Source organism: Malaya genurostris, chromosome 1, assembly GCF_030247185.1.
Source record: "Malaya genurostris strain Urasoe2022 chromosome 1, Malgen_1.1, whole genome shotgun sequence".
Classification (NCBI taxonomy): domain Eukaryota; kingdom Metazoa; phylum Arthropoda; class Insecta; order Diptera; family Culicidae; genus Malaya; species Malaya genurostris.
In genome coordinates this window covers 4716582-5004939 of record NC_080570.1, presented here as the reverse complement: position 1 = coordinate 5004939, position 288358 = coordinate 4716582, and the positions used below count along the sequence as shown (strand labels likewise).

Below are 288358 nucleotides of genomic sequence, written 5' to 3'. Positions count from 1 at the left end.
ATACCACCCGCCGGGTCGGTTCGAGCTACACCCGCCCGACGATTTCGTCCTACACGGTGACGGTGAGCACACAATTCAAACCCAAATTTGACCTGTATGTCCTCCCTTTCCTGGTCCTGTAGAAGTCGAACACAAAGAAACCTTTTTAGTGTCCTATTCTTCTTGTCATTCCTGTGCCTGCTAGTGGTGTGTGAGGTGAAGTTTGACCTTCGAGGAAGAAAACTGTTGAGAGAACATTTCCATATTTTACGTTTGCCGAACAAAAATCGACCGAAATATACTATAAAACCACTCTAAGTGTGCGGGAAAACTAAATACAAAACCAAAAATAAAAATTTTCTCGCTGAAAGCTGAAAAACTCGTGAAAAATTAAACCCGTGAGATGTTGGGCGGCGGAAAGTGAAATAAAAAAGGAAAGACTTTACTCGACTTCAAAGTTGAAACAAAGTGTGCCAAGAGTAGTGAGAGACGATAATGAAAGATGACTTTTCTTATTGCGGTTAAGACCAGCACAATAAAACGGTGATTACACCATACGTGACTTCTATTTTCGGAAGCGGACAGTTCTATCACCGGCAGTTCAATCGGCAGAAGAATATCAAGGGATGAAATAGTAGGGTAAACTACGGTTGGAAAAAGCGCAACCGATTTGAGTATTTTCGAAAGCATGCTTACCTAATAAGGCGTTCAAGTTTGAGGCAAGGTCAGTAAATTGTAGCTGTGGACGAAGCTACCTGAATGAAGAAGATATTTTTGAGTTTCTTTGTAACAAGACTCGAATTACGGGCAGTAGGTTCTAACTGTTTTTTTCTTCAAAGCACGCTATTAGAGAATATTCAATGTCTCCGATATCTAGTTTCCATACTGTATCGTGAATCGTACTAAATGGTACTAAGAAAGGTGTGAAATAATTGGTACGATGCCAACTGGTTTTCGTACGTTCAGCGCATGATTTGAGTATTGATATTGTTGTCAAAACAAACGTTTGTCTGACTACCAAACATTCAGAAATATGGAAAACATCACAAAAGTTTCGGTTAACTTCGATCAAAAGGTTGATTCATATTAAAAGAATTCCGCTAGGGATTTAAAAAGTTTAGCTCAAATGTCGTTGACTGTCAAATGGTCTGTCTAAGATCAATTTCCTCATGCTGAAAAGTAGCCCAAGTATGGGATATCATGATCAATTCTTCGCTGTTGACCAAAGTCAATAAATGGTTGAAGCATTATTTCGTTAAGTTAAATACTGGAACCATAATATGAAATGTACTGATCCGTGTGAGTTTATCAAGTCAAAACCAACCGTAGCCGAGCAAAATGCGAGCAAATGTAGCAAATGCGAACAAAATATAGTTAGGGTGAACTCTGGGTTAGTTTTGGCATCAAGCGAAAATGACATAGGAAAAACTTTGACAGGAGCGGAAAGATTTCGTGGCCCACACACACGCCTACTACGGTTCGTTCACACAAACTGGAGCAAAAATTTCCAAGGGAAACTGACTTAATTCAAATTTATCGACATCAACTGAAGTTCGAAACACAAACAAAAATCGGAACAAAATATGTGAAATATCTCTCTCAACAGTTTTTAGCATCGTTAGTGGAAAATGTAACGAAACAATTTCAACGAAGTGTATAACCTTCCGTTCGTTATATCTTTCAAATTTCACCAACTACACCCAAATTATCTGTACTTTAGTAAACAGGGTTCGAATGATACTATCCTAACTTTCCTGTACTAAATCGAGAACAACATATCCAAGATTTGGAGATATGCCCTGATATGTGAAACAATGTTATAATTTAGTGTTATATCCTAATACTTATTCACAAAACAACAAATACACTTCCATCTAAAGTGCAACAAATTGCACCCGTTTGATAACCGATCGGGTAATCTGGTGATACGTGATTCCATACAGCTCCTGTACACACTTCTATAAAATTGTTTCACATCCCAAACATCCCGCATAATCCGAACCCGTTTACAGCTGCCGAATCGCGCAAACGTCAAAGAAATTGAGACACGTTTAGATACTTTTTGAAATACGAAATTATCGCATTGCACGAGTGGAACTAAAAAGAAAATTTATTCGTATAAAGTTTCACCACGAAGCGGTAACTCGCACAGCAACAGCAAAAGTTGAATCCCAATCGCAGCAAGCGTCTCTAAACATTTATGTTTCCTGTCAAAAACCGATACGCCAGTCAAGCACCCAGCAAATTTAACTTGATTTATTGTCGGTAACAGAAATTTGCGGATCGGTTTTCTTTTTGTATTTTGACCCGTCGTCAGTGCTAGGAATGAGTAGGATGTGACAAGATGCCAACCGGAAGTTTTGGTTCGATGAACGAGTGCCAAAAACACTACAGAAGACAAGAGAATATTTTTTTTTTGCTTTTGGCAGTAATGACGACCAATTGACGTCAACAACCGATTGTACCGTACGGTTTGAAAAACGAAAAAAGCTCGAGATTACCGAATACATAACAGCAACTGCGATTAGGCAACAACAACAACGCCGATGACGTTCATCAGGGCAAAGCAAATGACTTCCTGTCGCACGCAACCTCTGGTGGGTGTGATAAACAATTCACGATCCTCAATACGAGGGCGTTTTTTTTTTAACAGAATTAACGGTTATTAGAACAAATAGCAAAAAGGCTATTAAACACAGAACATAATGAGCTACCGCAATTTGAGTCTACTGCGATTGGCTGTTAAAATATTCTCACTTCATAAAAATTCCACATCCGCCACTTGGGTTGAGATGACGAGCAGCTGACAAATTTCCAATGGTTTCGATGTAACTTTACCAACGGTCCGAATAAAGATACGTGCACATCAGAGATCCACGGAATCCATCGAGAGAAGTCTAATTTTAGCAAACCGGCCGACATATTCGGAATGCGCGCACAGTAAAATCATTCATTTTCCTGGCGGGGCACAGTCTTTTCTCTTTTTGTTTGTTTCGATCTGCTTTCCTCCATCGTAGGTGGATGGCCAAAAACTCAAAATGTTGGTTTTTTTTATAATCAACAATCCATTTTTGTGGAAAATCGCAACACAACACTAGTCCGTCCTTCAAACGAAGTCATCCGGATACGACTTATTCTATTTTTTTTTGTTAAAAAAAGAGGATGGATATGTTTTTAAAAAATGCTGTCCTAAGTTTTACTTTTTGAAAGCGGTGTTTTTTTAAATTATCAATATTAATCCCCGTTCCACTGTTGCTATTACAAAGCCTTCGAAGCAACTAACCGTCTTTGATAGATCCCAAACTAAAACAAAACTGACCCTTCAAGCTAGACTAAAATGTGAACATTCAAAGTTGTCCCCGTTTGGTGGAAAGACAACGCTACAGCTACATCCAACACTGTCTGCATTCTCCTCCTTCCAGAGACGTGGCGTCGACTGGGAGAAGGTACCGTTCGTACCCCGTCCCAGTTTGATTCCCGACCCGGTGACGGCGTTTGGAAAGCATCAGCCCAGGAAACAGGCACGGGTTTCCATTTTGGAGGCCATCAACCGGGAAGGGATCGAACCGGATCCGAGAATCTTGGCTCGTCCTATCGATGACTACCTGTCCCCACGGGATCGTAACAGAAATCGTATCCTGAACGAGTCCATCCGCCAAGAGCACGCACGGGTCACCGGACACAGGTCTGATCTGGACAACATGGATACGGTTCTGCGTCGGTTGCACGGTGAAGCCCCCGTCAAAGCACAGCGGCGACATGTTATCTTCTTCGAGCCGGGCTACGCCAGAAACTATCAACGCTAGTTCCAGCGTCGATTCGGATTCCAAGAAATGTTCTTCGGACATCTGCTGTAGTTTCACCCTCTTGCATTCGCCCTGATTCCCGCTGATTTCGACTAACGAGACGACTAACCGAGTAGGTTACTAACGACTACTTTTGTAAAGTAAACACATTGATTTAGTAGAACAAATACTACATTTACTAACTACATAACTATCTTAGGTGCTCTGGCTGCGTCTTACATTATTGACAGATAACTTCAATACCTATGTTACAACCCATCAGAATAGTGCATTTCATTCGATTCGTATTAGTTTTTCGCATAATTCGTGGAACTCACACTTTGAACATCTCTTCATCAATGAGCAGCCAGTTGAGCATTTCATATAGCAGTATTATTTTTATGTAAATTTCTCAAAGTACAAACATGTTTCAATTTCTCGTGAAACACTCGGGATAGTGTCTAAACGTCCAGCGCCATCTCCTAGTGAAATTTCCCTACCACAACATTTCCACTGCTTCCGCCTTTCCCAAAACGACAACCCACAACTCCATCTCACTGTGTTTTTCTTCTGTATGTTGTTGTTGTTTGTTGTTCGACCCCATTCACAGACCCCTCGCTATTCCACTCTGACCACCACCGATGTCGGAGCACCGCGTCGTGACGAGTCCTACTCGTACAGCAAAACCGTACGCTCGGAGACGACATCGAACTCGGCCAATCCGTACAGCTCGCGGCCCTCGACCTCCACCTCGAGCTACACCTCGACTACGGAGCGTGACAGCCGTGGTGGCCCCGGTGGCTACTCGTACAATACCGAGCGCACCTCGACCACCGGCAGTGGACCGGGTGGCTACAGCTACAGTTCGACCACGTCTGGCCGATTGCCGCACGGAACCACCTACAGACACTACTCTTACCGCGTCTGAGCCACCAAAGAACACCACGAGAATGCAACCAAATATCTAACATCATTTATTATTGTGTACCGCTGGGTTGACATGAACCAATGTTTAAAGTTTTTGTGACTAATAACTATTTATTGTGAAGAGATAAAACATTTTATACAACTACACAAACATATACACAACAGTGAGAAATTGGAACGATCCCGAGTACTGGGGATCTACAAAATTTACATAAAAATAACTATTACAAACAAATACACACACATAACTATAACGTCACGTGTTATAAAAACAAGCAAACAAAGCTTACATTTGTGTGACTATATCTTTTAAATTTTTTTTTGAATAAAACGAGCAAATGAGTTGAAAACTCGACAACAAACTCTGTTTTTTAATTCATTGTCCTGGGTACGCAGCCATCAACGGTGCAGTGGAATGCGATGTTGAAAACAAAACAAAACAAAAAAAAAATACAAACGTGTTCTTCTTTATCGATCGTAGCGAGATATCGGCAGCAGCACACAACAAACATATCACTCCTTACTAGCTCTTACACTTACCAAAGCCTACTGCTTTTATTGTTAATTGTTTTTTATTGCATACGCAGAAGCAACACATCTGACATTCCACTGTACTAATGATTTTCTCTCTAATTTCTGAATGCCTTTCACTTTGTGCCCTGTGTCCATCGTGTGTTTTCTGCTGTTTCTATAAACGTGTCCTTTACATTGTTTTGTAACTATGCGAAGGAAATTTTTTTCTATAACTCTCGGTCTTCCGTTATTCTCTTTTGCACAGACTCCACTGCGGTATTCCGGAGTTCCCCGGGTAAGTATGCGTCATCTGCGTCACGGCGAAGGCTCGAAGCAATGTGTCTCTATGTGTAATTAACTGTTTTCCGTTTCCGTTACAATTGTGAACTATCATCAACAAATACCACACACCGTCAACAAAAACAAGTTTGATTCATATACCACCACCACCACCACAGCGTATCGCACACCAATGCCATATATTGCCCATAAGCGCATTGTTCCAGTGACACGATTTGCCACCACGCCGCCAAGGGTGATAGTGTCACCGATGCGAGTGATCAGTTCACCGGTTCGCGTTCTCGGCTCGCCGGTCCGAGTTTACGGTTCACCGGTGCGCGTCATCACCTCACCGGTGCGTACCGTGGTTCGGGCCGTCAGGTCGCCAGTTCGTATCATCTCCTCACCGGCACGGATCTGCACAATCCGGTCGTCCTATCTGCGTCCATCGATCGTCAACAAAGAATTCGATCGTATCGAACGTAAATACCGTGCCAGCCCCGTAAGTAGTGCCCTCGAGCAGTATTACAACTCGCCCTCATACATGGTAAGAATCAATGTTAAGACACACGAAAGTTGAGTATAAAAAAGCAAAAAAAAACCCTGGCCTTCGCTCCTACCGCCTACTTGGATGGATGACACTTTGTCGAGTTTTAACCAAACCAATCAGGAATCGAAACAGCCGCCTAAGCCCCCCCTTACAACTGCCAAAATCTATTCACAGTTTGCTGCAATCATAAAACCGGTAACCTAGTAACATTCGCTAATAAACATACTCAGTGTGTCTGCACCTTGATGAGTGTACGATGGCCTTGACCCATATTTGTGTTCTTGAGACGTCACGAGGCCACCATCAATCAACAACTGGCCCAGCGTTTCCCCATGCTCTGCTGTTAGTGACGACTCAAGAAGCTTCTTCTTCGTGAAGGCCGTCGGGAAGCTCTCACAGGCTTTGCGGCATACACAGGTGTTGTCACTAATCATCGCTATTTTTAAATTGAAAAAAAAAAACATCATACAGGTTGACCAAAACAAGAACATTCTCACTCTTTCCGGCATTGCTGCACAGCTTAAACGATCCTACAAAACAGCACTTTAGATACCCGGTGTCGACAGATCTGAGGCCGCTTGTAAAGGAAAAAATGTCTGCTTCTTTTTTTAACTGGTCATGTTGAACAATTTTCTACGATTCTGGTTCATCTATTTATTGAATTTGAAAGTAAGTTTATTGGTTCTAGTTCATCTAACTTTAGAAATTAGTTGGCGTCCACGAATTTCTTGCTGAACCTTTTTTTTCGAAGAATTTTGATCATTTTTATAATAATCCTATGCAAATTTTTTTTTCTAAAACAACTGTAAATTTAAGTACAAGTTTTTTTTTAGTTTCAAGGTGTTAAGTACTTGTTGGGTGAGTTTTTGAGGGTCCGTTGAATAAATTTTTATTTATACTCGTGTAAAAAAATGCGTCTCGAGAATTTCCAAATCTGACTGAAATGAATAACAGAAACAGTGGTAAAATCCAGCTCAGTTTGCTTCTATTTAGAAGAAACTTTGCACATGTCTTCAGTACGGCAAACTATTTGTTTAAAAAAAAAAAAAATAGAATGTAAATTACATACTGGAAAAAAAGTTGAATGTCATCTCCTGAAATAGAAAGTTCCTCATTCATGTTAAATTTGTGTTTTTAATCTTAGTGCTTTTTGTTGAAAATGAGTAAGAATTGTAATTTTAATTTGTTGTAACGTTTTAACAAGTAAAAATATATTTAGGGGTGTTGATACCTCATGGGCACCGGTTTGTATCAAATACACATAGCTTATTAACTCTTATTTTCACGTAAGTAGTACAAGTCAAGGTGATCCAAAAAGAACAACTATTTTAAAAGTAATTTACAGTTGTTCAGTTGAAGTACTATTTTTCTTGACTCGAGGATTTTTCGAATCTTGAACTAATTTCAGTTGTCCGCTGAAATCTTTGGATTTCTCTGCATATTACTCTATATATTAAAATGCTTGATGAGATATTATTTCTTAGAATCTTTTCTTGTTATGTAAAATAATTTGTTTGCTTACAGATTGTACACACGACTTCTTCCATATGTTCGTTGGATAATTATGGGGATGTAATGATCAGCTTTCAGCGTTTTCCCTATAACTTGAGGTTCACTACCTATTCCCATTTATCTGGAAATTTTACAACTTTGGTTTAATGAAATATCTCGTCTTTTGATCGCGACGAATAAATTTTTCGATCCCTTCATTGAAGAGAAGCGTGATTCGGTAGCAGAATTTTCCATCGATCGAAACGAGTGTAGTCGGATGGTACCAAGTTTGGAATGCAATGCGAGTGGGAAAGAATTTCACATACACCATTAACCAATTAGTTTTGCGTTTCTCGTATTAAAAGGCATACTGTGAAAACCGATATATACAGTTCGATTCAGCTTGGCGAACTGAGCAAATGTTTGTGTGTGTGTGTGTGTGTGTGTGTGTGTGTGTGTGTGTGTGTGTGTGTGTGTGTGTGTGTGTGTGTGTGTGTGTGTGTGTGTGTGTGTGTGTGTGTGTGTGTGTGTTTGTGACAAATATTGTCACTCAATTTTCTCGGAGATGACTGAATCGATTTTTACAAATTTAGATTCAAATGAAGAGTCTTAAGGTCTTATACAATGTACCTGAATTTTGGTTCCGAATCACGGTTCCAGAATGACAAGGTGATATGCACAAAAATAGTGAGAATGTCACACAATTTTCTCAAAGATACCTCAATCGATTTGTACCATTTTAATTGTACTTAGAGGTATCAACTAGAGATGGGCAAAACAGTTCATTTCAAAGAACCGTTCAGTGATGCAGAGTTCTCTTAAAAGAACTAGTTCTCGAGAGCCGTTCGTTCGTTTGTTCTTTTCATAGTAAGTTTGCTTGTTGAATAACTAACCGAGACATCGTTCTCTTCGGAGTAAAAAAAAGCACAACTAGTTTGAACTTCTTCAGAACTACCGTTCTCAAACAAAGAACTATGGGTTATTTATTCTTTCAAAAGAACTAGCTCGTTCGCGAACGAATTGCCCATCTCTAGTTTCAACCATAAGAATATACCGATTTTTATTAGAATCCAACTTCTAGTTCCGGAGATAGGGTGCTTAGAGTAAAATTTCAATTTCAAGAGTATATTTCTTTCATAAGTAGCCATGCGATGAGTTGTGAATTCTTTAAATTGCCCACGAAATTTTCTCTTGTTAACAGATCAAGATAGTTCATGACCAAATAAACTCATGAAATTGTCATAAAATAAAACTCAAATTGACAGGTCTGATAGTCCCATAAAAATATCAAAATTCGACTTCCGGTTCTACAATTACGAGGTGATAAGGTTAAAAAATTTAAAACCGTCTTAGAAAACTGTAAACCATCTTCTAAGTTGTGCTCGAAACTGTTCCAATTCGAGCTATTTTTCGTTACACTGGTCCCGTAATTTATTTCAAACCGTCATTTAAATCAAAGGTGCAGAAAATTGTGGAAATTCTTTTAAATTGGGCTCAAAACTGTTTCAGTTTGTACTTCTGATCTGATGGTTTAATGATGCAAATTTCACTATACCGGTATCCAGGTTTCAGTTCCGGAAATTCCGGAAATAGTGGTCAAAACCTTTAACATGAAGCTCACTCCATTTTCTCACATATTTCTGAATTGATTTTCACTGTCCTAAATTCAAATGTAGTAGTATTATGCAAAAGAAATCTTCAAAACTGGGTTCTAAACTTTTTTTAACCTGTAGCATTTTGATTTTGATCTTGCTGTCATATATAGAAGATAATAAATAATATGAAAATGCATCTTTACACCACTATGTGGAATAAAACACGATTTTATTGAAGCCACTGCATAAGGCCGAGCGTTGTCGCGATGAAAAATTACCGACTCGTGATCTCAGACTATATAATCGTCATTTGATATCTCTCTCTGGCTACAACTTGTACGGTACCCAATTTCTAACCTTTCGAGTGAACCTCAATGCTTTAGAATGCAGCAAGCTCTTCTTATATCAGGTTTCTTTCTACATTCAGAAGAGCTTCCAATTTCTAGTCTGATTTTTTTTTCAGCGTTTCGCTGCTAGTCTTCAACTTCAAAATCACTACTTTTAATCACAATTTTACAATATGACTCAATTGTATAGAATTTTTACGCTGCTTGATCAACGTAACTAACGTGGTTTAATTCTGATCCGGGAATGACAATAAACACTTTTCGAGACTTTGTCTTGCCATTGATGGTATGATCAAGAGATATGGTCCAGAGTTTAGAGTGATTTAGCTTAAGGCGCAAGCCAAATCGATGGCCATGATTTCTGTATTGTCTGGGTAACAGTTAAAAAAAACGTGTAACAAGACTAGCAATTTGCACTGGCAGGAATTTTGTTTGGATATATCTGTTCCAAAATAATACACAATGTCAAAGTATAGTGGAATCGTTTTGGGGAGAGAACTAGAATCAATAACATGAACATTATTTTATGAATCTACAAAAAAAAATTCACACAATCCCAAGGCCACTGGTCTGTCGACGCGCGGAAAACGCACAAAACTGAACAATTTGTTTCAATCTTGCTGAACTGAAATGTTTTAACACAAACCCAAATTTGAAAATTCAGGAATACGACGATGAAAAACGGGAGATACGCAATTCTGCCGCTCTACTACTGCGCCAACTGAACGATCCAGTACCACGTATGATGCCACCACCAGTACAGACAGCAAATACCACCGAACCAAAGTACGCTATCAAACAATGAAATACACTACCATAGGTTACCGTTTGTGTTTAACAACTTACTTTTCACTTTTAACTTTCAAACATAGTCTCAAGAAATGGTTCTACGATCCCTTGAACCACCACAACAAGTACAACAGTGACACCTATGTCAAGAGCACCATCACCGATCCACTGCGCAGTGTTGCCAGAGATATTGAAGCCATGTCCAGATACCATTCACCAGCCTCGCGCTACGTTGGTAAGTGTCACCGATGGTTCTATATTTACATGCAACAAAAATCATATCAATCTGATAAATGGCTTATCTATACGCCACTTTTTCCTCGCTAGCTAGTTCCAGTAGTTTAAACTGTTCTTTCAACTTGAGTTTGTTCTTTTATTATATCTATTTGATCCTCATGCATCCATGCTATCGTTAAAAAAATATTCATCACCACCTGCTACGCGTAGCTTTTGTAAAAAAAAAGCGTCTGTTTGATCGTTCTGATTTCTTTTTTCGTTTATTACATCTTTTTACCGCTTCCACATGTTGATTGAAACACCGGTTTTCTTAAATTTTAACCCGTAATTATGCACACATTTTACTGCCCCGCCCTTTATACTGCGTGTGTTTGGTTGAGAAAATGCTTTTATTTTCTGCCTCGCTAACCGGAAACAATCAGAATATGTTCTGCTAGATGACATTCTGTGGCGCTACAGTTACTACGTTGACGAAAAGGGTTAGTATATGAACCACCTGGTTTAAACAGTGTCCGTCTGTTCCATCCAATGAGCGTTTCACTCACCGGCTGATGGTGTTTCAAATAAAACGCAATGACTACTAGATTGCGCATCCGTAAAATTCAATGTGTTTCCACAGTTCATTTTCTGGATTCATCTGTCAAAAGGCTGTGTAGGTGATAAACAACCGTCATCGTAAGCTAATTCTTATTGAAAAAAAAACAGCTCTTGCCATCTGTCAAATCGAATCTGTTTTCCGCAACATAAAAATGTGATTAACCCACAGTACAACTAAACAAAGCTAGTTTATAAATGTTTCAAAAAAAAAACGCGCAAAATGCTTCAAATTCTAAAAACAAAACTATCCGGATTTCTCTCCGCTTCGAAACCAAAGGCAAAAATCACTTGGCCAGCACGCGCATTATCGGATCAAAGGCATACCCGAAGAGCAAACCACGAATCTATAACTATGACACGGCCCGGGTGGACAGGGACGTCAACATAATGTCCCACTATAAGTCAAATCGCAGTCAGGCTAAAACAGATGTTGAGGAAGGTAAGCATAAACGAACCCAGCGCAGACTGGATAAGCTGGCAAAACAGAAAACCACTCATCCACAGACAGAACCAATACAAAGGCAACAACTGTCAGATGAATAGTATATGTTGTAATTGACTTTGTTGGAAAACAAAGGAGAAATCGAAAACCATCATGATGTAAATCATTACTCGCAATCCATAGGAACCGTTGCCATGGTTTCTACTACCATTAACTATAATCAACAAGAATCAAAGCCTCCTTTTGATTGGCCTAGAAATAGCATCACCATAAACGTTAACAACACAATTTTTTTCTAAACATATCGCAAAAAATGGATGATTTTCAACTGACTTCTAGTGGTACATAGCAGCTAAAAAAATATCCGCATGGCCGCCTCATCTCGCGCTGGAACTAAATACACCTTTGTTGCACGTCCGCACCCTGTGATATATCTTTCAACTCATTGCAACGCTAGAAGCTTGAAAATCTTTCCGTCCTAACCGTAGAGTAAACCAACTCTCTAGAAACAAAAAAAGTACAAAGTTATCACTCCCCTTTTCTTTTTTCTTCATTCAGATCGTTATTACTACTATAGACCATCAACTCTCATTGTAAAACTCTTCGCCTATCCCGTCACATCGTTTTTCACTTATCGCGTGTAAAAAAATGCCAGTAAAACACACAAATACTAGTGTAGCGTAAGAGGATGCGGTGTGTGCGTGTCACATTCGATTGTAGAACCAATCATCCCTTAGTTACCTTAACAATCCAACAAATCAATCAACCAGTACGAAAGAGCATCGATCATTTTCTGAAACAACCCACGAACTCAAACGCGTATTAAATAAAAAAAAAACAACGAATTAAATCCACATTTGCCTAATTTGTCACTCTCTTTTTCTCCGCCTCTGTCAGTGAATACAAAAATTAAAAAATATTTAGAAAAGTACTACCTGAAGCACGCTTATAAAGTACCGGATGAATTTCGGGAATTTGTTCACGAGTAAAAATTTCACTACGAGTCCGTCGAATTTAGCAAGATAGAATCCCTCCAGAACAGGAGAGTTACCGGTAAATTTCGAACCCTCCGTGACTAACACTGGCGTCATTTTTTTTCCCCCATGTCAGTCTCCTACACCAATTTTACTACTGCTAGAAGTTCAAAATTGAAAATCATTTATCGTCAGCATTACAAATCAACGACAAAACACATCTACTACTCGAGCTACATCGACCCTGTTGCCATTCGGTCGGTTCGTCCGATTCACAGTTCTGGAACGATAGTTCAAATTTACTACTTTCCCTCATACGCTCCCAGTTTACGCCCGCATCGAGCAAAAACGACGCCGCCGAATTCAGAGAGCCATGATAAAGGAAGCCAAAGATGCACTAGAAGACTATAAGTAATGAAATACAGAAAACACGATAGAACCGAGACAAAAATGGCGGACACAGAGCTGCCATTTTTGTCGAGCAAACCAATCACACACAATCACTCATTCAACAATATCTACGTTTTACTTATTTTGACAGTTATAGTAAACTACCGAAGAAAACTACTACTCTCCGGGCTTATAAAAAACGCAAAGCGCTCGCTGATGCTCTACGAGAGCTGGAACAAAACCAAACACAAGTAACAGGACAAAACAAAGCTTCCCTGCAAGATACACACGTGAACACATTCTAACAATGTCACTAAGCAACACACAAAAATTCGAAACATAATTTGACAGTTCCGACTGTAATTGGCTGAGCACCCCTTTTTACTAAGCAAACACTCTGTCATCCTGCGTCACCCCCAAAAACAAAACAAAAGAAAAACCTTTCATTCGTGTTTCCGAATATTCAAAATTGCAATGATTATCTAATGTTTATTTCTACTTATCTACACTTTCGCTTGTCAAACTCTAGTCAAAATAAAAAATAACCTCTACCGTCAGCAGTTGTACCTCCCGCATACCCGAACCTATAACAACCTGTGCAATCCGAACCAGCGGCGCATGTTCAACGGAAAGTTCGTTTGGTTAGACTACAAGAGCTACAAACCCTAGGTTTAAACTACCGAACAACAACAACAACAACATGTGCTCTTCGATGGTAAATTATATCTGTGCTGTATCCAAATGTCACACTTCGATTTCTTCATTTTGTTATCGTTGCACTGGCAACCATTTTCATATTTTGCTGGTGAACAAAAAAGCCAACGACTACTTCGATTAGCCGATCGTTGTTTCTATTTCTGTTGAAACATTTTCGACTCGAAATTTTTTTTTCGCCATCGCACCTGTTCTCTGGTATCAAAATCTGTTCCATGGGGTAGGGCATGAAATCATGGTTCTGGCACAGCAAAAAATAAAACACTCATCATGTCACTACTTCGCACTCATTCGTACACTCAAAAAAAATCCTCCACAGATTGGCCAAACAAATGGAGGATCCACGGAAAACCTGTCGTTAGAAAAATTCGATTTAAAAAAAAAGTTTTTATTCGTTTTCTCCTGTTAATGGATGTTTTCTGTTTCTATCTATCGTTACCTGTCTCTCTTTCCTGCTAATCTGTCTTTGTGTTGTTCTAATTCCAGTTGAAACTGAAACTAACGTTCGCAAATCGAAACTCGGGGACAAAAAGGGCATCTATAGCAGCGACATTAACTTGGCCGCTTAAGAGTAGAAAATTGAAATTTTGTGATCCTCACTCAAAACCAATCTGAAAATCAAACATGATACTATTGCAAGCCTGTTTTGCTAACAATCTTTTAATTTTTTTTCCACAAACAAAGACAACACAAATAATCTGATTGGAATGTAAGTTTTCGATTTTGAAACAAAAACAAAATAAACACGGTTCCTTTACATTTACCTCAAGCACGCGCACTGCACCGGTTACTATTGAGTAGCCATTTTTTTGGATTTTTTGTTGCTATAAAAATTTGTCTGCGTACTAGTTTGCTCAATTTTTGTACTGTTTTCTAGCTAATTTTAATGTTTATTTTATTTTTCGAAATCTAAACTGAAATGCATTTTCTACCGAGAGAAAAACGCTACATATCGATTGCGAGTATGCGGAAGGATACTTCGCCACTAGCTTCTCCGTTTTGTTGGTTCTGTTGACTCGAAGCAATAATTTACTGTGTACGGATAATGCTAAGGCTAGGGATATACGACAATATTGTTTTAGTAGATTTGTGTAGAACTTCACTCGCCTACCGATATTAACTTGTTCCATGGAGGTGAATTATTTACAGCAGAGATTATTTACATATTTCACAATGAAAAATCCAGAACTTAAACCAAAGTGTAAGCCAAATATTACTGAACGAAGAGAAATGCATGGATATTCCTCGAATGCAATGACTCGAAATAATGTATTTACAAACAAAAAAAAGATGACGTTAAATAATAAAATTGTGTAAATATGCTAAGGGAACTATCGTGATGAAAATGATCAACAATAAACATGACGCTCTTCCAAAGTGTTACACTTTTATCTGTAATAGTTATGTTCCTTAATCCTTTCGTACTTAGAGAATGTCTCTCACCTGTAGCATGCCAATCCCTTTTGGTGTTTTCTCTAGCTGCCTTTAGGTGTACAAAGCAAACCATAAGGTACTATGCAGTGCCATTACCATCTGTTCTTTTGGAAATGAACTTTTTTTAAACAAACTTTCTTCACTTGAATAACTATATAAACAAAACAAAACAATCGGCCAACCAAAATCCATCAACTCGTCTGAGTTATTCCCTCAAACCGATCGATGAATGCGACTCCACAAACCAACTACTTGTTTAACCACTATTAAAAGTAAGTAAACTTACCTATTCTCAAACTCGTTCCAGCTTTCAGAAATTAACATGCTCATTAAATAATGTTTTCAAGCACTTTATCATGGAAATAGCATCATAACACGAGGTCAAAAATGGTTTGATAATATTTTCATTTTTGTGAATACTTAAAATTAACGAGCTGGCGGGTACGGTGCGCTATCAACCGAACGGAACGGATGCGCACGGTATCTTCATTTTTATTTTTGCGTCTGTCAGACTCGGCAAACAATAGGACCAATACAAGGTTCATTTCCTTTGTCAAACGATACTGTCACGCCTACTAATTTTTTCCGCTTGAAACAGCTCCAATTGTCGCAATATCATGCCATTTTCCATACATCGAAGCAACCGACATTCTAATATCATCACTATCTTATTTTCAAATTTCCTCTTTCGTTCCCATGCATCATTATTAATACAGTGGAAACACATGACCACCTTCATTTTCAACCATGCTAACTGAAGTTATTTCATTTCTGCAAACAAAAACAAAAAAAAACAAACCTAAACCTTGCCGACCCACCAGTGAAATTGAATCCAGCTCGACCGACACGCAAATTCAACAACCCGAAGCTGTACGATGACCCGACCGATCCGAAGCTAAAGGACAAACAGGACAAAATCGACCGGGTGGCCGAGCTGAACAAAATACGCTACGAACCGGTGAACTTGGAGCGTGAACGTGTAAAAACACTAGAGGAGACCAAGAAAAAGGAAGAGGAATCGATCGAACGGGAAGCGAAACGTCAGGAAGAGAAAGTTCTTCAGGAGGAGGCCGCACGGTTGGCAGCGGAGGAAGCCGAACGGAAGCGTAAGGAAGAAGAAAAGCTAGCCGAGGAGGCACGACTAGCCGAGGAGAGACGATTAGCCGAGGAAGCCCGACTGGCCGAGGAGGCAAGACTGGTGAGTGTGGGAATGGGGGGCCGAAAAGTGTCCTTGGGTTTGTAATGGCGAGGGTTCTTGGTTTGTTTTGCAGGCTGAAGAAAAGAAGAAAAAAGCAGCAGAGAAGAAGCGCAAACAGGAGGAGGAACGTAAGCGTCAAGAGGAGGAAGAGCAACAACGACAGCAGGAGGAAGCCGAGCGTAAACGCAAGGAAGAAGAGGAACGTAAACGGTACGTACGCGATGATGAGTGATTTTCCGATTTCTTACACAGTTCTAACGAATTCTAAATTTCGTCACAGATTGGAAGAAGAAGAACTTAAGCGAAAGGCTGAAGAAGAAGAAAAGAAACGGTATGATTGGTAAAAACACACACACTCACAGATAACGGGGATGTTGAGGCCTATTTTTGAAATTAAATCGCTATATATTAATTAATTTTTATTTTGTTTCGATTATAGAGGTTTTAACCTTAAGGTCATTCGCCTCTTCGAGCCAGAAAAAATTTCTGACCCTATGTGCGGGGTTGGGAACCGAACCCAGGTGGGCTGCGTGAAAGGGCATCGACTTACCCATCACGCTATACCCGTCCCCTATTAACTAATTGATAGAGTATTAAATATGTAAAAGTCAAAATATTTACAGTTCACAAATTTCTATAATTAGTCATCCTACGTTTACTAAAAATGTCCAAAATAATCCAATTCGAATTGCTATTGATCGATGTATCAATCGCTGAATACCGAGTACATATCAGCTGCACATGAATCAAGAGAACAGGTTTCGAACCGTTCGCATGTTTACGCTCGGAGAACATTTCCGAGTAAATATGCAACAAAAGCATCGGCGTTCGGTTTGAACCCAGATAAAGACGAAACGTAAAAATTAGAAAATAGTGACAAACCGGTACCCATGCGGCGGCCCTAAGACCCCTAAATAACAAGGACCACTTGCTGATCGTCGTCCAGATTCGTACCTGAAACCGAAATCAAGGAACTACGATCCGATGCGAAATTTAACCTTCTGTTTCAACAGACTTTGCCGCCGATTCGCGAGTATACAAAATGGTTACTTAAATGACCCTTCTTCTTCTTTCTTGGCATTACATTCTTTTTGTGGAAGAATTTGGCTTCTTTCTGTTTCAACAGACTTTGCAGCCGATTCTTAGCGTACAGAATCATTGCATGGCTAGTTCTACGATCCTACTGACACTATGAATCTTTCCAGGTCGGGGCTCGAACATATATGACAACTGGCTTGTAAGACCAGCGCCATATGCATTGAACCGCCAACCCGGCCGGTTAATGACCATACGAACACTAAAAAAATGTGCCTTACACTCTGAAACTAGCCGTTTAGATTCGCTGGTCGGTTTTCCGAAGTTTTGAATTGAGGATGATTTTTCATTGTCATTCATCTCCTGAAAGTTGAAATCACAAGTCAGTGACATTTTTCTATGTAGATTACGTAAATTGTCTCATACATACTTAGCATTCCGCGATAAGGCCATGCTAATAGAAGTGACCTGATGAAAGCACGTGTTTTGTGATCACTTTCGTTCCAATCTTCTCGTATCAATTTTCTAGTGGTAATATTGTTCCGTGAGGCTTATTATCTTGAATATTTTCTGGACGAATAATCTTTTGAATGGTTGAGTTGAAAATACACAAACTCGAACTGCATTGTCATTCCGCGTAAGTGCAAGTCAATGTTTGTTTTAATTCTACGTCGCCAACTAGATCTTCATTTTCAGTAAGGATTTTTGAAATTGAAAGCTTGGCTGCCGCAGCTTTTTTTCAAAACGTAGTACACATCCATATCCACAGCTACATGCAGCTGCTACTCAAACAGAGTTGCCATTATCAGCAATGTTAATGATTTTTCTGTTAAAGCATCGATTGCACAATTCTGTGATATTTAATTCAAAAATTTGGAGCTCAAATTAGGAGATCTGAATAAGAGTAACCTGATTCTAGAAAGTCTGAAAGTTCGTTATAATGAAAAGGCGATATCAATGATCAGAACAATTATTTTTGCCAGTGTCATTTCAAACAAACCACGACCTGTCAAATCGTTTTATATCAGGAAATTTCCAACATTTCGAATGAATTTTTTTGAGTTCTTGCCCATTTTACGAATGATATCATGACTTTGATGGAAGACAAATTTAGGAAGGAATGAGATTGCACGAAAATGAACAATTGCGAAGTAATATTACTTAGCGGTAGGGCTAAAGCATGCATACCTTCTCCTACCGATGGAATTGTTCTGCTAATTAACCTACCCTGACAAAACATAAAGCATTACGATGGAACAGATAACGATTGGCTCAATTCTAGGCCTAAGGCCGCTGTCTTAGAAAGCGAGAGGAACGGAGTCGAATTTGAAGCCGACTCTGCATATGACAAGCGAGAAAACCAAAAATCGAAGAGTGAAAGATTAGTCGAGTCGTTCAGATTTCTGACATAATGCCTTCGATATGCTGTAAGTAGGTTGCTAGCTTTACGCATGGTAATATCAGTCTTTAGCTTAGCTCAACCTATCGCATTCAGACACAATAATATCTACGACCGCGTTCTATGATTCGAAAGATAGCATCAACCCACTCGGACAGAAAAATGCGCATCTCCCATGCATCGTCCTGGTAACTAGATACACAGTTATTTTCTTAAACTTCAGCAATCAAACTTGAGTTTTCCGCGGCAACCATACTTGAGTTTTGGCCGAATTGTTGAGCCTTACTTCCAAAGAACTAAAAATACTTTCATTTATTCTACTATTCTACATTAAAGTTTGAAAATTGGAAAATAAAACAAAAATAGACCCCAGGACTCATGCGTTAGTTTTATCGTGGTCAAAACATCTGTTATCTGTGGGGCAACTTTCGAAATTTGCGTCCAACGTTTACGCTATCAACATGATTTATAGGCAATTGTTTTAATCATTCCTATTTATTGTTTAGATTGGAGGAAGAAGAGAACAAACGCAAGGAGGAAGAAGAAAAGAAACGGTAATGGAAGTAACATCTCACTAAATCCCATTTGATTGATTTTATTTCTCGTTATTGTTATAGACTGGAAGAAGAGGAACGAAAGCGCCAGGAAGAAGAGGAAAAAAATCGGTATTCGTGTTTTTTTTTCTGGTCTGTAGAATCATACTGATTGGAGTTAATTTCAGATTGGAGGAACAGCGATTGGCCGAGGAGGCTCGACAAGCCGAAGAGGCTCGTCAGGCTGACGAAGCCCGCCAGGCTGAGGAAAAGAAACACAAAGAGGAAGAGGAAGCCCGTATTACGGAAGCTCAGAAAATTCGTGAGGATGAACTTGCCCGATTGAATGAACTGGAAAAGCAGGCCATCGAAGAAAGTAACGACGAATTGTTCCGGGAAATCGCTCAGCTGAAGGCGATTGCTGAATCGGACGAGGAACTACTGAAACGTCAGGCTGCGAGACTGGAGGAAGAATCACCGATCGTTTCGGAAGTGGCTCCAGTCGTAGACGAAGTGTTGGCCGAGGCTGCCAGTGTAATCGCTCCAGAGGAAGCCGTAACCGAACCCACGGCCAATGAGGTTGAGGTTGCTGCAACTGAGGAAAGTCCTGCTTCGGAACAGTAAACTCAGCCGATTAAATGTTATCACTTAGATTAATTGAATTAGGATTAAAAAAATGGTGTTCAAGATGCGCTAAAACGAAATTGGAAAAAATTCTAAGCAAAAATCAACTATTTAAAGACACTAACGACAATCGGCTGAGCAAAGGTTGGAAACCGGATACGACTAAAATCATGTGAAAAAACTTTTTCTATGCTAACTTTAGAAACTCTAGACATTCACAAGAAAACGCAAGAAACGCTGAATTGCTCCACTAGCAAATGTCAATCCGTACGTAAACGCCAAGGATATAGATGACGGTGTCTATATTTGAACCTTTAGGAGATCGTGCGGTTTTTGTTTTGCGGAAGCAAACCAATATTTACTGAAACAAAAAGGCCTTCTACTGCTGAACGTTTGAAGTACATTTCTCGACTTCTCGAACCCTTCGGACCATCCCTCGAAATCAGAATACAACACAATCTTTACTGTCTGTTATATTTTATTGCAAACAAAATTACGCAGAATCATTGTAACAAATCTGTTAAGTTTGTCAAAAAACAAAACATTGTTCGAAAAATAAAACAAATCCTGATTTTGTCTAAAAAGCTTACGCATTATCGTGGACATCGACGATTGGCTGCATTGATGGGCTCAGCAGCAATTGGTCATCCACGTCTTCGCAGGTCAAATGACGGACCTGTTCCAGTTTTTCCTGCAATAGATGGCAGGACTTGGTCAGCAGTGGTTCCCATTTGGGCGGAGGCAGTTCGAATTCCTCTTCCTGTGGTTTTACTGCATGCAATTTTATATCCGGCCCTAACAGCATGGAAACCTGATCGAACATGTCCACTAGAGCGGTCGCCTCATGGATTAGATTGGACACGGCACGATGCTGCGTATCGCTCCAGGTTACGGTTTTTTTGTTCGGTCTAGGCTTCCTGGGAAGGACAGGGGATAGTCGCATATTTGCCAGTCGGGAACCAATTACGAGATCTTTAAATTCTGCCCACGGTTTCGTGCCTTCACCGATTGTTCGGCGGGGAAGTTCCCGCGCTACGTAGTGTTCGGATTCTTCGTCGGAAAAGTCCAAGTTTTGCCAGGAATTGAACGTCGGTGGCTCAGGAATTTTCACCTTGTTTAGTCCGGAATCCTTGGAGGACCCTGTAAGGAGATCTGGTGTGTGCTGGTCCTTGATACTGTCCATGCTGTGAGTTGATTCGTTGTCCTCTGGTAACTCCAACGTATCCAATTCCGGGGTGTTGAAGAACTCTTTGATCTTTTCATCTATTTTCTGTAGTTCATCAAAGCTTGAAGATTTTTTCACATCATCGTCTTCATCCGTAACCTGTTTGGATGTTGGTCCATCACCGGCACCTGCTTCGAGAAACCTACGGAACGAAACACCGCTTCGAGGCATTGCCGTTTGAGTGGATGCATTCAACGTTGGAATTTCATCCGTCATTTGTGCCACTGAATGCGATAGGGTGACTGGAATAAACAGAAAGCAGTCTGGCTTACTGCGATTGAAACAAGAAATGCAAAAAAAGTACAGTTTCCTATCTGCCTAATGGCCAGGTTGCCATCTGTAAGAATTTCCTCATCCACCATGGCGATGAGGTCCTCCTGTTCGTCGGTTGAAGCCTCCTTCATCAGCTTGGTGTGGCCGGGATCCGTCTGAACCGATGCATTTACCCGTCGCAGCCGTCTGCATACGCCGAAAAGAAAACACAAACTGAAACCATTCAAATGCTTTTTTTTGCTTTTGGTTCTAGTCACGAGGCGGCAAATAACGAGAATTATTTTTAGCCGTTCTCCACGCATCAACTCGTGCTAAAATGGGACACACATACTTGGAAACATCTAAAATTCTAGCTCGCAGATCACTTTTCGGGACCATGCTAACACTTGCCGCACGCCACGGTGGACGTTCCTTTGATTCTTCCTTCTGAGCTGATTTTTTCGGAGCTTTCGACGATGTGTTCGACCTGGAAAACTCTCAAGAATGATGCTTTCGATTGGATTAATTCACTGCAACACGAAATGCAACCGACCTGATCGAATTCGACACCGAAGTTGCGATGGACTCATCACTAATACTCTGCGTCTCACTGGCCGTTTCCGATGATGGTGATTTACTCATTTTTTTATTGGATTAACTGCGACTACTAGATTGATTGCGATTGATTTTCTTCACGCCAAAATTGCCCAATAAAAACCGAGCATTCCGTGTCCTTGTTTTCCCGAACAAATCGTCGTGTGTAATCTGCTGTTGCATACAAAGTCAACTGAAATCGTTACCTTGGTGAAACAGTGGACAAGGGGGAACAGGTGCTTCGGCAAATCAAACAACGATTTGCAAGCGAAACTGTCCCTACTCGCATGTTCGTCCTATATTGCATTGGACTTCCTATTCATATGGGGCAAACGTACGATCCTGGGAGTTGGTAAGGTAGGGAATATAAAATCGATATCCGACATTGGACACATTGCGGTTTGTTTCATTGTTTTTCGATAGCATTGTTGCATGCGCCAAAACCGATGAAACACGTGAATATAAAGTGTGATTCGGTTAGAGTGTGGAAATAAGTTTGAATTTTCTGACCACAAAAAAAAATGCAACATTATTAAGACATTGCTATGTCTACATTGAGCAACGCTCTTATGAAGTAATTAAATTATTCAGAAAACCATTCTGCACTACACCTAAAATATTCACACTAAAAACTAAAAATTTAAAAACTAAAAACTAAAAAATAAAAACTAAAAACTAAAAACTAAAAACTAAAAACTAAAATCTAAAAATTAAGAACTAAAAACTTAAAATAAATAACTAAAAACACAAAATAATATAAATTAAAAACTTGTAAATTAAAATTAACTAAAAGCTAAATGTAAAGAGTAGAAAGTAAAAAGTAAAAACTAAAAAGTAAAAAGAAAAAGTAAAAAGAAAAAAATAATGAGTAAAAAGGAAAAAGTAAAACGTAAAAATTAAAAATTCAAAAATAAAAAGTTGAAAGTAAAAAAAATAAGTAAAAAATACAAAGCAAAAAGTAAAAAGTAAATATTAAAAAGTAAAAATTAAAAAGTAGAAAGTTAATAGTAAAAAGTGAATATTAAATAGAAAAAGGTCATAAGTAAAAAATAATAAAATAAATAATGGAAAGTTAATAGTAAAAAGTAAAAGTAAAAAATAAAATGTTAAAAGTTATAAAAAAAAGTATAAAGTAAAAACTGAAAACCAAAAACAAAGAACTAATAATTAAAAACTATAGACTAGCAAATAAAAACTACAACTAAAATTAAAATTACAGGACACTTGCATGGTCAGTGCAACTATCCTACGAACGCTAAGAATCATTCCAAAACAGGACTCGAATATACAACATCTGGCTTGTTAAACCAGTGCCGCATAGAAATTAAAACCAAAAAGAACACAAAATTTAAATAATAAACATTTTACAAATCGAAATGCGCCACAACGAAAAATTTACTAAAGAAACTAGCTTCTCAATTGCATGGCGTCGCGGAAAGTGTGGCACGTGGCATCATCCGATTGAAACTAACTGTCGAACGAATTGAATTCTAATATTTTGAATAAAAACAATCCGTTATAAAAAAAAATGAAATCATTAAACCTTTCTAATGCTAATTCAGTGAAATTTGAATTTAGCGGTAAACTGCCTGACTGCACAACGTTGTAGGACGTTAATCCAAGAAACTCCTTATTGAAAATCAAATCAAATTAGGCTTCAATTCATGCAGAATGAAAAAAATAAATCATTCAAGCTTCCTTTTTAGCGAATGTCGGATTTTCTATTTTCTGAACGTCAACCTTCAACAGCACTTTCCGTTTGACGATAATTCAATATTTTTTTATTTTTTAGAACCTTTGGAGTGTTGAGAGGTTTCCACCTGGACGTTGTTCACGGCATACCACTCCATAACTTTTATCCTGAAATGGCCAGATGCCAAATCCCGTTAAAGCAGAGCTGAAAAATTGCTAGATGAAGGGAAAAGGCTTTTTTCCAGGAATACCGGAGCATAAATTTACTTATTGATGAATCTGTTGAAAGTCTTCTTTTGATGCAGGTTTCTCCATTTTATGCCCAGCAATCAAACTTCGTCAGTATCTTCTTGTAAAGCTTCGACAATCCAACTAGTATTTTAACTCGATGTACAATTGATGGAGACAATCTTTGTTTGCTTGCGACAACTCGAACGATAACTTGGAACAGCTGGTTACTATTTTTCAATATTTTTGCGGCCTCCGGTTTCCGATCCAGTCTTTCTAGCCATCGATGAAAGTTGCCCTTAGCTATTTTTTGTTGGTGGCAGTTTCGTTCTGCCACATTTGAAAATTTTACCAAATTGTCATGCGTAGTTTGGATTTTCGCGACACGCGAGCAAAATTTTGAACCATTGCTCTTCTTTTTTTTTGAATGCCATTTCCCCAACTGTCAAACCCCAACACTGCCATACATCTTCAAAATGAAGGGTGCGCTATTTTTTTTTAAAAACCTGATAAAAAACATGCGTTATATTGAAGTTGACCAGTTCTTGATCATAACAACAGTTAAAAGGAAAAATGTGACAAAAATTAGAAAAAGTTGTCCAATGTTTAGGACAATGATCCAATATTTTGCCACAAAAACAAAACAAAACACGCAGCTTCATTAAAGAACTACCATAAAAAATGGATTCATATTGCTACCTTGAGGTATTTTAGCCCACCATTATAAACGAGACAAAAATTGAAAGAATTGATAAAATTAAAATCTTTAAACGAAAGCCTCTTCAACCCAATTAATGGGTTTATTGGCTATTGAAGTATTCTTTTCAAGGAATTCTTTATTTCATTCTTAGTTCAACAGGGATTATTATCCCAGGAATTTGGAAATTTGAGCTTCAATGTGTACAGCAAGGATACTTAAAACGTAAAAGAAAAAAGTTTTCCAACTTAGCAATGACTCCTAGCCCGTTCTCATATTTCGTAATTTCCTCTTGGAATCATCGGATATGATTCAAGTAACATGATTGTTTCACAACTTTCACTTATTTTCAACGATTTCGCCGGGTTTTATATATATTTTACCGATCGCAACACACCATTGATGCTTCTACTGGCCTATGCACTAACTACTACCATAGAACACAGCAAAATGCTTCAGCACATTTTTGTTGTAATCACGCAGACTTGGTTTCCCAACCAGATATCCACAATCCGAGTAGAGATCCATCTTCGGCTTGCGGAACCACAGATTGCGGTTCTCGGACATATCGGTGCCGGTAAGGTCCAGTGTGTTCAGTTGGAATATGCCGAATTGGAACCACTTACTGTCCGTCTGGATGGCCTGAACGGTAATCGGACGTGGCAAAACTTTCACGTTGTCCTGATTGAACAATGATGGAACACAAAATAAATAACTGCAACGCAAAAACGGAAAGAACTCACCCCATATAGTTGTCGAGCTCTGGCAGCGGCCACCGCAAATGCCTTCAGTAAAGCTCGGCCTTCCCGTTGATCATCTGTGACCGGTGTCCCAAATAGATTGCTGACATCTTCTGGTGCACAGTGCAAGAAAATTGTATGCGGATGAGAAAACTTGTAGTCCCGGGCGATAGGGTAATCGTTATGCCACTCGTAAAAGTTTGTGGTGGGAATTGTAACGGTTTCTTTAACCGGAAACAAATCCGGTAAGTTCTGATCTTGTGGGCGGTAGACGGCACTGTCCAGTGGAGTAATCGGTCCCGTGGACGTCATGAAAGTGTCAGCCTTCAAACTGAATTGGATTCGATCGAGATGTTTGGTGACGGGAACTATGAAATTTACGTTTTCAATGATTTTTCTCGTTGATGTCACAGTTTTCCCGGCAAAACGCTCGCAGTGGATAAGTAATTTGGAAAGCAGTAGGCGACTTTAATGAAAACAAGAATACATAAATGAGTGAAGTAAAGCAACAAGTTAGACATAGCCTACTTTTTCCTTTCATTGGAAATGCCATAGTTCCGAGGAAGTTTGAAGGCCGGCCGGTCTGGAACTTTTACGATTGCAGTTTTCACCTGTTCGGCATCAAACACGAGTGCAGCTAGGACCGATTGCTGCATCGATCGCTCTAGTTGCGTTGGAATTTTGGTGCTCTCGAGCCGCTCTTCCACCTTCAGTGGCAATTCATCATAGACGACAGTATTGAGCAGAGCTTGTGCTTGTTTGACGCCTTCCAGCAGAACATTCCCATCACTGAACAAGTAACAAGGCTCACTTTTGTACAATGGATGGTTCACGTCTCGTTTCACCTTTGGTGGAAGCTGTCCCACTATCTCAAACGGAACAAACTCCCTTTTTGTTTTGATCAGCTCGTTTGGATCAACAACCGGAATGCCTCTAGCGGCTAACTCCGTCTGAGCACCGGTTTCGGCCGGAACACGTTTGCCCTGAGTAATCCAATGTTTCTTGAAGTGAAATCCAATGTGTTGCCTGAAAAGCACAGCAGTGAAACGCATTTTGCACAAGACTCACCGGAGATTTACTAATTTCGAACAATTTCCCCCGAGGAAACCGATTTCGATTGAATAACAAGCACGAATGACAGCAAAAATCCAAAGCGAGTTCGCATACACACGTGTGAATAACTTTACCTATTTTAATTCTTGTTCGTAAATATTGATCGAGGGGTGAACCAACATAAAATTTGACGGCATCCTAGGGAGAGTGATGGTTATGCTTGGGTTGGTGAATAAAAGTCCTTGCACGAGACAATCAATGTCAATGACGTTCGAATACATAAACACAATAGCGGCTCTTACACGAGCATTATTTTTGTCATTTTTAATGATGACTAAATAATGATGTATTTCAAATTTGATAGAAATCTCCTCATTACTGCATTACACGTTCATTAAAATAATATTATTTTTTAGTAATGACATTTTTAATGACTCGTGTGAAGCGGCCCTTACACGAGACAATATTATTGTCAATACAAGGAGTATTGACAATACTTTTGATCGTGTAACGGAAACTTCATTGGATTGACGAAAATATTGTCAAAAAATCAAAACTGCTCATCAATCCAACAATACTTTCTCTCCAGAGAGAAACTGTGAAATATGTGCAATAGTCTTTTCTCTCTATATTTTAATATTCATTTGCAATATTTGAAGCTCCAAACACTTGATTTTCTCGAAAAATGCGGACTCAAGTTACCAAGTCAATTGGATTGATGGTATTGACAATACTTTGGATTGACAATAATATTGTCACGTGTAAGGGCTGCTTAAGGGCCGCTAATTGTTTTGGTGACTTTTTTTTCTATATTTTTCAACAAACTCAAACGCCCAACAGAGCAACTGATTCTTGGAAGGTCAATAAATGCGTCGAGAGCACCCAGAAAAACAGTCAAATAGCTCGGAAAGGGAAATATTCAAGAATCGATAGGAAAATTCGGGTTTTCGACAAAGTTAACAATTCGACAAGGTTACTCGTGCAAATGAACAATCAATTTTTGTAGGACGATAATACTAACTAAAATCAATACAATCATCGGAAACAATCATAAAAATTGGCAACACTGGTTGAATGCGTTGTCTTCCCTTTTTGAATGCATCTTATCTTTAATATGAAATTTCTCTCGATTTTTTGACAAATCTCAAGGATCTTCCCGAACAAGAAAATTATTTTTTGCTCATTGCTCGTTTGTGCTCGCGTGTACAAAGTCGTGAATTTGTATTGCTCCCAAAGGATCACTCCAAGGGATTTGCTGCTAAATCAGTCAAACGAAAAATTAAAACAGTGGAAGCGATAACTTTGACGACGTCGGTAGAAAATACCCCGAAACGTAATGGAAAATTTTGGAAGAAACTACTTCGGTCAGTGTGTTGATGTTCCAGCTGAAAAGATCCAACGCAGACAGAGCGAGGAAAAACTGGGTTTCTTTTTGAGCTCAAAACAGGAGCTCCAGGGAGATGATGGTCAGCAGCAGCAGCGTTGCGATAAACCGATAACGACGATCTTTTTCGATATGGACAATACTCTGATTCCGACGCGGAAAGGTGATGCAAAAGCTAGCAGCAAGGTTAGTGGGATTTTTGTTTCATGTTTTCGTTGTTTATTATGGTGATGAATCAACCTAATGAATTAGGCTTTTTTATTATATCACAGAAAACAATTTCATTTTGTGACGCAGTTAGAATGTAATTTTTTCTTTGCTCTGATATTGCGTACAGGGATACCAGTTCAAATAGTCAAATATTTGAATAATAATATTTTTTGTCGGCGAAAGTGTCAGAATATTTTGTTGGCGTGTTGTAATAATCGAAATATTCAGCAGAAGTTAATGAAAATATTCGCCAAAAATTTGAAAATATGTAACATTTATTGGAAATCTATTAAAGTGGCATCCCTGATTACTGAACCACTTGCAGAATGGCTTATTCTGGAAATATAAATTCAACGTAACTTATCAAATGGTCATAACATTCAATGACATTTCAAAAGATCGTTTCAATAAATGTTTTTTTTTATTATTATTTTTCTTACCCCGATTTATCAATTTTTAGTTCAACAATGATTTGTTTTAGTCTTTTTAAGGCGCGGTTTTCATTCCACAGCTGAATTCGCATGTCATTTTTCGAATCTGTTTTCCTCGTTCGATACTGATCAAATTCAAAATTTTTAGTTGATGTTATCGTAAAGTCATCATAACTAAGTTCGGTTTCACAATGAATGAACGGATAAACTGATTGAATGAACCCTCACAGAAAAGTTAATGATTTTTGAGTGTTGTTATGCATTCTATGCCTTCACCGCTTGAATTTAGTTATGGCATTTTCCGCATTAGACTGGAAATAAAACTGATCGTGAAAACTATCAATAAGATCCTATATGCGAAAATCTAGGAAATATATTACTGAAATTTCGCAGAGATGAAATGTGGATAACATGCAAAAACAAATTAAAAATTTACTCATATATTAAAATATTTCTAAGCTAGCCATACAAACTGAAAATGTCATTTACAGCACCTCTTCTTGCAATATTTTCTGAAAATTGTTGAAAAAAATGTAGAAAATCAGCATAACATGCCGGATTAATACTTTCTTTTAAAATTCTAATTCTAATTCTAACTATAAATTTTAGAATTCTTGCCAAGTTTTGTGTTTGCGCCTGTGGTGTTGATTAGATCGGTCTTCCACCGGCTTCGCGGGATTGAATACTTGCTGCAGTCGAATTTATTGGCTTCTTATCCACTAAGCAACGGTTAATGGCATTAATCAGTGCCAGTGCGGTGAAATTTCATTTTCAATCGAATAATATAAGATGAAAATGAAATTTATGGCAGCTGACAGTCAGCATATTGCCATTTTCAAGTGAAGCTCCCGGAATTCATCGTCAGTTGATTAATCGTACCTAGTCATTTGAAGTTTTGTTTGCTCAATTTCGAGTGCCAAGTAGTCTACCTGCTTCAATGCCTTCGCTCTTGGTAGTAAGCAAATTCGAACGAATAGAATTATAAATGGAGTAAAGTATTAAAAACTAAAGGAGGAAACAATTAATTTATGATGATCGTGGACTTGCAGTTTGATTAAGGAGTACTACATTCAGCGCCCTATTCACAATTGTCAAGTTTCATTCTAAATGTCCTTTGATAGTGTAGATTATTTCGGATTACAAAACGATGTAAACTCCGGAATTTCGAGCCTAAAAACTCATACTTGAAATTGATTTCAAGTTTGAGCACGCGAAATAATTTATTAAAATTTTTATTCTTCTAAACGTATCGATCATTGTCGTTAAACTTTGTGGTATTTCACTTCTATTAATTTACTAAGCGGACTTCACGTCTCCATTCAATTTTTTGTATAAAATGATACCCGAGATCTTCGAATTGTAAACTTTCATAATCGCGTCACAATAATCGAAAGAAAAAGTAAACAAAGAGAAACTGTCACTTGTACATATGATCTTTTGAAAAATCATCCTAGAATTATAACAGACAAATTCTGTATAAAATGTTCAAATCGACGAAAGTAACAATGAGAGATTCTCTTTGTTTACTTTCTCTTTTGATTATTACGGTACTCCTAGCAATCCTTCTCTCTACTTCTTTACCGATAATAATAACTAAAGCTATCATCTTGTAATCTGCATTCATGAAATTACCGAAAAAAGCAGAAACATTTCGTAATAATCGAAAGAAAAAGTAAACAAAGAGAATCTCATTGTTACATTCGTCCCCGAATAAAAAATATTTGCTGCAGCGTTACCAGGTTGCCAGATTTGTCTGATAAATGCCAGATATTTCTCGTTTCGACAGACACTCAAACTAACCAGATCTTTTGCCAGATTTTCCAAATTTTCCTAGATTTTGTGAGATCTTGCTAGATCTTTATGGTTTTGCCCCCTATACGATAGGTGGAGAGAATTTTTTTTTGCTCACTGAAAATGAAATCCGGCAAAAATATTGTAGACCCAGACAAATCCAGATAAATTTTTGAGTTTTGACAGATTTTTGAAAAAATAACCTGGTAACTCGATTTGTTGTTACAAAACCTCCACAATTTTGCTTTGACCATTGAAAAATATTTTAATGTATTGTTATACACTATTCAATTAATTGTGAACATGCTTTTTACAATAGAATGTTTAGGTTGTTAAGTATCGTAACAATTCAAATCATAAAATTTTCCCATACATTTTTTCTTGGAAAACAATCAAATGTACAGTTAGCATATTGTTTGAAACACGTGTACAATAAATTCAATTGTGAATCAATTGCTTATGCTGTAAAATCAATGGTTTATTTTTTTTACGGGTCATTTTGAACATTTTATACACAATTATTTACCTAAAAATGTGGCTTCAAAACTTGTTCATAACACCAACAATCATTCAGCGACACCATCCATCTCCTCTCATTCCCGTCTGTCAAAATTTAAAAGTTTAAGTTTAAAATTTTTTTTGGCACTCGTTCGTTTGGAATTCCGTTTAAAAATGTTAGCAGTTGGTTTAAAATTTGTTTTAAAAAAATAGTAAATTGTTAGTTTACTTAAAATAAAACCATTGTCATAAAGGGTTTACGTCATTTTCAATTGTTTCACTGAACAGAAAGCTCTCGCATTCCGCGCACGTGCGGTGCTGTTGAATTGAGAAGCTTGAGATTCATGCTCATTCGTCATAAGGTAGAAATGTCAAAAAACGAAAGAAAAAGAGATATTCAAACCAAAACAAAGCACACGCCGAAAATGAAAAAAAAAATATTTTTTCCGGGAGATAAACGTTTAACGTACAATAATTCAAGTTAGTTTTTGTCATATTTTCCTAAAAATATGTGATATTTGTGCAACATCCTATTTAGCCACAGTTTTATCTCCGGTGAAATAAGAAATCGAGAAATCGTTATAAAAGCTCATTTTCTCTTAGCGAAAAAATCAGAAGAGAAAACTTATTTTCTAATTGTGGAGCCGTGCCGTGCCATTGGAGCAGTACTGCTGTACTCGATCATCTCTCAGAACGTTAGTTGAGAATTGACCGCGGGATCGTCCGGACACGAAAATACGCATTCACAAGAAAAGCCCCAACGGCTGAATTTAGTATTCAGGAATTAGTACCATATAAGGAAGTACACGATGTCGGACCAGATTAGTGATCCGATCCGGAAGTGTGCCATCATACTGAAGGGGGCCAAAAATGATACAGAGAAGTTTGCTGCCTTGTTTATGGTGACCAAACTGATTAAAAGTAAGGATTGCAATCAGTCTGGCAAGCGGCTGCTGTTCGATTCAATTGGATTCGAGTTTATTCGACGGTTGCTGAGTAACAAAGATGCTCCGGATGCATCAGCTTATCAAAGTGTTGCTCTGTCGATACTGAGTAGTTTCTGCGACGATGAACAATTGGCGACTCACCAGGATATGCTCGATAGTATCCCAGTGTTCCTGGGAATTGTGTCCACATGCGATGACGATGAGTACGACGATAATTTGATTGTGATCAACGAGGCGTACCACTGTCTGCAGAGTATTGCAGCGTACGAAGTTGGACGGGAAGCACTGAAGAAACATGGTGTGGTTAAAAAGATGGCTCAAGTTTACACTCAGCAAAGTTTCCAAATTGATGAGGCTCTAACGTTGATTGTGACACTAGTTAGCCATTTCGGTCCGGCAGCCTGGGAGGATGATCCAACCTTGTTCCATGCGCTGTTGCAACGAGTTTCGTTGGATTTCGAAACCGATCATGCCGAAAGAAAGTTTGAACTAGCTGAAATGATAACGGTTCTGTTGTTTACGTGCAGAAAAGAATTGGTTTCAAGAACCGTTTCTGGAGAAATTTGGCCGGAATGTTTGTACAAAGGAGTGACAGATATTCTTAAAAGTAAAATTGGGAAAGCTCAACGAGATCCAACACTCAAGTTGACCGCAAATATTTTGGAAGTTTTGGGCATTGAGTGGACTCTTAGCGACCAGGATTGTCCAAAGAAGTTCTTCCTGCTTCTGTTGCAGCTAGCAGCTATTGAGGTTCGCATGCAAATGGAAAACAAAAGTTTCAATCAGGTGCTCCTTCAAGGTGATCTCATTACGGCTTGTTTCATCATCTTGGAACTGTCGATTAACTTCATGTCCACTGATCAGTTGGAGTTAGAGCAGAAGGAAAAGCAACAGGTCTATACCGGATTGAAAGGGGCCTTCACCGCAGTGTTGTCCGTATTTACCAAGCTTTCAAACGAAACCAGAAAGGACAAACTACAGAAAAAGGAGAAAGCATTTGCTTGTGCCATGATTCGCGTCCTTTGCGCTTGGATGGCCCAAGAAACCTCCGCTCTAAAGGCCCAAGTTTTCAAATTGATACCATTCATTTTTCAACTCGCGAATGAATCATTTTACGAATCCCGTGATCACCGTATCAAAGCTAGGACTGAACCTACACGTGAGCAAGCACCGGCGGATGTTCTCCGCGTGACACTCCCGGCAATGTGCCATCTGGTGGTGGAAGAGGAAGCCCGAAAAATCTTCCTCAAAGAAAAGGAAGAACAGGTCCTGTACGATTGTTTGCTTTTCCATTGGTCGATCGCTCACTACAAGAAACCTCCAGTTCCCCGTGCTGAGCGTCTCAAGCGCATGAACGAACCGGACCCGGAACTGACTCAGCAACAGTTGGATGAGATGAAAGATTCCCGAACGGCCATCATCTCACTGTGTAACATTTTCATGAACATCACGGTGCTGGAACCAAAACTAGTGGAGGAGAGTGCTGTGTTTGCTCAGATGCTTCGATTTATTTTCGACAACCTACCGGAACTGAAGGATACCCCTGAAAATTTAGTCCTACATGGCCATTTAGCCGTTCTCGGATTACTACTGTTGAAGCAACAGGCATCGAAGATAAAAAAGAATGATTTTTCAATCTGTCGCTATATTCAGACTACGATTCGGTTCCTGTGGGACGCGTACAACATCGATGAATCCAATGATCCCCAGGCACTGGTGGTTTCGTTAGCCTACAAGGAATACTGGTTCGAAATAATGGAACTGTGGTTCCTCGGAATGCAAACCATGAGCGGCATCATAAAGCAGATTCCGTGGATCTCCGAATTCGCAGTCGAATCCGGTTGGGCCGCCGGAATCATCGAAACACTTCGGAAGGTCAAAATAGGAACGTTGCCACCGAATGTGAAACTGGCATACGAGGACTTCCTGTCGCAACTGGTGGACGCACATCCGTCCGTTGCGGGCGTACTGAAGAAAGCCGATGCACTGAAGGTTTGCCGGAATCATCGAATGATGGAACTGGGCAAGAAACTTTTCGGCGACTAAACCCTCAACGGATCGGCGTTTGACGAGTAGTGCTGGTGTTTGATACGAATCCGTTTGTATTAGTGTTTTGCTCCAATTTGAAAGTCTGTGTACGTAATAAACATGTAGCGATTTTTTTATTGTCAAATACAATTTTACGAGTTTTTCTGAATTTTCGAAAATCAAGTCATGCCTCCAGCCGTAGCTACGACGAAAATTGGAAAATTACGCACAAAACCGAGTTCCTAACTCTCGCCATGCCATGTTCTTTTCTTTGTGGGCCGAGTTTCGAAACAAGGAAAGAGCGCACAAGTTGTGGGATAAATTTAGAATCTTCACCTCGATTTCCATCGGTTAGTAGCAGCAGCAGCAACAACAGCGATAGCAAAAACAGCGCAAGGTTTGTCGGTTCTTTCGCTCCTCGTTTTGTCCGTCGCACTCAACACCGGCGATTTCCATCATTTTCTGGTTGTTTGTGTGTGCGTGTGTGTATTTTCGAAAAATGTGGTAAACATTTTCATTCGGGTTTTTTTTTTATTTATTTGCCTTGGAGAAGCAATGGTTTTTCCTACCCACGCGTTCTGCCGAACCGAAGGTTGATCAATTTGTGTTTTAGTGTTTCATTTTATATTTGAAATGCGCTTATAAGGCGAGTAGGCGGTGTAGAGTTTTGCTCTTGTTTTCCAGCCAGTCACAGACTCTACTGTGATTAATCAAATATGTGACATTAATTTTCTATGATCAAAACCCATAATTGTTCCGGGGAAACTATTCTGTTCGACAATGCATCGAATCATCTGCTCAATTTTTTTTCTTAATTTTGAAGATTTGTTGGAAACATTGTTTATTTTCTTATCCAACATACTGACCGTCGATAGATCTTTTTCTTCCTGTCAGTATGCGAATTATATGGCAAGCAAAATTGTTCATTTTTAGAGTTTGTTCAAATTTTTGAGTGTTCGTTAGAAATACTGTGTGCAACCAGTCAAAACAAGTGGTAGTCAGATGGAGCAACGTTCAGCAAGTACGGCGGGTGGGATCAGATCTCCAATTTATTTTTTTCCAGGTAGTTTTCAACCGCTTTTTCGACGAAGATCGAGCATGGTCATGTTTTTCTTCGTATTGTGACTGTTTTCCTTCAGCGCTTAATTGTTTAATCTAGTAGAGCCAGAAAGTCTTTGCCTACTTAAAGGTTCGAGCAGACTAGTCAGTTTATCTGGCACAGACAAGTAATTTTTCGGCAGTTTATATTTGGTCTGGCAATGTGATCACACTATCCACAGTTGAATGACTGCAACTGTCAAGTTTGACTGTCGGCAGTCACAATTTTGACAGCTATTATGATTGACTGGGACAGACGTATTGTGATTACACTATTCAGACACTGTTTATGGCCGTTTTTCCGCACACGCATTGAAAGGCAGTTTGTGGTGCAGAGAACTTTTCAAGGAATATCGTAATCTAATAAAATGCCGATCAGATTTCGCCAAAAGAAGTCCGTTGCATTGCTACTGAGTGTGTTGTATTTGGAGGAAATTAAAGACGGAGAACGACCTACCAAACGCGGACGTACATGGGTTTAGATTTTTAAAAACCTATTCAGGATTCGCCAAAATTCCAACAGTTTCTACGCATGAACAGACAAAACTTCAAAGAACTGCCGCAGCTCGTATCTCAATACATAACAAAAATGGACACTCAAAAGGCCTTGTGAGCTTTTCAAAAATCCTTAATTTCATCCAAATCCTACTCTGGGTTCTGGTAATGGATGAAGTGTTCGAAATTTTATACCGTCGCTTGAAACGGTGAAGCAAAACATATACAAAAAATTTATAAAATGAACTAAAAACTACTCAAATTGATAGTCATTGTCAGTAGAAGGTTAAAAAAGTGATTTCGGCTGTCCTGGCTTCCGGTTTCCGATTCCTTAAGCACCGGAAATAGTGGTTTCATATACTAAAAAATGGAACTCACTCACTTTTCTTAGACATAACTTGACCGATATTCACAAACTTAGGTTCAAATGAAATGCATCTATACTAAAGTACGACTTATTGCCGCAGAAGCATAATCTACCATTCAATTACATAACACGAATTAAAGACAGTTTTTTCTGTAGAAATTATCCAATGTTTACAAATATTGAGTCTTTTTTTTCAGATTCGGAATCTAGATCTAGAAATCTGGTCATTTTCAGGTTTCGTATTTAGTTTTAAAACTAAATTCTAAACTGGAATTCCGAACCTTAATAAAGGAACTGAATTCAGTTCCAAAATCTAGCTCCAGCAGAATCCATGTTTCATTTCAGTCCATTCTGGAAATTAATTCTGAAACTGAACTCAAGAATTAAATTCAGATCTAACATTAAGCTCCAAAATCCATATCTAAAATTTACATCCTGAATTTTGTCCATGAGCTCTGAAGTTGAAATCAGAAATAAGATTTCTGGTTTCGAATCCCGAGCTTAGTAAGGAAATAAATTCAGTTTCAAAATCTAGTCAAGAAACTAGTTCCAAAATTCCGAATTGGGATTCAGCTCCAGAGTCATAGTATTGAATTCTGAATCTGTACTCTGGAACTAAATTCTAAATCTGAAATTTATATCAAAGTTCTGAATTCAATTGTAGAATTTGTTTCCTAAATATCTCCGCTGAACTCTGGTTTTAGGATCACTAATCAAAGGATTCAATTGTAACTACCCAATGAGTATGTCCGACAAGTGATCTTATTACATTACAAATCTGTATAAAATGTTCATTTCAACCTAAGTAACAATGAGAGATTCTCTTTGTTTGCTTTCTCTTTCGATTATTGCGAAATATTCCTGCTTTTTTCGGTAATTTCTTCAGTGCAGATTCAAAGATGATAGCTTTAGTTATTATTACCGATAAATAATTGGAGAGAAGGATTGCTAAGAGTACCGTAATAATCGAAAGAGAAAGTAAACAAAGAGAATCTCTCATTGTTACTTAGGTCGAAATGAACATTTTATACAGAAATATTCAATTGCTGTACTGAAATATATTTGTTTTAATTTATTTATATATGTATTTAATTTATGATGATCTCTGCATTATTACAGCTGAATATTTTCAGCTTTACGCTAATACACGACATCGTTTTGATACTTGTATTGGATACTTGATTTACGTGTAAAACTTCTAGTGAAAGTGGATGCAACGAGAGTGACAACAGCTGTTCGTGTGAAAGACATATTTTCTGCCAGTGTCATCCCAAACGAACAAATGACCTGTCATATTCAAACTAAAACTTTTCTTGCGCTGTTGCCAATGTTGCCGGACGAAATTATGTCACTCTTCTTGCATTCATTCTAGTCCTTATCTTCCTTTCTTTTCTAATGCGCAAGTATGGCAGCGGATATTTCTGTGTTTTTTTTTGTGTGGCTGTGACGCCAAAATGCCAATCAAGTACTCATTGCTTTTTAACGATGAGAACGTATTTCATTTAGTTGTCAGCTGTTGTTTATTCTTCGATTTTAAAACGACTTATCGAATACGAAAAATAAACTGAATCAAAAGGAAAAAAACTGAATAAAAAAGAAAAGAAATGAATTAGACGAACCACCCCAAGAAAAAAACTTAACCTGAACAGAAGTATGGCACCACACGACGTAGAAGACCTGACCATCAAGGCAAAGAGGGATCCAACCGGGAAATACTATTCTTAGAATCGTCACGATCAGTGGAAAACAAAACCAGAAAGAGAGGTTTGAGGAAAAACCTTCTTACGACAACGACTACGTGTAAAATTTGGGAAACGAAATTCCGCTGCCGAACGTCGTTTTCATGCGTCTGCGATATTTATTTGGTTGAGTGACTGACTAATAATAACAGATAATTGAGGTTCATTGTTCTTTGTTTTTTATTTTTTCAATTTCTGGAAGTACACTTTGCAAACCATTACGGGACCGTAAATGGTTCGGGTGTTACGGAAAAGTCGGAAAAACAACGTTTGATCATGATTGACCAAAATACAACTATGAGAAATGCTTGATGACACGTTGCAGTCATTAGTTCCATCTAGCTTAAGATGATTAATTTGTGTACGTAAAACCCCTCGCAAGATGTATTTTGAGACAGGATGACTAAAACTACACTCCTCGAGATGCTGACATTCTAAAGCAAACAGCTTAAAAATGTTTAATTAAGTACTAAGCGTTATTTAAAACAGATTCATGATTACCATCCTGAAAAATAATTCCTCTTGAACGTGTCGCTTTTGGAATAATTTAAATATACAGGTCATTCACTTTCTCGTCCTTCATTTGTATGGAAACATTACCGTACCGTACCGCGGGTACAGCAGAGTTCTGCGGTTGCATTTTCGAACAGATTATGCCAACATTGTTGCATTTTTGTGAAACACATCTTTGTTTTCTATATAGGGGTGCAAAATAGAAATTCAAGAGTAAATACACTTAGAAATTCGGTCAGATTTTGAACACTTACAGCTCAGTTAGTTTTGTATCAATTATTAATATTATTTCACCTTTTAAATAGAAATATTAGTTGAAATGAAATGAAAATAAATGTGTGATTTTAACAAACAAAGTTAATTGAATTAACTAATCATTCGAGGTTATTATCTTATCTTTTATTTCAAGTAAAAAGAGGGTCAATTTGAAGCCCATCAAATATTCACTTCTTCGAAAACTCGTTCATTTCAAACTGAGTTTTCTAATGTTGTTTTCTCTTGAGAAAACTGAAACTGACCCAGGGTAGTTTCATCAAACAAACATTTTTCACGAGACTGTTTTGATTTCGCACTTACCAACGAGGGTTTGAGCAAACCGGATATAAAAACCAGGTTCGAAACCGATTCGATTTTCAGTTCAACAACGTTGAAACTAGGTTCGAAACTGGCTTCAAACAAACGGTTTGACAGCAGTAAGAGTGGAAACTGTGTTAGGCTAGGCATCAAGCGAAAACGACATAATTAAATTAACTATGAAATTATTTGTCAAGAAATTGACAGGAACGCACGAGTAAACTATTTGGTATGTTTATCAAAATAGTGAATGAAACGAACTACTTTTCTGAGAATCATTATTTTTTTTTTTTTTTGATTATAGAGGTTTTAACCTTAAGGTCATTCGCCTCTTCGGACCAGAAAAACTTTCTGACCCTATGTGCGGGGTTGGGAATCGAACCCAGGCGGGCTGCGTGAAAAGTATCGACTTACCCATCACGCGAGAATCATTATCTTGTTTTGTAGTTTCAAGCAACAATATTTTCAATATCAAACCAGATTTTCTTTTGTAACTATTTCAATAAAATGAATCACGTTGCATGAAACCCAAATTTGGTTATTTTTACAATATCTTCCTCTGCATGTAGCACGTTACTTGCTATTGCCAGAGCAACCGGCGCATAGCAAACTCGCTTGCTGCGTTTGCGTTGTTGTCTGAAAATATGTCTTGTCGTCAATAGCGATATTCAATATATTTTTTCCGCTTTTTTCAGGTGGCCGATTATCTGTTTAGCGAGCACGGCCTGCCACGGGACCATGCCGGTGAAATATGCACGACCTACCTGACGGCGTTCCGTCGCTGCCCGGACAACCCGGACATGCCGCTGGCCCAGTGGCGCACCCAACTGTGGATGGATGTTCTTCCCACCGGTTACAAACATCTGGCACAGGAGCTGTACGCACGATGGCTGGAGTATCGCACCCGTTATCTCACCCCCGGCGCGGAAGTTATCAGCATGCTCAAATCCCTTCGTCGGCACTATCTGCTGGGAATCATCTCGAATGGGCCTTCGGCGGCCCAGTGGGAGAAGATCGACAGGTTGTCTCTGAATCGTTATTTCGATTGTATTCTCGTTTCCGCAGATCTGCCGTGGGCCAAACCGGAGCGGAACATTTTCTACGCCGCCTGCCATTATCTGGGAGTGCGGCCGGATGAATGTGCCATGATCGGTGACAAGCTGGAAACTGACGTTCAGGTGAGTTGAAAATCAATCCAATAGCGCGAGAGCCTGTGATACGATATTCCTACAGCAGCCATGCGAGACACTTTTTTCTAAGAACCAAACTTGATCAAAAGTACTCGAGTGGATGGTCTTTGCTAGCTTGTATTTTTAATGTTGTGGATAATTGCAACACACTTTGTTGGTCGAAAGCGAAAAGTTTTTGTTAGGGAAAATAGTCAAGAGAAATCGGATCCTGCGACCGGAAACTCGATCGCGATCGCACTGACACGTACGATGGATCCTTATAGCCGCCGGTGGTAAGTGAGTGTTGATTTGCTCTTGTGTTGAGAAAAATGTATTTGTTTCACTGAAATGACTGGATTCGATGGGAAAATGGACATGGCCCCCTCCGGTGATGTGCATTTTCTAGAAAGAATCCCTAGTTTTTTGGACAATATACTAAAAAATCATACTTCTCAACTTATTTATACCAGTTCAAACATTTACCAACACCAAAATCGTTGACATTTTACTAATCCATCGTTGTTTGCTGGCTCGTGCCAACGACAACTGTGTCTTCTCTCTGTCACTATCTTATTTTCCCCCGGATTTGTCACCACGGCACGTGCAGGGTGGTATCGAGTCGAAAATGGGCGCTACAATCTGGCTACCGCTACCAAAGGATCTACAGCTGGGACACGACAAAACTCTGGCCGATCTAGATGACCACATTCGACCGGATTTCGTAGTGGAAAGTTTGCTGGATTTACCTTCTGTGCTCCCACCGGTACCGCCGGCAGTTCTGCGCAGACGTACACCACATCTACAGCAAAAGCGTCCATTGGACGAAAGAAGAGGCTCCGGATCGTTTGTACAAAAGACAACTCGCAACCGTGACGCTAGCTACAATCGTTTCCTGCCAGATGTTCCGGATCTTTTCAGCTCTAGCAGTAACTCGTGCGACAGCAACGGTAGCATGGACAGTAATTAGGCTGTGTAGAGTAGGGCTAAAGTATAGAGAAGTAGTAGCAAAGCTCTCTTTAGATGAGGATGTCGACGTTTGTTTGTAGGATTGAATTGTTAGGGCACACTGGGATGATTCGAAATGATGAATTCTGGCTAAAAGTTTGTAGAACAGAAGCCGTCGAATTGATGATAACCATGGGTCCAACTGTTCAATCACAGTTTCTAATTTAGTCGCATCTTAGCGGTGTAATTCGTAGGCATAGATATCAACAGCTTGCCTCTAGACTTAGGGAAAAAAAAAGTTAGAAAAATAGTCGGCACCGGAACAACAACATAAACAACATCATTACAACTAAACTAAGACGGACTTCCCTTCTCGAATTGAGTATCGAAGTACCTGAGATTATGTGGTAAACTATGCAGTGAGAGAATACTATACTGTACTTATTTTGTACACTTTTGCAAAACCATCTTCCAACCTTACATAAGAACAGATTCTGGCTGGCCAGAAACGTATTTTGCTCGTACACAAAACATTGATGTAATTTGAATAAAATCGAACAAAAAAAGGAATTATAGCTACAGGTAGAAATTCACTACACAAAAGCGGACGAAATACAACACTGGAAACACAACACGCTGCAGTTAGAAGCTTTCACCAAAGTTGATGGGCTGTGAAGCTCATTTTTTTCATTTATGCCGAAAATTCCCCACCTTATCCAAGGTCCCATCCAACACCGGTCACGTTCGGTTTTACGCATCAAGCAGCTTTGCGAAGATGATGGAAACATACCTCGGACTGAGGGTCGAAATGAAACAAATCGAACTGGCAATTTATTCACTGAGCTATACAAAACGCTCATTGGAACTGTTGTTGAGCTTAAACGCGCCCATGATGAAAATGGCATGTGGATTTGGAAGATAAGAACAAGACTCGAACACATTCTTACACCGTTTTATTCGTTCAAAGCGATGTGTCGCAACTTCTTGTTGCAACTCACCACGTATCCAACCACGAAATTCATTGAATTTTACTAAATTACTAAAAAGCTAGCGAATTCGTAATACTTAATGTAACGGCTTAAAAAGTAATTGGTTATTCTAATTTAAAAAGTGAATAAGTGATGAACTCAAGTTTATAGTACGGTTTTACTAAATCAGGTTTGTCAGCCAGCGTTTGTTGTCAACATAATGGCCCTTATCACCGTTCTCACTTTCACATTCACTTCACTTACATGTCACTTCACTTGATTTTCCCTATTACCAGTATCACGCGCAGTGAAGTAATCACTTTAGCGAAAAAAAAAACATTTTTCCAACAAAATTTTTTTGATGTGATGTTCGTAATAATAACAAGGTCATCTGAGTAATTACTATTTTCTCAGAAGCGATTTCCGTAATAAGGACCTACATTCACTTTACTTCATTTCTACCGTGAAGTGATACCCATAATAAGGGTCACAATCACTTCACTTGGTTTTCGCCGTGTAGTGATACCGGTAATAAGGTCCAATTTCTAAACGAATCAGTTTTAGTTACCTACCTGCTCTTTGAATAGTTTAAAAAACAACCTGTGAAATAAAGCAAACCAAGATAAACACCAAACTTGGGGTGAATAAGACATCGACAAACTGATAGTTCTAAACCTAACCTAAAATATAATCAATCTTATAGCATATCTCTTACCGGTTTATGAGATAAACATAAAGAAGGACACTAAACGTAAGTCTAAATTCACGCTGGATTTTATATTCATTAGAGTAGAGAACATGCAATTACGTTATTATCAATATTGTCAATATATGAATTGAATTTGTCTCTCGATAGGGATTTTTTAACGGCGGTGTTGTCGTCACAGGAAATTGTTACCTTGAAATAAAACGTATAAATATTTCTAACCTGAGGTGGTATTATGCAACCAAGTCGAATCGCGAACCAAGCGCTCGTACAAAAAAAAACGATCGTTTCGAGATTCATAATACTGGCCCAGTAGGTTGTAAGAGTTCCGAAAATCAAAATAAAATTGACTAATCCCAGCAATGCTTTAATCACTTTCCTATGTTGACTTTTTAGAATTTGAATGTACAGGGTCCGGCACTCGAAGTGTAACCAATTAAAAAGGCCATAAATTCAGTTTGGAAAATTACTTTTACTTAATTCAAAGTACAAAATGTGTAAAAATAATACAAAATTGAGAATCAATTCACTTTTGCTCGATATGACCACCTTTTGCCTTGACTATGGCCTTGAGACGGTCAAAAAACGAATCGCAAGTTGCCGAATGTGACTTGCAGGTATTTAGGCCCACTCGCGGACAATAACTTTTTTCAGCGCCTCGAGACTGGTGTATCTTTTAGTTCGGACTTTGCTCTCCAAAATGGCCCAAAGAGAATAATCCATTGGATTCGCATCTGGTGAATTCGAGAGCCATTGTGTGGACGTGATGAAGTTCGGAACGTTGTTTTTCAGCCATTCTTGGTTCACTCGAGCTTTGTGAGACGGTGCCGAGTCCTGCTGAAACGTCCATGGTCTGCCACCGAAATGTTTGTCTGCCCACGGCTTCAAAGCAACCTCCAGAATACTTTCCCGATAATATGTCGCATTTACCTTGACGCCAGGCTCGATGAAAACGATTGGAGAGCGCCCATCTGCGGTTACAGCGGCCCAAACCATTATCTGTTGCGGGTGCTGCCTTCTGGTGGCCAATCGATGACTTGAACGGTCGGTCAAGTAAACCCTATCATTTTGAGAGTTTACGAATTGCTCAATTGGAAAAATTTTCTCGTCAGAAAATACAATGTTCGGAAATTGACCGCTTTCGGCCAAACGAAGTAACTCCTTCGCTCTCTCAAGTCAAGATTTTTTTTTTCGCGTTCACTTTTGGCAAAATGCTTTCTTGCGCTTGTAAACAATACAACTCCGAACTGTCATTTAGCAAATTTCTAGAGAGCTGATGCCCGTGCGTCAGCTGCGCGAGCGGTCTGAAGTTGGTTACACTTCGAGTGCCGGACCCTGTATTCCAACATTAAAAACAAGAATATGTTTGCGGAATCACAGTGCCTGTTTGCACAATAGTAGTGTAGTTTATAATTTGAAACAAAAAAACATATGTTTATTGGGATTACATAACATTATTCAACTATTCATAAGATCTAGTAACAAAATTCTATATAGAAACAATTCCATGTTCCATCACAACTGAACTAATCAGCATCAGTTATCGTAGTATCGCTTTTTCATAGCCCGATATTTGCGCAAACTGTACAACGCTTCGATTTCCTTGATCACGTACTCGCCCAAGCCGATCGCCTTCTCAATTTTCTCCGGGTTTGTCTCGGTGCTCTGTCGCTTGAAGGCATTGTAGCATTTCTGTCGAAACTTGTCCGCCCCACCGGGGTACTCTCGACCGAGATACTGCAGCTAAAAGTGGAGCACAATTTACTACCACGCAACAGGTTGATTAAGGAAGGCACCAGTAAAAAAGTGCTAATTGAAAATACCCGCTTGTAGAGATCCAGCACACGTCTTCTGCTGTTGGACATCGCACCGTCGATTGCAGATTGATACGAAGATTGTTTTCAACTTTGCATTATCTCTTTGATCACTTGTTTGTCTGTAGCTGTTTCGGTTTTCCGCGATTGAAATATTGAGTATTTTCGTCTAAGACAGTTTAAATTAAAACAAATGCTGTTGATATGAAGTGATACGCAAATAATTGAATATCATAATTTTTTTGAGCTACCCTGTTGTCAGTTGAATATTGCCGCTCTACCAACGAATCTAATGTCGTTGATTATGGCATAATATGATAATATGTTGGCACATATTCAAAGCTTTTACTGACTCGTTCTAAAATGTATATAGCGTATTTAGTCGTTGTGAATTTAACACATATTCTAAATGGTCTTGAAACTTGACTGGCAACCGGTGTTAGCTGTCTCGTTAATAAATAACCATCAGATTTGCGTGGACCGTCAATACCATTAATTTTTCGAAAAATCAAGTAATTAGAGCATTTAATCTTGCATTCGTCGCTTCAAATAACGAAAGAAGAGTTTAATTAACATATTAAGCAGTTCGGATTGATGAGAAGTTTTTCGATAATATTTTCGTTAATCCGGTGAAATTTCCATTACACGATCAAAAGTATCGTCAGCTCTCCTTGTATCGACAATAACATTGTCTCGTGTGAAGGCTGCCATCAATACTAATCAAAGAAGATGCGCAAGATAGTAGTAAAGATTGATGTATTGCTTATAACTATAATTCTTTAAAATAAGACGTTTTTTTTTCGTTGGTATAAATGAATTTGTTGTTTTGAAAAAAATCTTGCAATTTTTAAGAATTGATTTCCCCATGATTACCACTTATAAAAAGGGCTGCGTAATATCTAAATGCATAAAGCGCATCGTAACACTTATAATTAACTAAAAAGTAACTCATGTAACGCTTCGTAACACATATGAGTAACAAAAACATAACACTTGTAACGATTTGTAACACCATATATTTACAAGAAGAGTAATGCAAGTAAAGTTTAATAACATCTATAACTTACAAAAAAGTAACGCATGTAACACATTATAACATATTTGTCTAACAAAAAAGTTATGCATGTAACGCTCCTTAACACTTATAACTTACAAAAAGGTAATGCATGTAACGTATCGTAAAACTTATAATTACCTAAAAAGTAACTTATCTAACAAACACACAAAAAGTAACACATGTAACGCCTTCTTATAACACCATTGACTTAAAAAAAATAACGCATGTAACGTTTTGTATCAACTATACTATACAAAAAGTAACACATGTAACGCTTCACAACACATATAACGACGGATTGTGCAAGACGCTTATAATTCCGATCAACCGTCACATGAAGTCGCATTTTTCTCTACGTTCTTTTTCGAGGATATATAGTGCAATGAAACCGTAGCCACAACTGTTTCGAATTCTCTTCACTCGTTTTAGTACAAAACATCCAAGGCCGACAAAGTAAGTTGAAAATTTGTGTTGTTTTTTAGATAAAAAAATCCATTCAAATTCAGAATTTTACCCAAAACAAAACGAACAAAAAAAAAAATACCGGACTTTTCGTTAGATCCATTTGGTTTACAGTTTACGGTAGTTGTTTGACAATTCCGCAAATTTTTTATTATCGACCGATCGGCAATCAATTCAATTACCGAACTAATTACCGAACGTTCAGCTGTAGAAAATTTGGTACAAAATTAACATTAATTACTCGGTCAAATATAAATCAATATTACATAACACCTTTACTTAGGTACTGACTCAGATATGCATCAAAACTCTACGTAACGTATAGAGCTTCAACGACTATAATTAAAAAAATATATCAACTTTTCTTTCTAAGCAATTTTAGAGTGCACTTTTGATATCTTTCAACCTCGTCTTGAACAAAAATTTTCTACAGTTCTCGAGTTTCAAACCATTCAGAATGGGTAAATTTTGTCTGAACGATCCGAATATTTGTTTTATGACAAAATGAATTATTAAATGATGTGCTCATGGGTCGTGCACCACTCGTTTCTCGGTCGTTTGCTAACACAGCTGTTTAGAGTAATGGTTCTAGCGATGATGCTCGTAGAGGGGGACGCAGTTTACCGTTGCGCAGGGGTACGCTTGCTTGTATACAAACATTTAAAAAAACAGCCTGCCGTATGTCTCTGTATATGATGGGAACAAACACAAGCGTCAGCGGCCAAAGGGCGAGTAAGAAATAAATACTAGACAATCAACAAAGCAACGGTGCTGGTGGTTTCGTAGTCATAGCGATCGTCTGTTTCTACTTGCGTACAAGATCGGTTGTGTCTTCTGGTTTCTAATCTTCTAGAAAGTTTCGCCGTAATCTAATTGGAGAAAATGTTCCTGAATGGTGTTGTTTTGCTGGGCAAATTAGAATTGTAGGTTCGAAGTGTCAGGGTAATGAAAAAGTTATTTATTGTTTTGCTTGTATTTGTAGACCTTCGGAAAGAGCTTCCTACTGCCGGCTTTGCTTGTCCAAAGACAACCTGCTAGCGTTAGGATCGGCAACTAGAGAGGCCAATGGTACTGCGGCTGGAAAGGCCGGGAATAGTAACGCTCAACTGATACAGTTGATTTACGAATGTACCAATGTGAAGGTAAGGATTACGTCAGGCTCTATTGACTCACGCACGACAATCGCCACGAAAAATAGGAGATGATGACACTTTTCATCACTACTGCTTAAACTTGTGAAGCATGTTTCGTTGAATTTCTTATCGACTTGAGACTGTTTAATGACTATTAGTGGTAGTGTTATCTTAACGAAGAAATGAATTGAGCCTACAGCACAGCGGAAAAGATTTCGAATATAATGAAATAACGTATGTTTGCCAATATTCTCTAAATGTTGAAAAAATCGTTCGTAAGATATGACTTTTTATTTAATCACTCTAAACAGACTATTTTTGGTGTCATTTTTTACCACTTCTTCTAAATTTATGTCTCTCCGTGTTTTTGTCGCCTTTGTCGGTTGGGGCAAAATGTGAGGATAACATAATATGTTCTTTGTTTTACAGCTCTCGCTAGTGGACGAACCGGATTGTACTATTTGCGAGTGTTGCCAAAGAGCATTGGTAGAATTCTATCGGTTTCGATCGCAGGCAATGCGCGTTGATGAGCTGATCAAATCAAAGCTAGGCGAGACGGAATCAGTCGGTAAAGCAAACCAAACAAACGATAAAACTGATCTACTGCGTTCCTCACCACCTATCGGAGGAAAAACTGTCGAAGATTCGCAGCACGATCGCCAAATTAGCCAAACTGAAGGATCGACTAATGAAACCAAAACAATAAGTGTGCTAGGTAGCACCATAAAACGATCACGTGTGAAAGTCTTTAAACCGTTTCTGAATGGAAGCAGCGGAAAGCACAAATGTCGCTACTGTCCAAAATCATTCAAAACGACTGTCGGGCTTGCGGAGCATGCCCGAATGCATAACCGGCCTCATCAGTGCCCGAATTGCCTAGAGCAGTTCCAACACGCACCCTCGCTGGCGAGACATACCCGAAATCGAACCTGTTTTACCTTTACCAAGTATCGCTGTCGTGTCTGTGCGGAAAGCTTCCAGGAGCAAGCTTACTGGGTGGAACATATCAAGATTCATGCGGAGGACTTCCCATACCAATGTCAGGAGTGTCTGTCGCAGTTCAAGCACAAAGCCACGTTGCGTCGCCACGCCAACACGGTCCATCTGCTGCAGTATTAGCCTGGAGAGCATCCTTGGAAATTTACGATTCATGGTGACGAAGTGGAAGCACAAGTGTTCATTGGTCCGCAGTACCTATCCGCGTGGTGCATCATTTCATGGTACAAGTTTTCTAATGGTAATTTTAGATGGACGAATTCCAATTGCTTGAGTATTTTGATGTGATTTATTTTATATAAGAAATAGGTAAATAAAGCACAATAAATAAAAACCACAGAGAGTCTTTTCGGCTTTCAAATCAAACTCAGATAATGTACTTTCAACTCACTCTATTTTACTTTCGCACTGTTATCGGCTAGTTATGTAGACTTTCATGTTTGCTTGGTGACTTCTTTTTATTTATTTTTTCTTTGTCATACAACTTTATCTACATTTCCCCATCGACTAGATGATGGAAGTGTTCACTGTCACGATGCCACATTCAGATAATAGAAAACTACAAGTACCTATAAACTCCATCTTCGGATGTAGACAACGCTTCGGACGCTGGGGCGATTTATTTATCCTCCCAGTGCCAAAATACAAATGATCGCCGGGAAAAATAGACACATTTTTGTATTTTTTGTTGTTTGTCACATTTCTATTAATCACAATTCCAATCGTTTGACCCATTCTCGAACAAAGGGCGCTTTTTTTGTTTGTTTGTTTGTTTAACCATTACTTTGTTAATTGTTTATGTGGTGAGCAACTGTGCGTTTCAACAACTAATTGATGGGTGTTGTGTTCTGACGTGATTCGTAAAATCTAAAATGGCTTAAGCTTTTATGGCGAAAATAAGACTATCGATCTATGATGAGCGGATGCTCGCTTGCTCAAATAATGGCATATTGGTGCGGAATGATTCTCGACTCTGAGGCTAAAAGAACATAATGTTTTAAATTAAACTACGACTAGCATTTCCAGTCCGGTATTATGTTCGTTGAATTTCAACACTGCAACTAACCGTTAGCAAGTGGTTTGCTATATTTGTGAGAATTTGTTATAATTGATCTCTCCACAGGCACATACATTTATCTTATCGTTTTTTTTTTCTCTATTTATCAAGCTTATTCTGTCAATATTTACTGCAACTCTGTTCTTTCGTATATAATTTTTTTTTGGTTTCAATACTTGCATTTCACTTAAAGCTAGAAATATGAATAAAACTGATCAATTGTGTAGTTCGTGTCTCCAATAATTTGTAGCGAGCACACTGCTTCATGCTGTTACCAATTCGTATGGCGGTATGACTTTGGTTTTTTTTCTCTATGTTTCATTACAATTTTTTTTACATTTATTTCAATATTGCACGTCACAGGTTTTCGTTCCGTTTGAACGATGCGTTTGTGCGTCTACTGTTGCATTCACAATATTACTCATCGCAGCACACACGACTACACAGTGATAAGTTTGCGAGTGAAAATAACTCATTTTTAGTTAGGTGTACAATTTTTGATTATTAGCGTTCTAATAGTAGCTTACACATATATTAGTTCTTTTGTTGTACAGAAGCTTTATCCCACGGAAAGTTCAATCTTTTGTAAATTTATAGCTTTAGCACAGGAAAACACGGAAAATAGACTTTTCTTAAATACTAAGAATAATTCCTTTTTCCGCCCTCTTTCTTGAGCGCATTAGAAGCAACTCAAAAATGAATTTTTAGAGTTAGTTTCTAATATAACTATTTACAACTAATACGAAATTATTTCTCGATCAGATAACTCGAATGTTGCTTCGAGAGAAAATATAAATACTAAGGAAACAATAGCAAGCAACAGATAAAACTCAACTGAAAGGACACACGAAAACAAAAGAAAAAAACCTAACATTAGACAAACAAATAAATTGTTCAGCGTAACTACGCTAACTGTTGCACACGACTAGCTTACATAAATTAAAAACTATATTACAATTAATTAGTCAGTGGCCACAGTAGAATGAGCCAAACGAAGCCGATTCCCCATCTCCGCTACCAGCACTTCCGCTATAGTTGGAGGTGGGTGACGACGACTGTGAGGGAGCCAAGTACCAGGTGTTATGGACGCGCTGCGATCCAGACGATGCTTGCTGGTGGAACAACAGATGCTGCTGTTGTTGCTGCTGCTGTTGTTGTAGTTGTCGTTCTTGTTGACGGTGCGGATACTGTCCAACATCCGGATGGCAGGATATGATTGACTAACTGCGCATACGCTTCGCACTCGGTTCAAGCTTAACGTTGACCACCTCGAAATCGGACGTGTAAAGCATGCTGCTCATGTCCTCCGGTTGCTGCTGCTGATTGGCATGTGAGTTTTGTTGCTGATGTTGTTGCAGATGGCCATGCTGCTGTTGACGAGCGTGATCCTTCTGAAAAGATTATAAAAATCAGGGATTTTTTGAGGCCATACGGTTTTGATTCTAGTTTGAAATGCGTCACAAATAAATGGGTTCATGAAGCAAGATCATTTTCGTTGCGAAGCGGAAAACATTGCAATGGAAAGTGACATCTGTGAAGTGCTACAGAGCGAACATCAAACACTCCAACCAGTAGCTTAACCAAGTTGTACACCAGTGTGAAGTGATTTCGCTACTAACCGCTTGTTATCATTGTGGCGTAAGCGTTCGTGGTTATCATTATTATGGTCCTTATTATCGATAATACTACAGTCCCTGGCCGTATTATTAGACCCACGTTGAAAACCAAATATTTCTCTGAAATATTGTTGTTACTTTAAACGAAGACACCGTTTTAAACACTTATAAACGTATTCAGATAAGAAAAAAGTCACCGTTCTTGGCTGGCAGAGAGATTCTCCAGACATGAATCCTTTAAGTTTTTAAGCTTCCTTACAACCTAGCAAGAACATGCTCAGAACAAACAAATGATATGCTTCCCGTCTTCTTCCAATACGAACTTACCTCACCCATCACGGCAATCGGAGTAGTTTGCGTTGCCTCCGCCACTTTGTGCTCGATAATGAAGAACATGTATTCATCGTACAGCAACCGAATCAGGTGAAAACTACCGAAACTGCCAGCCGAACGGAGTGTCAGGTCCCGAATAACCATCGAGCTGTAGAAGCTCCACTTGAGCAAAAACTGGCGTGCAGCACTGACGAAAGAAGGCTTTCCGCGGTACTCCTCCAGTGCATCGTCTACCACCGCCCGCAACCAGCTAGCCCACTGTTCCAGTGTATTCTGCTGCTGCAGAGCCGCCTTGAAGTCGTTCTCGAGGCGCTGAACGGTGACTGTGTCACACTGGCAGATCCAGGAGGCCTGCTCCTGCACATTCCGAAAGTCAACACGGTTCAAATCATTGAGCATTTGGGCAATCTGAGTGCTGTTCTGGAGAACAGCTCGGGCAGCCTGGGCCAGATGGTTCAGTGATGTGTATCGCCGCAAAGTCTGCCCGAACGCTGCCACAGCTGATAGTTTAATGGTTACAATTTGTTCCGGGCAACCGCTCATCGCTGAAGAAAGCCAATTTTCCAGGTTTTTAGCAAAATTACGAATAGCCTGCGTCAATCCAGTCGGAATCGGACGCAAGACATCCGGAATCAACACTTCGACCATGTTCTGATAAAACATGAAATCAACCTGTTTGAAAGGAGAAGGTATTTGAATTTGTTTCAAAATCGGTTACGTTCGTTGGACAAACCTGTTTGATGAAGTCCTGAATGGCCGCACACTGTGTCAGTACGTAAAGCTTGGACTTGCTAAGGTACTTCTCCTCCTCACACTCGTCACCGTTGTTGTTGTTTTCCGCTCGCCAAAATTCGCGCCACAAAGACTCGATTGTGTTGAAATCAAGATTCAGGATAGCATCTAGGAAGGCTTCACAGTGCTCTCGGTAGATTGACCGCAATGTGTCGACATCTTCAAGAGTGATTTCCTCTGGTAACGGATGGTTAAGACTAATAACCGGAAACTGCGGAATGGCACTACTTGCGTCGCCCAAATACTGCAAGATAAAATGTTCAGTTTTCTTACAAATAAGAATTACTTCGAAAAATCCTAACCTGCGCACACGATTCAGGAATTTCGTTTTTCATTATTCCTTTTTTCGTTCCGCGGTGATTCATAGCATGACCTCCACCTCCACCGTTACCGGCTCCAACCATAGTGTTATGATTGTGACTGTTACTATTATTATTATTCATGTGACTAGCATTCATAGGTTTACCGTCATCCATCGTGTTGTTCAGCACGGAACCAGGTTTGATCCGAATTCCGTAGTAGTGATACTTGCTGTTACCACGAGTACCCAATCGACGTGTACGCAATCCGGTGAACACCGATCGAATCAACTTTCCAAAACTAGCAGCGTTAACCGCGTCCAGCTTGTTCTCGTTGCAGTGGCGCATGTAGTGATTGTACAGCGTAGATCTGGGCAGACTGACTCCTTCGGCGTTTTCGTAGTTCTCCACGAGCCAAGCGACCTGTTGGATATGGAATGTACACGTAGATTAGAGGATGTTTGTGACAAATCAACAAGTTGTTCAATTGCTCTGGGTTACGAAAAGAGCAGTTGACTTCGGTACCGTCAACAATAACAACATCCACCAGAAATAACCTAGACAACCTTCGAAGCCGACGGTAACCACGTATGTGTACCAATAGACAACACCAACGCGCGTCCGAGTATCGTTGGCTTGGTAACCCACACACTTAAAACCATTTCTTGAGCTCGGCATAATAAAATGCCGAAACTGATCAGCAACACGTAAATTTGCTGATTGCTCAGTAATCAATACGCATGTTTCTGAACTTCGTTAAATGCATTCACTGATATTTCGGTAAAATGCTTCACTTTGCCGAAATTTGGCATAATTGCTTGCTGAATTTATCAGTAAACAACAGATATGCCGACATCAGCAGAGACGTTTGCCGAGATTTCGGAATATGCGCTAGCTGTTGCCGAGATTCAGCACAACAGCTGTCATTTATTGCCGCGTTACATTTTCGCTTCGCATTGTGCGATTATTTTCTAATGAAATTCTCTAGTGAAAAAATGGATAATCTTCGAAGAAGCGTGAAACCACTTGCAAGTAAAAAAATTGAATCAATATAGTGACATGTTTCGCTTTATAAAACGCGACTTTATCAGAGCACTCGCGATTATAAGGGAAAAACACCCAACACGAGGCTCAAAGCGTCCTCGAGACAAAACTTTAGGGGATATGCGAAAAAATAACCCAATGCATGGAATAATTCAATAGATCAAAGTAAGTTTATTTTTTGAACAACACCGTATATGCATCATTAAATATTGAACATTTTTGTAAGCCAAAAATCAATATATATTTTTATTTTCATATTTCCAGCTCGACTCAAGGTGGCCGCATCTAGAAACGCCGCTTTTTATTTATGCTACATGTTTTCAGGTAGGCTTTAAGCACTACTGGCAACAAATTTGTAAGCCTCCTTTAAGTTTTAATAAAATGAATTTTTTATCCTGAATGGCGTGTTTATAATGTTGAGAAAATACAAACAAAATTAATTGACTAGATTTTTAATTACTGATGATTTGGTAATTTATTTTTTTCATTTTTTCGTTTTATTGGATTGCCGAATATTTAGTGAACATTTCACTGAGCAAACAGTAAATCTTATGCTGACGATTTCGGCAATATTTGACGTTTGTCAAATTTGAGGGTGCCGAGACGCTCAGTAATTTTAGTTTTGCCGAGATGATTGCTGATTACTCGGCTGTGCGAATCTCGGCATTTCTTTGCCGAGACTCAGCTAAAAAATTTAAGTGTGCAGCACAACTTTTTGAATTGTTGATATTTTAAAAATTAAAACACTACGAGAGCTACAGAATGTTTCAGTTTTTAATATTTAAATATTTTGAAATTAACAATTAATTTAATCTTTTCACACGTCGTTTCTAGCAACATGAAAAAAAGATTACAATGCGTTTTTTATTAACAATCAACTTGATGAGTGTACGAATATTAAAAAAAATATAACGTAACATTATGACGCATAACTCTACTCAATACTACCTGTCAAGTGATCTCCCTTAGTGCGCTTTCAACATAGCACTTGAAAGTGCAATACGAGATTTATTATATTTATAAATTTACGGGGTTGGGATTCGAACCCAGGTGAATTGCGTGGAAGGCATCGACTTATTTACCCATCCCTCTATACCCGTTCCCATAAAGGAAAATATTCCATTTGACGAAGCGTTTCACTCGATATTGTCGTGAGATGGGAAGCGTTACGTTAAGTTAAAGGAGCTAGAAAGCATTACATAAGATAATTTTCTTAAATTGAGGGTTACAAATCATACGAGTTATTTTGTGGAAATTATGAATGTTAAAAACAGTTGTAAGGGTTAGATGCGGTAAACAAGTAACGATGCGCTACTTTTAAGGAAGTTATAGGCGTTACGAAGTGTTACATGAGTTACTTTTTTGTAAGTTATAAGCGTTACGAAGCGTTACATATTTCACTTTTTTGTATGTGTCAGGCGTTACGAAGCGTTACATGCATTATTTCTTAGTAAGTTATAAGCGTTACTTTTTTGCAAGTTTAGGCGTTACGAAGCGTTACAGGCGTTACTTTTTTGTAAGTTATAGGCGTTACTTTTTTGTAAGTTATAGGCGTTACGAAGCGTTACATGAGTTACTTTTTTTAAAGTTATAGGCGTAAGGAAATGTTACATGAGTTACTTTTTTGTAAGTTATAAGCGTTACGAAGCGTTACATATTTTACTTTTTTGTATGTGTCAGGCGTTACGAAGCGTTACATGCATTATTTCTTAGTAAGTTATAAGCGTTACATGCGTTACTTTTTTGCAAGTTTAGGCGTTACGAAGCGTTACAGGCGTTACTTTTTTGTAAGTTATAGGCGTTACTTTTTTGTAAGTTATAGGCGTTACGAAGCGTTACTTTTTTGTAAGTTATAGGCGTTACGAAGCGTTACATGAGTTACTTTTTTTTAAGTTATAGGCGTAAGGAAGCGTTACACGAGTTACTTTTTTGTAAGTTATAAGCGTTACGAAGCGTTACATATTTTACTTTTTTGTATGTGTCAGGCGTTACGAAGCGTTACATGCATTATTTCTTAGGAAGTTATAGGCGTTACATGCGTTACTTTTTTGTAAGTTTAGGCGTTACGAAGCGTTACAGGCGTTACTTTTTTGTAAGTTATAGGCGTTACGAAGCGTTACATTTTTGTAAGTTATAGGCGTTACGAAGCGTTACTTTTTTGTAAGTTATAGGCGTTACGAAGCGTTACTTTTTTGTAAGTTATAGGCGTTACGAAGCGTTACACGTGTTACTTTTTTGTAAGTTATAGGTGTTAAAAAGCGTTACTTTTTTGCAAGTTTTAGGTGTTACAAATCGTTACATGTATTTTCAAAAGATACAAGCAGTACGAGGAGTTACATCTGTTACTCTTTTGTAAATTTTGTGTGTTACGTTGTGTTATATTTGTAGATGTTAAAAGCATTACAAGGGTTTTGGCATACCAATTTTTACACACGAAAAAGTAACTTATTTGCAAAATCTACTAGAAATGGTAAAATTAAGAAATGATTAGAATTGATCCTACAACGACATGGAATACACTGATCTGCTCACCGTGCTCAATGTATGCTGTTTTTTCGTTTGCAATTATTTCGTCAGTTATATATGATGTTGAAACGATTTTTTTTGTCTGGTGACAATTTGAAAATTTCGGTTTCAACTCGGACTGTACCAGATTTCCAGAATCTGGATCCTCTAGCCTCACAGTCTCTAATTACCGTCGTTGAAATTTTTCCATTCACGAATATATTATTAGCTTCCAGGAACAAATTGTGAATGTGCGAGTCGATGCTTGATGTCTTTGGAGGTCATGGAATTCTAATGGGCTATTTCTAGCGTGAATTCCATGCTAATCATTGATGATTACCATGAATGGATCCGAAATGCTCAGAATATTCGTTCACCCATTACGAATAACGGATGTCTCAAATAAGCCAATTATAAAGATTACAGATTTAGAACTGATACACTGATGAAGATTGCAAATAGCACAACGAAATACAAGTATGTGTGTGCGGCGAATGACCAGAAACGGTTAAAGTCGCTAAAACAAACAAACAAACAAGTATGTGTGTCTGTTACTATTTCGTGACATGAGTATGAAATAGTAATTTTATTTTATATAGTGGAATTAAATGTAATCTATGGCCAGCGATGCCAATTATTATTAATGATGAAAATATTTAGGGATAAGAAAGCCATTGATTCCCATTGACAGCCATTGAATTTATCAATGTGAGGCCGCGTAGTTTCTGCGGTTTATTCGATGGTTTGTAAAAAGATTTGTTATTGTAATTCCACATGAACTTCAATCTACGGATAGTATGCTATCTCATCGCGTTAAATGTGGACTACTCATTCTAGTGTTTTATGATACTAAATTGTACCGCTGCCCGATCATCAAGCCCCAAAAAATTCATAACCAAAAACTGTTTCCGTAGCAAGTGCTGATGCTGGTCTCGTTAGCAATTAAAATACCAAAATTTTCCAACAAGTATCAAATGTTGATCAGGTATCGCTATCAAAGAACTGAAGAAAATTTCACAACTAAGAACAAGTGAACAACTTGCGCGCAACAACACGTACAAACTCCACAAAACGTATAGTTTAGCTGAATTCATTTTACCACTTGTTAATTCCGTAAATGTAAGAAATTTATCATGCAAATTATATTTTGTGTAGTCATACAACGTGAAACTAAGACTGGGATGAACACTGAAAACCTTAAACTTAATTTACATCGAAAGTGACAAATAAATAGCAATACATCTTACCGTCGCTGGTGATACGCGAGTGGCGTGACTGAGATTCGGTGCCGAGTCCACGTCCGGCGTCGGTGTCGTCGAATTAGAATGATGAGACGTCTGGTGTGATTGAAGATAGGAAGCCACGTCCTTTTTGATTTGTTGAAACCATGCGAGTTAGTCAAATTGGACAGGATTAGTAAACGAAGCGACGGGAAAGAAAATGTTGAATTTGCAAAACTGTTAGTATCGAGTATGTAAAGCATCTACGTATTATTGTTTTTTCGATGTATTTTAATGACCATGAATGATACGATAGAAGGATCGAGAAACGCTAGATAAAAAGTGACTGATTGATTGACTTCATCCTGTAAATTGTGACGGAGATTTATAAACAAAATAAACCTTCACAAAACGTAATCAATGGAAATGAAAACCCGAATAATGAACCGAACTGAATATCAGTTGATTAAACATAACCAAAAAGGGGAGAGGCACTTGCAAACAAACATATTTTTGACCACAAGTAAAACGAACAAAAAAAAAGAATCCATACGCGTTTCATGGCAACAGCGTAAAATTAATTGATGAATGCACGGGTTTCGGATAGCGAAAAAGTTCGCCAATCATATCAAATTTGATAGCGTTCATCATTCGCATGGATGAGCATAATCATTTGCGATCGCTAAAAGCTGACGAAGCCAAACCGATTCTCAGCGGTTCGGTATTTGCGGTTGTCAATCCTGACCCGAGGAGTTTCTGCGGCCAACCGCACATGAAGCACACACGCATCACCATCTGGAATACGGTGCATGCACTTACCGTCATGGTTTGTGGTGATTCGCGCTGATGCGTTCCGTTGGTTGCTCCGGTTCCCAGCAGAGTGGCTTCGTCCACCGGAACAATGTACTGTTGATTGGTTCCGCCGGTACCAGCCGTGGACGGGTTACTGGTGTTAGTACCATTTCCGCCGGTACCACCAGCCGACGCATGTGAACCGTTGGCACCGGAAGAGCCACTGTAGGTGCCATTTCCGGCGGCACCATTTCCCGCGTTGCCGGGTGTGTTACCACCGTTACCAGCATTCGCTCCAGCAGAATTTCCACCACCGCCGGTTGTGTAGTACTGCTGACTACCAGCTGAACTGTAATCCCCGACGGCATACACCGGATAGGTCCTGGATAGGAAAAAAAGAATATGTCGTTGAAGCATTTTTGACTATTTCAATTATGCATGTAGAAAGAAAAATGCAAAGTTTGTCCGCTTATAGCTATTAGAATTATAGTAGTATAATTGTTTTCAAACCGAAAAAAAAACAAGCCATAATTTTCAATTTAGAAAAAGACCTGATGATTTGTAAGAATCACGCATATGTCGGATTTTTCAGCCATTAGTTGAGCAATTAGGAAAATAATCGAGATTTTTTCTTAAGCTCGAATATAGAAGTTTTAACCTTATAGTCTTTCGCATATCGAGTCAGAAAAACTTTCTGGGCTGCGTGAAAAGTATGATGCTCGTCCCGTCTAATATTCAAAAATTAACAAATCTACCAACGGCATTAAAATAAACGGAATTCTTACTTTAGACAAGTATTTCTGTTTTTACGACATATGCCATACGTTGATTATATATTATATCAAATGATTTTATATAAGAAAGGCGTTATACCAAACGACCTTCGCAGTATAAAAACACTGTGTAAAATTTAAGCCGAATAATCATCATGTCAAATGTCAGTTCCATTATGTTTAACTGTTTTAAAATTATTATCTATTTTTGGTATTCATCTCAGCAGATAAAAATCACATCTCTTGGTTCGAAATAGGTGAACATGATAAACAATAAATGTTTTGCATGATAAAAAGCATCATTCGAACAAATCAAAGCAGCATAACAGACGGCTGAAAAGTTCGTATCGTTTCTATGAGAGGGCGCCACTAGAATTAAATCCATACCATTTTCAGTTAGTACCAACCTTCAAAAGATACGTGTATAAATTTGACAGCTGTCTGATTATTAGTTTGTGCGATATTGCATTTTGAGTGAAGCTACTTTTGTTATTGTGAAAAAAATGGAAAAAAAGGAATTTCGTGTGTTGATGAAACACTACTTTTTGATGAAAAAAAGTGGCGCCGATACCAAAAAATGGCTTGATGAGTGTTATCCAGACTCTGCACCGGGCGAAGCAAAATTTCGTACTGGTCATATGAGCACCGAAGACGATGAACGCAGTGGACGTCTAAAAGAGGCTGTTACCGATGAAAACGTGAAAAAAATCCACAAAATGATTTTCAATGACCGTAAAGTGAAGTTGATCGAGATAGCTGACACCCTAAAGGTATCAAAGGAACGTGTTGGACATATTTTTCACGAATATTTGGATATGAGAAAGCTTTGTGCAAAATGGGTGCGGCGTGAGCTCACAATCGATCAAAAACAACAACGATTTGATGATTCTGAGTAGTGTTTGGAGCTGTTATATCGAAATAAAACCGATTTTTTTTCGTCGATATATAACAATGGACGAAACATGGCTCCATCACTTCACTCCGGAGTCCAATCGACAGTCAGCTGAGTGGACTGCACGCGATGAACCGAACCCAAAGCGTGGAAAGGCTCAACAATCGGCCGGTAAGGTTATGACGTCTGTATTTTGGGATTCGCATGGTATAATTTTCATCGACTACCTTGAAAAGGGAAAAACCATCAACAGTGACTATTATATAGCGTTATGAGAGCGTTTGAAGGACGAAATTTCAAAAAACGGCCTCATTTAAAGAAGAAAAAAGTTTTGTTTCATCAAGACAATGCACCGTGTCACAAGTCGATGAAAACCATGCTGAAATTGAACGAATTGGGCTTCGAATTGCTCCCTCATCCACCGTATTCTCCAGATTTGGCCCCCAGTGACTTTTTCCTGTTCTCAGACCTCAAGAGAATGCTCGCTGGTAAAAAAATTTAGAAGCAATGAAGAGGTGATCGCTGAAACTGAGGCCTATTTTGAGGCAAAGGACAAATCGTACTACAAAAATGGTATCGAAAAGTTGGAAGATCGCTATAATCGCTGTATCGCCTCTGATGGCAATTATGTTGAATAATAAAAACGAATTTTGACAAAAAAAATGTGTTTCTATTAAACGATACGAACTTTTCAGCCGAACTGTTAGTTAGAGAAGAAGTTTTTCTAGACCCCAACGTTTCTGTTTGATTTTTTTTAATTTTAAAAATTTTTGGTGGTTGTTTAAAGTGAAAACTACGACTTTCACGAAAAAATCCGCCATTTTGTAGTTGTTAAACCTCCCCAGGGACACAAACAACGAAAAGGGAAACGTTGGGGTCTGATTTTTTATATGTAGAAAATGTGTTTAAAATTAGAAAAAAAATTGGTGAAGTAGTTTTTGAATGACGGTGGACATGGACTTTCAAAACCTGCTTGCGAGAAAAACGCGTTCAAATTTTTTTGTCTATAAAATCAATGGAAACATTTTATTACTCAAGGGAGCCCGTAGGGTCTAACATTTTCAAAAAATCATATTTTTCCTTTTATAATTTGTTATAATTAAACATTTCAAGAACGTTTTGTCAAGTTTTTAAGTCGATCGATACAGAAATCTTGGGCCTGTGTGCAAGGCTCTTACTTCTTTGCAGTATGAGATAAGCAAAGATAAAGGCCCATAACTTGCTGAGTTTTTTTTTCGATAAGCTTGCAAATTTCACTGAATGTTCTTGAAATGTTTTACTATGAGAAAATACAAAGAAAAAAATAAATGATTTTCCAAAAGTGTTAGACTCTTCCCGGTCCTTTAAAGACGGTGTCGATTATTAATAAAAATGTACAGCTAACGATCCTTTATCGGCATTCAGTCGTCAAAATGTGTAAGCCAGGATAATTTGATAACAAGTTTAAGAAAAAATCGCACAACCCAATCTTTAAAAATTTGCCAAAACCAAAAACGTACAGATCGTTGAAAATCTTTTATCTATCTGCAGGGCAAAAGTGGTTATAAAATTTGAAGGATTTTCCGAGTGTTATCAAAACCAACTCTGAAAAATGAGTGTTTTTGTGATCTTCCACAATTATTTGGAAAAATAGTGCGACGACACGATATTTTTTTCTAGAATAAAGATCACACAAACACTCATTTTTCAGAGCTATTCACGATAACACTCGGAAATCCTCCGAATTTTTCAGCCAGTTTTGCCCTGCAGATAGATAAAAGTTTTTCAAAGGTCTGTATGTTTTTGGTTTTGGCAAATTTTTCAAGTTTTACTTTGAAAATTTCCCAAAACCACCCGCGCGCATTGTACTTGGACGATGGCCTCAATGGTTTTAAGTCAATATAATGATCATGTTGTCATTTTCTTAACCCTTAATTGCATGATATTTCAATAACAGTCGAAAAAAATTTTTTTTTTCGATTGTTTAGTGGTCCAGAACACGGGAGAAATACTAAAAAAATCTCCAGACAAAACTACCCCTTCAGGGGTGCAAAACAGTCTGTCCATATATGGGACATTGTGCATTAAATTATCTGAAAATCACGAAAATCAAAAGTTTTTTTTTATTTTAATTATTAGTATGGTAAATTACAAAACAACCAAAAAATATGTTCAAGTCATTTCATAAGTACAGGGCGCTCCTGGATTTTTTTGAAAATAGCAGAAATCAGCTGTTTACGAAATTCTCGTTTTGTGTCAGGTAGATACCGCTAACTTCTCTCGATATGAAGAGAATTCTATTAAAATTTTTTGTGAGTTGGGAATGCGTCCCAAATATGGAACTTCATGCAATCGGTGAAAAATATACATTTTTTTTTAAATGTGTGTCCCATATTTGGGACTCAATGCAATTGAGGGTTAAACTTGTGCGTCATGTGTATTATTTTCTATTGGTACTATGTAATTTTCGAAATAGTGTAATAAAATTTTGAACCTGGAGGTTCGCGGTGATGTGTCATTGTTTTAAACAGGTCCGCGATATAAACATGGTTGATAGTCACTGCTCTAAACAATGGGAAAATATTCACTAGACTATATTGTTTTACTTTTCTTCACTCAAAACCTAGGGATAATTTAAAATAGCTTCCACAATCTACTATTTCAGAACGAAAATTTCGTAAAATAATAGCTTCTTGTTCTGCTTATTTAAACGTCTTGTTTTAGGGTGAATTTATATTCAGAAACAAAACTCCGATTAATTTACATTGATTTTAACATCTGAGTAGGTCATAACAAAACCAAAATTTAACTATATCGTATGGTTTTAAACCAATCAGACCTGTTGCTTCAAAACATGAACTCAGCTCACGAAAAATTCTATAAAACAATTATTTTAACTATTCGGAAAAAGTAAACATATAGAGCATCTAGTATCGGAGATAGATAAAATATGGTTTTCTATGCACTATTTTCAACTAGTTTGTCTCTGTACTTACATCTGAGTCTGCCCTTGACCGGTGGCGGTGTACATATCGGAATCGACGTATTGCACGTAGGTATGGTGGTTCTGGACATTGTCTGGCGAAGATACTGAAATGATAGCAGAATGATAGATGGTTAGAAATGAACACCTAGAGTCAAAATTAAAATCGAAACAGTAGTTGGTTGGGGAAATTCGTTTGATAAACTATATGTTTTTTAGAATAACCAAAAGTGAAGAATTTTTTTTACTGAAATTAATTTAGAACAGAACGAGACCAGAAGGATAATGAAACCGAAAACCGAACAAAAAATAAACCAGTCTCTATTTTTTAACACCTCACTTTGTCAAAATGCCACTGTTTTCCGTTGTATTCCTGGTACGAAAAATAAAAAAATTGTTTTTTTTCAATCCTGGTGGCACTGATACGTAACATACAAAAATCCAGATTGTAGTAGATAGCCGTGGTGAAACGACCGTTCCAAACATTCCAAATTCCAAACAATTTTATTGCACCACATTTAAACGGTCTTAAAATTGCGTAACTCTCCATAGTCTGCATCTCGAGACAAGAGTTGCAGTATGGACCACAAAAAAAATGCTTCCCTGTTGTTTTGCAGGACGATGTACGCGCTCTAATTTTTATCCTTGGCAAGCGGTTTTATGGTCTTATTGTGTGTTCGTTTCCTCTAGGAAGGGGTGCTATAAAGTCATAAATCAATCTCAAACTTCTCTTATCGGACAGAGCATAGATCGACCACACCGTGATGCATCATTTTTTCTTACTCAAAATCGAGTTTCATGCTGAAAAAGTGAAATCGTAGAAAATTTTGTGTGATTCAAAAAGGAAAAAAAACGCATCACACACGCACATATACTTAAAATGAAACGGCATCCATAGTTGAAATTTTCTCTTACAGATACAGCATCCTTTGATCCACGCCACAATAAAATTCTCCTATCACGATTCCATTGCTGTATCAAGGGGAAGGCATTTTCGACTACCATTTTGATTTTTCCGCTTCTGCTGCTCTCGCTATGTTCCGAGAGGAAACAATACAACTCTGGAAGCAATAAAAATTCATCATATTTGACTTCAGTAAAGTCAAACATCATGGCATGGCACCGCATAGGGGTAGTCTTTATGATTTTGCTTTCTGTTCCCCCTTACGGTTTAGGATCCTTTTCAATGCAGTCTGCTTTAGATGTCGTCCCCTTATCTGTTGCTGTTTTTTTTCCTTCATTTTCTCCACTGAGACTGAGACTGAGGGTTGTCGGAATTGTAGAGCACAGAAAAATTCGATGGAATTGAATTAGGTATTTTGTGTCTGTTGCTATTATGAATGTAGCCTAAGTCTAAGCTTCTTGTCTGTTCGAGGAACTGTTTCACCCAGATGTTCTCCTCCTATATGAAATTCTCTATTCTCAATCCATAACGATATTTTTATTCGTTTCGTTATTTAGTACACGTCGATAACCTTTCCGATATGCCGCAAAACAGTACATGTAATAAGTGATTTTCAAGTATAGGGATGCGGACTGGTATAATTTTCTCGAATACAAATTTGATTTATGTTCAATTTTGATTGTGTCCCAGTGGAAATTTTGGGCCGCTAATGTTTTATCTAATACATTAATGTCTTGATTGATCATTGCAAAAAGTTTATAATATAACCCATTTTGGTTAACGACGAATCGAAAACATTTATTCGATCTGATTGCTGTCCATAAACTCATATGACTAAAAAGACACAGTAAAAATCTCACATTAGTCATTAGGGTAACAGAGGTATTTTGGCCACTTCATATATTTTGGCCCACCTAACAAACTATATGGATTCAATCGATCTTAGGTAACCCATGTTGCATCAGTTTGAAGCTAATCACATTAAAGTACCTATTGCGGAAGGATTTTTCAATGATATCAAAACATTTGGTTGATATTTTTACAAAGTGGGTCAAAATAAAATCGATCCTAAAGCGGGCCAAAATACCTCTGTTGCCCTACTCAGCTCGAGGCTACACTAAACTACTGATTGCTTGTGGGGTGTTTTCTTTAGGAACGACACCTCTAAAAATTTAGTCACTTCGACCGAGCACAGGATAAAGATGTATGGAGTGCTGTTCAATGGCATAACTTCCTGAGTTTCGTTTCTTGACATCCAGAGTAGTTCATTTGACAGGACGATTTTGTCGGTTTGGAGAAGGTGTTCGGTTCGAGTCCTGTCTCTAAAGTAATATTTTCGAAGACTTTCATTTTTGCTACATCATTCATCAATCTTGTATTGTATGGTTTCATTTGCCGTATGGCATGTGGCACCATCCTGTTGGAATCACACATCGGTTGTATTTAATGCTTCCAATTTGAACCAAAAAAGTCTATTTTCTCGAATAATAATTGATCGGAATGTTGCGGCCTCAGTCTTCTTTGAAAACCAGCCCATAAACCTCAAAAGACTGTGAATTTTCTCACGATGCATTTGAAGGCTACTGAATTACATCTGATTGTTTATCACTCCGAAATTCTATAATCCGGTTTATTCACGTATCAGCTGATCAGAAAATGGGTCTCATCGCTGAAGACGATTTTGCGATATAGACACGGAACCAACCGAAATAATCGCCTGAAGTGATCTCAGTGATCTAAACTCAAGTTCTGAGTTCTTTCATTCAATTTCAAACTTAAACATAAACAAATCTCAGGATTTCCAGCAGCGCCTAATATTCGTTGATATGGTTGGTTTCGGAGGCAATCAGGATTCTTGTTTCATTTCGGAGAAAATATAAAATCCCGAACCTATTGGAGATCCATTCGCAATGTGCCCGAAAAAACGAAATGAAATCAGTTTATGCAAACAGCCAATCGTCGGAACTATAGCATATTTGCTCATAAGTTCCTAGTTCCGTGTGCCTATGATGACGTTCGTTTAATACAACGGCGTCGACTCTGTGCTATGGCCTTCTGCGTTAGTAGCAAAATGATAGGCTGTGAATTTGTTTGTTTGTTTGTATGTAATAACCTATTTGAAAATGAGAAATTAATTAAGAATCTTGTCTTCAACTCAGATTCAATTAAAGGCCTCATAGTTCTTTACCCTGCTATAGCTATTCCATCTGAATCCGACTTCCTGTTCCGGAGTTACGGGGTAAAATGTGTAAAATAAATTTAAAAAGTGCACTCGATTTTCTCGGAAATCGCTCATTAAATTTTCACAATATTGAAATGAAAGGTATTACAATTCCCTATAATCTCTATATCTATACCGAATTTCATCCGAATGCGACTTCCAGTTCCGGAATTACAGGCTAATAAGTATAAAAATTTTATTTTCAGGAGCGTATTTTTATACATGACACGGAGAAATCTAGCCAAATAAATTCAAATAACCGTATAATTCTTCAATCAGTCAGGTACGGTTAGTTTATGACCAAATACGTTGACTTTGGGTATACCGGATCATCATTCTTGATTTCGGAAGTACCGGAAAATTACTCGAGTGTTCCAAACCGGAAATCACTCCAATTTCTCAGAAACGGCTGGACCGTATTTCACACTCTCAGATTTAAATGAAAAGTATTATGTTTTCATAAATTGATGTAGAATTTTATCAAAATCCGGCTTCCGGGTCCGGAAATACAGGGTAGTTTGTATGAAATTGCAACCTGTCATATAGAGTGATAGAACAAAAAACAGAAAAATTCTAATATGATCAGTATCTAACGGGGAAAATAGATTGGAAAAATTGAATACCGTGGTGGCTAAGTACAGCGAAGCATGCTTAGTTTCGTCTAGTCAATTGAACTTTCTCTTCATGTGTTTTCATATGCAAGGTAGTTTTATTGGTGTCTGCGATAACATTCTCGCGGTTTTCATTACATCATTGTGTTCATATGTCAATTTTCCAATCTGTTTGATCATATTTAAACTAGCTCAACATCTTGACAAGCACTAAAAACAAATAGTAGAAAAATTCTACTAAATATCACCCAAAATTGTTACAATTTATAGGTTATGTTGGATGCTGGCCAACCGTTTCGATTTCAGCTATACTGGTTCTAAGCTTCCGGTTCCGGAAATAGTGGTTAATAAATAAAAAAACGGAACTCTTCATTTTCTCAAAGCCAGCTGAATGGATTTTCACAAGCTTAGACTCAAAACAAGAAAATAGATAGAGTACTTTTGACTTTCGCTTGGATCTGACTTCCGGATCCGGAACAACACGGTGAAGTGTGCTTAAAATTTTAAGCCGTCATTTTGAGCGAAAATGCAAAATAAAAACTTGGGTCAAAACTAATACAAATTGAAAAGGTTATGCTAGTACATGTCCGATTAAACTTTTTTGTTCTTATTCAAGATTAAAAAAAAATTTCTTTAAAAAATCCCTTTGTAATATTAATGAAAACATGAGTTATATGGAAAAGACATGATAACACCACTAGGTAAATTGAAACAGTTTTTTTCTTTGACCCGTTTCCAGACAGTTTAACTTGGAATAAGTTAAACACACTTATACACTCACTCACAAACATACACAAAAAAAGATTTAGGAATAAAATCAATGAATATGCATGTATAAAACCATTACAAATGAGTGTTTTATTGTTATCCTTGATTACATACAAAGCAAGGGAAAAAATTTTCGATTACTGTATTAAAAGGTAATTTACAATATTAGGAAAACAGCCATTGTTGCAAAACCGCAAAAACAGTTATCTCTGTTGCCTTTTTAACGGAAACTCAAAAAAGAAATATTGGTTCACACTTTAATACATCATTTTAGTATTTTCACGAAGATTTATTTCGCCCAAGATTGTTTGTAAAACCTTAATAATTCGACATAATACTCAATCATAGACGACTGATTTTAAAACAGATTTTGGGATGAAGTTACCTAGTTGAAAAGACACAGCGTTGCGTATATGCATAGGTTGAAAAATCGGTCTAAATTCACACAGAAATTTATGGTATGACAAGCCATATGTGTATGCGGTCTTCGATACCACAATTTTATTATAATTTGACAGTATGAGTGCGACGATTTCCATTAAAAAAACTTCTGCCATGCACTCGGAAGCGTGAGAGGTATCGAGCTGATCTAGTCTGGTCATACCTAACATAAAGTGATCACTTCAAACTTGTTCAAAAGTTGTATGCAACGAACAACTCCAGAGCTATTCCTTCGTCTAAACTCTATTCGATCGAAAAGACGAATAAAATTTAGAATTGAAATGATGAAATTCATATTAAACAATGTATTCTGTAATTTTATTGAAACTATGTATCAAACACATTCCTGATAACCACTTCTTGCTGTACACATGTTTTAATGATCACAACAAATTTTAATATTGACATTTCTGCAATTTTCCCAGTGAAGTATTGAGTACAATCCACCCACAAGATAATAATTTTACATTACTGCTCTGTTGGACGAATAAATTCTGTGAAAACATCCTCTCGATTTCCCATTCTACCCCAAAAGAAAATTGCGGTCTAAGCGTTTCCGAAAACAACAGCATTCTTTATTGTTATTAAATTTTGATCCCACTCATAACCGCAATAACTTACATCCATTAAACGGCGGGCGTAGTAAACCAATAAAGATAAAACTTTTACTACGTTCTGTAAAAATCCAATCTACAGTAAAGTGCACCCTCTTACGATGCGAACACGTGCAAACACTAGGAAGAACGTATTTGAAATGAGTCAGTTTCCGTGTTCAAGCCCGTCACATCGTATCCTTCTCGATTCTGCATCCAGCCACCATCGCTGTTTTCGCACACGCCAGGATGTAACTCTGGCTTCGTTCGATATTCCCATTAATATACTGCTTTTATCGTTATATGGCTCCTCCCTCAGCTGGGGTCGGTCTTGTGCCAAAATCGAATATAGCAAAAAGTTGTTCGTTTACAAGGAAAAGCTTCTTTCCGAACTGTAATCATAAACGATCGCCAATCTCCATAAAATTTTCGATGAGATGAGCTGTTCCGCATTGATAGTGTGAGGAAAATTGCTGATCGAATTTTATGTTTCCACTGTACGCTACGTCTTCGTCTTGTTCCTTTATTAATGAACCTCGCGAAAATAAAATATTTTTATCATCACTCACGATGTCGACTGGTGATAACTTTGGGGCAAATGACACTGTCGAAAAGGAAGTTCCGGTGATGCTTGAGATGGTAAGCCATTTTTTGCTGAAGTGTGCTGTAACTTTTTTACGAGTCTTATTTGTTGCGGAAATTAGTTTTGTTTGTAATTGGAGTGGTTCCGTAGATGCGAAACAGGAAGCTGAGCGAAAAAAAAATGCATGGAATGGGGATTATAATTGAGTACGGAAACGCGGTTATGGTTCAGGAGGAAGAGGTTCCTCGTTTGAGAACGTTGAAATCACTTTATTGTAGCAACTTCTTGTACACAAGATATGCTTAGTATACAAAGAAATTCTCAGAAACATTTGCGAGATATCAATGCTTTCAGAAAAAATAATTTTTTTACATCAAGAACCTTTTAAAATTTGATAATTTTAAGTAACACTCTACAAGTATACAATCTTTGTTATTTTGTAAAAATAACATACCACACCATTTTCACACAGTGAAAATAAAAAAACTGCTGCAGTTAATAAAAAAACATCCTAGCATCAAATTTCTCGACGAACAATTCCCCTATTTTAAGACATGTTATTTCTCTCATTTCATTTCGTCGAATGAGTCTTTGCGTCATTCTATCCATTACGCCATACTCGCCCTCTCTTTGTGTATGTGTCAAATTATGCTGGCCAGAAATGACATGCCCAATTAATATAGCACTAATGGTGTCACCAGATGCCGTTAAATTATATACTGATTCCAAATCCATTTTTTTTTTCAAATGTTGACGACCGAATGTTAATAAAAGTTTTCTCAACCTTATTAGTAACCTTTTTTTGGAAACAACGAAAAACAGCGCGAATTGTCGTCGAAACGTGAGATAACTAAGTGCTGACAAGTTCCTATCTCATGCCTTCCCGTGGGTCTATGACGACATTTGGTCAACAGAACGGTGTTGATTGGGTGCTATCGCCTTCTGCGTTAGTAGCAGAACGAGAGTGTGAGAGCGAATTGGTGTGTATGTAATGATTCATTTAAAACGCAGTCAAATATTTCGCCATGACGTCCTATTGTTGAAGCGAATTTAAACCATTAATGTGACCTTAAAATATCAACTTGTTTTTATGAAAAGGTTTTCTGCAGCATTCATTGTCTTCCATAAATTAGAATTTTTCATATCATTCTTATATAATTTGACGCGTAAAGTAAAATACGGCTTATAAGTAAGAATAACTTTTTGAGTAAAAATAATAATTCTATTACTATTATGTGTTTTATGCAGAAGCATCTATAGAAAATATATTCAGAAGTATGCAATATCATATTATGTTCCAAGGATGTAATTGGCTGGTTCACAAGACTGAAGGTTTGGAAGGTTTTGATTCGGTAAGAAATGGAACATTGAATACAAACTCGAGTATTGGTAAGATTAGAAAATGTTCATTATTCATATAAAACTGAAGAACATAAACTAAATACGCGTCGATTGCTTGCCAATTGTAAGGGATCGAAAGTATTTCTGTAATGATGGAATCTTTTTGATGCAAACATTTCATTTAGGCGGGGCTGCTCGATGAAACGGTGGCCTTGAAACATAATTTGCTCTGTATACGAAATGGGTCATCGGAATTCGATTGAGTCAACACCTCTGGACTAAAGTTATTTGCATGTATAAACAAAACACATGGTAATATACTTTTTCTTAGTTTCACGTTTCGTCTTCAAGTCATATGTACTTTGCACAAACTGGATACCCACGCGGTACCAAAAATCCCTGAATGATCTGTTTTCTGTAAACCAGACAGACAGACAGAGGGGCTTGAGATAAGTTAAACACACAACGAAAATCTGCGCGAATGATCTCACACCTCCAGGAAACACCGATTTTCAGAAACTTCCATCAAAATTCCATGAATAGTGATCAAAACAATTCAAAATATATTCCACAATGAGATCTTAGAAATGTGTATTCGAATATTGGATGTCTTGGGCTAGTATTCGAAAGATACTCAACCAAAGAAACTATTCAGACCATATCATTTCGATATACAGTTTTTAATACTGGCATTCGTTCAAAATCTCTGACTACATTTGATGGACTCCAACTAACTCGAAAACGTTTGATTCTAAGATAAAAATGCGACTAGCCTTATAACGAACACTGATGTTCATGAGATAAGTGACATATTTGGGCAAAACAATCAAAATTAGTAAACAGATTGAAAGACACACATATAAAGTACTGTCGACTTTTCGGCAGTACTTAGGTCAATTAAACAATTCTCTCTCGGCAACAAGCTGTCCAGAAATTGAATGATAGAAACAGTACTGACAACTGAACATCAATTAATGTTAGATATCAAGTAAACAATCAATACGACAACTTTTATTGGAAATAGTTTTAAATTTCCTCAATATCATTGCACGTTGTTGCATGGTTGACAATGTAAGTAGTTACCAATACTTAGCAGAACCAAACAAGCAAGCTCATGAACAAAATAAACTTTGTTTCTTTTTTCAAAGATGCCTTTCATATAACTACATCTTTTTTATCCTTCGTACAGTGCCAGGAAAGAGTGATTTTCGCACGAGTTATTTTCACGAGCACGTTTCGAAAATCACAAAAAAAAAGTTCAAACAAGACATGGTGCGATTCAGGTATAATAAAAGTATCTTAGAACTCAAAATGATTTTTTTTACATATAAACCGATTATAACTATCTCTAGTCACAGTTTCTGATATAAAAAACTGAGTCGAAGGCGGAACGTAAAGAAAAACCTGTTATAATCCACCTACTGATGTAATTATGTCTATCTCATATTACTCATACTATCATGAATATTACAGTAGAATTCTTAGAAAAACTGTTCATTGAGTAGAAACAGGAAACATTGCTCGGGGGTAAACTAGCATAACCTTAAAATCGAAATACCATGTAGTTCCGTAGCTAGCAGTCAGACCTAGATAAAGTTCAATAGAGCATCATAAGATCTTTCATTTGAACTTAAGCTTGTGAAAATAAGTCATTTTTTAAATCGCTGAGAAAAGTAAGCGTGTTTTATTTCAGATTTTGTGACCACTATTTCCGATGCTTCCAGAATCGAAATCCGGTATAACCGAACTAGGTGCTTTTAGCCATCGACTACTAAGCCCTATCGATTGGAATTGATTTGAGTCCAGTTTTGCTCTATTTAACTGTTTGAAATTTTGAACACTCTTCATCCTGTAATCCCGGAACCGGTGGTCGTGGAGATGAAATTCAGGAGTATGGGACTTTAGGAACTTTTTATATCGACTTAAATTTGTGAGAATCGATTCAGCAATCTCTAAGGAAAGTGATATGATATTGGAATTTTTACACTCGTCACCCGGTAATTCCGGAACTGAAAGTCGGATAGTAATAAAAGACAAGAATTTTCTAGGGACTCTAGTATCTTTGATTTGAAACTAAATTTGTGAAAATCGGTTCAGCCATCCCGAGAAAGGTCAGAGAATATATTTTCTTTTTTTTTTTCACACATTATACCCCATAACTTCGGAACCGGATGTCCGGATGTAAGTGGAGTTTGAACTTTACGTCTGGTTAGCGATTTATGTTAAACTGCTAGGTGGCATGACAGTCCAACAAAAACTGTTATGCACTGACTAAGCGAAGACGAAACGCAAAGAAAAAATAGAATAAGATTTCAATGTGAAATTCATGTTAAAAAATTATTCTCTTTCTCCACGAGGAGTGGGGTAATTTTACCAAAAGAATCATTTCATCGAAACCTGAACGAGAGTAGCTGCTATGGAGAGACGAAAACCACATTTGTCTAGGTTTGATCGTTTTTTCTCGATTTACCCAAAGCTATATTTTACTGCTTAGTTGAATCCGAACGGACGGTACCAAGCTCGAGTAGGGAAACAGAATAATCAGCTAATACACCGAAAAGAATTTTATAATTGATCTATAATTCAACCAAAGGGCTTCTCTTTGAAGTTCGATTGACACCTGATACTTTGGCTGCTTTCATGCGGCGATCTCGAACAACCAAGAGTCAGGAGGAAAAGAGGGCATGAGCACCCGGTATTCCAAACGCATTCAAATCACCAGATTTGGCATTTCCATGTGATTTTTATCACCGTGAGCAGCTCTCTCTCTCTCTCTCTCTATATATATATATATATATATATATATATATATATATATATATATATATATATATATATATATATATATATATATATATATATATATATATATATATATATATATATATATATATATATATATATATATATATATATATATATAGAAAATAAAAAAAAAGGTTCATTGGCATGCGTTGATTTTGCATCTGAATCAAATCAATAATGTAACATTAATAGTTTGCAATTTGTCTAACCACAAGGAAGTCGTTTTATAACGAGAAAAATTGAAGAAAACCAATAAAAAGAAGATATTTCGGTACAAATACTTTGTTAAACCTAATATTTGAATATTAAGACTAATTTATATATTTTACAACATTTATTATCATAAGTACTGGGATAAATGGATAAATTCGATGCCTTTCACGCAACCCGCTTGGGTTCGATTTCCAACCCTGCACATATGGTCAGAAAGATTTTCTTTGCAAACATCACCGTTACGAATTTTTCCCCTATTCGAGTAAAAATTCTTGGGTTTTCTGATCCTGATAATCGTTGAATTTTTTTTTCTTCTGAGATCGGCACCCTGAATGGCTCACTGATCGTAAACATTTCATGTATTGATAAATTTCATGCAAGAATCTATCGAAAGTACTCGAGCTATATCGTCTTGTAGTCATACCAACAAATGAAAGACAATAAAACATTTCATTAGGTTTCATCTGATAAATTTCGTTCATCATTGACGTGAATAGATTTCCTCTTCCAGAAGGAGATAAAAAAAAATTAAAAAAACTTCGTCGGGACGCACACGAGTTTAGAACTCACGTTCGTTAACAGTAATAAAGCAAGCCAATAACTTATGTCATTATGTTGTGTGGTTGAATACAGAAACTCCAACGGAAAAGAAATTCCAACCATTCATACGAAACTAAATCATCAACAAAGCATAGTTAGTAATATAAAACGAATACCTACATTGTCCGTAATTAAATTTACCGCAATAATGCATATTGTTATGCCTTCGATTATACATCATTATGGTTTGTGGTAGCGCCGTGTGTCGATTTCCTTTCGAGGATGATAATCAAACAAAAAAATCACCAATCACAAAACCACAACGCAGATTAATTAGTTCAACTATTTACACCACACAGTGAAAGCGGTATCCATAAATATTGCACTCAATTTTTGTTCACGATTTGCTGCTTTCCGCACACTTCTGTTATACTGCTCTAATCTATTTCCTGATCTGTGTCAACAAATCAACAAATACTCCAGACTCTATCTCTTGAAAGCACCTCAATCAAGCTATTTTGACCCCGTTGATCTGGGCAACGAACTTGACTCTCGACTCGATTGAGGAGAAATCGAATCGGCGGACGGGGAAGAAGTGTTTGCTTCAGGTGGATTGTACCGGGTACTGGCTGTGGACAGAGGATTATTGTTCTACATATTCGGCCTTTCAGTTTGGCACTATGTTAGTTTGGTTCTGGGTAGCAAGCTGCCTGTGTATGTATGTGTCACTGAACTATTGCAAATTGTACAAACTCACTGCACTTTTCAATATCCTGATGAAGGCATAAATTAGCTTGAGGTGGGTGGCATCTAGGACAAACTGAGAACGGAAGTTACATCAAGTGGTTACCAATAGCTACCATCGGGCACAGCCACTGAAGTGTATATGGGTTAGTGTGAATCCAGGTTGTATACGGGAAGCGCGTCCTTCGATTGATCTACAATGCCACGTTTCAGTGAATGAAAGCTATAATTAAATCAGTTCTCGAAGATTAATATGAACACCAGCTCCCGTGCTAAATTTCTGGAATCTATTGCTCCCCTCTTCTTGGAGTTTGCAGTGAAAGTGAAATTAGATCTGTTTCTGCAGGAATCAATACATCGATAGTAGTCGGCACACAAAAGAGTAAATCCTTTTCGATGATGACGGAAACGGTGACGGTGACGATGACGCCTTCTACTTGACTAACGAGTGTATTTAAAGTCTTCCTTGCAACGTATGATCCAATCAAGTCAAAGGCTCTTTCTTCCTTTTTCCATACACTCACTGGCAGTAGATGTGAAGAGTACGAGGCTATGGAAAGTGAAACCTATCGTTGCTTATGTACTGAAAGGAAGACTTTTCTTCTCCAGCGCTTGTGGAAAACGAATTTTCTTCTTCTATGTACTGATTTGCTCTCGACAGCTAGTGGCATCAATCCTTACGAAACTTGAGTCACCTTTGCTGCGGAAAACTGAACTACAAAATAGAACTGCTCCTTGGCAACAGGCACACGTTAAGCACGTTGGTGGCCTCCAAAGACAACGCTGTGATGACGGAATGACGCGACGGTGTAGAATGAACTGAATTTGATACCGAAATATATCTGTGCAATATGCGGCTGCTGCTTCTGTTGCTCTGCCATACATTTCTATCGTCCTTGCTCTCGCATTCGCAAACTCTGACCAGACATCCTGATACCGTTGTTGCCGTCTCTTCCTCTCACCCAACCAGGATGTCTGGGTCGACCGAATGCTGCCGTACCGGACGCGTTATGCCAGGGATGATGTTTTGCTCTGATCCGACGTCGAGAGGGATTTTGTTGGTGTGCATCGTACACGCACGCAACCGCATCCGTGTCCTCATCTCATGCCGTGCCCTCGGTTCGGTACCACCATCGTTCGCCCATTTTACAAGAGTCTTACTTTACGGCATGAGTTCCAATCCTGATACAACTTTTAGTCATGGCACTTACTAAGCATATCTAAAACTGATATTTCGATAGATTATTTCGAGAAAAATATAACATTTAATTTTGATAACGAATTGATCTAATACAATTTGATGTTTCATTAATGATCAATATTTAACCATTAAACTTTCACGAAAATCGTCAAATGTTATCAACTGTTTTACTGTGGCATTTCGTTCGATGAAAGGACATGTATTTATGAGTTATCTCTATCTAAACAGATATTTCGTAAAGTGTCATTAACATTTCTGCATAGATTATAGTTCAGATCTTATACTTTTATGCGGCAAAAAGTGGAGTCGTAACACTACCAGCTATCCCATCGTCACTTCCCATTCGACCAACTTTACATCGCATTCTAGCAATTAATAATTCCGTTTATACTACTTCATACGAATGATTTGCTGTTGATCGATATGCTCCGACTGATACGACCGAGTCAGGTTAGTTAATTGCCAAGCAAATGTTCCTTCTATAGCAAGACCTTCCACCATTCAGTGCTCTGTGAGAGCTGATTATTAGGTTGATCAAATTCTCTGGATGGAACGGTTTTTCATACGACCTTTATTAGTTATTTTCTTCCCCAAATCGATTCCAGTCCAGTTGCGGACGAGATGTAACTCGTATTTTACTGCAACGGCTACAATGGCAGATGCTATTGAGAAGATTAGCCTCCTTTGAGGGATGGGCGTAGCCGCTTTTCACTTTCTCTCTGCGTACGGTTTGTTTTGTCCTTTTTGGAAACGCCCCTCGAACAGGATTCGACAGGACGTACACGTCTTCTGCTATTTGCGGAGAGCACCGCGAGAGCAAATGATGAAATCTCTTTTTTTCTCATTCCTATGTCCTATAGAAACAACTCGATTCAAACGATGTACCGAAAATGGAAGTTCTGTACGCCAGCATCCGGGAAGTGGCGCCAATTTTTTTTCAGATTTTGACCCTGACTGGATTTATCTTTGTATTTTCAACAATTACACAAACAGTAGCCAGAACACAAGTATTTGTAATTATTATGCAAAATATTTCAGACAGTAACGGTTTGCATCTTGCAACACTGTTCATCAATTATTGTCTGACACCTTAGTAGGTACACTTGTTGGCGCGTTTCGTCTTACACATCGACTATAACAGCAAAAGTGACGTATTACTTCAATGTCTGAAAATGTGGAAAAAAGCTTTTGTAGCGGAAAAATCATAAACGACTTATCTCGACACCTGTACACTTATCATCGCGGTATATGGTAATATCAAATACAAATTATAATACGGAATGCTTCGACGAATTTTCAAGGACACATTTTGCATCATCACTGTAATGATACACTGTCAGAGTGACGGTGTACCTTATTGAATTTTATAAAAAACTGGCAACTCTGATGACTGAAAATGATTCACCATAGAGACTGTTTATTATGCTCATAAACAAAGATTTTTAATTTTTCGAGATCGTGGAAAATCCGAAAGAATTTGCTACTTTTTTGTGATTATCATTGTTTGACTCAGAACCGATAAGACTACCGACATCTGGAAGCACCCGGGTTCAGTTTTGAAAACTGTCGCAGTTTAGTGTCGTCAAAGGAAACGCAAGACTAACCTTGATGTTTTATAGAAATACGGGATCGTATATTTATTGCATTTATCCTCACAGATCGAGAGATAAGCTGCCTTATGCTACAATGGGATCGGGTAGTCTTGCAGCTATGTCCGTGTTCGAGTCTCGCTGGAAACCAGATATGGATGAAGAGGAGGGCAAGAAGTTGGTTCGTGAAGCAATTGCTGCCGGGGTTTCGAACGATTTAGGATCCGGTTCTAACATTGATCTATGTGTGATTCGAAAGGATGGTGCACAATATTCACAATATAGTTCCCTTGCGTATGACTACAAACCAGTAACAACAGCAGTTCTACATAGCAAGTGTTTCAACATTGATATTACCGAGGAATGCGTGCGCACTCTGATCCCTGTTGGCGGTGTGGACTGCATGGATATCGCTTAGAATTCAATCGTTTTCACCTTTTTTTTATAAATATAAAAAATAGGTATAGAATTCGCTCAGGTACTTTAGAAAAATTTTCCGAGGCCGAGTGTCATATACCAATCGATTCAGCTCAACGAACTGAGCAAATGTCCGTGTGTGTGTGTGTGTGTGTGTGTGTGTGTGTGTGTGTGTGTGTGTGTGTGTGTGTGTGTGTGTGTGTGTGTGTGTGTGTGTGTGTGTGTGTGTGTGTGTGTGTGTGTGTGTGTGTGTGTGTGTGTGTGTGTGTGTGTGTGTGTGTGTGTGTGTGTGTGTGTGTGTGTGTGTGTGTGTGTGTGTGTGTGTGTGTGTGTGTGTGTGTGTGTGTGTGTGTGTGTGTGTTGTCAACTAAGAGGTCGAGATCTCAGAGATGGCTGGACCGATTTAGATCAAACTAGTTGCAAATGAAAGGTCTCCCCGTCACCCAGAACGCCATTGAATGGTTTTGAGATCGGAAGATTACTTTCTGAGTTATATGAAGTTTTATGTCAAAATTTTCAGTTTTCTGCCAATATCTGTCACAATTGACCTTGAAAACAGAATATGTTTTAGACTTAGATTCCACACGACAATAGCTATCCAACAAGCCATAGATTGTCAAAATCCGTCCATTTTTAACGGAGATATCGACATTTTTGTATAAGTGACTTTTCCCCTTATTCCAGTAGTAGGAATTTTGAGCGCTATATGATAATGCAATGCTTGGAAGCAACGTGAAACACGATTTTTTATACTGTTACATACGATTGTTTCTAGGTACCACTAAGACTGTATACAACATCCTTTTTCATGACAGTTTGCCTCGGACCGATTTTAGCACGGTTCGTTTTTGGCAACATAATCGTTCGAATACGACATATGTAAATCAGATGATGGCCAAGATGGCAGCATTTTCGATTTAAAAACAATTGCATAATTATATTGATTTAAACTACAGACAGTAATGAATGCTGAAAGAACATGACACCAATATACCATTCGAATCAGCTCGTCGAGATCAGCAAATGCTTGTGTAAAAAATAAATTCACTCAATTTTCTTGGAGATGACTCAACCATTTGCTACAAACTCAGATTCATACGAGAAGTGTTTTCAAACTAAGTTCCTGAATCACGTCTGGATCCGACTTCTGGTTCCTGAGCTACAGGATGATATGTCAAACGAGATTAAAATAGTGTAACTCATTTTTCTCATAGATGGCAGAACCGATCTAAGATTCAAATGAAATCTAAGAACCATCTAAGATTCAAATGAAGGGTCTTAAGATTCTTTAAAACATCTTGCGTTTTAGTCAGTCTGCACTGATGTTCGAACATTTTGAATCAAATGTAAACTATACAACTCCTCGGGCGAATTTAATTGACTTCGGCTACATTGATTTTGAATTCCGGTTCCAGTATCAAATCGTTTTCTCAAAAAAATTGAATTTCAAAAACAAAAATTCAAATTAAAGGATTTATGTTCCCATGCAAAATTAATTAATTTTATCCGATTCTGATATCCGATTCTGGAATTACAGGGTGATGGGTTTTTAAAATTCAAGCCGATATAGAAGATGACAATTCTATAAAGCTTCAAAGTTTAAGTGTTCAAAGTGAATAGAACTTTAAATTGCCGCTTGAAACGACGATCATTAAAATAATGTCATGAGAACTAAAACACCGAAGAATATTCATGCAAAAAACTCATGCGGATTTATAAAAAAAGGTATCATCTCACTGCTAGGTGGATTAAACACGTTTTTATTTAACATATTGAAATGTCAATAAATATACATTTGCCGATATGCTAAAACGTATTTTTTTCATGATAATTACTAGCATGCTTCGATGTCGTAGCGTTGCCAGAGATTTTCTTTTTCAACTTTTCTAAGCTGTCATGACGAAATAGTGAAACAGGTTAGGCTAAATTGATCATTCTGTGAACCAAACATTGAGGCTGCGAATGGTATATAACACTATGGGTCTCCGAGGCTCCGTTCAAAAGTCAGTTTTTCCAGCAATTCTAATACCTTTCTATAAAGAAAGGCAAAAATCGATTACTACTTCTTCAACGTTATAACTTTCGGTGTTAATATTCAATATTGCTCATCTATTGGTACCCTTCTATAGGACCTTCCACCGAAAGCATTCACGCTGAAATCCATTTCGTAAGCGTAAGCGAGGACTGATAGAAAAATTTTATCCAGTTTATACTCCGGAACGAATTTTAAGATCAATGTATGATTCAGCTGAACCTGAACCTGAACTTTCATCTAACTTTTTCTTTCGTATGCGCTCTAACTCATCTGTCACAGCTTCTTGTTTTCATTTGCTCGACAAGTTTCAATTGTATATTAGAAAAAAATTAAACGAAAATACAAAAATACATCTAGGACACTCTTGAGTTCCTCTGAATCTCCGAAAGGGTTACAGTAAGGTGATAGACGCTCTTGTTTTCAGCGTTATGGTTTAAATTTGAGACTCTTAAAAAAACAATACCGGAATTGTTATCAACTTCAAGCAAACTTGTAGGGAATGATAGAATGATTCTTTTATTGTTTGATCATTCAGTATAAGTTCGTAATATAAAACACCCTCCAGATTCAACGAGTTTATATACGTGAATATTTATTTCTTATGTAGTTTTTATGTTATTCACTTTTCGTCATCAATGATAGTAATTCCTAATTCTGGAAAGCCAACAAATCCTAGAATTGGAAATTTCCATCCATCCTGTTCCATTTTCGACAATGTCAAAATTATGACTTTTGAATCATGAAAAACCACTCACGACACGTTGTAATGATTTGTCTTGGACAAAATACGCAATAGCACCAGAAATACAGAAATATATTGATGCAGTACTGTTTGTTGATGTCCAATCTTTCAAAATTACATATAAGAACTGAATCAAAATTACAATAAGATCTAGAATCTGAGATTTGCCCAATGTCGAGTTCGATACACCACGAAACAAATTTTTAGCGTGCAGCAAAATTGCAAGGATAGGAGACTAATGTCCACACGAGAACTGAGGATTCACTCGGTTTTGTGGTTCCAAAATACATCGGTGGATGATGATCAATTAACAGAATTGCAATTTCTTTCTACCCACGCACCTCATATTCAGTGAAACCAACAGACAAGTAAAAGAGAACGCCATCGAGGCTTTTTTACACAAAAATTTTCTGTTCAACATCAGCATACGTTACGCCAAATTCATTCAACTACTGGGCGAATATTTTCTGCAGAACGGTTGCAATACCATTCCCCGCGAATCTGTCTCACGTACATGGAAAATTACACGGAAGATGGAACAATTATGCGTAGAACCGCCGTGAAGTACAGCCTCTGCAATATTGTACTCGAACGCAATAACATTCCCAAATGTCAGCCAAGTGGAATGATATCATCGATAGATGGATGGTTGATGAGTGATTGGTCGACTGGATCGTATAATAGCGATAATCGATGGTTCCTAGCAGCACGTCGAAGCTGTCCTCGTCGGTAGCCCAGTACTATAACGAACCTACAGGAATTTGGTTTGTGAAACAGGGAACTGTGTATAACCGTAGTTCGGCATGCGGAACTAACTAATCACATCCGCATCGGTTATGAAATCTGATGCAAATGAAAATGGACTTTCTAGAGGCTCCAACCGCACTTTTCCGATAGTTACATTGGTCAGTTAGTGCCAGAAGGGGTCTCAAGAAACTCTGATTTACATGCACACTCACGGTAAACAAACAAAAATCTATCTTCGTTTTGATAGCGAATGCAAGTGGACGTGTAACAGGAGAACGGAAACCCATATCGGTTACAAACAACATTTAGCGGCAATCTGTCAAAACACATGTCTCTGAGAAACGTATGCGTGTATACCTCAATTAAACGAAATAGATACCAATCATTTTCTCCATGTACAGGAGAGGTAGACCTAATTCACCCCTAGCATCACTAAACAAACAGACAACAAGTGGGGTGTTTACTGTGCGGATCTACCTTCCAAAATCACAGCCGACCACGGCGTCACTCATTCACTCATTATCTCGTCACCGGCATCCTTTTCCCGTTTTCTACCCTAGGATTAATTCCACATACACGCAGGTTTCTCTCTCTCTCTCTCTCATTTCGCGTATGGTCGCGTTAATTTATGTTTTCCACAAGGACCGAGACATCCAAAATATGCACGTGTACGAACAGTCAGGTGCTGTGTTGTGCGGAAAATTGCAATGAAACCGAATATTGATTTACCGCAATGATGATGAATTTGTCATTTTCCTTGTTTTACTTTATAGTAACACTTTCAGTGCATAGCACATGAGCCAAATTCCGATTCTATAAATAAACCAAACGAGCTATGATTTAGGAAAAAGTGTATTTTCAAGTTATGATAATACACCGTGATTAGAAGTTCTCGGATCATGAATTATTTGGACTAATTTTGTTGAAATTTAATTGATGGGTTTTACTTCAGGCGTTATTCTACTGAGATTTTGATCTTTGCAACATAAATCGAGGCGTTATGTTTCATTTTCATTTCAAGATTTCAAATATGAATTAAATTAATTGGTGTGATGAACATTTTTTTCACACGATTGCTTCATTTTATGATTTTTTACTTTAACTTATGTCTCAAATGCCTTTGAATAGAAAAATAGTAGGCCCAGTGAAATTCGTTAGACGATAAATTTTAATTCAATTAATCTGAATCATAAAAACTCTATATCGAAATCTTGCAAACACTTTTGTTATAAACCGTGGAATGAATTTTTATTTTTTTTTGTCAAAAAAAGGTTTTATTTAAAATATTTAGGTGGATCAATACAGCCTACCGTTGGATAAAAAAAACACTATTTCTAATTAGGAAATAAAAATTTCTCAGGATCAAGTATTGTCCTTCTAAATAGTTCTTGTTTTTCAATGTCTGCTTTTGACTTCCTATCAATCTAATAAGTAATCCATCACATCACTTGGATCAGAAGGTTCAAAGTGATATTCGGGTAGAAAATCGGAGTTACGAGTTTTGAATGAAACACTCTTCTCAAGTAACGCGTTTGCTGACCATGATTTATTTTCATGGGAGAAAACTTATTGCTCATGATTTGAATCCGTTTGATTATAAAATCATAAAAAAATATTCATGACAAGTTAAAATGATTGATTTCATGATTTTTTAATCATGACTGCAGTAACGTGCAGTAATTAACCAAATGCCTGAAGAACCTCATAAGATACAGATAAATACCTTGGATAACTTCCAACCCAATACATAGGATCTGATCTTTTTTTGACCCGCATTCAGGAAAGTAGAGCACAGTATAATTGAAAAAGCTAACTTACTTACTAGAAAGATTGTTAGTGTACTAAAACATGTTCACTACTACAATAGAACCGTACTACTGCAAATCTTTCTGTGCGTTTCAGATAAAGAACCCGTAATAATCCCATAAACTTTCCTCCCCGGTATCGTCTTCGACCAGTAGCCCAAAAGCATAAACCAACCGATTCAGGGGTGAAACTGATACGGTTTCATCTTTTACTCAGACCTGATTTGATACACAAACGGTACTGAACGGCGCCTGTCGATTTGACTGATGGAATATGCTTTTTCTGGAGGGTTCCTTTCTTCCGTTTCTGCTTACAATAAGTATCAGCAGGTAGGCATCTAATTAAAGCTGTCGACGGTGCGGAGTGAAGGGTCTTTCTTCTTGTGCGCTCATTGGAAAGAAGCCTTAATTCGAATAATTTTCGATGGAGATTCTTATCATTTTCTCTATAAATTCACGGATCAATGAATTCATTTATAGTTGATAATTTTTTTTTGCTAATCGATCTTGGTAACTTTTGCCTTTTGATCCAACTAACTTTTTTTTTCATCATCCAATATAACTTTTAAACAAGTATACTTGTAAAAAAAATGGTGAGGTTTTGAATGATTCATTGAGTTTACCGCTCGAGTAGTTTTTTTTCTGACTGAAGAACTGCTGAAAATTGCAGCGTTTGGAATGACATATCTTTACTTGTCCATCGAATATCTTAATTTCGAAGGCATCGAGATATCATAAATCTACCGTGATGAAATTTAGATAATTTAGTATAGATACGATTAGCACATAAAAACATATGTGTAGTCACAATAAAAATTAAATGTTATATTTTTCTGTTAAATACAGCCAGTCTTAATGCGTCCGCCATTTTATCCGCTTTAATTTCCTGTTAGCGTTCGAAAAAGGAAAGAAATAGAATCCTCTTAACAAGATTGCCAAACATACAAACACAAAGAAAATTGAAGGAGTGACGTGGTCGATTCAAAATCTACACGCGACCAACTGTCCTCAGGCCTTAAGGAACTGTGCTGGTTATCCGTTTTGTTATGATTTTACATGTTAAGCGACATACCTTGAAGTTTCTCAGTGGCTGGCTACTCAGAGCATTAAAGTTTCATGAAAGTCTATCTTTGTCTACGAGGGGTGAGGGTGGAAGGGGGGGTTTTGCAAAGTCTGCATAGTCTCATTTTTTTATTCACATTACGGAAGCTTATCAACCAAGCCAGAATTATGTTTCATTCATTCAGATTCGAAATAAAGAAAATGTATATCATGGCTGAAGTGCGAATTTCCGAAAAATATCTCTTTCCTATCGTTCATCCTGTAAAGACGTTCGAGAATCATTGTATCTCATTGCCGTTTGTTTATCTGTAATAACTGAAAATAGATAACACCTCCCGGTAAACGACTTTCAAAGTTGAAAATATAATTAACTTTCAACACAAATGGTACATTCCTGGGCTCGATCCTTTTCAAAATGAAAATAGTTATGTGCACTAAGCACAAATCCAGTACCCATGCGGTACCAAACCCCTAAATAACTACTATCTGTCGACGGTCAGAACGTCGTCACTAAGTTTATATGTAAATAGCATTAACTTTAGATCTGCTCAGCGGTTTATGTTGAACCGTTAGGTGGCGTTAGCAGTTCAACATTAACTGCTGACGCACTGATGAGCTGAAAGCGAAACGTAAAAAATGAATAGCATGGGCTTTTAGTAATATGATCCCACTGACACTACGAATACTCCAGGTCAGAGCAGCAATACATGACAACTGGAATGTAGTACTAGTTACCTTATGATCCTAACCATCGACCAAAGAGAGATCATTTCTAATAACTCTAAGTGCTAAGTAGTGTTTGTGATACTATACCCTATTTGACTCCAAAAAATCTTTCCAGGTTCGAGATCAAACACACAGTTGACTGATGAAACAATCTTTTGAGCCAACAACCTAGTTCAGATTACACATTTAAGATAACAGTGGGATCAAGCGTCGTCAAATATAAATATAACAAATTCTTCAATGAAAATACTTTTTCATCCACACTGCTTTGATCCCAAAATAAACTAAAAATTTTCTGTTGATTCTGATTCAAATTATTTACTTCTGGGAATCTTTAACTTTATGAAATAAATGATTGTGCACAAATTCAAATGTGCAAATAACAAGGAAACTTTTTATACGAATACTGATCCTTTCATGAGCTTTGCTCTCTGCTGATGAACCCTGCATTATTAACAAAATGGAATTGAAAGAAATCCTTCAGGTTGGTGCATAATTTGGTTCACGCTATTATTTGATAATTTAACAATCGAAAAAATTACACTGCATAGGGTGGTTGAATGGAAAAACAAATGTTTTGATTGTACAAAGAAACGTAGGATTACTTGTTTGTAACACTCACGTGATTGTAAATATGACCATGCACCCTATTCATCAAAATATACTCATTCATCTATCTAGCGTACCCAATTTAATCCAAAAATAATTACTCTCGATTGAGGTACATTCACAAGCTTTAATTCGGCTACACCCTTTTGGAAGGCCCGTGCTACCTATCTGCAGTTTATTATATATGTTACCGTTCAGGTGGTGCGTCTGTCGAAAAACCTAGCGTCCCGATTAAACGGTTCTTGGCATCGAATACCGAAGAATGTAGATATAGGGGTGCACCAGCAAAATATTTCGCATCAATTAATTAGGATTATGTCCCAACCATTGTAGCGCTGATGCACCCAGCCAGATACCGAAAACATCAGCCACCAAAAATTGCAGGAATCACCCTCTTCTGGTAGGCTTACAACAATCAGATTCGAGTTGATCATTATAATTGAAAATGTTTGATACGATGATTAAGTTTGAACCCACGCTGTGGCAGCGGACAGGTAGGACACCGTATAAAAGTTTAGAATAGGGATCGAGCAAGTATCCCCCTCACTACACCTCCCCGGGTATGGGAAACTACTGCTGAACTCGTAATAACAGTTTTCACCCTAAATGATAAGTCCAGTTTTGTTCTCACCTGACGTGGTACTCGATAGATGATACATTTTTGGTATAACACGTGTCTCTGCATTGCGTGAACTGATAGAGCACGTGCTGATTGAATGAAGAAACATTCTGGACAAAGTTACTATAAAATAGCTGCGATACATTTATTTTGAATAAGATTTTAATACCGTCCCCAGCGAAGACGACATCAAAGAAATAAAAATCTTTCCAAAGCTCGAGGAGGTTTGCTGCTATTATATGTTTTGCTTGATATTCAGGCTTATGGAAAAAAAACAGTTCACTTTCCTATCAGATGACATATCTGAAGGATAAAGCAAATTTTGCAATCCCCGTCATCTTGAAAAATACTACGACAGCTGCAAGTTTTCCCAATGTTGACAATTCATACGGTCGGTTCGGTTCCGGATCTGATCGATCTGCTGAGTTATATCTTTATCAAGCCTTAAATTGTTCGTAGTTTGTAGTGTAGGGGAGCTTGGTTTGATTCAAATCAATTGTTGTCCGTGATTTCAGATCAAAGCGCTTTTTCAACCACAAAAGAAAAAGTCTGTCGATATTTGAATTCATTGTGAGTTATCCGTTATGGAATCCACATGACCGGACAAAATGACCGTACGTTTTTCTTACGTAGGACTACGTTTTAACTTTCTGTATAGAGGTAAAAATTCAAAATTCGGAAAATTTAACCTTACAAATAAAGGTCAAGTTTCGACAGCTATGGCTCGACCACTTTCGAAAAGATTTTAGATATCATTACACCTACTGTTAGGAAATATTTCTACGTATCGATTCGACTAAACAAACAATAAATTTTTAAACAATAACGGAAACATCAACTTATTAAAAAAAAGTTGAATTTCCCATGTTTGTCAATCAATTTCGTATACATAAGTTCACTTTGCATTTCGTATAACATAGAAGCTATTTTTTTTAACAGAGCCCATAAACAATTGAAATAAGTATTGAGCCGACATGTATTCTGTGCGGTTCGTTAAAGCCTTAGAGAAGGTTGCTGAATTACTTTCTGTGTTCTTCTTCATGCGTCGCTCGCCCTGCTCGGATCTCAGATGGTCCTTCGGATTCGAAAAAAATGCTGGACAACATTCGTCATGCTCGATGTTCTTGATCAGTACCTCTACTAATCACCAACCTCTGCAAAGTAAACGGTCCTTTTCAGGGCTTCCAAAATTCTAAAATCAATATTTTCAAGAGTGTATTCCGCATAGATATAGGGTGCGCTATTTCTTATGTCGTATTGTAACACTCTATAATGATTGATTTGACTTCAGCTGTTTTGGAAACGTCAATCCAGTACAATTTCTACCGAATCGATTCACACCGAAAAAAAACGCGCTGAAATAGTTGAGTTAATTCAACGTGTAATATCCTGGCAAACAGGCGCCATCTGACAAAACTATTAATCGTTTAGTGTATATTTTGGCGTTTCGACTCATGTTTTCAGGAACCAATCATAGCATGGCGTAATGATGTCATCTTTTTGATTTCTGTCACATGACCGAAGGTTTCGATCGTTGCTTCACTCCTCGCATTCCATTCAGTAGCAATTCTGCTTCGATCGGTGAGAGGATGACAATACGGAACCTATAAATATATGCTATGTCACAATTTCCACTTTAGTGGGTGGTTGCCTGCGAATGTAACAGGTAGCTTGTCTAAAGAGTGGATGACAAAACTTAACTACATCCATTCACTCACTGGATAGTCTGATTAATCTAAATATTTTGGTCTTATGTTTGATACAAATCTTGCTTTCAAATGATGAATTTAGATATAAGTACGAATTCATGATTTATATCGTTTATAGTTTAATTGAATTAAATGCAGTTTAGTTTCGAAGTGATCTTTTAGTTCAGTGTAGGAGCTGATTGAGTACAAATCGAGTAAATAACAAATGAAGATAGACAGAATAAAGTTGAAGCGAAAGCTGGCATTCTCGTTTAGTATCTACAACTGGAAAGTTTATTTTTAAAGGTGCTCTTCCGAAAGTTACTCTCCTTGGACAATTTTGCAGGTTACTGAATTTCTGCGGTATAACGTTTGACGAGTTTGGTCATTTTCCGTATTGGTGTCTACAGCGGTTACATTCACTGCCTCTTTCCGTTGGATAGATAATGTTGAAAAGTGAGTTCTGTTTTTCTGGTGAAGAGTTCGCATAGAGAGAATTCAGACTACCAGAAATAAAACGCTTCAAAAGATTCGGAATAAAATTGTTAAAATTATCTTAAAGGTTTAATATAAATGAGTTGCACAGACTCACTTATACATAATCGTTAAATCCAATTTCACATAGTATTATAAGAAGAATTCGACCAAAATATATGCAATATTCTATTGAAACGATTCATAAATTTGTACGTTCATTAATTCCCGACCAAAAGACAAGTAGGTTTACCATTTTTCCTACAAAAAAACAGTATCGTGCAAATGATTCCTTAATGGCCATAAGTAAATTCAATAGATAATTGATTTGAAAAGTCGTCATTCAGAATTTCTGGAAAGGATAGAATCAATTATTATGAAAGAATCTAATCGTTGATATTCTCATTCGCAAACAATCTATGCGCATTGACTAGAATAAGTTTTTCGTTAAGTGCTTCCACCACAACTAAAAATTCGTACTTATTAAGTGAACTCAAGAATTGTTTAATTTTTAATGGCACAGGACAATGGGAGATCATAAACATGTTGTTAATCAACGATCAAGACTTGACGGTTTGGGCCTGAATGTGTACCAAACCAAAATACGGCCATTTTACCATTTTAAAGAGAACGAAACGCTCGATAGAAATCGATATCGCTGGAAATTGTCTCATTATTTTTGTCTACGAATGCGTCAAAAACAGGTTTTCAAAGCTATTGGTTTCAACAAATCGGTGTAAGACGGTCACACTGCGGATTAAATAATTCAGTTCTTGCAAAAAATATCCTGAACGGCTGATGTCAAAAAGAGGCAATATTGATTGGCCACCCAGATCTCCATATTTGACTCCTGCGGACTTCTTTTTGTGGGATAACTTGAAAAGCAAAATGTACGCCAGTTAGCCATAGACCATTGACGAGCTTAAGGCAAACATTCGTGCCGAAATCATCGCGTTTCCACCCAAGACACACGAAAAGGTTAAAGAAAACGCGAAAAAGGGCATACTTTGCATTGGCTACTTACTTTCTCATTTTCAAAAACTAGTCTAAATAAATTTTCAAAGGCCATTAACATTAACAGTGATTTTGACGTCAACAGTTCGTTAAACCCCTTGTAGTTTTTTTTTCGATTCATAAACGTTTCCGATTTCAGGAACAGTATTTTTATATCAACATCGATTTTGAATCATTCCTCATGTTTCGACTACTATTTTTTTTAAGCTTTATGAATTTTACTAAACATATCGATACCACTAGAATATGGCTCCTTTCAATGAAATCAAGAAAGACAAAACATAAATACATAGATTGAAATAATCAGTAAGGTTATGTGCATAAAAAAACATCAGTGCCAATCTTAAAGAACGTATTGTAAATCCAAAATAAACTAACTAGACAAACAATGTTACAAGGTGTAAACTACCACCACCACCTTATCCGGAGAAAGCAACTGCGAGTGCGACACGTGCGGCAATCTTTCGCGTGCCACTTACCGTCTACGGCCGTCAGCGAAGCGTAGGAGCGAACATCTTCATCGTCCGCTTCCGGTTCGGTTGCTGCTGCATCACATAGATTGCCGCCGTCTTTTGACAGGACAGAAAAAACCGCATTTGTTTGTTGGTTTCGTCGTGAGCATTGGTTGTGTATCGAGGTGTGGTGATTGGTATGAGATGATGTCGGCACGTGGGTAGATTAATTATAATTGCGCAAACAAAACGAAAAGCAATTAACGGAAACGAAATTAGTTAATGCGATGCATGAAATTAGGCACAATTCTAATTGACGAAATTGTAGCAAAGTTGTTGAAAAAAAAAAGCGAAAGGAGCTATGAGGTGGGGATTAACAAGATAAATACAATGTACAAAAACAAAACAAATTAACTAGTAATTAGCTGAGATAGGATAAAGTTAAGACTGATCGGTTCAAAATCGAACGTAATTTCCAGGTAACTGATTAAATGATTTTGTTTCAAGTAAACAAACGATCTTTTCCCCATATTTTCAACAATAAATTTTGATAAAAACAATTGAAAAAATATCAAAGCGACTTACCGGTCACCGTAATGTACTGAGGTCCCCCATCAGTAGGACTTTGAGCTTGAACAACTGCGACTTGAGCGGTCACATGTTGCTGCCCACCGGCACTGCCACCGTTGGCAGCTGTCGTCGATTCTCCATCCACCGCTGTCAACTGAACTCCGATTTTGGTGTCTTCCGATGAATCATTTTCCTCGATTGGTACAATGTCGATGACGGTTCCGTTTGGATGGATTACGATTTTTTTCTGCAAATTGAGCTGAATTTTATTTCCAGTTTTGATTACTGCTAACAAGAAGCGTCTTCGTAGAAAACAGTTACCTGTTGGATGATCTGTTGCAGTGTCAACGCCCCATTCTGTGTGCCTAGAAGATTAGCCAAGCTTAGATTATTAGCAATCAAACTGGTCGGTATGACTGGTGTGGCGGCCGGTTGGTTAACCGTTGAAGCAGTCGAAGTTGCTACTGCAACCGTCTTGCCGGAACCGTTTTTGAGCGTACTTGAACCGACGTTTGAGTCCGGGATGGCAATAGTTGCCGTCGCCGTCGAAGTTGTCGTTGAAGACGGGGAGGATGCCATGGGCTCCGAGGCATCATCATGCACGGACTCACTAGCCGTGGTTGACTGAACCGGAGAGGTAGTGGAAGGGGCAGACGCAGTGGAATTCGGGGCGATCGGAGTTACAGTTATGAAATTTCGTTGGGTTGCTAATCGGGTGGCCATTTTACTTTTGCTATCGGTTCGATATTTTTCTATCAAAAACTGGTTATTGAAATTCGTTGATTTTCTAATGGCAATATGTTCGAGTAGATATAATTGTTATGGCCCTGTATTAGTTTTACTAGATTAGTACGAATCGACTATTTAGGTGATATGGTATAAGATGTATGGTATAACGGTTGGTTTTTTTTTGTAAGATGAAACGCAGTTATTTTTGGTTTAAGGCTTTCTGGTGGCTAAGGGACGTAAGGTGATCTGGAAAAGAAGAAAAACATTACGCTTTATTCCCTGATGTTACCGCTTTTTGATTATGGTTTCAAATATCACTGAGCACTGAAAAATAGGTTGAGGTATTTTTGGTTTGAATCACACTTGCACTGAAGTAACTCTTGACTTTAGAAGACTGTATCTGACCAACACTGCTTACGGTCTTAGCGCATTTCGAAAAGTGATATAACGCATTTTTCAGACATTTTTCCTTGAAGACCTTCAAGTTCACACTCACCTTATACTCTGAACTACCGACACGGGGTTTGTTGTTGTCGATCGTAATGCCGTTTTTCATTGAAAAACACTGGTGGCGTGTATTGCTCTGGTTTTGCACTTTCGAGTAGAAGTGCAATTTTTTGACGGTGTTTCATTGTCATTTCTGCTCGAAAGTGCCAAATCAGAGCAATCCATGCCACCAGTGTTTTTCAATGAAAAACGCCATAAGTTTCCCTACCACGCTTACTGTGATCCTTCCGAATGATAAATTTTCGACTATCGATATGTTAGAGAACAATGCACACGAGAGATTCAGCTGAAAACCAGTGAACTTGATATTTTTTAATCTGACAATGTAACATTTTCTAACGGGGGTGTTATACGTGCAACTAATCATTTACACAAATATATAAAACATACGGATCAGTTTCATTAAAAAAAATCCACTCGAAACAACAAGTTATCGAGCCTACACCAATCTCCCCTACTATTTCCGAGAGCTTACAGTATTGAACGAAATAACGAACACAAGAACATGCAATCGAGAATGACCTAAATCAAGCAAACTGGAACAATATTTCCCAATCCAAATAATCGTTGATTTTCGTATGTTACCAGCGTTCTACTTAAGTACCTTGGGCCCTGGCCAAAGACCACGTATGAAAGAGCAGGCATTTTCAAGCGCATTCAAAACACACGTTCGAATTCCAAGAGAAACATTCTTCCACTCTTCCCTTTCGACAAAAAGAATCTTATTTGCAAACGTCCAGGGGAAAGTTATGGCACTAATTAAAGTCAATCGTATATGAGCTTGGTGGTGGAAGCACCGGTATCGGAGCATTTTGTTCGTTGGGATTGCTCATCTTAAAATATATTATTATTTTTCTAATATCTCGATCGATTTGCGACTGTATAGAACAAGACATAAAACGAATTGTAAAAAATAATGTCAGAATACCCTGCACAAATTCGAGCTGGAATCAACATTTTTTTGACGATCGTTCAATTGCGGCCAATCTAGAAATATTTTCCGATTGTTAAGTGGAAACTGGAAAAGATTGAAAAGTGATTCTGGGATGCTTAAGAGATGATCGGTACATTACATTAATCGAACTTTGGAATAATGAAAGCACTCATTAGAGTTAAAATATAAAAGACTGAATCCATATTTAGCATGTCAAACAAAAAAAAACCTTTTTCATGTCCTTGCTAAGCCCAAGATTTGCTACCTCAGTTAGACTTTCAGATGCGAACCCATTTTTTTCTGATTTCATTAGATAAATTAGTATGACGATAGGGAAATTATTGTTGAGATAATTCCCTACAGCAAGATTGGCAAATTCATGCCTCTTGTTATCCTTTGTTAGTACATCCGCTTTTTGTCAATCAGACATCACTGCCATCGACGCTACTTTTTGTCCAGACCCTTGACTCACATGAGTCAGTACATCACAAACAAATATCTCATAAATCTCTCGGTAGGAGCTCGCAAAAATCCCGCAGCTACGCTAATTAATTTCTCCGGTAAAAATCAGCAAACAGAAATGCGGAACCGGATCCTGTTCCGGAAAAAATACTATTCTTGGTGTTGAACATGGAACCTCCGCGAAAGCGAGAGGAAAAATAGATAAAGTTTCATACTGAGGTGACGCTTTTTTTCTTCATTCTGTTTATTTCAGACTACTGGACAGTAATAAACAACGCAGGTTAAATCATTTCCTCGTCTGCTAATATATTGTTGTTACTAATGTTTTTTTTTCTCCGGTACTCAGTTAATGCTGGACAAAGTCCTGCGGCACTATACGATAAAAAATAGATACCCCACTTCGTTGAACCTTCGCGTTGGTGACTGAAATGCATACCTTCAAAACGATTCACACGAACCTTTTATCTTCGTAAGAAATAAACATTCGAATTACGGTTCGAGCAATACGACGCTCGGTTCCGGTGTGTATGTCTAGTGTGAATCGTACTTTATAGGAATGAGAATCGTACAGCAACGTTTCCAGGGACAACGGGATTAAGGTCTGACGGTTCATTGCATGGCGTATGGAGGAAGGAGTTTTCCCTATCCGTAGCAGCTATAATCACTTCATTACCGGGAATTAGTCTAATGAAGGCACCCACTTCCTGAATTGCACCACCCACTTAGGATGATATTTTTCAATTTGCTAATTTTCGTTTCAAGCTAGGATTCATCCTCATCAGCACTTAGAATCACTACTTACTTCTGGATTTTTTTTGGTTACAACTGCCTCGAAAATTTCGGAAAGAAAGTATGCAGGCAACATTTACAGTTTTTTTTGTAAAATCCAATATTGATAAAATTGACGCTGCACTAGGAGATCCGATGTGCTGCAGGACGTCTAGACGGTCGCTATAAACAGAACACTCTCGATTGAATAAATATACAGCTCTACTTTCTTCGACGCGTGATACTATCGAATTTTGCACCGTATCTCCATAGGGACGACGATCGACTGACGGACTACCCCATAAGGGAGGTTTATGGTTCTCCGACAGCCGGATAGTAGAAACAATATTGATCAAACAGTTACAAAACAACTGACGCAGGACAATTGCTTCGTAAACCGGTCGGTATGAGGGGGGGACTCGTTGTCAAGGGTCGCGGATCGAGGAGTCCGTCTCGCTCGAGTGCATCCGCATCGGGCGTTTGAAAATAAAACTGTTATTTTGTGCACTGCTTCTGGCTCGGATGTGGCATGTGTGTGCACTGGCCAGAAGCATTAGCGGCGTCAGCGCGTGTTCAGCGAGCGTATCCATGCTAATGTTCTCAACAGTTGCTGTTCCAGAAGGGTCCTGACGAAGAAACGCGCAAATGTAAGTAAGGACAACGGCCTACGATTTTGTTGTCAGTTTTTGTGAGGTCTATGGAAATCGACATTTTCCATAATGTGCATTTTGAATTTATTATGCGTGGTAAGGACCTCAAAACGATTTTCATAGAACGCTACATAGGGAAACGGTTCCAGTAGTCGTCTCATATACGTAAACCATTAGTAAGAGTGAGGTCTGTCTGTGCAGTCTCTGTTCGATAGATTGTGCTTAAGGGTAAGATGAAAATAAATGCATTTGCTTCGAGTTTGTTCGTCGTTATAACAGAAGTATCGCACAATTTTCGAACTTTTTTTCCTGCGGTTCGTTTGTCGGTTCGTTGATTGAAAGTTGAGTAATCGACACAATAACTTGGCGACTCTATTAACGAGATGAGTATTGGTGCAATAGCCCTACATTATTTATACATGAATTACAGTATCAATATGTAAACTCACGTCTTCTGAGATCGACATATATGAGGGTCAAAAATGACACATTTTGATTACTGATTACATGTTACATGCATTCTGATATATTTTAAATTGTTGGAAAATTTCTCGCTTCTGTGAAAAGCTTGTTATGTACGACATATGCTAGGTCATTCAAGTAAAATTCAATCATTTGACGAATTACGTTCTTCTAAGTTGTGTCATATATGCAATTATGTCACCTGTAAATTTCATACACTGAAAGTGTATGTGAACAATTTCAGTTTATAATATTGTTTAATTTAACCCTCCGTCTGACAGATATTTTTATACCTTCGGTCTGACTGATAGGTCTGGCCAGACTCCTATTCATTTACGTGTATTTTTTTACGTATTTCGGTGTGTATTTTATTTATGTATGGCTGGACCCATCAGTCAGACGGAGGGTTAACTTTGGTTTCAACCTTTATTAGGTCGTTTACAGGGTAGTAATTATTGTTCGAGGTGATTTAGGAGACGATTGAATACTATCGGGAACAACTATTCAACAATTTCGTTAAAAGCAGCTACTTTGAACTCTGGTCTCAATTCAAAAATTTTCCAATTCCCAGAGAGACGATTTTGCTAAACAAATAGTTTTTTCGAGATAACATCAGAATTCGACTTTGCTTGCATTTCCTAGGCATCTGCGGCATCGCGTTCCGTAATTTCACATACAGTGCATCTATTCTAAACCAAATAACGCAATACAGTGAGGTTTTTTCGTTTTCGACAGCGATGGTACTAAATTAAAATCGTTGAGCTCACACGAAGTCCAACGGGTTACATGATAACACATGGATCAATAAGTCCCGAGACTAAAGCAGAGATGGCGCTCGTAGTAAACCAGTAACCACGTCTTTCTAGAGTACTAACCTTTGCTTGAAACGGGTCAAAATTTTAAGTCGATCCGACCAGAAACAGCTGAGTTATCGAGGTTGGAGTAAAGTCGTTTTGTAGTTTGTTTAAAAAATGGAAAAAAACCGAGTTTCGTGTTTCGATACAACATTGTTTTTTAATGGGTAAAAACACCGTGCAAGCCAAACAATGGATTGAAAAATGTTATCCGGACTCTTGTCCATCAAAAGCAACGATTTGTCGGTGATTCGCCGAGTTTAAACGTGGTCGTACCGACACAAATGACGCTCGGGTAGACCTGTGGAAGCCGTTACACCGAAAAATGTGAGTGAAGTGACAAAAATTTAAATGAAAGATCGTAAAGTGAAGCTCCGTGAGATTGCTGAGATGACACAGATATCATATGGAAGTGTATTTACTATCCTTCATGAAAAATTGAGCATGAAAAAGGTTTTTTCCAAGTGGGTGCCGCGATTGCTTTCGATGGAACAAAATGCACCCTGCCACAAGTCGATGAAAACAATGACGAAATTGAACGAATTGGGCTTTGATCTGCTTCCCCACCCCCCATACTCGCCAGATTTAGCCCCCATTGACTACTGGCTCTTTGCTGATCTTAAAAAAATGCTCCAGGGAAAAAGATTTGGCTAGAATGAGGAGGTCATCGCTGAAACTGAAGCATATTTTGAAGCGAAAGATAATTTTTTTTATAAACATGGTATTGAAAAATTGGAAAAACGTTGGAACCATTGTATCACCCTAAAAGGTGATTATGTTGATGAATAAAAAAAAATTTTGCAAAAAAAATTTGTTTCCATTGTTAGTCTCGGGACTTATTGATCCATGTGTTGAAACTGCCTAAACCATACCAATGTACAGTAGTCCGAAACGAGAAATTAGCGAGACAAAAATATTTTCGCTATTAACCCATTATAACCCGGGGGTTTTAAAATTTGAATCAAATGAACTGATATCAGAACTGTTAGAAATCTTTTTTAAACGAAATTATTCCACCGTATGATATATACACAAATGTTAGCATCAAATTTTACATTATTTTACACACTATTTGGGTTTTTTATAGATACCCGATCAGATGTACATAACAAAATCAGAACACAAGTATAACAACAGTTGATATGTATAACAATTTGTGTTATTTTGAAATATTTAACAAATAAAAACAGTTGAAAGTTAAAACTTATAACTATATAATAACAATCAGGTTATCAGATGTTTTATTTCCATTTGCAAAACTCATGAAAAAGTACATTCCTTGAAAAAATAAGTTCTTCCGCTGCTTCATATCGAAATATAATGATCAGAATTTCAAAGAACTCAAAGAAGAAACCAGATCACTAAATAAATTATTCATTTAATAAAAAAAATCATTAAACAATTTTGGATTGAAACGATGCTAAAAGTTAGATGTGATATAGTTTTTCTGTGTTAAATTTGCTATCTAATTCATTACAACTATTGTTATAAATTTCTGCTTTCGAACTTCTGTAGTTATATCAAATTCAATAATAATTGTGTTACGAACGTTTCAAAATCTGTTACGATTTTGTTTCCGCTAGAGTCTTTTTTGTTATTTTAACAGCTTACCAGCCAAAAATATTTCAAAATTTGTTACAAAATATTTCTGAAATAAATTACTCCAGTTGTTATACTTCTGTTATTACCATCTGATCGGGTATAACCTTTTTAAAGCTTCTGCAAATGTTTTGTCACGAGATATAAGTATTAGCGCATAATTTGACCTAAAAATACAAACAATATATAACGTGCTTTTGCACAGTCATTTCTAGTCGTCAGTAGGTCAAAGATCAAGGATCAAAATACAATAAAATTTTGAAAAACAAACAACAGATTTAACACACGAAAAAGTTGCGTAGTGTAGTTTATCTGTTTTTGCTGTCGTGAAGTTGTTGGGTAGTGCAGTTCCACAGTAAACATTTTTTGAAAAATGGATTTCTACGTATGATATATCATACGCTATTCGCGGTCCCACACGGACTGAAGGATGCAGTCAACATGGATATTCACCAACGCCATATGGAAGACCCTCATGCAATATTCAATTCACCGGCCACTGCCGATCGCCAGCTGAAAGCTGAATTTTCGAGAATCCGCTACCCCGATACTACATTACATAATGATACTATTCTAGTTTAAAGTTAGTCGTTATTAAGATTAGTAAATACCCTTGGCATCTTAGAGCTTAAGCAGTGTGCTTTAAAATTATATTATAATATTGAATAAAAAAATATCATACGCTAGGACATAATGGGTTAAATATATTTTTTTCTGTAATTGGTGACTTCACAAGAGCGCGACTTTCGATGTAAAAGATCATTAGAGAGGTCCATGTTTGGATTTAAATATAAATTCTAATTTTCATAATTGAATTTAAAAATTATTGCACTTCACCGCAAAGTTGTAGGAAATATTATTTTTTGCAAATTTTCTGAAAAAGTCATCTTCCAACCTCTTCATTTGATTGAGTTGCATCATTTTTTCGGAGTAAAAGTAGAGTGACTATGAAAAAATCATTTTTTTGCTTTAACTTTTTTGTGAACAGTTTTACGAGAAAATCGTCTTCCGAAGATTTGTCAAGCAAATTATTGCGCACAATTTTGCTCAACAAAGCATTTTAATATAAGCTACCATTCAAAAGTAATATTTGTTTTTCGTCAAAACCTAGTCTAATAGAAACATTCAACAGATGCCATTTCGATAAAGATCAATTTCATACGATTTCTAAAAGGTCATTAGATAAGGAAAGTTTGAAGAGAAATTTGGGAGGATGTTATTTCTTTAACTTATTTGAATTAGTGTTCAAATTGCCTTACGAAAAATCGAAAAAGTCATATAACTGTTCAACGCCAAAACATAGCAACATACTACCTTTGTTCAGAACAGGTAAAATGTTTAGTTTTTGATAACAATTAAGATAATTTAGACCTAATATATTCAAAACCACTATCCTACCATACTAATATTATCTCATGTTTCGTTTTGAATATTTACGATGCGTAAATTGTAGTAATGAGTTTCATTTCAATCGCCTTTTTTTAATTTGTTCAGCAAAAATCTATTTTCACTCAACAAATTAAATTTCTGTAGTTTTCTTGTTTATCATTTTTTGAAAAATAATGTATGAGACACTCATAGGTCAACAATCGTTTTGCTAGTTATGTTGCTACGTTTTGGCGTTTTTTGCAAGGAAATAATAATATAACTCCCAAGCATCACTGGATAGTAAAAATACTGCTTCTCCGACATAAAAACATGGAAGTGATATTCTTATACTCAAGATATATAAAATAACAGGTTCGGTTTAGCTTTAAAAATTTTGAGCCGTGTCAAATGAATGAATTTGAAAAAGTCATCATTTATCCTGCTGATTGACGAATGAGAGTGACTTAGGGAATAGTATCAAGGGATTGATATCGTTCCAATTCAGATTCTGCATCTCAAGAGAATAATATTCATCATTGTCGGATAAAGGATAAGACATGTTTATGGATCACCTACTTGACGGAAGGGCGACCACTCATCAAACTCTTTCATAGATGTCGCGGAGTAGATAAGTAGACGGGTATGAGGTTTATGTTTCACTCCAAGTTAGCGATGTAACTATGGAATAAGATGCAAAATAACCAACCCCTGAGAGAAAAACATAAAATGGGGAATTATATTGTTATATCGAATATTTTTCCCCGGCTTTAGTCGTATAGGTCGCTCATCGGCGAAAATGCAGAATTATATACGACTATGGCATGTTCGCGACAAAATCTGGACACCCCTAAAAAAGTATATATCTGGAAATACTTCATCATCGCGTGAAATATTTTGTAGACTGATGAGCGTATGTCTGTTTATTTTCTGCTCAGTCATTGCAAAGACTAAATAAATCGACATTTGTTTACCAGTGAATAATGCGAATACGATGTAAAAATATTTTCTTTCCGTACCACTAAAACCGCTCTGTACGGAAGCCAATTTATAACTATTTGGATGAACCTCAATGTTTTGGGCGCAGGAAAATGGGTTTTTGTGATGCGGGACGCAGTGTGAAAAAATTAGTTGCTGAGATTTTCATCAATAAAAAAATATCTGCTGAATAAATTCGCAACTGATAAATAATGACTGCGATATTTTTGATGCACGTAGGGTGATCAATATGAACAACAGTATGTTTTCCATATTTTAAAAAATTGATTATAACGGTTAAGTTTTTGTTCATGCGCGAATTTGTATTCTGTAAAAGGTTGAGATATAACACTACTGCGCCGGTTTTACGTATTAATGGGCCCGGGGGTAAAATTTTTTCGTGAGCCCTGGTTGGTCCTGTGCGAAACCCCCTAAGACCGTGAGCCCGGGGCGCTTCCCTCCCCCTACCCCTATGTAAAAGTTGCCCTAAAAGGCTATTAAAATCCCTTTCTCAGATACATTCAATGTGCGAACTTTTTTCTTTAATATCATCGAGGAGAATGTTTACTAGTAAACTTTTTTTTCAGTCGCGATTTTCGAAATTTTGATTGTTCCCAACACTGATTGCCGCGCATTCTTCTCGCATCAGGATCCTCTTGCAGCGCAACACCCAATAAAAAATGCACAAATATAATCATGCGGACTGTTTTCCAAGATCTAAATGTGACAAATGACATTCCTGCTCAATAAATGTTTGTTGACGCCATCTTTTAGAAAAAGCTGGAAACTTCTAGATTCAATATATTTCAATCAAATGAGAAGACAAAAAAACGCTGACCGTTATGCCAAAAAAGTTTTTTCAAACGAGTTTGTCAAAAAATTTCAGATGCCGCATCTTTCATTTGAAGATTTTCCCCCCTACGCAAAAAGGTTTACCCAGCTTGCCAATTATTTAAATTTATATAAATTCATTGTTTCTTCGATGTCGATATCACATTCGGACTATTGAAAATGATAAATTTTAGCGAATTCAATAACACAATAATTCAAATAACATTCCTATCAGCAGTTGTTTACCGAATAACAAATTGCAAACTGATAATTACAAAAACAAACCATATTTGCATTTGCATGAAATCAATTATTCAGACTATTACGCTATAATAGGGCTTCTTATTTAATAATTGATTTTACCAAAAAAAATCGGTTCTGGTTTGTACCAGCTTGTAGAAAGCAACGAGTTTGTAATATTTTTTAAATAGACTTACACTTTTTAGTTGACTTGTATTCCGTTGCTGGACGTCAGGAAACGGCTCCATGTCACTCGTCTGTATTTTGCTCTCGTATTCGACATCAGATTGCCCATTCGTTTTGCACTTTTGCTAATTACCTCTCGAATCACTCACATCGGAAAACCAGCCGAATTTATTCCCGAAAAAAATTGCACACGAAGCGGCGGAACAGATTTCAGCCCAACTTATTGTTGCACAACAGAACACAAGGAACAATCTTCGAAGTGATTATTCACCCAAACCGGAAAGAGTTTCATTGCACTTCTGACTGATAGATTCCAAATTGCATTGCTTGAATACACTACTATGCAGTTTTTGAACTAAATGCGAAAAAAATCGGAAGAAATACATACAATTCTACAGGAAAATTTAGCTGATGCACTGCCAGCAAGTAGGCCTCTTTATTTTGTTTTTCGTTTTTCACCTTTGGTTGCCAAGGCGACAGGGCAGTCAGTCAAATTCTTATTGGAAAAAAATGACAGCGCGTGCCTCTTGTTCGAGTGCGTCCAATGCGCAGAAGTGTCGTGTATGGCATCGGTACAGTAGACCTGTTAGCATTGAACGTACTCCCTTGTTTGGTTATAGGATGGTGGCATTATTTTTCGGATGAAGTTGTTCAACGGAATACTGCTTAATCAAATAGCTATCGATCATTTTCTTAATTCTGAGTGTTCTCCGAACTTTCATCGAATGCGAAATATTAGCAGTAAAATTCAACCAAATATTAATCCACCATAAAATACACAAGCATAACTCAAAAGTGAATCACAAACACCGAAAAAGTGCAAAATTTTTACTTTCTCATACAGTGGATATAAAATTAAATTAGATTTTAATTCCACGGTAAAAATAGTATGCTTTATAGATAGATCGTTTTTATTTGCTAAAAGTAATGTATTGTTAACTATTTGTATAACACATAAAACATAAGCAGCAACAGTACCATGATCGATGGACACTAAAAAGATTTGTTTGCTAGAAATGTTGAAAAGAACGCGTGCCCAACGGAAAATATATCCGAATGATACCAACATTGACCAGTTTCCAGACAGTGTAAGTTAACTGATAAATATTCTGTTTTGTAAACAGATTAAACTGTTCACTCTATTGCAGATCCTTTTGGAGATATTCCGTCGTCTTCCACGCTATGCTGTTTTGCCGGCTACGCTGGTTTGTCGTCGTTGGTGTGTATTGATTAATTTAAGCTCCTTACTTGACTCGTTTACCCTTAAAGTTTGCCCCAAAAAGAACGAAGATTTATGTCTCGAATACGAGTACTATCTAAGCCGATCGGAACGAAAGTATCGCAAGGCAGATGTTGTGATCTATGGGCAACATTCGTTCCTCGTTGCTGTTATTGCTCTGCGTAGATTAGGTCAGCATTTGACCGAACTGAAACTTACACTCGATCAGTGCAACTATCCGACTTACTTTCAGCGTCATTTCGAGCGAATGAAAGAACTCGAAATGGGTTTGGAAGAGTATGAACAGATGTTATGGGAACAGGAGGTGGATAGCTACGACCGTTGCTTGAGACCTATAGCTACGCCAAAGGAAGAGGATGTACTGAAACAGCCTGAGCCTGAAGAAACGATTCAGGAATATCGTCGAATAGAGGAGGTTTTTCTGTCGTTTGTTTATCGACATTGCTGTGGACTTCAAAAGTTAATAATAAAACAAATAAGAAGCCATTGGGATGTCCGGACTAAGGTTCTTTTATACGAAGGTGTAGAGATGGAACATCTGGTTGAGTTAGAAGTCTGTGGAACAGGTTTTATGATTTTAGCGGACAGTCCTGAGCTAAAAAGTCTTACAGTGCAAGGAGTTACAACCGGTGTTTCATTCTACTATGGATTGCGACACGCTTTTCCAAAACTGAAACAGCTTGAAATTGTCAACGATTACCTGTTCGATGACCAGTGTCTTTGGGCAATCTCCAGACGTTGTACGCAACTTGAGGAATTGTCATTGTCTTTCATACACAGTACCGTAAGTCAGCAAGCATTCCGATATATTCAACGATTGAAACGACTAAAGAAGCTGTCGATTTGCCTACAAGGCCCTTATCATCATGCTGATTTCGCATTCGCAGACTGGCCAAAATTGAAAATTGAGAAACTTTTTATTACAACCGATGAGGTAATCCGACTGAACGGTGATAAATGGAACTGAAAAGCTCTCATCTAATACATTTTCCTGTTTACAGTTACGAGTTGATAGTATTCGCGAGATTCTGTTGCGAAATGAGAATTTGGTGGAATTCGTAGTAACTACTCGGAGACGCATAGCGTACAGTACGCTGCACAAACTACAACAAACTCGACCGACTTGCGAGTTGACATACCGCCAGCAGTGCAGTATTTAGTAAATCGGACGAGTAAACCATCTATTTTGTATGTTGATAATCTAACTTAATGTTTTTATTATTCTTTGATGTTGATTCTTTATTTTGATTTGTTATTTGTACCATGATAAATATGTGGTACGTTAAATACCGATACGAATGTGACGAGATTGTTGAATTCTGTAGCTTTTGTATGTCGAGTAAACTCCTTTTTTTTCTTAGAAACTTTTGAATAAACTGTTGAGAAAGCTCCAATAAGTGTTATTTGTTGATTTCTTTTCGGTTGGGGAATACGCTTAACCTTTGTCGTTCACCGGGTTCAGGAATTTGCATACTTGACCATCTCTAGTCAACATCTCCCTGGCACAAAGTCGCCGTCCGAGTCGGTTGCTAGCCTACCATCAAAAGTCTTCTGCTATGCTATCAAACCTGTTAACTTATCTACTCAACCATACAACAACTGGTTTAGTCTGTAGTGAACCGAGTTTTATTGAGGAAGGACTGCACACAAAACTGATTTATATTTTTGTTACTTTTACTTTAGTTATTATTACTTTATATGATTTCAGCGTACTGTTTTATGATTTCGATAGTCAAAAACTACACGTGCGACAGTTTCATCTATCCTTAAGCCTATAGGAGACTGAACTTACCATTAGCTGTAACCTCTTGAGTTTCTTAAGGAAGTTACTTTAGACCGTTAATATAGCTATTTCGAATCAACGATCTAAATTTTGCGTTCAAGTGTATAAAACTATGGTTCGCCGATGACTTCAAATTCACTTCATATCATCGAATCCACAGCTGACACGGAGTTCCTACAAGAGCAGTTGAATAATTTGACTAATATTTCACACTTTGTTCTGGAACGTTCATCGTCTGTGAAGGACCTTGATGTTCTCCTGAGCTCTAATTTAAATTTTAGGGAGCACATTGAGTTTACTATCTCCAAAGCTTCTAGGCTACTAAGGTTCATTTTCTGCAATACAAAGGAATTCGATGATGTACATTGCTTGAAATCACTGTATTGTGACTTAGAGTGCTCTATGCACGAATATGCCTCGGTTGTCTGTTCACGATCAACGAAAAGATTCTTTGAAACAAGATATCTAGCAAGAATGCCAGAAAAAAGAATGGCCTCAACAGAGAATTTGGGAGAGGTCGTCGACTGCGAGGTACACAGAAAATAAGTATTAGTTCATTTAGACTGTGAACCATCTCGCCAATTATTTTAAATTTTAATTTAAATTTGACAGTCGAGCAGTTGCTTTTTATCGAGTAGTAGAATGCAACTAAAACTAAAACTGTGTGGTCAATTTCAAAGTTTGACGGATAGGAAATTATTTGGGTTTATTTTGCACTGAAAATGATAACAAGTGGTATACTAACTGGAATACAGCGAACTTCGAGATAAACTTACTTCGTTTATCTTGACGTTACACAGAAAAAATTATTATTAAAGATCTGAAATTAGAATTTGTTTACTAGATGTTTTTTCAGTGTCCGGAAAAAAACATCGAACTTTAAAAAATAACCATGCTTTCGAGCAGGATTGTTTTTGACAATGACAAAATAACTGCTACACTGTCAAATTGTAACTGAGAGTCAGAGATGCCATTTATACAGATTTATCTGTATTATACAGATTTTCACATCCTCATACAGATCTAATACAGAATACAGATTTTATACAGATTCCCTAAATTTAATACAGATTTATACAGATTTCGTAAGAAGTAATGAAGAAAAAATAATCTGTTTTCGTCTGAGCTATCTTTTAGTATTTGATTGCAGTGACGAGATGAAAGTTTAATAAACAACGGACAAATCACAAATTAAAGTAAAAATTTGTGTGCATATGTTTGATGATCAACATAAAAAAAACATTTAGATTACAATTTGAAGCTTTATTGTTAGGCTAAGGCCGTAGAGCACGAGAAAGCGGAGCCAAACTTGGTACTGAACAAAGCGAGTAATGTTCTTACAGTAAATTGAAAGGACCTTGTCAGAGGGAAAGCTGAGTAAATTTATCGCTTGTACTCTAACAGTGCCTCTTTGGCTTGCTGAAAGAATGCTTCCCTCTTTTGGTCTGCTAATGCCATCCATCAGCTCGGTTCAGCTTCTCGTGTTTATTCTGTCTGCGGCCTGAGAATTGTATGACCTGACTGTCATATTAAATCAACTTTTGAATCTAGAAAAGTATATGGAATTGAAATTTAATTGTTTTTGTGAACTACGAAAATAAAAAATTAATACTCATAGAAACTCTCATTCTATAACCATAATCTGTTGAGATAGCGTTCAACATCATTTTATTCTAGAAATTTCATTTTATTTGTGAATACAGATAAATACAGATTTTTTATACAGGGTAATACAGATTTTCTCTGAAAATATCTGGCATCTCTGCTGAGAGTAGAAATAATTCGCCATGATGGTCCACAGCCTGAGTAGTTTTTCTCCGTGTATGCGAAACCGATACATAAATGCGCCCCTGGTGTATCATTTTCGCAGCGTTGTGTCAATGGGGTATGTTGTCCTGTTGTGCTGTCAACCAAACCGTCAGCGTCATCTGCACTGTACACGCTCTTAGTTTCTCTTTCTCGTCATCAACATCCAATCATTCGTTCCATGTAGATTTAGCTCAACCTTAGTAGATCTGCGCGTAATTTGCCACCACAACTGGACCGAGTGTGAATCTCAGCATAGAAGTATCAATGCTCTAGCATGTATTGCATGAGCAGGTGCTGGTAGTATCATTACTACATCTCTCGCATAATCTGATCACTGAACAGGCACAAAGTGGTTAAAAAAACGACGGTCAAGCGACGCAAAGGAATTTCATTCATCAATCGGTGACGCAAGAGAGCAGAAGTTGGCTTGTTTCTGGTGTGTGGTGCTACGCTGTCAAACTGCAAAATCACTCCGCGCTCTGGGCAAATATTCTGACACGTTCAGGGTACCTGTAAGAAGATGAAGAAGTATATGTAAACAAAAGTGATGAGGTGGACAAGTAGTGAATATTCAGTACAACATATCTAAAGGAACTGTATATAACAAACGAGACAGAGGACGAAGATGCTTATCCAGCTGGTACTAATTATCGTGGGTTTAGTTAAGCTGCGACTATTGTACCTTCTAGTGGTAATAAGGCAAAATTCGAAACGCGATGTGACCTCAATTACAGCTAAGCGGAAAGGCCCAATCAAAACGATGATCGTGATGGGTTCCGGAGGGCATACGGCTGAAATGTTGCAGATAGCGCAACAACTAGATCTGACAAAGTATTCACCCCGGCAATATGTAATAGCCGCTGCTGATAAAACGAGCGTCGTGAAGGTAATTGACGTAGAGGTCCGACGGGAACCCGACATGGCGAAACAGAATTACGAGATTGTTACAATCACAAGAAGCCGTCATGTCCAGCAAAACTATTTCAGTTCGATATTCACCACACTGACGGCAATCTTGAACAGTATTCCGGTGGTGCTACGAAAACGTCCGGATCTAATACTCACCAACGGTCCTGGGACGTGCGTACCAATCTGTCTGGTGGCCTTTCTAGCCAAGTTATTTTTCGTTAACAATAACTGTAAAATTGTGTTCGTCGAGAGCTTCTGTCGTGTCAAAAGCCTTTCGCTTAGCGGCAAAATACTGCTATGGATAACGGATCTGTTCGTTGTACAGTGGCCTGGGTTGGCCAGAAATGGTGCCGGCAGGAAGGTGGAGTATTTCGGACGTTTGTCGAAATGAGAGTGCGAGCGATACTCGAAAGAATGTCCTTCCAGAGTAAAAATCTATTCCAAATAAAAAAAAAAAGACGAAACGTGCGTGTTAGTGATCGAGAATCTACGAATGCTAGTTTGAACGAGTGCATGATTAGACTTATCATTTAATTACGGTTGAAAATATTAGGTTTAACGTAGTGCTGGTGTAACATTGTTTTTCTGTATTTAGATTTTATAAATAATGCATAGGATCGATTTAATGACAAACCCACTTTGAATGTGTTTTTATTTCCAACCATAAAAAAACGAACACTGAAGAAACAATCCTAAACGAACGGGCAAATGTCGGAAGCATCAAGTGTGCATGCAAATCCCAGTGTCCCGTTAGAAAACAGCGTTAGCATTTTTTCCTCAACACCTCTTTGCGCATCAACCGGGGTCTCTTGTTTCTCGACTTTCGCACTTTGAGCCACTCGTTGGTAACCGCTGAGACACGATGGAATGGGGCAATTACCGCATCAACCCCTACCCGTTTGATCGAGTAAGAGCGCTCGCAACGATTGGGGTGTAAAGATACAATAATACGCCTGACCGACTGAGTCGTGCGAGTCAGACGTGCGTACTTACTTCGTTTCTTTTCTTATTATATTAACATTCCAGCTATTACAACATCATCGTAAGGCGCTCGTTTGCTCGATCGTACAGGATGTGTGAAGCGTTTGCGTCGCCATCACACGCATCGCCGCTCTCCGTTCACCCTCGGCCAGGCAAGTGAGCGATCAACCCAGCTTCCACATGTAGCAAACATACTATTCAGTAGTCAGTGAAGAAATTAGATTAATTGACGATTGTAATGGTATGTTGTCATGTTGCTACAACTGTTAAGAATCAAGGCTCTGGTTGGGCTTAATTAGGCATGGTTCATGATTATTCTTATTCTGTTAGTCGTTATTTGGTTCACTAGAAATTCTGTCGTTTACTAATAAATTTCTTCAATAGAAGTTTCCGTCGAGAAACGCGGGTTGCTTTTTTGCAATCTGCTTTCCGTTTTATGTTTAAATTCCTCATATAAAACCTTATTTACTTTACGTTTCGTCTTCGAGCCGATAAACCACTCAATAATTCAACATAGACCGCTAAGCAGATATGAGAGAAGTTAGGAAATCGTAAATGACTTGGGCATACGTTGATCGCTGCCCCGGAAATTAGTTTCAAATGTTTGAAAGCCATATGGTGTTTTCTATTCTGAAATGTGGAATTGACCCTGGATAGTTTCTCAATAACGAAAGAACTAGCAAACTCAATTAATATAAATTTTGCGAAAAATAAACGGTCTTCGTCTTCTTCCTTCTGGTTAGCGGCACCTCACTTGAGATGACGCCGATTTATGACACAGCAACTTAGGCTATATTGCCAGTTTAGTTTCGGCAATAGTCCAGTGGACAGTCTTTTCACTGGACTACAAACGAAAACCTCGATGTGTGACAACGTCGAGTCGCCAAAGTACGGATACTCACTCGTTGAGAGTTTCACCGGAAGCGAGCGAAAACGTCACAAGTCGGTATCAAGCGGAAACGCCACAACACACAGAATTCGTTAACTTTTTACCGAACTTTTAAGGGCTGAACGTTCGGTAATTGAATTGATTACCGATCGTTCGGTTATTCCTTAATTATCAAACAACTACCGTAAACTGTAAACCAAATGGAGCTAACGAATGGTTTGGTAATTTTTTGTTTGTTTTCTTTTGATTAAGATGCTGGACTTGAATGCACACTTAAAATCGATTCTCGAGCTCGGCATAATGAATTGCCGAATTAGATCGGCAAGACGAAATTTCACTGATTGTTCAGTAATCCACATGCTCATTGCTAAAACTCGTTATTGTAAAGTTCTGATACCTCGGTAATACGCATTCTATTGTCGAAGTTTCGCATGATATGTTGCTGAACTTGTCTGTAAACAACAACAAAGGTAGGGCGACCACTAGAAACAAATGTTTAAATCTATGATATTTCTTTTCGGGATTTGATTTTTTAAAATTATAGTGAGCATTAATAAAATACACTCATTCCCTAAACTTGGCTTTAGTGATAAGTTTTTCATGCAATAATCAAGTAAAATCCTTTCTACACTCGATTACTGATGACTCGGTAATCCATGATTCGATTCAAATCGCTTTTGCCGAACTAACAGCAAAATTGCTGCTGACAAGTTCGACAATAATTGACGGATACCGAGGATTGCCGAAATTCTCAGTAATTATACATTTTGCCGAGACGGTTACCGATCCCTCGGCTGTGCAAATCTCGGCAATTATTTCGCCGAGATTCAGCAATAAATTTTAAGTGTGTGGATTTTCGGGTTTCAAAAAACAACACAAAATTTCCAATTTACGATTAGGTTTTTCAGATTTGTTTTTTTTTTCACAGAAGGAAAAAAATGTCCCTGCTGACCGGAATTATGAGCGTTTTCCAAAACACTGCACAATCCGTCGAGTCCATTAGAAATTATCCTCTAACGATATGTGTTGGCAGCAAGTGGACAAGTGATACGATTTTTTCTCTTGCCTATAAGTAAACAAAATGCTAGTTTCAATGTTTTGTAAACTTGTGCACCTGTACCTCAATCCATTCGAAGAACCCTTCAATATTTTTTTCGTTTGGTTAATAAAGACACTTACTGAACATTTTAATAACAGTTTTACAGTTAGTTTTCACGACAATCAGTATGTACAGAAGTTCTGTTTTTGGAAGATAATTTTACCATGCGGACAGTATGATTTTTGCCGTACTCCGCGAATATTCCGATGAATTGTATGTCCATTTACAGAATTCTGTAATGAAAACTGACATAAAACTGATCGTCCGGTAAAAATTTGCATAATTCTTGTGAAATATCGGTTATTTCTGATCCTCTTCCTCTCATAAATTTTGTTTTCGACGCATTTATAGTCAGTCCGATACGTCTAGCTTCGGTTTTCAGTCCGATGTATGTATTATCTTCTCAAAGTTACGTGTCACAACTGTACGGACTTTCGGTATTTCGTACCACTCGTGTCGATTGACGCTCTTCGAATAACACCTTCCGAAGCGATATTGGACAAGAGGCAAAAGAGTTCAGTATCGAAACGTCGATCGATGAAACAGATTTTTTTGCTGACTTGATGGGTAAGATGCGTTTTCTAATTCGCACAAAAATAATCCTAATTGTGTTTCTAATCCGGGCTTAGGTTCGGCTCAGAGCTTAAAGAATCGGTCTTACAAGCCAGTTGTCAAATGTTTCATTCACAAGCTGAAAGAATGCAGTGAGCAATGGTCCTGTAAGTTAAGAACTTTCGTGCGAGGAATATTCAAGATAGGTCCAATTTTACAACGGAATGTAGAAACGTAAAACTACAAAATAAATGTGTGGAATGATGAGCAGTGATAATAACTTCAAGTGATAGATATACTGAAGTCTAGAAACATAATATTCTTTTTTTTTTCAACGTTGTATCAAAAGGGTAAATTCAACTAAGCCACAAAACAAAAATCGTTTGTCTCCAGGGCCTTCATTAAAGTATGACATTTTGGTCATGTGTTTCTCCACAAAATATTGCGTATTTGCGTTATTACTGGCCGACATTTCCAAACAATATTCCTTCACCCTCATCACTAAGCCTATGTTTCCGATTATAGACTTGTTCCGTTGAACATTTAGTATTAATGCCGAACTAAAGTAGTACTTGTTTTTTCGCTTAGTAACATTGACTAAGAGAAACGGTACAATTGGCACCGATCGAACGCCTATGGGATTTCTGTGATATACTTATCGATTTATTTCGTCATAGGTCCTTGATTGCGAACCGATTATCGGCGATTTTTCTCAAACCAGTCTAGCAAGTGAGGTAACCGTCAACCTAACTGTAATTATCCACATGATTGGCGCCGCCAGTCAATGCCATCGAATGCAAGCGTAAAGCCGTTATTCTATATCTAATATGGTGAAAAAAGATAATAAACCAGAGCTTGGGACATACATGTCATACCACCTATTTTACGCTAAATAAAAAAAAAACGGTTTCCAGAATTCATATTCGTTGTAGTACTTTTGACAAATTCTGAATTATTCTATTTGATATCAATATAGGTCACGTGGAGGAAACGTTAAAAGTGTCGGTTATTTATAAAAGCCTTTGATGTTCAGCAATTCTTTAATGTTGCGATTTCAAGGATACCGAACTTCAATGTCTGTTGACTGCGGATCGCAAGAAATAAACTAATTTTCATCGAAGTTTCACTCTGAACGATTTCAATATTTTTATATTGAAATAATTTTTTCCAAAACAAAGATCTTATGATTTTTACACCGGATTGGCATGTGATGGAAATATTTCATCAATGTATTGATTGGTTATATATTTCAATCACTAAACGCCTTTGCATAGGCAACAATCATAACCCAAGCCTGAAGGGCAATGTGAACTAAGCAGAATTGATTGACGAATCCAGTCAACTGCGAGCAATGAAAAAACATGGAAGTCTTGATCCACAGTTCTTATTCGTGGATAGTAAAGGAATCGGAAAAAGTGACTGAGATCTTATTTGGAATATATAACCACTTTTTCCGGTGCTTCCGGAATCGGAAATTGGGAGCCAGGATATCCGAAATCAATTTGTTTGATTGTCTACTGATAATACACCAAGGTCTCAATTTACGCGCTAGCTACCGATTGGAGTAGTTTCAAGGCCAGATTAGAAATTGTTTTACGTTTTCTGTAGTGACGGTATAAATTTTTTAACATATTTTACCCTATAATCCCTGAACATGGGTGTCAGATTCGGATGAAATTTGGGAGTTTTATTTGGGACTATGAGACCTTACTTTTAAATTGTTAAAATTGGCCATGCCATCTCTGAGAAAAGTGAGGAAGTAATTTGAAATAGGATTTTTTTCACTAATCGCCCTGCAATTTCGGAATCGAAAACTCGGATCGAAATAAAATTCAGGAGCTTTGTAGCTCTAAGTTCATGAAAACCGGTTTGGCCATCTCCGATAAAAGTGAGTGCAGAAAATGTTACATACATACATACGCACACATATAAACAATGGTATGGAATGGTATATGATCGAAAATTGATTTAAATCACCTCTTTGTACATGTGTCATCATCCAAATAAAACTTGTGTGTGAACAATTAATCTTTGATATTTGATGGATTTACTTCAAATACCATTTTCGACATTCGAAAAAAACGCGTTTAAAGTTGGTTAACTATCGAAGAATTTTCGAGCAACGGCTCTTTTCAGAACCAAATATTTACCAAAGAGCTATCAAAACGAATTATGACCTCCTATCTTCAAAAATATAACAAAACGGCATAAAAAATAGGTTTCGATTGTACTTCGCAGTTTTCTTTGAGCACCATTCGCACCAAACGAGTGGCAATTTTTAATAATGTGCAACTTCTACTAGTGAGAATTTTACTCCAAATCTTACCTATTCTCACACAATCCTTCCTAAACTTTTGTAAAACTTAAACAGACTGGGTTTAAAGTAATCCTCTCTCCCTAGAACTTGTTTGTATCACCTAAACTCAAAATTGTGTATCATCGAAGAAATTCATGAGACTTATTCTAAAAAAAACTTCAAAGAGTAAACTTGGAACATAAAAGGAAATGTTTCTCAAACAATCGAAATAATGATATACGAATATACACCTTTTCTTTATCGTGAGGATTCTCTATCAACTAAGCAATTCTGGTATATGTGTGAACACATTTCAGAAAGCAACCCAATAAAATTGCGCTAAACACGAGCCTGATGCTTTATACGCGCCGGTTGAGGTTCATACTGCATCACTGAAATCTCGTTCTCACTATCAAATTCAATATCGGCCCTTTTTATTACACTCGTTCTGTACTGTAGTTCGCGGATCAATTCAGAAGTTGTCCTTCTGCATCAACATACTTCGCAGGTGGTTCGTGAGTTTTCAGAACAATCGTATGGCTTGGCTTATTATGACACACATTAAAATTTACAATGAAATAATAAATGAGCATTGAAAAATAATAAATGAAATTGTGGTTAAACCACAGATAACAGATATACAGGCTCACATATGAACTGTGTGTAGAATTTGCTCAATCAGCGTGGCGAACACTTGCAGATGTCATCACGATCGCCACGAAGTGTCACCACGATTTGGGTGCCGCTTTCACATGAGCCACAATTTTGGGTGCAACATTCACTTCACGTTAGATTTTTGTTTTGCTGTTGGATAAAATGACATATTTATTATTGTTTTATTCCGATCGAATTCTCGTGTAATTTATGCGACATGGAAATAAATTTGTCTCTAACACTTAGGAAAATTGTGTGATAAGTGTTAAAATTGTTACAGCTCAAATATTTATGTAACAGACAGGAGGATTTTGTTATCGTTCCAGAATGTAGTGGAACGTTTTGAAAGATCGCGGCGAATAGTCGAGTAGGTGGCAGTAGTGTTTCCAACGTATAGCAAATTTGAAATTTACACAGGATTTTGAAAATGGTTATTCGAGCCTGTATATCTGTTATCTGTGGTTAAACTAACGCAAAATTACACGACTGTGTTTTGGAGTTATTTGATTCAATTTTCCACACGGAAATTCGGATTGTTTTCGTCGACAAACACTGTTTTAACATTAATTCTTTATAATACACATATTAAATGACTGATTTATAAACTTACTGGAGAGTGGTAATTCACAACTTGGATCTGTTAGGTTGCTTTTACCGTCCCGTAGTATCTACTCAGTATGTCAGCTATACTGCTATTTTGAATGCTGTTCATTCACAATACAATTGCACAAAAATATAAAATGTATCAACAAAGATAGTCATACAGTAACTGCGACGAAAAAAACAGTCTAAATCATGTCTGAAAAAATATATATATTGAAATAATCTATATACAACCGATGCGGCTGGCATTCAAAAACATTAAAACTCTTTTAGAGCATTTGGAACCTGCCCTAATACTTTCCACGTTTCGACAAACTACACCTCGAATCAGGAATCGCTAAGAATGTCCTTCAGTATGGAACTCGAACTCCGTGCCGGCTGGAAGGTCGTCTGTTGCAGCAGAGATGATTCGCCTAACAAAATTGGTTGCACAGCAGCTGGCGTAGCTGGAATTGGGTTCTGGTTTTTATCTGCAGTTTGTTGCTGTTGAGTAGGTGTAGTCGTTCTCGATAACACCGTGGACTGCGGCGGATGTTCGTGACTCATCACATTGAGCAAACCAGAACTGGTGGTACTGGTCGACCTGGGAGCGGATTCTTTTTCCAGAAACTTAACGAAGGCTTCCGTGAGGCTTTCTTTGTTATAGTTTTGAGCTGAAACACAAGGCGTAGTTTAACAATTAAAACATATTTACAGCTAAAAAACACTAGCTTACTAGTTCCGGGTGTTCCACCACTTCCAAGTATGTTGTTAAACCAACTGCCACCGCTTCGATTCAGACCAATCTTAATGCACTCGGCTTGATCCATTGTGAGCACTGCCGATATCAGCTTCAATATTTGAAACTTGTCGTTTTGGTTGGGTGCCACCACATAACCGATGATCAAGTTCTTCACCAGAGTCTTCTCCACCTTGTCAGCTTGGCTGGCTTCCGTGGCCTGCAGGCGCCTCTCAAGAACATGATACTTTTCGTTGCTTTCCACCACTAGAATGAAGATGTTGCGAAACAGAACGGTTAGAATTTTGTCTGATTGTATACTTTTGGTAAATTTAAACTTATCGAATTTGATGCGTAAAGGATAAATTTTATCTTACGGTTTCGTTTCATGCTAATATGCACAAACATTGTCTTTTTTAACAGGCCAGTTAGAATTTGGTTTCAAGAGTGGATGCAAATACTTCATATTAAACACGGTTGGTCGCATGCACTGCCCTCAGAGAGAGCATAACATAAGTACTGGTAAGTTTACTGCAGGAAAGAAATCGTTTCCGTCTCGAATATCTCGACACCAGTACCTGATGTAATACTCAATCCGTTGAGCAGGATTCCACATTCCAGTTGTTCGCGTGGCACTTTCTCATCACTTGATGATTACCTTTCACTTGCATGCTGCGGCTTTTCAATCTCAGTCAAAAAAAAATCACTAGCGAAATGAATTGAATAATAACATTAAGGGAATAATAAACAACACATCACTCGAATAACAATAGAAGAAAAACTCGAACTAACATCCAGTACGATGCAAAAACAATAAACTGCACACATTGAAAAGCACGTCTACGATTCAAATAAAAACTAAAATAAATTATAACATCATAGCACACGGACACGACGATGACTACGGCCCGACCCGGGGAAACCCCAATCTGTAACGTGGGTATAGTAGATGAAACCACATCCGTCCAGCTCACACCGGACTAGCCGCCGCTGGCCGGGACGGGCGGTTTACGGGAAAGAAAACCCACTGTTACAATTTGAGATTACCCTGGGAACGTGCGGCTTTGTATGGTTCTGCTTTTCTACGCTTCGTGGTTTCTATCTTGATCACACCAAACACAATACTTACGGTTCCTGCTGCCAAATTTCTATAGTAAGGGTTAGTATCTGCTTCCATACACATAATTGTTATTCAGTTTAAGTTTAAGCTGAAGTTATTTGATTTTCCCTCATGTTGAGATTTTGTTGAATAAGATAATTCTTGATTGTAGTTGCAGTCTAATTCAACGACCCTTCGGAGAAGCATGCTAACAGTTTCCGTTACACCGGTGCGAGATTCATGATTACAAAGTTCCCCATAAACACTGTCAAAAAACTTAGCAATAGTGAACATGTATCGACCCCCCGTGGATGACCGTCGATAAACATTGCAAATACCATGGTTACGAGTCTAGAGGTATGCGAAACAGCTCATATTGGTGAGCAGCCATGAACTGATCACTTCACCAAAGTGAATCGATTCGATGTATCAGCTCATCAGCTCATTTAGATTGAAATCTAGTCAAATATTAGAAAAGGACTCTGGGTGAAGTGACAGTTTCTCTTTGTTTACTTTTTTTTCAATTATCAACTATCCAGTTCTAGAATTCAGTTCCCGGTTTCAAGTTCAAAATCCAGTTCCGGAATCTATCATAAAAATTGAGCTTCAGGATTCAGGTCCAGAATACAGTTCTAAGGCTGTGAACCATTTCGCGGTTAATTTCAACTGTTGGTTACAATCTGACACTTGCGTGGTTATTTTGTGTCGAGTAGTTAAATTTAAATAAACCAGCCGCCCATTTCAAAGTTTGTCGGATGGAAAGTTATTTGGGTTTATTTTACACTGGGAATAATTTTGACTGAAGAATTAATATTAGAATTTTCTTTATATGATTATTTTCATTGTCGGAAAATAACCATCGATCTGTCAAAAGTAACCATGCTTTCGAGCAGGGTTATTTTTGACAACATCAAAATAACCACTCGAGTGTCAGATTTCAACCAAAAGTTAAAGTTAACCACGAAATGGTTCACAGCCTAAAAGTCGGCTCAAAAAATCAGTACCAGAATTCAGTTTCTTTTACATCAAAGAAACTGAACCATTCATTTGGTTCGTATTCACGTCATATGATTATTATGTGAATTCAGGAACCACACTTTGAAGATTTTCTAACTAAACTCCTGGATTTGAATTTTGGATCCAAATTTGAAAAATTGAATCCTGGATCGGAAATCTTGAAATAAATTCAGCTGAAGATCATAATCCAGGTCCAACATTCAGTGCTAGGATTCAGAATTAGAACTCAGTACCGAACAAGAATCTATGTCTCGAGTCCAGTTCCAGAACGGTTCAGTAATCAGTTCAGCAATCAAGTTCTAGAATTCAGTTTCAGATTTCAGTTCCCGATTTCAAGTTCAGAATCTAGCATAAAAAATGAGTTTCAGAATTCGATCCATTGAAAAATGTTGAGTCAGTTATCGTGAACCAGTTGGTGCAGTAAAAATGTAATTTTATTTACTCTTCGTTAATAAGCGTCGACTAGTTCCGACAAAATGCCATGGAAACAATACCCTAAGTTGTAAGAAAGCTAACATATATTTACATTCAGCTCATAATGATTTCTTGCCTCAACTGACGTTAATGCTTCGAGGGATGAGGCCACAACAAAGTGAATAAATTCTAAGCAATGGTTCTAAGTAATTTTTGGTATTCTTCATTGAAAACCAGAGAAATCCACGCTACCAGTGTTTTCCAATGAGTAATTTTGACTTTCTTATTGTATGAATCACTGGATATGAAGCAAAATTGCTCAATATCGTTCATACTGTAATTTGGTATTATTTCAAACATAAACAATCATTGTCATAGTTACGACGCATCTAGCGATCAGACGCTTGTTATTTTGCTTCGAAAGGCTGAAACTGACAGTGAATCGATCTCATCGAGGGGTCCTGTTCGAATGATTCATAAGAAATCGCAGACCACTCTATCTTGAGTTTATCTTTGACTCAACCATTAATTTTATTGGTATTCACGTCATCCGATTATGTCTCCCGCCTGTTTATTTCCACAGGAAATAGTAGAATAAGAGAGAAAACAAAACGAGTCGCCTATATTTGACTGAGTATACTTTTACTTGGTCGTAGAATTATCGAGTATCTCATTTGAAAGTGTTTTTCGCAGTACAGAATACCGTTAACAATGATTTTGGTCAGTCCGTCAAGGTAATTCGACGTGACTGACAAATTGCAACTCTGGTCTCATTTAATCCGTCCATTTTGGTACACTCCAAGTACCAAGCCTAAAAAAATGTTGGAACGGTAACTTCGAGATGTCTTAGCTCAGCTGTTTCTCAACGAATTTCAATAAATTTTACACCCTCGAAATTCATAAAGTTCGTAGATTGAGTCAAACGTTTTGTAGCAAAGGAAGAATTGGTCAAGAAAAACCAATGAAAATTTTATTTTCCCATTCCAGGTTTGTTCCACGCGCAGAATATGCCATATCTGCTTTTCTATTTTCTTTCCTTTCGCAAATAGAATACTGAGAGCTTCAGCTTTACCGCGCCATAACTTTGTTGTTAGTCAACCGATTTTCAAAATTTATTCTCCATTGGAAAGGTACTGCATCCAAAAACTGAAACAAACGAAAAATATAGTTGTCTAGCCGAAATTATGACGTGGTAAAGTTGAAGCTCACAATATTCTATTCACGATGTTGGTGCCGCATGAATGCAGATAGGGCATATTTTGAGTTGAAAAAAAAAACTTCGAAGGGAAAAATCACTTTTTCATTGATTCTTCGCAACCGATCGTCAATAATGATATACTTGAATTCCTACTAACTTCACGAAATTCGAGGATGTAGAATTTATCGAAATTGAACAAGTAACAACTGAGCTATGACAGGTCGAAGTTATTTGTCAACTTTGTTTTTAGACTTGTGCACACAGATTACAACCATTGCAAACGAAATAAATATCAATCCAAATAGATTCTCAGGGCATGTTCAGGAGTGTTCCAGTTCTAGATGCATAATTTATGTCAGTTTTAAAATTAAAATCTGAAACTTATACAAAAAAAAAACTGGTGATTCAAAAATACAAAAAAATAAAACGGCAGCGCTTACCAGTTTTAAATTTGACAGTAGAACTGTTCGAATAAATAAAACTAAAACGGTTTGCTGGAGACACATTTGCTCTAGTTTTAGTTAGGGCATATTCAGTAGTGTTCTAGTTCTAGATGCATAATTTATGTCAGTTACAAAATTTAAATCAGAATTTTATAACAAGAAAAGCTGGCAGCTGCAGCAGTGTTTTACTCGTGTTTCAAATATACAAAAATTAGAACGGCATCGTAGACCAGTTTTGAATTTGACAGAAGAACTGGTCGAATAAATAAAACTAGAACGGCTTGCTAGTGATACGTTAGTTCCAGTTTCTGTTCTATTATAGATCTTTCATATAGAACTTCTAGCTGCTGAATTTGCTCTTAGCCCATATAAAACTTCCAGTTGCTGAATTTGCTCTTAGAGCAAATTCAGCAGCTGCAAGATTCACATGGGTGGTCTATAATGTAAATGAAACTGAAACAAACGTATCCCCAGCAATCCGTTTTAGTTTTATTTATTCGACCAGTTCTACTGTCAAATTTAAAACTGGTATACATTGCCGTTCTATTTTTTCTATATTTGAAACACAGATAAAACGCTGCTGAGGCTGCCAGTTTATTTTGTTATAATTTCTAGATTTAAATTTTAAAACTGACATAAATTATGCATCTAGAACTAGAACACTCCTGAATATGCCCTTAGCGTGGTTCGACAAAAATGAACAATACGAATGAAAAAACGGAGTATGCTATGATCTGCTGGCACGGTTTTACAACAAACACATGAGTGTCAAGATTGTCAATCACATTGAAACTTGTTAATTGCCGGGCAAATAACCGTGAAAGGCGTAGCGGTGGTAGCGACATTTTTTTTTCGTAAGCATATTTTTAACAGTTTAAACTAAACGGTGTTGACGGAATCCGGCGATTGGTAATTTGAGTGTTTTGTTTCGCTGTTTGTCGTTGCAATACTTCCCCAAAAGCAGCCGCCCTTTCCGGTTTCACTTGAGTAAGCAACGATATTTCATACCCGTTGCCGAAAGCACAACCGAATATTCGAAAAATGGGGTGAAACACGCGCGTGCGTAGGTGTGAATGTGTAATGGCACTTGTACTAATATTTGCTCCCCGTCCAATTACCTCTACCGGTTGTGCGCCGTAATGGTTATCATATACCTAGTACGAAGTGAAATGATGAAATGACTGATGTGCGTAAATCATTATTAAACCGAAATACAAGAACGAAAAAATATATAAATAAATACAAGAAAACCACACACAAGCATCTACTTCCAAAAATGTCTCTCTGGTTTCACTTGTTCACACATATTTTTTTTTCATTGATTCAATTGATTGATTGCCATTATATTTTAAGTGCTGTTTGATTATACCACTCGCCTTCTACCCCCGTTCGAAAGGTGGAACCGATGATGAAATTTTGACCATCTCGACTAAAAAGTGGATATCAGTTGGAATTCCGGGAATGTTTTGTATAGCCCAGAATTACCAGCTGATATTGACCTTTCAGCCGAATCGAATCCGATGTTTGTAGTTGTTGTTGTTGTTGGTGGTGGTGGTGGTCATGGTGATGGCGTGATTGTTAGCCCGTAGGTGCATAAATGTGTAACGTGCTTGATTTGATCCGTGCTGAAGATTGTAACTCTGGTTAATGATGGTTGTTAGTAGCATAGAACCGCCGTCACCTTCCGGGACGGTGCTGCACTTTCACGCTCCTCAATGAAAACAATTATCACTTTGTCCTAGCCGCGTAGGTTCTTTTGTTAGGGTACTTTAATTTTTACAGTTTACAAACACACCACCGTCGGAGGATGATAAAAGGTATTGATAATAAATGATAAGCATAGTACTTTGAGAATTGATTCAATAAGGAACAAAGATAACGTCGTGCATGCAAAGCAAGCGGTTAGCTGGGAAAAGGTTTCATATTCGAAGGTAGTTTTTGAAAAACGTGCTAAGCTATATAAATGGTTAGATAAATATAAATTGGCAACTAGAATGGCTTAAAAATAATCTAACATGAAGAAATTAGATGCCATTGTCAATTGTTAGTACAAACACAAGCCATAGTCGCAACACTAGCAGATAAATTTCAAAATATTATACTTACACTCGTTTTTCAGGCCTGCCACGGTTACTTGAGCAATTTCCAGTTGATCGGAAATCCTTGCTGCAGCCAGTAGACCATTTTTGGCATCTGCCAGCTGTTGCTGCAGTTGTCGAATATCGGCTTTGAGATTGGCTTCCTGTGTGTGGCACTGTTCCAGTTCCTTACGGATGCTGGCCGTAGCTAGTTCAATGTCCCGATCTTTATCTGGTTTAAAAACACACGATCAGGTTCGGTTCTTACAAAATCGAAAAAAACACTACTTACTTATCTGGAACTGCTCCAGAGCACACTGCAGGTTCGTCAAGGATGCCAAATTCTTCTGATCCCGATCGTCGGCAGAGTTCAATTTGGCGACCAGCTCATCGCGTTGCTGTTGCAAGAGTTGATACTGTGTCTGTAGTGTTTCCGCGTGCTGATTGGCGCGAATACTGTAACGAGCAAAAAAATAAGGAAAATAAAAGATTAGCACAGCAACACAAGTGAGTCAACTCTGGTCGGGTTGTGTTTTATCTTTGTGGGATATTTGCAAGTCAGTTCCCCGTAGAGCAGCAGATTCTCAGTGTAGGTAAATTTCGTAATCACGAATACGTTAGCATGAGTAAGTAATAAACTCAATTCGAGTTGCGTCGAACCTACTTTTATTACATGATGTTGTCAAAACATAGAAATAGATTAGAATAATAAATCGAAAAAATATATTTCAAGAATTGTGGAAAAAATTGGTACTTCCATATAAGTTTTTTTTGTTGTTTTGTGGCGAGTATCTTGGTGGATTCCAACGAATAAGAATTGTTAAACAAATACTATTTTGGAATTGAAAATATTCGAACTCTCATTGATCGATTCAACAGCATGATGGTCTTCATTGTCAGCCTCTCCATTGTTCGCGTGGGAGATTACTTGAAGGTTAAATCCGGGACTAAATAAGCGATAAAACAGATTACGTTACAGAAGACAGACGACTCATCAGACTCAGGTGACTCGAAGTTGGCGAGTTGGACGAGATTCGATCCAAGCAAGCGACGCAAACATAGAATCGAATTCTAGTATGTATTCAACATCTCTCCAACTTTTTTTCGATTGCGTTCTCTTTTTATGAACTCCAAACTTTCATTCCTGTTGTCTTCAGCCTTATAACTTCAGAACTTCTAATTTCAATTATGAGACTACCCTCCTGTCTCTAATGCCCCGGTTACACTTCTGTTGGCTGTCAGCATGCTGGTTCGTAGTTGACGGCAGATCTCAATTAAGATTAAGATGGTCAGCTAATATAATTTCATATCCGGTTGCCAGTGCACCGCAGCTGCGGTATTGAATAAAAGTATAAAAAACAACGAGCCCAGTTTATTACCCTGTGGCACACATATATTTTGAATACTGGAAACCTACGACTATTTTCAAAACTTCCAGACCCTCAACGACAATCGAAAGTCAATCTGGGCCAGGATAAAAAAACCATTTTTAAGTCTTCTGGTAGCACCAATTCCGCTGAAACATAACAGGTTATTTGAATTAGCAAAATTATGCGGAACAGTGTGAAAAGAAGGATTCAACTCGAATTCGAGTGCGAACTTTTCACAAACCTTCGCACCTCATCGGTGACGTCTTCAACCACATTCGACGTTTTCCGTTGAAATTTAAGGTAATACCAAAATCGTTTGAGCCTTTGGAATTATAGTCGAGTGTCAACCAGGAAGTTTTCTTCAGTCATTTACTTCAACGCGGCGGAACTGATCTTCGTACAACCGGAAGATTTATTCCAAGCAAGTCTTTCCGTTTCTAATACACTATTTATGGCACTGTTTGGGTAGAAGGTAGCCGTCAATAACTGCTTACTTAACGTTTTCTGCCTCTTCTGTAATAAATTTTGAATTTTATTATGAAATGCAAAACCTCTAAACCAACTAAATAAAAAATTCAATTTAATCAATCCTAATAAAGGGTGATTTTTTGTGTTGGTATCTTTTTGGCAACACTGTTTTAGTCTTGTGTCATTGTCAAACTGGTTCAGTTTCGTCTATAATTTGATCATGAATCGACTTTGGGCGCTGGTAAAGTTGAAGGAAGATCCATTTTTTTATCGAAAAATTGTGTTCAGGGACGAAGCTAATTTCTGGTTGAATGGATACGTCAACAAGCAACATTGCCGCATCTGGAGTGAAGGCCAGCCAGAACCATTGCAAGAGCTAAAAAAAAAGTCAATGTTTGATGTGGATTATGGGCCGGTGGCATCGTCGGGCCGTACTTCTTCAAAGGCGAAGATGGGCGGAACGTTACTGTGAATGGCGGGCGCTACCGTGTGATGATTTATTTATTTTTTTTATTATCATTGTTATGTCCATCGGATATAAAAATCTAAATGGACGAGGTTGAGAAAAAGCCCATTTGAGTAGCCAATCAAATGGGCGCAAAAACCATAATCTTTTGAAACAAAAATATGAATAACAATAATAACAATACGAGAATATAAATAATCACAAATTAACATACATATGACAAATAACATCTAAACAAAAATTGTAAAATATATAGTCAAAGTACAGCAGATCTTTTAATTTTCCTAACAAAGCTACTAAAGACTGTCCCAGAAAGTATAGACCAAAAACCGCTGCCATTTCGCAATGGTTCAGCATCTGTCAATTTTTATGGCTGCGTCCTGTTGTTTACACTCTTCTTTAACCACTTGTGCAGTTGTTTATTCGTTTTCATTAGTTTGTATCGAAATGCGTGGACTTTTAGCAGAACAACGTCGAAAAATTGTGTACAAATGGTGCACAGGACGCGGACTGTCACTGAGAAAGATTGCAAAAATGGAAGGAGTAAGTGAAAAAGCCGTGCAAAATGCAATCAGGAAGTTCGGTGAAGATAACACCTTTGAGGATAGACCGAAAACGGGTCGAAAAAACGGTCCTGCTGACCCTGAGTTGGATAAACGTATACTGAAGGCGTTCGAGCAAAAGAAGGAGGTTTCAGTTCGGGATGCGGCCAAAAAAGTGGGCACATCGAAGTTAAATGTTCTTCGTGCTAAAGAACGTTTGAATCTTCGAACCTATAAGAAGCAGAAACAACCAAAACGTAGTCCGAAACAAAAAGCATCAATCAGGCCGAGGGTTCGAAAGCTGTACAATACGATTCTTGCTGGAAATTTGAACTGCATAATCATGGACGACGAAACCTACGTGAAACTCGATTACAAATCCTTGCCGGGACCACAATATTATACGGTGCGAGAGGGGCAAGTGTTAAACCAGTCCGAGACATCGATTGAAGTCGAAAAATTTTGTAAGAAAGCTATGGTCTGGCAAGCAATTTGTAGCTGCGGTAAAATTTCGAAACCCTTCATCACCACTGATTCAATGAACAGCGAAATATACATCAAGGAATGTTTACAAAAACGACTTCTACTCATGATTCGAAGCCACAAGGATCCTGTTGTCTTCTGGCAAGATCTTGCTTCTTACCACTACTCGAAATCAACGGTAGAATGGTATACTACCAAAAATGTCACTTTCGTCCCAAAATACATGAATCCACCAAATTGCCCACAATTTCGACCAATTGAGGAATTTTGGGCATAAACGAAGGCACATCTTATGAAACATGTCTCGGCAGCCGAAACCATTCAACAGTTCGAAAAAGATTGAAAAAAAGTGTCAAAACTTGTCGCAAAGAAGTCTGTACGGAATTTAATAAGGAACGTTCGCCAGCTAATCTACAATGGCTAAGTAGCAAATGTTGAGAATAATATTCTGTTGTTGTAGTCTAATATTATCAGTATATCGAATAAAATTTAAATATCTAACACTTGTGAATTATTTACAGCGAAATCAAGGTGCGTCCATACTTTCTGGGATAGTCTTCAGATGATTCTTCAGACTCGAAATGATTTTCCACAGAAGTAAACGTTCGAATATATGCAGCTATCTATTGCTATTGCTCAAAATAGAAGAATTAGACATGCCTGACATGTGTTTTCAACAAGACGGTGCCACATCCTACACGGCACGCGAAACAATGACCAAATTGAGAGCTGCCTTAGGTGAACAGTTTATCTCATGTTTTGGGCCCGTCAATTAGCCGTCTAGATAGTATGATTTAACGCATTTTGACTATTTCTTGTTGGGCTATGTGAAGACTCATGGCTACAAGGAAAAACAGCAACGATTGACGCACTGAAAGCGACCAACATTTGCATGAAATCATCTTCAAACATTAAATTTTATTGATCGTTCTATCGATTCCAATAAAAATTTCATCAATTTTCACAAGTTTTCTGTTTTTTTTAATATCAAATACCTCATAAAAAAACCATCCTCTACTATCGAGACGAAATAAGCCACAAAACTTACCTCGCCGATGTCAGTGCATTGGTGGACTTCTTGACGTCTTCCTCGAGGGCTTGCAGTTTCGCACGGGTGTCATCGTACCGCTGCTGCAGCTCGACGGTCTCTTGCGTGTGGGCTTCCTCGATTTCCAGCAGATGGTGCCGCAACCGTTCCAGATCTTTGGCCAGTCCATTCTTCTGATCCACCAGATCATGCTTCTCCTGCTGCAGCAACTTCTGGTTGTTCTGTTCCGTCAGCAGATTGTTGGTAAGAATTTCCGATTTCTCACGAAGAAACTGAATCTGGTCGGTCATACGTTCGAAGTCGTCTAGCTTCTTGGTTTTGTCCTCTAGCGAGGAAAGTTGTTCGCGAAGAACCGGACAAGTTTGACATTCAACGGGTGGTGCTAAGTCGGGTTCCGTTTTTTCGGTTAGTTGTGTCTGCAAGAGTTGGCTCAACCGTTGAATTTCCGCATGATATTGAACATTTTCGTTGTGTTTGACGGTAATCAGTTGAACCAGATTATCCTTCTGTTGGGTAAGCGAATCAACCAGGGCGCTTTGTTCTGCCGATTGGGCAGCGTAGGTCTGAGTGAGTTGTTCACATTCGGCTCGTGATTTGTCTAGCTCGCCACGCATTTCGTTGAGTTGTTTGCCAATCTCATCTTTTTCAACGGCCAAAGCGGTTGACTTCTGTGATTCAGCCTCCAACCGATCCTGTAGCAATTGTAAATTTTTGTCCCGAGTCGATTCATTCGCGGCTTTCAAATTAGACAGTTCCTCCATTTTTTGTTGCAACTTGTCTTGAAGTTGGTCGATTTCGGATTTGTTTACCTTCAAAGTGCTTTCCAGTTCTGAAATCTTAGCTTCCGAGTTCTTTAATTTCTCGACCGAATTTTGTTGCTGCGTCTGTAGTTTCAACACTAGACTTGCGTGATCCTCGTTGATGGCCGTCAACTGAGCTTGAAGACTTTCCATTTGTGTTTTGTAAACTTCGATTTCTTCGTTGGTTTCCTGTGCCGTAGGTTTGGATTGCTCTTCATTAATCTCAAACACAAGATTGGACTTTTCCTGTTCCAATGTTTCGACTTTCAACTGAAGATCTTTAATCGATTGTGTTTTTGTTTCCAAGGTCTTCTGGAGTGACTCCACTTTTGATTCGAACTCTTCTCGTTCCTCCAACACTTCTTCCAGCTTTTTGATAACCTCCTGATACTCGTCTTCTAGACTCTTGTTCAGTTTGCTACAATCCTCCAGCTGCTTTTCCAGTATTACAACACTGTCTTCAGCATTTTCATTGATTGTTTCCAACTTTTTGCATTTTAGATTATCGATTTCGGATATCAAAAGTTCGTTGTTTTTCATAAGATTGGAACATTCTTTCTCATACTGCATTAGGTCTGCTTCCAGCGTATCCTTGCTGTGCTGAATACGCGAGTTCTCCGCTTTCACGAAATTTAGCTTCTCCTGCCATTCCTTCTCCTTAGCATCCAACTGTACAGAATTGTCAATAATAACACTTCGCAACTCGTTCTGTAGTTCGCTAACTTCTCTTTGCAATTGTTCAACTTGTGATTCGGCTGACAACCGCTGTTCCAATTGTGTAATTCGCTCTTCGGTTTCGCTTAGTTTCGTTTGTAGTTGCTTTTCGCTTTTCTGAAGTGCCAGATTATCTTCCTGTAACCGATCACAGTCGGTTTTCCATCGTTCTGCTTCCGACGATAATTCATCGTTCCTTCGTTGAAGGTTCGCAACCTCGGCTTGATCTGTCGCTTGCTGTAGAACTTCGTTTTGATTTGCCACTAGATTGTCATATTTAGCTTTCAGTTCATTATATTGAGCAGATGTTGATTGCGCTTCTTCGAATTTTTCTCGAATTTGCTCATTTTCATCGGTTAGGGCCGTCAACTGCTCTTCCAGTCTGGCTCGGCATTCCGTCAATGAATTGAGTCGTTGTTCTGCATCTGTCGAAGACTGTACATTTTTCTTGAGTTCTGCAATCTCAATCTCTAGCTCTGCTACCGTGTCAATATTTTCCACGACAAGCCTTTCCAGTTCGGCCTTCATCCGGACGTTTTCCTGACACGAGCTCACGTAGCTTTGTTCCAGTTTGTCGTACTTCGCTCTCACTTCGTCCAAATCGTTCGCTGCGGCGGCCTCTCCCTGCTTGACACGTAGTTCCTCCTCTAGCTGGAGACATTTTTCCTGAAGGCCTTTCTTAACCCCCAGTAGGTTCTCCACCACCAGCTCATGCTGCCGATCCAGCTCGTCGATGTTTTCGTTCAGCTCTCGGTTCTCGTTACTGACCTGAGTCAACTTTTCACCGAGCAGTGCATTCTCCAGCTGTTGCTTCTTCAGCTGTTGGCTTCGTTCGTTGAGCTGTCGGAGCAACCGTTCGATGATTTCCGCCTCGGAAGCCGGTGCTTCCAACGGAATTGTGGTCAAGTCTGTGCCGGATCGGGGTGAATCGTTCTCATCGTCCTTCTTCGACGACGATGACGTGGAGGACACATTCTGCTCCGGATCCCAGAACCAGCTGTCCTCGAGAGCAGACGGGGAGGTGGTAGCATTCAGAACCGAGCTACTAACTCCAGTACCATCGGTTGACGATGAGCCCGGTTGTTCGGACTGGAAGTAGAGAGAAAAAGAAATGGTTAGATGAATTAGACAAACTGTTTCTTTTCTTCGGTAGGCAAAATTTTGAATCATTCAAATATTAGAAAAAAAAACTGTTTGGAGTACCTTCAATCGTATGCACAGTAAAACTTGTTCAGCCACTTGGTGAGCTGGACATGTCACCAGGATGCCAGACGACAATTTAGTAAACACGATTTTCGAATCTGTTCCGAAAGGCAACTGGAACTGAATTCAAGATCTAAAATTAGAATCTTGGACAGGTTCAGAATTCAGTTGCAAAGCACAGGATCGGAATTCAGATCAAGAATTTAGTTCATAAATTTAATTCTGGAAGTCTGGAACTGTGCTCAGTTTTAGAATCCAGGTTCCGAACATAATTCTAGAACTGGTTTCTGAACCCTATTTCCGAACCTGAATCAAATAACTGAATTCAGTTTCAAAATCTAGTTCCAGAATGTAAGTTCCGGATTAAGCTCCAGCATGCATTTCGGAACACGAATTCTGGAAATGAATTCTGGAATTCCAGAATCCAGATCTAAAATTCTGAAGTTATATTCCTGAATAAGAATTATGGATTCGAAGTCCGAACATAATTCATGGAACTAAATTCAGTTCCAAAATGTAATCAAGAAATCTGTTCCAAAAATCTAGTTACAGAATCCAGAATTAGAATTCAGTTCTCGAGTTATAGTTCTTAATTTTAAACCTGTATTCTGGAACTGAAATCTGAACTTGAACATTTGAAATTAGATTCTAAACCTGAAATTAAGGACTGAGGCCAGTGTGTTTTAGGGCTATTTTCACGCTTCAAATCTGATTTCCTCAGAAACGGTGACGAATATCAAAAAACCCAACTGACAATCTCTTAGAAAATTAGTTTAGATTGGGCTATGATTCATTGACTTTGGCGGTCGGGAAAGTCTTTTCTCTGGAAAAAGAATTACATAGCTGAAAACGGCAACTTTCAACTTCAATAAATATCTCGCCTTCAAAGGCATGTATCAGAAATCCATCCTGACAATGTCGAGATAATTTAATTGAGATGCGATTAGTGCATATAAACATAGGGGTTGTCGCGATAAAAATGAAGTAAATGTTCTTTTGTTGAAGGTAAGTCGATTTCTAAGCAAGCGCCACTGTTTCTGCTTCAGTTTCCTGGTAACGTAAAGAAAAATGAGAGAGAAATAAAATCGGCTCAGAAAGGCTGCCAAACAAGCGGTAGCTTTATTGGATTTTATATGATGTAGTCAAACTTGTAATCGAAAATATTAAAACTTTCTTGGCCACCCGGCTCATCGAGAGTCATTTTGCGCCACATATGCGAGAGAGCGTGGAGAGAAATGTAATACGCAGAGCGAGCCACGTGGATATACGCGACCTACTGGCATCAGTCCTTAAGTGCAGAATTCAGATGGTCTAGAATCCAGGTTCTGAACTCAGTTCAAAAATTAAGCTTTAGAATTGAGTTCCCGAATCCAATCCAAAATTCAGTTCCCGAAACCAGATCCAGTATTCAGAAGCTAATAGAAAAACGTGATGAGCTCATTGTTTCCAACAGTTGGCGAAAACTTAATTTTTTGTAGTTATTTGTTTTTTTTCAGTTGAAAATTTAATCTTGAATTGCTGATCATATTACTGGTGGCTTAGAGAAATAATCATGCTTTTGCGATTAGTACAACTCAAGATATTCACGATTAAGTTCTACCCACTTTTCCACAGAACGGATTTTGAATGGGCACTTTATAGTAAAATAAGACGTATTCACGTCAAAAGACAAGCACGGTGAAAAAGTTAAATCTGGATATAAATCAGGATTTTCTATTGTTTCTTAAAACATGTCTGTTAAATCTAAAATGATGGATAGCAATGCAGCCATTTTCGATAAAAGTTGACATTAGTTTTCATTTTTTAGACATCCTTCTGTAATTCCGGAACCGGAAGTGGGGTTCGGATTAAATTCAGGTAATTTACATGAGACCATATATAGGAACCTCTAATCGGATCTAGGTTAATGGAAATCGGTTTAGTAGACTTTGAGAAAAATTTAGTGACATTTTTTTTTTTTATTTTTTAACACATATCACCCTGTAATTCCATAACTTTTTTTATTAAGATGGACCAGGTTCCAATTCGAAACGGCAATAAAAGATGGTTTGTGTTCTCAAGTTCCACATTCTTTCTTCGTTTTTTCATTTACAATTCTTTCATACTGATACATTACTTGATCCCAAGTTGATGATATGCCCAACCGAAATTGTTTCAAAACGGCAGACACTCCCTCTCCTGCTCGGTCACTGACACATCCTATTCCGGTTTCCTCATCACTTTATGAACATTCCTTGCAGCTTTATCATTCACTGGACAAACAGCGGAAAGCCATTCACGCCAAGCAAATGTTTGTTGTCGTTTGAGCAGATAACAACAGTCAGACCATAATGGTGATTCAGTGTAGGTAACAATTAGTCCGAAAGCATTAAGTTGCTAATGCACAGCAGTTCTGTCCCCGAAAGGTAACTCCTGTAAGAACAGATCACGTTGATTCAGCCAAACCTAACCTTCACCCGTCATTAGTTCGTTACGTCAGTCGATAATTCGTCGTTTGGTAGCACGTAAATCCCGGGCTTCTTTGATGCATGATAAACTGTTTTCATACCTACGGAAGTTTCCTATGCAAGGGTCATTCACAAAATTCCTACTAGCTCTGTCCCCTTTGCCGTCACAGTAGGCTGGGGAGCTTTCGATTGTGCCGTCGTTTGTACTGGTAATGATAGACTAGTTTGAATGACCGTTCAGAAGATGAGGCTAGAAGGTCAGAATCGAGAGCAAAATGACTCAATTCGCGTCCACAAGTCTGTAATCATCCGAATACGTCAAGCATTAAAGGCCCTCGGTTAGTATTGGCGAATGGTCGCTCGGTTGGCCGTCAGATTTCAAAATTCACGATCCGAAGAGGGAGAGAAGGTTACCATCCATAGCGGTGCATACACACACAGTATGTGCAGTGCCGACTAGTTCTTATGGCATGAATGGAGCTTTGGTGACACACCATTCAGACGTTCAGAACGATTACAGAAGTGCGACGAGGGACGGAGGGCGGGCGTGACATCACATGACAGCAAACGACATCGCGTCCCCATCATCAGCATGCCAGTGCGATTTTGCTCGATTCTTCATCAGCGCGCACAGATAAATCGTTTGTCAAAGCTTATGTGATTATAGCATTTAATTCGCTATTGCATAATTCCAGCACTCAGTGCGCGTTGTTCGCAAATCAGCGACCCTAGCTTTGCTGGTTGTACATATTGAGCTCATCCCTGCACTCAATGGCAGTCATTCAACAGCGTGCGATCGCTATCAAGACCTGCGGCTAGGCAAAATGTTATACTAGCAAGCTTAATTACGTACAACTAGGTTCCACCTCTACGCTTTAGTCATGCTTAAGCACCGTTTATAAGCCCGGAAGAAGATTAGCTTGATGGTGGATCTATTTGTCACCAGTCTGACACTGACACAAGTGTGACGAATTTGAGCACATATGGGCAAGTGTACGGATTTGTAGGGAAAAACAATCAATGCCTACTGATGTTCGCCGCTTGCTTCGATGAAGTGTTTTATCCACATGGTTCTTTGACTTTCCACTCTGAGTACTTCTGGTTTACGATCAACGAAACGGGTGTGTCTAGACAAACGTAATTTCAGTTTCGAAAGCGTATCAGAATCATTTATTGTGACTATCTTCTAACGCTGAATTAAGACTCTCTGAATTAAGAATCTTAGCTCTTGAATTAAGACTTACAAAAGTCATTTAAAAATTTATATATTAAGCCTGATATTGAACCACAAAAGAATTAGTGGTTAGTTAGTTTCGGCAGCATTAGTAAATTTTGTTTGACGAACACGCTTATATTTTTTCCCCTTCCTATTGAAAAATCAGTCAGAATTTGGTTTATGACCTTGAAACTCCTTCGAATCAGTTCGTGCACTCGCTTTGGGAATAGGTCTGATTTCTTCAGAGAAGCCTTCACGTGCAGCAGATTCTATGCCAATGTTGCCAGCCATTATTTTGAACTATTATTTGGTGCAACACACTTTAATATGAAATTTACTTCACAAAAAATATTTCTATCTTTGTGAAATCTATTTTATTGATTATCATAGAAATTTTGAAAAAAGTTTTTACCTTTCTCATATAGAAACACTATGCGATCACTGTGAAAACTAACCTTTAAACCGAGACCCGGAGAGTCGAGTTTCGACTTAGTTCGTCTAAATTGCAAGCTGTCTGTGTATATTACATTATGAACTTAAATATACGGAAGGATACGCTTTTTCAAGTACTCCTAATTCCACATCCAAATGAAGTCTTATTTGTCATGGAAACCTTAGTTTTTATCCGAAGCTGCAAATATCTAGCCAGATCATGAATTTTTTTTGAAAATTTATTAATAATTTCAGCGACCTCGCGGTTTTTATGCATTACCACGTCGGAATTTCGAAATGGAAACATTGCCTCTGTTCCGGAGTTATCTGAGCAATAGAACAATTCAAGCAATCTTCTAACTGGATCAAAAAACTCTTACTTAAATTTTTTTATTCTGTCATTCTGTTGTGAACCCAGACGTTTATGCTGACTGAATCGAGGATGCTGTAAAATGCATGCTTAAGTCATCTATAGAATTTACATTTTATGGGGTGGATTCTCACCGTTTGGTCGGACATATCGACCATATTTAGCCTGTTATAAAATATAATGGGTTCCATAATAGGTTTATGTTTTTTTTTCAACTGTTATAGACTTACAAGACAAGTACTTTTTGGTACTCTGTTATGATGTTATTATGGGCGGTTTCTGGTTTTCTTATTTTGTCTTAGAAATGCATGAAGCGTTGAGATCTGGTGTTATCCCGAAATATTTTGAAATCAACTCTCTAAAATTGAAATTTTCGATTTTTTTCAAAAAAAAATTCTTCCATATTACACCAGATCTCGACGTTTCAAGCATTTCTAAGACATTTGGCATCAAAAAACAAATTTTCAATTTCGGAAATTTCAAAATAGTTCTGATTTTTTTTAAAGCCTCGGATTTTTTTTTCAATTTTTTTTATAGTTTACATCAGATCTAGACGTTTCATGCATTTATAAGGCAAACTTTTTAACTTAGCGGTTTTTTTCTACGCGGATTTCCGAAGTTACGTGACCTCAAACTCTTGAAGTCCCAAAGACGTTTTTTTACAAACATTTTTTTTAGTTTACACCGTATCTTAACGTTTCATCTTTTCTAAGACATTTGGCATATAAAAACAAGTTCGATTTCGGAAATCTCAAAACTTTTCCCAGTTGATTTTGTTTTACGAAAAACTTTTTTTTTTGAGATTACACCAGATCTGGACGTTTCATGCGTTTCTGAGATATTTGGCAGAAAAAAAGTTCTTCAGTTTTGCGTTTTTTACGCGGATTTCCAAAGTTACGTCGTTTCAAAACCGTTTTTTTTCAAACAATTTGTTGAGATTACACCATATTTCAATGTTTCTAGCATTTCTAAGACATTTGACATCAAAAAAATTTTCGATTTCGGTAATCTCAAATCTTTTCTCAGTTGATTGAAAAAATTTTTTTTTCGAGACTACACCAGACGTTTCATGCATTTCTAAGATATTTGGCATAAAAAAAAGTTATTCAGTTTTGCGTTTTTTTACGCCGATTTCCGATGTTACGCGGTATTTTATACGTGGATTTCTAAAGTTAAGCAGTTTTTTTGCGCGTTTTGTTACGCCGTTCCTATCCTCCGTGTAAAAAGAGACCTCAGTGTACCATTTGAACATTTTTAAATCCAGGCTGAGCTGGAGAAAAACGACATCACCAAATAATTTCAACAAATATCATTCGAAAAGTCAAAAAATTATTTCTGGATAAATTTTGAATTCTATGGAATTATGATCAGTTGAAACTTGAAAGGTCTGTTTTGACACCTCCCGGTAGAAATAGTGCTAAAAAGTTCATTTTTTCCGCTACTAAATACATGAACTGCACTTTTCTTCTGGAATGAAGTATTGCACAAATTTGATTTTGTTTTACTAGAGTCTGCTATGAAACAATGTGGGAACCATACACTGAGGAAAAAGAAATTAAGAGCTTCATAAGACTATGACATATGAACCACCTATACAATGTGAAAATTTCTTAATCTTGTGTTATGATTTCATCATTGACAAAATGCGACCCAGGAAAGAAATTCGGATCCGAACTCTCCGGTGTATCTCAGGACAGTCCGAATTAGTAAGAGAATTATTCTCATATATTTTATCATTTCAGCATTGAATCTAACTGTTAAAATTTACTTTGGAGAGTATATTTTGAAGAACTGCAATGTATCAATAATATGTCAACGAAAAGCGAAACGTTTAACTTGTATACCCTAATCACGTAAATCACGAGTCATCGAAATCATAAATATATGTGATGCGAATAGTTTGCAGAATGAAAGTGTTTTTTTACAATTGGTGCATAAAGTATAAATAAAAACCAGTTCTCAATTAACGATATTCATAAAATGATTATCATAAAACGTGACCAAACAGTTTTGTGAATTTCATAAGACTAGCTTATGAATATCTGGAATAGAAGTCTTGAAGAATTTCCCCTCTATATCATAAGACAAAATTGTGAAATACGCTTATAATCCTTATGTCTGAAAGCCGTAATTCGTTCTTATGACTTTCGAAGACCGTTTTGTCTGAGTGTATGCAAGTAATTCTATCGACGAAGGGAAAGATACTCGCGATCCCATCTCAGTATGCGTTGCTTTTCTCGCAAGTTCCAATTTCTAGTTCGATTTTCCACTCTTATGAAAATATTGATTGTTCGATATGATTAAATGTGTGAAATCAAGCCTGATTTTGATAGAATAAAAGTGCATGATGAGGATTTTTTCACTGAAGATAGTTCAAACAGTGACTTTGTGCGATTCAACACCACAAACTTAAATGAAAAACCGCCCAGAAATCTCCCGTTCAGCAGAGCAATCTAAAATACTTAGCAATACGTGGCTACAGCTTCTAGGAAAATGCTTCACTAAAACCACAATGCTGCTATAGAGGGCTTATAATATTTAGACAAGAAGACACAGTTGCAAGATATGACGACTAATTATTATGCATCTGAGTGGTGCAATCATTACTAGTGTTGCCAGAGTTAACGTTCAATCAGAACATTGCAGTAGTTACGTAATAAAAACCGAGTTGATTTGCTACCTCTTTTTGATTAATATATCCGATGATTAAATTGCTTTGACAGCAGGAATCTGACTTCCTATCTCACACGTGCATAACACTTTAGTACGGTTCCCATCGGTCGCGTCTTGGCGGCTGCTGGATTTCGTTGTATTCATGAGCAGTGCCACAAACGGCAGCTGCAATCGCTGTTCCGGAGTAGATTGAAATCTCAACCCGATCAGACTGTCAAATGACTGGTTGCTTCATTTGAATGCTCAGCTGTGGTTCGGTCAGTGCTATGGTGATGAGAGGTAACCTATTTTTGTCGACGCCTTCTGTGCGGTATTGCCCCGTCGATCGAACGGTAGCGATTTCGAGCGTTCGGTCAATCCAATAAGAACACGCATTCGTACCGGGCCGAACGGAGACGGTCCTCCGGTGTGCGTATGCGTATGCGGTCACCTCACGTATGGTGAATTTCAATTACTGTACCGTCGCCTTTCTTTCGCCGCTCCGTCCCAGGAATCTCGAAGGCGACGAAGTGCAAATTTATGTTAAACCTAACATAAGCTGTGTGACTTCGGTCCATAGTTCTTCCCACTGTCAAATGACCGAGCCAACGTCTCAAACGTTTCTACAAATCAGTGCAAGTCAACCCAAAAGACGAGTATTCCTTGGCTCAGTTCTTGATTTGGACCGCTTTTTAGTAAGTACATGTTAATTAAAATGCATCACGAGTTCATACGGTTACATACATTTTCATAAACATACATTTTTCAACCTTTTCTTCGCAGTTTCATAGATTCCTATACAAGGGCAGTCCGTCCATCGCGTTTCTGTCGCCATCATCCGCAGCCGAGGACTTCTACAGAAGTTACACTTTTACGAAACCACGGTAGCCCCAGCCGAACGGGTTTTAATAATTCATAAAGATCTCGACGGGTCTCAAAAGTCGTGCTCAATTAGGAAAAAGGTTTCGGTTGGTGGACAGGAAAAACGGAGAAAGAGACTCATTCTGACACTTAGAATGTGTGAATTGAACTGCTCTAGCGGTCACCGCTAGTGCTGTGTGGGTTCCAGTGAAGCACAGCTAATGATGGTTCGGATTCTGTTGTTTACCTATTGATTTTCACGTTCCGAGACGTGAAACTGGTTGGTCCTTCGGTCAGTAGCTCCTATTGGACTTCATCTTTCCAAACGAAACGAATAATGCCAGTCTCGGGACTAGTGGGGTCGATTTATTACCGCACAGACCGGCAGGCAGGCAGGCATAGTAGGCGTTGAATCGGTTGCCTTGGTGATTAACGTGCTCACGAATGCGCGAGTTTTTACGACTGACACATGTCCGTTTGTCGCACTACTTTTGTTCGGATCACGATTCGACTTTTTTAGTTTGCTGATAGTTACGTGCATCTGCTACGACCTAGGAACCATGTGTACAGTTTCAGTTTTGTCAATTCCAGCACTGGTATGAGTTTGAGAATGACATTCATTTTCTTTGAAACAATGATTGCATAGAAGACTAATGATGTTTTGTTTGTAAACTACTTGGTTTATGCAGTTGTGCGTGATTGCTTTATCAATTCGTTGTTCACAGAATCCATAGAGGCGGATTTCATGACATTTTGGCAACACGTTTCGAGTCGCATTCACGCACACTAAGGCAATTTGGTATTCTCGTGTCTGGTCGTTTTTTAGTGAGATTTTGATGAGCTTTTTCGGAGTGATGGTTTGTCGAAATTTACAAGATGTTGAATCTTCTTGGATGTTAACTTAGACTTAGAGGGTTTCCGTTTTTTTGGGCTGAAGGATGTCGGTTTATTTATCCACGTTGTTGTACAAAATTTACTGAAAAAATTTGAGTAGTATGGCATCAGGGAGAAAGTGAAGGTAAGCCTAAAGTTATAAAGCGGAAGCGTAAATATTGAGAGTTATATGAGAAATTGAGACAATTCCGGCAAACAACACACATTAAGGGCTGAGGCAAGTGTGATTTAAGGTGTATTAGAGGGCTATTTTCAAGCTTCAAATCTGATTTTCTCAGAAACGATTACGAATATCAAAAAACCCAACTGACAATCTCTTAGAAAATTAGTTTAGATTATTCTATGAAAATTTCAAAATGATTCATTGGCTTTAGCGGTCGGGAAAGTTTTTTTTCCTGAAGGAAAAATTGTATAGCTGAAAACGCCGTCTTTCAACTTGTTCATTTAATATCTCACATTCAAAAGCATGGATCAAAAATCTATCCTGACAAAGTCTAGATAATTTAATTTAGATGCGATTAGTGCATAAAAACATATATGTTGTCGCGATAAAAATGAAAAAAAAATTCTATAGACGAGCCATTTTTTCTGCTCTTGTTTTCTGGTAACGTAACGAAACATGAGAGAGAAATAAAATCGGCTCAGCCTGGTTGCCAAACAAACGGTAGCTTTATTGGATTTTATGTGATGTAGTCAAACTTATAACCGAAAATATCAAAACTTTCTTGGCCACCTGGCCCATCGAGAGTCATTTTGCACATTTGCGAGAGAGCATGGAGGGAAATGTGATACGAAGAACGAGCCACGTGGTTATACGCGACCTACTGGCCTCAGCCGTTAAATATGTATTTCATTATTATTATTATTATTATTATTATTATATCGTTTATTTATTCCCGGTAGGACGTATTTCATAGATCTACGTATTTATATGTGCAGTCCTACTAGTTTATCAAAGTGGCTTGAACGATTGAGTGGCTTGAGCAATGGTTTTTAGCAACAATTCATTCTCAAACGAATATTAGGTCTAACTTTTTGGATGAAAGATCAGTTTTGATCAATTTTTCACCAATGTTTGATAAAAAGTTGTTAACATTTTATGAATGTAGATTTAAATTCCCTAATAAAAAAGTTAGCTACACTGCTTCAATGCATGTATGTATTAGTTGGCGGTACACAATATAATCAAAAATAATTATTTTCTGTTACAAAAGCAGTTTTCGGGAAAAATAAATAGTTCTACGACAACCTTCCATATCCATTGTCATTCGCTTGTTAGATTAAAAATTTAATTTTGCCGGGACTACTAATAGAAGGTACGTAAATCTTTGTTTCGCAATAATTTCTGCAAGGGAAAATCCATATAGGAATGTGTTCCGGAAGAGTTTTTAGACTAAGATTTTCGCTTTTCTTGAATTGCAATTCTAAGTAGAATGAACTGATTTCTTTATTTTTCAACCATATGAAAGATTTATTGATTAAAATCAGGTAAAGAAGCACAGGAATTTGTTTTTATGCTCATATTGTTGATATTACTTATACGCTTTCAAAGGTTTTAGAAACACGAAAAATTAATCTTGAGAATGGTAAAGTTAATGTTTTCTTTAAAATTTAACTTAGAATTTAATTGAACGCTTAGACCTTATTCAGATGATATATATTCGAGAATAAAGACTGTATTTGTTGATTCATTTTATTGCGTAGGTAAAAATTGATGCAACTTTGAGCAAAATTTTGTCTCAACCTGTCTAGTTATTGCAGATCGAGATGACTTCTACGCATGAAGAGCTTCGACAAAAAAAAAATAGGATGGACCAGGAAGATCGCGAAACAGTTGGGAATCGACAATTCGATCATGTTTCGGTAAAATTGTTCAGAGCGAGCTGACAGCAGAAGAAAATTGAAGAAAAGCAGCTCCGTGAATGCACAGGAAAATGTTTTAAGCTTAAATACTTTAAGCTCAATTCAATCCTTTCAATTCTGGACGTAGTCAAATAATAAATTCTTCATGTCTTCAGGGTAAGGACTTTATGTCTTCAAGATTAGAAGGGCGAATAACGGAGCCAACAAACAGAATGTGGTGGTCAAATACTGTGTCAAAAAACTGTACCGTAAGGTTTCAGAAGGAAAAAATTCACAAATTGGTCAAGAAATACTTGGTGTGGCAGGCGATCTGTAGAGGCGGCAAATTCAATAAGCCGTACACAACAATTGACACCACCGTGTGGTTGTGAATACCTTCCTTAATCTATCTAGACCAGGGGTTCCCAAACTATTTTGGGTCATGGACCCCTTTACTAAACTTTACTTAGGCCTCACTTACCTATTTCTGCGGATGGTCAAATGAACACAACTTTTTTAGCGTAAATATTTCAAATAACAACTTATATCAAGCAATAGGGGGTCGATTTCAAGACCTCGACCCTCATAGTCAGTTTTCGTTTACGTCGACCCCCGCAAAAAGGATATCGACCCCAAGGGGTCCAATCGATCACTTTTGGAACCCCTGATCTAGACATTCGTTAGATGCGAACAAGTAAGAACGATATAGCCCTGAAAATAACACTCGATTGTATCCATGGTAATGTATTGTTTACAGGGTCCGGCACTCGAAGTGTAACCAATTAATAAGGCCATAAATTCAGTTTGGAAAATTACTTTTACTTAATTCAAAGTACAAAATGTGTAAAATTAATACAAAATTCAGAATCAATTCACTTTTGCTCGATATGACCACCTTTTGCCTTGACTTGATGACTTGAGAGAGCGAAGGAGTTGCTTCGTTTGGCCGAAAGCGGTCAATTTCCGAACATTGTATTTTCTGACGAGAAAATTTTTCCAATTGAGCAATTCGTAAACTTTCAAAACGATAGGGTTTACTTGACCGATCGTTCATACGAGAATTTGAGTCATCGATTGGCCACCAGGAGGCAGCACCCGCAACAGATAATGGTTTGGGCCGCTGTAACCGCAAATGGGCGCTCTCCAATCGTTTTCATCGAGCCTGGCGTCAAGGTAAATGCGACATATTATCGGGAAAGTATTCTGGAGGTTGCTTTGAAGCCGTGGGCAGACAAACATTTCGGTGGCAGACCATGGACGTTTCAGTAGGACTCGGCACCGTCTCACAAAGCTCGAGTGAACCAAGAATGGCTGAAAAACAACGTTCCGAACTTCATCACGTCCACACAATGGCTCTCGAATTCACCAGATGCGAATCCAATGGATTATTCTCTTTGGGCCATTTTGGAGAGCAAAGTCCGAACTAAAAGATACACCTGTCTCGAGGCGCTGAAAAAAGTTATTGTCCGCGAGTGGGCCAAAATACCTGCAAGTCACATTCGGCCAAACGAAGCAACTCCTTCGCTCTCTCAAGTCATCAAGTCAAGGCAAAAGGTGGTCATATCGAGCAAAAGTGAATTGATTCTGAATTTTGTATTATTTTTACACATTTTGTACTTTGAATTAAGTAAAAGTAATTTTCCAAACTGAATTTATGGCCTTTTTAATTGGTTACACTTCGAGTGCCGGACCCTGTATATACCTCGTTTATTATTCAATCATAGTAAGCTATTTCTGAACTGACTCGTCCTTTTTTGATATTACAACAGGTAAAGCGCATAAAGACAACTGCTTCAGCTTGGCTGGATGATTCTAAGCCTGGAAATAGGAAGACTCACAACTCCCCCTGCAGACTGTAGGCTGTTACGTTTAAGAAAATCCATATATTTGCGTACCAACTTCCATAGCTTCCAATCGGTGTCGCCACAAATAACTCGGCCAGTGAATTAGCGTCACCGAGTTGATTCAACAAATTCTACTGCTTCTAGAATTCACAGGAAAAAAAACAAATCGTGCGTGATGAGAACGTATGCGAAACGCGGCGGTGGTCATCTATTCAATTCATTAGAGAAAACCATTAGCATCTAACACCATTTGCCGGTAGTTACGCGATCAGCAGAACACAACTTTTAATTGAAAATTGAAAAAAAAAAATACACCTCTCATCTGGCTCAGAAAATACCCTCGTTTGAATCTATTAATGATGCACTAATTGCTGTGTGCTGGTGATCCCTGAGGCACTCAATTCCGACCAGTAGGCAGCAGCATATCCGAGGGTCTCTTGGCTCGAGGGGATCCCATCGAACACACAATGGCAACCAAATCGACAAGTGTGAGAAGTTACTTAGTGGCTGCATTTTAATGCATGATGAATGGTAATTACTCATGCGCCTCAAAGCTTTGGTACTGCCGGTGATCAGCTGGTTCTATATATATTGAAGAGCGATCAGAACCGTGAACATCGGGAGCGTGTTGCAGTACAAGGGGAAAATCGGATTTAAATATGTGTATAGTAATGAAAAGAGAACGGTATGATCGTCACTACAGAAACACCGGAGGCTCCGTTCTGGGGCCCCAACCAGGGGGCAGTAATTTATCACATTTTACGATTTCAATACTAAATTGGCAGAAGTTTACTATCAAACTGTGCTACGAGGTTCTTCCTTGATTTTACTTTCGATCGAGCGAAGCGGTATAGTGATTCCATCTTAGTTGCAACTGCAGCCAAGGTTTCTATCGTGATTAGATTGTAACCTAGGGACCCGTCTAACTTGATCGAAGGCACTGAAATAGCATTCACTCGATCAAATGCCCACGAGTTTCCTCCCTGCCGTCACATTGTAAATACATAACTGACATTGGCAAGCGTGATTCCGTGAAGCTCTCTTGCATCGAACATGTTTCGATCTGTTTTTTATGACACCCATTCCGGGCCAATCATGCGTTTCCTCTTATTTTTTATTTTCGCAGAAGGGAGTAGCACGATCGTAAATCACAATTACATCTCTGTTAATCTGCACCAGATTGACACCAGCAGATTAGATCAAGTAATGAGTAACTACCCGAAGGTTGGAATCTTCCGGTACTCTATGATTTAGAGTTTTGTTTCATTTAAAATATGACTCTAAATCTAATAACGTTAATATGAAAAGTGTCAATGTTAGAAATATCCTTCTCCTGTGTCTCATACATACGGCTCGCTATTATTTGGTTCATCAAATGATCAAGTTAGCCTAGTCCATTCTTCAATTCAGCTTTCACAAGGGGGGGAAGAAAACGAAAATCTTTAAACTGGCAACTTTACTTATTGTTGCTATGGTTATATTGGTTTTGTTATTTCTGTTTTATTTACATCAATTTTTCAAAATATAGTAAACGCTCTAGAAGTGCTTTCATCCTAGCTCTACCGAAGATGAAGATAAACTTCATACCAGTAAGCGGTGTCCGGACGAACTCGTTACTCCAGCCGCTACCTAATTTTGAGTCGAAACCTACCCAAAATCAACTAAAGTGAATCTCCGCATCTCAAGGTTAAGGTGAATGTAAGATTGCCTAAAGTGTTTCAAGGTTTGAGTGGCTAACGATTCAGTTACTAACCACCATGAGCTCAGAAAGAGTAATCGGTTATTTACCCAAAATTTGGATGGTAGCCAATTTTTTCCCTGCCTAATATTGGGTAGCTCACAGAAGAGCTCGACAATGAGCAATTTCTCCTCAAAAAGAAGTAAACTCGATTTTCAGTGCTCGTGAATCCTGTAACATTGATATGGTCTTCATTGACAATTAAAGCGAGTATTTTGAAGAACATCAGTGTTGAATGGTCGCAAAATGATAAACCTCTGAAATTATTCATTCGGTTTCCTAAAGTAAATTCAGTTAAGATTACAGGGTAGCCGTTTGCCGATTTTTGCGTGGTGATTTGCCGATTTCAATTTCAATTTTGGAATAGGCCCAAATCGCCTTTGTTTAAATAGTGGTAATTCGTTCGCAAACACGTTTGTTCAATGAAGTTTACATTTAGAAGAACTTTCATGTTCTGATTGTGATAGAACCCATAAATTCAATTATTGACAATGTCATACCCGACAAAAAAAAAATTAAAGTCTACTCATAAAAATCTGCAGAGGTCTGTGAATTTTGATAAATTCTAAATTTCTGGCAAAATTGGAAAAAAAATCTGTGGTATTACAGAAAAATCTGTGAATATGGTAACTCTGGTGTAGATAACGTTGGTTTGTAAATGTTTAGCATGTCTTGTGGAATAACCAGTAGAATGATCAGAAAGTACGAGTTCTTCATAATGAACTCTTCGCTGATCTCTAACCAGTTTTATTTCCAAACAGCCCAACTAGTTTATCTTCTATAAAAAATCATTCTTCAATTGATTCGGATTTAGCAGATTAATTTACCATTTGTAGAGAATGGATTACTTAAATGGAGTTAGATTCAGATCATTTACCAATAATATTCAGGATTTCAAATAAAACAATGATTAATTCAAACAGTTCTGTATTCTACCACATTAGAACTAATCGTTTAGGGCACAGATCTTATACCGGAAGCAACGTGAACCCTGAAATTGTTTTGGGAATTTCGGCTGATATCGATACAGCAATAGATTGTTTGAATCATTTCATAATTGAAGTTAGGAGCCTATCAGCTCCAAAAGCTCTAAGTAAATTTAACTCTCCCATCATCAACTGCTCCTCCTGCGGCATCAATATCAACATTCTTGATATCTTACTATGAAATCCATAGTCGAGCACATTCAAAAGAAAATTAAACATAGTTAAATCTACGGTTCCTGCAAACGGTGGATAAAGTTAAACTCGACAACTTTTTCAATCCTGTTGAAATGAATATTTCACACAGATATGAGCAAAACACAAGTATTGTGTCAAGATGACATTATTGAGACTTTATTATGATAAAAAATTTTACCCGTACCGGACTTGAACGCGATTTCTTTTCATTTTCCAAAACCGAACCCGAAGATCCAAATTCTTGAACACGAACCTGATCTGTACTCATTCGAAAAAAGACGGGTGGGTAATATCAGAGACATACATGGATGACGCGATTACAAACGGAAATTTGCATGCTTTTTGCAAACTATCAAAGCTTCACTTGAGGAATTGTGACGGTGCAAATATAGTACGGAACACACCAGAACAAAATATTACAGGTTTGTGTAAGGTACAAGACCGATTTCGATGACGTTAAAAAAGGCTATGTTTAAATTCATTCCGAAATTCGTTTAAATTTGAAAAATCCACAACATTCTGGCCTTTTAAAATTTCAAAACTTAAGTTGAGAATTAATATGGCATTAATTTCAATAACTAACTTGTGAAACCCGTCTGGAAAATATGAATTACATATATAGCGATTTAAAAGAATGTCCACAAACCGAAAGCCACAATCTTCGATTTTTGGAAAGCGTGAACGAAAAGTATCTATAATTGCTTCATGAGCATTGATAAAATATTATTCACTTATAGTCAAGGATTTTTACACTTAATTAAAACGGAATTAAACGAATCAATAACATATTCCATCCCAGTTTTGCTCAACTATAAGCCTAATCTACTCCAATTGTTCCTTTTTGAGAACCTACGAATTTTAACCAATCGAAATTATTTTGCGTGTAAACACGGATAGCCCGCAGATCGCAAAATTACAATATTTCAATTGTTGTTTCAACTAAAATGTTATTAATTTACCTAACATATTTGTTGATTTTGTCATAACCATTCAGGTAAACGAAATTGCTGTATTCAAATGCTGTCATTTGCAGGAGAACGAAGACAGCAAAACGCAGGATAAAATTTCTCTTCATTTCACCAGAAACGTTTTATGTTGAAAATTTTCAATGGCAATTGAACGTCATTTATGTCAGTTATGTAGTGGCCGTTTCATGTAAGTGAAAGTATGCAGAAGAATACAAGAGTTAATTGTAAACCAATTTTTTCATGTACCTAATAAATAACTACAGTATAAATGTTTTAATTTCACATGGGAGTAATGTATCTTCGGACAGTTCATGTCAATGTAATTAGAAACGCTTAACGCCTAAAAATTACTGCTAAAGAAATGTGATAGTATTTGTATTTCTTGAAAATGCATCTATAGCATTCTGCATTCTGCAAGCGGAGGAAAATTTTTTTAATGCCCTGTGCACATTTTGCTGGTGAATTCCCTCTAGGTAATTCCGATCTTTTGTTGAATTTCTATATCATCAGTTTAGTGATAAAGCTATAAGCAGCTACTTAGGCAAACTTTCGATGTTCAAGTGGTGAACGATTAGACTAACAGTAAAAGATATTTTTTGCAATAGGCGTCTTAAGTTCAAATAACTGAATAATTTGTTATAAAACAACTGTTACATTTTTTTGCTTTCATGCATACAGGTAACTTTGCTGCTCAGTTGCACGAGTGACACCTCATTGAAACGTTTCATTTCCCCCTTTAGGATGTATCTGTAATGTTTCATTACTCGTTTGTGGTGTGTGTCTTTGCTGGGTGTCATTGCTAAACTGCCAGCATGATAAATCAAAAATTACAGTTTAGTTAAAACAAAAATCGATGAGTTGTACCAAATTTTAACCAATTGAATTCAGAAAAAACAACTAATTTTTTAGTTGTTTTGCGATCGCTGGCTTTTCCGTGCACAAACTGCTTCGCGAGCAACAACTTTACTCCGAAGCGGCAAATGTGCGTAGAGGTACTCATCAGCATAAGCTTTTGATTTATTCGAAGCAACCTTTATCCGTGGTTCTTTATGATTGATTTGAATATTATTCAGTTCGTTTCTAAAATGATGCATAGTTGAAATCAGATAGGTGAAGTATTCACCATCATGCCAGCAGTTTTGGTCTGTAACAAAGCATGAAAGAAATCGAGAAAAGTAATTATAAGAGCATTTATGTTATAAATTGAATGACTAAATTGACCGTCTTAAATGACATGCACAAATATGTCTTCCTTATATTAACCAATCGAAAATACTCATGGTTTATGACGGGAGCGGGACATTTCGCCGAATAGGTCATTTCGCCGAAAGGGTCATTTCGAATACATCAAATTATTTTTTTTGTGTTATTATGTCTGCCATATAACTGATGTGGCGAAGCCAAGATGGCTCGGCGGCACAAAGCGGCTTTCGGCGAAATGACCCTGATCCGTTTATGACAATACATAGTTAGCGCATGTTCCACTAACGAACAAAGCACTAAACATATTCCGTATTTCTATGTGTCGGTTTTGTACGATACGCTTTGTGCGTATTTCATATGGATTTGAACAGATTGATTGCTATCCAAAATTTTGCGTTTAAAAGAGTCTTATTCACAATAGTCCTGAAGCTAAAATCCAAGCAATCCAAAATACAGGACCAAGTTCGTCTTCACAACATCGTTGAAGTCTTTTGATTTTTGTGTAATATTTTGATGCTAGAAAAAAAATATCTCGAAGGAGACGCTTTTCAGTTCAGTTGACTTGGAAAAACAAATGTTTATTGTTTAACTTTTTTTTGTACCACTTCCCAGTCATATATGGTTTTTATTTTTGGTTGTAGTTTTTATTCATGTTCGACCGAAGCTGAGTGTCGTTAAAAATCCAGAAGAATAAACGACTGATGGACTGCTGAATGAATACTGACTAGATCCATTAGATTAAGAACAAGCATATCCAAGAAAAATATATGGTTTGTCAAGCAATTTGTAGTTGTGATACTGCTCCGACACCGATGAAGCAGTACTTCGATTGAACGTCAATAAAAATCCGGGCTTCTCGCTTGCCAGTTTAGAAAACAAACGAATCTCTGCTGCAATCGTTGACCACACGCAGGGCTACAGAAATCCGCCGTAACCACAACACCATGCCAGAATAATATTACGGACAACAAAAAAGTCAACAGTGCCCAACAACAAAAGAACAGACAGCCAGGCAGCCCGGCAGTCAGTCAGGCAACCCATAGAATAAAAAAAAGGAAAAATGCGCACCTCATAACCGCACATTAAAACATGAACAAGCAGAAATGACAGACAAATTAAATTAGCATGCATTTTTGTTGCACTGACTGCGTGTCTCTTCATCGTGCTCCCTGGCATAACCTCAAAACCCATCCCGCCCCCTTCTGCTGCTTCTTCTTCTTCTTCAACCAGCCTCACTTGAGCAATTATATAAGATTACATTACACAGTAAAAGAGCTGTCGGTTTGCTGGTTTTTGTGTGTGTCGTTCTTTCATTTTGAATGATGATTGGTAGTTCGACAGAAACGCAGGTACTTCCATGCAAAAGTGACCGCAAAAAAAGAACCTTATTTCCCGATAGGGATGATTTGAAGCTTTTAGCACGATTGGCTGCGTCTGAGCTAAGTGTGAGGTACAAACAATTGATTTTTTTTTCGACGGCTAGTCAACGATTCATTTTAAGTGGCTTCTACACAATAGTGATTGGCTGATCAGTTTGATGTGGCATGGCAAGTGATTACTGTATGAGAGGAGGTCAAGTAGGCTACGTTTTGCATGTGTGTCCTATTTCACTGTGGGAAACGTTTCCTAGCTTGGCGTGTACACGCTAAATTGAAATGCGTCAAACGCAAGTCAACTTCCATAAGATCATTGTTCCGTAAATCTCACACACACACAACAAGGTTGACGGCAATTGTGGTCCGATGGGTGCCATTTTTCTGTACGGCGACAGTCGAGCGCCATATCAATCAAAAAATGTATGTAATATATGAAAAACGGTTGACATATGCCATGAGCCGTGCTACAAGCGACACATTGTTCGCCGCCGACCCGTGGATATTCGTTTTCGTTTTCCAGCCAAATATATCATAAATAGTTGAAGGTAATGAAAGAAAGAGCAGACCATGAACAGTTTTATGTTCGCGTCTGGGTTCACGAAGCGAACGAAAGAAAAAAAAACGGCTCTCGTCGCAGCAGAATGCGCGCACATATGCATTCTTCGCCGTTTGCAAGTTGCGATTTACGCTGATAAAGCACAGCTTTTTCGTCGGTAAAACAATATGGTAATGTGCTTGCTGAGCGACAACAATAATAACAATAATAACAATAACAATAATAATAATGGAGGTGGTGGCCCAATGTTTGGCTCTGTAACCTTCGAACTGTGAATTCGTTTGTGTTTCATGTTCATGGCTTGCTGCTCTTAGCCGAAGCCATCAATGATTTCAATCGACTCTAAGCCTACTATTAATCGATGGCCGCCATATTTTCTCTCCCCCCCCCGTCCTATGTTTCAATTGTCGACTCTACTTACATAAATTCTAACAGGTAAATTGCTGTCATCATTATCTTCATCAATTTTCCGTATGGGCACCCGTTTTGCGCAATGTCCGCTCTGTGCTGAGCTGTACTGGAGGAAGGCGACAGCGGTGGACGGACGAACGCGAGGGTAATTCTCAGAACCCCTGTTACCCCACGTGTCACTGAGCGCACAGGTTGGGTAATAAAGCGCTCTATCTGTCGTGTGTTCCAGCATACCTCTGGCTATTGTTGGCGCGGGCCAACAGTTTTGTTCGTTCGAAGAAATACACCACCAAATCAATTACGAGAAATGACCACATCAAATGGATAATGATATTTTTTTTTTCGTCGATTCCGCTCGACGGATTGTTGCGTTATGAATACGGCTGACAGTGATGACAGTCGTTTTACTAGGAAGCGCCCCGAACCGTCTATACTGGCTACTGAACTTTAGGTTTTCTTTGCGTAATATTTGTGAAACCAATTTGAATCCCAAACCCGAAAAGAATATTGAAAATAGTGATTTATGAAATCATAAGAAATTTTTTGGGTATCAATTCTACTGTATTTGTAATTCGAACCGTGATCTGGCAAGATATTTGAAAACACCGGTTATTTCACAATGTTACGTAAAACCAATCGCATAAATAAAATTACGAGCATGAAAAAATATGTTAAAGTATTAGAGTTCCGTAGTCTATGGAAACTGTTTTAATTTAGTGGTATAATAACCGGTGGTTTTTATCATAACCGTTTATATGAAAAATCAATACAGTACGATGCAAACTCAAATTTTGACCACCATTTCCGGTACTTCCGGAACTGGGAACCGATGTGGTAGGCGCTGGTATGTTTGGTCATCAACTAGAACAACCTTAAAAATCAACAGATTAGAGCCCATTTTTTTAGGATTTTTAAAGTGTTTTGCATTGTCTATTTAAATGACGGTTTGAAATGTGATTCCGGAATTTGAATACTAATCTATGGGATCATAAAACCTTTCACCATTCAATCTAAGATGGTGAAAATCGGTCATTTATTTCTTTTGTTTGTACATATTATTATTATTATTATTACTCTGTACCTCCGGAACCGGAAGTGGGATCCAAATAAAATCCAATTGCAGGTTATGGGAATGTAAGACCTTACATTTGAATCAAACATTGTGTTATTCCGTGCAGCCATTCTACAAGTTATTTTGGTTCCCATTAATTTTCCATATTTATTAGTTTTGCACTTTATCAAAAAGTTACAGACTCGATTTTTTTATTTAGACATTACGGTTATAGTAGTCGTTGTAGGACTAAGTTACCGATCACAGAAAAAATGTTGATAAAATTTGTTTTTTATCAACCATAATAAAATAGATGTGGGTTTGTCTTTTTAGAAAATTAATATGTAGAAAAATTGAAGCCGTATACGAGCTACATAACTGGGTGATACCCTTATAGGGTTTTCGATCGATAAATCGCACTCTTCTTGTGTTCTTCCTATAGAACCATTGAAAATTTTGGCACCACATTCGGATCAAGAAGGTATGTGTAAGCTACCCAACCAGAACCAAATGAAAGATTTTTAATTTCATTCCCATCGAAGTAAACTTAGCAATGCTTCGAGGAATCAGTCAGAATAAATTATCAAATCGAGTTCGAATCGCAGTTGGCCATGAGATTTTAAACTTTCAGATCAATCAGTTAGCTTTAGTGGAACTTCAAATTTTAAATCAATCAAATATACCACATGGCGAATTCAGTTTTAGAGAAAAAAAAAATAATGAATTATCATAAAGTCATGAAACAGTTCCAGTGTAGCCATTGGTGGGGAAGTGCCGTGTTGCCAAAGCCCTCAACAGATATTCTTGAAAATGGTTAGTATTTTGCTTCAAATGACAACTCTGATTCACGAAAATCATGTAAAATAATACAAAGTCACTCAGACGATTGATTACAATTGCTATAAGCTGAAAATAATATTTCAATGAAAGAGTTCATTCATTTTTTATTCAAATTCAACAAAGAATTATAAACCATCAAAAATGGGTTTTGAGGACACAATACACTTGGGCTGTGAACCATTTCGCGAATTATTTTAACTTTTAGTTCAAATTTTACAGTCGAACGACAAAATACGTTGTCAAAAATAGCCCTGCTCGACAGCTTGGTGCTTTGTGACTGTTCGATAGTTATTTTCCGACACTGAGGAAAAATCTTGCAAAGAAACCTCTAGCTTCAGATCTGTAGTAAAAATTTCTTCTGCATAATTTCATTTTAGACTTTCAGTCAAAGCAAATGCCCCAAGAAAAATTTTCAAAATGTTGTCAAACAAAGTAAGTTTTGCAAGAAAAAACATAAACCCAAATCCGCCAAACTTTGAAACGGGCCGCAGTTTTAGTTAGATTTGACTGCTCGATAGAAAATAACTGCTCAACTGTCAAATTTCAACTAGAAGTTAAAATAATTTGCGAGATGGTCTACGTCCTAAGAATGAGGTGACACAGTAGCCTTACTCTAGAGAAGCCAAATCCGTAGACTTTCCATTGAATGCTGATAGCTTGTTTGAAATAATGCGAAATCTATAGATTTGTGGAGAAATTCTATAAAATCCGTAGTTTTCAAGAGGGTTTTCCTTTGATGCGTTCCGTAGATCAACAGATTTGTATCTTATCTGTTGATCTACGAAAAAAAAATCATTAGAACTGGCATCACTGCTTAGAGACCAGGAAAGTCAGAAAGCGTCAGATGCTCCACTGAAAGCTTGTTTTCGTGCAGTAGAGCCCGGCAATTACGGTTCAATGATTTTTGCTTTTGTGTAGTAGATTGTTTGATAATTTATGCATTACTGTGTTATTTATTTTCGGTTGTCTATGATTTATTATCAAGTTTTTTTAATTATCAAAAATTTCTCTTTCAAGAAGATCGTTCCAGTATTGATTCTACTACGATCTATGAAGAAAATCTATTTCGATTAAATGGATAGGAAATACCGAATCTAACCCAGTTCGGTGATTCGAGAGGCTAAGGAATGAAAAACGTGTAAATTTAGTCTTCTACAGATACACGAAACGAAACGTAATTCGTTGTTTTCAAAATGATAACCTACACACAGAAAACCATTTGAACATACGAAAACTAGACTATTACTTGCCAATGCTAGCCTTTTTGAATAATCATGACTAAATCTTTTCATAAGCCAAAAAATATTCACGAAGTCAAATCTATTGTTGATAGTTTTAGGTTAATTTTCCATGCTCTAAATCTTCGCTTAATAATTTCAAGGGGAAAAAGCTTACTTTTTTACCCCCAAATTTAGGCTAGGCGTACACACCCATTTCAAATTTGTTTTACGTTTTACATATGTTGAACTGCTAGTGCGACCTGGCGGCTCAACATAAACCGCTTAATACTATTTGCAAAACACTTTTGCTATTACACAGATGTGTAATATCTAAAATGACGTCAACATGACCTGATTCCTAATGTTTTAGAAAATTTTAATTCAGGGATAGCTGTACTTATCTCGTACGGCCCATAATTTTTATCACAAAACGCTGAGAATATTTCCGAACCATAAAAGAAAAATTTAGGTTGTGTCGTGCAGTACAACAGGAGATATTCGCGATCAAATTCTCATCGCTGTTTCATATATAGTCCAAACACCTCATACCAAAGTAGAACGTTTTCACGTAAAACTGTTGAAATAAATAGATTTAATGTACTTCAAAGACTCATATGGAACAATGATTTAATTGAAACCTGGGATAATTCTGATTTCAGATCGTTGACTTACAGTTCATTAGTAAAATATAGTAGAAGGTTTGGTATACTATGCAAGTCTTATAAAGATTTTTTTTGCGAATAAAGAAAACATAGATTATCTTCACAGTTTGCTCTGCTCAATTACATAAAATTATCAATTGTGAAGGAGAACACCTGTTTTAATCCACCTAGTGGTGTAATGATGCCTTGCTCATATTATTCATCATCTCATTAAAATAGAATAAATGTAGAAAGTTTAGTAATCAGTTTTGTAAACTTCTTTTGTATAATACATTTGATTCGGATCATTCCACCATCAGATATTATGAACTACAAACTGAAACAGTTTTAAGCCCAATTCAAAATAATTTTCAACTACTATTTGAATGGCGGGTCCAGTTTAACTATAACAGTTTGTATTGCCATGAACTAACCTACAAATTTGAACAATTTCAAGCACAACTTATTAGATTTTTCACGATTTTCTATGACGGTTTGAAGTCGGATTTGGGTATTTTTATGAGACTTTCAGATCTGTCAATTTCACTTTGATTATTATTATTAATATCGTTTATTTAATTTAATATCGGCTTTAACCTCTTAGTGGTTATTGGCCAATTTAAAGAATTCGCTTCTCATCACATGGTTACTTATGAAAAAAAAACTCTTGAAATTGATTTTTGCACTCTAAGTTGGATCCTAATAAAAATCGGAATATTCTTATGGCATCGAAAGACCTCTCAGTTTAATCTAAGATGGTAAAAATCGGTTGACCCATTTTCGAGGAAAGTGACTGACATTGTTTTCATTTTTTTTGTGTATATCAACCGTCAGTCGGTCCAACTAAAATTCAGTGACCTTTAATTTGAATCTATGTTTGTGAAAATCTTTTTAGTCATCTTAGAGAAAATTGAGTGACATTATTTTCATTTTTTGGTGCATATCACCCTGTAATTCCGGAATTGGAAGTTGAATTCGAATAGAATTCAGGAATTTTGTATGGGACCATATGACTTTTAATTTGAATCTAAGTTTGTTAAAATATGTTTAGCCATCTTCAAGAAGATTGGATGCCAATATTTGTCACACAAACAGACATTTGCTCAATTCGTTGAGCTGAATCGAATAATATATGACATTCGGCTCTCCGGACCTCGGTTGAAAAGCCGATTTTCACAGGGATTGCATAGCCTTTCTATATGAAAAAGACAAGAATTCAATTGAAATATTAGGAAATTTACAGTTTCATGAATATTTGAAAATGTTCTTTTTTCTTTTTCGATTATACAGGAAAATTTTATGGGTTTATATGCAGGGTTGGGTCTTACTTGGAATTCGCAATTTTTATTCTGGGAAAGAATAAATTGAGTTTCAAAGCCAATTGAAGTTTAGTGAACGATAAAGTTATTTCCAGTACTTCCTCATTCTGGAATGGATTTTTTTTTAAAATGTTTCCAGCAGCAGACTCGCAAATTAGAAGCGAAAGAATGTTTTACAAATACATCGTAATGGGTTAGTCTTTGCCTTTCGCGCAGTCTGCCTGAGTTCGATTCCCAATCCCGTCAGATAATTTTTTTTCTCGAGAGGCGAATACTCGCAAAATTGAAGCCTCCACAATATTAAGAAATTTGAGATGAGATTTTTTTTCACATGAGTTTTTCAAAGTCTTTATGAATCTTTGCAAAACTTCATGTCAGTCATTACTAACTTAGAACCATTGTGCGTTGAATTGTTTTGGAAAGTAAGGCATCCACCTTTAATATATTTCCCAAGCCCAAACATCTGAAACTGCCTGAGTCACTTCCGATCGCCTGAGGTTCAGAAACGCATCAATCAATCAAAAAAAAAAAGTTCGCCTTTCCCAGACACACGTGGCATTCGAAGCAACTGGCAGTACAGTTCTAGAAAAACAGCATGCCTTGCGTTTTTCTTTCAACCTGTTGTATGCTGAGGGCGTCGCAATGAACGAGCCCGGGTTGCTGTGATTTTAGCGTTCAATGATCGAATCCGTCACAGGTTTCAAATTACACACTCCCCAGGCGGTGCATTCTTTGAATGCAATCCTCGCGACTTTGGTATTGCAAAACGTTCAAACTTAAACTTGAGTGAGGAAAAAAAAACTCTAATTACCTGTCGATCGTGGTGGGCAGAACCGTGCACCTGCCAACTACCTGTTGCTGGGCGGGATTCGATCGCAATCGTGCCAAGCTCCACACGCACACAGTCCACGTGCTTCCCGACCGTTGACTACGCTGTTGCAGGTTCCGTTTCGGCAACCGACTGACAACATTTTTAATTTTGGAATGTAACATGTTGTTGATTTTGTAGGATTGTTATCACCGGACGATACCGGTGCGGTGTTCGCGATCATCTTATCATTTGTTCGTTTGTTCGAGTGTGTTCCCGCGTAACTATTGCCGTTCTGCTACATTCCCGAGTAAGTCGTCTGTAATTCAAGTACACATCGATCTCTCACATACGATGACCTAACAATGCTTCACAAGCAACTCTTGAAAACGCAATTAACATAAATCATACTTTGACTTGTAGCGAGAGAAGTTCACTTCGTTCTGACTGACTGAGACTGACCGTGTTCCCGCGTAAGACAAAGTTCCGACGAAGTCCGGAGGTTCCCGGAGAAGACACAACCGTTGCCCAGCACGTACGTTCGTTCACTAATGAGTAGAGTCGCACTGACATGGCTACTAAGTCTCCTCGGTCGGTCGGTCGGTCGATGCGCGCGGCGGCGGTCGCCACCGATCTGAGCCGGCCAGGTGTGTGCGGGGGTGCACGGTTGTGGTGGAAGGCGCCGCCGAGTGACAAACTTCGATACTAAACAACAATACCGCATATATATCCGACCTCACGATCGAGTGTGTTTTTCCCGCACGGTTGTTGTTGAATGTGTTCTGACGAGCCACACGGTGTTTGTGTATATCATTATCGCGACCAGTTGTTTGCCGGCGCGCGGAGCGGCAGAGAAGACCTCGGCTCTACGACCCATAGGTTACGCGGCCTGGAAACCCCGGCACCAGCAAATTGTATATATGCGTTTCTGTTCGTGGTGAATGGATGGTTCTGATAAAAAAAAGGAACCATGTATTTATATACAGACACGTATCGTAAACTGCGTCCGGGGTTCGTTCGGGAAGCGAAATGAGTTCTTATTAGTGTGTAATGACAACGACTGCACTTTATAAACTTTGAAGCCCGACTGATGGTAATATGAATATAGCGATATTGTCTCAGCGGTGGTGTACCAGATATGCGGGCGATCGAACGTCTTTGTGGGCTAGGGATGCTCAAAATTACTAAAATTTCCCGAAACTTATCGTTTCAAATCACCTTATTGGTCAAATTTTCACTAATCACTCAACTTGAGCACCCTAAAAATTCTGTATGTATAGGTTCAACAATATATTCTACACTGAGGTTTCGTGCATGTACGCCCCTTTCGTCATCCCCGCCATCCAATTTTTAACGGTTGACGTACTGAATTCTCATAATCATCATAGGCACTATTTCTGTTTATTTTTCTTATTTCTGTTCAAACATAACTTTTTAGCCGATTCACAGTCCTAAGGTTATTTCATTTTTTTGTTGTTGTCGAACCCTGACAGTTTGGCGACTTCAACCGTATTATATCTTTCCTCATATATCCTCAATGCACATCCAAATGTCCATTTCATTTCTCAGCAGCCGCCAGCAGAACTTGACCCGAAAAATTTTTGGGTAATAAAATATATACCCACATAAACCACTCTGGAAAGTGAGTGAGAGTGAAAGAGAGAGAGAGAAAAAAAATAACATGAACACATACGTTGCCTTTTGCCGTTGCCGTATCTGCTTGTGATGCAGATCCAGGCAACTTTTGTCACATTGCCGCGAAGCCCGAAGCGACGTGAATATGGAAGCAAGATGAAAGCGTGATAATAAGAAAAATTGTTTAGCATTAATCGTGATTCTGTCGCGTAACTGCAACTGTCGACCAGTCAGTTTTGGAGGATCATCACGTTGCTGGATGGCTTGGCTATTTCGTCTCGGTTTACTCAAACGTACACAGTACAGTCCCAGTGTGCCTACTTTGATCCATCGCGGCCATGTACGTCGACAGCACCCGAAGCATAACTTGCGAGAGATGTTGACTGTATTATCCGGTACGTGCAGAGTCGCATACTTGGATCAATTGTTCACACAACTGAAACAACTGCTGGTAGCGCGATCCCACGAAATGCTAGTGTAGTTGTGAGCGAGCGTGGTGGTAGAGTTCCAACAAGTAAATTTTGAAGATTGTGACGATTGATTGTTTTTGAGGTATTGGGATTTTTTGAACAGAGGTTTCCAACCAAAAGCTTTTTAATCGAGTTTGAGCAACCCATCTTCGAATATTTCTTTTTCCAAGTTGTTTTTCCAATGATCTTACCTTGATTTCAGCAATAATTTTTCTACACTAAAAATTATTAATTTGCTTTGTCAATATCCTTTCTTTGACTCAGCTTTCGCGGTCCTGACAATGATTTACAGTCGAACTTAACCGAAGTGTCGTCTTCCATAATGATCTAATGGTTATTCAAATCTTGATCTTTTGATAATTCAATGGTTCTCTTGGTAGATGAATATCAGATTTTGAAAACCTCTGTTTCTGATATACTAAATCTCTTCGTGATATACGAACGTAGCGGTTATTTACACTACCCGAATATTTTAAATGATTCCTGAACGTGCGAGTACGACAATCCCATTGAATTCCTCGAAAAACTAGGTTGCAGTTGAAGGTTGACGTAGGACTACAACCTTGTGTTTAACTGCCGTATATGAAATACATAAAAAGCTTAAATCGATTGACACTGGAGTCATTTCATTAGAGTTCGAAGGTCGAATTTTTTGGTCTTATTATTTTTGATTCAGTTAAAATGTTGTATAAACATTTTCCAAGACCGAAATTGACAAAACGTTAAGAATTTTCAGTAAATTATTATTTTGAAACCGGGAGAAAAGTTTTGAAACAAACCTTTATTATTGCATTGTTCGTACTCCGATGAAATCGAGTCAATAATCAGTAAAAAAAAAAGGCGGATGGGTAATGTCAGGGGGGAGCGAGTCATTTCGTCGAAAGCCATTTTGCCGAAAGTCGTTTCGCCGAATACCATTTTGCCGAAAGGCGTTTCGCCGGATGCCATTTCGCCGAAAGTCGTTTCGCCGAAAGTCGTTTCGCCAAAAGGGTCATTTTGCCGAAAAAGTTATTTCGCCGAAAGGGTCATGTCTCCTGTATGTTATGTCTTCTGTATAACTGATGTGGCGCAGCCACATAACCGAGCCAAGTTGGCTCGGCGGTACAAAGCAAGTTTTTTTGGGAACTCAAGAGTACATGAATCAATTTTCATTCAAGAAGTACAATTGTAGGTCAACAAAACGGGTGTTAACGCTATCATCTTTCATTTGTCTTTATGTTAAATTAATTCTTATTACGATTTTAAGGCGATTTCAGGATTCGGCGACATGACCCTTTCGGCGCAATGGCATTCGGCGAAACGGCTTTCGGCGAAACGGCTTTCGGTGAAACGGCTTTCGACGAAATGGCTTTCGACGAAATGGCTTTCGACGAAATTACCCTGATCCTCGTCAGGGACCTCACCGGATGACGTGAGTACAAATAAAATGGAGTCAGCTTATTTCATGTTAAAGAATCTGAATTCTGGAACTGGATTTCTGAAACGAAATTTTAGAGCCAATTGAAAGATTGAATCTGGAACCTGGATTCTCAATTTCGATGTTAGTTTCTGGAACTCAGTTCTGTACATGAACTCAGGAATTGAGCTCTGAAGCTGCATTCTTGAACTTGATTCTGAATTGTTGATCTGATCACTGAACCTAGTATCCAGATCCGGAATTTAGTTAAAAAATCTTCAGAATTCGGTACCACTTCTGGAATTGTAGAACTGATTTTTTTAATCAAATTTAAGACCTGCATTCTGGAACTGAATTCTGAGCTTGGATTCTAGAATGCATATAAGAACTGAATTCTGGAAATACAAATGAATTGTGGATCTGAATTATGGTCCTGGATTTCGATCTGAAGTTCCGAAGCTTCAGGCTCAGAATTCACTTTCAGAATTCTGAATCTGAATTCCGGACAGAAATTTTTTAACTGAATTCTGGTCTTAACCTCAATTTCTATTCCAGAATTCAGTTTCAAAATTCAAATCCAAGGTCAGTATTCATTTTCGGAATTTAGCTCGACAGTCCAGGTCTAGACTCAAGACTGTTCTCAGCAACGGATTTTAAAATCCGGACTCAGAATGACGAATCAGTTCCGGATCTGGATTCTGTAATTGAAAATAGAAATCTGGTCTTGCATTCTTAATCTGAATTTCAAAACTGAACTCTAGGAACTGAATTCTGGACCTGGATTCTGGTCTGAACTGAATGGGTCAACTACACATACTAGAATAAATAAAGCATCAAATTTTTACATTAGAAAACTTCAATTTCGAGCTACTTGTTGGTATCTTAAGGAACAGAAAATTCTATCACAAATTGCTGATCACATCTCTGAAGACGTCGAGGAAAAAATATGTATTCACAATCAGAAATTTATCACTCACCTATAGGATAAATTTTTAAAAGGCGTCCCATAGTAAAGTAAGACGTTTTCACGTCAAAAGCCTGTTTTCTTCTACTTAGTGGTGTAATGATGCCTTTCTCAAATTATTCATTATCTTCTATATATTACAGTAAGAATATTTCAAAAATATTACAGATTAACCAAGTTTCAAACCTCGTTTTGAAGACTTCTTTTGCATAATACTATTACATTTGAATATAAGTTAGTAAAAATCGAATCAACCTTGCTTGAGAAAACAAAGTGAGCTCCATTTTAAGGATTATGACCACTATTTCCGGAACCGAAAAGTGGATACCGATATAATATAATACGGATCATTAAGCCATCAGATAATATGTACTGCAAACTGAAACAGTTTCAAACTTAGCTTAAAAGAATTTCAAAAATTTTCGGCACCTTTAAACTAGATGGTGGCTTGAAAATAAATGACGGGCCAATATGACCTACAAATTGGAATAGCTTTGAGCATAACATAGAAGATATTTTCCCATTTCTATGACAATTTGAAATTTTGAAAACTTATCACCTTATGTTACAAGCGGAAGTCGGATTTGGATATTTTTATAGGACTATCAGACCTGCTAATTTGAGTTTGATTTTATGAAAAACTGATACAAGTTTATTTTGCCCAATACTATCTTGATCTGCAAACTAGAGAAATTTATCAGCCAATTTGAAGAATTCGCTACTCATCACATGGTTACTTATGAAAGAAAACTCTTGAAAATGACATTTTTACTCTAAGCACCATATCTCCGGAACCGGAAGTTGGATTTAAATAAAAATCGGGATATTCTTATGGTATCCGAAGACCTCTCAGTTAAATCTAACGTGGTAAAAATCGGTTGAGAAAATTTCGTAAAAAGCTGCTGACATTATTTTCATTTTTTGGTGCAATTCCGCATCCGGAAGTCGGATCAAATGGAATTTAGGAAATTTGTATGAGACCGTAAAACCTTTCACTTGATTCTAAGTTCGTGAAAATCGGTTCAGCTGTTTCCGAGCGAATTATTAATGCATTATTTTCACGTTGTTGGTTTAGTTTATCTCCAAGAAAATTAATAATAATTGTCATATACACACAGACATTTGCTCAGTTTGTCGAGCTGAATCGAATGGTACAACATATTCGGTCCTCCAGGCCGCGGTTGAAAAGTCGGATTTCACTCACTTCTCCAGCTGTTAGCTACAAAATAATCAAAAATATCGCTTTTGAAGAAAATAAATTTTATTAAATTTAAATTAAATGAAGGTTTGATACGAGTCTGACGCGCCCATCTCAAATTCAGGAATACTTCAAAATAGTTCGTCGTCCCGCAGGTACGCAAAATCACCCACCTGGGTTTAATACGTTTCATCAACCCTGATTACAATTTCTATAGTCTACGAATAATGCTTATGACCGTAGGACGAGCAGTCCAAGTATTCCAACCGGATTCATATTTGAGTACATTATTTCATAATTCATAGCGGTATTTTCAATGAGTTTCAATTTCATAATATGCAAATAAGTTCTACCTTAACATACAAGGTACAAACACAGGAATCCCTTAAAAATTGGAAGTTTCTCAACATACACTGCTACAAAAGTTATGCCAGTTAAGTGCCAATACTGCCGTGTTTACCCTCTTTTTCCGACAGCGTGGAATGATTCGAATTCGTCATCGCATCCTAGCAGGCTTAGAGAAAGATAGAAAGAGAGAGAGAGATAGCGAGACCTACCACAAGGCACACGTTTGCTTATGGATCTCGGATGAACGAAGTTGTCGCTTCAAATTCGCTTCGCTTCGTTCTGCTTAGTTAACGCTGTGAGGATTGTTCAAATACAAAGCCGGCGAAAAACACCTTGAAGGAAACAGAAACAAATAAAATATGAACCACCGACTGCCGCTAGAGTGGCTCACGGATGAAAGCTAGCGAAAGATTGTTTAGTTCCAGAACTTGGTGATAAGTTGTGACTGATTCAATTTTTAACCGTCGCGAATAGCAATTTAAGAAGTGTTCTACGGTTAAACCTAAGAAATAAATTTCTACGTTGAACCACCCTACGGAATACGAGTCCTACGACGGGAATGTAAAGAAAACTTGCCGCAACGTGATGAATGCATGTGGATGCATGAATGCAACCGTCAACCGAGAAGTAACGAACTGCCGACTGGCTGGTGTTTATGAAGACATATCATTTTTATTTTGCTCTCAATCAGAAAATTATGGAAAATAAACGATTTCTGTTGACTTGAAATCGTTCTCCTAAAAGGGCCTACGGACCGACTAAATTCATACCTAGAAATAGATCCACAAACCTTGTAGCACTCTTCGAGGGTGGAAAAGTGTTTTAAAAAAATTATTCAACGATTCATCTTCACTAAACAAGTTGTGTGCTTTGTTCGAAATGCGGTGGTGTTTTCTTCTTCCGTACCAGCACGTACCGATGCGTACCGGTTTTCCATCATTTTGAATGACAGTTTGAAAGTTTTGACACACTTCGCCCTATAATTTCGGAACCGGAAGTCGGATCTGGATGAAATTGCACAGTATCTTTTAAGACAATGAGAGCTTTAATTTGAATCATGATTTGTGAAAATCGTTTTAATCATTGCTAAGAAAACAAAGTGAGTTCCGTGAGCTATTGCTGGTGCTTTCGGAAGCGGAAGATTTAGATATCGACTAACAAACAACGTCTACCAGTAAGTTTTACAAAAATGTGCACCTCGTTTCGCCATCACTTGTGAGAAAATATTCATGAAAATGAAATTTTTTTCATTTATTGCTGAACCAACTTTTTGGGGAGATTTAAGACCTTTTATTTGCATCTTAGTTTGTAGAAATCGGTCAAGAAATTTCCGAGAAAAATGAGTGCACATTTCCTCATAGATTTGCACAAGGTAATAATTCCGGAACCGGAAGTCGGATGGGGATCAAATTCAACAGCAGTCTATGATACCATAAGACCTTTTATTTGAATCTGAGTTTGAGAAATTCGGCTTAGTCATCTTTGAGAAAATCGAGTGACATTATTTGTCACATACACACTGACATACATACATACACACACAAAAACACATACACGCACAGACATTTTGTGATTTCGACGAACTGAGTCGAATGGTATATGACACTCGGCCCCTCCGTTCAAAAGTCGGTTTTCACAGTTAGTGCGTACCTTTCTATATGAAAAAGACAAAAATCTGAAAATATAAATACACTGAAATCTTTTTTACGAGGGAGATACATACAGCACGTAACTTCGGCAATTTGCGTAAAAAACGCAAAATTCTAGAATTTTTTTAGTTGTCAATCTTGTTGTTATCTCAGAAAAAAATTGTTTTAAAAAAGTTACTTTAAAAAATTTTTTAAGATCTCCAAAATAGATTCGATGCCAAATGTCTAAGAAATGCATGGAACGACGAGATCTGGTGTAATGTCGAAAAAAATTTTTTTTAAAATCGAAAATTTTCAGTGTCAAAGAGAAGACTTAAAAATTATTTCGGGATCACCCCAGATCTCGACACCTCGTGCATTTCAAAGACAAAATAAGAATACCGCAGAATTGTGAAAATTCGCATTAAATAAACTGCGTAAGCTCGAAAATCCACGTAAAAAACCCGCATAAATAAGACCTCAGTGTAATTAAAAGTTGATTGAGTTTGAAATATCCATAGGCTTTGGAATGATAAAATGTTTGACCTAATGGAACTAGACTATCGTTGACTACTACTGTATTCAATTTCAATTTTATTTTGGAAATTGTTGTCTTCTTCGAAAATCGGCAGCAATATTTGAAATGCGTTACTGACTAAAAAACAGTGAGCTGTGCTAGTGCTATTATAGTTCCGATTTGGATCATCCGGAAGAATCAAAACTCGTCTGAAGATCTTCTAAAGCAAACTGCTCCCGAAAAATTTTGGTAGTTGGTAGCAAGTCTGGGGGGTCCAACAAGTGACGGACCCGTTAGTTGCACGCGTCAAAGAAAGTGCCCCATCTTAGGTTATCGTGGAACTACCGCGCGTCACCTCGCCGCGTAACCGCCAATCGAGGATCGGCTCTGTTCAAACAATTTCCAATATTTTACAACAAAATTCCACACTTAATTTGACCACTTTTCTGCTTCTAATTGTACACGGATCGCTCGCTGGCGGGGACGGTGCGGCAACACAGGAAAGAAGTCAGTTTTCGTCGCTTCCACACTTGCTCTCTCTGGGGTTTCTGCTCTATCGGATGAAAGGAAACGTAAAAGCAATATGTTTCTTATGGCGTTTTCGTTTTTAATTTGCACTACACCGGTGCAGTGCTACACTGAGGCATGAATAAACGAACAAAAATGACGAAAACATAAACAGTAACCATTGACTACAATACACGATTCCATTGCACAGAGCTACACCAAACTTTTGATGAGTGCTACACCGATGGTATCGGTGCAGAAAAAGTGTAGCACTGGTGTAGTGCAATTGGTAAAAACGAACGGTTTAGGTGGAGCTTTCGCTACACCGGTGTAGTGCAATTTGAAAACGAAAACGACATTAATAAATATGAATTTAGTGTTTTACGTGCTTTGTTTGCTTACACTGAAAGATAAAGTAGGCTATGCCGTAAAGGTGTGCGTTGTTATGGAGTTCGCCTGAAAGGAACCATTTTAGTACAGGATGATAAAAATCGAAACGAGAAAAAAAACAGCAAACAGCATAACAGAAAGTGAAGAAACTCCCGGAGACGACGTTTGGAATTCCGTTACATGCCGTGCCCTATCCGCTTTCGGTGAGCAAAGGAACACCACAGGTAAACTTTGCGCAACACCAGGTCAGACAATGATTCACCTGAATCACCTCGCTGCAGATACAGAATTTCTAATTAATTTTCGTTATATTTTGTTGTATTGATTGACATTCCATTTGATAGATGCTGATATTTATTAACGTCAACAAATTATTCCAATCAGTAATTAGCCATTAGCATGATAAATGGTTCCGTCACCCGTCAATAACTCATTCACGCAAAGTGTCATAGAAATGGTTCGACTCAAGTGAATGAGTTGCTCTCAACATCGAGCAATTAAATTAGCATAAGTCTTCAGTAGAGACACGTGCGTAAGTGACCGAAAAAAAAGTGAACAGCTCAACCATTGACGTGACGGTTTCTACTGTCAATGACTCATCTTTTCACCGAAGACAATCCCATTTCCGTTAGGGACGCGTAATAGACCACGCGTCTCCACACAAACCACCTGAATCTGAAGTAATGCCACGTAAGCAGCAAACCGGATATTACCATGGCAACACAGCTCGCTGTGCATGGTGCAGTTGGCACAGAAATGCGCAATAAAAGGAACTCTAATCAGTTTTAAAACAACCATTTTAGCTTCACGTCACGCTCGATTACCCCCAACCGGTCACAGAATGGCTCTGTGATTGTTGATGGTTCTGCGACTCTATGGTATGATGACCAGACCTGATGAAATACTCGCGAGCGAACTGGCGGACACGACATGCATGTTTTTATTTTCGCGGTTGGTCGAGATAACCTATTTTCCTAGTTACCCAATCAGCGGAACTAATTTTCACCGCCTTCTTGGATCGGTCGGTGGTGGTCGGTTCCTGCTGTCACACGAGAATGATGGAAATTTAATAGTGTGAACCAGCCCGAGCGCCGCCCCGATTTAAATAAAATGGCTACACACGCGCTCGGTAATTATACACCACTAGAAAGCTATAATTTCTGCATGATATGTTCACAGATATGCCCGCTCTTGGGTCTTAAATGACGAAACACCGAATACTGTTTCGCGAGTATAAACTTCAACCTCGAATCGATAAGCGTTCTAGTATGCAAGATGGCGTACATCATAAAATTTACACCACCGGAGACTCATACCGCATCAAGTGTTCGCCAATATGCACACTCAAAAGTTTATGGTGGCCCCGCTCGGTGGTCATTAGGTTTCGATTTGCATTCATCAATCATCACGGGAATGTGGCTCTGAAGGATTTGCCCTGCTGCGATCTTCCGCCATTACGACATTTACGGGATTGTTTTGACGTACTGACTGCCAGCCACTATGGCCGTCATGACCGACACGTACAAAACAATTACTTCTTCTCAGCACCTTGTTGAAGTGTACAATGTAACAACTGGAGAATGTTTTAGTATTTTCACGTGGTATGAAATCTGTGAATCATCGGATTAAGTTGGGGATGTACTACAATTGGCAAGGCATATGAATAAGACTGATTCTATAAGTAGCAGACTACAACTATACACTAAAATCTTAATTTACGAAAACTTAATTTACGAAAACTTAATTTACGCTACTTTTTTCACGTGTTTTATGTGAAATATCACGACTTCCGATTTAATAACCTATACAAATCAAACCGACATGCTTCAATGAATTGAATATTATGAAATGTACATTACGGAATCTAGTTAAGATTGTAGGTATCCAAGAATTCTCTGGAAAAAAAGAATTAAATATGTGCTCGTAGTATTATATTTAGCAAATTGGCATACTGTGATAATGTCTGTGGAAGTTCTTGTTCATCCAAAACTTCCTTGGATTATAACCCTTGAGATCTACCAAAGTAATCGATGGTATTTGTGAGCAACTTTTTTTGTAAAATCTTCCAGCGTCGCCAAGTGAACTAACAAGATTTTTATACACGATCCATACTCGTGATATCACATGCAAATCATTCACTTTAACAGGAAGTACTTGTTTATCCAAAAACTATCTGGACCTCAAGATCTACCATATTAACAAAGTGTATTAATGAACTTATTGTTCACGGTCTACACTACAGTTATTCATAAGCTGCTGATTGTTCAAGAATTATGATCACTGAAGTTCTTGGAACGATCCTGGACCAGATCAAAATAGACAAATCAGCCGTATGTAGCTCTGCGACTATGAGCAGCTTTAAAAAAATATACACAAGCTGCGGATTGGTCGTGTAGATCTAAAGACCTGTTTTCACTGAAGTTCTTGGATGACTGGGAACGATCCTGGACCAGATCAAATCAGCCGTATGTAGCTCAACGACTATGAGCAGCACTAAAAAATATACACAAGCTTAGAACATCCATAGAACAGCTGAAAATAGACAATAAAGCAATATGTAGCTCTAAAAGAATGTATAGCAGCCCCACTTTTACGTATTAATGGGCCCGGGGGCGACATTAATTTGGGTGCCCCAAACAGATTGAATGGCCTTTTTTGTTCGCTGAATCCCGTCAAGTGCCCCTTACTACCATGGGCCCGGGGGCACTTGCCTAAGCTGTCCCTTTCTAAAATCGGCTCTGGTGTACAGTAAGCAAAAAATAGAAATTAGACGTACTAGTTCTTGCTGTGACACAGTGTAGTCCCTAAGGAAAATATTCCAAGTAGTTCTTGGATCTTGGAATATCTTTTGAGGAATTCCATAGTCTTCCGTAAAAAACTAATAGATCAAAACATACTTATTAAGAAAAATGATTTGTTTTTGCCAAACAACGAACGTTATCTGCTTCAAGAGCAGTACAACCATTCTAACGATTCTCCAATTTCTCGATGACGTGTTTCTAGAAGGATTTGTCTTTTGCCTCAAAATAGGCTTCACATTTAGCAATTGCTTCTTCATTTGATTGAATTTCTTACCTGCGAGTTTTTTTTCTAGATCAATGACGAGATTGTTTTTCTAGATGACTACTGATTAGTCACTGGGGGCCAGATCTGAGCTATACGGTGTATGAGGAAGCAATTCGAAGCATAGTTGCCACCGCCTTGTGAGTCGGTTTATTGTCTTGACGCTATGTAGAATGTGAAATTCGCTATTAATTGTTTATCTGAAGATAGTCGATGGAGATTATACCATGTGCATCCCACAATACAGAAACCGTAACCTTCCCAGCTAACTGTTGTAGCTTTGAACGCTGCAGTCGTTCAGATTCCGGAGTGAAGTGATGGATCCATGTTTCATCCATTGTCACATATCGACGAAGCAATTTTGATTTTTTACTCGTAAATATGACTAAACACAGCTCTGAATCATCAACACTTGGTTGCTTTTGATCGACTGTGAGTAAACGCACGGCACTCACTTTGAAAAAAACTTTCTCAGGGCCAAATTTTCATTGTGAAATATATTTTTTTTCTGAAGTAACCATCTCAATTGAGCGTTTACCCTTTTCGGTGTCTGTACGACCACGTTTAAATCCAGTAAACCAATAGCAAATGGTTATTTTCGATGAAGCAGAAATAACACTTTTGAAGCAGCTGTTAACCTTGTATAGTTTCTTTTCATCATGAAACAAACGCGATTGTTTGTTTTGAAAATGACAAAAGTCATCTGTCATCTTTTTTATGACTAATCGAAATGTCATGAAATTTCACAAATCGACCGTCCCACGACAAAAGGGCCTAACTGCAAATGACAGTTTCTCTTTGTTTACTTTTTCTTTCACGATTTACCGAACAGATTTTATATTTGACGCAAAACTTTCAAGGTAAAACTACAAGCTTTCGATTTATATTGGAAACTTTAGAGAATTTGCAATAATGGCTTCGTAATAATTTAAAGAGAAAGTAAACAAAGAGAGGCTCTCATTTGCAGTTAGGCCCTTTTGTCGTGGGACTATCGAAATTGTTTTTTGACAGCTGATATTTCATAAACGTCATAATGATAGCGCCTTCTGTGTGATAGCGCTATCGCGTTTGTAGTTCAAGTGTAGACTTCACTGGAACCGGTTTAGAAGCTTTTGTCCAAGATTTTCTATAGTTGTAGCTTGCTGTTCACATTGAGAGAATCATTCTTCACGAGAGCCGAATATCGCTTGATAGGTCGCCATTCCGAGCAGTTAGGTGGATTCACCACTATCGGTACAACATGAGCTTCATTCGATTAGTACCGCTCCAAAACATCTTTATTTTTTCTAGTCACAGTACGTACCGAAAAGTCTGGTCTCGTCTGTAATATTTGCTTTAGCTTTGCGTCCTTCTGGTGGTTCTTGAAATCCGTTTTTGTTTCGCTTTCTTGGCAAATGTGTATTGGAAGATTTAAGAACATATTGGACATTGCTTCCAGGAAAACCAAACTTTTTCATTGCGAACTCACACAATTGCTTTTCGCATTTACTCTTTTTTCGACACCATCGTCGATCTAAAAAGCTCAATGTAACAGTTCGGCTGAAAAGTTCGTATCGTTTAATAGAAACACACATTTTTTTGCCAAAATTCGTTTTTATTATTCAACATAATTTCCATCAGAGGCGATACAGCGATTATAGCGATCTTCCAACTTTTCAATACCATTTTTGTAGTACGATTTGTCCTTTGCCTCAAAATAGGCCTCAGTTTCAGCGATTACCTCTTCATTGCGTCTAAATTTTTTACCAGCGAGCATTCTCTTGAGGTCTGAGAACAGGAAAAAGTCACTGGGGGCCAAATCTGGAGAATACGGTGGATGAGGGAGCAATTCGAAGCCCAATTCGTTCAATTTCAGCATGGTTTTTCGTTGTTGTTTTTGATCGATTGTGAGCTCACGCGGCACCCATTTTGCACAAAGCTTTCTCATATCAAAATATTCGTGAATAATATGTCCAACACGTTCCTTTGATATCTTTAGGGTGTCAGCTATCTCGATCAACTTCACTTTACGGCCATTGAAAATCATTTTGTGGATTTTTTTCACGTTTTCATCGGTAACAGCCTCTTTTGGACGTCCACTGCGTTCATCGTCTTCGGTGCTCATATGACCAGTACGAAATTTTGCAAACCACTTACGAATTGTTGCTTCGCCCGGTGCAGAGTCTGGATAACACTCATCAAGCCATTTTTTGGTATCGGCGGCACTTTTTACCTTTTTTTTATATATATAAAAAATAGGTATAGAATTCGCTCAAACTTTCGGAAAAATTTCCGAGGCCCGGAGGGCCGAATGTCATATACCAATCGATTCAGCTCGACGAACTGAGCAAATGTCTGTGTGTGTGTGTGTGTGTGTGTGTGTGTGTGTGTGTGTGTGTGTGTGTGTGTGTGTGTGTGTGTGTGTGTGTGTGTGTGTGTGTGTGTGTGTGTGTGTGTGTGTGTGTGTGTGTGTGTGTGTGTGTGTGTGTGTGTGTGTGTGTGTGTGTGTGTGTGTGTGTGTGTGTCTGTATGTGTGTTGTCAACTAAGAGGTCGAGATCTCAGAGATGGCTGGACCTATTTTGATCAAACTAGTCGCAAATGAAAGGTCTCCCCGTCACCCAGAACGCTATTGAATGGTTTTGAGATAGGATGTTTACTTTTTGAGTTATACGAAGTTTTATGTCAAAATTTTCAGTTTTTTGACAGTATCTGTCACAATTGACCTTGAAAACAGAATATGTTTTCAGACTTAGATTCCGCACGGTAATAGCTATCCAACAAGCCATAGATTGTTAAAATCCGTCCATTTTTAACGGAGATATCGAATTTTTTGTGTAAGCGACTTTGCCCCCATATTCCAGCAGTAGAAGTTCTGAGCGCTGTATGGCAAAGAAAGGCTTGGGAGCAACGTAAAACACGATTTTTTATACTGTTACATACAATAGTTTCTAAGTACCAAAAAGACTGTGAACAGGATTACTTTTCATGACATTTTGCCTCGGACCAATTTTAGCACGGCTCGTTTTTGGCAACATAATCGTTCGAATATGACATATTGGAAAGATGACAGTACTTCCGAATTCTGAACAATTTCATAATTATATTGATTTAAACTGCTTACAGCAATAAATGCTGGAAGAACAAAACACCCATATACCATTTGAATCAGTTCGTCGAGATCAGCAAATGCGTATGTGACAAATAATTTCACTCAATTTTTTACCTTATTTTCGAAGATGACTCAACCGTTTTCTACAAACTCAGATTCATACGAAAATTCGTATGCTCCTAAACAAGGTTCCTGAATTATGTTTGGATATGACTTCTGGTTCCGGAACTACAGGATGATATGTGAAACGAAATTAAAATTGTGTAACTTATTTTCCTCGTAGATGGCTGAACCGATCTAAGATTCAAATGATATCTAAGAATCATCTAAGATTTGCTGATTTGAATAGTCGACAACCAAATAAACTTATTTCAGTTTTAGTGGTATTCAGTTTTCGATTCGGAAGGCACCCAACAATTTAACTCGTACTACGATTTCTCAAAGATGTCTATACTGATTTTTAAACATATTGAAACAAATGTAAACTAATCAGGTGAATTTGTCTGACTTCGGCTGCACCGATTTTCGAATTCCGGCTCCAGTATCGAATCGTTTCTCAAAGCTCAATTGTTTTCTCAAATAAAGCCAAATCGAATTTCAGAAAAAAATTCAAATTAAAATAAACTTATAGTCCCACACAAAATTAATTAATTTTATTCAATGCTGACTTCCGATTCTGGAATTACAGGAGGATGAATTTTTAAAATTCAAACCGATATAGAAGATGATAATCCCGAAAAGCTTGAAAGTTGGACTCAAAACTATTGCAATTTATTCGTCATATGGCCATACGAATCGGTTTGGATTATGCTGGTTCCTGAATACCGGCTCTGGAAGTACCTTAAATTACCGTAAATTCTAAATTGGAACTCACTTCGACATATCATTAAAAGTTTAATCGATTGTAACCTTTTTAGATAGAGTAATGAGTGATTAAAATGTTAAATTGCAGCTTAAAACGACGGTCATTAAAATAATGTCATGAAAACCGAAGAATATTCATGAAAAAAGGGAAAACACATGCGGATTGATAAAAAAAGGTATCATCTCACTGATAGCATTAAGCACGATTTTTTCATCAAAAAGATTAAGCACGTTTTTTCATCAAAAAGTAGTGTTTCATCAACACACGAAATTCCTTTTTTCTAAATTTTTTCACAATAACAAAAGTAGCTTCACTCAAAATGCAATATCTTACAAACTAATAATCAGACAGCTGTCAAATTTATACACGTATCTTTTGAAGGTTGGTACTAACTGAAAATGGTATGGATTAAATTCTAGTGGCGCCCTCTCATAGAAACGATACGAACTTTTCAGCCGATCTGTTATCCCCAAAAATTTATCTTACATAATGAAAAAAAGACATACGTTCGTCAGTCCGCGAAATATTTAATGCACTGAAGAAGTGTTTCCAGAAATATGCGGATTTAGGGGTGTACAGATTTTGTCGCGAACAAGCTTTATAGGAAAACCACAATAAATGTAAGTATTCGCAGAATTTATAGAAACTCAGGGAACCTTTTGAAAAATTGTGGCAGTACGTTCAATAGTATGTATCAAAAATTCTAATAAGCTTTGGCTATAGCAGATGTTATAAAAGCCATATAACAGCAAATTTTAATGTTTAATGCCCTCACTAAAATGCTGTAATTTTGCAAATGAAATGCAATATTTTAGAATTTCGATCTGGTAAAAATGCAAATTTAGCCAATAATTGGTAAAATTTGACGCTACCCGGAATCGAATCTTGTCCTATATCCTAATAGCTAATCAATAATTGTAAGTTGGTACAGAGAGAGTAGTCCATGACTTTTTTTAGTTGTTATAGCATTTCGTGGCCACTGTCAAACTTGCATGGTACTTTGCATTCTACGAGAGGATAGAAATTCCGATTGAATTGATATTCTGGAAAATATTCAATACTTTGAATCAGGATGGATGGAGCATTTTCGTCGTTTCCACAGCTAAATTACCCGTTCAGCGAAGCAAACTTTACTGCTGTTGAACCACACCAACGAACCAAGAATCGGTAGTGTCGTAAAAATCCTTCCAATTGACGGCGATAGGTCTGCAATGCTGTGATCCCTTGCTGCAAGTGATAATGGTATGCGGTAAACGATCACCTCCGCATGGGACCGCCTCCAAGACAGAAAAAAAACTAAGAAGAATCAGGTTGATTGCAGTGTGGCTTTTGTTTTGTGCGAAGCAAAAAGGATCGATTTGTCCAATAATTAAACCGATCTCTTGTGATGCAGATATCCGAGAACGACGTCTGTTATTTATGTCTCGAAGACCGTGTAACAGTTTCACTTTTATATTCAGCTTGCTGCGAGTTTTTTTTCTCCTCTTGTTGTAAAAAGGCACTTGTTTAAACACCAGTAAGCGACGCTTGCTGAGATGTGAGCCTACTGCACACAACTGACAGGGGCTGTCGATGAAGATGACGACACTCATTACTTGCAAGAAAAGTATGTCGTTGCTGTTTATACTGAAGTTATTTAGCTGTTGAGGCGATATTAGAGCCCAAAGGGCCTTGCGTTTGACAGTTAGTACGTAAATAAATACCGGGGGAAACTGTTTGATTACCTCAACTCAGAGCTGATCTATTATGTTTGAAAATAATGGAAAAGGTATTAGAAGAAGTGCATACTAAGGAAGTAATGACTGGGAGAATGTTTAGTTAGTTGGATGTGATCAACCGGGTTTCGAAAGTTGAGCAACACTGTTTTACTCACTAAAAACTTGCGACTAATGTTATTTTTAGACATTAATAGTCGTTTCGGTAATACGACGAACAAGTTTCAAATGGAAATAATTGTACGTAATCAGTGGCCAAGAAGATGATCGGAATCTACGACAAATAGTGTGACGTCTGCTTATCTGTCCTGGACAGTCAGTGCACACTACTTTATTATGAATTTATCATATGTCAAAGAGATGTTATGCGCCAGTTCTCGCCATCGTACTTCAAACTCTATTATGTCGTTAACTAATAGCATCGATATCGAATGGATATTATTTTACAATCGGCGTAGTGGAAAATCTCGGAGATTCGTTTGTGCTTTGTCTGAAGCGACTGACAAATACCTTGTCATCAATAACATTTAATTGACTAATAACAACAATCTGCGCTGTCGCGAACCTCGCGAATGATCGAGGAAACCTTGTGCGCAAAGTCCATGGAAGCATCCCATAATCACATAAGGCACTGGGGCTAGTAGTGCTGCCGGTAAGGCAGCCAAGACACTTATCGCTAAAGTGAATGGCTTAATTCGCACATGAGCCTAAGGCCTCTGTCATGATTCTCACTTGCTCTGTGAAGTTTACGTAAAATCAGAGTCACTAAATATTCAATTATAGCGCGCTTTGCTCGTGCTCGTCACTCGGAGCGAAGAACAATTTACGCCACCTGTTTGTGCTGCATGGGTTCGTTGTTGTGACGTGGCACAATAAACTGCAAGACAAAACACAGGTGGCCATGCGAATATTCTTCGACGTTGGCACGATCTCCATAACGATGCAAAAGATTTGTGGTTAGTCTAGTTTGGGGTAATTGCGAATTACTATATTCTACGAGGACAAAACCTAGAGTCGTTTGAAAATTGGTTGCAAATACTAAGCACATAGTTTACATTCTTGAAAAATGATAAAAACGTTGAAAAATAAACACCGTTTACCAATTTATCGTTTTATCGTATTACCATTTCACCGTTTTATCGTTTTACCATTTGACCCTTTTACCATTTCAACATTTTACCATTTTACCGTTTTACCGTTTTGCTGTTTTACCGTTTTAAGGATTAACCGTTTTATCGTTTTACTAATTTACCATTTTATTATTTTACCGTTTTAACAGTTTACCATCTTACTATTTTACCGATTTACCATTTTATTTTTACCATCGAAAGAGTTTCCGTTATAAAGGATCTCGGCGTTTATTTATATAGCAAGTTGAGATTTTCGGAGCACGTTGCACTAACCGCCGCTAAGGCTTTCTCGATACTGGGTTTTATTCGTCGAAATACACACGCCTTTGAAGATGTGTACTGTCTAAAAACTCTGTATTGTTCAGTCGACCGCAGCATCTTAGAATATGCCGCACCAGTATGGTCACCGTATCACAGCGTACATATCAAGAGAATTGAAAGAGTGCAAAGGTGTTTTATACGCTACGCTTTACGTCTGTTACCTTGGACCGATCCAGTTATTCTTCCTTCCTACGAAGATCGTTGTCGACTTATCCAACTGCCAACACTGGAAAGCAGAAGAAAAACCTTGCAGCGTCTTCTAATTTTCGACATATTAAGTAACACCATTGACTGCGCAGTACTGCTGGAGAAATTACAATTTCATGCTCCACTGAGACGAACCCGTCGTACGGAACTCTTTCGATTTACAACTCACCGTACACAATATGGACAAAACAACCCACTGGATGTTTGTTGCCGTTTATTCAATGATGTTTATGACAATTTTGATTTTAATGTGTCCAAAAATGTGTTTAGATTAAGAATTAGTACGTAAGAGTCTGTGCGATGTAACTTATCGAAGACCATATATAAATAAATTATTCTACCGTTTCACTGTTTTACCGTTTTGCCGTTTTAGTTTTTCAGTTTTACCGTTTTACTATCTTACTATTTTACCGTTTTACCATTTTATTATTTTACTGTTTCACTGTTTTACCGTTTTGCCGTTTTACCGTTTTAGTTTTACAGTGTTACCTTTAGTCGTTAATCGTTAATCGTTAATCGTTCATCGTTAATCGTTAATCGTTAATCGTTAATCGTTAATCGTTAATCGTTAATCGTTAATCGTTAATCGTTAATCGTTAATCGTTAATCGTTAATCGTTAATCGTTAATCGTTAATCGTTAATCGTTAATCGTTAATCGTTAATCGTTAATCGTTAATCGTTAATCGTTAATCGTTAATCGTTAATCGTTAATCGTTAATCGTTAATCGTTAATCGTTAATCGTTAATCGTTAATCGTTAATCGTTAATCGTTAATCGTTAATCGTTAATCGTTAATCGTTAATCGTTAATCGTTAATCGTTAATCGTTAATCGTTAATCGTTAATCGTTAATCGTTAATCGTTAATCGTTAATCGTTAATCGTTAATCGTTAATCGTTAATCGTTAATCGTTAATCGTTAATCGTTAATCGTTAATCGTTAATCGTTAATCGTTAATCGTTAATCGTTAATCGTTAATCGTTAATCGTTAATCGTTAATCGTTAATCGTTAATCGTTAATCGTTAATCGTTAATCGTTAATCGTTAATCGTTAATCGTTAATCGTTAATCGTTAATCGTTAATCGTTAATCGTTAATCGTTAATCGTTAATCGTTAATCGTTAATCGTTAATCGTTAATCGTTAATCGTTAATCGTTAATCGTTAATCGTTAATCGTTAATCGTTAATCGTTAATCGTTAATCGTTAATCGTTATTGTTATTGTTATTGTTATTGTTATTGTTATTGTTATTGTTATTGTTATTGTTATTGTTATTGTTATTGTTATTGTTATTGTTATTGTTATTGTTATTGTTATTGTTATTGTTATTGTTATTGTTATTGTTATTGTTATTGTTATTGTTATTGTTATTGTTATTGTTATTGTTATTGTTATTGTTATTGTTATTGTTATTGTTATTGTTATTGTTATTGTTATTGTTATTGTTATTGTTATTGTTATTGTTATTGTTATTGTTATTGTTATTGTTATTGTTATTGTTATTGTTATTGTTATTGTTATTGTTATTGTTATTGTTATTGTTATTGTTATTGTTATTGTTATTGTTATTGTTATTGTTATTGTTATTGTTATTGTTATTGTTAAAAGAACATTTCAAATTTTGCAAAATAAATTAAAAAAAAACTCAAAAAGGAGATTCCGGACTAGTATATATAGTTTGATATTATAAACTGATAAATATTTCGCTTCACTAGCAAAACTACAATTTGCAAATGATGTAAATTCTCGCCCAAGCTGGGTAGATTTTATCAACCACTTCGTGTACTTGTATCGTATGTAAGAAGGCGCAAGAATTCACACGCTATCGAACATTGGGCTTCGTAGCTATACTAATTATTATTAATATGTTAATTGTTGGCAATCCGTGTGCAGTTATTTGTAGGTAGTGTAGTTTCTCCTTGAGACAGACTCCCTGCTTCCACTAGTTGACACCGTCCTCATTCGGAATTTGACACCTCTGAAACAAAGCGTCAGCGGCCAAAGAGAGTTCGGCTCGAAGATGAACCACTTTTTCGGCGTCCACAACCGGAAATACGTCCAATAAATTACTTAGAGCAAAGAGTTAGAACAGGTTCTAATCACACATTAACCTAACTTTTGAATGATGTATTAATCGCTGTCCAAATTTTTGTTCAAAAATCAGGAGAGCATATACAAAATAGTTCCGTTATTACAGTTGCAGTCGTTAGATCATTCTAACGAAGTAGGCCACAAATTACTATTTTGCGCGGTCCAATGATTCAACCACTTTGGCGACAGCCGATAGACAGTAGGCAATGCACTCATTATTCGCTTCCATGGAGCTCAAATTTGTGCTCAGAAAATTGTAAACTATAATTATGCCGCTTTTTTCTCTATTTTGTTAATCGCATCCAACACCTCTGGTTGACTTGGTAAATAAGGAACCCGACTAATAAATGTCAACTGTGTGTTATGTCAGACTGCGTTGATGTCCAAGCTAGTAGCGACGCATGCAGCTTGACGTGCACGTTATGAATCGAGCCTTTTTCTGCATGCGAGGGATGCGGTGGTGACGAAATCAGGCAAACGAAACCAACTGCGTCTGCCACATATGACATCAAATTAAATGTATTCAAATCACGAGTTGGTAATAAAATTAGTTTCACCAGCAACACTGTTTAGCGCTAGTCCTCTTCATGGTCTGGTTTCTATTTCCCCAGTTTCCATATGTTTTTCGCCTATGTGCCCAGAACAGCCATTTATTAGACAAGACGAACCGTGACACAAAAATATGCGGGAAAACGCATACAATACATGTTAGTAAGGTACTGATGTTTTTTTTTCTCCCCCGATGGTGTATGACTGTTCAACGATAAACCTGCGTTTTAAATAAAAATGTATGTCTGTATGACAGACAATAAACTAACCGCCAACCAAACTCAATGGGTGCTATTGAGAAGAAAAAGCCGACAAGAAGAAACTAAATTAGATATGTTCGCCCGCCACTGTGCGTACGGGAGAGAATCCCATCCAAGATTGAGACACAGTTATGGAAGTTTTATAATGAATATCTGATAGCAACGATAGAGAACAATTTTAAATCTATGGTTGGAATGCAAAAGGTTCATTTTTCATATTTGAAAAAATAACAGAAAAAACTATTATATCCACACTCACCAGCCTCCCCTACACAGCAAAAGAAATCCCCGACCAAGTGACACTAGTGCCAGCGGAGGTAATTATCTGCCACCTTTTAAAATGGAATTAAAATTTATACACGATTTGCTTTCCGCCGCCCCTTCCTCCAGGAAAACATGACGTTAACTTTTTTTTCTTTCAATTTCATTTTCCACGAGCGTCGCGCGCAAAATTTTTATCTATTGCCGCCGCTTGTTCTTAGCCTTCCGTCCGAGAGGAGTCGCAGTAACCATTGGTTGGACTCTCCACATGTACAGGTAAATAAACAAAAACCGCATGGCACGCTGGCGATACCGAAAGGGGGCAACATCACAAGGCAAAAACAGTCATTACGCGCTACTTAGTGCCGTGTATCGTTGAAAGAACTCATGGCCTTCTGCGGTATAGCCACCGTGGCAAACGGTATAGAATTAAATTATATGGAAAATTAGAGAAAATATGGTACCCACTGTGTGCGATACGGTGTCCACCAGCTTCGGGCTGTTTGATTCCACTATTTGTCACTTCCATCTGTTTTCGATGGTAATGATGATGACACAGATGAGCAAACTTCGAACTTCCTGTGGGACACTGCTCACTGGAAAACACAATCCGTTTTCTTTCGAACCAAAGGGGGGAGGGGGTACAACAAAAACTTTCAACCAGCACTTTTTCCAGATCAACCGTCACTTGAATGCGTAATGGGCGCAGGTGCTTTGGCCTTTTATACTTTCCCTGCATTTGAGGGAAAATTAATATCCCCCCCTCCCGTTACTAGGATAAATGTCAGAGGGTGAGTTCACCAATCCCGTGATCTACCAATCAGGAGGCGAGTTTGAATCTTGTCCTTATCAACAGTCCGCGGTGATGATAAGGGTACATATGGAATCGTCAGAGATCAACAGTTTTCCCTTTTTATAGGAGGATTATATTATGGTAACATGTTGAGCAGATAAAGGAAAATCGATATTTATATAGCAGTATGATTGTAACCGATATCAGTTTTTGTAGCAGCCTATAGAACTCAATTCTAACTGCCAATTTTTTCTACAATATGAAATAAAAAAGAGTTTGTCTCCTGTCATTGATTGAACAGGATGAATTGCCATACAGTCCCTAAGATTTTTAAAATTGAGGGTCACTTTGTTTACCATTCAAATCCTAGTCTGTTCTATCGCTGTTGCACTCATGTTATCATTCAATATGGAACAGCTTTTTCTTGTACTGTAATTTACCATTGCTGATTGTAAATCGAGAAACTCTAGAATTCTGAATAAAGAATTTGATTTCAATTGAAATTGAACAACCTGGATTCGGCAAATCGTATAAAAAATAATCATCGTTGTAACAAATTTCTTGGCGGCAGTTTGTTCCTAACAGGTTGCAACAAATTTACTCATGCGACAGGTACTTGCAATTCGAATGGAAATATCTTCTACGCTAAAATCTTGTATATATTTAAAATTTTCATGTTCAGCTCTGTTATGATGTTCTTAAACAGTGATGCCATTTTGTATTGTGTTGTGTTCATACATGCACAGAAAAAATTACTCAAACTCTGAGTACGTTATACTCAATTTCAACTATACACTCAGGTAAAACGAGTAGTGAAAACCCACCATTTCAAAAGAATAATATGAAAAATATACCTCTTCTATAATGTTGATGACTCTGCAGTACACACTGCGGTCTCGTTTTACGCGGGGTATCGAAAAAAATTCCTTCAGTTTCCCAACGCGATATTCCCAAGTTACGCGGTTTTCTTATTTTGTATTAGAAATGCATGAAACGTCGAGGTTTTCGATTTTTTTTAAAACATAAAATGTTCAGATTACACCAGATCTGGACGTTTCATGCATTTCGAAGATATTTGGCATTGAACAATTTTTTTCTTTAGTTTTGAGGTTTCTTTTACGAGAATTTGAGACCGCGTAACTTCGGAAATCCATGTAGAAAAAATCCACAAAATTGAAGATTTTTTTTTTATGCTAAGTGTTTTAGAAATGTATGAAACGTCGAGTGTAATTTGAAAATTCTATGTTATAAAAAAAAATGAAAATTTGTGTCAAAGAGTTGACTTAACAAAATATTTCGGGATAACACCAGATCTCGACGATTCATGTATTTTTAAGCCAAAATAAGAAAACCGCGTAAAAAACCGGCGTGCTTCTGAAATCCGCGTAGAAAAAACCGCGTAATTCGGGAAATCCACATAAAAATACCTCAGTGTACATCTATCATCTATCACTATTATAGTTTTTATACGAACAACTTATGAATTCCACAGTAAATGGGAGAAGTTTTGTTTGTCATAAAATTTTCGCATATTTTTTTGGTCCTAAAAATTTCGTTTGAACTTCATAACGCTTTTTATTGGAATTCCAATATTTGTGATTCCAGATGGCGTAAATACTAAACAATTTCGAGTTTTTTAAAATTTAAATTTGAGTACAAATTACCCACTTTTTGGTTTATATAAATAGAATTTTACGCAATAAATAAGTATATTTCACTCAAATATAAGTTACAACCCAAATTTGAGTGACTAAGGAGCTACTCTTTTCTAGAGTTGTTCCACTTACTCTAAATATGATCATTTTTCTGAGTAACTATTTCTAAGCGTGTATAAACACACCGAATCGACAGTTGTGATGTCTTGATTTTCTGCTACTTTTTGTGTCAAGGTGCGTTTGTTTTTTATTATTGTAGATCCGATCATTTCAATTTACTCAAGCCGTGAGTTCTCTCGCATTTAATCATACATAACTTATACATCATAACTTGGAATTTGTATATGCCATAATATCTTATAGGAAAAACCCTTCTAAATCCACCTAGTGGTGTGATAATGTCTTTCTCTTTCTTCAAAACAGTTTCATGATTTTTTTTTCATCATTTTATTAAATAATTTCTGACACTAATTTGGGCTCATTTTTTACCCTAATTAATTCAGATTGATTCGAGTAGTTCACAAAAGCATGCTTCAATGTTTATGTCACATACTCTTCATCATTTCTCAAACCAAGCGCTTGACATTTGCTAATCTAAAAAAATCCTTCCTAATCCACTAAGTGGAATTTTCAAAGAAAATTTTTTGATGAAAAAAGTCTTAGAAGAGCATGAAACGTCGAGATTTAGTGTCATCTCGAAAAAAATTGTATTTGAAAAATTTAAAAAAAAAATATTTCGGGATAACACTAAATCTTTACGTTTCATGCAATTTTAATACTTTTGGTATCAAAAAAAAACTCTATTTCGAAAATTTCATGTGGTCTCCCTTATGGTGATTTTTCAAGACCGAAAATTTTCAAACCTTAACCGACGGGTACCTTCCCTTACATATGTCCGATTTAACTCCAATTTTGCATGGGGACTTTTTTCGGGATGCTTAAACTTTTGAGTACTAGCTCTTTACGAAATTAGAGGTGATCCCAAAACTTTGGCACCCTTATATATAAGAGCGGTGAAAAAACAACGTGTTTTGTAGGTTTCGTCACTTATACCATCATATCTCCGGAACCAAAAGTCACAGGCATTTGATCTTTGAACTTGATCAATGGCCCGACAGTAGCTTTTTAACGAGTCTGAGTTTGTTGAAATCGATTCAGCCATCTCCGAGAAAATTGAGCGGTAAAAATATCTTCGAAAAGTGCACACACAGACATTTTCCGATCTCGCTCAGTTTTGACACCAATTTATTCAGATTGATTCGAGTAGTTGACAAAAGCATTCTTCAGTGTTTCTTGTCACATACTCTTCATCATTTCTCAAACAAAGCTCGTTACATTTGCGTTGCCCATTTGTATGAGAAGAGTGACGCTAATCTAAAAAAATCCTTTATAATCCACTAATTGGAATTTTCATAGATCTTGAAAAATGACACTAAATCTCGACGTTTCATGCAATTCTAAGACGTTTGACATCAAAAAAAAATTTAGTTTCGGTAATCTCATGTACTCCGCCTTATGATAATTTCTCAAGATCGAACATTTTCAAACCTTAACCGCCGGGCAGCACCGCTTACCCATGTCCGATTTAGCTCAAATTTTGAATGGAGACTTTTTTCCAGATGCTTAAACTTCTGAGCACTAGCAATTTACGAAATTAGAGGTGATCCCAAAATATTGGCACCCTTTGTCGGTTACGTCATTTATACCATCATATCTCCGGAACCAAAAGTCACAGTCATTTGATCTTAGAACTTGATCAATGGCCCGACAGTAGCTTTTAAACGAGCCTTAGTTTGTTGAAATCGATTCAGCTATCTCTGAGAAAATTGAGCGGTAAAAATATTTCCGAATAGTGCACACACACAGACATTTTCCGATCTTGTCGAACTCAGTTGAATGGTATATAACATTATGGGTCTCCGAGACTCTGTTTGAAAGTCGGGTTTTTCCAGCAATTCTAATACCTTTCTATAGAGAAAGGCAAAAAATTTAAACATTCTGAAACCGGTAGAAAAATCAGCGATCAACGAGCTATTTTTGTAGATATTGGATAATTATTATTGTTATTATGCATTTTTTTTCATACCCTAGATAATCACGGTGCCACATGACACACTGCACGCGAAACCATACACTAATTGAGAGGTGAGACAAACAGCGCTTCATGTCTGCCATAGGAGCGCTGCTAGAAAATCAAATCTGACTAATTCCACCGACAGTCATTTCTGCAATGGCGATTTAGGTTACGACTTGCACAGTGTCTAATATGGTAACGTTAAATATAGTAGGTACAAGTTTTCTGTGTATTTAAAAAACGGTGCCGTAGATGTGCGTGTACAAGACCTTCCCCCATTGGGCAATTATCACTTTATTCAAAAAGATATGTGCGGAGAGAGATTCTCTCCGTCAAAAGAAAATTATGGGGAAATTTTTTACTGGTATCCAGAATGGGGTGCATGTATTACCTATAGCATAACGGAAGGCTGTTCCTTCTTACATGATTTTTGGCCAAGCTACGAGGTGTTCTTGTAAATCGCGGGTAACCTACGAGAATCAACTTTACTTTCTGTGAGCTACCTGCTCACTATGGCAAGCTGAAACCGCGAGAAGGAACTCAGTACTTCTGATCCTAGAAAAGATTTCACCATCGACGTAACTAGAAACAGTAACCAGTGTACTACGAGAGGCGTCTACATTAAGACTACCAACAAAAAACGATAATGCATAAAAGCCACTTATACTAAAACATGTAATAATGTGTATTTCCAAAATGTTTCTGGTAAATCGGAGCAATTCGAAAAGATTTGTAAGGAATTTACAAGAGCAATATCTCATCAGTTATTCTATAATATTTTTGAAATTTTTAATTATTTATTTGAAAAGATATTTTTATTCAAGCCTATTTGCGACAAGCTTCACGTGGCCGATTGAGCCGATTTTTTTTTTGAGTTGGATCTCGTTGTCACCCTTTTTATAGGGGGAGAGGAGCTTCCATTTCCCTCCTGCGAGGATTGAGGGGCACTTCGTTCGTGGTTCGTCTCGTCATCCATTGCCGCATCGATGGTATTGTTGTCGATTTCCGTCTTCTTTTCGTTGCTAGTTGTTGTAGATGCACCTTGTTGAACATTGGTTGCAGTTGCTGGTTGGTTGGAGGGTAAGTTGTTAACTGCAGCTGGTGTACTTTGTTCTATAGGGGATGATGATGGATTCGTTGAAGGGGACGCTTCATTGTTGTCAGTGGCTGTCACAGGTGTACTGGGGTTGCCTGGGGCTGGTGTGAAGGAAGCACCGTTGTCATTTGTTGTAGTTGTCTTCTTGTCCAGTTTATCACATGGCTTACCGTAGTGAACAGCTTTTTGGCAATATTGACATGTGGCTATCTGATTCTCATAGGTAACAAGTGATTTGCACGGAATTCTTGTATCTTGACCGAAAGTCACATAAAAATGTATAGGCCTCTTCAAGCGCATGCGTAACAAACGTACGCCATTTAGAATACCGGGGAAGAAATTCGTCCACTTTTCTTTTTCGATAGAGAGAATCTCTCCGTATTGGGACATAGTTTTACGAATATAAGAATCGGTGACGCTTGAGGGAAGATCATGCATACGCACTTCTATAGCATTATCTTCCACATAATGCACATTGTTATTGTCTTTTGCGAATTGAATTGCATCCAACTCTTTATAAAACTGGATGTAAACAACATTATTTGTCTTATTGCATTGAAGTAAATGCACATGTTTAATGTCAAGATACACTTGCTCCTTAAGCAAACCTTCAAGTTCTCGTATCGAAGGTCGAATTTTGCACTGCTTGAAGTCAACAATAATTGTATTATTTCGTGTCGGTTTTCGAGTTCTATTGTTCACTACACAATACTGTACTTGGTTTCTTTCGTACCGATGTAAGCGGTTTTGTTTTATCGACTGACTTGGATGAGATGTGAAAGCGAACTGAAATTTTTAATTATTGATGAAGGTTTAAAATACATTTCCTCTAGGTCCGGATCTTTCTTCCGGATCGAAATCAGGTGGTAGTGAGAACCTCGCACGGATGGCTATTAAATCTCAGCCAGAATTGTGTTCTCTATCCGAAGAAACTAATTCTATTTGATAGCCTTCGGAAGTTTTCGATTTTTTACCCTTCGATCGGTTGTTTGCTCTTCTCATTACCTAAAAAATGCGAGTTGGTTCCAATGTCACGAAAAAGTATTATATTTACTGAAAGATATAAAGAATATGCTTTCTACAAGCCTCCAAAATCGGCCAATATGGGTCACGCAATTCCATTTCGAACACACCTAATTGCATGGAAGCAAGATTTCGAAATCGCATCAACGGAAAATTCTAACCGCGAACATTTTATCGATCGTGTTTTTTTTTCCAAATATTGTTATCGCCCTACGCCGGACTCGACTGGGCTAATATTTGTATTCGGTTCAGTGCAGTTCAAGTGTGAAGAATCGTGTGGTAGATTAGGGTATCAGGTTTACATTTAGGGTTCTACCGCTCTGGCCTTTTGGGAGCATAGTTTTATCTCGGTTTTCTACGAGGTAAACATATCGAGCGAATCGACCAAGAAACACCCTGAAAATTTGAGCAGAGGGATCCACACCAACTAGCTGGCTGCTAGGCTGAAAGTGTTTCTTTTTTATCATTTTGTAAACATAAAGGCAACCAAACAAACGACGCGCAATAAATATCATCCCCGCGCTTCACCAAATGATATCGCACCGAACGGGGGAAAGAGACAACAAAACGCTACTCGAAAGATAACACTTCACTTGGGTGTTGATAAGAACATACAAGCCATCAGCGACGGTTGGCCTGTTTTCGGTTTTACCGGCATCGTTGAGATTACGATCGAGTTTTTTTTAAATTTTGAATGATTCTATGATGCAACTTTGACTTCAATAAAACGGGGATTCTTCGTAGGAAATTATATCGAATGCTATTTATATGAACTAACATTGATAAAATAAACCTAACACGGAAAACTAATCTAAGTACATGAAAAAATCTTATGCACCTTTACTTAAATTACAAATAATTGAGAGGGGAGAAGTTCCGTATCAGAATATAGTATGGATTTTTCTTCCTCATTGAGTTAGATCCACATTAAACACGATTTCCAATCATATTCGGAGATAGAAAATTTTTTGGAACAGAGTTCCATTATTAATTTTTTTTATACGATTTTATTAAACTTTGAAAATTACATGCTTATAACTTATGCCAATTGTACAGGGTTTACCATCTGAATCGGGACCATATTACAATTGATCTCAGCTAGTTACCAAAAACAATACCGAACTTCATTGCTAATACAGTTGCGTGCTCTGATCAAGATCACTATAAACCCAATTTTCCAGCAGTTCTAGGCAAGAATTGAAATCAGTTCAAAAATCTAGTTTTAAAATCAATCCCAGCATGGAAACGAATTCTGTAATTGAATTTGGAAATCAAATTCTTAAACCGTGTTCTGGCTCAGAAATCAGTTTAAAAATTCAGGTTCGGATCTGAAATTTACGTTTCATCTCAGACTCATCAGTGCAGAGCAGTTCAAATTGAACTGTTTAATGCAAACTTGAACTGCAAATAAAATCATGAATTTCAAGAGTTCTGAATTTGAAATTCTAAATCAGAATTCTGGACTCAAATTTCGAACTAAATTAAGTTCTAAAATCTAGTTAAGAAACCAGATCCAGAATCAGGATTCAGTTCTAAAATCTCAGTTTCTGAACCTGTAATCTGAAACTGAGTTAAAAAAACAGAGTCCTAAACCTGAAATTATGTTTAGAATTCAGGCTGACCAGAAATCAGGTTCTAAATTCAGTTTTTTTTAAGTGAACAGAGATAGTAGAGTGATTAAGAAGATGAATTCGGAGGATTTTAGAAAAAAAGTTTGGTACCATAGAATATCTCTACCAAATTTCCAATATGTATTCAAAATTAAAGTGAAATTAAAAGTTAAAATTTTAAGGGAGGAGGGCAAAAGCGCCTTGTGAATTTTGTTGTTGTGTTCGGTACAACTCGTGATATTCACGGTTAAGCTCTACCCATTTTTCCACAGGGCGAATTTTGAAAAATCGCCCCATAGTAAAGTAAGACGTATTAACGTCAAAAAACGTCGTCTAGAACTTGACGGGACGGCTTACTGTGATCTAGTAGGCTATTCTTTTCTGGGAAGCACAATCTTCGGTGTCGATTGCGTACCCAGAAATTTTGTTTCGGAGGGGGTTTTAACATGTATATAATTGCTTGAAGTTTTTTGGATAAATTCGTTTGTTGAAAATTATTCATTTTATAATTGACCTAAATATGACAAATTTCACGCTAAATCATATTCGCGGTTGGTAGAATTTTCACAGTTTTGAGTAAAATTTTCTGGACATGCAGACTTTGTCCTAGAATGTCACATTGCATTCAATTTGTTTTTCCAAAATTGATCTGGACTGTCTTTAAAAAAAAAACTAATTGTTGACGAAGAATGACAAATGTGAAAATCACAAGTATTATACTTGTGATTTTCACAAAATAAGTCAAATTTTTCAATAAAAATACTGAAAAACTTCCATATCGAATTCACTTCAAAAATTAAAATTAATTTAGAAAAAAAAAGTTTTATTTTAGAAGCAAAAAATTTACAGGGTCTTTTTTCTGTAATTTGATTTTGAACCCAATTTTTTTCAGTGCAGGATTCGAATAGACGAATTTCGCGAAAAATTGTATTCGAAGCTGGCAGCATATAGAATTTATCGTAGAAAATCACTTTGTTCACTCTATTTTTCCAAAATTGATCTAGACTATCTTTTGAAAAGGACTCTAAAGTTTTACTAATTTGTTGCAAATAATTAGATTAGAAGAATGCCAAATCCTACAAAACATTGTTGTGCTGTTGATGTTCTCAAAATAAGTCTATTTTTCGTATTAAAATATTGAAAAAAATATTAATCGAGTTTGACACTGAAAAAAATCGGTCTGAAAAATTCAAAGTCAAATTACAAAAAAAAATTGTTTTATTCTAATAACCAAAATTTTAAAGTGTCTTTTTATCGAAAACTAAACTATACTGAAAGTCATTACCATCCAAGAATTCAATGAATCTCAATTTAGGAGGAGATTTCACAGAATACTGGTTACCCGATATTTGTCCAAAGTATTAGTAATGGACAAGGAAAAGTTTTAGTTAAAAACCACTTTTTTCTTAAAACTGCACGCCTGACAATACATGGACGGTTGTAAAGGAACATAATCTACTTTGGGACAAAGTTTCCTTGAATTTCTTGGTTTTTTTTTGTAAATCAAGTTCAAATTTTGAAAATTGATTTTTTTCAGTGTAGGATTCAAATAAACGAACTTCACGCAATTCGCAGTTGACAGCATATTATATGCTGCATATAGACTTTACTTTTCCAAAATTGATCCAGATTATCTTTTGACAGACTAGACATTTTTACCAATTTGTTGCAAATAAATAGTAGAAAAATGACAAATCCTATAAAAAAATGTTGTGCTATTAGTGTTCTCGAAGTAAGTTTAATTTTAGTATGAAAATACTGAAAAAATACTCATCGAATTTGACACTGGAAAAAATTGATCCTAAAAATTTACAGGGTCTAAACGATGAAAAAATCATCACTTTTGCAAAGTTTTTCCAGAATTATCGTTTTTTCGTGAAAAAATATTGAGAAATAAGTCGGCGAAGAGGTATTTTTGAGGACGCTTCTTAAAAATCATGATTTGCTGTGTCCACTGTATCTCAGCGCAGACTATTTAGAAGTGAACAAATGAACGCAGCATAGTTGAAGTAAAAATTTTTCTAGACCCCAACGTTTCTGTTTGATTTTTTTAGAATTTTTTAAATTTTTGGTAGTTGTTCAAAGTGAAAACTACGATTTTTCACTAAAAAATCCGCCATTTTGTAGCTGTAAAACCTCCCCAAAGTAACAAACAACGAAAAGGAAAACGTTGGCGTCTGGTTTTTTATATGTAGAATGTGTGCAGAATTTGAAAAAAAATTCGTGCAGTAGTTTTTGAATGACCATGGACACGGACTTTCAAAACCTGCTTTCGAGAAAAACGCGTTTAAAGTTTTCCGTCTATAAAACCAAAGAAAACAATTTAAAACTCAAGGGAGCCCGCATTTTCAAAAAATCATATTTTTTCTTTTAGAATTTATTATAATGAAACATTTCAAGAATGTTTTGTCAAGTTTTGAAGTCAATCGAAGTAGAAATCTAGGGCCTGTGCGCCGAGTTCTTGCTTCTTCTGAGAATGAGATATCCATAGATAAAGGTTATAACTTCCAGAGTTTCGTTCCAATAGGCTTGAAAATTTCACAGAATATTCTTGAAATGTTTTATTATACGAAAACATAAAGAAAATAATAAATGATTTTTCAAAAGTGTTAGACCCTACCCGCTCCTTAAGACGTCATTTGCTTCAGCAAATTCGATGATTTTTGTGAAGGGAAAATTGTAAACCTACTTGTATTGTGTCATGGGGAAAACAAACTTATATACTAACTTACTAACTAATACAGAGATCGAATCGATTCAATTGAAGATTGCATCGATTTTGGTTGGAATTTGCTAATAATATTATGTGATATTACATCTAATGGTTCTATATTTGTGAGGTCTGTGTATCTCATTTATACTAAAACAGGAAGGACACTTCAACATCATTTTCAGAAATTTATTCTGAATCCTTTGAAGCGTTTTCTTCCTGGTGGCTGTTTGTAAATAAATAATCTTAGATTTTCTGTTTATAAGAGGATATAAACATTTAATATAATTATTACACTTTGTCTGGATTTCTTTAAAGTGATCCTTGAAAGTAAGTTTTTTGTCATACGTTAATCCCAAGTATTTTGCTTGATCAGACCATGGCAATTCCAAGCCATTCAATTTAATAACGTGATTACTGGCCCTTATTACCGGTGTCACTTCACGGTGGAAACCAAGTGAAGTGAATGTAGGGTCTTATTACGGAAGTCGCTTTAAAGACAAAAGTATTTACTTGGATGAACTTGATGCCATTATGAACATCACGCCACCAATATTTTGTTGAAAAAAATATTTTTTTCCACCACAGTGATCACTTCACGATGCGTGATACTGGTAATAGGTAAAATCAAGTGAAGTGACATATAAGTGAAGTGAATGTGAAAGTGGAAGTGAGAACGGTAATAAGGGCCACTGTTTGGTTTAAGAAAAGAAGCTCTTGGCCTATGAGGAAAGAAAATGTTTGAGTTATTCATGGTTATGCCACACTGTTGAAAACCTAATCGTAAATTGCGGATCATATTTCTGATGACCTGCAGAAAAAATTATGTTTTGTTGTGTTTAGTACAACTTGAAGATATTCACGGTTAAGCTCTACCCATTCTTCCCCAGGGAGAATTTTGAAAAGACACCCCAGAGTAAAGTAAGACGTCAAATAATTCGTCTAGAACATGATGGAACGGCTTTTCGTACCACGTTCAAATTTAGTTGGCTATTGCTGACGCTTGTTGATTTCTGTTGTTTTCTCGGCACGATGCAAATTAGCCTCCAAAGTCTCCGTAAAATTGCTGAAAATTTAACAAACTGCACGTTTATTTTTAGTAAATTGAGTGACAACAATTTTGAATTTGATAAAAAAAATCTATTTCAGGTTAAAACTAAAAAGCTAGGATTCAAACAGAATACTGAAGAAGTTTTTTATTGTCATGATTGTCACACGGGAACTGCAAAGTACAGCGCGCTCCGAAAGACGTCAAGTCAAATGAACCAGTTTCAGGCAGGTAAGTAAAATCAAATTGAACAAATAGTGCTCACGCTACACCGGAGGGGAACACCGATAAAAGTTGTGCTCTCACACTGATAAGGTGCGCGCGAAAAAAAAATTTTTGTCGTGGCATACTGCGTTGCTGCCAACGTGGTTCATCAAAACCCATGCCGATTACCGACAAATGGCGGCTATGAAACCACGACAACGGCCCTCTCTGTCCGTTAGATAAGACATGACAGTTGGAGAATGTTCAATTTATGATCGCGTGTTGAGCTTCGAAATGTCGTGACGGTTTCCACACCTATCAGCAACACCTTACGGATCCGCGGTACACCGGAAAATATTCTTTTCCATTTTTTTTCTTCAGGTATTACATTGATAAGAACAACAGTGTTCGGAACTTACCAGTTTTGAACTCGACGATGGATGCTCTGTTGGAGGTTTCGATGGTTGGGACTGTTGGTGTTGTTGATATTCTGCAATTTGTTTGCGCAATGTTGTAATCTGTAAATGGAAAAGAAGAAGCGAGAAAAAACATGGTAAATGTTTCGTTATCACAAACAACCGTGAATGCAAAAAAAAAGAGGCGGTGACGCAGGGTGCTTTTCTGTAACCAGTGATGGCCGTGCTGCTGATGACTGAGTTGTAGGTCGAACAAGAAAAAAAATAAAACACCAATTTTCCGATTATAATGTGCAATAATTACTATTCTTTATAGGTTCTAGAGAACTTGACTATTCATAATTCTCATTCGGCGTGGTTTGCTGGCCAAAATGGGGACGCCTGACTGCGTGTCGGTACTTGTGTGTGGAGTGACAAGAAACCGGGCAGGGGTGCCGGGCGGGTTTTTGTTGCACCTGTACAAATTTAACACTGCGCGATAGAAACGGTCCCCAGTACCGGCACTACCTGTTCGTGCTTACAGTAGTGTTTAGCTCCGTTTGCAATTGGAACCAGGGACGTGGGAATTACACATAGGCGAACACCGCACAACAGCCGCCATTCAATTGAACCGACGTTGGCGGTCTGTGGGTATTACGGGAAAGGGAGACACGGAGGGCCAACGGAGAACGGAACAACAAAGTCACAAATATAGTTATAATAAAAGCGCTTTTTGTGATAACGAAAAATTTTTCCTCCACCGGCATGTGCATATTCACTAGGTATTGTACCTTTCTGATGGCGGTATCAAGAAGCTTGGGGAGTACAACAATACACTTGGAAGAAGGGAAAAAGTTAAATGCAACTGGTTGTTTATAAACGACAGATTTGTTTCTGACATTTTTTTTCCTTGAATCGGTAGGCACATGTTTCTTTTTTTTTCTATCTCCATGTCTGCCACCCTCAGAGCAACTGAATCAACTTAAATCTGAAATGAGATTACCGGAGCGAAGCATGCAATCGTTACTACAACACACGTACGTCTACTCGTTTTGGACAGGGCCTAGATACAGAAGCAGAATCCAACCAGTGCACTTGTGCAAAAGATTTAGATAATGATAGCTTATTACCAAGAAATTTACTCTCAATCTGTCTGTTTTCAAGTTTTTGTATTCAATTACATTCTAACACTTCCATGTGGAATCTAACGTGAAAATACTTTACTCTAGGGATAAAGGAAAAAGGATTTGTGTCAGTGTACCAAATTAGTATTTATGAAGGGTTTTTTAGGAGCCTGCTGATTTGAAATTTAAATAAAACACCTGTCAAATTATGAAATGGCCAATTTTGTTTTGTTTGACAGATAATTTCATGGCATTTATATATGATTTCTTGCATATGGCCCCAACAACTATTTTTCAGAAAGTTCATTCTAGAGGTACAATTTTCGACCATTTTTTCAGCAATGACACATTGACTGGTTTTGGTTTCTGAAGCATTAATCATTGCTGGTTTATTTGGCCCAGGGCCCCTAGCCCTCCTCTCCCCTTACTACCAGTAAGCCGAACCTTGTTTCATCCGAGACGTGCAAGCAGTACACCATAAACTACTAACGCTCTGAGGAGTCTAAGACGAAACGTAAAATCAAGTAAGTTTAGTACTTTTTTACAAAACGGTTTTTCCTTCCCCATATAGAAAGGATATTCAATCGCTGTGAAAATTGACTTTTGAATTGAGCTCCGGAGGGTCGAGTGTCATATACCATTCGCATCAGTTCGTCGAGATCGCAAAATGTCTGTGTATGTGTTTGTGTGTTTATGTGATAAAAAACATGCACTTGACTTTCTCGGCGAGGGCCGAACCGATTCATATAAAAGGTACTACTGTTCCATAGAACGCTTTTGAATTTTGTCCGGATCTGACTTCCGGTTTCGATTTAATGATTTCTGCAAGCCAATAAGAGCATTTGTAAGCACCATAGTTGGTACGTCGTAAAGGAAAGTTGAAGAAATGCACTGTTGATAACAATTTCGCGAAGCAAAGCGGAACATTCAATCCTATCATTCGAAACATCTGCTATTAATAAAGTAAGTGCAACATCTCGTCGAACTTGTAGTGTATCGAGACCGATTAGTAACCCACGACTTTCGTAGCTTGGTAGTTAGTGAGGATTGTTCCACGGTAAACACCCAAGAGCAAAGCAAATAAATCTGCGTTTTATCGATTCGATTCTATGAGCACCGTTCAAGTAGTGAAGATTCCAAACGACAGAGCAGTACTCCAGGATTGAAAGAACAAGATTTTGAGCAGTATATGTCTGTAAAATGTTTAGCCAACCTCATTACAAATCCTAAGTTACGAGAAGCTTCAGAAACAATATAGGTTCTTCCACCAAGATCTTTAACAGACGTCGTCCTGGCTATCGGGAATCCTTCTAGAAAGTATTCGAAATAAAAATATCTCTTTTTTCTTCGAGAACATAATGGTAGAACATTTGTCAGGATTCACTTTCATACGGTTAACTTTACACAATTCGGCGAATCTCAACCACTGTCGTTGTAGAAAACCTGCTTCGATTATAACAATAGATTTAAATGTCATCAGCAAACGGTATACCAAGAACCCTCTAGAGAAAAGTTTACGTCGTTGAAGTACTGTAAAAATACGAAAGGCCCGAGATGGCCACCCTGCGGAGTTCCGGACAATTATATAAAAGGCAGAGATGTCGGTCGTGTTGAGGCCATCCTTTAAAAGTTTAGAGTTGAGCACAGTATGAAGTGGCGGGGGATGTCGAACAAATTTAACCACAGAGAACGGTGAGCTACTAATTAAAGGTGCAACATCTGCTGTACTGGAGAAGCATAGATCCAGCATTTGGTCGTTTTCGTATCCAACAGAATTAGATTGATGCAGTAACGGCTTAGGCCAGTGTGTTTTAGGGCGTTTTAGAGGACTATTTTCACGCTTCAAATCTGATTTTCTCAGAAACGGTGACGAATATCCAAAAACCCAACTGACAATCTCTTAGAAAATTAGTTTAGATTATTCTGTGCAAAATTCAGAATGATTCAAATTTCAACTTGTTCTATCCTGACAATGTCTAGATAATTTAATTTAGATGCGATTAGTGCATATAAAAATAGGTGTTGTCGCGATAAAAATGAAGTGAGTATTATTTTTTTGAAGGTAAGTCGATTTCTAAGCACGCGCCATTGTTTCTGCTCCAGTTTCCTGGTAACGTAACGAAAAATGAGAGAGAAATAAAATCGACTCAGAAAGGCTGCCAAACAAGCGGTAGCTTTATTGGATTTTATGTGATGTAGTCAACATTGTAACCGAAAATATCAAAACTTTCTTGGCCACCCGGCCACATCGAGAGTCATTTTACACATTTGCGAGAGAGCATGGAGAGAAATGTAATACGCACAGCGAGCCACGTGGTTTTACGCGAACTACTGGCCTCAGCCCGTGAGTTGACACTGTAACCATCGAGAAAGGTCGTAGGAGCTTCCATTTCCATCTAGCGACTCATCTTATCATCCATTGCATCATCGTCGGTGTTGTGTGTGGTTCCCGTTTGAATCCTTGTTGATTGTTGTCTTGGGCTCGTTGATAGTTGCTGTAGATGCGCCTCACATGGAATGCTGAAAGCGTCTGATCAGTGAGAAGGAATCCACCGAAAGTTCCTTGCCATTTAATTCCGGGAAAATTGAAGTCTTCGACAATAAAAAAATCATGGATGGGACGCGCGTGAACTGAAGAAATTTCTTGTAGTTACACTTACTGTGTGCTTGATCAGAGGAAGATCGCGACATCGATCAGCCGGAAGACATACCACACAAAGAAAGTGTGTGAACACGGCAAGCCTGATCATGATCCACCATTGCTCGACACGACTTCCATGCGTAGATTCGATTAACTGCGCTTCGAAATGTCGATGGACCGCAATGAGCTCCTTGCTTCCGATAGTTTAGGGACTGTTAAGAGGACTGCGATCGGTGCGAAAAACTTCATAATTGGCATCAACCCCTTGGATGGATAGCGTGTTTTCACTGAGCCAAGTCTCGGTAAGACACACGTATTCAGGGGTTTCCAGGTTTTGTCGGGAACAAGCCTTACATCGGCGTACCAATTTAACAAGTATAATAGCAAAATAGAAAATCTGTAATTTACAGCATTTTGGCTTGTGCGTTAAACCGAATAGAGCGCAGTGATCAACAGTTTTACATGATTGAAGGACGTTACGATCAAAAATTGATCAACTTCAACTTGACGCATGTTTTTCATATCGGTTTTCACAAACTTAAATTAAATTGAAAGGTCTCAGAGACTAATAGAATTTTAGTCGGATCCGGCTTCCGAGCCCGGAATTATAGGCTGACCTAAACATGAAAATTTTACTCGCGCATCATGAAAATTCGACTTACTTGCACGTCAATTAAATGGAATTATTTAATGTAACCAAACTAGCTCTTACTAAAGTAATCAAAGTTTTCGGAGAACGTTTGTCGACAGCCTGTAAATGCTCAATAACGAGAAAGAAATCGAAAACCGGAATCTGCAAAAAAAAATCGAAACGTGTAGCTAGATGTTTGAGACTGTAACAAAAAACAAGTCAGCTAGAGTACAAACGCGGACACTGGACCGGAAGCTGACGACGAAGTTTAATTGCTTGGAATGATGAAACAAACATAAAGGTACACTTTTGAACAGCTTCCGGCACAGGAATATTATACGGCAACTCGAAGAGGAATTGTGGCAAAAATTTTCAAACACATCGAGCAAAACTTTTCAAATAGCTCCTATAATCAAGACACAATAAAACGTTCAGCATTTCAACAACGTAAGCGTCATATTCAGAGAAAAACGCCATCCGGTCCTGTTTAATGTTTATTATGTTATGTTATGTAAGAATTCAGTCTTTGTTATGTCACAAAAACAGATCTCAAATAACTATTTATTATTTCCAATTGATATTGTGTTTTTGGTCTCGTTAGCTACGCCTCTTTGGATGTAAACGAGGTATGACACGAATATTTAAAGAGAATCCTTTTCCGCTGCTAGTGAGTTCAGTCTTTGTTATGTCACATAAACAGATCTCAGATAACTTTTCAATACTACTTCGATTAAAATAAGCAAATCCAATGTTTGTTGTGTTTTTGCACTCGTTAGCTACGCCTTATTGGGTGTAAACGAGACATGAAGCGAATATTTCGCAGCGTGAGTAGTTCTGCGACTGGTCAGTTTTATTGCGTTCTCAAAACACTAGCGAGTAACCAGTTGGAAGATTTGCAATGTGCGCTGTTGTCACCACACAAGCGGCAATTATTGTCATCGATATCAGTACCTAATATTAGTTAAAATCGAAGAAATTCAACAATACGGTTTTAAGAACTGAAAAATCGGTCTCTAAAAAATTTTTATGAAATTTCCCAACAAATCTTTACGACACATTGCAACACGTTTAGTGTTTTTTATCAAAAGAAGATGTTTATCATCGCATATCGATTCGAAAGGTTGTACAAATTTTTGAAAGAAAAATATTTCCACCGTATTATCTGTTCTCAATTCAACAAGCTTTGCAACGAGGTTGGACCAGTTATCTGCAATAGACCAGTATCAATCATCGTGTCGCGATGCAGTGTACCAGAGCGGATTACACATTCCGGGGCAATAATCGTCTCCGAACCGAACAACATCCGGAACATGTCAGCCGGAAGTGTTTAGAAATCAGTGGTCAATCAGTCCAGAACAACTACGGGATGCTACACAATCGGCTCGATGCTCGATATTCTGTACCTACAACGTAGGTACAAATAATTTACTCTGTCATTATTGCGTTTAAGCTTGCGCAAAGGCAATTATCTTGCTGCCATCCGAACGTGTGATGAAAAAAAAACTATCAACGCGTTCTGATGCTCTACCTTTAGTTAAATGATTATGCTGGTATTCGATTTGATTGTTAAACATGTGAGCTGCATTTTATAAAAATTACGTTGGCGTAAATTTTTCAGCACCTGTAAATTTTTTGTGTTATTTTAAATATTAAATCATGTCGAAGGACAATGTGAAGCAAATACCGGGTACTACATTCCGATGTGGAACTTAACATTCTGTTTCAACAGCACTATTGCATGGCCCGAATCCTTCCCGGTTAGGATTGACACATACGACATCTGGCTGTCACGAACAGCTGTTGTAACGCGAGTGGCGTTTCGGTAATATAAAACCCAACCCTAGTTAGAGACTGGTAATGATGATAAATTTCATCATTTTGTAAAATTACGATTCAGTTTTCGATGACACCTACACTTGAGATTGGTGGTTTCATTTTTATCTGTTTTGCGACACGATCGCAATGTTTCGCAAGCGAAAAGTTCTTACCTCTTGATCCTGTGTTGCGCAAAGCCCCATTAGTTCGTCAATTTTTTCCCGAGCCTGTCCCAGCTCCAAAACCGGGTTGAACCGCTGACCAGCTTCATTCTCGTCCTCCTCCACTATTCCCTCCGCCAGGACTTCTTGGGCGAAACTGGTAATTTGACCCTTCACTTTGTTCAAACTATCGTTCAGCTTGAGCCACGACATATTTTTTTTTTGCTTGAGCTTTTCCGGTAATCACACGAAAACACAAAAGACTCACACTGCTTGGGACACTTTTCACATCACTAGCCGAAAACCGTTAATTAGTTGCATCTAATCGCCTCGAATTTCAGCAAAGAAAACATGAATTGGATAAAAAAAATTTCGAAATACCTTTACAAGTACCACGTAAATCAAAACAATAACACTTTCCACGAGTTTTGACGTTTCTTTTCTTTTTTTTTGCACAATTTGTGCTGTGAGTTTCGCTACGCGGAGTTTAACTGAACTGACAGCATTTTACACTGTTACTACTTACTCTTGCAAATTTTAATAATTTGAAGCACAATATCCTTTTCGATGATATCGCAACCAATAATTGATCTGTTAGCAGCCCGGTGGCAACAATAAGGCGCTCTAGCCAGTGCTATCGTAATCAACATTTGGTCCTTCGAGGCCTTCAAAGCTAGCAAGTCAGTGAGAGCAAAGTAAGAAATTACAACACTTCATCGATTGTGGAAGTCAGTATTGCAATTTGGCACCCCACGTTTCATAACTATATCACATTCATAATCAAACATATATAAATCAACTTTGTTTCAATAAATCATAGATATTTAGCATGAACAATTCTTATTTATGTTTACATACTTCTTCGTTGTTTTCGTCTTTGCGGAAAAGATGATGGTCACAGAAAACATGGCTGCCCAGCAGGGACTTGTCTGTTAGACATGCAATGATTCTGTACAATATGAGTCGGCTGCGAAGTCTGTTGAGATAGAAAGGCCAAGTTTCACAAATGGAATGTAGTGCCAAGACTTCGTGTTAAATAACTTTTTTTGTTCGTCTATTGAAGAATTTAGTCAATTCTTCTGCGATGGCTACGCTGCTCAAGTTACGGGCTTAGAGATATACAATATCATTAATTCATTTTTGTATCGTTATTTTCACCACGGGGATAGTTTTCAGGTTTTGCTTGAAAATTTGAAAAATTTGCTAATTTTAAACATTTTTTCCATCAATCGAAAGCTATCATAAAAACATGCAAACATTTGTTAATAAAAAAAACTCGATCATTAATGTTATAGTTACTTTCGCGATACGTTTTTTCATAATATTTATGGACAAGTCGTAAAAAATACCTATTTAGAATAAACGAAGTTGTTTTTTCTGTCTAGGAATAAGATTAGATTTATGACTAAGATTAGATATATGATCGAAATTGTAAACACTAAAAACGCTGATTCTAAAAACATTAAAAACGCGAATTCTTCTTCAAATGCCTCACCCAGACAAAACGATCTTCGAACGATATATGACTAGAGAACATAAGGATAACAAATGTTTTTCATAAGTTTATCTCATGATGTGAAAGGGAAATTCTTCAATATTTTACTTCAGCTATTTATAAGATAATCTTATGAAATTCATAAAACTGTTTGAATAAATTCCATAAATTGATCTTCTTCGTTACAGACCAAAATCTTTAGCATGGTGGCAATCCCGTTAAAAAATAAACCATTGATTTTACAGCATGATCAATTGATTCACAATTAGATCTATGGGTTACAATACATTTTATTGTATCTTGACAAAAAAAACGATCCTTTCCAACGATTCAATATATTGTCTCTACGATTCACAATTGAATTTATTGTACACGGGGTGTTTCAAATAACATGCAAACTGTACATTTGATTGTTTGCCAAGAAAACATGTATGAGAAAAGTTTATGCTTTGAATTGTTACGATACCTAACAACCTATACATTCTATTGTAAAAAGCATGTTCACAATCAATTGAATAGTGTATAAAAATACATTAAAATATTTTTCAATGTTCAAAGCAAAATTGTGGAAAGTTTTGTAACAACAAATCGTATTGTTTTTCTACAATATGTTTTATTCGGGATACTTCATCTAACATCGTTATATGTGAGATGAAAAATAATACCAATATTTTATGCACACTCAGAATAATCTCGATTGTATAAAGCAACAAAACGATCAGTTGTCTATCAAACCTACTACTATTTAGTTTCCACCGGTATTCGCAGGTTCTCAAAAAAGTGTAATTGGAGTAGATTAGATTCATGGTTGAAGAAAACTGAGCTGAATTATATGATTGATTTGTCTCTTTTCGTTTTGAGTATGTGTGAAAACCCTTGGTTATAAATAAATAATATTTTAGTATTTCCTATGAATTTTAGGAGGAAATATAGATACATTTTGTCTACTCTTGGTGAGTGCGTATTTTGTGAGAGTAATTTGTAGTATTAACAACGGATATTTCCTTTTTGTTCCCTCAAAGAATTTCAGTTTCGTGAAACTCACTACGGCTAACTCGTTGTGTGAAAATGGCATCTTCCACCGGGACGAGTCTAAGACACAATGTAAAGAAATGTAATGCTTACTAGTAAACCTAGTCCTATTGATAAATCAAACGAAAATAAGAATGGACATCTCGAGCAGTACTAAAGACGATGAAATGATAAAACAGCCTTAAAACGATGTCTCTGGCGACACTAAGAATAACAACAACGAGGACATGAATGAAGATGCAGCAGCGAGCTAGTGCCCCCCCCAATCCTCACAGGGTAGTAAAGAAAAATTTTCTCCTCCGAGAAAACGAGTAACAACAAGCTCCAGTAAAGAAATGTTGTTTAGATGATTTTATTTCTACACAAAATGTAAATAATAAACCGGCTCCTGTCAACTAGTGATCTTGAGCAGCGTAAAATAAATTAATGAACAGAATTAGGACTGTTATGCAACAAATTGATTGCTTCAATACTTAAAATGAACTAAAATGTTTCAGAGTGTACAATGCCAGTAACTGCACCCTTAACCGATGCTGGCAGATAATTTCCAAGGTATTGAAGTGCGACCACGCTTATGAACTAGCAACGTAAACAACGATTTCGTGAAACCTCCCGGTATTGTGTATTGTTAGTGATCAAAATGTTAACCAATAGAGTTTTTATGAAAAAGACCAGAAAAGGTAAGTCATGTCCAACTTCAAGTATTTAGTTTGGATTGATTGAGCTGTTCCTCTTTTTGTAGGTGGAATAATAAAAGTAGTTCGCGAACACTACCTTCGAGATGACATCGCTTGCGGAATCGCATCCTGTGGGCTGTGTTCGCTGGATGTTACACGAACTAGTTTGGACCCGTTGCCGGACAGTGGCAGTACCATATTCGACAGCCCGCACTACCTGATGCTGGATACGAACATAATTTTGTATCAAATCGATTTTCTCGAAGCGGATGCAATCCGGAACGTGATTGTGCTGAGTACGGTACTGGACGAAGTGCGACATCGAAGTCCGGTTATCTTCAAACGGCTGCGAAAAATAATGGCCGACCCGGGACGGAAATTTTTTACCTTTGTGAACGAACATCACAAGGACACGTATCTGAGCAAGGATGTTGGAGAGTCTGCCAATGACCGTAACGATCGTATGATTCGCAAAGCTGCCCTTTGGTACGGTCAGCATATTAGAAGTGGGAATCCGAAGACCAGACTGAAGGTAGTTATTCTGAGTGACGACGCAGAAAATCGAAATCGAGCGAAACAGGAAAAGTTGTTAGTTTCATCGGTAGCAGATTATGTGGTGTCGCTAAGTGGACATCCTGAACTGAGGGATAAAGTTTTCAGTACGGAAAAGTGGCAGGATGATTCGAAAATTATTTTTCCTTCGCATCTCACGGTGTCACAGATTCACGATGGTATAAAGAAGGGTGAATTATTGCAAGGTAGCTTTTTTGCTTCTCGTGACAATTTTCTGGAAGGAAATGTTCGTGTGGAGAGTATTGAGGAACCGGTACTGATCCAGGGTCGATTGAATTTGAACCGTGCAGTGGACGGCGATGTGGTGGCAATTAGAATGCTTCCGAAAAGTGAGTGGAAATGTCCTAGTGGTGTGGTTCTGGTCGATGAGCAGAACGTCGATGAAGAAGGGATGGAAACGGCAGACCCGGAATTCAAACAGGAACCTGGTGGTGAAGTAACTCCCACTGCTGCCGTTGTCGGTATCATAAAACGCAAGTGGCGTCAGTACTGTGGTATTCTGGCAGCAAATGCCTTGAGTCAATCCACTCGACATTTGTTTGTTCCTTCTGAAAGGAAAATACCTCGGATTCGAATTGAGACCCGTCAGTCGGCGACTCTGATTTCGCAAAGGATTGTGGTTGCGATTGACTATTGGCCGCGTCATTCCAAGTACCCTATCGGGCATTTTGTACGAGCTTTGGGTGAGATTGGTGAAAAGGATACGGAAAATGAGGTCATTCTGTTGGAACACGATGTACCTCACGGAAGTTTTTCTGCCGAGATTCAAAGTCAACTGCCAAAGTTGCCTTGGATTGTAGAACCAGAAGAGTACAAAAAGCGTGTGGATCTTAGGAACATTACCATTTGTTCCGTTGATCCTCCGGGTTGTACGGATATAGATGACGCTTTGCACGCTCGTAGACTGGACAATGGAAACATAGAGGTTGGTGTGCACATTGCAGATGTGACTCACTTCATCAAACCGGGAACGGCTTTGGACAAAGAGGCAGCTCTCAGAGCTACCACAGTTTACTTGGTGGACAAGCGAATCGACATGGTTCCCGACGTACTGAGCTCGAATCTATGTTCTTTGCGTGGTAACGAAGAGCGTTTGGCGTTTTCTTGTATTTGGGAGCTGGATGATAATGCCAACATTCAGAACACTAGGTTCCATAAATCCGTCATCGAATCTAAAGCAGCACTGACCTATCAGGAAGCTCAGCTGATTATTGACGATGTTACGCAAACGAACCAAACTGCCCAGTCGCTACGGTTGTTGAACAAGTTGGCTAAACTGCTTAAGCAGCGTCGTATCGACAATGGAGCCTTGGTACTGGCCTCTCCTGAAATTCGGTTTAACATTGACAGTGAAACGCACGATCCAATCGATGTCGTGGCTAAAAAAATGCTCGATACTAACTCCATGGTCGAAGAGTTTATGTTGCTAGCAAATGTTTCGGTTGCGGAAAAAATCGAACGAGAGTTTCCCGAGTGCGCTATGCTGAGGCGACATCCTTGTCCACCGGATGCCAATTTTGAACCACTCAAAAAAGCAGCATTCTATCAAGGTTTTGAAATTATCACCACCAGCGGTAAGGAGTTTGCCACCAGCCTCGACGACGCCGTAAAACCGGAGAATCCATATTTCAACACACTGCTGAGAATTCTGGCCACGCGTTGCATGATGCAAGCTGTGTATTTCATTAGCGGTACAGTGCAGCGGTCGGAGTACTTCCACTACGGTTTGGCATCTCCCATCTACACCCACTTTACGTCACCGATTCGACGCTATGCCGACGTCATAGTGCACCGACTGCTGGCGGCCTGTATCGGAGCCGACAGTACCTATCCGGCGTTGCTGGATAAACAAAGCAGTTCGCAGCTGTGCAATAACCTGAACTATCGCAACCGGATGGCACAATATGCGGGACGAGCATCGGTCGCACTGCACACCCATCTGTTTTTCCGTGAAAAAACCGAAGACGAACAGGGTTACATTCTATTCGTTAAGAAGAATGCCATCCAGGTTATCATTCCCAAGTACGGCCTAGAGGGAACGATCTACGTAGCGGGAAAGAATGGTGAACAACTTCGCAGCGGTCCAAATTTTGTGTACTGCGAGGATACTCAAACCCAGCGCTGCGGTGATGTGGAGTTCCATGCGTTCGATCCGATCACCGTGCGGCTGAGTTTAGATTCCACAAACGTGCAGCATCAGCGGTTAGTGTTCGAACTTGTCACTCCGTTCATCGAGGGTTTCAGCGTGGCTGCGCTGGATTCGGCGGGCGACACGAAGCAAAAGCGAAAAAGTGCTATTCAAGAGGACCAACCGGATCCGGATAGAAAGGCGGTGGCAAAAAAGATCAAGAAAGGTGAGTTATTTTCCCATGAACGGGGTCATTCGCGATAAATATCGTTTTTTTTTTCAGAAACCGATGGTAGCAAACGAAAGAAGAAGTGAATTTCCGCCTACAATATTATTCAACGGTTATTCTAAAGGTAAGTCCAATTACCGGAGATTTCTTGCAGATAAGAATAAAGATTGCAAAATGGTCAGTCATCTTTTGATACACTTCGAAACGCCTTTGGTGACGTACTGCAAATAAAGGGTGATTTTTTGTTGGTAACATTTTGGGAACACTGTTTTTTGCCAGATCACACGTGAATCGTGTCTTGTTTCATTGTCAAATTTGTGCAGTTTGGTCTATATTTTAAGTGTTCAGCATCGAAGCTCATTTCTGGTTGTATATATACATCAACAAGCAAAATTGCCGCATCTGGAGTGAAGATCAGCCTGAAGCATTGCATCCCAAAAAAGTCACTGTTTGCTGTGGACTATGGGCCGGTGGCATTATTCGTGAAATACTGGCCGATAGATGATTTCAATGAGCATTTGAATGAGACCTACCTAGTATGCCCAAAACATGGCGTTAACAATCCCTGGGAACTCAAGTTCGGAAGGCTAGAAATCTGTCACCCAGTAAAGACAGTAATCGAAATAAATCCAACACTTTCTGTTGGTTATAACTTTTTATTTTATGTTAGGTAACTCCTATACCTATATCTTTCCGCTGTGCCGGCTGGGGTACGAGTAACTATAGAACATAACGGGTAACCGGCGAGAAATTGTCAGTTCCCCATGTTATAGAGGTGGCTCGAAACAGCGTCTGTTCTCCGTGTTAGGGGCGACTGACTATTGTCCTAGTGTTAGCGTGGGACTCTCAAACAAGGCTGACACGATGGCCCTCCGGCGAACCTACTGTGCTGTCTCATAAGCCTAACAATGCGCTCGTAAATCAACAGTTACGGACAATCAAGGAAAAATACGGCGCGCAATAATCGGTAACGGTCCGCAATACAAAACATCAGAAAGAACAGTGACAACACATAGCGAATATAAATAGGGTTCCACCCCGTGGCGCAAATGGCCACGGGGCGGAAAAGACCACTCGCAATAATTCGAACTCTAAATGTCACATCTCACCGGCTAAGCCCTTTATAAGTGGATTCGAGCATAAGCTAAAATTGGCTTATGTTTATTTGACATGCCATCCACTTATTTGAGCCTCAGTAGTCGGCGAGTGCGAAAATGTCGATTTTATTGCCAAAGGTAAAATTTTCTTGTTCCAGAGTTTTTGAGTTGCAGAATATATTCCCTGGAAGAAGTCATGTTCGATGAGTGTTTTTATCTAATTATGTTATGACCTCGAAAATCCGAAATAAAGGGGTGGAGCGAAAGTGACCATTTTTTTGTAAGGCTAGACTCGGTCTGAGTAGTAAATTTATTGTTTTTGTTTTTCAAAAAACTTGTGGAACTCAACACAATTTCCGAGTACCTATCAGTAAATTACACAAAATAAGCATTGAATTCTGTGAAAATATTATTTTCCGCACTATTCTCTGCGCAAAGCCAAAAGTGGCCGTTTTCTTCACGATTTTTCCTACAAGTGAATAGTAAATGGATATGTCTCCTTTTCTTCTTCTCATCATGTTTTTTTTCCATTATTCATTTTTGTTCAGAACGCGTCACAACAATTTTGCTAAATTTGGTTGATTTAAAACAAAAAAAATTCACCCTTATTCTGAAAAACGACGTATTGATGTTTCGATCGAATATGGTTCGATCGAATCCTAGCTACCATTGATTATGCTAGCGTTATTGAGAATACAAATGAAATACGATCTAAAAATCGATACGTTGTTTGTTCAGAATAAGGGTGATTGTCTCCACCAGAAACAAAGAATTTACTAAATCAAAATCGTCGTTCCCCCGGTGAATGACCGATAGGTTAAAACCGGGCTAAAATAAACAACTAACTAACTAACTAAAATCGTCGTCAAAAATATCCGGTTTTTTTTAAATAACTAAATTTTTGGGCAAAAAATGTTCGATGATTAATTCGAGCATTTTTCAGTTTATACTAAATTTAATAATACCTTCAAGAAGGGAGATAAAAAGAAAAACTAATGAGATTATGAAAATAAAAATCTATTCGACTGTCAAGAAGATCGAAGTTAACTGTGTTGGTGAAAAGAAAACAAAGCTTATGAAACCAATGCAGCATGTTTTCTTCTAGCATGCGATATGCTATTTTTCCGTTGCTATGGTAACGGTTAAACAAATTCACACAAGCTTCCGTTGTGACAATCGAATGGTGAAGCGAGTTTGTAACTTTTGTCAGTTCGTTGTTTGAAAATTTTGCGTAATGGATTGAGTTCCGGACGGAAAAAAACCCGTCAGTAGATTGAACATACTGATTCTCATTCGGACGGAATGGATTTCGAAGAGAACTTAGTGGAGCGACACAATTCAGTCGAATATTTCGACGCGGTGATCGGTCACATCGAGGATATTGTAATTGGCGAGGAGTTTCAGGTACCAATTGAGGGGTCCGATACCGATGCTTCTTTTTTGCTCATTCATGTTGTATAATTTCCGGAACAGACAATGGTAAACCAGTTTATGGATTGTTACTATCATTTGTTTGAATCGGACGAGGAGAATAAATTTGTTTACACGGAAATCTACCAAAAGTACACCAACCTGATCGAGACGTTTATCGTGGAGAATTTGAACGAACGGATGAGTTGTTTCGATATGGATTTATTTGCTCTCGAGTTGGAAAACAAGAAGTCACAAGTGGATGGAGAAATCTTCGAGCTACTGTACACCCTGACTGATTTCCTTGCCTTCAAGGAGATGTTAATCGACTATAAGGCCTTCAAGGAAGGAACTTACGACGAACTGAACAAGAATTTTAGCGTAACCAGCCTTCAGAAGTGAAGTAATGTCCATTAATTTGATATTTTTTTTATTTCGCTTAATTGAAAAACAATATGCTATTTGGAAATAATGTGTTCGAAACTAGTGCATGAGAATTTCCGTTTGCACCAGACGGTTGTTGGTATCGCCGGGCATTCGGTAGGGCACAGTCGCTGCCATGTTGGTCAATGCTTTTGCCTGCTCGCGAAGGTAAACTAGTTGCTGAAACAAAAAAAAAGGTTAGTTCAATCATACAATCTTCCTTAAAACAAAAAGCTAAACCCACTCGTTCCCTTCCAGCATCGTCAAATTTGGCCAGATCTTTGCCCTTCAGCGCTTTATACTTGTTGTAGGCTATATCCATCGTCGCAATCAGCAGATCCGGAATAACTTTGCACACTTCACCACCAAGACGTTTAAAATTGTGCACACAAGCTTCCAGGTCGGACATTTTCAGTGGCACTAGCTTAATCCGTTCCAGCACCTCGAGAGCCGGCTGGTAGTTTTTGTTGTAATATTGATCGAAGAAAATGACCAACTCTTTCAACAGGTTAAATGTTGACCAGGTCTGAGGGTCGCAATTTTTCTCCGCACCAACATACCGCTCGGTAAATTCCAACGCCACTCGCTGTAATCGCTCTCGTAAGGTTCCGGGTTTGTTTGGTTGATGCACAACCTGCGACAGCATAATGGAAGTGTGCCGCAAAGCCTGTTCTTGATTATCGGCCAAATCAAACAGTTTGATCGCGTCTTCAAACATACCTCTTTTGACAAACTCTTCAGCGATCAATTCACAAGCCATTCGGGCATCGATGTGACTACTCTCGAACTGATCGATCAATCCTCGAGAACGTATTCCATCTCGCTGCATCTTACCAAACAGCAAATCAAAGTCACGGCATTCAATGGCCAGATCGGACACGCACACCAAAAACAGATTGCGACCCTCGGTGTCCTTTAGATTTCTTAGGAAGAAGAAATATTGCAGCGCTTCTGCTGGATCCGTGATTTCGAATTTTTTCACGTAAAGCATAATCAAACGAGCAATGTTGAGTCGCCGCATTGGCTGAGGGTCTTCGATGTCAACCGATACTGAAATAAAATGTTTCGAATTACCATCTCATCAGTTTTAAACTTGACAGAAAAACTTACACAACGGTTCCTGCAGATTCCGGGGACCACCAATCATGTGTAGTTCGTTCAATGCTAGTGCAATGTGCACTGCATGAGCTCTATATTTTTCGAAACGTGATAGAAACTCAATCCCTGCCTCAAACTGACCAGTCAGTGCAAGAACTTGGTAGTACAGATGTGGCTGTTCATTGGCATTGAAGTGCTTCTCGCCGTATTGTTCCAGAATCATAGCTTGCAGACCGGCATATGTTAGATGTTCCGTGTTATCATCCGATTCCGGACGAATCAATGACAACTGAATCCAGAGGAAATCATCGGAACTCTTAGCCACCTCCGGGTGCTGTTCTTGAATGTCACAGCAACCGATGATGCAATAGACGGCTCGTTTGTACGGATCGATCGCATTCCGAATTTGTCTTTTGTACTGCATGCGAATTTGAAGTTCCAGTTTTGGATTGATTTTTTGACCAGGATTGCGGCATTTCTCTTCCAGAACAGCAATGAAATCGTCATGACCCGGTCCGGCCATCTGCATACACTTGAGGGCCGAGGTAATATCGCCGCAGCGCAGACAGTAGTACACCATTGGCCACAGAGGTTTTCCGTCCACGTGACCATCTTGCAGTCCGATGAAACTGGAATTATTCTGATTGGCGAACTTCAGACCTACGAACGACCCAACCAAATTCAGAATACTTGGAATGCCACCTCGCTGGGCGTCCCGTAAATGTTCCGATATAACCGTCTGCATGAACAATTTGTAACGATTCTCCAGGTAGCGCTTGGCCTGTTCAATAAACTGTGACTGGGTGCAGCGGACTCGCAGCGGATCCTGTGTCCTCGGACTGGGTGTCACATTCGTCATGTACTTCATTATCTCCCAGATATCATTTACCTTCGAATCGTTAAAACTTTCCGCAATCTGAGCAAAGCGTTGCACCAGAGACGGACGCATCGCTCCTTCATTGATCAGCTTGTTGTATTCGTACACCTCCCTGGCGTAGGCCATTTCCTGGTTGTTCATTGACGACCGTCCTCCAAAAGTGCTTTCATTTAAAATCGTAAGTTCCGGTCCCTTCCGAATGTCGATCCAGTTCTGTGAAGGTCCAATCAATGCATTCATCAGCTTCACTTTCTCCAACTTCCAGTCATTCATTGTATGTTCCCATTTTTGGTTCTGAGCTGCTTGGAAGGAGTTTTTGTGTACTTCTTCGATGACCGACAGAATCGCATTCTCTTTCTCATTTCGCAGAAAACTCTGAATATCCGTCGTTGAAATCGGATCCAACGGTTCGAATGTTTTTCGCGAGCTCAATGTTTCCAGTTTTTGGGAAATTTTCGGTAAATCAATTCCTTTGTGCCCCAGCAGGATATGACTGAAATAGAAATGGAACTTGTGCATCTGAGGGTCAGAAAACGTTCTCAAAACTTACGCTTGCATATCCTGCGCTCCAGTTTGGGACACTCGGGAGTGCAGTTCTTGGGTGGCCTGCAAAACCTGCGGCAGGGTCCGTTCCACCCGCGGTAAGTCATCCGATACTTGCGTCTCATGGGTCAGCTTTTGAGCCTGCTGCAAAAGGGTGCTAAAATCCATATTCTTAACCTCAACCTCGTTGACAAGTTTTGTGCGGAGTAAATTTTCAAACGATTTGCACTAAATTCCGTAACAATTTGATGCTTCCCGCTGGGATCATGAAGTGGTTTTGCGCTTGAGATCAAATTTGAATATTTTCAAGCAGAATTTTAATAAATTACGGTACAAAATTGATTTTGAGCGGTTGCGGCAGCGATCCTTGTTTACACTGCCTTTGGATGGATTTTGCAGTGGAAATCAGCGTTGCCAGGTCATTTTTCCAAAAATCTGTTTTCGGCGTAAAAATCTATCTGTACCATATCGGTATCAGAATCTCGTCAACATAAGTTCACGGAAATGTCACCAAAGCTCATTTTGGTGAGCAAAAAAAACAAAAAGGTCTCGTTGCCAACCTTTTATCCTGTCTATCCATGCTATCAACGAAAATCGGTATTTATCTGTACGATCCGTGAATTATCGGTATTTTGGGAGTACATATCTGTATAAATACCGATAAATCGCTATACCTGGCAACGTTGATGGAAATAAAACTGACAGCATTTTAAATACATACTCAACAAATCTTCACTCAATTGGAGTTTAATTTTATCGTTAAAACTGTAGATTTGTGGAACACGATACTTATTCATCTTACTATACTACTTTTCTTTTATTATTACGGAGCCATTACTGCATTTTCTTGAAAGTTTCCAATAGAAATCGCAAGCTTGAAAGTTTTGCGAATAGTAAGGCGTCAAATATAAAATAAAGAGAAACTATCATTTGCGGTTAGGCCGTTTTATCGTGGGACTATCAAATTGTGCGTGAAGGTAGCAAAACTCACATGTGAATTTTCCATCAAATAGAATTAGGTGAGGAATTTTATTCCGGAATTCTATGTGAAATTCAGTTTTAATCAATGTGGTGTCCAGCGCAACCGATTCCGAATAATGGAAGCATTGTGCTTTTCAGTTGAACTTAGCACGCGACGGAAACGAAACGGAATAGCGCAATAAAAAATCACCCTGTTGCCGTAGCGCGTGTGAATGCGGATCAACATACTGTAAAATATCCGACATTATAGCACAGAGAACAGACATCCAAGCTAGTGCAATCATTTTCAAATTCTTACAATCTATAATCATAGAGCATTCGATTTGTTATTTGCGATTGGTGCCAGTGTATGCTACAATTCGTGTGTGCCCGCACCGCTGCCATTGACCCAGTTTGGTCGGCGCGTGGTTTCATTTAACTATTCTATAGATGTTCATTATAACCGGGGTGTCATTTTACCTGCCTTTTCGAGACAATTGCTCGCTATAGATTATTTTATTGTATATGTCCGCAAAGCGATCGCCGAGTTTGCCTGCTATGATTTCCAGGAAGATTCTTAAATTACAGTTTCACGTCGGCCGTTTATGGCCCGCTCATGCTTCGTCGGCGTTATGATCTACACTCAATGTATGTCATTGCGAATAGTATATTCGGTTTTTGCTTACTTTCGCGATATCCATTCATGTTTTTTTTTTGCTTCCATTCTTTTGATTAACTTAATTCAATCATTTAGTTTGAGCTTTTCGAATCGCGAACATGTCTCCTCAAGTATTCGTAATCGGTACCCCAAGTGCCTATGCTAGTTGGTGCGAGAGCACCAATGTGATTCAGGTAAGTACCAGTGTTGCCTTTTTAAAATCATTATGAAAATCTGCCAGTTATCTACAGGATCAGTGGTTTAAACAGAAGAAAAAAAATATACGTTCTCGCTACTGCTATACAGTATTCGTACACATAAACAACAACAATCTATTATTGAAACAACCATAGAGCAATGTTATGAAAAGTGAAACAGGCAAAGAAAAGAGTTCGGTGTCCGAGCGGAAAAATTGTGAAGTATTGTTATAAATAATTTAAAGTATTGGATATTAAGCTGAAGTACAGAAAAAATATGGTCGAAAATCGTGCAAAAAAAAACATTATTAGATTAGCAGTACTTTGAAATGTTCTTATTTCGTGAAAATTAACCAAAGTGAGATTGAAGAAATACATAATAATTAAGCAGAAAGATAAAGAATGGGGGTTCATAACAGACATTGGAACGTATAATAAATGTTTCGCGATACAAGGAATGAAAATTTGTTCATTAGAAGAAATCGAGATAAACCTAGCGGAAAGTGACGAATGTATAACTAAAATATTATATAAAAGCCTAAGAGACTCATGCGAAGCAAGAACTATGAAACTAAATCACACAATGTGGTTCGAATCAGCGCATACAAATGAATGGATATATAGTGCTCCAACGAAAGAGAAGATAACCATAATTAACAACGATGTTACCACAACTAGGGAAATAATTGGAATTGGCGCGATCAAACTAAACCAAGGAATGACCTTGGTAACCGACGAAGTAAAAATAGGAAATTCGCAAGGACGAAATAGAAACAAGACAATATATCTCGAAAATATAACAGATGTCACACCGGAAAGCCTGATTAATTGGAAGCACAAGATTATTCCTGTAATAAATAAGGATAATAAGATTTTCACATTTATTGATAATAAACGCCTTTTCGACCTGGGTATTGACGTCAAAAGAATAATAGAACACCGAACACTGTTAGAAAATGTAATATATGCGCCCCTGGAACAGCCGTGGATTACGATGAGTACAGTAATTATCATATGTGGTATAGTAACGACGATATGTGCGTTCTGCCACAAAGGAAAGTTTTCATGTTGTACTAAAACCAAAATAGTGCATAACGAAAAAAGTGGATCATCGAATGACATGACCCACACAAACAAGAAAAATGTAAAAGAAGAACAAACTCAAGAAACTATAAATATTCCTTGTATCACTAACACTGAAAGAAACACTGTCGAAACAATGGTAGTAGGAATGGTCACAGCAGAAACACATGCACGCGAAATTGATGGTCAATCGAATAAAGACGCGAATATACTAGAAAACCCAGACACGCAACCCTCAAAACCGAAAACTAAAAACAAAAGCACTCGAAATATCGTAGTGATCTGAATATTCTTTGTTTATCCTTATGGGCTGTCAGCATATGTGCGAGAATGATTGAAGCAAAAGGTATAAAGGAATGACTGGACAAGGGAAGCGCGCCCCAGAATGAATGAAGAAGAATGTCTAAACAGGCTCCACAAAAATCTATATATATATTATTAGACAGATAACTAACAGACAAATCCAAGTATATTTCTAGGTCTATTTAACAGCCAAAAAGAAAAAAAAACCCGAGGCTCCGTTCGACAGGAAGAAGGAGTCGCGGTCACAAGCAGACCATCAATCTAGATGCAGTGTTCATTAGAAGAAAGGACGAAAGACGAATACAAACGAGGTGAAAAATGAGGTAATATTTGGCATGTAAAGAAAGTTGTTTAAAAAAAAAAAGAGGAGAAAGAAAAAGGAAAAAAAATATATATATATATATATATATATATATATATATATATATATATATATATATATATATATATATATATATATATATATATATATATATATATATATATATATATATATATAAAGAAATAAATAATTTAGGAACAACAATGCAACAATCTTCGCATGCCACCACTTTTAAGAAAACATCTACTTTTACAGGATGGGGGGGAAGCCAACACTATACCGATTGCCGAAAAAAAAAAATTAAAATTACGAAATTTGATTTGTGTGGAAATATATATATATATAATTAGTCATGAGTCTACGATTGTTTACGAAATCTGATTTTGTGTTAAAACTCAGTGGAAGTAATGCATTAGTGAAATGATATGAAATGATAACAATTGAGTGTCAGTTACAATTAATAGTTATGCGCATGCAGATTTAATAAGAGATTAGTCCTAGAAGAGGTAAAAGCCCTGGCCAACGTGTGCGTCCAACGTATTCATCGCGGTCTTGCAAGAAGGAAGGATGTCGGTAGCATAGCAAAGCTACCTAAGAGAACGAGAGGGTGTGGTCGAATGCGGTGGCAAGTCGAAGACAAAGGGGACCGTGGACCCATCAAGATGTCGGAAATATGAACACAAGAGCCAGTAAATCGGAAGGAGGTGCAGATTCGGTGTTGGGGACCATAGCAACGAATCGAAGTAGAAAGCAGTCAACACAATTAAAGACGATGCGCGGGGGGGCACCACAACAGTCCAAAGTGCTATCCCGTGTCTCACACGCAATAAGATAAGAAGGAAGTAAACGTAGTCGACACCGTCGGAAATGATCTGCGCGGGGGTGCCACAGCAATACAAGGTACTACCCCGTCTTTCATTCAGTGGGCATCGTCAAAGCTCAACTGAGTGCCATAAACAAGCGAAGGAAAAGAATTCAATGATCATTGGGAAAGCGACCACGAAACCGGACGTAACATTTTTTTTGGAGATGCGCTAGAAGCCTCAACTCATCGGACAGAATAATGCAGCAATTTCGATGATAATTAAAACTCAAACGAAACAGCGATTAATTCCTAAACTATGGTCAACAAACCGAAGGATACTGAGATGAGAACCAGACGAGAAGAAGGAGCCACCATGGAGGAAATGACACGGCACCCAGAGTCCAAGACTAGCAACCGTTCGATCACCCCACTACACAGAGAGGGTACAGACAAAAGCAACTACAAGGCGGCACTGGGTCTGGAATGGAAGCACACGCTACGGCATTATAAGGTTAGGGAAGCTAACGTCATCAAATATTTACATGAAACAAAGTGCATATGTAAACAAAAAAAAACACAAATAAATATGTAAACAAAAAAAAAAAATAGGATAAAAAAAATAAAAAAATTATTAATCTTTTGTAACGGCAATCTTAGGTTTTACATTTAGTTAGCATAACGGGTTAAGTTATTACCCGCGCAATCAACTTGATGGTAGCATCAAGCTCAGTAAGTAAGGGGGCATGCAGCAGCCCTAATTTTTTCCAAAGAAATCTTTATCTAGTACAGACAGTAGACCAGTATAGTAATAACTGATAACGATGATGACAGTGTATCGATATTCATCAACTATACAGAAGTAATCCTTACATTCACTTACATTGTAACTGTAGCAGCCCTAATTTTTCCATAAAAATCTTTATCTAGCCCGTACAGGCAGTAGACCAGTTGAGCCATTGTAATGCCCACGGCTGGCTATTTCAATATATTGCATCAGCCAGAAGAAACCGATCGAATTAATTGATTATGTACATATGCGACGCGATCGCAGGGGAATTCATGTAGGTAGTTATAGGTGGTAGTTAGTCTACCAGATATATATATATATATATATATATATATATATATATATATATATATATATATATATATATATATATATATATATATATATATATATATATATATATATATATATATATATATATATATATATATATATATATATATATATATATATATATATATATATATATATATATATATATATATATCAGTATAGGTTTTTGGTAGTTACATAGGTTGGAGTATAAAAGGGTCGGTTTTTGGTTTAGGCAGGGCTCTTTTCTTTAACCTTACTGAAGAGTAATGCTCCTTGTGCGACCGGGTAACACCGTAATCAAACTTGGATACCATTACTCAGGCCAAAGCAGTAGTTAAGAAAAGAATAGTTAGAAGTGATTACCGCAGAGATCAGGTCAGGCACCAAATTAGGTGCTGTAGGCAAGTTAAAACAGTAAAGTGAAAAAATTTTATTAGAAGGAAATAAAGGGAAAAAAAAAGAAAATTTGTGTGTTATAAAGTGCTTCGAAAAACACTACCCGATGGGAAATTTACGAATGTATCGAGTAAAGTGAAAAAAATTTTATTAGAAGGAAATAAAAGGAAAAAAAAGAAAATTTGTGTGTTATAAAGTGCTTCGAAAAACACTACCCCTCTCGCCGCTCGGGCAAAAGCTTTGCCGCATCATTTTCAAAAGAGCTGTGTAAAGCAAACAAGTAAAAATCCGTACAAAATCACCATTGCGCACGACTTTGCACGCATAAATTACCATTGTATGAAAGCTCGAACGCAAGAGCTCATAAAGAATTACTGGACTGCTCAAAGCGCCTCTACAGGAGAATTACTACTTGGTGATTGCATTCGAAAACAACCGATAAATTCCTTACACAAATTGAAATCTCTCCTTCGATGCCTGTTCTCTGTGTTGGAGGGAACGAGTATTGATTTTGAATGAATTCTTTTGTGAGTTTCAACTTTTTTGCTGTTGATTGAAAGGAAATTGAATGCAAATTTATCGTTTAATTTTTATTTGTATTGGCTTTATCAAGGCTGTGAAACATTTTAACTTTTAATTTAAATTTCACTTTTTGCTAGTAATTTTTTATCGTATAGTTGAATCTGACTGCATCTACGGATCAATTTCAAATTTGACTGATGTTGTGTGGATTTATTTTGCGTTGAAAACGAAATGATACCAAGTTGTATAACAATTATTTGCAACCAGAGCTAAAAAAGTCTTTCATTGATTCAAAATAGCCGACAATGACTAGAAATTAATGTCACTCTCAGCTCCGCTTGTCCAGTCGACTTAAGCGGAACAGTAGTTTCAAAATGGTGTTCTTTCTTTCATTTACCCATTTCAGTCACTTTCGGTTTCCAGTGAAAACCGTATACTGTGCAGTGTCGATATTCAACCGAAGCTTCGAGAATCGATAATGACAGAAAACGATTCACAATGATAGTAGTTCAGGTTTCCAAAGAGATTCTGGGGTGTAATTCCTTCGATTTAACATATTTTAGACATTCTTTATAGCCAAACGTCCGAGATTTCTTTATATCGATGAAATTATTAGAATTGAAATACGAGGGATAAAGCTCACCAAAGAGTATTTGCGCCTCTCAAGTTGTTTGTTTAATTATAATAATTCGTAAACAATCAGGTTCAATTCCTTCGTAAAATTAGTTTTTGGTCCATTTGTGTAGTTGTTCTCCGGTAATATATTTCACTATATCAAAATAAAATCGTTTCTGAAAATAAAATTCTTTTCAACGACAAATAAAATGATTTATTTATGTATTCTGTTCGAAGTTCTATTATACTCACTATAAACAGGTCTATCTTTTTTGAATTCATTGGTAGTGATAATTATTTCAATGATTTTTTGTGCATAAAGTTTGCTTCAATATTATTAGACAATGGAAAGATCATTAAAATAATTCAATGTATTTACTTTCATGTTTCATATCGTTGTGTAATAAAATTTTAAACTTGTAATTGTGATAAACACAAGAGAAACAACATACAAGAAAAAACATGCACACTGAGAAAAAAAGAACTAATTTTTTATAGTATTCACAATCGTGAAATTGTTACATCCCTAATTAAAAAAAACTAATAGCTTGATCATTGCTCATTCCTGGAACTACGAGTACACCGGTTTTCCGTTCTTGTCCCAGCTGGTTTTCATTTTTTGAAACGCAAAAAACATGTACAGCGCTGCAATGAAAAAAAAATTATTAGTTTCCTCAAGCATTCGACACACGGATCGTGCCGTTCCAATACTCACTGCCAGCTTCCCATTCCGACTTGGACAATGTGCCGACCTTTGCTCGCCGGTCGTCAGTTTTCTGGTCCAAAAACCGAATCGCATGTTGATACTCGTCCCGGTTTCGTTGCCTTTCGCAGTCGCTCCGGGAATGGCCGGGATAGGTTTCCAGCGCTTGCATCTTTTCTATCAACCCCTTCCAGGTAGGAATCGACTCGTCGTACAGTTCATCGAAGCGCTTCTTTTCGATCAACCGAAGGCCAAATTTTCGGGCAAGCTTGATCAGTGTCGGAAAATGAACCAGAAACTCCGGACAGTCCACCACACCGTCCAGCTGAAAGTTGTACTTGGCCCCAAACAGGGGCGGTTTTTCCGTATCGCATTGGAATGAGATACGATAGACGTCATTGCCGAACGAATCGCTTCCGGATGCTCGCTGCCGTTTCATGATTTCGTTTGCATCCGGAATCGTTCCTATAAAATATCCTCCCTCCTTCAAACATTCGGCAGCATTTTTGAGCATGAATTCTGCCTGCTTCAACGATTCGAAACAGTAGTGAAATGCAAACTGACAGCTGACCAGTTGCAAATCTATCGAAACATCCTTATATTTTTCCCTTAACCTCTGTAAGGTGGCATCCGCAGTGAAAAACTCCGCCGTAAAAAGCTTTCCTCCATCGTTATTCGGTCTCATTTTCTTATAGCGAGCCTCACATTGTTCCACACTCACTTCCGCGATATCCGTACAGATCAGATGGGTAATGTTACCCTTTAACCATTTGAGCAGATCTCCTCCCTTTCCACAGCACATATCCATGACCCGCAGCGGATTACCTCGGGTTGTTTTCTCCCTCACGATATCCAAATACTTGTTGATGATAATGCTTTTGATCCAATTGTTAAAATTCCTCATGTAGAAAATGTTCGACTTGGTTCGCTCCTGTAATCCACGTTCCTCTATCTGATTGTAGTGGGTCGCCACAACCACAGTATGGTTACTTTTATGTTTTTTCACATCGCGATCCGTGTCATCGCTGTCGTCACTAAAAGCACGTTTCACCTGATTTGAATTGCTTGAGGCAGCTTGATCGATTTGAACTGCAGTACTCTGCGCCTGTTCCGGCTGCTCGTCATTGGACTCGCTGTCTTCCGACAATCGCCGCATTGGACCAAAACTTACTGTCTCAGCCGGCTCCGTCATCGTAAATAACGGAACTGTGCGAGTGAATTATCTACGATATTCCTACCACCTATCGGCTGTATAGGTAGCAATTTAAGCTGATGGTCTCTTGATTTTAGTTACACCTACTATAATAAATCCGTACGAATCAGTTCATGGACCGCTGACCAAAGACGAATAGAAATTGAAAAAAATAGTCTCGATTTGACGTTTATGCTGCAGATTTTCAGATCGAAAAATATGCCCAGCGATTTTTGTTCCTATGATTGAACCAAACATTTACACGCTGTTTGAAAATTACTTAATATTAAGGTAGCGCTTCGCCGTGGCTAGGTCGAAGTAAGGCAACTCAATGCTTCCTTTTGCTTTGTAGCCGAAATTCCACCCTAAATTGCAAATTTCTCCAATACTAACCCGATTCATGAAAAATCAAAAACATACGATTGTAGATAAATGATGCATTTGGCGAAAAATATCAGTTAAAAAAGCATTTCTTTAGCGAGATTTCGTACGATTTTTGTTAAACATTTTGCTTTCTTGTGTGTTGACATTGTGAGTGTGCGAAAGAATAAGAAAAAACTCATTATTTTTTACAACTCGCACGAAATCTTTCCATAAAAACGTTTATCAGGCACAATTTATATACGAAACGATAGAAAAACTATTTATCTAGAATCGTATGTTCTTGGAATTTCCGTTTTCTTCCCCGTTCTCTCGCAATTTTGGGTAAAGTGCGTGAAATCCCGAGATAGGCAGCGAACTTCCCCTGACCACGGCGAAGCGCTACATTAAGTTCTTTTCGCTTGATTATAAAACAGTATGCAGGGGAAAAATTCTCATAAAACTTATTAAAATGGCAGTATAAGCAAGTGACAGTTTTTCTTTGTTTACTTTTTCGATTTAAGATCGAATAATTCACTTGGAATTCAGAATTTTCAGTTGAAGTTGTCAATGTCGTTTTTATACAATCTGAACAGAAGAATTTGTAGAAAATTGTAAAAAAAAGCGCACAAAACCGTTCGCAACTGTGATCTTTAAATAGGTTACTACGTTGATGTATCATATATTAAATACCCTTTACAGCAAAACTTCACAGATTATTATTTCGAAGAAAGAATGATAATTGAAATTTGACTAATTGTTTTTACTCAAATTTCTGAAAACGCAACGCTTACGTTCAGATAAATTCACTGGTGATATTCTTAAATTACACCTTATGATGTCTTGAAAAATACTGAAATACAGTTTCATACACACTTGAATTGTATTATCGATCTCAGCTGTTCAAACCTCGGTAGCTTATTTTTTCAGTAAAAATAATATTTCATCACAGCGGTACCTTAAGATACTGCCGTCAACATATGTTTATTTGTGCTAATCACCCCGATTCTGAATTTCAGTCGAATTTTTTCGATCGGATGCGAAATTTTGCATTCTGTATCTCGATCGAATTCGAGTTTTCCATATAAAATCATCACTTGATCGAATTACAGAATGCAAATTTTGAAATTCGATCGAAAGAATCCGATTCGATCGAAATACAGAATAGAGATGAATATATCAGTTGAATGAAAATGTTTGGTAGTTCGTCTGTTCTAAACTCGTCCAAAGATGATAAAATCACCGAGCAGTTTAGTGTGTAAGAACAATTTAAATTTCATTCCATTTGTATGATTTTCTTAGCCGAAAAATAAGATGTAGATCGAACCTGTGTATAAATTTTATTGCAAATTTTATATCGGTCACAAGTGTGAAAAAATAATAAGGCAAATTGTCGAGAAAAAAAACAAATGGCGTGTTGTACTTGAAGAACTTGTGCTTATTGCTGATTAGCTTGTAGCAATAGATTTTTAAATTTGATTTATGTTGAATTCAAGGTAGAATAAGATTGTTATTAACTAACCTTCAACATCAACAACGATATCTATTTGATTTGAATCAAAATTTTAGTTTAGCCGAATGAAAAATATTTTTGTTCCGGCTGATTTCAGTTGAGTTTGAGATTCTATACTGCTGTACCTTCACATCAAGAAAAAAAATAGTAAAATGGTAAATGATCTTATATGTGTAGAAATGCAACTAAGTCTACTGTTCAAATTAATCGTATTAGTTTGATTTTTTATAAAACTGTGAAATTTTTCCTTCTTTCCTGAACCCAATTTTTTCTCGCAGATACAGTTTGTACTCGTTTTTAAAATTTGATTGATCTGATTCTTAGTTTCAGGATCTTTAACAGAGCTTGATTGTGGTATGTGAATAATTCGATCGTCTTGCGACAAAAGGGTTAAATGCCTTAGAAGTTTCCAATATCAATTAAAGAAATAATTGCTCAGAAGTTGAAAACGAATACCAATCGAAATAATGGTATCAAAAGTTACATTGTAAATTAGTTTGAAAGAAATCATTTTGTTCCAAAGAACAAACCAAAATGTATGGTTTCCACAAAAAAGCGTTAGTTTAAATAACTAAATTTAAATCAATATACTGTATGTTTCGTCTTCGACTCGTCAGTACACAATTTTTTTACCTGCGTGTAGGGGTGGATCGGTTTAGCAAAAAAAAAACGGTCCTTTGACTTCACCACCGAAAAGCGAGAAAAAAACGGTCCCAACACCGAATATTGTTTTGTCGCCCTAAAAAAACATTGCGCTAGAGGAAAATCGCACTTTTAAACATCGTACATACAAAAGAACAAAGCCAATCTAACTTCAAACCATCAGTTGCAATAAAGACTTATATTCGTCCTCATTCGTTATTGTGCTTGTTTTTCGCAGATTTAGTATCATACAATTTTGCTTACATCCGTATCGAACACATACTTTCGAGCGAATACGAATTAAGCATTCTTGTTCTCAAACAAATATACAATTTTGTTTATATTCTAAATGAGTAATGATATAATCGGTATAATAAAATGATAATTTGCATGAAACCAGGCCCGTGCGCAGGAATCATCCATGGGGGGGGTTTCAAGGGGAGAGGGGGGTGTCCAAAAATGTAAAACGAATTCTGACAGGATCGTGCGCGGGGGGGGAGGGGTTTCAAATTATGTCAGTTTATAAATTGATCAAAAATTGATAAAAAAATATGAATTGTCAAGTTATTTGCACTTTAATATAATAAGTACTCCATTGTTCATGAAACTTAATTTTAAAAAAATTCTTCATGGGGGGGGTTAAAACCCCCAAACCCCCCCCCTGCGCACGGGCCTGCATGAAACGGATAGATTAGAAATCGGAATGATAATTTGCACGAAGATTAGAGTGTATGCAAAGACATCATATTAACAAGATATCCAACTCTCACATTTCCAGAACAAATCATTGGGAACATCCTTTTTTGTGAGCATGACGGCCTCAGGTGACTTCGCATCAAATCTCGTACATAGAAGTAGGGGAGAGAAATGTTAAATTCGTGCGCGCCAAAATAGCAGCACTACGTACCCATACAATTACCATGATTTGTTGAATGTGATGCCGTGCGATGACGTTGCTGAACTGAAGGTTTATTTCACTCCAAGCTGACTGGGTCTGGTTTATGGTTTTGCCCGGTTTTCCCAGTCACTTGCCACCCTGGATAATGGCCCTTACACGAGTCATTAAAAATGTCATTACTAAAAAAATATCATTTTAATGAACGTGTATGGTGCAGTAAGGACGGGTTTTCTATCAAATTTGAAATACACCATTACTTATCATTAAAAATGACAAAAATAATTCTCGTGTAAGGGCCGCTAATTATTTTTGTCATTTTTAATGATGACTTTGTGATGATATTTCAAATTTGAATAGAAAACTCGTCATTACTGCACCATACACGTTCACTAAGATGATATTATTTTTTAGTAATGATCGTGTAAGGTCCGCTAATGAGCGTGATGAATTTTGTTTTAAATAAAACTATCTGGTAGCCCTGTTCTCCAATTCTTTGTATGTGGGTGACTCAAAGCTGTCAGTAATATGAAAAAAATGTGAAAGTTTATGCTGGCAGTTGATGTAAAGCAGCCCTTACACGAGACAATATTATTGTCAATACAAGGAGTATTGACAATACTTTTGATCGTGTAATGGAAACTTCATTGGATTGACGAAAATATTGTCAAAAAATCAAAACTGCTCATCAATCCGACAATACTTTCTCTCCAGAGAGGAAACTGCCAAATATGTGCAATGAACTCATCTCTCAATATTTCAATGTTCATTTGCAATATTTGAAGCTCCAAACGCTTGATTTTCTCGAAAAATGCGGACTCAAGTTACCAAGTCAATTGGATTGACGGTATTGACAATACTTTGGATTGACAATAATATTGTCACGTGTAAGGGCTGCTTAAGATTTACAGTGAACAACGTCAAAGCAGACGAACGAGCATACCGCTGAAAACGTGACATATATAGTACTAGTGCAAAGAAGGGCTTTCACGTAAACACCGCAGCATCATTGGGAACTATTTGCGATTACAAAATCGTTTTAATATTTTAAATAAATGGTTCAGTGAGTGAAAGAAAAAAAATCGAACTTTATGACGTGTTTGTTGGTGTTCAAACACGGAAAAAATGTCGCTACTGAACTTGTCGCGGCTGTCCATGGCTGGGATGATGATTCGATCATCCGCAAACCGGTTTCCGATGCAAAACAAACTTTTTCAAAACAACGCTGCTCAATTTAGGAGTTTAGTCGTGTGCTCACATCGTGTTTTGTTGCCCCCCTGCTGTTGGATTGACGAACAACCTAAATCCAATACCAGTGTCCAGTGTCGAAGTATTTTGGTTCCCACGTATCGACAGGCGTTTCCATTACGACAGTTCAGCAGTAGCAAGAAGGAGGATGAGCCTCCGGCTGCATCGGAGGAACCAGCCAAGCTTGGACTGGTGGCACGCTTCAGAAAGATGTACAAAGAATACTGGTATGTGCTGGTTCCGGTCCATTGCATAACATCGGTGTTTTGGTTCGGTGGTTTCTATTACGTCTCGACAAGCGGTGTGGACGTGATAGCGTTACTGGAAACGATGGGCTTATCGGAGAAGTTGATTAACCCAGTGCGCGATTCCAGCCTGGGCCACATTGCGATTGCCTATTTGCTGTACAAAATCGCAACACCGGCACGATACACCGTGACGTTAGGTTTGTATGAAAGCGGTTTCGTTTTTTATCGGACCGAATACGTGGTCATTTTCTCGATTTTAGGCGGTACAACTATCTCCATCAAATACCTCGTTCAGTGGGGCTACATCAAACCGATGCCCTCGAAGGCCAAGCTTGTTCAGATGTACAAGGATAAAAAGGAAAACTTGCAGGAACGGATTGCCGAGAAGAAACAGGACTTTCAGGAACGGAAGCAACAGCTGGAGGAGCGGAAGAAAAATCTTTTCGACGATTTTGAGCAGTATAAGAGTGGTGTGAAGAAAATTAAGGACAAGAAACAGAGCGTCACCGATGATAAATCATAGTCACCGCACAGTCCTACAATTCGTGTTTTTTTTTCGTTGTTGGTGCCGTTGCCAATCCTCTTCTGCTTTGTTATTAAAAACAAAAGTTTATCTGTAATTGTTAGGGTTCGATAGAAGCCGAGCTTCGACCAAAAATATATCCAACCATCAGTTTGATATATGAGGAGAACAGAGGTACTAAAGCGTAACAAGGTTTAACATTTTAATTAGACATTTGACTTTCAACGGTTCGCCTGTCAATTAAAAGCAATTCAAATATTTTCTATTTGAGGTCAGAACATATGCGAGAAATATCCTCTACAGATAAAATTAGAATAAAATAATCGCCCCGGGCGTTGTGAACTAAGAGTTTCCCCGTTGCTGGAGTATTTGTGCAAGCACCATAAGTGCAAACGAAGACACTATGTAGAGCCCTCCCGGAATCGAGCATCGAACCGAACGCTCCGGATCTGAAATGGTGAACTATTTATTATGTTTTTTTTCTTATGTAGCCGAACCTACCGTGTTCTTCCTGGTGGAACCTGGTAAGATCGGTTTCGGAGGCACAGTCAAAGTTGAGGCATCGATCAACCGCTACCTTCCACTTGCGGTATTTCATGTCTCGTTCTGTAAATAATTTGTGTCAGAAAGCAATTATAAAACGGTTCTTACGGATAAGACTCACGACTAGAGCTAAGCGTTGGTGTATAATAGTCGATTGGGGGAATGCAACTGGCTCGGAAATCATCCAGTGTCAGAACGTCGACGGCCAGCCCGGCTGCCAGCATTGTCCCGAGGCAGACCGGTGTTGAGCTTTGCGGCCGTTCGATGCTGATTCCACCCAAGTCGGCTAGCATTTGCATAAAGAACGATTTTTCGCTTAAATCACCACCGGCCACCAGCTTCGTCAGCGTTGGCCACATCCGACAGTCCTTCGCTAGGGATTCCAATATTTCGCGCACCTGAAAACATGCGGCTTCGTAGGCAGACAGCATAATTTGCGTTGCCGTCGTCTGTAGAGTTAGTCCGAACAGTAAACCTTGGGTTTTGTATCGCCAGTATGGTGTGTAATATCCGCTGAAGGCCGGAACCAGTATTACATCGTAGTTATTGTGGTTGGTCTTGAAACCACCCGGTTCACTGCAGTACGTTGCGAGCGGACTTTTTGCGCACACCGACGATAGCATCGCTGAATCACTGAGGATACTTTGGGACATAGAACCGTTCTGGGTTGGCAGTTGCAGATTCTCGCGCAACCAGTTGATCGTGTTTCCTGTGTGAGGAATCGCACCTTCCAAAGCGTAAAATGTTTCGGCTTCTGGGCCTAGTTTAAATGCAACCGTAGACAGAAGACCATGGTCCGAATCGATTATCTCCTGAGCAGTGTTGAACAGTAGGTACGTACCGTCGTCCAAATTACACGTAACCTGACCTGCACTCAGACAAAGTTGCCCTAGTAAAGCTGCATGTTGATCACCAATGCACTGTGGAAAAATTAATCAAATTCGTCATCTATTCAATTGACAAAAAAGAAGGGACAACTCACGCTCGTAATCGGTACACCACTGAGTGACCCTTCACCGATGTAACCGTAGATTTCCGAGCAGCTCCTAATGTTGGGCAAAATATTTTGCGGAATTTTGAAAAAATGGCACAACCTGGTATCCCATTCCAAACCGTCCAAACTCATCAGCATCGTGCGCGAGGCGTTCGTTACATCGGTAACGTGAATGCCTCCGTTCGTCCCACCCGTCAGATTCCATATGATCCAGCTATCCAATGTCCCGAACAGAAGCTCCTCTCCGTCTCCATGCACCCCTTCTTCTATCACATTGTCCAGCATCCATCGTACCTTGAGGGCACTGAAGCAGTTGGCAAACGGTAATCCGCAAACAGTTTTCAGAAAATTAATTTTCCCCTTCACCCGCGTCAGCAATGCATCGATTAGCTCGGTAGTCCTCGTATCGCACCAGGCAATGGCATTACATAAGGGCTGTCCGTCTCGCTTCTGCCACAGCAGACTGGTCTCGCGCTGATTGCAAACACCCACCGCCACGATGTCCCTCGGATCGATATCCAACAGAAGCAAATTCTGCACAGCCCGCTCGATGCAATCGCTGGCAGCCTGCCAGATCTGCAACGGGTCAAGTTCAACCCAGCCCGATCGGGGACACAGTGTTTCCAGTGGTTCCTCGTGACAGGTCAGAACCTCCGCATTTTTTGCCGCATAAATCTGCGCGGGTTCGAAGTGGAATTGATATATGGCACCATTCATTTGAGAAAAAAAACCAAAGCACGATTTTACTTACGAGAAACTTGCAGCTTGTATGTCCGGCATGCAAAACACCGATCAGGGGGCCAAATTTACTACGAGTGGTTCCGTTCATGTTTTTTCGCTCATCTATTCACCTTTTTCTCCGGGATTTCTTTGTTCTTAGGAAGATCGCAAAACATAGCTATCCTGCGGAAAGGACAGGCATAAAAATTTTTTTCTTCTAAACACTTGATTCAGGGTCAAAAATAAGATGATTTCACAGCATCGATTTCGTGCACACGTAGGATATCGAGAAAAAAAAACGAATGAAAAATCCAATGTTTTTGTTATGCTGTTTGACGCAACCGCATAGCAACAACGTCATGACAGTTCATGTACAGGGTCATATCAAGGGGAACACTTTTCGTGTGCTTACACTGTAGGGCGTAGGGATGCTCTATTATTTATGCATATCAGAGAATTTCGAGCAGTTTAACGTTGCAATTGAAATTTTGTTGTATTGTAGGGTAACAGAGGTATTTTGGCCCACTTTAGGATTGATTTTATTTTGGCCCACTTTATAAAAATATCCACCAAATATTGTAATATCTTTAAAAACCCCTTCCGCAATAGGTAATTTAATGTGATTAGCTTCAAATTGATGTAAAATGAGTTACTTAACATCGATAAAATCCGATGAAATCGATAAAGTTTGTTAGGTGGGCCAAAATATATGAAGTGGCCAAAATACCTCTGTTACCCTAGTACTTTGCTAGGATAGCTTTCACTGAAAACAATCAAGCTGTTTGTATTTTGCAAAAACAGTCGCTTCCAAAATATCCGGTTGATCATTTCCGAATTCTCGGCAATTCGGAATGTCATACCATGGTTTTGTTAATTACCGTTTTTAACAGCAATCGACCATACTACCAAAATCAGTAGATTGAAGATTATAATTTATCTGAATCTCGGTAAACAGGTGAAATTTGGCAAAACTTCGAAGTAGCAATTTTACTTCAGTTTAAAACTGAGTAACGATAAGTGACTTTTTTCTTTAACAAGTTTTTAATACCGATTAAGCTCTTCAATTAGGATCGTCTTCTTTTCTCAAAATTCTTCAAGTAAATCAAAATTATTCGTTTCTTTAACTGTTACGCAGTCTAGTTCAATTGCTACGATACTTACCCACATTATCAGTTCAGGATGAATTCCGAATCAAATCCGAATGGGCGAAAAATTTTCATTCAGAATTCCAAGTGGAATTCAATATAATCCGAATCAATGCAGAATGCAGTGCAACAACCGATTCCGAATGAATTTCGCCTTCAACCGGTTGGTAATTTCTGCAGTGAATATTTGTAGGGCAACGGCTCGCTATTTCATCTGAGCTCCTATTTCCATCTCATCCCTTCACCTCATAACTTTGAACATGAATAATATTTTACAACCTACCGGAAGCAAACTGTGAAATGTTTTAAAATGATTTAAAAAGCTATTGTCACACTTTCCTATTGAAAGAAATGGTTTTAAATTCTTCGGTGATCGTTTTTTTCATATAAAATAAACTCACTTTTCAATTTAGGACACATTTTCGTCTCAAGATTTACAGTTCGTCATGTTTCTGAATATCTACTAATCGATTCGTCTCAAAACATGATCACTATTTCGCACAATTACACTACCATTGAATGCTGGATGACTTAATTAGTTAGTTATGTTCACTTGCCACTTGTTTAGTTAACGATTAAAAATTTCAAAAATTACCCGACAAGCAATAAAAGTCTTCAAACATATGAGATGAAAGTTTTTCACTTCGTTCACTTGATTGCGCTTTGTTTTCATCCCATTTGGTTTCGCAAAGTTGCCAAGTTATCTCATAATGCTACAAAACAAAAATTGTTTATCTTCTTCAAATTATCATCAAAAAGTATGTTTTTGGTATCCGTGACATTAGCTTAATATCTATAATTGATATAATTAATATTAATATTTCAATAAAACTGTTTCAGCTTCGAATATTACCAGAAAGAACGTGTTAAATACTAATGAAATAACCATTGTGGCAAATCTAGTAGAACTGGTTTCATTCCACTATACGCCAACATAACGCTAATGATAATTTAATGATATATTACTATCGATTTTTTTCTATGGATTTCCGAAGCTTCACGGTTTTTTACGAGGATTTTCGAAGTTAAGCGTTTTTTACTGTCATTTGCACTTAAAACGTTTCCTAGTGTTTGTCTTCAAATGCTAAACATTTCGGCAAAATCTTGAATGCAGAAATACCGATAATTTCAATTTTTTTCGGAAACGACGAAATTCTCGGGAATTTATCATCTGCACGAAAACGAAAATCTCGATAAATGAAAAGTATCTATTAGATCAGTGGTGTACCGAGGAATATTGGTGCCCGGGGCAAAATAAGAGATTTGCCGCCTCCATCGTTGGTTTAGTGAGCAAAAAAAAACGAATCTGAACTCCATCTCCGGAAAGATGGCCTGGGCGAGCAAAACAAAAACAAAGATCCCGAGGATTGGTTTGCCGCCCCCCTAAAAACGTTGCGCCATTGCCGAATGCTCTCTCAACACCGCCCCCCTCCCTCCTAAATACGCCACTGTATCAGATTAAAAATACCGAGCATTTCAAATCTCGGAAAAGGTTTGCCGAGATTCGGAGAAAGAATATAAGCCTGTAGACAATTTTTTGAATGAGTTTGATTTTTAGTAAAAAATTGACATTTCGACAGATAATTTTTATCGAATTCAAAGTTTGGCGGATGAAAAGTTTTCTGGGTTTATTTAACATGACCCCGTTTCTCAGTAAAAATACCCCATTTCATAGGCTGTGAATCATTTCGCGGTTAATTTCAACTTTTGGTTGAAATATGAGCGGTTATTTTGTGTCGAGTAGTTAAATTTAACTAAAACTGCGGCCCATTTCAAAGTTTGACGGATGGAAAGTTATTTGGGTTTATTTTCCACTGAAAATAATTTTAACTAAAGAATTGATATTAGAATTTTCTTTGCAAGATTTTTTTCAGTGTCGGAAAATAACCATCGTTCTGTCAAAAATAACCATACTTTCGAGGGTTATTTTTGACAACATCAATGTAACCACCCGAGTGTCGGATTTCAACCAAAAGTTGAAATTAACCACGAAATGGTTCACAGCCTTCGTGGTGACCCCATTTCACAGTGGGAATACCTTCCAGGAAAACTTACTTCGTTTGATAATATGTTGAAACTTTTTATTGGGATAGTTTCTTTGACACAAAATAACACAGAAATTTGTTACTAGAAATTTAAATTTTTGTTCAGAGTCGAAAACTAACTATCGAACTCACACGCATATGGATCATTTCGCGATTTTTTTTTACTTTTAGTTAAAATTTTACAGTCGAGCAGTAATTTTAGTTAAGTTGAATTTAACTAAGGCTGTGAACCAACTCGCGAATAATTCTAACTTTTAGCTAAAATTTGACAGTCGCACAGTTAGTTTGTCATTGTCAAAAACAACCCTCCTCGAAAGCATGGTTATTTTTGATAGTTCGATAATTATTTTCCGACACTAATACAAATTTATAATTACTTATAAAATACCCCAAACAAAACGTTAAAATCACTTGTCAAACGTTCTCTGTATTGTGATTATTATACCACTTGATATCGTTTTGTTTTTTCGTCCAAAATAAGGCCAGTTAACTTTTAACCAGTCAAACTTTGAAATGGACCGCAGGTTTAGTCAAATTTACCTACTCGATAAAATGTACCTGCCCGACTGTCAAATTTTAACTAATTCAGAAAACGCAAGAGAATCTTCGAGAAAAACTTACTTCGACAATGTATTTTACTTAACTGAAAAAGTATAAAAAACTATTACACAGAAACTTTTCACAAAAAATCTAAAATCAGCTGTTTTTTTTTCAAAGAAGGACGTAGGAGAGAGAAACTCGATTTGTTTACTTTTGTAAGAATTCGCACTTCGTTGAAAAACATCTGAAATGAGGATTTTTTTTGCAAATTTTCTTTTCACGCTGTGAACCATTTCGCGGTTAATTTTAACTTTTGGTTGAAATCTGACACTTGAGGGATTATTTTGTGTCGAGTAGTCAAATTTAAAAAGTTATTTGGGTTCATTTTGCACTGGAACTAATTTTAACTAAAGAATTGATATTATAATTTTCTTTGCAGTGTCAAAAAATAACTATCGAACTGTCAAATATACTCAGTAAACTTTGTCGAGCCGCATCGGTCCGATCGCAGCGCTGCAATCGGACTGCCATCGTAAAATTCTGTACCATTTGCATCAACCTGAAAAAAGATTTACGTTTACATTATGTATCGCAAGCGCAAAAGAATGAAAAGATTCCAAACAAGGCATCTTCGAGCCGACGTTACCGAGAGCGTGATAAAGAGGATTTGTTTGTTCTGTTTGGTTTCAATTATAGATGCTTTAACACCAAGGTCATTCGCCTCTTCGGGTCAGCTTAGACGTTCTTTTGTAGACATGCTTAAAAAGACCCGTTTATTATTTTGTCTTCTGAGTTAGACTAGGGCGAATTGGGCGAAAATGCATTATTTATCACTTATTAAAAGTGTATAAAAATATCAAAATGATTTGCTTATCCTTTCTTCTGTATCCCATACCTAAACATAGCTTGTTGAATAATTAATTTTGAATAAGTTCGACTTCGAAAATCGCACAAAACAAAATCAACGGAAATCAACCAGATTTTTGCTATATTTATTTTTCGTAAACAAATCAGGTTACAAGCAAGGGTATAACAAAACCAGACAAATTCAATGCCGACCAGTTTCCGCAAGACATGAACTTTACTCAACTTGCTGCAATGTGTTATTATCAATTTTTTTAAAGGTTTATTTATAGCACTCGAACCCACGTAGAACGATTTACGATGAAATGGGTCATGAATTACTACTCATTGCAGGCGTCCTTCTTGCGTTGGACCGTGAAGTAATAACGCAATTTTCCCTCTGAACAGTTTACTTAATTTGAGTTTGCTGAACTAGTCGTTGGTCGTCGGCGATAATTTATAATACTTTTCGGGGGGCGGGCGAAGCTGTTAATTCGATCTCTTTACCAATTGGGGGGCACGCTCCAAACCGTTTCGGCAGCTTCGTTCGCGCGTTCATTAATTGTTTCGGGTCACCGGTTTCCGCATATCAACTAAGATCATCAATTATGAAAGTCGCAATAAGAACAGCAATAATTTGCTAAACCGCTAAACGGGTTATATCACTTCGAGGCAACTCCCTGAAATAGCTCCATTCGTAGTTTCAGTGAAACGTTTTGTTTTTATTTCGATTACGATTCGTACCAATTGAGTGGTGCCGAATGATATTAAATTTGATTGTATAATCTGAAACGCACAAAGTTGAGAATGTAATTTCATCATCATCATCATCATAGCCATTGACAGTTGGATAAGAGTTCATAGCCTACTTTGAAACAGTAACGTTTTCGTTATGGTGTTCAACCTGATGCGTTGGTGGTCTTCGCACAGGACAGGACGAAAGGTGCAATCTTGTATATTGAGCACATAAAGCAAAGCCTACTACCTATTCCTTCCTATATTCATTTTTGCGTTTTCTTTATACTGAATTTAGCTCTTAATTTCAATGGTATTTCAATGGAACTTTTTGGACATGTAGACGAAAAGACAAAATTCCGATTCCGTTTTCCGCTCAGGAATTCAGGCCCGTGTTCTGAAACTAGATCCAGTATTCAGGTGAAAATTCAAGGTTCAGGACCCAGTTTCAGGTTCCAAAACTCTGTCAGGAGTTCCGGTCCTGAATCCAAATCCGAGATCAGGATTCTGGCCCTGAACCAAAGTCCAAGTCCAAGTTGAGAATTATTTTCCTGAATCCAGATTCAGAATCTAGGTTCAGGTAAAAACTCTGTCAAGAATTTTGATCCCGAATCTGGGTCCAAGTTCAAAATTCATATCCCTAGGTCAAGAGTTAAGGTCCAGTATCTCGTTCCAGAATCCAGATGCAGAATCGAAGTCCCGAATTCAGGTTAAGAATTCAGGTTCTGCATTCAGATCTCAATTTCATATTCAGAGGTTAGGTCAAGCTACCCCATTCATGTCAAGCTTCAGAATCCAAGCAGAGAATACTGGTTCAGAATACAGATCCAAGGTCAGAATTTTTATCCAGAATGCAGGTACAGAGCTCAGATCCAGAATTAAAGTCCCTAGTTAGACTGCAAAATTTACACCTAGAATCCAACCCAAGAATTCTGTGCATGTAAAATTATCAGATTAAAAATCTTGTTTAAAATCCTGAATCCAGGTCCAGGATCCTGCTCCAGATTTAGACTCAAAATCTACGTCAGTAGTTCTCCATGCTCAGAATCCAAGATTTCTGCTTCAGATTCAGAATTTTTCTGTCAGAATTCTGGTTCACAATCCATGTCCAGATTCTGTATTAAGATCCAGAAAACTTGTCGGGCCCTGGAGCTCAGAATTCTGTTCTCGGTTTAGAATCTCTGTCAGTTCAAGTTTAGAAATGAGGAATCCTAGAGAACTCAGGTCCAGAATCTAGTCCAAATTCAGTCCAAGGGCAAAATACTGGTTCAAAATCTAAGTTAAGGTCTCTGTCAGGAGTTCAGGTTCACAATCTCGGTCCAGGTCTAGAATCCAAATCCATGTTCCGAATCCAAGTACCGAATTCTTTGATTCACCCCGTGGAAAAGTGAGTGAGAACCACTGCCAGTTTTTGACTACAATTTCTGAAGCCGGATTCCGGTGGCCGCAGTAGCCAAAATTGATTTGAATGGTCAGCAACAAATATTCCTACAAATTAGAATAGTTTTGAGTCCAATTAAGTAAGGAGTGTATCGAAAATAAGCTATCCACATACATTTGTGTTGTACGCATGTATTTGTGGTGGTTTTTTATGCTCAGATCACAGCATGCTGTGCGTTTGGCTGTCAGCTTTCGTTTGTTTACTTTGGTTGAAGTTCTGCGTTTTCAAAATATCGCGTATTGAAAAGGAAGTAAAAATTAAGGTTCTGTACACATGACTAAATGAGAAGGGTATTACTATGCGAAAATTGGCGAAGCGGTTTGGAATTCATCATGCTAGTGTTGAAAATAGCATTAATAAGTTTGGGGAACACTATTCTTTGGATGAGCTACCAGGAAGAGGCAGAAAATCCGGTTCTTCCAACCCGAAACTGGACCAAAAAGTGGTATCTCTAATCATGAAGAACAATCAATGTCAATGTGATTTGACCAAAAAAGCAGGAACGAGTATCGGAATGATCCAGCGTATCAAGAGGCGAAATCACCTGAATACCCAGAAGAAGCAGAAAATCTCGAAACAAAGTGTAGAACAGAAGAAGCGAGCAGCAACAAGGGCCCGGAAATTGTATTCACGTCTTTTGCAGTGTCCGGATGCATGCGTTTTGATGGACGATGAGACTCATGTAAAGAAGGACTTAAAAACCCTTCCAGATCAACAATACGTCACTGTCATCGTTGAGGAGGATGTGAGCGATGCGGACAGGTCGATTTAAGTGGAGAAATTCGGTCGAAAGGTACTGGTATGGCAAGCAAGATGTTCCTGAGGTTTGAAGTCAGACTGACAGACTGACTAAAATCATCGTCAACTGTAATCGGTACGGTCAAAGTGTCTGTCAAATGAGATACTGGATAGTTCAATGACCAAGTAGAAGTATACTCAGTCAAAGACAGGTGACGCATTTTGTTCTCTCTCTCATTCTCCTATTCCCTGTTGAAGTAAAAAAAATCCATGAGAGTACTAACATAAACATAAATTGATAAAGTTAATTCTTCTTAGTAAAAAGTCATCGGATTTCGGAGTTTATTGGTGTACATGAGTTTAATTCAATGTTTATGCTGCTTGATTAATATTTAGTCACATCGTAATCAATCAGTGACAGGAGAAATGAAGATAATATCAATCGCATCGGCAATCAATGAGCGTCCTGGTGAGTATAATATCAAGAGAATTTAAGTTATGACAGATCGGCTCTCAGACACTCAATATATGATGATTGGTAGAGCCTGGTTGGCAGCAGGCCAGTAAAATAAACTTTCCAATCTTCGTCGTGCAAAGTTGCTAGTTGATAGTGACATTTAGTAGCTCTGATCGTCGCTCTTAACAACGCCTTGCCGTTATGAGCACTCGTCACCTCCGGAACTGAAAATCAGTTTCATTTGAATTTAGGTTTGTGAAAATCGGTCATCAGAGCCAAATACGCCTCCGAAGTGTGATCGCGTTCGTGTTTTCAGAATATGAAGGAACGTGTCACCTAAAAATAATGTTTCATGAGAGAATAAAGTTTGTTTTTTGGTCCACACCCGACATGAACGTGTCTAGCGTGTAAAAAATAGTAGTAGTAGTAGTAATATAAGCAGATTCTCTAGTAGTAATATAAGCAAATTCCGACAAGAATCGAAGCAATGTTTTATGGAATCAAGTCACTGTCCTAAATCCTGACAATATCAAATTACATGATTAATCAATAAACAATATATATATATATATATATATATATATATATATATATATATATATATATATATATATATATATATATATATATATATATATATATATATATATATATATATATATATTGAAAAAAAAAAAGGTTCGTACGGTAACTGGATTCTTTTCCTGGTAGCTGCCTTTCGAATAGAAAAAAAACATACACGATTGGGCAAAAAACTGGACGACGTTGATTGTTTGCAACATGATCTGGTTATATCCGAATCGAACCCAGCTTTTTTTTGTGTTGTTGCCGCACTCGTGGACATTCACTAGCTGCATGTCACCTGGCATTGCTAGATTTGGAAGTGACATGCACTGCCCGATCAGGGATCTGTTGAATAATAGTTTAACTCGCACAATTTCCACCGCACTAGCATTATGTCGAGACATGGTGGTTTCTGTAGTAATAATACTTACAACATCTGACATAAACTCCGTTTCATTTCAGTTTAAAATGATAGAAAAGTAACCGCCCGTGATTTTGGTGGTAATTTAATTTTAGGTTGAGCAATCCTACAGATTTCAAACGATAAAATCTTTGAAGGACAGGATCAATTGGCAACTCATTTCCGGTTAGGCGTCTGAAATCCACTAACGAGCTGGGAATGCCATTGGTTGGCTCCTAGGCATTAATTAATGCTAGTGCGAAACACGCCTCTCGTATGACCAATTCGAACTCGACAGCAGCAGCAACGGTTGAATATAGAAGAAACCAAAATAAATGGCCTGTAACTCAAACGGAATTGTATAACCTAAACCTGACAATCCATAGCAGAGAACCCATATGCCCGGTACGTTTAGACAAAGCTGCATCGGTCAGTGTCAAGAATAATTTCATTCGCCAGCTTGGTGGTGGGTGGAGTAAAGCTTCGGAGACTGTACAGTATTGATCTGGTTATCGGACAAAAAATAGGAGTTGTAGTAAGTTTTTGAAAAGTTAAGGAAAAAGCTAGCTTTACTGTAAACAATTACTGTCAAAATGATAAATATAAGCGATTGATAATTTATATTGTAGAAAATGTCGGACTATTTTATGGTCTACCTTGAATTATACCCCGTATATTCAGTCCATTCCACACGAGTGCTGTATCGCCGGATAAATGAAAGTAAGATCAGATCGTAGAGGTTTTTTCCGCTTTTCAGTCTTGTCGGCAGAACTCGTTATTGATCATAACATTTTTTTTTGCAACCCGCAGCAGATTGTTGTTTCTTCACTGAATCCATCGGACATATAATTATCGTACGTCCAGTACGTGCATTTCGGCATGCATACAATACCCCGCCCAAACAGAAATCAATTTTCAAAGTGCAGAGATCTGACATCTTGCATCACTTGCTGAGATTTACAAGAACGAAATAAACAAACTTGCGATACGTTTCCACCACATAATCTAATTCACTTGTTATTTTCTGTGTGATATGAAATGGTCGATCATTGCCGTGATGGAAAATTACGGACTCGTTCCTGTTGTCTGCTGCAAACGGATTAGTTTGATTCGATACAACGGTTGACCATTCGAAAACAGTTCGTAGATTTTCTGATTTTTTATATTTTGATCAATGCGTTGAAATGAAATATGTCACGCTCTAAACTTCGTTCAGTCAAACTTGCAATTCTTCGTCTTCGAAAAATCAACGTATAAATATGTTCTTTGAAAATCGTCAAAATGGTCCGTTTATCGACTGAGCTACATAAGCACACACCTGCTTGGCTGGTAAGTGGTGATTCTTAGTGTGTCAGTAGGATACGTATACATGACTAACGCTCGTATATTGTTTCTGACGAAAAACAGTACATTTTGCGTAAAAAATTTAAAAAAATACAGTACATCGATTTTGAAAAAATTTTACAGTACGCATTTATCTAATAATAGTTAATAAAAATAAAAGAAAATAATTATCAGATAACTTGTTTCCATAATTTCAATAGTTTTCATTTTTATTTTCCGTTTTCAAGGTTTTTTTTAAGTTCAATATAAACTAAATATATGCACGAATTAATCATCAAACACGTTTTTGCTAAAAAAAATCCGTAATTTTTTTTAAAGAATCGGACGATTTTGATTTAGTATATTCTTTGTTTTTGGTGGAGATAATTTTCTTTTGTTTTAAATCAACAAAATTTAACAAAATTGTTGTGACACGCTCTGAACCAAAATGAATAATGAAACAAAAAACATGATGAAAAAGAGACAAATCCTTTTACTGTGGCCAGTCTCATTTTGATGTAGGAAACAATCACACATAGCTAATAATTGTGTATGAATGAAATGTTCGGCCTTATTGATATTTTGCAACTGTTTTGTACATGAAAAATATCACTTCATCTTAAGATGACTGATATTCAATCGCCTTTGAGCTAAGACCAAAATTTACGTGAATAAAACACGTTTCACTCGTAATCTAATTCACTGTCTGATTCAGGGAAACATTTCACGCTTATGAAAATGCTATCGCTTGAGCGCTAAATCTGGGTCAGTTCTGTGGGAGAGTTCAGTGTAAATTTTGTAGCGCTGATTATTGCATCATTTGTTATGGTAATTTCGCCCCGGTCTCCCCTATTTATATTCGCTACATATAGTCACTGTTCTTTCTGACGTTTTTAATTTCGGCGAATCGAAATTCAATGCGTTAAAGATTTAAATTAAAACGTTATATTATTTTTTTGATATGAAAAATACAGAATGGGAGAATACAGTACATTTAAGGGTAAAAAACAGTACGCAGTATTTTGGGTAAAAAATACAGTACGGATACGAGCGTTATACATGACGAATGGACTCCCTATACCGACCGAAGCAGAACTGCTACTGAATGAAATACAAGATGTGAAGCAACGATCAAAACTATCGGCAGTGTTAAAGGAACCAGGAAGATGACATCATTACGGTATGCTGTGATTGGCTGGTGAAAACATGGGGCAATAATTCGAACAGATTTTTCTATGGTTTATTATTGAAACGACTACATACAACTTTGCAGTATGTGTTTAAGTTGAATGGTTTTGAATTTATTGGTAGTTATACTAAAATAATCCATCAACAAATAACTGAGTTGTACGCGCTCAAAATTATAACAGAAAAAAAGCCAAACACTGGCGTCACGAATTTTACTCTTTGATGTGCGTTCATACCGAAGATTTTAGCAAACTTAAATTTGGAGACATTTCTGGCTATCTAATACTACTGGAAATTTTATCAGAAATTACTGACCATATTTATGATGGCATTAAGCAAAAAATAAGTTGATACGTTAGACACAGCAAGAGATATTCACGATCAAAGACTTATCACTCTCTCAGAGGGTAAATTTTGAAAAGGCGCCCCATAGTAAAGTGAGACGTACTACCTTGATCAAAAAGTTCCCGGAACCACTACCGTGTGGCGCTCTTAGTCACCCGATCTGCGATTGTGCATGTTCTCGATTTGGGACAATTTTCAAAATGGAATTGAATTTGCACGAACGATTTTGCATTAAATTTTGCGGTTTCAATGGTGCGATGACATTGCAAATGTTAGAAGAGTGTTTCGGCAAACGATGCTCAGAAGAAAACAGTCGTTTATCAGTGGCACGAACATTTAAAAAAAGGCCGTGAGTCTGTGAATGATGATGAGAGAAGGGATAGGCGATGCTCACAGTTTTCATTGATTGCAAGGGTGTTGTGTAACATGATTTCCTTCCATAAGGCCAGAGGAGTATTATTTGGGCGTTATGAGACGTTTGCGTGAAGTAATTCGTCGAAAAAGACCAGATTTGTGGGCAAACAACTTGTGGATCTTGCACCGTCACACAATGTCATTGTTATCCGTGAACATTTGGTTAAAAACGAAACGAATACCATTCAGCAAACACCGAATTCAACAAATTTGGTTCCCTGCGACTTTTTCCTTTCTCGGTCGACTCAAAAAACCGCTCCGTGGAACGCGTTTCAGCACCCGAGATGAGATTATGGTAAAATCGTAGATGGCTCCGAAGGCCACACCGAAAACTGAATATAAAAAATGTTTTGAGGATTGGATCAAGCGCTGGTAGAAGTGTGTCGCAGTCGATGGGGAGTACTTTGAAGAAGACAATATCGATTTTGATGAAAAATCTTGTATTTTTAATTTTCTGAATAAATTCCGGGAACTTTTTGATCAAGGAAGTATTCACGTCAAAAAGGAGTTGGACTGCGAAAGCCTACGAAAAGCTAAAAAATTAAAGCAATCAGCATAAAAAAAACTTCACAATTTGAAAAATCATTTTAAAGCCAAATAACTACGGGGTTGGGCATAAAAAACGCGCAACTTGGGAAATACACATAACAAACACAAACTTGAGTGTCAATCGACGATCCTAACATGATCAAACAGGATGTAAAGTACATTTATATCGGCCAAACGAATCAAACATCTGTTAAAGGTGTTGTTAATGTATTCCAAACGAACTTCACTTTTAGCTTGCAAAAAATACAATCCATTTCAGATGAAGGATACATTCATTCCTTCTCTGGTAATTTTTTTCTATTCACAAAATCAACCATAGCAATCACTTGTTTGAGCACAAACATATGAGCAAAGTCGGAATTGTTGAGCCCAATTCCAATCTAGTACTCGTAGACGTTCTTTGTAGAATACCGAGCGGCGGACCATAAACTGCGTTAGTAACGGCGGGTGTCAGACACACCTTTCAATCAAGTTGGCCATGCTTGGCAGTCCGATTGATTGGTAGAACAAGAACGAACAACGCGACGGCGGGAATTTTCATGGCACGCGAGCAACGTAGATCGAAGCATCCTGGAGCTTTCGGGTATCGGCGAGCGCGCGCGCCGCCATGTGCTCGACAATGCTCGTGATTTGTTTTCTCTCTCCCACTCTCTTGAAGTGTTGGACTGAGCGGGGAACCGAACGGCAAACAACATAAATACTTAAATATATATCTCTTCGTTGCTGCCGGATGCATGCCTAAGCCTTTCGCGCGTGGTGGACTGCAAAAGCCTACGAGAAAAACAAAAGAGCCCAGTTGGAGGCTTGTGTTTCGCAGTTTGCTTTTCGACGTGATCCGGTACGGTCGTACAAGCACCCGGGGGTAATAAAACAGTTCTTCAATCACAACACGCGGATAAGTTTTTAATGGTTTCGGGTGTGGTGCTGCGTTTAAGCACGTAACGTAACACTGCAGGTACAGGATATTGCTGTCGAACGCCACCCGCATTGGTACCGTCCAAAAAAAAAAATTGCATGCCCAAGGTGCGAACGAGTGCGAATTTCATTGAAGTGTGTTACACCAATTAATTACTGGTTAGTTGAAATCATCGTCCGTGACGGGTTGATAAATTTCTGATTGTGTGTTTTGTAGAGCAAAGATAAAACCAAAGGATACGTTACGAGAGTGATTGCTGGCCTCGAAACGGTTCAATTGGCTTCGAGACAAATGTTGAAAAATGATAAAAACGTGACAAAACGAGTTCAATTGCCGTGCTCTCGGGAAACAATGCTCATGAAAGCTTGGAATAATCGTTTTATCTAGGCCCTTTTATGGATGGACACTGGATGATGCTGGAAAAAAAGTGAAAATCCAGTAATGAACTGATTGTGATGACCCGATTACAATGGAAAACCTGCTCCGGATCAATCTCGTGTTGCGTTCCGGGGTGCAGCGGCAGCAGTTTGTGATTTCATTGAGTTGTTCCGTTATCGGGGTACCAGCTTTAGTGGGCCATTACTGTTGATAATGTGATAATGATGGTTGTTGATATGACACACAAGTAGTTAATAGTGCAAAAGTACATATAATTCACTTTAGATGGTATACTTGCTTTGTCTTCTTTATCGGAGTAATGTGATAGTTGTTTTAATTTCTTTAGGCAAATTGAACAAAAGAGTTAATTCAATCAACTTTTGAGAAAATGTAAATTACTAAGGAACCTGTTTACGCAGACAAAACAATGCGCGTCTCCTCCGCATCGTGAATACTCAGTGACGGAAGTATGCTTCTGCTTCTATGTTTTCACAGACACGCATAATGTGATTCATTCAATTCAGTTTTCATTTTTCAGGATGGAACTTGTTTTCAAGTTCTTAGTTTTTCGATCAGTTATTTGTCCAAAAGCTATAATGCTGTTTATGACGATATGACTACAACTTAACAAAAGAAAGTTGGACTTCATTATAAATTATTATTCTGAAAAATGAATGATAATTCTGAAAGAAAAGTGGGTCATTTCACCAAAAACCATTGATTCAAATGAGCTCATAGATGATTGAGGATTTAACAATCGTTTTTCAGTCGATTTTGACAAATCAGTCTTTGCCATTCTAGTCATGGATTGATTAACGCCAAAAAAGGCGGACTAAAAAACACAATCGTTCCACTGTGAACTGTGTGTGGGTTATGTGACAGATATAACTGAATACGTTAATACGAATAAAACTGGCATGCATCCATCGGGAATATTTTATTGATTCTAAAACCAATTTGCGGATCTTTTTTTCCAAAGCTTACAAGTGCTGAGTACTTTTTGCCATCCCTTAAATTCTGGACCAGGGTTTAGAAACTGGAACTGAAATCTAGAACAAAATTCGGAACCTAAGACTGGTTCAAAACTCAGTTGCAAAATTTAGGTTCGAAATCCAAATCAAGAATTCAATTCATGGAATTAGTTTTAGGATTCTGGAGCTGAACTCAATTTCAGAATTTTAGAACTGAATTCTGAAGCTGAATTCCGAACTTGAACAGAGAAACTTGAATACGTCTATAAAGGAACTGAGTCCAACCTGCGAAATTAGTTCCAGTAAGCAGCAGGTGTGCATTATAAACTTGAATTTTTGTGATTCAAAAATCAAATTATGGAACAGGAATTAAATTCGGGTGCAGAGGTCTAAAACTCAGGTTCGGAGTTCATATTACAGTCTGTTGCAAAAGAGCGTGGTCACGATTACTCACGATCGGTAAAGTTGAATGGTGTGATTTTTTTTAACACAGAGTGTAGTAGTGTGCAATGCCAGAATAAATCAGCTGACTGTTGTTTACAATTCGATATCAGCATTTTTCGAGAATGAGTACCGCGTACGCTTCGCGCTTCGAAGCAATTTTTTGTGCTTTTGTGTTTTTTTGGTCCCAAAATGACCCGAACTGCCGCCGCGAAATACATGCAAAAGTCGAAACAGTTTGTGAGTAAGTGGGTGAATCGTTTCAAAAAACGGTGAAAAATGTCGACGTCACATCATTCATTCATTACCGATCGCGAGTAATCGTGATCACGTTCTTATGTAACAGATTGTAATTCCAGAATCCAGATCTAAAATTCATATTCTGAATTTTGCTCCAGAATTCTGATAAAAGTTTCGGATTCGAAATTTTGAACATAAATCAAGAAACTAAATTCAGTTCAAAATTCAAGTCAAGAAACCAGCTCCAAAAATTGAGCTCTAGAATAAGGATTCAGTTCCAGAGTTATAGTTTTAAAATTTGAACCTTTAATTTAGAACTAAACTCTGAAACTAAATTCTTAACCTCAAATTAAGTTCAAAACTCAGGCGAGCGATTCAATACCATAATATTGGTTTTTATTTCAATGACCAAAAAAAGTCCTAAGCAACTCCAGATCTAAAATTCATATCTTGAGATTCGTTCCACAGTTCTAAAATCCTTAATCAGAGTTTCGGATTCGAATTTCGAAAAATTCAGTTCAAAAATCAAGTCAAGAAACCAGTTTTTTTGTAAATTGAGTTCTAAAATATGATTTCAGTTCCAGAGTTTAAGTGAATTTGTAATTTAGAACTAAAAACTGAAACTAAATTCTTAACCTGAAATTGCGAACGATTCAATACCATCATATTGGTTTTTTATTGGTCAATGCTTGAGCGAAAAATAGATATAAAGCGAGAGGACTAGTGTTTGATGGACAGAGAAGATGTTTGGATAGAAGGTATCGGTCGGGTGACGGCCAGGATGTAGACCATGTTCGATGTACGTTTCTACTATGTTTGTTTGGCGTTTTAGAGTGACTAAAACAAGATCAGAGTGGCGAAATGGTAGCACGTATGCACGGAATGCATAAGAACGCAGCTTCGAGTCCTGTCTCTGAGCGTATCTTTTTCCAATAATCATCTTTTCTGTTAGTTTTTCATTCATTTGGCTTCTCCAATATATGTTTCCGCTCAGTCATTGCAAAAACTGATCATATTGGTTATTATTTCAATGACCAAACTGGCCGTCTTAAACAACGTGCACGAATGTGAAAACTGCATAATCAAACATACACAGATGAAAATATTTACATATAATTTCATGCACATATTTGGAGCAGGAAATTGAATATAAAGTTACTTCTCAGGTCTTAATTTTTCAACATACTTTTAAAGTAACTAAGCGTAAATTAATATATGCTGAATTATTCATTGAAAAATCCAATTTTTCAATCCAATTTTTTATTTAACTGATATCAATTTCAACGCATCTTTGATTTACATGCTGTGTAAATTTTGTTATTTTTTTTCGGTTTAGTTAGTGCCTGTTTTACTAGTGAACAAAATGTGTCGTAAGGGGCTGTCCAAAAAAGACGTCACGCCGCAAGGGGGAGGGGGATGTTTCATAAAACGTGACCTTTTGTGACAGGGGGAAGGGTGGGAGGTTTTTGGAATGTGACGTCCAATATTTTCAATGAGCGTATTTTTGAAATACTGCTTTGCCCTATTTCCTGAAAAACTCTCCACAATAAACGTTTACATTATATAGGAAAACGTGTATTTGTTGATGTAGAAGCTTCTTCTTGTAAATTCGGAAATGAGTGATGCAGGAAATCATTTCTGATCTGCAAAAGTGCACGGAGGAGCGAGTAAATATGCCAAAATAATAAATTTTGCCTAATATGAGTAAAAGAGAAAAAGATGCCTTCAAACGATCAAACTTAAGTTATGCACTGACAATTTTTTCAGTAATATGATTTTCTAGCGTTGATAATAATATATCATAAGAATTTCTCTTATCTGATTCTGATGCAGTTTATTTAATTGTACTCCATTTGAAAAAGGGCGGGAGATCAACGATTTCAGACGTAGATCATGTAATGTCTTATCTTGATCATATGTGATTTTCCTCCACCAACATCAAAGCTTATCGAATCATCCAATGATTGAACTTACATAAATCAAGAATCATTTTAGCTCAAATTGTACCCATTGTGTGACGGAAGATCAGTACCAATATTGATCGATGTGATTTAAAATTCACTGATCAACTGATCATGAAAATATTCTCCGGCAGTGATCTCGTTTTGATAAGGGTTTGGTCTTTATTTTCTCAGCCCTGCATGCTACACTAAGGAAATATTATTCTTTACCTAAAACAATAATATATCTGTGTACCCCTAGGAGGAATATAACAGATGTTTCATCAATTCCAACCAAATACTTTTGTTAATTTATATAATTGATATTAATAAAATAATTCCGATGATTTTGTGGTTTTAGGGCTATTTTTTAATCTAATGACAGCATGTAATAAATCGATTTTTCCCTCATATTTGTATGGTTTGTCATACATATCGAGAATGTATTGAGATGAATTTTATTTATTTCGAATTCGTGACATAGGGGGGGTGGGGGTCTTTTCTTCTGTGACAATTTGTGACAAAGGGGGGATGGGGAGTCAAAAATCGTCAAAAAAAGCGTGACGTCTTTTATGGACAGCCCCTAAGCCCACTGCGCTCAAACACTGAATATATTCCGTTTTTTCTATGTGTCGGTTTTGCATGATACGCTTTATGCGATGATTCGTTTAATTCATGCGGTTGAAATTTTGCGCGCCTTAGCTTGGCAATAAATTTCACCTTAATGTTTGTTCATATCAAACATTTTAGAAAGATTCAATTTTGAGTTATTATATTTTTTACTATTAATTGCTGAAATTTTTATCATAATTTGCTGAACATATTTCCGATGGTATGTAGAGAAAAATATGTGGCAGCGTTCAATACATGGGATATTCACGATTGAGTTCTGTCCATTCTTGTTCAGAGTAAATTTTGAGTAGGCGCCTCATAGTGAAGTAAGATACATTCATGTCAAAAATGTGGGAGACATTCGGCGCCTTCCGCCGGACTATTTTCTGTGGAACTATTACAACAGTAATCCACCAAACCGAAGACTATTGAAGAACCAAAAGGTAATATCACAGTGAGAATGACTATTATTGCGCCCGAAATGTCAAATGCAATTCCAAATCCCAGAAAAGGGTAGCTTTTTGTGTGTCTAGTGAACCACATTGTACACCCTAAATAAACGTTTATTTTTCCGAATCAGCCGGAAAATGACAGAGATATTAAACATTTAAATAGGATTTGTCTAGATGACAAAGGAACGATGACATTTCTCCTGTCTCTAACGGTTGATGAACGCAAGAATTCGATCGTCCATTCAAACTGTTTCCGTTAAGTATTAGCTCATTAGTACAATGATCCAACGATATTTCCTTACTATCGTTGGGTTTTTTCAACCGGTTTCATTGATGTTTCCTTTCGAAGAAGCAATCCCATCTCTCTGATGTAACCGCGCGGAAACAAAGATGGTCGTTTACGTTTTTTTTCCTGGCCTGCCACAAATGAAGATTATCTGCAATTTTAGTGACTAGAAAATTACTACCAACGTGTTAAATTAAAAAAGGCGATAATAATTGGCATCTCGTTCTTTCCATCTTTTTGACATATACTGTGGATTGGCATCTCGTCTGTTCATTATTTTTACTGTTACCCTTGGTATCCAGTAACCGATGTAATGAAAATGTGTAAGCTGTGATTTCTACGACTCTACGATCAGAGAACCTGTGGTCTGTGAAGCGTCTCATTTGTTTGGCATTTCGTTCTGAAATTTAGCATGAAACTAGTTAATAGTGTAAGGGCATATTCAGCAGTGTTCTAGTTCTAGATGCATAATTTATGTCAGTTTTAAAATTTAAATCTAGAAATTATAACCAAAAAAAAACTGGCAGCCCCAGCAGCGTTTTATCTGTGCTTCAAATATAGAAAAAATAGAACGGCAGCATATACCAGTTTTAAATTTGACAGTAGAATTGTTCGAATAAATAAAACTAAAACTGCTTGCTGGGGATACGTTTGTTTCAGTTAATTTATTATATCAGTTATATTATAGACCACCCATATGAATCTTGCAGCTGCTGAATTTACTCTAATGAGTATGTCGGTAAACAAGAGGTTGCTACGATGGAGACGGTACACAAATAAATACATTTTTGCACTCACGTTGAAGTTAAAAACGCGTGACATACTTGGATCGAAAAAAAACAGCTCGTAATTCATCACTCAACTGCAATACGAAGTGATCGAGATATTCAAGGAGCAACAGACAAACTATCATAAGAATGGTAGCGATATAGAAAATTCTGGAGAGCAAATCCTGTAAATTCTAGGGATATGCTATATGATCCAATCTTTGGGTTCAGGATGCAATGAAAATGATGAATATTTCCACTTGTTTTGTGCAGTCAATTGTTTTACGTTCCGGATTACTCATACACAGAGCTCAGAGGCTACCGGCATAAAACTGCTACGCAGTCTAATGACACCATAAAAATCCTTCCGAGACGGGACTCAACCATACGGGAACTGTCTTCTATGCCTTGTACCGTTACCCGAGTGACTGTTGTGTCCTACATTACACACAAACCTCCGTTTACGAACACTTTTTATACGTTACCTCTTTTTACGTAACTCTTTTTACGAACCAAATCCCAAATAACGTAAACTTTTTGCGAACATACTTCGTAAAAAGAGGTTTTGGCATACATCGAAATCGATTTCCGACTCATTTATATTCCACGAAAACTACTACAATTTTGGTATTTTTGGAACGGGTTTAAAGAGTAGATTCCGGAAAATGATGTTTGAGGTATTCTGGAAATCCAAGATGGCGACTTCCAGTTTATTGATATTTCTTGGAAACCTTTACAATATGGGTATTTTTTGGAAAGTATTTAATAAACAGATGTTTGATGTCGTCTCGAATTCCAATATAACATCCTCCGGTTTATCGATATGCCTTAATAACCCTTAAAACAAAGGAATTTCCGGAACAGATTGGATACCAATACATAATGTTTGAGCTCGTTTCATTACACAAAACTTTTTTTACGAAGTAAATTCCAAATAACGTGAACTTTTTTTACGCACTACCTCTTTTTACGAACCTCCGTTTAGTTCGTAAATGCGTATTCAATTGTGGAGACCGTATTAAAGTTTCTCTCACATCGAGTTTGGTTAATTAATCTTATGCGTCGAAAAAAATTTGAATTCTTTCGAAATTTCTCCATTGCAATTAAAATATGATGCAGATTCTAATCGCATTCACTCGGTAATTTCTCTCTGACTCGCCCACCCTCTTCAATTCTAATTTAATCATTTCTCGAAATCAGATTATTTGTCCGGTTTAATATACAATTCTTAAGCTTTTGCTAGATCGTTAACGGCAACAATTGTTTTTAGTTGAACGGCTGAATAAGAAAGTCGAATAAATGCAACTAAGTTTGAAAAATCCGTTACAGTATTTTTAGAGAGTGGGTCATTTCGCCGAAAGTCGTTTGGCCGAATGCCATTTCGCAGAAAGTCGTTTCGCCGAATGCCATTTCGCCGAAAGTCGATTCGCCGAATGCCATTTTGGCGAAAGTCGTTTCGCTCGAATGCCATTTTGCTGAAAGTATTTTCGCCGAATGCCATTTCGCCGAAAGTCGTTTCGCCGAATGTCATTTTGCCGAAAGTCGTTTCGCCGAATGCCATTTCACCGAATGCCATTTCGCCGAGAGTCGTTTCGCCGAATGTCATTTTGCCGAAAGTCGTTTCGCCGAATGCCATTTCGCCGAAAGTCGTTTCGCCGAATGCCATTTCGCTGAAAGTCGTTTCACCGAATAGGTCATTTCGCCGAAAGCCGATCCGTCGAAAAGGTCATTTCGCCGAAAGTCGCTTTGCCGAATAGGTCATTTCGTCGAATAGGTCATTTCGCCGAAAGTCGCTTCGCCAAAAGGGTCATGTCTCCTGTATGTTATGTCTCCAATATAACTGATGTACCGTATAACCGTTCCCAAGATGGCTCGGCGGCACAAAGCCGCATGAGATATTTTTTCCTTTTCACTTAATAAACGGAAAATACCACCTACATTTGCCTGGTAGATACACCTATGCAATTGCTTTGAAGCTTAGTACCTAATAGTCAACAAGTTTTCTTGGGAACTCCGTTGTGAGGTTTATGAATCAATCTTAATTCAAAAAGTACAAGTGTAGGTCAACAAAACGGGCGTTAACGCTATCATCTTTCATTTGTCTTTATTTTAAATCAATTATAATTACGATTTTAGGACGATTTCAGGATTCGGCGAGATGACCCTTTCGGCGAAACGACTTTCGGCGAAATGGCATTCGGCGAAACGGTTTTCGGCGAAATGGCTTTCGGCGAAACGGCTTTCGGCAAAATGACCCTGATTCGTGTTTTTTGAATGCAAAAGCCGGATAAAAACATTGGATTTTTCAACGCAAGAATCATTTTGAAAAAAATCTTGTTTGCAATAACAGAACAAAAAAAAATTATTGCCAAAACTGGACAAACACTCAACCGGTTCTTCTATGACAATAGCTGGTACCCGATTTTTGCATACAGTTTTTACCGACTACCGTAGTAGACGAGGCATGGTTTGCTTGTTTACCAGTTCAAGTTAGTGAACGCTTTGAAAGCAAACTCCGAATAAAAACATTTGTTTTGAAAGGACCGGTTCAGTTTTTGTCCGGTTTATGCCTTCAAATTTGTTTTTTTTCTGGTTCTTGCAAAAAATATGATTTCAAATGAGTTTGCATCGCAAAATCCGAGTCCCTTCTTTGTTCTCAATGTTTTTATCCGGCTTTTGCATTCAGCCATTCAACTAAAAGCTGGTGTTGTAATATCATGATTACCAATATTAATTATAACCTGATCAATCCGACTATGCCTCTGGCACTGCCCACCCGATTTTATTCACAGTGTGAATGAATAGAGACAATCGCAGGGCGGGAAAAGTATGCCGACGAGTACGCAGGATTTGATTGCACTTTTGTTTCAGATATTCCGACCGAAAAACCATCTCTCAAAATAATCATTATTATCTCGTTTGCATTTACGATCTCATTAGTAAACGTAAATTGATTCAGTGAAAGTAACCGCAAACGGGCTACTGCAAGTGTGATGATGATCGATCGAATTGATGAATAAATTATAATTTCGATGTGTGCACGAGGGGATCCAGAGGCGTGGATCGCATGTTTGTGCATTATTTTTTTTCCTCACTTTGGACTGACTTCTCGATCGACGACTGTTAGCGGCATTGACTTTGTTCAGTTCGATAATGAACGGAACGCGGACATGCGCGTTTAATTGTTCAGTATTTATTTCAATTAGATTTAGAATTACGATCAAATTACCAAGCACTTAAGGTACCAGAAACAACCTTGGCTTTGTAAGCTAAATGATTTTATAAATTTTCAAGAGCAACGCGTTTTCGGAAACGTATTCGAAAATTAATTGGTTTTTACTGAAACGGAAACACAGTCGGTGTCAAAATTGGATTTCAAGCTAAGTATGTATTTGGTTTGAAATCGTGAAAGCAGTTAGGTTTCGAAAAATATTTGAAAATATTAGTAATGATCGTGTTTAATTTTATCATAATATATTCAAAATGGCAATTAGGATAATACCCAAGGCGGGGTTGCTTCCGGTCCAAACTGGACGTCATTTGACGGGGTCAACGAAACTAGTAATCATGTTAATCGATCTGCTACAGTTCAACTTTCGTTCACAATAAATAACGCCAAACCATAGCGACCACAGTTCGACGTTCGACCGGGCGTTTCTGGTTTGCCGTTTGTACTACTGGTTGCAGGACCGACTCAGTCAACTATGCGTAAAACACCGTCAAGCCAACTCTGGTCATGCAGACGTCAGCCCTCGAAACCCGTCAAAAACAAGACGAGAAAAAAAACACTGTCCTCCACTGTCCGACCGGATGGAACAAGAAAAATAATTGAAAGTTTACCGGATTTTTGCTTGTTGCCTTTAAGTGACACTCAATCCTCCTGTCTGCTTCGGTAACCTTGATCGTACTAACCTAGCACCTAGTGCGTGATCTCATTGCGTAGGCCTACTTGGATTGATTCTCACATGAACGCACCTTCAACGACGGACGGTTCGGCGAATTCGAATTTGAACGGTCTGATGACAACCGTTTTTGACAATAGCTTTTTTTTGTTGTTGTTGTGGGAAGTCATAAATCGTCTTTCTCAACAAGCGACGATTGCCAAAAACTATTACAAAATTTCGCAACCTCCATAGATCAATACTACCCAGTGGCTGTTGTTACTATAGTTACTGCTGGCAGTTCGTTTCGTTTTTTTTTTCTCTCTCGTAAGATGAGAGCGAATTACACTGTACTGTAAGATAAACAAACAGCAAACGTCTCAACGCGAAGTGTTTCAACCTCTCGTCCATGATCATGCATCATGCTGTGTCTGGGAGTAAACACAAGCTTATGAATCGTAACATGAACATCATCGATGACGAAATAGATTCGTTATGATTGTATTAAAGCAGCAGCAGAAAAGCAATTAACGATAAACAATAGGCGAGTAGAACGTTGTTTTAACTGGCACCGATGACCCGCCAATTCTATTGTAGTGCAAGTTGCAATTAAAAAAAAATAATGAACTTCTGGTACAAACCAGAAAACATCTTTCAAGAACGAATTGCATAAAATCATACCGTCTGCCCAAATAACTTGGTTACGGGTTGATCGAGAAAAAACAACAATGGCCTACTTAGCTGTTGGCGATTAGATAAACTGTGCTAAATCTTTTCGTATTGATTGGGTTTGGTGAAACACGAATAACACGAAGTAGTCTGTTTCTCGGGAATAATCTGCTAAAAAAAACAAATCACAGTAATTTCACTATCATTGAGCTGTTAACTGCGACGAAGTGGACCGGTTCATGAAATTAGCTACCCTTCTAAAGACTAAATCGTTCTCACGCCCAAGTCGTTAAATTCGCAAATTTCAAATTTAGAATAGCGCCAAGCCGCACTGCACTAGTGGCATGCAATTTTGAAGCATATTAATGGACAACAGATTAGTCAACTGCTATGAATAATAGCCTAGCTAATGTAACTACCGTAATAAATATTGGCACGCTGAGAACGCCGGCGTTGACATGTGAATTGAGGTTATGTACGCGATGATGGAAGTAGGATGAGCAGAGATCAATTAACCTGTCACGGCTTTTACGGAATTGATATGAACCGAACACCACCACCTGGTGTATTGTGGAGCAGATTCGTTTTGTTACGTGGTTGGCATTTATCTACGCCAATATAGGACAGGTGGTGTTCGCCTGAGGCTGCATGGAAAAGCAAATCGTAGGATTTTTAATTAAAGAAATAATTTTCGCCTAATGATTACAGGTTGAGAGCGCAAAAATCGGACATGTAAATATGGTTACTGTATATCAGAAAATAATCATAAATCTATAACCGACAGCAAGTGTCAAGAGAAATACATTGCGAAATTATGCAATCACTGGTCCGGAGGCCAAGTGTTAGAACTCACTTGATTTTCCCGGAGATGCCTGAACCGATTTACACAAACTTAGATTTAATGGAAAGGTCTTTTGGTCCCATAGAAAACCAATGATTTTTTGTTTGTTAAATCCGAAATCCCGTTCCGGAGTTACGGGGTGACGTGCGCTAAGCATTTAAAAACTGTAGAATTTAGGGCCCGCAGAATGCTATTCAATTATATTCGGATTTGACTCATCGTTCCGGAATAACTTGGTGATGAGATGAAATTGTATTCTAATGAACGGCTTTGCTCAGTCCCAAAAGTGAGGCAGACGATTTGTTTTTAAATTTGCCCCACACCGTTTTTGATGGCAATAAACGAGGTCGACAAAGACGACAAGACTAATTTTGCCTTGAAAAAGGCTACCAAAAACGGCCGAAACGTCGGGCAAATTTAAAAACAAATCTTCTGACTCACTTTTTAGACTGAGAAAAGCCGTTCATTACAACACAACAATCCAAAACGAATTTGGGTTCATTTTTTTATACAAATTCATTCAGATTGTATGGGTAGTGCACAAAAACGTGCTTCAGGGCTTACGTCACACATTCGGCAGCATTCTTCAAACCAAAACTATCAGCAATAATATATTTGAGCTTGATCATAGGTCACTTAATTGTGCGAATAGAAAAAAAAACATGATTTGTCGGTTAAGTCACTTGTGCGATTATATCTCCGAAACTAGAAATTTTAGCTATATGATCTTCGAGCTCGATCCACAATACACTATTAGTCTAGAACGAGCCTAAAATTATTTAAACCGGTTCAGCCACATCCGAGAAAATTGAGCGGTGAAGTGTTTTGTCGCTTACGTCACTTAATCCATTTTGACTCTGAAAGCAGAAGCGATAGTCATTTGATACTCAAACTCGACCAATGACCCAAAATTAGCTTCCAAATAAGCCTAAGCTAGTTGAAATCGGTTAAGATCCCCGAGAAAATTGAGTGGGCGTTTTGTCGATTATATCTCCTGAACCAGAGGTTATAGCCATTTGGTCTTCGAACTTGATCAATGATTCAATAGTATCTTTCAAGAGAGTCTAAATTTGTAGAATTCGGTTCAGCCATCTTTGAGAAAATTGAACGGAGATAAAATTGGTGTTTTGTCGGTTACATCACTTATACCATTATTTCTTCAGAATCGGATGTGACAGTGAGTGGATATTTGAGCTTGAAAAATGACCCAGTAGTAGCTTTCAAAAAAAGCCCAAGCTTATTTAAATCGGTTTGACAATCTCCGAAAAAATTGAGCGGATAGATAAAATGTTTGCGTTTTGTTGGTTACGTCACTTATACTAGTTCATCTTCGGAACAGAAAGTGATAGCGAGTTCATTTTCGAACTTGATCAATGATCGGTTCAGCCATCTCCGAGAAAATTGATTGGAAAAACAGGCGTTTTGTCGATTACGTCACTTATACCATTTTATCTCCTGAGCCAGAATTTACAGCCATTTTATCTTCGAAATTGATCAATGACTCAATAGTAGCTCTATTACCTTTCTAAAAAACACAAATAAAACTTCGAAACTGGGATGAATACTTTTTTTTAAATTTGTTTCAGGTTCTTGTTCTCATTCAAGGGTCAAGGAAGAGATTTCGATGAATCTCATGCATATGAGAAATTTTCTACATTGTTATTCTAATAGAATTTTACTATATTGCGCAGATCGAAGGCAATCATCACTGGTTCAAATAAAAATGTATCAAGCTTTAGTTTCGATAAAAAATCCGTGAAAACACAAAGCATTTACAACAAAATTTGATACATTTTATTAATACGACCGAGTACATCTGAAGCTGCTTCATAAAAGAAACAAACCTCACGTTTTCAGATGTTACGCAGCTATAAATTGCTTGCCACATCATAAACATTCATTTTGTTCATTCTGCAGTCTTTCGAAAAAATCGAATTGATCGAATGGGGTTCATCATAAGCTTGCGTAGAAATGTGTCCGAAATGGCCTAGCAAGCCATTTTATTTCCATAACGGCGCAATTATAACCATGATCCTGAGCATAATGGCTCAGCCGATACGTTCCCCATGTCTATCGAAAGGTTGGACTTTGCCATATATGTTATCTACTTTATGTTCTGATCAATTAGAAAGTATATTGAAAATTTATTTCATGTCACTCTTTCCTGAGAAAACTGTAACATGCACAGAATTCTGCAAAAAAACGAGTAAGGAAGCAAAATACGACAAACGCAAAACGTTGACGGACTAAAGACGCATATAGGACAACAGTCGAGCAACTTATTAACCTTCTTATTTAAGTACTGACATGCTTATGTAGACCGTGACCAATTTCATCAAAAATGGATCTCAATTAGTGAGCTAATAAAACAGGCATACATGAGGAATTGCACGTGATGTAGGAAGCAGTAACGCGGTTTAGCAATTCTCAGACATATTATTTTAATTTCTGGAAATATGCCTCGTGCAACATAACTAAAAATCCTAGATACAGAAGATCCATAACAGCTATAGCTTTCTATTGGAAATAGATTTCAACAATCATACGAAAAAAGATAACACTAAATATAATCATTCGAATCTTGCGAATCGTGAAAAAGCAAGACCTCCACTTAATGAAAGCTTTACAAAGCACAGAAAACGCTCAGCTCTAAAATTTCCTCAATTCAGAACTTTGTTGACTGCGTACTGCTTGGAAGCTAGATCTATTGAATCGCTTCCGGTGAACCTCTCGACGAGTGAGTATGGTAAAAATTCGAGAATTCCGCGAAAATCTGTACTTTGGTGATTCGACATTGCCACAGTACAGCGAGTTTTTCGCTTGTACTCCAGCGAAAAAAAGTCCATTAGAAAAAAAACGAATCGGTGTCATTTCCAGTAAGAAAAAGAAGAGGATCTACTGATCATCAAAGAATATAGTTGCCATTCGAGAACTGATCGTAGAGCGAATGAACTGCGTTAAAGAACTCATTTTAAATATTCGCGTCATTACACATTAACATCCATAAAGGTGGAGTTAACGCGAACAAAAATATAACGAAGCAGAGCTTCTTGAGAGAATAATTTAAGTATAAATTTGTTTATTTCTATGTAAGAAAAAATTGTTCCCTAAAATGTTTAAAACAATGAATTTATTGGATGTTAAATTATTTTTCTCGAATGCGACGGATCACCTGAATATTATTGATAATAATGGGAGCGGGTCATTCAGCCGAAAGCCATTTCTCCGAAAGTCGTTTCACCGAATGCCATTTCGCCGAAAATCGTTTCGCCGAATAGGTAATTTTGCCGAAAGTCATAAAGTTTCCTTGGGAACTCCGTTGTGAGGTTCATGAATCAAATTTTATTCAAGAGTACAAGAATCAACCTTTATTCCAGAAATACAATTGTAGGGCAACAAAACGGGCGTTAACGTTATCATCTTTCATTTGTCTTTATTTTAAATCAATTTTAATTAAGATATTAAAACAATTGCAGGATTCGGCGAAATTACCCTTTCGGCGAAATTACCCTTTCGGCGAAATAACCGTGATCCATAATATTTGTACCTCACTACATCGAAATCGTCGTAAAAGTCAAGTTCTGCCCATTTTGTCCTACACTAAAACAAGTCTTATTCACGTAAAAAATATGTCTTTATTTGGCATTACGGTCGGCCTTGAAATCTTAGAAATATGACTACTTCCTGAAATCAGTAAAATTCCCGATTCGAGGGATACAAAAGCTACTGAAAATACGTTGACCATAGGAACAATTTCAATTTTGAAGTTTTTCGATAAAAAAACTCCAAGGTTCCATATTTGAATGTCGGTTTTTTGGAGCTTCATAACTGGTTTTCGGCATCGTACAGCGTATGCATCTTTTTCGAATCAGAACACACATATAGACCTATGACCAGTGTTGGGAAAATCATGATCAGAAAAAGTTCATTTCACTATCGCTCGGGAAAAAATCAGTTCAAGAGATTTTCTGAAGAAACTCAGTGACTGAAAAAATCACTTCCAATATTTTCTTTCGTGAAACAAGCATCCGCAAAACTCTGAGCCTCGAAGTTCACAAGTGATTTTTTTGTTGTCAGCGAAACTTGATGACAAATTTTCACCCAAAGAAATAATCTAATGTGAGAAGAGTCTCCGATGATACTTCGATGCTAAATTTCCTCTACGCTTCAGTTCGACACCGAAGTGATGCGTGCAAGATTTAATTATATTTTCCTCAATATAAAATCTCTACTGAATAAATTCGCAACTAAGTTGCAACTGAGAAATAATGACTGCAATATTTTCGATGCACGTAGGGTGGTTTGTATGAACAAACATATTTTTGCCACATTCCAAATAGTGATTATAGCGACGAAATACTGTTTTAATTCCAGCTGGCTGATTGTACTGTAGTATTTAGATTAAACCCAATAAAATGTTATTTAGCATGAATTTGGTTCATAGAAGTAACAGGAGCGCAGCCTCGTCAGTAAGTCTCGAACACACAGTAGGCGCTGTCTGTTGAATGGCCTATTTGAATTGGCGCTCCTGTTACTTCTGCGTACGTTATTGAAGCTAAATGACATGGTATGGTAAATATTTCAGCTGCTTTGTGATTGTTGTGATTGGGTTCTTAGTGTCAGTAGGATCCATAGTACTAGCCATGCAATGATTCTGTACACTAAGAATCGGCTGCGAAGTCTGTTGAAACAGAAATGCCAAATTCCACAAAAGGAATGTAATGCCAAGACTTTGCTTTTTTGTGATTGTTTTCATTATCTTTACAACTATTATCAATCACAGCACATGCTGCTTTTATTAATTATGTAGTGTCGAATATACGAATATTTTCAGAAAGGTTCAGTTTTTATTCATCGGCTAATTTATTCATCATGTATTCTGCAAAGGGTTGAGATACAACGGCTATGAAAACTCATTTCCTAAAAATCTTCTGTTCGAGAATCAACACAACTGATTTTTTTCCATGCGAATTCAGTTTCAGTGAGAATCACGTTGTCCAAAAATCAGTACTGAACTTTTCTTCGATATTTTTTTTTGTCTAAAAATCACTTTTGAAAATTTTCAGTCGCGATTCTAGAAATTTTGGTTTGGGAACCGAAGCTCCAATTCGGAAAAATTCAAAGTTTGAAATGTCTAAATAAAGCGCTGAATTTTCCAAGCACGAATTTTTCTAGGCCGTTTTTAAAAATCTGCTCATGAAGAATAAACTCGAAATGATTACGAGCTGACATCAGGATCAACTAATCCTTTGGAAAAAAGAGAAGACCATAAACATGATTGTAACAGCTACAAAAGCTTAACTTCGTCAACTAGGCGTTCTATCCTATTCTGTTTGGTAAACTGCGTTCGTTAGCAGACTATTTTGTAAGCAAATATAAGTGTGGCTTTTGTGGGTGAGACGATCAACAGCTGATTCCTTTGAATAAACATCTGGAACTCAATCTTAGAGTTAGACTCTGCAAAGGCAAAAAGGGTCTCTCTTTGAGAGTTTCCAGTACATCTCGAAGCTGTTTTTCAGTCATAAAAAAACAAAACTGTTAACAAGGTGGCATGATGGATTGTTCTTATCGTCAATCTGAAATGATCCTACTAAAACCAGATCGAAATCTATTCTGGCTCCGACATTGGAAGTTGATTGTAGCAGTTTTAGAGTCGAGCCTGTGCACGCAAATAATGGATTACGATGTCGATGGTGATGTTAAACCAGTGCCGGCTACCAGTGTAACACGCCTTAAAACAACAGAAGCCCACGGATACGACATTGAACTACAACATTATACTTTCGCTCCCTTGGAAACGGACGAACACAGCCTACTACTGCTACTAGACAACCACCAAACATGGCGGCCAACGAAGAAGGTGGCTCCGATCAGGGTGCTGCACACGACACGAGCAGAGAGCCAGCCACGCGAAAAGGTCATTGGACCGGAATGGTTCGATCTGCCGTAAACGCGGTATTTTTACACGGTTCCTCCCGCAATTCAAACGAAAGAAAATGTCTATAGGCGCAGGGAACCTTACCGGTACCAAACCGGTCACATTACGGCGCGCCGTATGGAATTTATGCTTAATACGTATCCACTGGGAATGCAACGGGGAAGATGAAAGCATTTGCCCATCCAAGTAGCCCGGATGCACGTAACCATTCAGTGAACGGTTTGTTTGTGGGGGGTACCCAAAGTGCAAAGGATGACAAAAGCGAAAGGAATCGGACGCAGTCGCCAGAGCCGTGGAGGTCAGCCACGAGCTTGAAATGACTGAGACTGAATAATGCTAATTTAATTGCCCATATGACTGCGGCTAGATCGTGAGAACTGTTGCACAAAATTGTCGGTTGATTGATTGGCACTTTTTTACGCGTAAGGTCATAGCCTTTGTCCCAGTAGAAGAAGTGACAAAGTTTGCATATCTGAACACGATCAATTTTTCGGCAGAACTGGATCCTGGTCAAGGTTTACTCCGCGGGATAGTCCAGATGTGGCGTGTTCAATTTAGTGTGCTTGAAACGAGAGACAGCATAGTGTGAAATTAATAGCCAGGGTAGATTGTTTGATTTGTTGCAAAAAATTAGTGGTTGATTTTTTGATAGTTTTTTTAAGCTTCAGTTTTCGTTATCGTTAATCCAAAAAGTAGAAATGACAGTTTGCGAATCTTAGCATTTTGGCTGAACTGGTTTCTGGTTCAGGCGTGTTCAGCTCAACGAGCACGTGACACCGCGTTGAATATAATTGTATAACGATGGCAAAAAAAACGGAATAATGGATTGCGTTACATCACAGCAAGATTGAAAAGTTAATAGTTTGACAGCTACTATCAAAAGGTCGAAGCTGGGACAGTTGGTCAGGTCAGCTTGGCGCGGAAAAAAAAAGGCAATACAAACAATTCTAGCAGGTCGCTATGCGACGAAGTACACCAGAACTCGATCAAAGTCGGCGTTCATTTATCATTGTGTGCAACATTCCATGCACCAACGCTATTCAATGCAAAGTGAATAATGAAAGTTGCATAAGCCTTGAGATCGAACCAGCTTCTCTGAGACTGGGCTCCTTGCCAATAGCACTGACGGTGAGTTTTTCCCTTTCAGAAGGCGTATAATTTGTTCTTTGAAGGTTCGGCCGTCGGCTGTAAGGTGCATTGTATTTGTCAACGTTTTCCACCTATAAACTCGGTACGACATCAATTGATAAAGCCCTCGCTGGGAACTGAGAGAATTGACTTGACACAATGCGATTTATTGTTGTTTACAAATTATTCTCTTGTCACTCCAGTTCTGCATCACCAAACCTACTTTTCGCTCTTCAATCAGTGAAATTCCTATTGTTTATTGACACGAAACATAGCTCTCTGTATTGACGGCTAACCATTTCACTGTACTCACTCGAACAGCTCGTCGCTTGCAGCCAGTGCCAGACGTTGATGTCACTGCGCAGCAACACTCGGTATCTCAGTGCCTACCTAGCCTTCCGATTTTCATTGAAATCGAAATGCATGTTACGATTGTACATATGTATATACATATTTGTTTAGTGTTCGTTTATACGGGCTTAATGCCCGTGTGAATTGACTGCATTGCACCGGTAAGACATAATAATTTCACCCTCTGCCGGAATTATATAGTTGTTGTTGTGAGCGATGCGTTGCGTCGCCGGTTCCATCTCGGTCTGCTAATTGTCGGTAGGTTTCAATCCAAGTTGGCAGTGAAACGACCATCAAAAAAGTGACAGTTAACGGCGGAAATAGACATGCTAAACGTTGTTCCCCCTTTGATTGCGTACGACGGTACGTATAAAATGCGGAATGATTAATTTGATGGGCTTGTTTCTCGCTAATTTTTTTTCCGCTTCGCTCGACACTCCGAACTCTTCATCACCGTTTCATGGTCGGTATGGTACGTTAAATTGGTCCCCGGGTACAATATTTGCTTATTAAGCTTTGTTTTGCTCTATTTTTAATGGTCAGTTGAATTGCGGTTATGATTGTTTTTACTTAACAACCGCATGGTTGTTAACAGACTATTAAATAAACATCAAAACAGCATGCAGTGGTGGGATCGATACACAGAATTACTAGTAATTCATAATAATCTACGTAATTTCTACCCAAGTGACCCAGAACTCTAGTCACGGTTTTCGATTAATACCATATCCACCCCCTTGACCGATAAATGCACCTACCGAAGTCGGGCGTACTAATCCACTAGTTACGCTGGACCAAACAAGGCTAATTAATAACTTGTTAATGTGAATTTAATGTTTTATTCTGGAAGGAAGTATACAATTAATCTAATTCCACTGGAAGAGTTTGATTTTAAAGCGAGTTCCTTCGACAAATCTTACAAGACTGTGAATAATTTCTCACTTAACCTAGTCTCACTGCTCATCAATAATGCGTTCAAATGTATCGCTTACTAAAACCATGTAGCGCCTAGCAACAAGCCATTTTTCGTTCTAAGTAGGCGTGAAGAAAAAAAAACATATTTTTCTTGTGTACAAGATACAAGTCAGTGTCTGTGTCAGTCTTTTTCATCAGCAATTCAATTTAGAAATTCATTGAGCTGTGAATTGTGAAACTAAATTTGAGATTTCAATAACTATGTCTATTCCAGAGGGATCAGGGTCATCAGAACTAGAAATTGTCTCGTAAAGACTGTCCCAGAAAATATGGACGCAACCAAAAACCGCTGCCATTTCGCAATGGTTCAGAATCTGTGAATTTTTTTGGCTGCGTCCTGTTGTTTACACTCTTCTCTAACCACTTGTGCAGTTGTTTATTCGTTTTCATTAGTTTGTTTCGAAATGCGTGGACTTTCAGCAGAACAACGACGAAAAATTGTGTACAAATGGTGCACAGAACGCGGACTGTCACTGAGAAAGATAGCAAAAATGGAAGGAGTAAGTGAAAAAGCCGTGCGAAATGCAATCAGGAAGTACCTTTGAGGATAAACTGAAAACGGGTCGAAAAAAGGTCCTGCTAACCCTTAGTTGGATAAACGTATACTGCAGGCGTTCGAGCAAAACAAGAAGGTTTCAGTTCGGGAAGTGGCCAAAAAAGTGACCACATCGAAGTCAAATGTTCTTCGTGCTAAAGAACGTTTGAATCTTCGAACCTATAAGAAGCAGAAACAATCAAAACGTAGTCCGAAACAAGAAGCATCGATTAGGCCGAGGGTTCGAAAGCTGTACAATACGATTCTTGCTGGAAATTTCAACTGCATAATCATGGACGACGAAACCAACGTGAAACTCGATTAGAAATCCTTGCCGGGACCACAATATTATACGGTGCGAGAAGGGCAAGTGGTAAACCAGTCCGAGACATCGATTGAAGTCGAAAAATTTGGTACGAAAGCTATGGTCTGGCAAGCAATTTGTAGCTGCGGTAAGATTTCGAAACCCTTCATCACCACTGCTTCAATAAACAGCGAAATATACATCAAGGAATGTTTACAAAAACGACTTCTACCCATGATTCGAAGCCACAAGGATCCTGTTGTCTTCTGGCCAGATCTTGCTTCTTGCCACTACTCGAAATCAACGGTAGAATGGTATACTACTCCAAATGTCACTTTCGTCCCAAAAGACATGAATCCACCAAATTGCCCAAAACTTCGACCAATTGAGAAATTTTGGGCATTAACGAAGGTACATCTTAGGAAACATGTCTCGGCAGCCGAAACCATTCAACAGTTCGAAAAAGATTGGAAAAAAGTGTCAAAACTTGTCGCCAAGAAGTCTGTACGGAATTTAATGAGGAACGTTCGCAAGAAGGTGCGCCAGCTAGTCTACAACGGCGAAGTAGCAAATGTTGAGAATAATATGCTGTTGTTGTAGTCTAATATTATCAGTATATCAAATAAAATTTGAATATCTAACACTTGTGAATTATTTACAGCGAAATCAAAGTGCGTCCATACTTTCTGGGACAGTCTTTATTCTCAATGGAAGAATCCAATCCAATGGCCTCGTATTCGTTTTTCAGTGTCTCATTCGGGAATGATCGCAATCGAAACAAACGAAGAAAGACGAAATATTTTCGCCCCCCCCCTTGGCAACAAAAGAGAGTATCAATGCCAATGTCGCTCGTTCCCCTACGAAACCCAAAATAACGTATGCAAGGAGAATCGGTCGAATTTCAATTCTCGTTTTTTTTTTCATTTATATAAAGAAAATCTGTGACGTTCGACTATAAAAAGTGTGTAAAATATGATAAATCGAAGTAATTACACCCCAAAACTTCTTAAAAAACTAAAACTGCTACAGATTCGAACACCAACAGGTGAAAATCATTGTTTAACGTGTTGACTCTGCTCGACCTGACAAAATTTCGCGTTATTGAGCATAACTGACAAAAAAAAGATTAATACACTGGGGTCTTTTTCAATCCGTTTTCTTTTTACGCGGATTTCCGAAGTTACTGATTTTTTTCTTGTTTTGTCTTAGAAATGCATGAAACTTCGAGATCTGGTGTTATCCCGATTTTTTTAAAGTAAACTCTGACACTCAAAAAAGTTAATAAAATTCAGATTACACCAGATCTAGACGTTTCATGCATTTCTAAGATATTTGGAATCGAACTTTTTTTTTCTATAGTTTTGAGATTTTTTTACACGGATTTCCGAAGTTAGGCGGTTTTTTCACGAGGATTTCCGAAGGGTAAGGTTCGGGTACAAACTTTTTTTTCTACAATTTCGGGTCGGGTACGGGTAAAGACTTTTATTTTTCATCGGGCACGGATCGGATTCGGATTCAGGTGCAAAAAAAAAAGTTTATTGTGTTTGGGTCGAGAATGAGTGACGATTATTTCATTTTAAACGGGTATGGGTTGGATGCCGGTTCACTAATTTGGTTGGGTTTTGAATATCCGAATCCGATACCCGACCCGAAAAATGAACCTTACAGGCTCGAGTAAGGTTCGGGTACAGAAAAATTTTCTGTTTCGGGTTGGGGTTGTGTGCGGATAGATTTTTAATTTCTATCGGGCACGGTCCGGGTTTGGAAGAAAAATTTGTCTCGGGTTCTAGTCGGGTAAAGAATCTAATTTTCGATCGAGTAAGAGTCGGGTACGGGATCAGAAATTCGAATTTTGGTCCGGTGCGGGTGATGATTTTTTTCGTTTTCAACGGCTACAGGTCGAATGCAGATTCAAAAACATGGTCTGGTTTACGGATATCCGAACGCAATATCCGACCCGAAAAATAAACCTTACAGGCTCGAATAAGATACGGGTACAGAAAAATTTTCTGTTTTGGGCTCCGGTTTGGATATGGATAGATTTTTATTTTTCATCGGGCACGTTTCGGGTTTGGAGGAAAAAAATTTTCTCGGGTTCGAGTCGGATAAAGATTTTAATTTTCGATCGGACACGGGTTCAGAAAAAAAAGTTTGTCGAATTCGAACACTGGTGACGGTTTTTTTAAGTTTTAATGGATATGGGTAGGAAATTTGGTCGAGTTTCGAAAAAGTGAACCTGACACGCCCGGGTATAGAATTTCTTTTCGGGTTTGGGTTGGGTATGGATTTTTTATTTTTTATCGAGTTCGGATCGGGTGCGGGTAAAGAGTTTTTTTTTAAATATTTTACGACGAGTAAATTTCTGAGTTGGATCACATCATGGTTGAGTTTCACTGAAGTGTCTCTCGACTGTAGTAGCACCTAGCCAAATCTACCCAAAACTTTAGCAGGTTCTTAAGTGCTCTGATGAAAAATAGAACGTAGTTTTCAAGTTAGCGTAACGTCTGCTGTTGCAAATCACTTGTCAAGTCAGAAATGTTCTAGAAAACACCGAATCAATCTTAGAATGAACAATCCATCATACGTTGATAAACGATTTTACATGCAAAAAAATATCAAGATTGTTCATCTCATATGACGGAAACTCCAGTTGATACATTCCTCCTTCGCTGAAGGTTAAATACCATTTCGTCAACGATGAGAACACTAAAAATCGTACCCACTGTCACACAGTCACCCTGATCCATATCAATCGATTTCCGGAGCTTCAGATGCCAGAATTCGAAGTGTCCTTCTACCTTGTTTCGAGTAAACAACTCAGTTACCCATTTGACTGGACATGAACCCATGCGCGAGTCTCTCCATCCTTGGAAGGCATTCTTTTTACTGGTTTGCTACTACTACTACTGTCTCTACAAGACTACGACAAGGTGGCACACAAGAACTCATTTGTTTTCATGTTCAGCAGGGGTGCTTGACGTGACGTGATTAGTGACGGAATGGCCTGTCTGATGACCGTTGAGGTTGAGGTAATTGGCAGGTGAGACTGAAAAAGGGTTGGATTTGTTTTTGCTTTTCATTAAAGTCCATTAGGCTAATTTACACATTCAAAATATTGAGTTGCTCACATTTTTTACTACCATGATCTTAATCTATAGAAAATCACTGGTCGTGGATAGTGAAACGTTTGATACATCAATTGTATTCAAAATCATTAGCCTATCTCTGATTGCATGGAGCAACCCAACATCACCATAAAGTTCGTTGTGATCGGCAGTGAACGTGAAAAACTAATTGATTAACGAGCCGGCACCGCTGTCACGATTGCCGATCTATGCTCGGTGCCATATGGAACCAATTAGGGTTGGTTGCCAACGTTCGACATATGTTTGATCTAGTTTTATTTGTTTCCATCGTCATCTACTATTCACATCGCCCATTCGATTGATGTCGATTGACAGGTCGATCGGTGTTACTTTTCCGAACAGGTGTGCAAGATATGTCAAACTTTCAGTATTCCTATAGCAACAGATTCGGCCTTTCACCGTCTGCATGGTTTGCTTAGATCGCGATTGGTGACATGCGATTCGTTTATTTTGAATTTTATATAATTTTCTTCGGTTACTTCTGGTAAACCGTTGAATCGGGTGAGTCCAGTTCTCACAGGAGGAATGGAGTAATACTACCTACTGTATAGCGATTGAATAACGTAAACTGCTTGAACGAGTGCTTCGGATTAAGAAAAAAAGGGCATTTAACGAGAGTCGTGCCCGTGCCGTAGGTTCAACTATGGCCTGCAAAAATAGGCAAAGTAACTGGCATTCAACCTACTGTTCGTTCAGTGTTTTTTTGTAGCATTCTAACCCAAATGAATTAACAAGAATTTACCGCCGATCGGAACACGACAGCCACAAGAAAATGTTCCCCATATGCCTAGGACTGTGGAAAGGGTAAACCCGTGAGGCAATGATCTAATGCAAGATAAATCTGGTTGAAAATGTTGCAATTTACAACCTACAATAGATGAATAATGGTTGCTCGAGTTGCGTTACAGGCGACCCAGGCGACTTCGATTGGAATTTGATTTTTTTTTCTCATGTGACCTTCTTTTGCCGGTAGTGACCAGAAAATTGTCCATTCCCTGCTGCTACTGCGATCTAAAAAATGCCAAACGATGGCGTTTCCCACGAGTCAATTAGTACCATCGAACAAATTGCTCGCTGTTCATTGTTTTGACATGGTTTGATATAAAATTGCAAATGTTTTATTTACATTAAACCTCTAATTATTATATACTTGATTTTACTGGGAATGTACAACTTTTGGGGTTTAATTTTAACCCCTAAATTATCACTAATTAAATTATTCAAAACAGAACTTCTCGGCGGAGGAGGCGTGAGATGAAGTTCGTTTGTGTTCACTGGCTGGGGGTCATCTTGTTCTTTCGCTTTCAATCGTGCTACACCGACCACTGATCCCTTGCCTTTTATGATTGAATGATCGTTTTCAATTCAGTTAATGGGTAACGACTACGGATGCGACTGTTGTATGATGGTTTGCCACTGTTCAGATGATCAATTCGGATGATCCACCTTGAGCAGTCACTCAGTGCCATTGTATTTCAAATGGTCGTGTGGTTTGAAGTTGTTAGTTTCGTCACATTGGAATCGAATTCAACAGCAATCTTATTTAAATGTATACAAATACATTTTAGCGCTGTAAGAAATATAATTCGAAATTCGAAATGAAAATCTAATCAAATGTTTTCAACGTTACATTATTTTGAAATTCCTTCAATTGCCTGTTGTTGTAGTTGTATTTTTGTAGTAAAACCCAGATTATTTCAAATCTCCTTGCTCGATTTTGTTCAACATGCCACCCACCTTCAAACATTTCAATCCTCACGGCAATCTTGAATAACTGAATAAAATATGGAAAAACGATTCCGTTGCACTTATTATCCGCAAACTTGTTTGTAATCAAATGAACAGAAGAAGTAGTTTTTATTTCTTTGCGCTTGAACTAACCTATCACTGTGGTACCCAGCGTAATAATCATGGCTTGCTGTGTACATGTCTATATTTCTTGTATCGAAAATAATATTGCTTCGAGTTGTGGCCCCTCAATGATTATGTCGTTATGCATTGCATATGCACGTTTAGTTAACCTAAAATAATGATACCTAAAATATAATACAGTTTTCAAAACGCAAGATTGAATATGAAAAGAAATACAATGGAACTAGGAATTAGTTCTCAACATTTTTTTTCCAAAAAAATTCATACACTCAAGTCTCCTTTTATGCGATTTTTAAACCGTTTATATTTATACGAATTTTCAAAGATATGCAAGTTTTTACGTGAATTTTCAAAGTTATACGGTTTCTTTAATTCGAACTTTTCAAGCTATGAGGTTTTTATGCGAATTTTCAAAGTCATGTGGTTTGTCTATGCGAATTTTCAAAACTATTCGGTTTTTCAATGCGAGTTCTCAAAGTTATGCGGTATTTTTTAATGCCGTTTTTCATTGAAAAACACTGGGTGGCGTGGATTGCTCTGGTTTTGCACTTTCGAGCAGAAATAGCAATGAAACACCGTCAGAATGAAAAACGGCATAAGTTATGCGAGTTTTTAAGCGATTTTTCAAAGTTATGCGGTATTTTTAATCCGAACTTTTCAAGCTATGCGAATTTTGCCATGTTTTGGGTTTTTTCAAGTTATGCGGTTTTTAGGCAATTTTTCAAAATTACGCGGTTTTTCATGCGAATTTTTAAAATTTTGGGTTTTTTTAAAGTTATGCGGTTTTTAAGCGATTTTTCAAAGTTATGCGGTTTTTTATGCAAATTTTCAAAGTTATGCGGTTTTTTAAGCGATTTTTCAAAGTTATGCGAATTTTGCAAAGTGTTGGTTTTTTCAAGTTATGCGGTTTTTCAAGCGATTTTTTAAAGTAATGCGGTTTTTTATGCGAATTTTCTATGTTTTGGGTTTTTTTTTCAAGTTATAAGGTTTTTTAAGCGATTTTTCAAATTTATGCGGTTTTTTATGCAAATTTTTAAAGTTATGCAGTTTTTTAATGCGATTTTCAAAGTTATGCGGTTTTTTATGCAAATTTTTAAAGTTATGCAGTTTTTTCATGCGATTTTTCAAAGTTATGCGGTTTTTTATGCAAATTTTTAAAGTTATCCAGTTTTTAATGCGATTTTTCAAAGTTATGCGGTTTTTATGCGAGTTTTCTAAGTTATGCGATTTTTCATGCGAGATTTCAAAGTTTTGCCGTTTTTTTATGCGATTTTTTCAGGTTATGCGGTTTTTATGCGATTTTTGAAAGTTATGCGGTGTTTTGATGCGAATATTTGAGGTTTTCATGTGAATTATGTAAATTTTCGAAGCTATGCGTTTTTTTATGCGAATTATCAATGTTCTTCGGTTTTTTATGCGCGTTTTTAAAATTTTGCGGTTATTTACATAAGTTTTCTAAATTTTGCTTTTTTTTGCAAACTTTCAAAGTTATGAGATTTACATGAACATTTTCAGTTTTGCGGTTTTATAATGCAAATTTTTCAAGTTACGCGGTTTTTATGCGAATTTTCTAAAATTATTCAGTTTTTTATCGTGCATTTTCGAAGTTATGCGGTTTTTATCCGAATTTTCAAACCTATGCGGTTTTTATGCATTTTTTTTGCTGTACGTATCCTCCGTACTAGAAAGACTTGAGCTTATTTTATCCCAAAACCAATTAAATTTGAAAGAATGCTGAGCAAAGTCTTATGAGGAATTGAGTCGATTCTTGACTCCCTCGGCTGAAGAGCTACGTATAAAGTTTGGATTATAATGCGAGTGAGGATGAATTTTCGGTTCACTACTACCCAAAAAAAATTTGGCATGTGGTCGAACGTTGGTGTGATAAATTATTATGGAATCCAACCATTGGACATCCATTTTCAAGCCCTCTGGCGCCAATAAATAACTTTCGATTACAGAGATTTTTCCTTACTTCCCTCTTTGGTAATTTTACTAGTTTCAAACATTGACCTCTAGGTGGTAGTAATTTGTCATATCCGATTTGGCTTGAATTTTGCGTAGGAGGAGCATAATTTTTTTGGCAACGAACTATTTGTAAAATTCGATGGTCACCGGGGCTGATCCGTCGCATTCGAAGAAAATGTCATTAGCAATAAATCGATCACAGAAAAAATCTTGTAGGGGATTTTTGTCATTGAAGTAAGCTTATCTACAGTAAAAGAAGAAGCAATCTTGGCAAATGATCCGAAAAACCGTTGGTGTCGATCAAGGGGATTATACTTGGATCGCAATATCTCCTTCACATATGGCATGGCAATTTGGACACCCCTGAATACGCATATCTCTGGAAATACTTCATTGACGCGTCAAATATATCTCGCAGACTAATGAACTGATGATGTCTGCTCATGGTGTAAAATCAATTTTTGGTTTACTACAAGCTTTTAGATCGAAGATGGCGTCGAAAGAAGAGCAAATGCGAAAAGTGCGGTCGGCTATGAAAATCCCGAAGAAAATTGGATGTTGGAGGCCTTTCAACTGCTGCTAGACATTCTGTCTTTTTATAAAGCCACGCAACGGAACGGTGTAAAGGAGTATATCAAGACGAAGGAAAAGGCCAGGTTTCCCAAAAAAAAATATTTGGTTTGGCTGGCAATATGCAGCTGTGGTCGAACAAGCCAACGCTTCATCACTATCGGAACGGTATCCATGGTAATATACCGTAAAGAATGCTTGAAGAAGCGATTGTTACCATTCCTACGCAGCCATGACGCGCTCTCGCTGTTCTGGTGTAGATTGGCATCTTGTCACTGTGCCAAAGATGTTATGAAATACTATAAAGCGAGTGGAGTTTATCTTGTACCGAAAGAGACGAATCCACCCAACTGCCCAGAACTCCTTTAATATAAAAAAAGTTAAAACTATCGAAAAATTTCGAAAATCACGAGAATGTAGCCTGAAAACTTCAAATAACCGGTATTCCGTGTCATTCATAAACCACGTACTTTCTGTGGGTAGGAGGGTTTCACAAAAGTCTACGTTTGTCTATGAGGTAGAGGACGGTTGTTCAAAGTCCATGTAGTCTCATAATTTTGTTTATTGAAAAAAAAAAATAACTTTGAAATTCAGTACAACCCCGTCAGATGTTTATTAATTTTTTTTGTCATGACATGAAACCTTCATCAGCTTAGTTTTACTCACCGAAAGTAAAATTTGGTGAAAAAAACATCATTTAGGCTAAACTCGAACATGCATACTCTTTGTTTGTTCATTTGAACCACTTTTCGAAAAAAAAACATTTTTGTTTCCTATCGTTCACCCGGTAAAGACGTTTGAGAAATTTTATATCCCTTTTCGGATTGTGTATCTTGAATGAATGAGAATTTATGGTTTAAGAATAATCCCGTAGTGCGGCAACCTTGCCTTATCAGCTGTTCAGGAAGAAAGAGATTGATAAAAAAACTGGAGCTATCTGATCATGATATCTTCAAAAATGTCGATGGCAACCACCACAAAGGTTAAATTGCGACCACGTGACTCGAAGAATTCGTTGAATGGTCTTGCCGCAATCTTCAATCGGTAACTAATTAGGAAAATGTTGGAGTCAATCAAAAGAAAATGCAGAAATAATGCATTGTGATTTGCTTAGAAGAATACTCAGTTCATCCAACGATAAGATACACTGGAAAATGACTAATTAATGGAAATAATGAAAGCAAAATCCTAGATGAAAATATTTGAACAATTCGGAGAAATTATTCCACCAATTGAACTGCCCTGGATGTGAAGAAACACAACTCAGTAGGCTACCAAATTGAACATAAATGTTCTGACTGTTCCCGGCCGGTAATAGGTAATTTTTTAACGCTAAGGATTTCAATCCTATTACCTGATCGCTGGAAAACACTCAGGATCACGTTGGACATTCTAGAATAAAATGGATGTCGCCACTAAATCGCTAGTGATTCAAATCAAGTTCCATTTTATCGTGTCCATTTTCCGTATAAGAACTGTTGGAAATAAATCTGAACGAGTATTACCAGTGATCGTACTCGTACTTGCAATTTCTGCGATCCACGGAAGTGCTCTCTATTAAAGTAATATAGGAAATAATACAAGAGAAAACAATCCGTTAAAAAAAACTATCTTATATTTAACGTACCATATATTAAGATCTGATTTCGACGAAAAACTGTCCTGCAAATGTCATGTTTTTATACTAGCTCAAAACTCAATCACAGTAGGCGAAAAAAAGACTCTACATTACGCGTGAATCACACAACGTCGACGCATTTACAGTTTTATGATTATTGGCCCAGCAACTTGTAATTGGATCCATAAAAATTTGCACAAAATAAATGGCCGCCCTATTAGCGAATGTGATTGATCATGCGTCCAAGACAGATTGTTTCAGTCCGCACTTGCGTGTCGGATATATACATCATCACTTACGCCTAAACAGCCTCAAGGAAATGCTGGCAATAAACGAAACCTGGCACGGCAGAAAATATATATGCATCTATGCTGGGAAGGGGTGGACCCGGTGCAGATGGCTCAAAATTACCTCACCCGGCAGCAGGGGTGGAGTGGTCGGTTCATTTACGTGAAGTGCCGTTTGTTTAGTTGTTTTTTTTTTTCATTTCTGTGATGGTGTTGAACACCGCGTGTCTTCGAGTGAAAGCACGGCGTTTGGCTCGTGTCCTGCACGCATTAGACCGGTCTGAAACTTGAAGGCATTCGCGAGTCGTTGACGGGATGGTTTCATTTCAGAAGTGAATTGAAATTCGTTATTTACCGAGTTTCGATCAATCAGGATCATTTGGATTTGGATACCTCTTAGTACGATTTATGTTAACCCCCTAAGTGTAACCCTGCCAATGCCCCAGCTACAAGGCATGACAATTTTCCAGCAATAATGTTCCTTATTACTCTACATTTCTTTTTGTGTCTGCATTCGCCAACTATTCAGCTTTCGTCTGCAGTGGCACAAAAGCATGTGACCTTGTATTTCAGAAAAATGCGCACTCCGTCTTCAACCGTTCGTCGGTCAGCTTAGAGCTAGACGATACAATTTCCTGACCATGAACGATGGAAATGTGCTGCTGGTGGAGGAAAAAAAAACAAGAGTAAATATTACAGCATCCACAAACGTGATGTAGTTAACGATCCGCACGACGACCCATGCCGAGCTGTCAGACAGCGCACAGGCGTTTAATAATCCGATCGCAGGAGGCTAGTCTTGAAACCGCAAACAGAGCATGGTTGTTGATTGCATAATTTGTTGGCCTCGCCACGGAATCGGAAAAAGATAGGTCGAACGTTGTAACTGTTTTATTTATTTATTATATCTGAAAGACTTGAATAGTGTTTGGATAATTTAAACTGGGCGAAAATCAGATGCTGAAATATAAAAGTTGTTTTTTTCTGTTGGTATGCATCATAAAAACGCATACCTGTCTTTTTCTAAACACGTCTGAGTGCTCTTCTTGAGAAGCGTTCCACCGCAAAAGCTCTACATCGGATCCTGGGACCCATAAATTTGTTTACGTCGATAAGTCGACAGAAACTGGATTCGCTTTGCATGGTTAACTAATTTATGAACTGGATTTGTTTGCTTTTTTCCTTCCAACAGGTGGACTTTTATCCTAATCGATGTACTCCGGGCGAGTAACGTAACTTGATTTTCTTGCATAGGTCGTGCAGATTCATCTTACGCCATCCGTACCAGCGGTGAAGAGTATATAGGTTAACAGAATAAATATAAAATTTGTATGAAGTACAATTTGTTGGCTCTGTGCTAAATGAAGGTCATTAGATTAAGTGCAAGCTTTATAGCTGCAGATTAATATTCCTAGAATTTTGAAATTATGCAATTGTTTCAATTGTTATGAAATTCACGGAGGTGTTAACTCATTCGTATTCTGATGACCCATTTCGTAAACACAGCAAATGGTGTTCCGAGGTTACTGTTCCATCGACCAGCCCAGCCTCAATGTAATGTTTGTATCAAATGGATTCAAACAAAACAGGAAGACTTTCGAACGCTTGCAAATGGCAAGCAATCGACGCGTATTTAGTTTTGCAGAAACAATTAACATTTTCCGATTTTACCAAATTTTCAGTTTTCATCCAATGTTCTATTTTGTACCTATCATATCCAAATATTCAGCCTTCAGAACCAGCCAGTTGCACTATTGGGACATTATTTATACCCAAACAGTTACTCTTACCCATTAAACGTATTATGCAAATCTATGAATAATGTAAGGAATGTTACAGACGGTTTTTATCAATACGTGTGGACTGAAAGTATAGAGAAATTAAAGGCAATTTAAACATACAAGCAAGAGGATTTCTAGGTGAAATACTTGACTTATTTCAATGATTTTTAATATTTGTTCGTAATTCAAATGAATTATTACATACAAAACATTTCGCACTCTTTCATTCTGCTATTAGCACTCAGTCGACGCCGTCCTATTAACGAAGTGTGATTATAGATTCACGGGGAGGCATAAGATAGGAACTTGTGAGCACTTATTTAACGGATTATTTTACCAAAAGTCGTTTTACCTAGTCATTTCGCCGAAACCTTTAAGTTATTTCACCGAAACTCATTTTGCTGAATGCCGTTAAACTGAAAACCATTCCGCCGTAATGCGTTTCGACGATAACCATCTCGGCGAAAACTGTTTCATAGAAATCCATTTCACTCGACAACAGTATTGCCAAATGGATCATTCGATTGAAAGGGCCTTTTCGTCAAACGTCCAGCCCGTTTACAACTCAACATCTTTTAAGGTGGAAGCGAATCTTTTTGCGGAATGTCGTTATACCGATAATAATTTCCGAGAAATCATCTTTTCCTGGAGTTTTCCATTCATTTGACTTTTTCAATCTATGTTTCCACTCAGTCATTGCAAACATGAACTCAACACTTTTTATGGCGGATGTGGATCATTTTGTCGAATGTAGTTTTGTCTGCGATAAATTTGCTGAAAGCCATTCCAAAAGTTGGAGAAATGAAAGGGTTCATAAACACTAGTTCTTCTGAAGTTTAGAATCTCAATGACCAAACGGAGTTCTTTTTAGAAGAGCGATAGTTGTCTATGCTTTTCAAAAGAAATCGAAATGAACGACCCTCTAATTAGAAACCATGAAGATTTACTGCATATTGCGAATGATTTGACCTTTTGGGTAATATTTGACATTCCGATATTTATTTTTTATCGAGTAGTTAAATTCAACTAAACCTACGGATCAATTCGAAGTTTGACAGATGGGACGTTATTTGGGTTTTTTTTGCACTGAACATAAAATGACATAAAGTGGTATAACAATTGCAAATCAGAGAACGTAAGATGAATTTCGAGAAAAATCTGTCCTTACAGTTTTATTGCGTTTTCGATTGAAGCAAAACTCATCCCAGCTGCTGTCAAATGTATGGCACAAATCTCCAAATAACCAGGGGAACGTGCCACTTGAGCCAATTTGTTCTGATTCCACTAGGGGTTGTAGCTAAGTTAGTTTCAGTTATCTTCAAACGAAAACGATATTTGATTCTCATTACTCATTAAATTTAGCCTGGCACACTTTGATTTAATTTCGCTGTTTGACCGATGTTCTAAAGATTTTTTAAATACTTTCCCAGCTGTATTGTAAATCGGAATACACTGAGGTCTTTTTTACGCGGTTTTGGTTTCTTTTTACGAGGATTTCCGAAATAACGCGGATTTTTAGGCGGATTTTTAGGCGGATTTCCCAAGTTACGCGGTTTTCCCAAAGTCGATTTTTCAAAAAAAAATAGATTACACCAGATCTGAACGTTTCATGCTTTTTTAAGACATTTGACATCAAAAAAATTCTTCCATTCTACGGATTTTTTTCTACGCGGATTTCCGAGGTCTCAAATTCTCGATTTTCTCAAAAAAAAAAAAACAATTTTTTTTCTATGATCACACCAGATCTGGACGTTTCATGCACGTTTCGTTTATCTCAGAAATTATTTGATATCCAAAAAAATATTTTTTTTTTGTTTTGAGGTTTTTACGCGAATTTCCGAAGTTACGCGATTTTCTTACGCGGTACGTATCCCTCGCATAAAAAGAGACCTGTATAATCAGCGATTACGATAAAAAATACAGCATGAAAAATAATGAATACCGAAATTTTTTCATTTTGATAATCAAAGGCAATTAACTGTAAAACTAAGACCATTTGGTAAAGGCTAGGGTCGACTAGAGAGGCTAGAGAAAATCCACCGAAAAAAATTGAAAAAAAGTATTTGAAAAAGTGTTTTAAGCATTTTTGGGGAAGGTTCACACTTTTTTTAAGTCGTTTGGAGATGTATTTCGTGCATTAAAAAAAACTTAAAAATTTTGTATCACACTGGATATTTTAGTATGAAATAATTTTCGATGTTGTGTTGTAGTTTGTTACAATGCTTCGTTTCATTTTTTTTGTTAAATGTGGACGATCACAATATTTTATTGGTTCAGAAAAAAAATCACAATCAACCCTGCGTTTCCATTGAAGCTCTTTTAGAAGAAAACGCATGGTGCTTAGTTCTAGTAGTTATGCACCATGCGTTTCCTTTGAATAAAACTTTAATGGAGACGAGTGGTTGATTGTTAATTTATTTTAAAAAAAACTCAAATATGAAACTTTACCACATTTTCAAAAAATATGACACCGAAACACATTCAAAAAATATTTATTACTAAAAAATACTGAGTAACAAAAAAATCGGGAGTATGCAAAAATATGATTTCACATGCTTACCCGCCTATAACCTTTGGAAAGGGTAAACTTTGTGAGAACCAAAGTCGCTAATGTTAGAAGCATTTTCCGAGTACTAGTCTGAATTTTATTTACAGTTTTCATCATTTCACGTATTACTTGGTCGAAATTTTTTGTACTGAAGATGAAAAAATTGGGTTAAGTAAAATTAAGTTATGCTTTTGAAAGTCATTGCATTTTCTTGTGAAGGAGAAGCACGGAAAATTGAGTCTCCATTTCTTTAAAAAATTCTACAAAAAGGCTCGATGGCCTCATTATTTTGACCGGAGATAACGACTTTGCCGACGGAGAGGTTCGATGAAAACCGAGTACACATGGTTGAGAAATGGAAGCGGTGTCTAATTTACATTTTTTTACAATGAACAATATTTGCGTATAGAATTAAAGAGTGGCGCGCAAGTGGCTCGCGAGCCGCAGGAGCCGTCTCATTGAAAGCTACTTCTTCAAAAGTAGTTTCACCGATATTTATTTCACTTAGAATTTTCCGTTGAAACGGTTTTAGGCGAAAATAACAATTCATCCAAGCAAGCTATCCCACCCAAGCCCAAAGATGTGTCAACCTACAAGATTTCTGCACGCGATGTTACCGAATTCAAATGTGATAGCCTACTTTTCGTGACGACAATCGACTTGGGCATTAAACCGGGTGGAAAATGACTGCAACAAAAAACCGCCCGCATGGTATTTGTTATTGTTGGCACGTATCTTTTTGCAACGTCCGTGATTCGATATCACGCGAAACATCAACAGAGCAGTCAAGTTATCCAACCCGCATGTTTTAGACCTGGAAACTAATGTCGTTTTCGCTTGATGCCAAACCTAACCCAGTTTCCACTCTAACTGCTGTCAAACCGTTTGTTTGAAGCTAGTTTCGAACCTAGTTTTAACGTTGTTGAACTGAAAATCGAGTCAGTTTCGAACCTGGTTGTTATATCAGGTTTGCTCAAACCCCCGTTGCTAAGTGCTAAATCAACACAGTTTCGTGAAAAGTGTTTGTTTGATGAAACTACCCTGGGTCAGTGTCAGTGTTCTCAAGCGAAAACGACATAAAAGAAACATATAGTTGAATCATTGGTGAGTCGGGGCAACGCGCAAAATAAATTTATCAGTTTAACACTCACAGCACAGCAAAGAGCGGAGAGAGTGGGAGTCGCGTGGTGCAAAATGGAATGAAAAATATCTGCAAATTGTGTTAGATGAAGGAGAAATGTAAACACACGTCACATTTTCTCAGGCTCATTACCTATCATTCAGCTACAATTGAAACAATAACCATCATAGCTTTAGATAATCAGATAATTCATCAGATGAAACAGTGTGAAACATCCCAGCCAATGAATGTCCTTATAGGTAGCTTTGAATGCGCAACAAATTCTTTCAGATTAGTAGTAATCAAAACGCGCGATTGTTTACAAAACCAATCGACTTAATTATTGCACTATTTTGGAGGTCGCGTGAGATGGCTAATGAAAACATTCCCCACTGACCTCACGCACCGCACCGATTGAGTCGGGCGGGCATCGGGGCACTTCTTTTTCGCATTTGCTATTTTAAATTTCAATTTGTGCGTTTCGACACCCGAAGGCATTCACTTTCAATTAATTTCGTGCTTCGTTCTTTTTTTTGTTTCGTTAACGCAGATCCTACGACCGTTGCGTAATGTACGGTAAGCTCGGGTGCCTGCTGGCACTTGCCAGCCTATGGTTGGCCTACTCCGAACTCGCGCCAAAGCTGGAAACAGTGAAACAATGGAGCCTACTGTCCTACAACTTTCCATGGGACTATCCGGCATCGAACAAAGAGTTTTACAACCCTGAAAACATTGTAGCTACCGGAATCGAAGTAGGCTACGATCGGATTTTCATCGCAACGCCTCGTCTGTTTAGCGGAGTACCGGCCACGCTGTCGTCTATTCCACGTGGTAACCAAGGTGATTCGCCTGCTCTTCAGGCCTTCCCCGATTGGACGCATCACACCGCCGGAACAAAGCAGTACAACTGCTCCGATATCGGGCTCGTGTCCGTTTACCGAATTCGGATCGACTCGTGCAATCGGTTGTGGGCGCTGGATGCCGGTGTTTCAAGATCGCTCGAAGATTTCGAGGTTACCTGTCCCCCGAAGATTTTGGTATACGATCTACACTCGGATCGAGTGGTGAGACGGATTGATTTTCCGCCAGAGGTCATTCGACGGGAATCGTTGTACACAAACATCATCATTGATGAAACGTCCTCAAGGCCGGAGAACAATTGTGACGATGTGTTCGTCTACATTACGGACACCGTTGCTCCTGGTTAGTTGATTTATACCTATGTTGAAATTTATGACACAGTGAATTGGTTTCTAAATGACAGGTATCGTGGTGTATGACAGTGGAAAAGATCTGACTTGGCGAGTTAGCCATCCATCCATGTATCCGGATCCTGACTTTGCCGAGTCAACTATTCTGGAACATCGTTTCACGCTTATGGATGGCATCGTAGGATTGGCGTTTGACCAAGAAGCTGGCATAATTTACTTCCAGCCTTTGGCCACCGATAGGTTAGTGAAATCAAGTTTTTAATTTTTGATTCTATGTTTTTATTATTACATTTTTTTTAGAGTATTCTCTGTAACAACTGCTGCACTTCGATCCGGTCCCTTGGCATTCGGGCAAGATCTGCCCGTGAAACTAGTGGGTCGCAAATCTTCTCAAGGCATTGGATTAGGCGCTTCTCCAAGAGGTGGAACTCTGTTCTATGCACCGCTAACAGAGACAGCTGTGGCTTCATGGAATCCTCGAACTAATGATCATCAGTAAAATAACCACATTCCAACTGATCGACGAACGATGTTTATAATGAACCGGTTTTTTATTTTCGCAGGATTTTGGCTCAAGATCAAGAAAGACTACAGTTTACTGCTGATCTTCGCACTCCAGCTCGAGACGGAACTGCTCTTTACATTCTTACCTCGAGGTTCCACCGGTTCTTCCTGAAAAATGTGGATGCTAACGAATTCAACACTCGAATTCTGCGGATTGATGGAGTCGTTTCCTCTGGTAAACCCAACCAACTGGCGGAACCGGCGTACAGACCGACAATCGAAGCCAATTCACCTTACTACAGTCTTCCAGTGGTGACACCACCACCACCCCCATCACCTTCTCCGTTTAAACCCCTACCGCAAACCATTCCCGTTACTAAATATTATCCACAGAAACCAGCCAACATGAACACGTACGCCTTCGTTCAGAATTATCTGGCTAACAGTAAACAACCGTACCCCTACGAACCGGTTCCAGTAATCGACAGAACAAAAATCAATCCGTTCTTCACCCTTAACAGTGGCGAAAAACCGTTCCCGCCGATGCGTCCCCGGCCCCAGTACGGTTTAAACGGGGAAATTTTCTTCCCGAAAGTGAACCACCACTTCAACGACTTCAACGGACTGCGGTATGCGAAAAGTTTACGGGCTAACATGACGGTGACAGTCTGAATGCTGCTGAACGCACCGAAACTCACTTCTCAGCGCCTACTTTGTCCCTTTTCCAATCGTTCGTGGAAAACGGTCCTAAAATAGGTCTCTGACACGCACACTAGCTCCCTCACGTGTAAATATTACAACACAAAAACAACAATGCTCATCATTTGAGAAACATTCGCAGGCTGGAACAGTTTAGGGTCTTAGATATTTCTCCCTTCCTGTTGATCCCGTAAACATTCCCACTCATTAAACAATACTCATTTATTTCGGTGATTGCTACTCACAATCACTTTTTTCTAGTGATTTTCGTTTAGTTCTATTTTTTTTTAAATTTTTCTATCTCTCTGTGTTTGCATTTGTTAAGCCATAGTTGAATGCATTTTGTCTTGCCTAGTGATCACTAGAATCAACCACCGTCCTAAATCTCGGTCTGAAATAGTAAAAAATTGCAAAACTCGATCCATTTTCTTGAAAACCTATCGAACCAATCAACTGGTAGCAAACATATGTAAATAAACCAATAGGAATACAAACAGTGTAAAATTCGATCACACACGAAAGCAAATACTCCAGGGGGAAAATACTTTGGAGTTTGTTGTGACCGATTTTTTTTTAATGAAAGCCATGACGTGACAACAACTAGAAAATGACCGCGAAAAATGTATGTCGAAATCATAGTAGGAATTAGTATACACTTGACGAATTTAGAATAATGATTTTGCGCGGAAGAAGAGAATTAAATTATATCAAAACTGGAGTAGATTGCTGACCGTGTCGTACTTACTGAATATCCGAATGATTTCCGGGTCGACATAAACATCGCCGCAACTATGCGGGAGAAATACGCATGGTTGAGACTGAGCTGTCTGAATAGTCGATTTCAGTGAGATATCTCCGTACAATTGTATGTATGTATGTATCCAGAGAATGAATGTTTCAGTAGTGCTCGGAATGGTGATTTAAAAACAGAGGATATTATCAATTCACCGGAAGATACTAAAGTTTGTGCATTTGAGCTGAGGAGTCATTCAACCAAAGTGACTGGTAATGATTAATTGCAATTGAATAGATAATAAGTTTGACTAATTTTCAGTTGTTTTGGTCACAGTTAAGACCACCTTCACTAAATTTCAGAGTACTACGGAGAAGCATATGCGGGTATTGAGGAGTTTAGGGCTTGTCCTGACGTTGCGCGATTGAAAAAAAATATGTTTTTGAATCCGCCTAAGGGTGAAGCCATAGAGAAAGTGACAAGCGATGCGAAACTTGACAGATCGCGCGGAGTCACGCGGCAGAGCTCCGTCCATTCAAGTTTAGCAGAAAAATGACAAGTATGTCAGAGTTAACTCGATGCGTTGCGAAGCGACTACTGACCGATCGCATCGCACTTACTCTGACATACTTGTTATTTTCCTGCAGAACTTGAATGGACGGAGCTCTGCCGCGCGACTCCGTGCGATCTGTCAAGTTTCGCATCGCTTCGCTTCGCGTCGCTTGTCGCTTTCTCTCTGGCTTCTCCCTAATGGTTGTTCTCGAAAACACAGAACAGAACACAGTAAATTTATAATAAATCAATTTTTATGTGAACTCAATCCAAGATAATTTTTTTATTCCTTCAATTGTGCATTATTATTCTTGTTCAAACTAATTACATTTACCTAATTAGGATGATGAAGAAACTACGAACTTTTGAGGGTTTGTGCAGACTTTTCTGCAGTCGATTTAGTTGCTTTTGTCTAAGATTTTCGAAATTTTTATATAGTTTTTGCTTTTGTCAGAGATTTTCGAAATTTTTAAATATTTTTTGCTCCATTCGCTTTATACCATTCCAAAACATGTTTGACGTAGTGACAAGATGCCAAATCAGGCCAGAATGGCAAGGAAACGTCATGACTGCGTAGGAGCATTAACAATTGCTTCTTTCCTTGTTTATCGTTCCGGAAGTGATGGAACTTTGTTTTGCTCGACTACAGCTGCATATTACCTGCCAAACTAAATATTTTTTGAGAAACTTGGTCTATTCTTTCGTCCGGAAATGCTTCTCTACGCCGTTCCTTTACATGACAGTATAAAAAGACATTCCCGGGAGCTGCTCAACGTCTTCCAGAACATAGGTTTCATCGTTCATTAGAAAAATTTTGTCAAATATTCGCGATACAACTTGCGAGCCCGGATTTTAGCCATTACATTCTGTTTATCATCACGGTTGGGTACAGTTTTCCTTTTGAACGACTTCATACTTCTCTGGAACGCATCGAAAGATCTGGTCCCTACTGCAATATTTGCTCCACCTTCGCTCCACCTTTTGGTGGTTCCTCAGATCGGTGTATGTTCCGCTCTTGGCAGTTGTCAAAAGAAAGAATTACGATTTTTTGCAATTTTTCTTGCTGACAGATTTGGTTTTTCATTGCGACTGCACACAATTGCTCTTTTTCGGACGACATCTTCGATCTAAAACCTGGTAGTATAACAAAAAAAATATTTTACACTATGAACAGACAAACGTTCATCAGACTGTGAAACATTTGACGCGTTGATCAGGTATTTCGTAAGATATACGTATTTAGGGGTGTCCAGATTTTGTCGCGAACAACCCTCGTGAGATAATGCCTTTCTAATGTTTATCAAATAACGAAACCTAATGTAAATAGAGAGGAATGCACTTTGTTTTTAGCACGTCACTCATGCGATTCGTCGGTTACGTCACTTTTACAATTATATCTCCGGAACAGAAAGTGTTCGTGATGAGCCTTTCGAACTCAACCAATGGCTTAATAGCAAATATAATTCAAGCAAGTCTAAGATAGCCGACGAAGGTTCGACCATCCCCGAGAAAATTGAGCTTTGAAAAATGCACACGCATTTACACACAGACTCTTCCTGTTCTTGTCGAACGAAGTCGTGTGACATAGAACAGTCCCATAGGGAGTCCCTGGGGATTTGGTCAAAATTCGGTTTTTACAGTAGTGGATATGTTTTCTAAAGAGAATGAGGTAAGCCGACTTAAACCAACCTAAACATCGAAATATTTTTTTTCCTGTCGTTCACCAGGTGAAGACAATTAAGATTTTCGAATGCTGTCACCATTGCTACCAGTTCAAGTTCGAGTCCAAAGGTGCCAAAATTTGATCTACGTAGTTTATGAGCGATTTTCCATCACACATCACATAATCACATTTGGATGAAACTTTGCATACGTATTCAATATGATAAATAATTTATTTTTTAACGAACTGGTAATTAATAAAAATGATGTCGAAGAAGTTTCAGGTAATCAATTGGAACACTCCAAAAGATACACTGAAAAAAAGTCGAACGCTTTTCCAAGAATTAAAAAAAAACTTAACACAAAAAAAAACAAATTAAGTGAATTTTTTTTCATAGTTGTATTTTAAACTTAAACTTCAGGTTCACATTTCATGTTCTTTTGCTTAGAGTCAATTTAAAAGTGAAGGTATTACAACTGAAATAAGTTTAGAGGCAATTTTCTAGTTTCAAATTCCTTATAAAAAATATTCATTGAAATAATAGAATATTGTTCTACAGATAAAAAGCAACCAATTTACACAATTATTTTCGGCCAAATAATGATTTAAAAAAAAAAAAAAGAGTCATTCACTTTTTCAGTGTGAAGATTTTTTGGCGTGCCCAATCGATTTTTACCTCTTCTTTTATGACACACCATTTTTCTACCTTTAACAATTTCCGAATTACGACAATTCGAAGAAATTTTGATGCAAGAATACATTTCTCACTTGTTTTGAAAAATCAGTTTTAAGTCAAATTAGTTTATTCATTCGTGCAAAATCAATGGATTGCGCGATACTGACGATGTATGTAAAACTTCATCCAAATCACAGCAAATTGATATTGCCACCATTTCTGCTGGTAATTTCTGGAATTGCTTTGTATGCACCACTGTAAATTTTGATAAAAATGCTATTTTCAAACTTTGACTGCAGCTATTGGGAATATGCATGCACGAAGCATTTCACGTGGATTGGATATGAAAGCACTGTGGCAAATGAACGGCATCCGTTTGGTTCATCGTTCGAACATATCAAATAACTATGAAACTAAAAAAGGGTTATTTGGTAATAGTGGTAACAATCGTTATCCGTTTATGGTAGGTCTTACCAGCACATATTTCATACTAAAGAATAGAAACTTTCCACTTGCGACACGGATAATAATGCAATGCTGTCCAATCTATCAATGTGACACATGTAATCTGATATTCCTAAAACGTTTCAGTAGTCTCGTCAGCCGGCTACCCAGAGTAATAAACACATGGAGTAATATTGCAAGCAGGTTACTCATTTCAAGGCCTACTTTGAAGTATAAACCTAACAGAACAACCTGCTAAAACTGTCATCATTCAGCTGATAGTTCTTCTTCAGTCTAAAATACAGCACCTCTCCGATAAACGCAACCACCGACAGCGCCAATCCGACAAATAGCAAAATAAATGCCCCTTCAATATGGTCCAGCTTAAGCACAATTTGACCATCTCCTCCGTGACCGCCGCCTTCAGCAGAACCGGCGGCTCCACCATCCGAGTCATCCAAATCTTCGTCGATCCTTATTTTATTGCTTTCCACTTGCCACTTTCCCAGCAGACCGGACTCGCTTATTCTGCGGATTAGATCATTGATTTTGGGCAGCAAATGAAAGTCCTTCTTCACCATCATTCCCACGGAGTATGTCTGGATGTTGTTGGTCCTGTCGAAGCAGAAAATTTCGGCCTCTCCGATACTCTTACTATTTTGCGAGTGAGCTCTCGAGATTGCAACGGCGAGCAGTCGCTCCGAGTGTAGCTGCGCTAAGCAGTCATCCATGTTCTGACAAACTTTATAAACCGAAGCAATATGTTTCGAGCTAGAGTCCGGTTTGTCAAAGTGTACCATCGAATTTTCCGCTCCGACGAACTGAAATCCATTTGCGATGGCATCATCAACCGAACCAATCTGTGTTTCGAAACGCGGTCGAGTAAGCACCGATATCAGGAAGCTGTGATATGCCGCATTCCAATGCAGCCCGTAGATCATGTACCCAATCAGAAAGCACCGAGTGGAGAATTTACTGGGCCAATAGTGAGCGTAGACACTCAAGGACAACGCCAGTGACTGTAATGCCATCCAGGTGTAGTTATCGGGATACTTCTTTTCGATACGGTTGAAGTAATAGATGACTGCGGCTCCAACAAAAACGATAAAAATTGCAGCAAGCCAGGTCCAAATGTTGAAGATGATAAAAACGTTCAGCCATTTTGGGGCATGTCGTGCAGTCGGAACACACCAGGTCAGCTCGTCCTGATAGTACGGTATCGACGAGGACAGCAACTTTCTACTGATCGGATTCTCGTAGAGACCCCCAATCATCACATCTGTTCGCCTGCGGGTAGAAAATTGATTAATAACCATCAATAACTTCAAAGTGTCGAACCGAAAACAGTTACCTCTGTATCAAATCCGCGTAGAATCCCGTCTGATTGTCGGCGGTAATTCGAGCAGTAGCCCTCACCGGATCGATGACTTTGTAAACGGGCGTGAGCTTCATACGAGCAGTGATGGCCTCGATCATCAGCACCTCCAAGCCTTTCTCAATTATCGATTCGTTACCAACCACAAACGGTTCCCAGACAACGGTGCTGATCATCAGTGGGCAGTAGTTATAATCTTTAGGAATTTTCGGTCCAAAATCGGAAAAGAAATGCTTTTCACGAAACGTCCACAGCGTTTCCAGTTCGTCCGGTAAAACTTTTGTTTCGTTTTCCGTTTCACTTTGATCTTCGATCGGTACCTCGGCATACTCACACTCATCAATCAGTCGAATTTTGGCAATGTTATCGGCACATTCACCGTTTTCGTACGGAAACCAAGTCCACACCTCCAGCACACTCGTATTGTACCGTTGTACCATGACATTCACGTTCAGTACCGAATTTTCGAACAGTTTCTGCAAAGCATTTCGGACTTCTATCTCGAACACCAGCGGAGTCATCTCCGACGTGAACAACACGACCACCTGAGCCAGAGGGTTCCAAGTGGGTAACCGTCGCAGTTGATTGATCGGTGCATCCAGTTCGGATGAGTCGCCTATTAACAGTAAATAATTTTTGGCCTTTTCCGTTACGTGCGAAGCATTCCAATGCTTCTTACGGCCATCCTTCACCATCACACCCATTTCGTGCCGTGGATCGTGATTGAACGATTTCAGGATGTTCAACTGAAACAACGACGTATCCGGTTTGATGTTGATGATCGCCAGCGATCCCTTCAGGGCTCTTTCCGATCGGAAGTACTTTTCGCAGAGACGCTGGACGCACGGAACCACCGTCAGTAGGTTTTCCTGTGTTTCATCTTCTGGCAGAATTTCTTCCACCGAGAGGCCCGTCAGGACCAATGCTAGAAGCAGCGTATGTTGCCACATGTTTGAACGTAACGCAAATCGGAGCAAACCTGTTTTATACCCAACGTGACACACAAATTGATTTGTAATTTTTGAAAAATGGACTATAATCAACTGTTGACCGAAGCAATGGGGGTAAATATTTGATCTAACGCCGTTTCCCCTTCCTGGGGATGGTTGACCGTTTGCGGAGTGCGGTCGGTTCTGATTTTTATGCTCAATTATTCATTACCCTAATCATAACTCATCTACTGTGGTTGAACTTTGATGCAGGAATGTTTTTTTAAGTGCCCGTTCGTGACCGCTCTACCGCCCGTCGTACGGAGTGAATTGTTTATTTAGATATGATACCCGAGGGAAGACGATTCACCTTTTCACGATGGCATCCGCACGGCCTTTTGGCTACCTGGACAGTCATGGGCACCAGGCGGCTACCGAAATTGTTTCAGTGACGGCTGTCAAATTCAATTTGACAAAACATAGTCGCCTGCATCATAGTTAGCCGAGCGGTTTCTTCACTGAAAACGTAGCCAAAAGGTCGTGCGGGTTGATGTGACAAACGGCTGGCAGCCGCTACCCAGCCGTAACAGTTCGGCTGAAAAGTTCGTATCGTTTAATAGAAACACACAATTTTTTGCCAAAATTCGTTTTTATTATTCAACATAATTGCCATCAGAGGCGATACAGCGATTATAGCGATCTTCCAACTTTTCGATACCATTTTTGTAGTACGATTTGTCCTTTGCCTCAAAATAGGCCTCAGTTTCAGCGATTACCTCTTCATTGCTTCTAAATTTTTTACCAGCGAGCATTCTCTTGAGGTCTGAGAACAGGAAAAAGTCACTGGGGGCCAAATCTGGAGAATACGGTGGATGAGGAAGCAATCGACTTGTGACACGGTGCATTGTCTTGATGAAACAAAACTTTTTTATTCTGCAAATGAGGCCGTTTTTTTTGAAATTTCGTCTTTCAAACGCTCTAATAACGCTAACAGATCGGCTGAAAAGTTCGTATCGTTTCTATGAGAGGGCGCCACTAGAATTAAATCCATACCATTTTCAGTTAGTACCAACCTTCAAAAGATACGTGTATAAATTTTACAGCTGTCTGATTATTAGTTTGTGAGATATTGCATTTTGAGTGAAGCTACTTTTGTTATTGTGAAAAAAATGGAAAAAAAGGAATTTCGTGTGTTGATGAAACACTACTTTTTGATGAAAAAAGTGCCGCCGATACCAAAAAAGTGCTTAATGAGTGTTATCCAGACTCTGCACCGGGCGAAGCAACAATTCGTAAGTGGTTTGCAAAATTTCGTACTGGTCATATGAGCACCGAAGACGATGAACGCAGTGGACGTCCAAAAGAGGCTGTTACCGATGAAAACGTGAAAAAAATCCACAAAATGATTTTCAATGACCGTAAAGTGAAGTTGATCGAGATAGCTGACACCCTAAAGATATCAAAGGAACGTGTTGGACATATTCACGAATATTTGGATATGAGAAAGCTTTGTGCAAAATGGGTGCCGCGTGAGCTCACAATCGATCAAAAACAACAACGAATTGATGATTCTGAGCAGTGTTTGGAGCTGTTATATCGAAATAAAACCGATTTTTTTCGTCGATATATAACAATGGACGAAACATGGCTCCATCACTTCACTCCGGAGTCCAATCGACAGTCAGCTGAGTGGACTGCACGCGATGAACCGAACCCAAAGCGTGGAAAGACTCAACAATCGGCCGGTAAGGTTATGGCGTCTGTATTTTGGGATTCGCATGGTATAATTTTTATCGACTACCTTGAAAAGGGAAAAACCATCAACAGTGACTATTATATAGCGTTATTAGAGCGTTTGAAAGACGAAATTTCAAAAAAACGGCCTCATTTGAAGAAGAAAAAAGTTTTGTTTCATCAAGACAATGCACCGTGTCACAAGTCGATTAAAACCATGCTGAAATTGAACGAATTGGGCTTCGAATTGCTCCCTCATCCACCGTATTCTCCAGATTTGGCCCCCAGTGACTTTTTCCTGTTCTCAGACCTCAAGAGAATGCTCGCTGGTAAAAAATTTAGAAGCAATGAAGAGGTAATCGCTGAAACTGAGGCCTATTTTGAGGCAAAGTCCTACAAAATCGTACTACAAAAATGGTATCGAAAAGTTGGAAGATCGCTATAATCGCGGAACCCCCTCTGATGGCAATTATGTTGAATAATAAAAACGAATTTTGGCAAAAAAATGTGTGTTTCTATTAAACGATACGAACTTCTCAGCCGAACGTTCAATGTTACCGACAACCACATACCCAGCCCTAGCCCCTCCCGAAATCAGAAACAGAAACGAAAAATTTGAAGTTTGAAAAATATTATGAGGCTGTTGATCCTGTAGATTACACCGTGAGATAGAGGATTTGAGAGTTAGGTTATGGTCAAAACTCCGATGGTCGATGGTGTACTGGACGACCAGAAAGAGAAAGTGCGCGAGCATGCCTTAGTTAAGCAAGATTCTGCAGATGAGAAAGATGGATTCCGCACATACTTATTTAGGGCTAGAAACATGAACGCAAGCGCACTTCGAGTACATGTTTGGCTGAATCCATTATTATACGCCAGAGAGCAGAATAATTACAACCCGACAATTGACTGAAATCAGCACGAGTGTTTCGAAGCGACACGTGTGCCTCGAAGGGCGTCTCAATGGGACGGAAAGATCACACTGTCGGTTTTCTTGAATCGGCATAGTATACTTTTGGAGGACTACCACAAATCAGAAATAAAACCAGTATTACGGTGCATCAACGGCTTAGGTTTGAATTACTTGGGCATCTCCATCGTTCACCTGATTTGGCTTCTTCGTACTATTATCTGTGTTAATTTATCTCTAGAAATATTATGAGAGTTTCGTTTTGAAAACTTCAGACCAATAGTTCCGGAACCTGAATCCGGATCATCTACTAGTATAATCTATAAATTTAGAAGATGTTTTCCGTTCTCCACAAATCGTCTATGCTACTCTATGCAGTGAATTGGCGTCATTTAAAGTAGGAATGTAAACAATCTCAGAATATAAGGCATCATCACAAGTTTAAAGTGTCTGCTCAAAACGCCAGTAAAAGGCGCGTTCAAAATATGTTTTTACCAGCTGTGCAAGCATTGTCCTTTTGCAAAATAATTTCGTCGTGTCTATCGATATATTTGGGATTTCTATAATAATCTGGTTAAACTCAGTTCAGTTAGCTGTTGTTACTGTCTCATTGATCTTGCAGCCTAATTGTTGAGGGTCCTACTCCAATAAAATGATTCGAGTATTTAGAAACGTATCATGGACATTTCGCCGGAAATTCTTCTACAAAATGGATCATTTTGATTAAAATCAATATGGCTATGTGAGATCTTAAGATTTGCTTCAATGTATAAATCGGCAATCCGTTTTTGTTATATTTGATTTCTGATCTAAACAAATATTTTGACCAAAATTATATACTCAGTGATTTGATTTTCGATCGAATGACCGCTTTGGCGAAACGGCTTTCGGTGAAATAATTCGATTCACTTCGAAACTTCATTAAGAGGTCATTCGCTTTTAGGAGCAGCTCAGCACAACGATGGACCCGAAAGAATCGGAGTTTCGTTTGTTATACTTGAAATTGCTTCGAGACTAAATTTCGCAGATCCTACGTACGACATATCAAACTATAAACCTCACAAACTCAGAAAAAAAGAAACAATAGATAAAGGCTATTGGCGAAATTCGGGGAATCAGCTATCTGCTGTCGAATTAAACTCCAAACCGTTCAACAAACAAAATCACTCCTGTAATCTGTCGATAGATAACAGCGGTATCGGTAAATCCAATTACGATTGAGTCCAGAGCACACTCTACCGGAATGGCAATCATAGTTGAATTGCTAATAGGCAGCACAAGGCCGTTGTATTTCGGAATTGGTCACAAGTAACAACATTTCCCGTAGCATTGAAATAGGACAACCTTCAACCTTGTTACTCGTAGTACGTTCTACTTTCGTATGTTTTTCCAAGAAAAAAAAACATTGGCGCTTCCCGGCCCCATGACCATATATGGTCATCAACGTGTTTCTCTACTACGAACCGAGCGAAAACGATTCCAATAGACTTTATCGCATTAAGGGTTTCGTCCCGCCTGGCCAACACCCACCCGAGTTGTAGTGCACGCGGTCTGCCGACTTGCTTGCAGATTTTCATTCACGATACTCTGCGTAGGATTCCGACATTCCGACGTTTATTTTCATCCAACCAACTAAGAGCGCGGGTTGAGATGAGTCGATTTATTTGGAATCCACTAGGGCCGCTGCTTTCGAGTCTTTTTCCCCCGCGTCGACAAACTCATCTCAAATGCAGTGGCAAGCAGCGCGTGCGCCACCGATCGTCACAATTCCAAGCCGATCATCATATTACAAGATTAATTTATCCGTCAAAGAGATCGCGTATGTCTGGCCTCCCTTCCTGCCTGCCTGACTCATCCTCCTCGACCGAATCCACCGGCATCGATTCCTTTAAAGTCGATGGAACTGCGCGTGGCATAAAAATAGCATCGAAATTTCTTGTTTGTAAATTAACAAAGTTGTACGTTGAAACCGATGCTGCTTAGAAGGAAGGATGGCAACGGTTTGGTTTTGGCAGCAGATGTAATTGAAAATTTTCGCGATTAATTTCTGTCTTTCATCGCGGAACGTTTATCTCGATCACTCGAGCGTTTGCCAGAAATTGAATTGCCGACAGACTATGATTTATAGTGGAAATCTTCAATCTGTTATTATGTTGAGCCGGGTTTGGTGGGATATTGATTGAGCACTAAATCTCTCTTCAATGACTTATTCAAAGCGCGAAATTCCTGCGGAAAACTATTCTTACATTCCACAAACACTTGGAAATTCCATCGCCGCCGCCGTTCCAAGCCTTTTATGGAATCGCAAGAGCATCGATCCTCTGGTGTAAGTAAACAAGAGCGCTCTCACTCCGGCCAAACTTAGATTTATTTCGCTCTCTGTTTACAGTAGGATATTATTGTTGCTCCGATGGGGACGCCAGCGAGAGATAATGGTGACTAATAAATTTTAGAAAACCCGGCCATCGTTCGTGCGCCGATGAAGACGCCAGATTGAATGATGCAAACACATTTGGACCGAGAAGCGCGATTAATTGCCACACGGAAATCGGGATGAACAGTCGACCTGAGAGGTGAAAATATGGTTAGAAAATGGTATTAGATTGTTTCCATCTCTGAATTTTTTTTTCAACATATCTGACGGCACTTGCTGAATAAAACTAATTAGAAGCTTTACATCAGTATTTTAAAATCTGTTAGATTTAGAATAGAATGAATTGAAAACACAATGATTTACTAAGCCTTCATCTGACAGTAATGTTTCTAGAAACACGTAAAACCGCCTACTAGATTTTAACGACGACGGCAAAACCACCCACATAGCGTTTTGGCTACCTGGGCAGCCATGGCCACCTGACGGCTACCAAAATTGATTCAGTGACGGTTGTCAAATCCAATTTGACAAAACAAAGTCGCCTGTATCCAAGTTAACCGAGCGTTTTCATCTTCTCACCTTCGCTGAAAATGTCAAAGATTTAAATGTGGAAAAATCCTGGTGGATACGGTTGTATCGTTTGAGTTGTATATCTGGCAGCGGTGAGGCAGTCGGTCACCAGAATGTCTGCCAGCCATATTTTCCAGCTGGCAGCGTTTAGTCAGCCGTCTGGCAGCCATGCGTATGCGGGCAAGAGCAAGTGTCTGACGCGAAGAACTGAACAGTGAAATTTTATTCATGCTTACTATGATCGATGACTGTTTTTGTTCTTAAATTCAAATGCACTAAATTTATTAAGGTCGTTTTCGCTTGATGCCAAACCTTACCCAGTTTTCACACCAACTACTGTCGAATCGTTTGTTCGAAACCAATTTCGAGCCTCGAACATTCGAACGTCATTGAACTGAAAATTGAGTCAGTTTCGAATTTGATACTACGTGCCCAACACTGTTCCGTGAGAGGTGTGTTTTTATATGAATCAGGAATCAGAACAAATTGACTCAGGTGACACGCTCCCCTAATTATTTGGAGATTTGTGCCTTGGCATGTGTTCTCATCTCCTTCCTGATGGGAAGGGGAGCATAAAAGGAACGTGGAAAGCCAAACATAAAGGAACAAATCATTCTGCATCTCAACAAAGATGCTAAACCAGGGGTTCCCAAAGTGGTCGATATAGACCCCTTGGGGTCGATATCCTTTTTGCGGGGGTCCACGTAAACGAAAACTGACTATGGGGGTTGACGAGGTCTAGAAATTGATCCCCTATTGTTTGATATAAGTTGTTATTTGAAATATTCATGCTAAAAAAACTTGTGTTTATTTGACCATTCACAGAAATTGGTAAGTATTTTACATCAATATTAAACAAGCAAGAAATTGAATTTTCAAAGGAATTTGTTAATGGGGGTCTGAGGAATAAGTTAATTTTAGTAAAGGGGTCCATGACCCAAAATAGTTTGAGAACCCCTGTGCTAAACGATCTGCAGGTACCAAAATACACATATAATAAAACCCCCAACCCCAGAAAGGATTCAGAATTTTTATAAAAGCGATACCATTCTACCTTCGTTCGAAGTGCGAATTAAACTTCAATTTTATACCCATCAAATAAAACGACTGAGGACGTAAGCACGTGTTACGACTTTCTTTCATTGATGATTGTTAATTAGAAAGAGGCTTTAACTTTATGGTCATTCACCTCGAGAATTAATTATGCTGGTCGCATCAGTAATTTCGTTCGAAAGTTTATTTTCTCGGGAACACGGCACAGGTATTTTTAAATTTTATGTTTTAAAAGATGGTTTCGATCAAACAAAAACGAAATGTTATACACCGTAATTTTATTAAAACAGAGGCATTATAAGTGACAGTTTATACAAAACCATGAGCATGAAAATTAGTTTAGAATTTATTTACATAAAACACGTTTAATATATTACATTTTAGTGAATCATAAGCTTTACAAAATGTACTGATAGAGGTTCTGCGTTTACGCACTACCAAATGTAACAAATGTCTTTATCGGGCCAACGATAGAAAAACTAATAAATCGATGATTGAGCGTGTCTTCTTGGTATTGGACACAACAACAGGAAGCACAGGAACCACCATAGCTGGAATCGCAGAACAATGTGTAAAGAGTAAATGGCGAAGAATAGAGTAACGATTGAAGAGTTATGAACATAGAGTGACGAGTAAAGAGTGACAGATAAAGAGTGACGACTAAAGAGTGACGAGTAAAGATTGCCGAGTAAAAAGTGACGAGTAAAGAGTGATGAGTGAAGAGTAGAGTAATGAGTGAAGGGTAATGAGCAAAGAGTTAATAGTAAAGAGTGAGGAATAAAGAGTAAAAAGTAACGAAGAACATAACAGAGTAAAAAGAAAAATAGTAAATAGTATAGAGCAAAGAGTAAAGAGTAGAAAAAAGAGCGAAAAATACAGAGTAAAGAATAAAGAGCAAAGAGTAAAGAGAAAAAGAATAACGAGTACAGAAGTAAAGAGCCAAGAATAAAGAGTGAAGAATAAAGAATAAAGAATAAAGAATAAAGAATAAAGAGTAAAGAGTAAAGAGTAAAAAGTAAAGAGTAAAGAGTAGAGTAAAGAGTAAAGAGTAAAGAGTAAAGAGTAAAGAATAAAGAGGAAAGAGGAAAGAGGAAAGAGTAAAGAGTAAAGAGTAAAGAGTAAAGAGTAAAGAGTAAAGAGTAAAGAGTAAAGAGTAAAGAGTAAAGAGTAAAGAGTAAAAAGTAAAGAGTAAAGAGTAAAGAGTAAAGAGT

At 38.0% G+C, this 288358-nt stretch overlaps 19 protein-coding genes across 33 annotated transcripts in view; 10 read left to right on the top strand and 9 right to left on the bottom strand.

Annotated features, from left to right (window-relative positions):
• The window catches only part of LOC131430840 (trichohyalin), a 20649-nt gene extending 233 nt beyond the window's left edge, over positions 1-20416 (top strand). The window contains exons 1-13 of one of the 8 annotated variants that reach the window (XM_058596084.1): positions 1-62; positions 5470-5499; positions 5632-5985; positions 10131-10252; positions 10339-10490; positions 10915-10971; positions 11367-11528; positions 15865-16241; positions 16315-16451; positions 16522-16572; positions 19182-19229; positions 19293-19340; positions 19397-20416. The exon at positions 1-62 is cut by the window's left edge and continues 231 nt beyond it. In XM_058596084.1, coding sequence (XP_058452067.1) covers positions 1-62; positions 5470-5499; positions 5632-5985; positions 10131-10252; positions 10339-10490; positions 10915-10971; positions 11367-11528; positions 15865-16241; positions 16315-16451; positions 16522-16572; positions 19182-19229; positions 19293-19340; positions 19397-19832 — 2036 coding nt within the window. In that variant the 3' untranslated portion in view covers positions 19833-20416. Of the gene's footprint in view, positions 63-5469; positions 5500-5631; positions 6031-10130; positions 10253-10338; positions 10491-10914; positions 10972-11366; positions 11529-15864; positions 16242-16314; positions 16452-16521; positions 16573-19181; positions 19230-19292; positions 19341-19396 lie in introns of all 8 variants that reach the window. The other 7 variants (XM_058596077.1, XM_058596071.1, XM_058596096.1 and 4 more) reach the window with 7 other exon arrangements.
• Positions 20367-22105, bottom strand: LOC131430884 (uncharacterized). 2 transcript variants are annotated; one of them, XM_058596132.1, is made up of 4 exons: positions 21863-22105; positions 21662-21796; positions 21362-21516; positions 20367-21299 (listed from the first exon to the last, which is right to left on the bottom strand). In XM_058596132.1, exons 1-4 carry the CDS (start codon positions 21949-21951, stop codon positions 20419-20421), a joined length of 1260 nt encoding a protein of 419 aa, XP_058452115.1. In that variant the 5' UTR covers positions 21952-22105; the 3' UTR covers positions 20367-20418. The 2 variants fall into 2 exon arrangements, with proteins under 2 accessions (XP_058452115.1, XP_058452123.1); XM_058596140.1 differs by having other exon boundaries at positions 21662-21806; positions 21863-22103.
• A 2483-nt stretch (positions 22106-24588) lies between these two features.
• On the bottom strand, positions 24589-26432 carry LOC131430827 (large ribosomal subunit protein mL37). Its single transcript, XM_058596045.1, has 3 exons — positions 25789-26432; positions 25264-25726; positions 24589-25201 (listed from the first exon to the last, which is right to left on the bottom strand). The coding sequence occupies exons 1-3, from the start codon at positions 26310-26312 to the stop codon at positions 24944-24946; spliced, it is 1245 nt and encodes a 414-aa protein (XP_058452028.1). The 5' UTR covers positions 26313-26432; the 3' UTR covers positions 24589-24943.
• A 1030-nt stretch (positions 26433-27462) lies between these two features.
• Positions 27463-41161, top strand: LOC131430817 (N-acylneuraminate-9-phosphatase). The gene is made up of 3 exons (XM_058596033.1): positions 27463-27883; positions 39083-39565; positions 40164-41161. The coding sequence occupies exons 1-3, from the start codon at positions 27650-27652 to the stop codon at positions 40521-40523; spliced, it is 1077 nt and encodes a 358-aa protein (XP_058452016.1). The 5' UTR covers positions 27463-27649; the 3' UTR covers positions 40524-41161.
• Positions 31027-33911, top strand: LOC131430808 (neurochondrin homolog). The gene has a single exon (XM_058596021.1). The coding sequence runs from the start codon at positions 31437-31439 to the stop codon at positions 33618-33620; it is 2184 nt and encodes a 727-aa protein (XP_058452004.1). The 5' UTR covers positions 31027-31436; the 3' UTR covers positions 33621-33911.
• A 1450-nt stretch (positions 41162-42611) lies between the features above and the next one.
• LOC131429186 (electron transfer flavoprotein regulatory factor 1) lies at positions 42612-44212 on the bottom strand. The gene is made up of 2 exons (XM_058593263.1): positions 43999-44212; positions 42612-43918 (listed from the first exon to the last, which is right to left on the bottom strand). The coding sequence occupies exons 1-2, from the start codon at positions 44038-44040 to the stop codon at positions 43712-43714; spliced, it is 249 nt and encodes an 82-aa protein (XP_058449246.1). The 5' UTR covers positions 44041-44212; the 3' UTR covers positions 42612-43711.
• A 1939-nt stretch (positions 44213-46151) lies between these two features.
• On the top strand, positions 46152-47966 carry LOC131429107 (zinc finger protein 22-like). The gene is made up of 3 exons (XM_058593178.1): positions 46152-46431; positions 46491-46650; positions 47071-47966. Exons 1-3 carry the CDS (start codon positions 46391-46393, stop codon positions 47758-47760), a joined length of 891 nt encoding a protein of 296 aa, XP_058449161.1. The 5' UTR covers positions 46152-46390; the 3' UTR covers positions 47761-47966.
• A 46-nt stretch (positions 47967-48012) lies between these two features.
• LOC131430785 (DNA-binding protein RFX2) lies at positions 48013-100476 on the bottom strand. 3 transcript variants are annotated; one of them, XM_058595996.1, is made up of 10 exons: positions 100013-100476; positions 89758-90411; positions 89452-89695; positions 61936-62029; positions 57323-57677; positions 56531-56650; positions 51738-52157; positions 51377-51679; positions 50638-51315; positions 48013-50085 (listed from the first exon to the last, which is right to left on the bottom strand). In XM_058595996.1, the coding sequence occupies exons 2-10, from the start codon at positions 90157-90159 to the stop codon at positions 49915-49917; spliced, it is 2787 nt and encodes a 928-aa protein (XP_058451979.1). In that variant the 5' UTR covers positions 90160-90411; positions 100013-100476; the 3' UTR covers positions 48013-49914. The 3 variants fall into 3 exon arrangements, with proteins under 3 accessions (XP_058451979.1, XP_058451988.1, XP_058451996.1); XM_058596005.1 differs by having other exon boundaries at positions 89452-89683; XM_058596013.1 differs by lacking the exon at positions 56531-56650.
• A 151-nt stretch (positions 100477-100627) lies between these two features.
• LOC131429034 (uncharacterized) lies at positions 100628-102541 on the top strand. The gene is made up of 3 exons (XM_058593109.1): positions 100628-101089; positions 101150-102175; positions 102243-102541. The coding sequence occupies exons 1-3, from the start codon at positions 100988-100990 to the stop codon at positions 102399-102401; spliced, it is 1287 nt and encodes a 428-aa protein (XP_058449092.1). The 5' UTR covers positions 100628-100987; the 3' UTR covers positions 102402-102541.
• A 2428-nt stretch (positions 102542-104969) lies between these two features.
• LOC131430777 (UDP-N-acetylglucosamine transferase subunit ALG14 homolog) lies at positions 104970-106371 on the top strand. Its single transcript, XM_058595983.1, has one exon. The coding sequence runs from the start codon at positions 105459-105461 to the stop codon at positions 106131-106133; it is 675 nt and encodes a 224-aa protein (XP_058451966.1). The 5' UTR covers positions 104970-105458; the 3' UTR covers positions 106134-106371.
• A 6397-nt stretch (positions 106372-112768) lies between these two features.
• LOC131430766 (thyroid receptor-interacting protein 11) lies at positions 112769-194753 on the bottom strand. Its single transcript, XM_058595972.1, has 7 exons — positions 194345-194753; positions 187985-188083; positions 124161-126763; positions 120076-120239; positions 119812-120015; positions 113532-113801; positions 112769-113469 (listed from the first exon to the last, which is right to left on the bottom strand). The coding sequence occupies exons 1-7, from the start codon at positions 194543-194545 to the stop codon at positions 113144-113146; spliced, it is 3867 nt and encodes a 1288-aa protein (XP_058451955.1). The 5' UTR covers positions 194546-194753; the 3' UTR covers positions 112769-113143.
• A 2657-nt stretch (positions 194754-197410) lies between these two features.
• Positions 197411-200647, top strand: LOC131430741 (exosome complex exonuclease RRP44). The gene is made up of 3 exons (XM_058595938.1): positions 197411-197539; positions 197602-200463; positions 200521-200647. The coding sequence occupies exons 1-3, from the start codon at positions 197500-197502 to the stop codon at positions 200550-200552; spliced, it is 2934 nt and encodes a 977-aa protein (XP_058451921.1). The 5' UTR covers positions 197411-197499; the 3' UTR covers positions 200553-200647.
• A 2092-nt stretch (positions 200648-202739) lies between these two features.
• Positions 202740-203417, top strand: LOC131430757 (ADP-ribosylation factor-like protein 2-binding protein). Its single transcript, XM_058595961.1, has 2 exons — positions 202740-202967; positions 203037-203417. The coding sequence occupies exons 1-2, from the start codon at positions 202866-202868 to the stop codon at positions 203373-203375; spliced, it is 441 nt and encodes a 146-aa protein (XP_058451944.1). The 5' UTR covers positions 202740-202865; the 3' UTR covers positions 203376-203417.
• On the bottom strand, positions 203387-206317 carry LOC131430748 (nuclear pore complex protein Nup93-1-like). Its single transcript, XM_058595951.1, has 4 exons — positions 205922-206317; positions 204507-205864; positions 203641-204446; positions 203387-203576 (listed from the first exon to the last, which is right to left on the bottom strand). Exons 1-4 carry the CDS (start codon positions 206080-206082, stop codon positions 203457-203459), a joined length of 2445 nt encoding a protein of 814 aa, XP_058451934.1. The 5' UTR covers positions 206083-206317; the 3' UTR covers positions 203387-203456.
• A 7029-nt stretch (positions 206318-213346) lies between these two features.
• Positions 213347-214960, bottom strand: LOC131430730 (mRNA cap guanine-N7 methyltransferase). The gene is made up of 2 exons (XM_058595927.1): positions 213593-214960; positions 213347-213522 (listed from the first exon to the last, which is right to left on the bottom strand). Exons 1-2 carry the CDS (start codon positions 214770-214772, stop codon positions 213449-213451), a joined length of 1254 nt encoding a protein of 417 aa, XP_058451910.1. The 5' UTR covers positions 214773-214960; the 3' UTR covers positions 213347-213448.
• A 3812-nt stretch (positions 214961-218772) lies between these two features.
• Positions 218773-220340, top strand: LOC131430721 (uncharacterized protein C18orf19 homolog A). Its single transcript, XM_058595915.1, has 2 exons — positions 218773-219875; positions 219939-220340. The coding sequence occupies exons 1-2, from the start codon at positions 219308-219310 to the stop codon at positions 220199-220201; spliced, it is 831 nt and encodes a 276-aa protein (XP_058451898.1). The 5' UTR covers positions 218773-219307; the 3' UTR covers positions 220202-220340.
• A 39-nt stretch (positions 220341-220379) lies between these two features.
• On the bottom strand, positions 220380-222802 carry LOC131430712 (glycerol kinase-like). Its single transcript, XM_058595903.1, has 5 exons — positions 222490-222802; positions 221727-222413; positions 220866-221664; positions 220703-220807; positions 220380-220650 (listed from the first exon to the last, which is right to left on the bottom strand). Exons 1-5 carry the CDS (start codon positions 222565-222567, stop codon positions 220544-220546), a joined length of 1776 nt encoding a protein of 591 aa, XP_058451886.1. The 5' UTR covers positions 222568-222802; the 3' UTR covers positions 220380-220543.
• A 13192-nt stretch (positions 222803-235994) lies between these two features.
• Positions 235995-274852, top strand: LOC131430694 (major royal jelly protein 1). 5 transcript variants are annotated; one of them, XM_058595860.1, is made up of 6 exons: positions 235995-236259; positions 236318-236744; positions 272271-272923; positions 272985-273171; positions 273232-273426; positions 273495-274852. In XM_058595860.1, exons 3-6 carry the CDS (start codon positions 272290-272292, stop codon positions 274105-274107), a joined length of 1629 nt encoding a protein of 542 aa, XP_058451843.1. In that variant the 5' UTR covers positions 235995-236259; positions 236318-236744; positions 272271-272289; the 3' UTR covers positions 274108-274852. The 5 variants fall into 5 exon arrangements, with proteins under 5 accessions (XP_058451843.1, XP_058451861.1, XP_058451851.1 ...); XM_058595878.1 differs by lacking the exon at positions 236318-236744 and having other exon boundaries at positions 235995-236140; XM_058595868.1 differs by lacking the exon at positions 236318-236744 and having other exon boundaries at positions 235995-236208.
• Positions 274853-278441: 3589 nt separating this feature from the next.
• On the bottom strand, positions 278442-280527 carry LOC131435082 (uncharacterized). Its single transcript, XM_058603008.1, has 2 exons — positions 279554-280527; positions 278442-279489 (listed from the first exon to the last, which is right to left on the bottom strand). The coding sequence occupies exons 1-2, from the start codon at positions 280525-280527 to the stop codon at positions 278442-278444; spliced, it is 2022 nt and encodes a 673-aa protein (XP_058458991.1).
• Between the last annotated feature and the right edge of the window lie 7831 nt (positions 280528-288358).

Coding starts and splice junctions, on each gene's coding strand:
- LOC131430884 (XM_058596132.1), bottom strand. CDS start 21,951: ATGAGTAAATCACCATCATCGGAAACGGCCAGTGAGACGCAGAGTATT. Junction 21,797..21,862: donor TCGGTGTCGAATTCGATCAG/GTCGGTTGCATT, acceptor AGAGTTTTCCAG/GTCGAACACATCGTCGAAAG. Junction 21,517..21,661: donor AGAATTTTAGATGTTTCCAA/GTATGTGTGTCC, acceptor CGGCGTATGCAG/ACGGCTGCGACGGGTAAATG.
- LOC131430827 (XM_058596045.1), bottom strand. CDS start 26,312: ATGCGTTTCACTGCTGTGCTTTTCAGGCAACACATTGGATTTCACTTC. Junction 25,727..25,788: donor ATTTCCAATGAAAGGAAAAA/GTAGGCTATGTC, acceptor TTTTCATTAAAG/TCGCCTACTGCTTTCCAAAT. Junction 25,202..25,263: donor GAGCTCGACAACTATATGGG/GTGAGTTCTTTC, acceptor TTGTTCAATCAG/GACAACGTGAAAGTTTTGCC.
- LOC131430817 (XM_058596033.1), top strand. CDS start 27,650: ATGGAAAATTTTGGAAGAAACTACTTCGGTCAGTGTGTTGATGTTCCA. Junction 27,884..39,082: donor ATGCAAAAGCTAGCAGCAAG/GTTAGTGGGATT, acceptor CGCTTTTTTCAG/GTGGCCGATTATCTGTTTAG. Junction 39,566..40,163: donor AGCTGGAAACTGACGTTCAG/GTGAGTTGAAAA, acceptor CGGCACGTGCAG/GGTGGTATCGAGTCGAAAAT.
- LOC131430808 (XM_058596021.1), top strand. CDS start 31,437: ATGTCGGACCAGATTAGTGATCCGATCCGGAAGTGTGCCATCATACTG.
- LOC131429186 (XM_058593263.1), bottom strand. CDS start 44,040: ATGTCCAACAGCAGAAGACGTGTGCTGGATCTCTACAAGCGG. Junction 43,919..43,998: donor TGCTGGATCTCTACAAGCGG/GTATTTTCAATT, acceptor CTCCACTTTTAG/CTGCAGTATCTCGGTCGAGA.
- LOC131429107 (XM_058593178.1), top strand. CDS start 46,391: ATGTTCCTGAATGGTGTTGTTTTGCTGGGCAAATTAGAATT. Junction 46,432..46,490: donor TTGCTGGGCAAATTAGAATT/GTAGGTTCGAAG, acceptor TTGTATTTGTAG/ACCTTCGGAAAGAGCTTCCT. Junction 46,651..47,070: donor ACGAATGTACCAATGTGAAG/GTAAGGATTACG, acceptor TTTGTTTTACAG/CTCTCGCTAGTGGACGAACC.
- LOC131430785 (XM_058595996.1), bottom strand. CDS start 90,159: ATGGCCACCCGATTAGCAACCCAACGAAATTTCATAACTGTAACTCCG. Junction 57,678..61,935: donor GGTCAAGGGCAGACTCAGAT/GTAAGTACAGAG, acceptor TTTCCTATCCAG/GACCTATCCGGTGTATGCCG. Junction 50,086..50,637: donor CGATTGCCGTGATGGGTGAG/GTAAGTTCGTAT, acceptor TAATCTTTTCAG/AAGGATCACGCTCGTCAACA.
- LOC131429034 (XM_058593109.1), top strand. CDS start 100,988: ATGGACACTAAAAAGATTTGTTTGCTAGAAATGTTGAAAAGAACGCGT. Junction 101,090..101,149: donor TTGACCAGTTTCCAGACAGT/GTAAGTTAACTG, acceptor ACTCTATTGCAG/ATCCTTTTGGAGATATTCCG. Junction 102,176..102,242: donor TTTTTATTACAACCGATGAG/GTAATCCGACTG, acceptor TCCTGTTTACAG/TTACGAGTTGATAGTATTCG.
- LOC131430777 (XM_058595983.1), top strand. CDS start 105,459: ATGCTTATCCAGCTGGTACTAATTATCGTGGGTTTAGTTAAGCTGCGA.
- LOC131430766 (XM_058595972.1), bottom strand. CDS start 194,545: ATGTCGTGGCTCAAGCTGAACGATAGTTTGAACAAAGTGAAGGGTCAA. Junction 120,240..124,160: donor AATGCACTGACATCGGCGAG/GTAAGTTTTGTG, acceptor TGCTCGTTACAG/TATTCGCGCCAATCAGCACG. Junction 113,802..119,811: donor GGCAGGCCTGAAAAACGAGT/GTAAGTATAATA, acceptor TCTTCATTCTAG/TGGTGGAAAGCAACGAAAAG.
- LOC131430741 (XM_058595938.1), top strand. CDS start 197,500: ATGTTAACCAATAGAGTTTTTATGAAAAAGACCAGAAAAG. Junction 197,540..197,601: donor TATGAAAAAGACCAGAAAAG/GTAAGTCATGTC, acceptor CTCTTTTTGTAG/GTGGAATAATAAAAGTAGTT. Junction 200,464..200,520: donor GGCAAAAAAGATCAAGAAAG/GTGAGTTATTTT, acceptor TTTTTTTTTCAG/AAACCGATGGTAGCAAACGA.
- LOC131430757 (XM_058595961.1), top strand. CDS start 202,866: ATGGATTTCGAAGAGAACTTAGTGGAGCGACACAATTCAGTCGAATAT. Junction 202,968..203,036: donor TAATTGGCGAGGAGTTTCAG/GTACCAATTGAG, acceptor TTTCCGGAACAG/ACAATGGTAAACCAGTTTAT.
- LOC131430748 (XM_058595951.1), bottom strand. CDS start 206,082: ATGGATTTTAGCACCCTTTTGCAGCAGGCTCAAAAGCTGACCCATGAG. Junction 205,865..205,921: donor GGAGCGCAGGATATGCAAGC/GTAAGTTTTGAG, acceptor TTTCTATTTCAG/TCATATCCTGCTGGGGCACA. Junction 204,447..204,506: donor GAATCTGCAGGAACCGTTGT/GTAAGTTTTTCT, acceptor ATTTTATTTCAG/TATCGGTTGACATCGAAGAC.
- LOC131430730 (XM_058595927.1), bottom strand. CDS start 214,772: ATGACGGAGCCGGCTGAGACAGTAAGTTTTGGTCCAATGCGGCGATTG. Junction 213,523..213,592: donor GTCGGAATGGGAAGCTGGCA/GTGAGTATTGGA, acceptor TTTTCATTGCAG/CGCTGTACATGTTTTTTGCG.
- LOC131430721 (XM_058595915.1), top strand. CDS start 219,308: ATGTCGCTACTGAACTTGTCGCGGCTGTCCATGGCTGGGATGATGATT. Junction 219,876..219,938: donor ACGATACACCGTGACGTTAG/GTTTGTATGAAA, acceptor TCTCGATTTTAG/GCGGTACAACTATCTCCATC.
- LOC131430712 (XM_058595903.1), bottom strand. CDS start 222,567: ATGAACGGAACCACTCGTAGTAAATTTGGCCCCCTGATCGGTGTTTTG. Junction 221,665..221,726: donor GTGGTGTACCGATTACGAGC/GTGAGTTGTCCC, acceptor ATTTTTCCACAG/TGCATTGGTGATCAACATGC. Junction 220,808..220,865: donor ACCAACGCTTAGCTCTAGTC/GTGAGTCTTATC, acceptor AATTATTTACAG/AACGAGACATGAAATACCGC.
- LOC131430694 (XM_058595878.1), top strand. CDS start 272,290: ATGTACGGTAAGCTCGGGTGCCTGCTGGCACTTGCCAGCCTATGGTTG. Junction 273,172..273,231: donor CAGCCTTTGGCCACCGATAG/GTTAGTGAAATC, acceptor CATTTTTTTTAG/AGTATTCTCTGTAACAACTG. Junction 273,427..273,494: donor CCTCGAACTAATGATCATCA/GTAAAATAACCA, acceptor TTATTTTCGCAG/GATTTTGGCTCAAGATCAAG.
- LOC131435082 (XM_058603008.1), bottom strand. CDS start 280,527: ATGTGGCAACATACGCTGCTTCTAGCATTGGTCCTGACGGGCCTCTCG. Junction 279,490..279,553: donor TACGCGGATTTGATACAGAG/GTAACTGTTTTC, acceptor TTCTACCCGCAG/GCGAACAGATGTGATGATTG.